The sequence below is a fragment of the Corvus kubaryi genome, unplaced genomic scaffold (assembly GCF_017639235.1).
Source record: "Corvus kubaryi isolate FWS band 111438036 unplaced genomic scaffold, C.kubaryi_AGA036_p1.0 136, whole genome shotgun sequence".
Classification (NCBI taxonomy): domain Eukaryota; kingdom Metazoa; phylum Chordata; class Aves; order Passeriformes; family Corvidae; genus Corvus; species Corvus kubaryi.
The window spans coordinates 2,764,806-2,995,729 of record NW_024580670.1 but is presented as its reverse complement, the minus strand read 5'-3'; the positions used below and the strand labels follow the sequence as shown (position 1 = coordinate 2,995,729).

The window sequence follows — 230,924 nt, the reverse complement described above, 5'->3', positions numbered from 1 at the left end:
CTTCCCTTCCCTTCCCTTCCCTTCCCTTCCCTTCCCTTCCCTTCCCTCCCCATCGTTGTGCAACACTTCATCCTTATTCCTGCAATTACAATCACTCCAGGTGCCACCCAGCTTCTTTTGGATATTTCCCACTCAAAGCCCTGGATAACCAGACCTTGCTTTGGCCTTTTACATTTTCCACTCCCTCAGTTATGACTGGGAGCTGCAATTTATCAAGCGCACGATGAGAGCTTATCAAAGTCTTGTTTCGGTAGAAGAAAGAGGAACATTACCCTCAAGAGATAAATCTTTCATTAAACTTTACAGAGACCTTAAGCAGTCTCTACCCTATTCATCTTCCCTGTCTTTCTTCTTCATGCTCCAGCTGCCAGTGTTTAGAAAGCAGCACAGGGCAGAGAGCCAAAATAGGAGCTGATTTCCCAGCCAAGTGGAGAAACTTCCCCTTCCATGCTAACATTGGACTTCATCTTACGAAAAAACTTTTCAAATTGCCTTAACTTTCAACTTTTTTTTTTTTTTTCATGTCATGAAATTGTCCTGTACAAGACCAATATTTTTAGGACTCAAAGAAGGTCAGAGAAAATATTCATAGAACACAAAAGATGAATGTGGTGAGGAGTAAACTCATCTGGTTTTGTTTTTTAATAATTTGTCTTGTTTAGGAACTTAATGTCATTTGCCATTTTGTCAGGTAGGTATTGGAATATTAAGGAATTGGACAAGGAATTTTCTCAGCTGGATCATGTTGGAGAGGAATTGCAGAGGCTAAGTAGGTATCAAAAATAAAAACCTTCTCACCCCCTCAGCTTCTGGGGAAAGACAGTGATTATTTTATTTTTTTTTTAAATTGCAATGCTCTTTTTTATCTTCCTCCCTTTTTAAAAGATGTTATTGAATAAGAAGGAAAAGTATAAATAAACTAGACAAGAGTAAGGATTGCAGGGGAAGCAAAATTGTAGAGATGTGACTTGTCAAAAACCATGGTTGTGATTAAATATGAATTTGATTCTTGGCAGGAAAAAAGAAAGACACAATATTTGTCCAGTCCTGACTTGGGCAATGCTAAAAAGCAAATTTTCTTTTAGGTCTATTAAGTTTCTTCTCCTCCCATGCATATTCTCAGCAGGGAAACAAGCACAGTATGAGCTCCCTTGAGGAGTGGTGGGATTGGGATGAGATTGGCTCTTTCCACTGGCCACAGCAACCACTCCTAATTTCCCAGCAGGAATCAGATTTCTGTGTGGTTCTCCTCATTCCCCTTTCCACTGAATCCAAGGGGATTGTGCCTGACAGGGGTCAGGGGGATTGCAGAGAGCTCCCTCTCCTCTGCCTCACTTCTGCCGGCTCTGATCAGACACCTGATGTAGACAATTCCCAAGCTAATGATCTTTCTTGCAGGAATTTATTTTCCATCCTCTCCTGAAATGATGGAATATTTCATGGACCTGTATCTTACCCCAATATGGGCTCTCTAACAAGTGTCTGAAATTATACTGAATTGATTAATTGATTCTGTCATGAAGTTGAATGAAATTACATTTCTTTTCAAAGTTTCCTCTTTTTCTCTGTTGAACAGTGATTTATTCAATGGCTGTAATGTGCTCGGGCCAAATCCATTTAATGTTGTTATATCTATATTGAAATACCCTAATTTATTCATAAAAAAAGAAGGTGCTCTCCCTTTTTTTCAAGGATTTCAGTCAGAAGACAAGTGAAGCTTGACCTCTGCTACTGCACTGAGCCTTTTCAAAATATCTAATAAATGTTAATATTTCAATTCAGAAACTTCTAGTTTTATTTAAAAAAAACCCAGCCCATAAGTAAGGGTTAGCAAAGAACAACTGATATTAAGTAATTTTCAGAACTGGTGTCCAAAATACCACATTTATTTCAGCAAGAGGAATTCCAAGGGTCATGAGCATCAGTTCCTGTGAAGTGAGGCTCAGGAACCTTTTAAAGTGAGGGTTGTTCCGTGGCATTTCTCTTGTGGTCTCTGTTTTCCCCAAATTCAGTCTGCTCAGGCCATGAACTTGCAGGAACTTGAGCAGCTCTGGCTCTGCTCAGGAGTTCAGGGAGTTGAGTCAGAGTTGGAAATTGGGTTGGGAGTGGCACAGATTCAGGGGGAGCAACGGGAGCTTTACCTTCAGGGTGCCCTTGGTGGTCCAGAGCCACAGGAGGCATAAAGTAATTCAGAGTTTTTTTACAAGCAGCAGCTGCAGAACAGTTGAGATGAAGCCTCTCACTTTTCTTTTTTTCCCTTTTCCTTTAAGTGGCTTTAATGCATTTTTAGAGTGTCCTGACATTAAAAGGCCTTCCAAAATAGCATTTCAACCCTGACTCCCTGCTCTCCCTGAACTTGTCAGGATATTTCTGAGCTGGTTTTTGGGCTATTTAGATAAAAATATGTCATTGTGGGTTGGTTTTTTTCATTTTCTTCTCTAGCTTGCCAGGCTTCCTGGCCAATGCTCATTTCCTGAATGGCACTGTAAAATCTTTCCTCTGTCAGTTTTTGTTGTGAGCATTCCAGGAAGCCTCTCGTCCCAAAGAGCAGGGAGGAATGGGGATATTTCTGGAGTTGCATCTGTTTGGGGGAGATCCCAGTGACAGATTTAGGATTTTGGAAATGGCAGCTGAGACAGCAGTGCTGAAATTTAAGATGCATTCATATGGTGTGGCTGTCCTGGCTCACTGGGTGGTATTTGAATAACAGTTACTTTACCTTTTTTTTGTCCCCAGGGAGTAAAAATCTGGAAAAAAAAATCATTTGAAGAGGATTCAGTATCGAGGAGTGATCCTTGCTGTGGTGGCAGAGGGATCCAGTGGCTACAGCATCCTGAGAAGCTGCTTTTGTCCAGGAGAGGACACCCTTGATGGCACTTTCAGCTGAGAGCGCTGAGATCTGGATTTTGGGGAAGGTAACTCCGCTCTTGACATCAGGGAATGGTGAATCTGGGATCTGGAGGGAGGCACAGAGTCCCACAGAGCCTGGCAGGGGAGCTGAGAATAAAGGGAAATTCTACAAATGGAAGGAAACCAAACATGAAAGATCCTGGGGAGATTTTTCTCCACATAGTGCCTTGTTCCCAAACTCTTACAACAGCTCTAAGGCGATGCAGGTGGGTTGTAGAAAACACTAAAAATTTATTTTTTAATACTTTTTCAGTCCTTTTTTCCTTTCCTTTTGGGAAATTAGTGGCAAAATAGCCCTGACTTCAGCAGAAGTCACAGAGCAGGGCTGTGGTTTTGAAGTTTTTCCCCTGAGAGCCCAAAGGAGGTGGAATTCATCAAAGGCAGCTTTGAGGCTGGGCTCTGTGAGTAGCTCCCATCTATATTCAAACATGAATTAGGTAACAAGGAGTGAAGCTTTGGCTGTCACTCATTTGTGCAGCCACAGTTCCTTCCCTTAATGACTCCCAGATAAACACAGGAGTTAATTCAAAATCTAAGGACGTTAAGGGAAGTATAATAAAAGTATAATAAGCCCTAGCATGCTCTGAACCTTGCTCAGTGATGCTTTGCTTCAAAGTTTGCAACTTGGAAATATTTTTACCGTGGAATTGAATGTGTAAAAGCTCAAATTGAAGGAGCAAGTCATCACTTCTCAAAGGAAGCCGACAAACTTCGTGTATATTTTCTTTTTTTTTAAGTGCAAAGTAGTTTTTTAACTTAAGTCCTTTTTGTCTTGCTGCTGCTTCTGTGTAGAGTTCCCAAATAAGCTGCCTTATTAATCTCTGATTAGACAGCCAGCTCTTTAGTTTTTACCAGAAAGACTTAACAAGGGCAGGAAGGCAGCAAAAACTTCAGCTGAGCTCAGAGAACAACTCGAAAACTTCACATAATGAGCTGCTTAAATAATGTCACACATTTTGCCATTGTCAAATTAGGCTTTTTTATTTTTTCCACCCCTTGTTTCAGTTGCAGGTACCTAAAATATTGAAGGCTTCACTTACTGAGTTCTTTTCATAATTATTTTTTTCTTACAAATGCAGAGGGGATCTACCTAAAATAAGGTGAAAGATCACAACAAGGTTGAAGGTCGGGGAGTTAAAGGTTACACGAGGGGTTGAAATTTCATTTATATCAACTCAACCCTCCTGACCTTTGAGATCAACACATTTATAGCTGGCTTATTCCAACTGATGTGTTTTATAAAATAATAATGGATGTTGGGATTCCAGACACCACAATTCCTTCTCCCTGTTTTAGTTGGCTGAGGTTTATGTGAGGGAAGGATAAGGATCAGTCCCTCTTATTTTCAGGATCACTGGGGAAGAAGAGGCAAAGAACTGAGGTCCCTCTGCTTGGCTCTGAGCATCTTTAACCATCTGAACCCTGTTCTTTATTTTGGGCTTCCTGGGTTACATCAACCTGCTACAGAGACGTGCTGCTGCAAATGTGGGGTTTGTTCTCCCTCTTGTGTTCATTCCCAACCCTTATTCCACTCCGAGCCAGGAAAGCTCATTTTTGAAGCTATTCCCACTCTAATTAGCTTCAAAATTCTTCTTGCCATGGGTGAGAAAAATCCAGTTGAATTCTTGGTGAGTTACTTAGTTTCCAAAACTGGATGGAGAAAACTTGCAGGAGATTTCAATTTCTCTGCTGAAGGAAAAGAATGGAGAGAAGAAAGGGGAAGTTTCTCTCATGTTAAGAATCTGTTCTCATAAAAACTTTCTGTCCATCCTTGTGTTTTTCACTTTGTTCCTGCACCACTAATGGTTTATGGAAGTGAGAATTTACACAGTAAATGGGTGCTCCACTGAACAATGTGTTGGATGTCCAGCACTAGGGATAAATGGAATTCTCCCATATAGAATTATCTGCATTATTCCAAGTTATTTCAAGTTTTCATGAAACATTTGGGACCTCTGAGAGTATCACTTTACCCTCATGATTTTTTCTTTTGCAAAATCTGGCACTGTCCTGAATAATTATGGAAACGCAGCCTAATCAAAACATGGAAAGGAAATGAAAGGAGGTATTTTTAATGTTTAGAATATTTTCTAAAGAGAATTTGTGTCCACCTAATTTATTTTATATTCCTAAGAGGAGAAGGTAAATTGGAAAATTTTAAAAAATATGAAAAATCCAATAGATGAAGTGAACAAAACAGAGTCAAATTCTTTTCTGCATTAATTGTGGTTGGATCCAGTGAAATTTTGAAGATAATACAGGCATGAGTAAGAAGCTTTCGAATGAGAATTTTACCATTATCCATAAGAGTGAGTAAATTCACTTTCCAGGTGAAAATCCTGGCAAATTTTGTTATTTGTTTAAATTAAAAAAAAAGGTGGTGGTGGCAGAGCTGTTAAACTGAAGTTAACAAACGACCAACGGGGATTTAGGACACATCATAAAATCCCATATCTGGGAGCCACGACAAGGCCAATAATGCCACTGAAATGAGAAGCAATAAAGCTGGGCCTTAATTTATGATTTACAAAACATCTGCTTGGATGAGAAGCATAAACCACAGGGCACGGCAAGGAGGAGTCTCTGTTGTGCTGAGGCATCACAAAAAAGCTACAGTTTGGTGCCTTGGATCAGGGCTATAAAACATTGAATAATTCCCAATAATTCTGGGGTGGGGCTGCTCATTCCAGACTGCTCAGTTTGTAACGATGAATTCTAACTGGGGTTTAATTTGCTTTATTTTTAAGTTTGCAATTCTTTGCTTCCAGTGTTTTCTCTGGCTGATAAACCTGGGTGTTTATTCTCATTATCCATGTTAATGGTGTCGCTCAGGCAAAGGACATTTTATGGGAAAAAGAGGTATGAAAAAGAGGTTTATAGGTTAACACATAAAGCCTCCCCCCAAAAAAACCAGATCAAACACAGGTTATAAATCTTTTTCATGATTTGTGCAACAAAACCGTGGCTTTCAGAGCTCTGGTGCTGCTCCCCAGCTGTCCTTTTATTGCCCACAGAAGGAACTGATAGGATGCATTCAGGTTCATATTTTATCACCAAAACATGAATTTGGGCAGGATTTCAGGAGAATTTCTCATCTGGAAACTGGTGTTAGCAGATAAGACTAAATCCTGGTTTCAGAAAAAAATACCTTTCAAAGTTTTCTGTGAAAAGAGGTTTCTAAAATCCCCAATTTTCATGTTCATCCTTGGGGGATCACATGTTGGGGTGTTTCTTCTTTCCTTTTTCCCCATCCTTTCACTCATTTCTGGTATATTTATTAGACTACAGTGCCATTAAGGGAGAGAGTCATCAGGAATTATGAAGGTCACCTTTGGAGAATAATTAATATGGCAGTAATTGCTCAATTTGTGTCTGGAATGAGAATGTTTGGAGATAAAGCAGGTTCATTTTAGCAATTTTTCCTCATTCTCTGCTTGCCAGAGCCTCAGAAGTTACAATTTTGAGGGATGTGCTGCAGGATCCATCCCCCAGCCTGAGGGGGAGTAGGAAAGGGATTGCAATAAAAGGTGGTTATTTTCCCACAGAACTTCAGGTAGAATCTGGGGATAAAAATGGAGTCATTTCTCAATTAGTATTCATCTCTTTACATGCGAGGATGGACCTGTGGTGGTTGTTGGGCTGTGGAGATGTCAATTTCTCCGGTCTGTCCAAGGTCGTGGAATATTTTGGACAGACAGAGTGTGGCAGGAACAGCTTCAGGAGATGGAGGAACTCCCAACTCCCCCAGTGGTTTGTTCCACACTTTTAAATTTGTTTCTCTAATTCCTGCCTTGTTTTTCTCTAACTTTTAACTTCCAGCCCTAATTTATGTTCTGGGGCAATCGAAGCCTCACAGCTCCTGCCTTTTCCACCTCACAGAGGAATTTGGGTGCTGTGGCCAAACCCCCGAGTTCCTTTTCTGATAAATGAATGAGACTGAACATCCTCAGCATTTCCCTGAGAGGTGTTTTTCCCACTGCTAAATGACACAGATATTAATGGTGGAGGTGGTGGTTGCTGAAGGGGTGAATGACAGTTTAAAATTCAGAAGAAGAAGGAAGGCACCCAAAAAGTTCCCAGGAAATTCCCCTTTGCCTTGGAGCAGTGGCGATGTGGGGAATGCCATTATTGGTGCTGCAGCTTCTCTTCACCCCAGCTGTGGTTTTGTTGCTGCACAGAACCAGCAAAAACCACCAAAAACCCCCAGATATTGAACATGCAGATCTCACGTGAGCCGACCCACTGAGCTGAACCCACTGATTTCCCATTTTTGGGGGAGTGCAGTGAGGTTCACCGTGTGTGCCTCAGGTACAGCACCTGTGCTCAGTCCTCAGGGACATTTGTGGTAGAAAAACCAGCATCACCTCCCCAAAATACCCCTGGTACCCATGGCACGAAATCTCCCTGCATTTTCCACCCATGTTCATGCAGTGCTGGTGGCTCCCAGTTTATTTCTCCTTCTTCTGGAGATCATCTGCCACTGTAAAAAAATACCAGCTCTACTTCTGAAATGGGGTTTAAAATTTTAAGGCTCCAGCCTGTGATCTTTAAATGCCTTTTGATAATTTTATGGCTTGTACTTTGGCTATAAACCCACGGGGAATCAGTAGGATTCTCTTTCAGGTACCATAGGAGGCAAATATAGAAGTAAATTGCAGATTTCAAGGGCTTACATTGCATTAGTTGCTAATATTTTTTCATACTTATTTCACTTTTTTTGGTTTAAAGTCCTAGCTATTGCAGATATATTAAATATTATGCTGAAGTTTGAGCTCCAGCTTATGGTTAAAATGTGACAATTCTTTTCAGAACTAATATTGGATGAATAGTCCCTGATGAATAGAGGTATTGCCATGTGCTCTTACAGCCCTTTCTCCAGCAAGTGGTGCTGAGATAACTGAAACTGGTACTAAAATGTCTCAAATAACATTAAACATCTCTGTTCCTGCTCCTGAATCCCTGATTCCTCAAGGCTTTGTACTGTAAAGATGATGTTGACTTTCATAAGCCACGAGGAAAATGTCTCTGACAGCAGAGAGGGATTACAGGATGCTGATGATGCTGCATCCTCATATAGCTATATTTTGTTTCTCCTGCCCAGAATAAATTTTGCCATCAAGATTCTGACTAGTTCACATTGAAAAAGCCTGAATTGCCCACATTTCTGTCCTCCCTTTGCCACTCTCACATATTCAGACTCCAAACTAAAATTATAAAAGGCATCCTTTCAAAAGCTTTTTAGCTGAGTGGTGTGAACACGTAAATTGTATGTAGCAAGAAGCTGGATTAAAAAGACCCCCTGTTCTGAGCAAGGACTCTTGAAGGAAGTGGGAGAACTTTAGGATCATCTTTTCCATGCAGCATTGTGGGTAGTATGGAATAGGGAAGGGGTGCAAAGAACTGGAGACAGAAACATTTCCAGTTTTCTTATAACAGGACAGGGAACACGGCAGCGACAATAATAAAAGAAAAAAGGTAAAACCAGAGGGAAAAACCAGATATGACCATAAAGATTTATCTGTAAATATTGAAAAGGGTGTAGTTCACTGTATTAAAATGAAGTTCAGCCCAAACCAGTGCCTTGTTCTACCAACAGTTCACCCACTCCACCCTGTGAAACGCTTTGGGGTCGTTCGGGATCTCAGCTGGTTGCCCTGTGCTCTTTCCTCGTGGTAGGACAGGATTTTCTGCAGATCCAGTCATGTGTGCATTGCTTTTACAGGCCTTGGAACACCATTTCTGTTTTTTCAGGTAGTGCTAACCCCACCAGGAGTGACAGCTGCTTTTACCCTGTGCCCCACACGTTGGATGGCTTTTCCTGCAGGGATGTTCTTGCTCTCACATCTGCAGCCTTGTAGCTCTCCGTGCTGTATTTGATGCTGCAGGTACCTAAGGCAGCTGTATTTTCACAAGATAATTGGGTGTTAAGATGCAGAGGTGAACTTGCAGGCAGCTGTGAGGAGTCCCAGCTGGTGCTTATCTGCATTCCTGCCCTCCTGAAACAGTTTGGAAACCTCGTCCGTAGTAAATTGTGCTGCAATGATGGGAGAACACAGCAGTGAAAGTCACAGAAGGGCAAAGAGGGCTAGTTAAAAACCAGCCAGTTCATCAAGTTTTTATTAATTATGTTTCTCAGGAAAGACTTGCCCTGCTGAAATAAAGAGAGATTTGATAAGCGTGGTGTAGTCAGCACGTGTGAGGTTATTCTTACTCTTGGACGTTGAGGGGTGGATAATTAATGACTCTCCACCATTCCTGGGCTCCATCAGGAATTCAGGGCTGAGCTTGCCTGGTTTGGCAGAGGACTGGAGGAGGAGGAGGAGCTTTTCCTGATCAATCACCACTGCAGCTTGAGGAGCTTGCGCTGCTTTGCAGGTGGAACACAAACGTGCATTTTCCCAGTCACCGATCTTCATAAAATCATGGAATGGTTTGGGTTGGAAGGAACCTTAAAGCCCACCCAGTGCCACCCCTGCCATGGCAGGGACACCTCCCACTGTCCCAGGCTGCTCCAAGCCCCAATGTCCAACCTGGCCTTGGGCACTGCCAGGGATCCAGGGGCAGCCCCAGCTGCTCTGGGCACCCTGTGCCAGGGCCTCCCCACCCTCACAGCCAGGAATTTCTTCCCAATTTCCCACTAACCCTGTCTTCTCTCAGTTTAAAAGCATTTTAAACTATCTCCTGGTTTTCTGTGTTTCCTTTCCCCCAAGGCTGTCACAAGCTGCTGGCAGAGGCTGGATCAGCAGCATCCTCGTGGCAAGGAAAGGCAGTTTCTCCATTTCTCTGGATTCCAGCTGCTGTGATCAAGGTTCTCCTCCTCCTCTTTGCTGCCAGTGATGCCAAAATGAATGTTGGAGTGTTGGAAAAGGAGCCACAGGAGGGAAATTTTAAAATCCATGATTCCTGAGAGTTGTGTTGGCTCATTCCATGCACTCTGAGGTGCAACTTAGAGCAGCCTTCAAGCAGCACTGCATCATCAAATTGTGCTAAACACATGCAAATTGTAAAATTATCTTTCTGATAATTCCCCCTAATTTAAAGCCCACACCAGAAAAAAGCCCATTATTATGTTTTTTTTTTCTTTTGCAACCTGATGAGATATTTTCTTGCTTTAATTGAAAAAAATAGGTTTGATAGTTTTGAAGCATTTAATTATTTTGCTGCTATCTTTGATCTGTCATTTGCTTGATTAGCTCAAATTTTGAAGGGAAAGGTTGTTTTGAAATGGGAAGTCTTGTTTTAATTTTGAAAATGCTACAAGAAGATATTCTGATGATTTTACCAACTTAGGAAAAATTCAGTTGTAGAACTTGCTGAAAATGTTTGGTTTTCTTTTTCTCTGCAGGAGCTTGCATTTTGAGGATTAATAATTTTTCATAAAAAAGGCATTTTTTTAAGCTGGTTTCCAGACTGATGACTTCTGTTCTCCTGCTGAAGTGACACACTGTGAAGTTTTAGAGAAAGACCTCAAAAACTGTCTTTAAGGCAAGTGGACTTCAGAGTTTTATCAGAGTCCAACTTCACAACAAACCTATTTACAATATTTCCCTACAATTTCCATGCAGTTATCTGGTTTGCTTTGTTCTCAAATATTCAATGTACTCTTCTCTTCAAACTCCCAGCGACTCTCATCAGATTGCTTTGCAGAAAGAACTGAGGAATGCACAGAATTATTTTTGGAAGAGAAACACTTTCTCTAATTGGTGCTGCACAAGGGCCCAGGTTTATTAGCATATGATTGCATTTGGGAAGTCTGAAGTGCTGCTTTAATTGGAAACAAATTTGACAAAGAGGAGGCCAGGCACATTATCTAAATTAAGAAACAGAGAAATGAATATGCCCAAAAGAAAGTCCTGGTGGTGTTTAAATTTAGCAGGAAATACCCAGATATCCATCTCAGAATATTTCAGACAGCAGGTATTGCTGTGAAGCCCCAGCTGCATGAAATAAAACACTTTGTCATAGCTGCACATCTGAACAAAGAGTGAGTTGCCCACAGTACAGAGGCTTCATAAATTTTATTTTTAGAAATAAAATGTACCATTGCTGTGGAATATCTGCTTCTCTGGCTGTTTACCAGGCACAGGCTGGACCTGTCCTCCTGCTGCTGAAATCACCAAAGCTGTTGCTGCTCTTGCAAGTGTCCCAGGACCTCTCCCTGGGGCCAGGAATGTGCTCCCACCACAGGGGTGCAGTGGGCAGGGGCTCCCCATGGAGTTTATCCAATGGAATGAGGCCCAGCTGGAGAAAAAAATGCCCCCAAGTCTCTTCTCTGCTGCCATAAATCAGCTGTGAACCTGCTGCAATCAATAGCGTAATACTGATGGGAAAAGGGTGAGACAAGCTTGGAAATTAAACCGTGGGGCCGAGATAAATGTGCCTCCAGACCCTGGCCCCGTGCCAGCTGCAGTCTGGAGGATGCTGTGGGGCTCATCCTGCCCATCCAGGAAGGTGGAATACCTGGATATTTTCCCTGTAGAACAGCACAGCCCGGAATGGCACCCTTAGCAATTCATCATCATCTTCAATCCGGGTAAACCATCTCCACCCCAGAGTTTTGTGGAAAGATCTCCTTAAGTTTCTGAGCTGTGGTGGATGAGGAGATTTATATAAGATACATCTTCCCGTAGATGCATTTACACATGTAGGGTGTGTGTTAAGGGAAACTTCTCAGAGAGGGATTGAACTCTCCTGGTTTTGTCATTCATCCTGCTGGGAACCAGAGCACACAAAAACTGAGGGTTTCCTGTAATATCCAAATTAACTGGGTTTGGATCACATTGATATTTTATATATTTGTTTTCCAGGCATCCCAGACATCAGACAAAAAGGGTGAGAAGCAAAATTCAGAGTAGTCCATAGGACTGTGGGTGAAATGCAGAGCAAGGTTCAGTGTCCTGCAGGCAGGCTCAGCCTGAGGCTGTGTTTGAATTCAGGAATTCAGTGGCTTGTGTCCCTCCTGGCTCTGGAGTGGACAACCATGCTCTTCCCTCTGGTTTTAAAACTCCCTGTATTTCTGAGACACACATTCACAAATCCTCACACAAATTTTCCTGAGCACTGATCTTCCCCCCATTTTCTCAGGAGGATGTTTTCTCCTTTTTCTAGCCCTGATCTGGGTCCTATAGGGAGAGTTTTTAATTTTGGTGTATTTAAGTGATTTAGTGTGAAAAGTTAACTTGAAAAACTGATGCTGATTCATCTCTTGTGTCCAAAAAAATTCTCTAAAATTATCTAAAAGTAAAAATAATTGCCTTCTGCCTTTCCAGGTCCTCATTCATTAAAGGAATTGATTGACTTTGAGTGGCTGTAGAGCTGACAGTGTAGTCTATTAATAGATGCACTCTGGAGAGGTCCTGCCCTCTGTTAAATAACTACTGCTGCCACTTGATGGGACCTGTGGCCTTGTCATGAGCAGCAAAAAGAGACCCTGGCAGAACAAATGTCAAGTCAGCTCAGCAGTGTGGGCGGCAGATTGAGTCATTCTTTATAAATGATGCAGGTTCCACCTGCCAAAATCGGCCTGTTACTGCTTTTGTGGGGCCACTGCTTTTCCTACAGGGACATGTGGGAATCATTCCAGATTCTTGTGCTCTTGGAGTTCTCGTGCAATGTCTTAATCCAGTAAGGAATGAGAAAATAACATGGAAATGATCTCCCAAGGCTGATTGGCAGAGGATAGGAAGGAAGAGCTTGGCCACCTTGGAAATGCTCATGCTGGCATGAGGTTGAGTTGACCCTCAAGCTGCCATGAAGGCTTTTTCCACCCTAAGATCTGCAAAAAGGACTAAAAAAGTTGCTGTCACACCTTTTTTTCCTCCAAAGCAAATGGTCGAGGTGGGGCTCAGTCTCTTCTGCCATGTCTCAAAGGAAAAGAGAAGAGGAAATGGCCTCAAGGTGTGCCAGGGGAGGTTCAGACTGAGTTTTAGAAAAAGATTTTTCACTGAAAGGTTGGTCAGATATTGGAATAAGTTGCCCAGGGACGTGGTGGAGCCACCATCTCTGGAAGTGTTCAAGAGGCTTCTGAATGTGGCACTTGGGGACAGGATTTAGGGGTGATTATGGTGGTGCTGGTTGGATTTGACGATCTTGAAGGTCTCTTCCAATCTCGATGATTCTGTGATTGCTGCTCATGGTTATTTTGGAAGTCATGGAACATACCCTTAAATAATGTTGCATCAGTGCCATGAATGCAGGGCATGACTGGGTAGAGCTGCAAGGAGCTGGCACAACAGCCAACAGCTTTGCCCATTTTGGTTACTTGCTTTCAAGAAAAGAAAGGTTTAAAATCTTCCAGATCTTGTGAACTTTAGGAAGAATGCAGACAGACACAGAATGCTTTGAACTCCCATAGAAGAAGGCTGTTAAAGTCAGTCTCTGTTATAAATTTGTTCTGCTGTGGTGGCTGTGAATGTCCAAAGCTAGACTTGGACTAGATTTATGTGGAGTCATACATTATGTATCAGCTATTAAAAAAAAAGAAAGAAAGAAAGAAAAGGCTTTATGATTTAGCACTAAATTTTTAGAAAATAAAAAATTCTGCTGAAAAAGGAGCTGTGCAACATTAAAAATGCCAGGCTTGTGATCAACACCTCCTCCTCCTCTCAGCTGTCTTTGATGCATTTCTATTTGGCCTCATGCCGGTAGGGGTTGTTAAATTTACATTTCATGAAGGAGTAAAAAGTCAACTCCAAAAGCTGTGGAATTAGCATTTAATTATGAAACAGTTAGAAAAACCAAGAGAAGTAGGATTTAGGTCTTAGTAAGATGAAAGACTAAAATCTCTTACTCGTGAAAGGTTGATTGCTTGGACTCTGTCAGAAAGGTGTTCAGCACTCGGAATTTTACACTCCATGAGCATCCACCAGGATGAGCAGAGGGATGGAGCAGCTCTGCTGGGAGGAAAGCCTGGGAGAGCTGGGATTGTTCAGCCTGGAGAGGAGAAGCTCTGGGGTGACCTCACTGTGGCCTTCCAGGGCCTGAAGGAGCTGCAGGAAAGATGGAGAGAGACTTGAGACAAGGGATGGAGTGACAGGACAAGGGAATGGCTTCAAACTGATAGGGACTAAGTTTAGATGGAATATTGGGAAGGAATTCTTCCCTGGGACGGTGGGCAGGCCCTGGCACAGGGTGCCCAGAGCAGCTGGGGCTGCCCCTGGATCCCTGGCAGTGCCCAAGGCCGGGCTGGACATTGGGGCTTGGAGCAGCCTGGGACAGTGGAAGGTGCCCTTGACCATGGCAGGGGTGGCACTGGGTGGGCTTTAAGGTCCCTCCAACCCAAACCTTTCTGGGATTCTGTGATCTTCGATACTTGTGTGTCTTTTCTGAAAAAAGATGTTTAATTTTAAATAAATGTTTGATAAGATCATTAAAATACTTTCCCAAACAGCAACAAGTGAAGATGCTCCATACTTGGATCAGGTAATTCTTTAAGTACAAATGAAACCAGGACTATTCAGTTTGAACTTTAGGGCAGAGCTGGAGGCTGCAATGAGGTTTTACAAGGAAACAGTTCTACTGCTGGAGGTTTGACTTGGGCTCAGAGTACTAGAAATAAATCAGTGCTGTAGGTAAGGTTTGACAGCACTGAAACTTAATTAAATTGTGTAATTTTCTTTTCAAATTACAAAAAGGCCCATAAACTGGGTAATTGTAAACCATTTCCACCATGCTGATTAGGAAACTGAATACACAAAGGGATGAATTTTAAGCTGAAGGCAGAAAAGTAGAGAAGCGTGAGAGGACAGCAAACATGAAATGTATAGAGTGAGGAGTGGGATGTGTGAGACTGAGGAGGTTGTGGTACCCCAGTGCTGTGTGGCTGTTGTGCTCTGTCAGCAGCACTTCCACAGGGCCTTGGACCTGCTTGGCAAAACTGGGTAAAAATGGTCCTACTGTAAATAGTGCAACTTGGTATGAAAGCATGAAAAAATTCAGCTTTATTCTGCAAACAGGCACCAAAACTCTGGGTTTTGCTTTGTGTCCACAAACACAGCAACTGTCTGGGCATTGTGGCACTGTCCTTAAGGGATCAGCCACAGTCCTGTGGGCTGTTGTTTCATGCTTATTTCTGGGTGGGTGCTCCTCTGCATGACCAAGAAATACGAGTTTGATGTGGGTCAGGCACCGAAGTGCAACTGTTCCCTGCAGGGTCAGAACTCAGCCTTACTCCTGTAGGATTACATAAAAACAAGCCTACCTTTAAAAAGTTAATTTTCTTTTTGAGCAGGACTGAACACAAAGATCAGCACTTTATATCATCTTGTTTGGATGATTTAGATTCACTACCAAAGCCTGAATCCAATTTTATAGAGTCATCAGCCTCAGCCTGAGTGCCTCAAACTGAGAGCTGCCACAGCTGTTTCAGCCTTGATTTTCAAGGAAGGATGACCTGGGCCCACAAAAAGAAAAATGGGTGAAAAGCTGCCTGGGAAAAAAAAAAAAATTGGTGCTGCTCATCTGTTCTGCATCTCATTTGCTTAAACTGTGCACAGGATGGGAACTTCAGGGGGCAGAAAACAGTTCAGAGGCTCTGATGAGCACCTGTACTTCAGGCAACCCCTGAAATCCAGCTTTCTCTCCAAGCACTGGGTTTTATCACTCTTACACTAAAAGAACATGAACTTGCTGTCTTTTTTTCTGGAATATTTAATATTTATGCTACTTTGGGGTCAATTACAATTAAATAAGTCGAGTTTATCCTTGCCTCATATGTGCACAATAGTGAGAAGGTCTAAAGATATTTGGGTTTATGTCCCACCAGTTTTGTATATGAGGAATATCTGCTAATAAGGTATGGAAATATTAAGGAGAGTTTAAGCAATTTACTGTGGAAATGCCATGAAAAAGGAAAGAAGAAAATAACCTAAGAGTGTTATACTTGGAAGCAGCTTTTCATTGGAAAGGTCTAGGAATTTTCTCTGCTCTTTGTTTTACATAAAGGAAAGTTACGTTGGATTTGTGGCTGTCTAGAAACTTTAATGAAAATAAAGCTGTAAAAAAATATGTTTCTCATATGTAGTTACTGGAAACCTTAATTAATTTCCAGTAGTTGTTGTAAAGTTATGCCACAGAGAAATTAATATAGAGTTTAATGCTTTTTTCTAATTAATTTGTACAAAATATTACTTTCTCAGCCTTTTTATTGGTGCGACAAATTTGCATTGCTTTTTTTTGGTACCCTGTATATTGCAGCTCATGTAATTACTGCTCCTCCTGCTGAGCAGTTAGTGGGAAGGAGTCCCAAAATTAAACTAAACAGAGCTCTAGAGGTGCCCATGAATTTCTGCCGTGGGTTTTGAGCAGTGCCATTCACAAAGACAGCAAATCCTTCCTACCAAAACTGTCGGTTTGAGTTTTTGAGTTGTTAATCAATTTAATTGATTTAATAGGCTGCTCAATTTGCTACTTATCAGCAATCCCTAAGCAAGACTGGAGAGTCAAATCACTGCATTTTCTTTTAGTGTCCAGAGCCTTTGAGCATCTTGGATGGTTTTTACATCTTGCTCTGTAGAAAAAATAAATCCACTTATTAGACAGATAAAAATAGAGAGAGAATTTCATTTTAATGTGTGTCTTTAAAAAGCTTGATTATTCTCCCCATGTTTACCTTTCAGCTTTATCATCCTGTTTTCCCCAGTTTACTGTCTGAGACTTCACTGAACATCTCGTGCAAGGAATTTTATGGATACATAAAATAAAGCTGAACTATTTCATTTGAACTGGTTATCTAAATAGGAGCTGGTATCTCCTGGAAAATTTAAAAAGCTTATGTTTAAAAACACACCTGTGAGAATCCTTGTAAAATTTATTCTCTTCCCTGTGTGCTCTGAGTTTTGTTATGTGTGGAGAAATGCAGTTTCCTTTTGTTCCATCACGTCATTCAGTTTTCCAGCTGAAAGCCCCATCTCCATTTGTGATCCTTGATGATATCCCAGCTGGGGAATCATTTTAAGGTGAGGACATTCTGAAGAAAGATGAACTCCACATTTCCAACTTGGTTCTTCAGACGTTTCAGCATAAAAAGAAATATTAAAGATCCAGAATATTTTAAGGCAGAGCTGCCAAACTTTTCCTGGCTTCCTATGAGGAATTCTGCATCCCTGTCTCATGAGTCAGCCCAGCCTGGGTATAAATTTAAAGTTCACTTTATATTTTGTTAAAACCAAGCTGTTATTTTAAAATGAAAGTTGTTGGTTGATCCTTAAATATGTATTAAAAATGCCACCTTTGTTTCAGATCAAAGACGTGTATGAAGGTAAATTTATAGGGTTTAGTTTTTCAGTGATAGTCACTGACTTTGGATTTTGGTTTTGCTGGGGGCTGAGATTCAGGAATATCAGGAATATCCATCCCCAGGGGGAAGTGGCTGTTACAGAAATCTGGGGTAAGGACCCTGGGGTTGTGTTGATCAAAATATGTTGTCTGTGTTTATTGTTTCCTGATTCAGCTCCAGTTTGGGAGTTTGCAGCCTCAGGGATGTGCTCAGAGCTATTCCCCTGCCTCAAAAGGGTTTTTATTTGTAGAGCTGGGTCTACCTGTAGATTAAAAGTTCATCATTCTGGCTCAGAGTGCTCATTAATGATCACTCAAAACCAGCCCAGAGTGTCTCAGTCGCTGATAAGAAGGAATGTGAATGTTTTCATTTAACCCCACTTTGATGCTGGGGAATTTTGGATTTATCCCTTTCCCAGTGAAATACTGGGGAATACAAAATACAGTAGTCAGTGATAGCGAAAAAAAAAAATATCCCAACCAAATATTCTTGTTGCTCTAGAAGAGGAGTGCAAAAGGACACAGAGACACTGGAGTGAGGTGACCCAAAACTTGGAGCCAGCTTTCCTGATCCCTGGAGCTGTGCAGGCTTGGGATCATCTGAGTAGTGGGTGCTGTTTGTCAAAGAGAACCCTGAATTCTCTGGAGTCAAATCCTTTGAAACTGCCCTATTAGAATAGGAAATTGGTTTGTTATTGCCCCAATTTTCTCTGACAAACTACTGTGTCTGATGAAAAGGATCTGCTTTCTCACTTAGGAGGGAAGTATTAATTGCCACTAATTGCCACTTATTAGCAATTTTACAAGATGCTGAGCACATAAGTACACTTTCTAACAGTCTATAAAAAAAGAACAGCATTAAAGATAATATGATCACTACTAATCTTTTCCTGGGTGGAAAACAAGCTTTTTACAGAAATATTTGAACATTTCACATATGGCTGTACTGGGGCGTGGAATGAGATCAGCAGCACTGGTATTTTCAGGACAGAAAGGGAGAGAAGTCATCTGGTACAACTAAAAATTCTCCCTTTAAGTTCTTTGCAGCCTCACACAATTCAATGTCAAGACTTGAGTGTTGCCAGGAGCTCTTCTTGGCAGACGTAGTTGTACAAAAATAAAATGCAGGTAGATGAGTTATAACCTTTGTAAAAGCAGATTGGCACAAGCATTTCTGCAGTGTAATCCCTGCAAGAGTGTTTGTTCTTATTTGGGGATGTTCTGGTTTTGTTTTGCACTGCCAGGTTCCAGTTTCTTCACGGCAATTCTGTAATGAGGCTTTGCATACAAAACTTGATTTAAAAAAAAAAAAATGTTCTGGATTGGAGAAGAATTGTCCTTTTAAAAGTTCAAATATCTAGTTTCTACTAAAACTGTCTGCTTTTGCATTGGAAAAAGGGGATATAATAATAGCTGTGTGTGTATGTACACAGGAACTCATGGAATCATTAAGGTTGGAAAAGGCCTGGTCCTGCTGCCACGCTATTCCTGATACTCCATATTTATTGATCTCATAACAGCAAGCTCCACAGAGCAATGTCCTCAGTGGATGAATAGATCTGATACAGACCTTTCCTAAATGGATTTGCCTTTGCAGGAACAGCAGGCATGGAAAATTCCTCTGGAAAGTTATGAGCGTGAAGAAGAAACGTTGTAATGAACACTAAACTTTTCCTCTCCCACCAGTGAAGGGTCTCTGTCTCCTGTTATGATCCAGGGTGCTTCAGACCCCTCCATTTATCCCCCATGGCCCATCAAACATTGCTGCACACCAAGTTTTGTGGGCCTTTCACACCGAGCCTTCCCTGGATCTGATAAAGCACTTTGCTCCCTCTCGGAGTCGTGTGGGGAAGAGTCGTTTCCTCGGAATAGAGCACATAAGCACCACCCTTTATGGGCTTTGAGCACTGATAATGGGGCAAAGGATGCTTCAGATCAAAACGTTATGGCTGTATTATCGTTAGAGGAAAATGTATTTTCCAACACTCAAGTCGAGGAACATTTCAGGAAATGCTCAATCAGATGAATAATTTATTTTGTACTGGCAGTGCTGCCTTAACATTGGGAATTTCAAAGGGGCATAAAGGAGGTGGGAAATCAGGCAGTGAGAGCTGAGTGCCTAATGAATTTATCCATTCACATGTCCACAAGTATCTAAATGGATTACTTAGGAAGATCAGCAGTGCTGCTTGTACAGATTGGTAATAAATTCTGTTTCATTACAGGGACTGGTATTTTAAGATTTCAAATGAAGACTGATTAAATCAAGTGAAATATGCACGTAAATTGTCATTATGTGGATGGATACACCTTACTCTGTTAAAATTGGATTTTAGATTTGCTCCACACTTTATTTTGCAGCTCATTTTTGATGACAGTTCATTCCTTCCCCGCCACATTATAAATTCAGCTGTATTTTAGCTTTGGACTTAACGGGGGGGGGCCCGCAACTTTGCTTTTCTTTTTCCCCCTATTTCCCTGTGCCAGTATTTTATACAAGGTCAATAACAAGCTCCAGTGTGCTTACAATTACCAAGAGGATGGGATTTGTTATTGTGCCCCGACAAATGTGCTGATGCTTCCATTATTTATGGAGAGGAGATAAAAACCATGCAATGTTCTGAGACAAAAGTAAGGTGTGTGTGGTTTATATCTGTATTTTTGATGAGTTCTCTTAATAGGCATTGGGCAATGCACAGACCTGTGACTGTGGGATGTAAATTTTTCTTTGCAGTAAATCTGTCGAAGGTTTGTGGGATTTTTTATGACTCACATTTATGCAACTTGGAAAAAAAAAAATCTGACTTCCTGTAGTATTTAGACCCAGAAGTGATTGGTTAGTACTGGCTGTGGTCTCAAGAGGTGTGAAAATAAGACAAACATATTCACTTAGTACTGATGGTACTTCTAGGAAAATTTTGTTGTGAGAATTGAATTTTTCTTTTTCAAAAAAGGGGCACAATTCAATTTTTAAAATCCTCATTAATATCTGCAGTCCTGTGCTCCTGGTTCAGCTGGAATTGCTGAATTACATCATGAGCCTTTGGGATGAGTGCCGTGGAGAGGAGCAGAATCCAGTGTTGGGCAAAGTCCTGGAGCAGCCACCCCAGCAAGGGCTGTGACTCAGCTGTGACTTGGGACTGGCACCTCCTTTCCCTGCTGGGACAAACTGGGATCGGTGTCTCCTCACCAGAACCCTGTTTGGGGTTTCAGAAGCCTAGCAATGAATGTGTGCCCAGTGAAAAAATGGGAAAAGCCTCATTTCTACTGTTTGGAAAGGGGTTCATTCCAACCCCTTTGGAGCTGGGGGTATCCATGCAAAGTCCCTTTTCCTTGCCTCGGTCTATCCCATGGGATGCCAACCCCTCACTCCCCACGGTTGTCAGCTGGCTGATACCCTGGTGTGACAGCTCTGACCCTGCTCATCTGCTCCACCTGGGAATGCCAAAGGAATGGGAATGGCAACGGGAGTTACCTCCTGCTCCAGCTGAAGCTCCCAAAGCCTCATGATAGCAAATAAACAAATAATCCTTTGTAAGAGTGGGATGGGAGGGATTTTGTTTCAGGAGAAACTCAGAGCACCTGTCTGAGATTTACATTTTAAATTGCCCTCGGAGGAGGACTCTCTCTTTTTTTTTTTCCATGAACTGAAGAGAATGCTTTGTCTCCTCAACACCCCTGGGGCTGGAATTTGGGAGCTATGGATCACTGCTCCTGTGTCTGTGTGAAGAATAGCTCCTGGTCCTTTGATCTGCAGCTTCTAAAGTAGGTAAGAGCAGATTTCTTCTTCTGTGATTGGCTGATGTTACCTGAAAATGGATTTTCCTCAGGACCAAGGATTTGCTCCTTTAATTCCTCCAGCTCTTGCCACAAGTTTGAGACTAGATCCAAGCAATGCAGCTCTTCTTGTCTTTACTGTGAGATGTAAAAGAATTCAATTCGTTTCAGTTTTTTTCTTGAGAGAATTGATTTAGAACTGTATTTTAACAGCTTAGTTTAGATGGAAAAATGTTTGAAAGTGAAATTTGATTGAGTTTTGCTTTATGCTCATTTCATAACCTCTTTATTCATTCTCTAGTTAAAACTAGGGGAAATTAAACTGGATTCCAGAATTGCACCGAGTCCTTATTGGGCTGTAAGACATTCCCTGGATGTTTTAGTCCCTGGTGGAAAGGGACACTGGCATCTTTGCTAAGGCAGGGAGAGAACATCTATAACTGAGCCTGGGTCTTTATTGGGATGTGAAGTCTTTTCTGTGGAGTTATTTTAAGGATTTTGAGAGCAGCAGCTTTTCCATAATTGGGTGCTAAGTGTGCGTTTTGTCTAGAACAAGGCTGTTTATGCACCTTTCTGTTTTCTCTACTGCCACTACTGGGCAGCTCAATAATTGTATTTGTTTCAGCACTGCCAAACTACTTAAATTTTAACTTTTTTCTCCATCACGTGCTTCAGATCTATCTCAGCTGCTGAATATGTTATGCAGGAGGGGTGAAAAGTTTCCTTCTCACACACACAGCATTGTACTGTGGATATAGAAATGGTTCCAGAAAGCATTTGTGATAATGTGCTGTACCTTTCCAGACCAGAAAACAATGAGCTTTTAAATACCTATTAATAATTTCTGTGTTGCTCTGGTACGTGTTTGGCTATAGTTGAGAGATGATGGGAATTCTTGAGCTAAGTTTCCCTCTAAACAACCTCACACTAAGTTCTTACTAAGGGATTGCAAATGTTTATTTCCAGTAAAATTTCTGTGGGGATCTTGGTGCATCCAGGCTAGAGATACAACTGGATAAGGGGGAAAAGCTGTGGCTCTTTAAGCTTTGGGTGAGAGGATTAAATTCTGCCTCGTGTGAGTATGAAGCATGGAGTCTTTGATTGTTTTTTTTGGATGGGTTTGGGGTTTGTTTGTTTTTTCTATTCCTGGTTTAGTAATTATAGAACCCCAGAATGGTTTGGATTGGAAGGGACTTTCCCATTCCACCCCTGCCATGGGCAGGGACACCTCCCACTGTCCCAGGCTGCTCCAAGCCCCAATGTCCAGCCTGGCCTTGGGCACTGCCAGGGATCCAGGGGCAGCCCCAGCTGCTCTGGGCACCCTGTGCCAGGGCCTCCCCTCCCTCACAGGGAACAATTTCCCTCAAATATCTCATCTAATTCTGCCCTCACCTCCTTCTCCATTACTTTATTCCTGATGGTGTAACACTTTATTGTGGTCAAAATTCTGTTGTTGGTATTTAGCAAAACTTTGGGCAGCACCAGAGATGGCGAAGCTGTCAGATAACCAGAAAATAGGTATTTTAGATCATTCTTGCTTTTCCTTTTGGTACAGTGAGTGTTTGGTTGAAGGGTGAAGGCCAAACTGAATTAAGCAGCAATTAATGGTAGCACAGACTGGGTATAATCAGTACCTAAATTAACCTAAACAGGTAGTCAGGGTAATAACCAAGACTCCTTTGACTTGTTAACAGCTCTTCCTAAAGTTTAAGGAAAACAAATAAATAAAAGTGAGAAGAAAATCTGTAAGTTACTCTTCACTGCACAATTTACTACCCAAATTCTACTTTTGCTAAGCAGGGATAGGAAGGGCTCTTCAAAGACTGACACAATTTCCATGCCTTTCACTCTAGGAAATGCTATTTATTATTAAAAGCCTTTTTTTTTGTTAGTGTAGCTGCAAAAAGGGAAAGTAAATATTCACTGTAATGAAGTTCATTACAACTCTTTCCTACATGGAAAAGTTAGTGACAAACTGCCAGAGGTTATAAATATCTGCTTATAAATATTTTTTTAAAAATTAGCCATTCAAGCATCTCCTTGTCATAAGCAAAGCAAACTCTTTAAATGTACAAAAGCAATTCCTCTAATAAAGTGGTGGTTCAGAGCTGCCATCAGTTCCTGCTGGTGATTTGTCACTTTATGCTGACTCAGGCAGTGCAGTGCTGCTACAGGCGTTTCTTGGGATGGAAATCTGCTCTCATTCTAGGGAGAGGGAATATTTGCAATGAATATTCCTCAGTCCTAGGCAAGCAGAGGCTGCCTGGGACTGGAAATGAAGAGTTTTATCCTGCTTTGCTTTGTGGTGAATCAGATACCAAGCAAGCCCTGCCAATCCCAGGGGTAGCAAATAGTTTGATACTTCAGTGAGTGAAGCGGAATCTCAATTTGAGAGAGAAAAATCCTTTTTTTCTTTCTCCCTGCACCTTTATTACAGTATTGAAGTTTATGTGGCTTCAGGAAAACAGGGAAATTACCATTGATCTAAAAAGTGGGTTGAAATAGAATCAAGAATTCCAGTACCTTTCTCTTTTTTCACCCCTGGGAACTCCCCTGGCAGCCTCTGGTGGTCCCTCAGATGAAGTTGAACCAATATTGCCATAAGAGCCATTTTAAAACCTGGGAGCTCAAGAAATAACTCAGGTATGTGGGTGTAGAACCAGAAAATATCTGTCCTCCAGGGCTGGATTTGCACATGTTGCAGCTTGGGGATCAACCAAATTAAATCATGTGGTCATCTGACTGACTCACCCCTAAAGAAACCTGGCAATTATAGTCCCAAAAATCAATGGTGCTGTGGTCAGTCACGTGTAGCTGCCATAATTAGAGAATCATGTGCTCACATGATGCTCCAGAATGTCCCCAGCATGGACCTGAACGTCCCATCCTTCTGGGAACACCTTTGTAACCAGAAATTTGCTCTAAAACTCCGGCTTCCAGCTCTTGTGGCTCTTCCCTAGAAAATCTCAAATGAGGACATTATTCTGTCTCTGCAGCCTCTGCATTTCAAACCCTCTAACAACCCCCAGCCTTGCCATGAAACCTGGGATGGCATAAAAACACAAAGTTGCTGAAATAGAATGAAGACTTAGGAATATTCCTCAGTGTTGGGGAAATTTTCTTAACAAAAACCCCACAGTGTTGGGAAGAGAGGATAACTCCAAATATATTGATTAATCTTTCCGTTTTAAATATGGGGGGGTTGGCACACCTGTGCAAACAACATCTGATGTGTTGTTCTTTCATGAAACATCCTCATATTTCACATCCTCGCCCTGTTTTTGGTGTTATTTTAATTTACCTGCTTCACTCCTGTTTTCAATTCACATACAGGTGTGTTGGGTTTGGGTTTTTTTATTGTTTAGTGCAAGGGGACCTCTGGATGCTGTATAAACAATGAGAGAGAGTAATAGGAAAAATCGAATATCTGTTTTCTGGGCTCGGGAAGGACAGGACTGGTAAAACAAGGGAGGATAAAAGTAAAATGTAGCATATTTGATTTCCCAAGCCCAATAAAACTAGATGGAAGCTGTGCCTTCCACTCAATTTGTGCTGCCCGAGCTGGCTCTAGTGAGCTTTCTCTAAATAATTCAGCTGGAAGTTCTTGGTAAATATAGGAATTAAGTGCACACACAGAAGAAAAGAGTTATGAAAAAATGGGGATTTTATAAAAAAACGTCTGTCAGTTCTTCAGTAACGCGGCAGGAAGGCAGCCGGAGCTGTTCCCTCCTGGCATCACGAGAGGGCACTCAGCAATTGCATTTCAGCGTTCTGCCATCCATGGCAGACACATTCCACCCTTCCCTCCTTCAAAATGAAAGCCAGCACGCGATTGAACACAAAGGCTTCTCCGGCGTCACGGCAGGATTTATTGCTGATTAATAATTCTCAGCAGAAATGTAAAATAAATGTTGTGTATAAACAGTGCTGTAATATGGCACTTTGGGGAGTGAAGGAAGTTTTAATTCCAAATAACAGGTATTTATTTACATCCGATCAGAGACTGGATGCTCTTGAGTCGTCCTCGCGTGGTGATGCCTTCCAAGCGCTGATCTGAGCAGGGCAGGGAGCAGCTCCGAGCAGGATGTTCTCTGAGAGAAAAAATTCTGGCAGAAAAGAGGATTTCCAGGGCTTGTAAATGGGGAATGTGTCGAGGAGAAGCAGCCTGGCTTTGGTGCTCCATGCTAGGGAGGGCTGATCCCAAACACCACTCAAGCTCCAGCCCTGCCCCTGCAAATACAAACAGTTATGTACAAACATTTAAGAATAAATACAAATACAAACAGTTACAGACAAACTACTCTGGATAATAAGTGGGAAAATCAGCAGCTATGTGCTGGTGATCTGTGTTTTCCCGTCTACCAAGAATCATGGAATCACAGAATCCTTAATATGGAAAATATGTCCAGGATTGCTGAGCCCAGCCAAGAGGAAAGAGAGATGGGAAGAAAGTTGTCAGGACAAAGGTTTGGTTTACGTCGTGTGGCTGGAGCTGTGTGTAGCTTGTAGCAGCATTTTGTGGTGAGTGTGGAGCTCTCCAGACACTTCCAGCTCTGGAAGCTTCTCAGGAAATCCAGGAGAGGTTTATAAAGGACAGGACAGAGGCACCTGTAGGACTCTGTAGCATCGCAGTGCTTAGGGAGCTGCCAGAAGTACTGTGGGCAGGATTGCCTGGACTGATCAATAACTGTTTGGATGAATCAATTAAATCTCATTCAGACTGCCTTTACAGGTCTTTTTTTGCCGGTAAATTATTTATTGGGAACACAGGCTGAGGTAGAGCCTTGTCCTGAGCCCTGCTGTGCTCTCAGCTCTGAGCAGGGCTCCAAGCAAGTCCACTTTGAGGTTTTTCATTAGTCCACATATTTTTCCAGCTAAGAAATTGATACTGAAGCATTTGGAGCTTCGCTTATCTCTGTTTCCATGTGCCATAAGCTTAGTGAGGAGCTCTGTTGTTTCGATTAAGCCCCTCTGTTTTCACCAGAGGCTTTCCCAGTGTGAGAGAACTGCCCTGGCATCCTCAGCCATCCTCCTTGGGAGGGGAGTCCTGAGCAGTTCTGTGTGATCCAAGAGGTTCTTCCCTCTGTGCTATCATCAGGAAACACAAGGTTCCTAGCAGATAAAAGGTTGTGAAAATCTTGGCTGTTCAAGCCTGTGCCAAAGACCAAAAGCCAGACACAGCAAATCTCTACACCTGCCTCTGAGCCTGGTTAGAATCCTTACGGTGGTGGCTTTGTTTTAAAGCAAAGTTGGAGTCACAAACCCAGTGCTTTCTTACAGGGACATTTTCTCCTTTTGTTAAAAGTCTGTCATTTGGCTGTCATCAAAATGGAATCTAAGCTTTTCCACAGAAAGCCTGTTTTAAAGAAATTACATCCTTCAGATGAGTGCATTCTAAAAGGACAGATCTTCTGTGCCATGTTCAGAAAGTAGTAAAAACCTGGGCCCTGACCCTAGAAATGAGCGTTACTCTTTTCCTTCCTATGCCGTTCCTTTTGCTTTCAAATCAACTGTAGCACAAAAAGGATGTGGTTTCTCTTTTTAGGAAAGAAAGGGTAGATGGAAGCTTGTTTATATTGAATCATGTTAATGACATAAAACATTTAATGTCCTTAAATGATCTAAAGTATTCTAGATGTTAGAGCTGCAGTGTTGTTTGAGGTCTCAAACTTCTGCAATCCTAAAACCCACGAAACTTGGATGTCCCGTACAGCTGCAGCATCATGGATGGATGAACATACAAAAGATGTTGGAACTGTAAGTTCATGACCCAGAAAACTTGCTCAACAAGAGTGCAGAGAACAGTGGGTCCTCTTCAGATCAGAAATCCTGTGGTTACAGTGTGGAAATTCCAGAGCTGTGATGGGTTCAGTCATGTGGGGTCACTTTATACTGATGGAGGATGTGTCATTTTCTTCAGGAAGAGAGCCAAAGGTCGGGCAAATGTTCAGGGAAAAGAACAATTCCGAGTGCTGAGTCATTTTGTGGCAGTTCTGAGAGCACAGGCTTTGTGTCCTGGGTTTGTAGCTTTTGTAGAGCAGAACATCAAACACAGGCACCAAAGGGCAGAACTGGTGAAACACAAAGGTAGAAATCAGCTGCGGAGCTGGCAGGGAAAGGCTCATCCTTTCGGACCACATTTCTGTGAGTGAGCTCTGCTGTGATTTTTAACTGACTATAAAGAGAAATAAAAGCCAGACATCTTAACTAGCCACAGGAATATTGCACAGCAGGGCCTGCTGTCGTTTGGATAGGAGACTTCTCTTTGTGACAGTGGAGAAACCTCAGTTGCTGTGGGGGGGAGACTGAGGCAGACAACTGTGATTTTCCTGGGGAAAAGTTCATTAAGAAGATGAAGGTGAGAATGTAAGGAGAAAGAAAAAAATTAATTTCATAGTTTGTTCCCCTTGGCATCTCTCCATATCCCAGAGATCCCATGTATTTGGCAGGGAAAGTCTTTAAAGTTTGGACTTTGTTTCACCCATGTTCTGTAACCCTCCAGAAAGAGGTTTCCCTTTTTCATGGCATGCAGCAACTCGTCAGGCCCTCAACTCTCTCCAGTTGCCCAAAGCTGGTTTTCCTGCCTGCTGTAGCTAATAAAATAAAGGAGGGCAAGAACACTGATTGGAGAAAATGCCTCATGGAAAATGCCTATTTAGGCACTTGTGCCTATTCCCTTCCATGTGGGCTGCAGCTGCTAAAAATATCAACATGGAAAACTAATGCCGTAATACACTGATGGAGTTTTCCTCAGCTTTCCTAGGGATCTTGCCCAGATTTGACTTCTATTGAGATAATTAGAGGTTGAGGTCTCCCAGCTTTGCTCACAGCCCTTGTTACACCAGGCATTGCAGGACGATGCAATTTGGCAACTTGGAGCTGTGGCAGGTGCTGGAGAAGGTCCCTGCCAGCCTGGACAAGCACACCCAAAAAGCAGATACCCAAAAGACCTTCCTATTCAAAATAACAGATAAACAGTGTGTTAGATTGATTTCATAATTACTGCTGTTAAATCCAGCCTGGGAGTGTTTAATACCTTCAATAGTCAGGTAGTTTTGGCTGTGGTACCTTCTGTAGGTTGCAGGAACCTGGCTTTAGGTATGCAGGCTCCAAGGCTTTGGAGCAGCTTCAGATGAGTAATGGTGGATAATTTAAAGCAATATTTGCAATTACTATAATCCTCTCGTTAGATTGTGTTTTACATTGCCCAGCAACAAATTCCAGTGTGGCTGCAGCGATAGCAGCAATGAACTAGCTCAGAGTAACATTTCCTAATAAAGATCAGGGAAATGAAGAGGACAATTGCTTCCCATTTTTCCTGCATCCTGGCATGATGTGAAAATTCATAGCAATTTCCCTGCATAGAAATCTAATTAATCAATACACTGGAATTGCAGTTGCAGCAGCTATTAAAGTAGGTCTCAGGATTAATTTTTTCAGCCCCGAGATTCAAACAGCCTTTCTCTCCGATTCTGTTATGTATTTCAGCACATAAAGCGCTGCATTTAAATAGGAACTGGATTATTTAATTATTCAAGTTGATTAAAGTGGGTAATTAAATGCTACTACTAATATACTATGTGTTTTACATTTTATTTCCATTAAAAGTGATTTTTAAGTACAAACTAAAAGGATTATTTGAGTTTCCAAATCCTACTGCTTTTTCTGAATTGCCTGATTGCTCATTCCCCAGTATTTCCAACCTTGAAACAAGAATCAGATCAAGCATTTATGGAAACCAACAGGAGTTCCCACATTTGTAGTTTCTTGTTTTAGTAACTGTTTTAATCTGGCATTTTAATTTCACCTTTTTCAGTTGCCTACAACACTGTGAGCAAATTATCCTCAGCAACTCTCCCAGATTTTCTAATTCTCATAACCCTCTTTTTTATGTGCTGCTGATTTCTCTTTGGGGTTTGTTTTGGTTTTGGTTTGGGATTTTTTTGGTTGTTGGTGTTTGGTTTGGCTTGTTTTACTTCAATTTCTGCTCTCAGAGTAGGACAATAGAAGTATCCATGGCCAGGTGGGACAGGGCTTGGAGCAACCTGGGATAGTGGAAGGTGTCCCTGCCCATGGCAGGGGTAGGACCAGGTGTATCTTTGGGTTTATTTGGCTTTTAATGTCTTTTCTCTTCCTCAGCTGTTTGAGCAAGGCACCAGGCCTGAGGGGTGAAGTTTCAGAGCGGTTTCTGTATCTGGCTTCCCTCTGGAACTTGGGAACAACCAGTTAAAGTTGAGCAACTTCCAGCCAGGCCCCGTGTCTCCATGGCTACCAGAGGCTCAGGCTGTTTTCTAGAGACAGTGCAGACCTGGGATGCGAAAACATCGCAAGGATTCCTTGTGTTTTGTACGTAGGGCAGTGAAATCCCTCCAGAAAGAAAGCAGCACTCATAAAAAAAACATTTGTAAAGCCACGGTTAGGCTGGGAGGGGGGAGTGTTACACGGAATGAGGAACACTCCCTGGATCTGGGCTGGCAACATCGCTACTTCCCGATGTTTTCTCCTGACATTTTCCTGCTCTGTCACACCGCTGTGTGGCTGCCATACAGGCCATTATAAAACTGCCAGGCAGCTGCTCTTTGGCGTTCAGGTCCTATTTTGGGAAGAGCATGGGAAGCTGGGGGCTTTAATAGGAGGATCTGCCGCAGGACAGGTTCCAGGGCCCTTCCCCACGCAGAGTATCCCGGCAAAGAGCTCTCCCTGCTGCCTCCAAGGGTGCTTGCTCTGCATTGTGCAGGGATCACCCCGTGGCTCACAGAAGCCCTGGTGACAGTATGGGCCCTATCCAAGTTTTAAGGCTGATCTCTTGTGCATGAATCAGGTTTCTGTTTGAATTTTGGCCCTCTGCAAAGCTGGCTGCTCATTTTGCTAAGGCAAACCCAGAATACTAAACAGGTAATTAATTTCTGGTCTTTGCCAGAAGTCAAAAGGCAGCGTTCCCCAGGCACTGAAGTCTGGTGAGGATTCTCATGAAACTGAGCGTTTAAAAAATATATAAGTACCACATTGCTAGAATTTGTATGCAAATAACATAACCAAGTATCCCTGATATTCACATTTTATTTTATTAGTGCCTGTGTCTTTTTATTGGCTTACTTAAAAATGTTCTTTGTGGTGCAGTTGTGTTTAAGGGGCTACAAAGCTCTCTAATGAGGTTGGGAAGTCTGGCTCACTTGTACCAGAGCTTCTTTCTACTTCTTGCAAGTAGAAAGGAGTGAGCCAAGCAGGATTAGGAGAAGGCACTGCCTCCAAGGATGCAACGAGACCTCTGTGTTTCCCTGTGAGCAATAACAGGAAGATAACCAAGTCATTCCAGACTGCCCCAAAAAACCCCTCATGATCTCAGTCTGGCTGTCTGGTCTTGGCTGTATTTTTGTGTTGAAGGAGGAGAGAGAGGGGAAGGGGCTGTGGCCAAGCAGCTCTTTGGAGAACAGCTCTGTTCTCTGCTCAGAAGGTCATGAAAGAAGAAGTGTTCCCAGTCAAAAAGAGTGATCTGAAGGAGCTCCAGGCAAGCCAGGCAGTAAAAGAAGCCCCTGGAAGCAAACAAGGAATGCTTGAGCTATGTGATGAGGGGAATCTCAGGCTGACTCAGGCCAAGGCTGTGAGCTGAGAAGTTCTTTGCTACTCCCAGCAAAAGAGTGAAGAAGTGCAAATAAAGATAAATCACCTTGTTCCATGGCCAGAGTGCGTAAATTAAGGACTCCAGTCCTCTGAAATGGGAAATCAAAGACCCCAGGCTGAGGGAGGACTTCTTGTTCAACACACACCATTGAAAAACTCATTAGGAGATGCCATGGAGAGGAGCTCAGCTGCTTGCTCTGATTCCTCCCTGAACTGGTTTTCCCAATAAAATTTCCCAAACATCTGCCTGATTCTCACCATCTGAGCTGTTACAGAGCCAGCAGGCATGTGGGATTTAAAAGGATAAGAGAGATTTGGAAGCCCTAGACCTGCAAATGCCTGACTTTCTGCAATATTTCTCTGAGCTGAGCAAGAGGAGCTGATGAGACAAAGCCTCTTGGAAGCTCAAGTCATCCCAGAGGGTCTGTAAAACAAGGAGTTTTTACAGGAAAATCATAACTAAGAGAATTCATGCTTATTTTGCTTCTCAATTTAGATTACAGGCTGCTGTTGCTGAGGATGTGTTTCCACGTGCTTAACATGCAGGATGGTTTCGACACCCTCCAAGTGTATGTGGGTATTTTTAGGACTGTATGTTTTTATCCAAGAAATGCTCCAGGAGACATTTGTAGCCACCCTGGCAAAAACTTCAGCCAAAAAAGAAGGCAGAGGCAGTGCTGCCTTCGATCCAAGCCCATGTGTGCAGGAAGCACAGCAGAATTTAAGCCAAACCCAGCTTATCTCTCACCATTTTAAAGCACTAAATCTCAAGAGAGCTTGGCAGCTGTCAATAGAAAGCATTTCCCCTTTCACACTGGTCGTTCTCTGAGCTATATGCACACTAAATTATTTATTAATTTGCCTTAATAAAAAGAAAATTGTCTTCTTAAACCCCTGCTAAATATCTGATGGAATATATAAACTGAGTTATGGCCAATATTGATCTCATCTTGTGTATATCTACTGACTTTCAGTCACTTAAAATTAATATAATTGACTCTAGAAGTGCCAGGCATGTTCCTGGAAGGCAGATTAATGATCTGGTGAAGTGATCAAGCACTTAGTGGCTTTTGGCTGATAAATCATTTCAGCTCCTTCATACCTAGGGCATTTAATTATGGTCATTTAACCACTGTTGACTGTTGTGCCATTGTAGAAACTAAAGCAATCAAAACATTAACTTGCATGTGTTGTAGAGAATTACTGTATCCACAGCCTTGCAGGTCCTGTGGGAGCAGTGTTGTCAGGTAAACTGGGACAAATTTGGGTTTTTGGAGAAGCTTCAAGTACTTCACAGAATTCACTGGGTTTTTTTAAATTTAGCTGTTAGTTTTAGGGGGTTAGTAAGCATTGCTCACAAGGCAATGATGCAGGGTTATGTAACAACACCCAGGCTGCCCAGGGAAGTTGTGGAATCGCAAACCACAGAAGGATTCAGAAAAGGCACGTGGGGATGTGGTTTGGTGGTGGATTTGGCAGTGCTGGGTTAATGGTTGAACTTGATGGTCTTGGAGGGCTTTCCCAGGATTCTCTGATTCTATGAAATGAGGAATGGAATAAATACATCCTGTCCCACTGGAGCAGCTGGGAGGAATGGCCTCCCTGGGGTTCCCACATCAGATCTCCTGCAAGTGCAACTAAACCAGTTGCTCTTTGTCTACTCAGGTATGAATTTGGGAGTGTTCTTCTAATACTTTTCTAATACCCTTCTTTGACAAGGTCTCTTGCTGTGAGAAACCTTGGACTAGAACCACAGGCTAATCAGTTTTAACCCAGAATACTAATTTATACCTGGAGCCCCAAACAAGATTCTTTTCTTCCTGCTGGAAATCACTTTTATCTTCTGAGCAGAGCTGGTTTGGCTCTTCCCCAGGGAGAACCTGCCTGTGCTGGAGATAGAAAATCCTTCTTCCTCCCTGATTTCTGCATTCATGCTTGGAAAAATTGCCTGCCTGCTTAATTTCACTATTTTCTTTCTGCTAATCTCCACCTTGGAAGGACTTTTAAGTGGGCTTAGAGGAATGACAGAGGTTTATACCAGCAGCCTGAACCAAACAGGCTCTGATGTTTTGGTGTTGTCTTAATAATGAATGAGATGAAATAGGGCTGGTGGCTGCAGTAGCAGCTTGGGGGTGAGGGGTCAAAGGAAGTTTGGGATGCTCCCACTGTTGCAGAACTCCACCTGATCACCCTTCCAAGGCTTTACGTGGCTCCAGCAACCTTCACCTGCTGCTCAGTGAATTGGGTATTCAATTATTGGGTGGGCTTGGAGCAACCTGGTCCAGTGGAAGGTGTCCCTGCCATGGCAGAGGGTTGGCTTTAAAATCTCTTCAGACCCAAATCATTCTGCAATTCCACCACTTTTGGTTTTCGGAAGGAAAATCAGAGGAATTGCTGAGGCTAAGGGAGACTTTTTGCCCCACAAACCGCCCGGGCGCTGCTGGAATTCCCTTTGAGATGAGACAACATGATGTAATTCTGCCGGGATTTTTGGGGGGAGCTGTTTGTTTTTATGGAGTGACCAAGGTGCCAGCACAGCCAGTGGGAGCCTTTTTCCACCGACTCAATTCCCTGTCGGAGCCAGGGCTGGGAGACTCTCGCTGCTCAGTCAAGGACTGCCTGATGGCCCCGGTGTCTCCGTGCAGCTGCTGCCAGGCTCCTCAGTGTCCCTTTGTGTCGGAGTGGTGGCCTCGGGTGACCCTCAGCGGTGGCACTGGGCTGTCCTTGGCTGTCACATCAGGGGGAAGAGGGGCTGCCCCTCACCACCCCTCTGGGGCTTGGCCCACTGGCAGGGAATGTGCTCATGGAGCTCCTCTCTGCAGGCAGCGAGGGAAAGCAAACGCTGAGCGGCTGCAGCGGGTTCTCAAAGCATCCACTAATTAAATTAGATTTAATTATTAATCTATGAGATCTAATTTCCTATTTTCATGTTCTTTTCTGAGTGGATAAATATAAATACAAATACAAATAAGCCAAAGAGGCAATATCCCCAAGAACTCTCTTGACTTTGTGAGTCCAAAGCTGCTGAGGGTGGGCAGGAGGTTTGGAGGGCACCAGGGAGGGAGGCTGGTGTTGAAGAGGGGTCTGGCAGTGACACCTCAAACTGGGTTTATTTGGTGATGTCTTACACATTAAATCAGGGATTTCTTTGCATAACCACTTGCTGAACAAGATTTTATACCATTTATGCCAGAAATGAGCACTTGGAACTTTGGTCCTGGTGATATCAAGGTTACCTCTGACCCCTCTGGGGTCCACACAGCTCTCTCCCTGTTGGCATTAATGAGCTGAACTAAAGATTACAACTAAACACTTGCTGAAGGGGAAAAACATCTCAGATATTGGGGTGGACTGAAATCAAGAAGGCCAGACAGGAACGAGGAGCTCTGCCTCCTTTTGTGCTGCTTCGGGTCAGTCTTTCATGGCTTCTCCTAAATGTACTGAGAATTCCTGCTGTAAGCAGGGGGAGGAGCTGTAAAAAGAGCGTGACTTTTGCTAAAATGTCATTGCAAGCTGTTACTGGAGCAGGAATGAAGGAAAACAATGCCGTGGTGTGCGAGGCACTGCGATGCCTTTGTTTCGTGCCAGAGCCCGAGCAGGATTTCAGCCCTGCTGCAGTGACATTTGTAAACGAGAACATGGCAAGGCCTGAGTTTGGCCAGGATAAAATGCTCTTTTTAAGGGTGGGGGGAAATAAAAAAAAAAAAAAAAGTCTGGCTTAATGGAAAAGGGGAATTGGTCTGGGGGGAAAATATAAAAAGGTTTAAGAAGCAAAACAGAATTTAGAAAGAGCAGAGCATGAATGCCAAATCACACAGGAGAAAGGGTCTTGCAGAGGTAGAATGAGAAGGGCTGGGAGGGAAGGGACAGGGAGAGGGGGGAAATGGCTTCTGGAATGACACAGAGGCTTAGAAAGCTAAAATGAAAACAAAAGGCCAAGGGGGAACATTCACATGGATATAAGGAAGAATGAATGGCTGTAAGGCATCTGAAGAATGCCTCTTACAGCCTCTGAACTGAGGATCCTTTTAAATTTGTTTGTTATGAATTTTACCCTATGTCCTGTTATGCTCCTTGGTATGAGACTGTTATGTGAAAAATACTCCCCCCGTTTCAGGGAGCTGCCATTATTCCCAGGGATTTCATGGATCTGTAGCACTGCTTAATGTCTCCTTTCATTTCGCTGAGGGAGTGACAGATTGACTGGGGGTGTCTTTGACCCCCTGTTTGTGCAGGAGCTCCCTCTGTGCTGTAACAGGGGCAAACTCTAAACCACAAAACTCTAAAAATGCAATCTGGAGCCCAAGAGCAGCAGCACAAACCCTCAGCAGCAGCTGGTCAGGACTGGGAGCAGAGATGGGCTATCACCTTTGTTTTTCCCTTTCCACGTCTTCCTGCCTAATGAGGTACCATCTATTTGTGAGCACAGAACCGCTCAGGCAGAGCTGGAAGTCTGCTGAGAGCTGCCTCCTGTGCAGAAGGATTGTCAGCAAGGCGTGGAAAAGGCTGGAGAGGAATGTCAGCACACCCATCCTGGAGGCCAGGGTAAAACTGACCTGTTTGAAACAGCCCCTGAGCTTCACCTTGAGGGGGGAAACACCTGAGGCTTTCTTTGTTTCTGCTATCAGAGGGGTTCCCAGCAGAGGAGAGGTGCCAGATGAGACTTTTGCCCCAAGGGCATGGAGAGAGGGACTGTCCAACAGCCCATGGAATGATAGAGGGATCTCCTGGAGGTTTGGCTGCTCCAGCTCTTCATGGGCAACCCTCCGTGCTGGAGGGCTGTGGGACACAGCTTCAGGGCACCCTGCACCACTTCTCCATCCTTCCAGGCAGGTTGTCCCACGGTGGAGACTGGAAATTTAGATAGAAATGGAGTTCTTGACATTGTTCTATCTTAATGGGGATGGGAAACTGTGTCTTCAAACACTCTACATTAAAAAAAAAAAAAGGCTTTGAGTGGCAATATAATTATAGCCTGGATTGATTACGAAGTTATTGCATTTTCTGTCATCATTTGACGTTTACTTACAAGAGCTGAGTGTGCCTGCACTGCCTGGGAGATTTTGTACCCAGTTCTTACAGTTTCGTTCCAGAGCTTTATGCATTCACCCAACAATACAGTGATTTCATTAAATAGGGGGTTTAAGTAAACCTCCAAACTGGAATTCATCTGCTCTGGCATTAGAAGCGTGCAAAAATGAGACACATGGAAAACAGCGGATGAGATTGGGCTATTAAGAATAATTAATACCAAATTTAATTGACAATTACTTAGCAAGAGTGGTATTTGGCTTTCAAAGGCCATCTACATTTATGGTGCTACACAGCACAATAAAAAGAAGCAATCTGTTTTAGGGAGATGAACATAAAGCAGGGGGAAATGCAAATGCTGGGCTCCTTTATCCTCAGGCAGTGCCTCCTGGAGCAGAGCAGGTACACGATGGATGGGTGCACACACGTTAATCCCAACTTCAGAAGGCATTTCCTGGTTGTTTCTGCGTTGGTACAGGCTGGGTTTTAATCCTTTTGGGGAAGGAGGCGAGAGCTTTTCGAGTTGGTGTTATTTACATATAAAAGATTCATCTGTTGTGTGAACTGGGCTGTGGAGTGTGAGCGTTTACCCACAGGCAGGTGACTCACAGCCCCTGGATAAATTCACTTGTATATTCAATCCCTGTTACTTTGTGATGCCTGGGAGTACTTTCCATGTTGTTTTTTTTTTCTGTTCATAGTTTGAACACTGAGCTCCTACACTCTCCTTTGTTCCCGTGCTTGTATTATTACTCCCTCCAGCACAGCACTTTCTCACCCTTTAGGCTTTTCCCCCCACATTGTGAAGCCTTTAGATGTGGGCAGAAAAGAAAGGGGACATAAATGAACAAATTAGCTGAAGAATCTGTAATGGAATGAATTGAAAAGCCCCAGCACCATAAGGAATCAGTAACTAATGAGTAGGAAGTACTGTACAGTATGTCATTCATTTAGCCCTCCCTGCTCAGGGTAGTACCAGATGGTGCCCTGAGGGACTTGGATGTTCCCATCCATGCTCCAACACTACTAAAGAGGTGAGATGAGAAAAGGAGATGAGACGGATCACACCAATCAGCCCAGCAGAAAAATGATTATGATTACATAACTAATGACCCAGGGAATTAGACAATATCAAAAATAGGAAGGATGCCAATTTGTGCTGTGACACATCTGAGCAGCCAAAGCAATATGGGGGCTGTGCAGTGAGAGTTGTGTGGTTAAGAAAAAAAGAGGGGTCCTCATCAAGCCTTCAAAAATATTCATTTTATTTGACAGCAATTTCTCTAGCTGCTGGGAAAACTCCACTATTGGGTATTCCTGCAATAATCCTGACTAGACTGTGCACTCACAAATTCTCCTTTTGCCATATTTAGCCCAGCTGGAAACTTGTTAGCATGTGATTTTTCTCCAGTTTTGTTAAACAGCTTTCCTGTGAGCGCAGTGGGAATGGGCCTGAGACCTCAGCACCGCAGCTGAGGAGCAGCAGCTGTACAGGGACTGTCCAAGTGATTCCTGCTCCTGGTGATGGCACAGGCAGTGTGGAGCTTCCCACTCCTCCATGTGTCATGCAGGTGTCCTCTGTGGGACCAGGCAGAGCTCTTGGTCATAGACCTTAAAAGGATGGGATCATGGCCCCACAGAAAACTGACGCATCCCACGCTGAAATATTCCAGGGGAAGGCATATTGGATGAAATTTGAATTTACTCAGGAAAAGCCTTTGTTTAGCTAATCTCTCTCCCCCAGTTCTGATCTATTTTTTTCTCCAATTTATTGATTTTTTTATTGGAATGCCTGGATTGAGATTGCAAGCTCTTCCTATCTGTGCTGTAATCCTGAATACAGGATCCTGTTGGTGGCTATATATGTGCCTACCAGCGAGTCTGATTTCAAAAGCTGACTTTGTTGTCCCACAGCTCAGAGGTCTGGCTACAAAGCGTGGAGCAGCCCAAAATGATATGAAATGCAGCTTTTTGCCATCTGCTGGAAAATGTTAATGAGCTGATGATCTCATCCTCTCTTTTAGACAGGTGCCCACATCCCCAAAAATGTGACGAGAAGTGACATCTTTGTTGACAGTCTCATCAGATTAATTGGACTTCAGGAGTGAGCTAATTCTCACATCAAGAGGCTTGAGAACATACTGTGGGAGCTGTGTGAAGAACCTTGAACTCCTGCTTCTTGTGCTGTCGCCAGATCATAACAGCTTTGATGGACTGGATTAGGAAATCGATATCCACGCATTGACATGCTAATCCCTCCAGGGACACTCATTAAATAATGTTTAGATAAAGGGCCATAACAGCATGTGTGCAATCAGGAGCTGCAGCAGGGTGGCACATTTCATCTGGGTGCTTTCAAACAATTCCATAGAAAAGGGTCTAAAGCATTAAAATATATATTAAGCTCCCCAAATGGTGGATTTGGGCATTAAATTGAACCCACCTAAGGCACCAAAAGCGTGAGGAAGGGTCTGGTTTTGGTGGTACATGCAAATTAATGGGAAGAATCTCCAAGGAGAGAATGGGATCTGCTGGGTCATGAGTTCAGGCCTCTGCTGTAGGAGATATCCACACCACGGAAAACCTTCCATGCAGTGCTCAAGTGCCATTTGAAGAATAATTAGAATTTTTCTCCTCTTGGGACTCTGTTCTGTAACCTTTCCCTGATAATGGGTAGAGGCTGTCACCTAATTTCAGACTAAGTGTATTCCTGGCTGATTTATATTAATTTTTTTCCTCTTTAAGTTACAAACCCTTTTCTCCTCACTGGGTGTATTTACAAACAGGAATATCTACTCTCTAAGTAGATGGAGACTTCTTGCTCTAAGGCTGGATTGCCAAACTTGGTGAATGTTCTCATGAAAGCATTCCTGGCCTTTGCTCATCTCTGTGTTCCTTTTTTGCACCAGTTCCTGCAGGATTTCAGTCTTTTGAGCATAAATGACACAGTGGCATTGCTTTTCCTATGCTCCACATCCCCATCATTCACCAGCTTCCATTCCTTGCCTGGCACAAACCTTCCAGTCCTGTTGCAGGACAGCAGATGTTTTTCCAAGGAGCCAGCTGGGGAGGTGGCTGAAATCCTGCCAGGACAAGCGTTCTGCTGGTGTTACATTTGCCTGAGGGAAGGTGGGGAAGAATAATAATTAAAAAAAAAATCCCTGAAATATCCTGAGTGAACTCATTTATATTTTACTTTTTTGGACTTGATTTTCTGTCTCTTAGAATTTGCTGGGCCTGTAATTAAATACATAGAACAACCTTATTTCGGTGCTATTCTGGAATTCACAGCAGAGATTCAAATTGCTGTTAATATTTAAATATTTTGTAAAGAAGAAATAAAGCAGCAGCAGCAGCATTTCAGATTGGATATTTTAAGCCCTCCAAGCATTTTTGTGGAAATAAGAGTGTGCATGATACTGAAGGTATGGGTTTTACTCCATAAATTCCTCACAAATCTTTCTTTTTTAAAATACCTCTGTGGATAAAGACAGCACTTTCACAGCTCACCTGAAGTACCTGAGGTCCCCAAATGTGGGAACTTGAAAGTTTTAAAGGTTATTGACTAAAAAGACCCAGCAGGGCTGCTCTTAGCTCTGTTTAATGCTTTGTCTGGTGAATTACTTCCTATGGGGTAATGACTATTGCAAGTCCCAGCTGAATGAAAAAACAGGATTTCAATGTTTTGGGAATGAAGCAGAAAAGGGAAGGACAACAAAAAGGTTTGGATGTCTTTATTTTAGTTCTTTATCAAATCTCATGCTTGTGATTATTACTTAAAAGACATGATCAGCCAACAGGGATGATGGCAGAGGTTTTAGATGTGGCAGGTGTTTCGGTTAGTTTTTTGGTTTGGGGGTTTCTTTTGGTTAGTTTTTTGGTTTTGGGTTTTTTTTGCGTATGTTGATTGGAATGTTTTAATGACTAATTATTCTAATTATTCTAAATACTAAAAAAATAAAAAATCTCATCTATTTAGATAATGTAGGTTACCCCAGCACACGAAATACCTAGATACAAAGTGAAATAGAAGAACATTTATTTCCAGATTTTATGTTCTTCATAGCTGGCTTCCATCAGATTTTCCTGAGTTTACAAGATGAAGTAAGACAAGGATACTTTAACTCATTCCCTCCTCAATTGCTTCCATAACCTCGTTTTTTTTACCCCATCATGATTTGCTGCAGTTTTCACAAGTCAAAGGGCCACTGTGTTCCTTTTTTCCCTGTAAAACCTCTTTTTTCAGTTTCCCAATCTGAAGCCAGACCCTGCTGTGCCTGAGGATCACACCCAGTCCTGCCCTGGAAATTTTTCTCCAGCAGGAAAGGCTCATTCTCATCCCTCCAGGATGCTCAATGCCCCCATTTCGTGGGATTATGTTATCAGTTTGGACTTCAAATAAACATCTTACAGAGCTTCCCTGACTGTAAATTATCATTTTTTCTTCATTTGATCTCTCTGCTCTTTCTTGATCCTCAAAGCAGGCCTCACATGACTCTGTTTAATTGATTATTTGGCTGTTATCTGTTTCATCTTGCATGATTATCAAACGCTTTCTGGGCTGGCTTTGGAAGGTTTGTTAGCAGAGGGATCAGCTGGATCAATAGCACAGAACAGAGATGTTAATTGCTTTGTCTACAGCTACGTTCACTTTTAGTCCCCCTTGTCAATCTTGCACGTCACGGTGGCGTGAACTCTTGTGAGACTCTCCAAACATGCTGCAAATTCAAATTCATTTTGTTGTTATGTGTTATATGTGTAAGATTTATCCTCAACTGACACAGTCTTGAGAGTTTGGGAGAAAATCTGAAGTTTCTGGGCTCTTTTCTGATCTAACAACAGATTTGATTAGTTGATGCTGTTGCATTCTGCGTTACTGAAGTGTTGGCAGAATGTTGTATAGAAAACAGGTGATCCTTGTTCCCTGTAATTCTGCCCACTCCATTTGTACAGGTTCCACAAAATTGCTTTTGTAGGGTCAGCATGGGTCAGTCAGTCTTGATGGCTGTGGAGCTCGTCTGGCTCTGGGTTTAAAATGACTTATTTTAATGAACAGGTAGAAATTTACACTTGCTCTCAACCTGATAGAAATGAAAACAACAGAACATTTAGAAAAGCTCTCTTGGTTTGCGGGCAAGTTAAAACTTGGAGGTTTAAATTAGATGTTAGGAAGAAATTCTTCCCTGTGAGGGTGGGAGGTAGCCCAGAGCAGCTGGGGCTGCCCCTGGATCCCTGGCAGTACCCAAGGCCAGGCTGGATGGGGCTTGGAGCACCCTGGGATACTGGAAGGATACTGGGATACTGCCCATGGCAGGGGGTGGAATGAGATAATCTTCAAGGTCCCTTCCAACTCAAACCATTCTTGGTGCTACAACTTTATAACCTGCCTGCATGGATTATGTTTGAGCCATTTTAAGTATTTCATATATATATTTCATGTAAGATGTGAGAGGCAAGTTGCACGTTAAATTTCTAGCAAGCTGCCATGTAAATCATAAAAGCTCATTGTTATCACTGGTGAGGAGCATTCATTTATGAAAGAGATTCTTTTATTTATTTCATATTTTATAAGGAGATATTTGTGGTGAGATAGCATAATTGGTAGTGAAAAACAGCAGATTATTTTAGGTGCAGGTGACAGGGGGACAGATGATACAGAGAAATTTGTATAAATATTAATGCAGAAGCAGGGAAAGGAAAGGGAAAAGTTGAAGGGAGAGTGTGGAGGCAGAAGAACAGACACGTGGGGCAGGTCAAGAGCGTGGCAGCTTTTAATGTAGTGACAGAAATGTTTTAATGCGTTGAATAGCAAGGCAGTGGTGGAATCAAAGAAGAGGTGATGGAGCCATAGGACAAGAATGTGACTGGTTTGTCAGCTCGGGGGTTGGAGTAATTCTCTTTCTGTCTAAATCTCTCCCCTTTCACTCCAGTTGCAAACTCAGCAGGAAGGAATTGAATTCTCAGGAGAAGCTTTGTTGTATTAAAAAGGATCAACTGATTATGCTACAAACCTTACAGAAAACAACTGTTTTAACTAGAAATAATTCAGCATGATCTGATATCCTTTGGGATGTTGGCTGGGATCGAGAAATGCCCATACTTTGATTTTGCCTTCTCCTCACAAAGCTGGGATCACTGAGGGAATATGAACACAGCACTCTTTGTATTTTTTAGTTTGTGTTGTTTAACCAACTTATCTTTGTCTTGATCCAGGACAAGAGGCAGCTTTTAAAGCCACATTATCTTCCCTCCCTTCCCCCCTTTTCTCAAGCCTTAGGTTTGAATGGAAATGTGTAAATACCTGTTCAATAACAGGAGGAGGCACTTAGGGACAAGCGTGTGAGGAGCCTTCAAGGTCAGAGCTGGAGAACAACCAGGGACATCTCCTGTGAGGTTTGGTTTGTTTTTTTCTCTATTTCAACATTTTTCTCCACTCATTTTTTAACTGCTGTAGGAAAATGGCAGATTTAATGGGTGTATATATATATATATATATGCATGTGTGTGTTTGTGCAGCACAGGTTGTGTATGTGCACGCTGGAGATGCTTCAAAGGCAATGATTGATTTGGTAGACAATGCCCAAACATGTTTAAAACACTCCTTGTCCTTGTAAATGATAATTGTTCCCGTTTTTTTAATCCATCCTGAATAAATTGCCCAGACACAAAGTGTCATTAAATGCTCCTCTTTTACAACTTCCCATTTCCCCACGTCCAAGTTTCAATATTAACACTGGATTCCTTTGTGAATTGAGCTTTTATTCATTATATTCCTTTTTGGACTAATAGTTATTATTATGCTGTTCATACTTTAGCTTCAGAGCTAATTATAGTCTTTGGCTTTCTCCTTCTGGAATATAGATACTGATATATATTAATGCCACGTACCTCACTCTCCAGCCAGCACTTATTTCACAAGGATGCTGTGATTTTGTCCTCTCACACTGACTAAAACCTCCCAATTTTTTTTTTTTTTTCCCTTGCATTATCATTTTGCCCTGCTAAAAAGCATTATCTGGGAGAAATCTCTGCAAAGAGAGATCACTCCCTTCCCTCCCATGGTTGGAAATCCCTTAATACAGCCATGTACTGTCAACTCACACATAATGAAAATGTCAATAGTGCTCAGATTGGAGCAGTTTAAGGCACTGAAACAGATGTAGCTGCACACAGCATAAATCTATTGAGCAGAGAAGGGGGAGGTGGCTTGGTCATGCAGCCATTAAAAAAAAATAATAATAACCCAGCCTCTAACTGAAATTAGCCCTGACAATCCTGCCAGCAGTCACACTGCAATAATGCAGAGTGATAAAGTCTGGCCCAGCAGAGTCATGGTTCGGGTGGTGCATCCAGGAGGATCAAAGGGAATGAGGTCCCAGTTCCTGCTCCCTGCTGATGGGATGGCCAACCCTGTAATCCCCACTTCAGTCCTCAGCTCTCCTGGCCATAACACAGCAAAAAGGTTATAATTTTGTTCAACCTTCACCTTTCTAAATCCTTTGCAGGCAGGGTAGAAGGCAGAGCGAGATGTTCTGGTACAACCACAGACACAATTCCAGCAGTGCAGCTACGAAACGCTCAGATAAAATTATGGAATCTATGGGATACACACTTTCCTTGGTGTCTATCCCAGAACCATGCAGGAAAACCTGAGCTCTTCCTTTCATTTGGCATTCCTGCTACTGGATTGGCTTCTTCAGATTTAGGTGGCTCTCAGTCTAGAGACAAGGGCAACATCTGAATCAGCTTGGGAAGTTTAATATCCTTTAAACAATGCTTTGGATTTTCATTTTTATTTCCTGTCAGGTGTTTGTAGATCAATGTGAGTAATACACAGTTGAAACCTGCAAAGTAGTCACAAAATTATGTGAAAAGTGCTGTTTAATAATAAGAGGAAAAATAGCTCCCATGAAAGTGAGTGACCAAAAGGTCACACACATCCCAGGATTTATGAGCAGGGTAGTATTCACACAATTCACGCAATTTAGAAATTTCAGGGAGTACAGAGAAGACTCAGAGAATGGTGAAGTGGTTGGAAAATTTGTGTGTCAGTAGGAGACTGCAGGTGCAAAGAGAATATTAACAATTCACCCAATGAGTCTCTGCTTTTCCCTGTGAGAACCCAAATGTGGATAATCAGCTCCTTCAAAAGTTACTGTGAGATGCTTGTCAGGGAAAAAAAGAGTCATAGTCTCAGCAGGCAATTAACCATTTCAACTGCTGAATGGTTTTGGTGGATTTTCTCTCCACAGCACTTTTCTTAGAGGAAATTATTCCACCTCCTGTAAGATCTGCTTTAGCTCCAGCAAGGATTTATTCAAAAGGCTTCCAGGACTAGTGTGAGCCTGTGAGGTAAAATTGATGACTGAGTGTAGATATCAGCAAGGTTTCTAAACTACTTGTGCTCCTGGAGAACTTAACAGTGCTCCCGAAAATAGTTCAGATCCCTCTGGAAAGACATCCTTTAAATTCAAGAGGATCTGAATAATGCTGTGGTGAGAGGCATTGCTTGTAGTTGTGCTTACAGGGTTTTCCTTGACAGGACAGAGCTGTGATCAGCAAAGATCTAAAACAAATGCCCCTCAGCCTCACATCTTGGCGTGTACTTAAAGGCAAAGGGAACACTAATCCTATTTTTCCATACGTTCATCGTTTCCTCGCTTGCCTGGCCTGCACACACGCACAGAGATCATCATTTTCCTCCACAATTCCTCCCTGAAATACCTGAAACCTCTACACTGTTTGTATTTACCTTCTCAATGACTTATTCCATATTGTTGATTGTATTTATTTACCTTTGAAACCCCTCTTAACTAAAAATCCCAGTAATCCCATTTAAGGGGTGACCACTTTGTGTGGCATCAATATCCTGCAAGGACATGGAGGAAGGACATGGGCAATATCTCTATTAATGGGAGATAATCTTATTAATGAGCGGAAAGAAATCAGCCTGTTGTTCAAAAGACAACAATTAAAAGGGAAATAATGCCACAAGGAAATGTAACAGCGCTGGGGAGGTTTCCTTGTCGTGTAGAAATTCTCTTCTTTTTGAAGAGTATTTACAGGGCTGGTGAATAGCAGGGAGATGAAATGCCTACAGCACCCAATATTTCAGTGTTGTGGATGGTATTTTTTAGTCTTAGAGCAACGTTGTTGTAAATTAGTCTTTTCCAGATGCTTTGTCTCGTGGCCTAATGCTGTAAAACCCATTAGGGTGTATTATGCACATGAAAGGGATAGAGGAGTCGCAGAATCACTGCGATAAGGGATTATGTGCTCCTTGATTGTTATCCATTAAACAAAAGGAATTTCATCATCCCACTTGAATCTTGCCTTAAATGCTTGTGTTTGAATCCTTAATGAAGATTAGAGGCTGGAGCTGCAATCTGCCAATGGAATTTCTCATCTCTTGCACTGTTGTTCATTAAATACCAGTTTTTCCTTTGTGCTTCTGCAGAGAGGTGCCATGGAAGCCCTGCAGAGGCTGCAGGGATGGTTGAAATCACAAATGTTGGGGAAAGGGGTCACGGGCAGGGACTGTCCTTGGCCCTGCCCTCACCCGTGGGGCTGTGCCATCGTCCCCCACTGCAGATGGAGAGGGACACAGCTTATTTATCAGCCCAGCAAAATGCTGCATTTACTCTGAGAGTCACGGCTCCAGCCTGGCATGCATGACGTGGCTGCTTCTGTATTGCAAACACTTCTCTGGAGGCTGGCATGGGCTGGAATTGTTGGGGAATTACTGGGATTTAGATATTCTCCCAAGGGCTGAGTCAGACCACACCACTGCTAACCCTGGGTGTGTGCACCATAAAAGTGTAACCAAGCAACAGACTGACTGTAGTATTTTATTTTCAGTGGGTTATTTTTATTATTTACTCTTTGTTTCTTTATCTATTTGCTGTGGATTGCAATAAGACAAAAGAAAATTTAAGAGTAACTTTCAAGGATACTTCCCAGTCTAATTTCTGTGGATATTACTATTCTGCCCTGAAAATCCATGTGAAATACCTCCTGTTATGAGTTTTGGTTCAGAGTTAAAAAGCTGAAAGGATTGAAGAAAAAAATAAGTGACCTGTGATCCGTTTGCCTCAGCTTTCCTTCCATCAGTTCACTCTCACTTGAAGATCTACAATTTCCTTCCCTACAATCTCGGCACTGAGGTTGTTTAGCTCTGAGGGATGTCTCAGGGAATTTTATTTCATGTCAGCAGCTGCTGAACATGTCACCAGCTGATTCTGAGCTGTCCCCATGTCAGCTGAGCTCCTGCAGATGGTGATGAAGAGGAGATGAAGGTCTGGCCCTTTCCAGGCTATTGTTGGTATAAGCCAGGTAATAAAAATTTGGTAAAAAAATTTGCTTCTGAAACTTGACAGCATTGGATTTAACTTGTTCTACAGACTCTGCTTCTCATCTGTTCTGGTGATGGTGGAGAGCTGCATTTCCTTGTCTGTGAAGGGTGAACCTCTCCTAAACTCAGCCTGGGGGTCGCTGGCTCCACCAGGATGGGAGGTCTTGGCTTCCTGGGTGATCCAAGAGAGAAGGATCCAGCTGGCCTACAGCCACGTGGACAGACTCCTGATCCTATCACCCTGGCACAAGTGGGTGTTTTTCTGTCCCTTTTTCCTCCTGAAAGTCCTGCTCTGGTTGGGCTGAAGTGCAGATACTGAGTTTAACACCCTGGCTGTGTGTGCCGAAGGAGGTGAAATCTGCCTTTGCCTTTCCCTGAGGTTCACTTTTCCATGACTACATTTTCCATCTCTCTCTATTTTTTATGAGACAAATTATAGCTGTGCCCTCCCTGGGGTACCTGTAGAGCCTGGTCTGGAGCTCCGACAGCGTCACCTGTGAGTCTTTGACGCTGCTGCCTGTGAGTCCTGTTGGGATGGTCTTGTGTCACTGCAAAAGGGAAGAAAACGTTGTGAGGAGAACACAGATTGAGCCACTTCCCTGCTCTTTCAGGTAGAAAGCAGATAATACCTCAGGGATTTGTTGTTATTCTGTTTTTTCTGAAGGTGATATTCGGGGGAACATCTGCATCTGCTGAACCCACCTCCTTCCCTTTCCCACCTCAGAACTCCAGGTCTTTGGGGAGACAACAAGATTGTGAGGGTTGGTTTTAATATTAATTTAGAATCCCGGTGTGGTTTCTTTTCAAACAGAAAATTGCTCCCTGTGCTGAATGATGCTGATGCATGCAGGGCTCAGAAAACAGGCTCGTGTCTTGTTTAGGCTTGGAAATTGGAAAAATTTCAAGATATGATGAGTGTGTCGATTTTCTGATTCTTTTTGTCATGTAAGACCCTTACAAGATGAGGTGTCGGAGTGATTTCATGCTGTGTAATGTCATGTCATTGGCAGGGTCTCTTTGGTAATGGAATTTGGGTTTTTCAAAGTACAGAGGCTGCTAAATCAGCCTGCATGAAAAGCCAGGGTTTGGGGCTTGTAATTGTGACACTCCAATGAGAAGCTCTGGTGTTAAACTGGTGTTAAAGGGAGTGCTGCTGCCTGAAGTGTCTCCTGGGGTACAAAGGTGTAGGACAGAATGGCCAACGGAGGAAAAATACCTTCGAAATAAAATTTGATTGCATAGCATTAAAACCAACTCCATCTCGAAGCAGCAGGATAAGATCTTTCACTCCACCTGAATAATCAGGAGGTAAAACTGGTGTCGACTCTTTGTTTCAGTTTTGGTGCTTATTAAAAATCCTCTTTTTAATACAAATGTAACCTTCCTCGATCAAACTTTTGTGGGCTTTTTACAAAAGGAAATTTTAAGTCAGAGTTTGGGTCCTTTACAATAAAGTTCCATTTTGGGGCAAAATAGACTCCACTTCAGTTTTCAAAAAGTTTGGGAAGTCTGCTGAACATGGAGCTAGATCACCTGTTTTCCTAAGATTTCTCTTCCCAGTGAGGCACATGGCACTTTTGTTGAAACAAAATGAATTAAATTGTTACAATCTTTCATTATTATTCTTGCTTCTGTGTTGATTAATCATAGAATCATTGATTGGCTTGGATTACAAAGGATCTTCTCATCCAACCCCCCTGCCATGGGCAGGGACACTGTCCACTACCCCAGGTTGCTCCAAGCTTTGTCCAACCTATCCTTGGATATTTCCAGGGATGGGGATTAAAAGCAAACAAGCTGTTGTTAAAACAACTGCCAAAAAAAATCACAATTCTTAGGGATTTTTCCTTTAAACAGTGTTTTGCTATGCTTGTGAACAAGGAGCCAAGGGTATTTGTGTGTGTGCTGACAATGGAGTGATGAGCCAGTGGCTCCAGTTAGAAAGAAAGACAATTCGACCAAGAAAATATTTATTTCTACCACTTTCAGGGTGAGGAAGTTGAGTCACCTTCTCTTAAAGAAAAAACCAAAAAACTACAGGCTGAATGGGACAGGGTTTCGAATGTTAAGAAGATGAAACAGATGTGACACCTCTGGACAGTTTTTGTGGTAGATCCACGGGGTTCTCGTGGCAGAAATGCCCCTTCCTGTCCTTGCTGTTTCTGTAGCTGAAGCTCCTAAACTCTGCACGTCCCGATTGTATAAATTTGGATTTAGGTTTGGGCGTTTGTTCTCAGGGTAAATATTTGTTATGGATCTCCAAGGCCTCAGCCTTCTGTTTCATGCATCCATAAACTCTCTGTGTCATTAGCTGACGGCGTGGGCTGCACTGGCGCTGTCCCCCTGCTGCTGCTCAGCCCCACATCACCTGAGCTCCTCCCATCGCTGCCTTGCTCAGCTCCGTGCTCCCCCTCCTGCTGCACATGTTTGCGCTCAGCATCGCTGCCCAAGCCAGGGCTCCACGGGGTGTTTGTGCTGCCTGTGGGGCCTGTTTTCACCCCCCTGCTCCGAACCCAAAGCAGGAATCCTCGCAGGCAAGCAGCGGAGGAAATTGCCCAGGGACACCAACACTTTTATTTTCATGGGGTTTATCCTGAAGCAGGTCTGGGGCTCTTCCTGGTGGTGCATGGCTTTTCCCTGAGGGTTGTTTCACTTTTTAATATTTTATCATGTCCTGCAGATGGTTGTGTGCGCTTCCTAGGGGATGAGCCAGGTGTTTTCCTACATTCATGCAGAGCATCCACTGAGAGAGTTATTGCCTCACACAACCAAAGGATGTGCCTGTTCTTATTTTTACATTCTGCAAATGAAGCCGTGGACTTTATTTGGACTGGTTGTTTAAGTTGAAATGCTTCATGAATCCTTGAATTGAGGTACTTAAATATTTCTGTAGAGGGCTGGAAGAGAGATTTTCTAGCAGATAAAATAACACTTTTGGAATGGTGGCACGCAGTATCTGCCTGTGTGTGAGAACAGACAAGAGGAAGGGGGAGGCAAAAAGTCGGAGATATGGAATATTTCTGTAAAATCCTGTAAAAATTATGTTGATCATAGGAATAAGCTACAGCTTCTCACACAGGACCCTTCTCCCCTGGCCTGGAAAGGGGACAGAGCCTGGGCAGTTTTCCCCTCAGGAGCTCTGAGAACAGGTAAGAGCAGAGCGATGGCAGCTCTGGGTGACACAGAAAGAAAACACTAAAATCCTTGAGTTTCCTCTTTCCTCCAACACTGCCTGTCCTTTCCCCTAATAATTTCTGAAGGACCCTGGCTTAGGAGAAGATCTTGGCAGATGAAATTCTTGTTCTCTCTTAGAGCCTGTGCTGGGAGGGGGGGATGAGAACGGAGGGAGACTGTGGTTCATTTGAGGTGCCCTCAATGGGCACTCACAATTAACAACTGAATGCATCAGTGGCTGTAAATAGCCTGACTGCCGTCATTCATGGCTCCGACAAAAGCGACGGCCTCATTAACATTTGGTGGAGTTTGAATGTTGAACTTTTTTTTCGGATCTCGGGGGCTGAGTCGGGAAGTCTTTCCCTCTCCCACACACACATCTGTTTGCGCGCTGGGGATGGATCTTTAGGAGGAGGGGCATGAGATTTGGCTGCTTTAACTGCTTTTATTTGTCCCTGAATTTCCAAAGTGAGCCGAGCAGAGCTGGTGTCCCTTCCTGGCGTTAACACCAGTTTGAGGGAGCTGGTCCCACATTCCAGCTGCTAAACTCTGGGGCACAGCACTGAACAAGGTACAGTGAAGAGGAATCTCAATTTTAAATGGCTTCACACGAGACAGGTTTAATTTAGTGCAAGAACGTGGATAACAGACTCACCCTATTCACTGGCGTTGCGATCCGTGGATTAGATGGATTTCACGTGTGACTAAATATTCATGTATGAATGGCAATGGTCTGAAATCAGAATCCTGCCCGACATGAAACTACATCTGAGCCCTCTCTGCAAATTTGAATTAAATAAGAAATGCAGCCGTGCACTTGGGGAAAGTGCTTGTTCACAAATCAAATTAAACATAAAAAGCTGAATAAATGCTAAAAATTAGGTTTTGATGAGAAAGTTCTTTTTAACAAGGTCCGTGAAGAATTTTGGGGATTGTGTTGCTACATTTCCTGCAATGAAAATGTTCACCAATGGAGGCAATTTTTTGAGCATGACCATTTATTTCAAATGAATGGATTAAAAAAGCTTTGGGAAAGCAGAAGCTGTGGGTTTAAATGCACAATGTCAGAATTGCTGCTGTGAAATCTATAATTCAATCTTGGTTTATCATCCTAAGCAAAAGATGGATTTCTAGTAATGGATTGTCAGTTTTAAACTGCACTGTAGCTTTTTGTAATAAGCACAAGTAGATTCTTGTCAACCAGACATGCAATATTTTCCCTTGTAACATTCTGTCCTGGTGCCCGAGTTTTTTAACAAGAGACCACTCTTTGTAAGGATATTTGCTCCCATCACCCAACGTGATAGGTGAAGGACTGAGAGTGAAATGCTTTTGCAATTAAAATTATCTACTTTCAGTTGAAATCGTCCTTATTTATGCAGGGCAGACGCTCATCATAATTTATTCAGTGATTTCTCTTTCTTTTGTACCTGAAGACAGGCCTTGCAAGTCAGAGGTTATAACCCTGCAAAAAAGAGCCAGTAATTACACCTGCCAGCATCTCCCTCTGGCCACGGGCACCATCGCCCATCAAGGATAATTGACAAGTAGCTAATAGGATAAGCTCTTGTTTCTTTGGGTTGTTTTCCTGTGTTTTCCCCCACCCCGCTTAGCAAAGGGAAATCCATTAACTGGTGAGGCTCCACCAGGAATGTACTGGTGGGCACGCAAGGACAGAGTCCTTGAAGCAACAAGGAAGGACAAACATCTTTAAGGGAGAATTAGATGTCTTTCATTTTCTCTTTGACATCTAAATTCCCAACTCGCTGGCTGCTGGAGCTCAGCACGTGCTGGAGCCGCCCCAAAGGAGCTGCAGCCATATGGGCTCCACCTGAGCTGGGGTGGGCAACAGGTTTTCTCTGGGGCCAGCTCAACAAGGCACAGTTCCTGGGTTTTCATTCGAGGAGCCAACAAAGCAGCTGTGTCTGGGCAATGGAGGGACAGGAGGAGACCCCTGAATCCTTGAGAAGCACAGAATCCATATCCTGACAGCTGAGGGATGAAGGGGAGCACCCAACATCCTTTTATTCCCATAGCAGCGTCTGTTCACAGCTTGGTCAGAGCAAACAGCGCTCGCTGCTCGAGATTGCCACAGTAAAGGTGTGAGTCCTGAGGCCAGGAAAAGGGTAAAAGTCGGGGGGAGAGGATAAATCACAGCTCAGGACACCCAGTGGGGTGTGGGGAATGAGGAGATGCAGCTCCAGCACCGCTCACTCCGTCTGTGGTTTCCACCCGAACCTGACCAGTGATGCTGCTCTGACGCGTGTCAGGTCCTCGTCAGGCAGAGGGGCAGAAGGAGTGTGGAACTTTCCTCTCTCCGTGCCAGATTCACAGCAACTTCTCTGCATTTCGGTCAACTTCTAAAGAGGAAATTGATCGCAAAATTGCACAGGAAAGGGAGGCCTTTGTAGGTCAGAGGGCAGCCTGAGTGTGGCTGGTGCTCAGTGCTTGCTGACAACTGGCTCTAAACCCACCCCTCCCTCAGCCTGTGGATGTTTTTAAGGTATTTTGCCAAATGCCTGATTATCTCTCTGCATTTCCCCTTCTAGAGCTACCTCTGGCAGCTGGCAGCGCAAGTGTGACATCCTTCATCTACCCCCAGCTGCATTTATTGGAGTGCAGCGATGCTCTTCGGATCTACTTCAGGGCTCTCCTAAGTGGCACATTCCTCCTGTGCCTGTTCCCTGAGGATTTCAGGTTGTTCCCTTGCAATCTTCCCCACACAGCTCGGTGTCTGTATATCGAGGTATGTTAAAATACCTGAAGGGATGTTATTAACTCATATTATTTGTGTTTAAAATATGCAAACCCATTAAGTCAAATTACCTGCTGGCTTCCTGCTGAATTTCGTTTCCAGACCAAATCCTGTTACCTTTGAAAGAGCACAAAAAATGGGTTCTAAATAGCTCTTGGTAGAAAAAACCAACATTCTAAATAAGGACGTTTCAAACTCTTTAAACCCATCTGTACGCTGCCAGCTTACCTATTGTGCCTTTAATTCAAAAGGAATGCTAAAATGAGTGCAAACACTGGAAATTATGGCTCTCTGTGGAATACTAATCCGTAATATTTGCATATTTCTGACATTTTAAAATTCCCCAGACTCTCATTCCTCCATGCTCCCATTAGGGCAGTTTTGAGGACGTTCTGTGGTTATGAGTCAGGAATGAGAGCTAAGAGGATCTCATCAGGGTGCTCTATATGACTTGGAGAGCCTCCTGTAATTTTGGGATTTGCCTGACTAAAATCAGTACTCCATCCCTTAAAATGAAGGGAGGCTGTAAGAACCATTATTCCACCAGGAACGCAACAGGATTTTCTTTAATCATTCTCTTTCTATGTCCTGACTCACACTGCCAGTGAGAAGGGCATTTATCCTACAGCCAATTCTTAAAACCACACATGGTCAGGATCAGGCTGCTGATGTGCTCAGCTCTTTATAAAACACCTGGACAGGATTGTCTGGATACCATAGGGTGAGAATTTTTGGGACAGCGTGGGACTTGTATTTGAGGCTGGATTTTCCACAGTTTCTTCTGCCTCAGTTGACTAAAATGCTCTTCTCTCTGTGGATCATAGAAAATATGGATTTTCTAAGAAGAATCCAGGTGTATCCTGGGAAGGATCATTCTGCTGCTCACCTGTGAATGTGTTTTGAGGTGTGCTGCTGTAATATGCAGCTAATTTTGGTCCTGGGAACTGTGTTTTGGGGAGAAACCAGAGATATCAGTCATGTTTGGTTCTTAGGTTGACCCTGCTTGGCTGCACTGAAGAATCTTGCCTAAAATCAGCTTCCAAGTGGGAACACAGATTCACACAGATGTAAAACTAAAAGCAAAATGTGCTATTTTGGAACTTGCTCCAACACTAATTCCACAGTGCTGCAAATATCCCTCATTTTACCCATTCATTTCCACTGCAGAATAACCAAGGCCCAGAACTTCTGCTGGGCTTTATCAGCCCTTATCTCCATCACCCTCTTCACTAGCTCAGAAGGATGTGACCGCAAGCAATTAACATTTTGATGCACTTCACCATGCAATTGCCAGCCTTTATTTTCTTCCCATTAAAATCACTGGCTCGGTTTACAGCTGGCTTGGTTTTTAATCTGGTTTTTGCTATTCCTATGGTAATGGAATCCATTCAATTAATGCTGTGTTGGCTGGAGGGGAATACCAATCATTAAGCAATGCCTATTTGCCCTGGCCAGACTTGGAGGGGGAGGTTGCTTTTTGCTCTGTCAGGTGTAAAAGATTTGAAATTTGATGCTGTCAGAACTTAATTTTGTGAGGAATCCAGGTAATTATTGGGTTTCACTTGGCTGTTGGTGTGGGGAACCTCTGTGTTAGGATGCTTGATTCCAAAAGAGACAGCTTGGCTTTGGGTTTGTATTTGGTTGTTTGGGTTTGGGGTTTTTTTTTTGAAGGGATGAGATGTAATATTTTGGAGGTTTGGGGTTGTTTTGTTTGGTGGTGGGGTTTTTTTTGTTTCTTTTGGATTTTTGGTGGGGGTTTAGTTCACTTTTGGGGATTTTTTTTTAATTGAATCAACTTTGTTTTGTGCAGCGAAAGAAGCCTGGAGAAAACGTGTTTGCAGCCCTGCATTGAGAGCAGATGAATAGCATGAAAGAATAGAGCAGGAACCAGTGAACCTGAGGTAGACTTGAACTTTCTGGATTTCTTTTGTTGTAGATTTCATTACCATGGGAGGCATCTCACTGTTAGCCAATGCTCCTGAACTCACAACAACCACCCTGAGTGGGCTCTGTCACAGCATATCCATAGAATTTGACCAGGATAAGGAATCTTCCTGCCCAGGAGGGGAGTGCCATCCCTGGGAGATGCCCGATGGTGGAGCACAATTATTTGGGAATCACTGAGCATCCTTCACTGACTGCCACCTGACAGATCTTCTCTGGCTGTCCCCACATCCTGTCCCTTTCTTCCCAATCATGTCAAAAAGGATGATGATCATAGCAAATGAATCCCTTTTATCTTTAATAGCTCTATTTTGCAGAGAAAGCAGATGTGGGGGCTCAAATATTGTGGTATTTATTCATTCAAAGGTTTTACTCGATGATCTTGGAGGTCTTTTCCAACCTTAATGATTCCATGATTCTATGAAAACAGTAATGGGATAGATAGGAATAAACATGCCTGCCTCTTATTTTAAATCATGGTATGATCCACTGTTTGAGTAACCACGTGGAAATAATGGTATTTTTTCCTGGGGAAGAAAAAAGCAACAGACAAACTTACGAAAATTGACAATGTCACATAAAATGCAAAATCAGTTTTGATTTCCAAAGTCTTATTGTAGCAAACCTCTACATGTAATTCACAGCAGTTTCACACTCCCATCACACAACTGGTGTGGGCTTCAGGAGGAAAACACACCAAATGTTTCCTGTTTGCAAATCTCACAAAAATCTGGGGTGATTTTCAGTTTCACCACAAAATAGGAGACCCACACTCCCATGGCCTTGAATTTTGTGGTTGGAATGGTTCATTGCCAGAGGGGGGGAGGGGGGAGAAATAAAAAAGCTGAACAGCCTGTTCAATTAAAATCAATGGAAATTTTCCCAGGGACTTCAATGAAACTGAACGTGGGCACCAGATCTGTGAGGATGGCTGGAAATGGTCCGTGGAGAATTCCAAGGCAGGCAGCTTTGAACTGGGAATGAAATAAATGGGAAACCAAGTGTAAGTGGCTGCCAGTGGAGCTGTGATAAGGCAATGTGCAAACACTTCCTCTGATAGCTCTGGAATTAGCTGCAATTAAGGGTGATTTTGATGAGGAACACATGGAATTTCCAGTTCATCACAGTGAGCAGTGCTTGTGCAAACTGTCTGCAGCACACTGAGTTTCTGCAGGCACTTCCTGAGGTTGGTGTTTGTGTAAAAGCCTGTGGAAATTCCAAATATCCAAAAACTGGAAGAAATTGGGACACATGGGAGTGAAATTTTTTCCAAATCTGAGTTTAATGACAAACTGGAAAGTGAGGAGGCATCAAAACCTCTGTGAGAAACAGAAGGAAGAAATGTGGAGGGCTGCAGGCTGAAATGTGGAGTGTCACAAGCCATCACCTCTCTCAGGCGGACGCTGTTTGCAGGGCAACCCCTGAGCTCACCAAGGTCTGTTTTGCTGTTATTTTCAGAATGATGCTCTGGTTCACTTAGTGCAAACATCAAGGATAACAATCAGGTAGATGCTGGAGCATTTACACACACCATAAAGCTGGTACACATTGTAAATATGGTACACACAGTAAATACGGTGCTAAATGAAAATGATTCTCATATTTCTTCTCATTGTCCCTTCACTTTTTCTCTTCCACCTCTGTTATTTTGGGGTAGGTGAGGTGGTGTTTTACCTCACTGCTTTAAAAACTGCTCTGTTTGCATGTTCCTCCTCAGGCAGTGCCTAACTTAGGGGTTAGTGTGGATCCCTTAAGGAATCCACTAAAAGGTAACCTTAATTACTGTTACAGCTGTATGGAAATGTGCCTGCCCCTGGCAATGTAGGGGATGATGCTGAATGGTGACATTGTCCTCCACCTCTGGAATGTAATAACTCTTGATCTTTCCTACTTCAGCACGTGGAGGTGCTGAGCCTGCCTTTGAATGTCCCTACATGTTCTTGCCCTCATAAATTATCCCTGTACAGAGCATCTTCTCAGTGATTTTGCTTTAGGAAAAGGCAAGAAGCACATGTGCTTAATAACAGCTCCAGCCCAGAACGGATCATCAGAGCTGTCCTGGTTTTTAGAAAGCCCTACAGAAAGTAACTGAGCCGTGGCATTTGCAAGTGGAATATGATCTAAATTAAAGCAGGTGAGATATGCAGTGTGAGTTAGTCCAGGACTGGCTGGACAGTGCTGCTGGCAGGGCAGGTGAGGGAGAGCAGGGGGAGCTCACCTAGCTGCTGCAACTGATTTCTGCCCTCGAGGTACTTGTCAGGAAATGCTGTCAGCTGGCTGCACTCTGCAACGACAGGATTTGTCTTCATTCTGCCAGATAATGTGCCTGCGTGTGGGCACCTGTGTGCGTTTCAAAATGGGATAGAGAGAACTGTATTTTCGCTCACAAGTGATAATTTTGTTCATTGTCAGGGGGTTTTGGATGAAGATTGCAACAAAAATGATGTTGCCTGAGCCCAGACTAAGCCTCTAGACATCAGGTAATTTGGAGCTGGGCTGTGACCACAAGCCAGCCAAGCCTGGGTTTAATGAACCCGCTGGCATCTCTGGATGTCCTGTGGGACCACCAGCTTTTCACTCTCTGCTGCTGAGACAAACTTCTTCAGTCTGGTGGTGTTTTTATTGTGTGTGGCTTTTTATTGAGAATATTTGCTGGTTTATAGGTGTGTTTCTTTTTCCTTTGCCTTTCCTACCAATAATAGCCCCTTTCCCTTGCTCCTGTTGTGATGGAGGTGAGCCCTGAATAAACAGGGATCAATGCAGAATTCCCTCACCTGTACACTTTACACTGTACACTGTACATTCCTTCCCTGTACACTTCTGCATGTGGAAAATTTGGATTTTGGTTTAGCATTAGCTGCTGCAGTTCAAACTGCTCCAAAGGTGGGAACACTTATTGCAGTCATGGTCTTGAAGGACTTCACATAACATTGAATTCTGCAAGTGGCTGAAGTGCTGAGGAATTTGGGGTTTGGGTGTGTCACACATGGAAATCTGCACATTTGTAGGGACAGAAGGCTTCATGTGAATGCAGTTATTCTTTAGTAGAACTTAATTTGTGCAGCTGAATCTACCTGGAGTTAGGATATATCTGAGAGCCGTATCCATGCTAGGCAGGTGTTTCAGCAAGGTTTTGTATTTCAGACAGCCCTTACATAAAAATGATGAGTTAATAGCATTACCAGAATTTCATGCCTTCATGCCCACGATTTTATCTACAATTTATGGTGTGATCCAAACCCTGCAGCTGCTATGGGGAGAAAACTTTTGTTCCTACCTTAGCAATTGCTCAGCACTTCCCTTTTGTAACTCAGCAGGGTGAAAATCCCTGGGGGAAGATTCCTTTATAAAGCACTGGAGAGCAGCGTGGTCCCTTTGGTTCCCCTCTGCAGGAAGGGAAGCAGGACCCCACATCTGCAGGGTTTTTTTGGTGTTTTTGTAAAGCCCTTCCAACAGGACAAGGTGGAGGGTCCTCAGTGAAGATATTCAGGAGCATTGCAACAAAATGCCTTTCAGGGATGTGTAACGAGGGGCTTGATCCCACTGCTTTGGCTCTGAGGTTACTCAAGTGAGTAAGAGCTTTGAGCTCTTGCTTTTCAGTGGCAATGTAATTGTACGTGAGTTTTGGCAGGAGATCAGTGGAGTGACAATCAAAACAGGAACAATATTCCTGCACTGGAAATACCTTGGTAATAATAATTAAAAAAATTTCTCAAAACAGAAAAGTAATAAATGGGTGACGCCCTGAAATTATAAAAACCAGACATTTTTTGGACAAATCTCTTCACCTAAGTCATGCAAGGTAGAGAGATATTCAGCAAGAGTGTTTGTCGAAAAACTGGTTTTTTAGGAAATGTGGGTTGTCTTTCGAAAACAATCTTTTCAAAGTGTCTGAGATGAGGTCACCCATTAAATTTGGCAAGCTGGCACCATAATTTCAACGCACTCCATGAACACCTTGCTCCTCAGAGATGCATCACTCACTCTTCTAGCCACAGCTTCTCTGGGCACCCTGTGCCAGGGCCTCCCCACCCTCACAGGGAACAATTCCTTCCCAATATCCCATCTAACCCTACTTCTAAAAACTTATGCCTTTCCTTTTCCACTGGGGACATTGTATAGGGTCCTGTTCAGAGCCAGAGTTCCCTGAAATGAATTTTACAGACAAAGAGCTGGGTCTCTCCTGAAGAAGAAGCTGAGCCTTCCTCGGAGAGGGAGCACATTGCAGGTGTTTCTTACACTTCCTTTGCTCCCTGTGAAAAGTCACCATTTTCTTCAAAGTTGCTGAGAAATTTATGGCCAAACCACCCAAATCCCAAACATCTGATGGTGTGGGGATGAGACCAGGCTGAGTGTGTGCAGTGGGAAATCCCAGCATTGCACTCAGTCACACTTCACCAGTGCAATACTTTGGGTTTCTTTAGCATGAGATTAATAAGAAATACTTCCAGAGAAGGAAAATCAGCTGGTTCACAAAGCCCCAGCGCTTGGCACCCCAACAATTTGTACTGATAGCTCCAGGCTAGCTACACTTTTTCTTGACAATTTCTGCTGCTCAGCCCAAACTAGGAGATATAATTTGTCTGTTGATTCATGGACAGAATGAAAAGTTGGTTTCCAACTGGCTCTCAGAATTCCACAGAAGGACTCTTGCTGTGGTCTGGTGCAATGTTGTTCTTTTATCATCAGATTTGAGCCCTAAAACTCGTCATTATAAGAGGCATTGCTTGAATTCCATTCTCAATGTTATTTATTGTTATTTCTAAAGCTATTATTTGGTGCATAACATTATTCTGTAGCCAGCGAGCGGGTCTGAACATGAAAATGTTAACATGCAAATTGCTGCTATCTGGCACTGAATATGTATGTTTGAAACCAAACTCTGCTACTTGTGAATAATCATTACTCTTAGCTCTAAAATCTCCAACAGTTTAAAAGACAAAGTTCATTAAGTTAATTACAATTTCTCGATGGCAAATCATCTTGTTGGCAGAGTCACTCTCTATGGGAAAGCAGAAAAGCTGCAATGTAATCAGATGCTGCTGCAGAAAGTGGTTTAAAAAGGCAAAATGATTGAAATTAGTGAATTTTTAAACTCAGGGCAAAGGCAGTGTGTGCCAATCCCAGGTTCTCGGTGTCTTTCCTTTTGTCAAACAATTGATTTTTGTGTATTGTTTTTAAGTTGGCTGCTACAATGGGTAATTCATCATCACTGGGAGATAGAAACTCAAGCAGTCTCCAAAAATAATTGAATTTTTCAGAAATTCTCTAAGGGGGTGAAAAATCCATAAGAGCCATTAAATTCTGCTCTTTGTAGAAGGAATATGAAATATTACAATTGTGTTCAAGAAGAAAAAAAAAAAACCTCTTTAATTCTAGTTGCTGAATCTAGCAGGAATAATTTGGTGTTTTGTTATGCTGCTCTACAGTTTCAATGGAATTTGAATGGAAAAATGTGATAACACATATCAAAAGATGTCATTTATAAGGGGAGAGAGAAAGCTGCTTAGGAATTCCAGACTGGCAAATGCAGGAGATTACAGCCTTGATCTGGAGCTCTGCTGGGATGTGCACATGAATTGGTGCTCCATAAACGAGGAAGCGTTTGGTGCCTGCCCTATTCTGGCATTTCTGTGGGATCTTCACTTTTAGAACATCTCCAGATCTCCTTTTAGCTCTACCTGCCCTGCTGTGCTTCCCAGGATTCACTGTGCAACTTCTGGCCATGGGAAGAAGAAATATCCACCTTGGAAAACCCGTCTGCTCTTGGCAACATCACAGTGCAGGAATGGCACCAGGAGCAAGAGTAGGATCCAGCTTTGAGCTCTTTATCAAGGAGATATCAAGAAGGTTTTCAAAGCATATGAGGGAATTAAGACAGCTTCTCCAAGGCACTTTGTTGCTTTTCTGGTAGCTGTAGGATTTGAGTTGCCCATCATCTTCAAAAATGGATCAACATTTTTTACAATTCTGGTGTTTATCAGTAAGACTTGAGGTCTAGAGGTCGTACACTGAATGTTTGCTATGCAGGAGACATATCACAAATATCTGTGCTTATAAAGGGCTCACAAAGATTAGGAAAAGGATCCATGTTTTTCAGAATGGACTCACACTGGCAGGGGTTAAATGGGAAAGGAAGCAGATATTGAGGAGTAAATAGAGCTGTGATAATTTATTGCAAGCTGTTTTTTCTATATACATAATAGCATGCTGCAAAGCAATAGATCATGGGAGATGAAGCCATAGCATGACAAGATGGATCACTTAAGATATTAAATGATGCTTTGCTGTGTACTGCTGTTATCCAAAGTCTATTAAAAAAGTATCGGACAGGGTATTTTTTCCCATCACTCTCGTGTGCTTGGACCTGGCTTAGTAAATCCACTGCATCATCAGCTCCTGCCTGAGTTCGGCCTTTAGAAGAGCTTGCAGTTCTGAAACTGCTTCATTGGAAATTGTCCTTTTAATGGTGCGTATTAGTGACAAAATCACTTGGGAACAAAGGGAAGAAGTGCCCATGCTCTGTTACAGGATCCATACCCGGATCCAGCGGGGAAAATGGTGTTGTTTGAGTTTAGGTACAAAGATATGATTTTGTCTTGGCTCTTGAGATGCTTCCTCTGGCTGCAGGGGAGGTTTGTTTTCTCTCAAAGGGGGTGGAAACCCCAAACTGTGTGTGGGGGATGGTGGGGACATGACGCAGGAGCCCTGCTGGGGGGTTTGCCCCAACTGAAGGACAAGCAGTTCCTTTTGAAGTCCTCTGACGAAGCTCCAGGCTTAGATCTCAGTGTGAACACATCTTTAAGGCAATCCAGAATCCCAGAATGGGTTGGGTGGAAGGGATGTTAAATCCCATCCCAATCCACCCCTGCCATGGGCAGGGACACCTTTCACTATCCCAGGCTGCTCCAAGCCCAATCCAACCTGGCCTTGGACATTTCCATGGATGCAGCCAGAATATGCCAGAATATTTATTTTAACTTAAACCCAGACTTACTTCTGTGGTAGCCAAGAAAATATTTACTGAGTCTGACGTTATCTGTCACATTTTATCTGAACCTGTCCCTAACACCGACTCCCAATTCTGCTTTGAGCGACTGTCACAAAGGAAGGGTCACTGAGTTGCCATCCTTGTTACCCCCCTTGGAGCAAGGGAAGAGTGACTGCTAGGAATACCCTTGGCTTTATGAAGTGGAAACATCTTTATTCACAAAGGGCAGCGGGATCATAAATTTGAGGCAGGGTTGATGGGGAGCTGGGTTATAACCCGAGGGGAGAAAGCACTGCTCACTTCCAGCCATCCAACACCCAGCTGAGCTTGGCTCTAAGACAGTGAAGCTTTGCTCTTAATTAAAGCTAGGAGCTCTTATTTTTTGGCTTTTCCCAATTTTTTTCAAGGACTCTCTTGCACTTTCTTCTCGTGCTTCTTGTGTCCTGTGGCATTTTGTGTTTCTGAGGCGCATTATGAGAGGTGGGATTGTCTTCCACTGAAGAATTAACTACTAGCCAGTGTTGAAAGAAGGATATAGGATTTCATGGACCAGCGGGCTAATACGATGTAAAATCCTATTTTCCTATCATCCAAGTGTCTACAGAATTCCAAGTTAATGTACTTTATATTACATGGCTGCCACCTGTTTATATTATCAGTAGTTTGAATATTTAAGCATGACACACTCCATTTCCTACCAATTTGTCTGTATTTCCAGAATGGATTCTCCCAGTGTTTCCACAGTTAATTTTTTCTCTCCTTTTTCTCCCCAGAATGAGTACTGTGGCCTAGCATGACTACATTTAAATTTTCATTAAAAAATTATATAGTTCACAGCACAGATTTAATTGATCACACCCTTACCTGGTGTAAATCAACCCAGCAGCATTAATTCTAACAAGACTTCTCACCAGCTGAGGATCTGCTCCTGTGGATTTTTGTGTTCTCAAAGCCGGGGAAGAGCAAATCTTCAAAAACCATCTTTGAAGATGGCTCCCTTTTAGTTGAAAATCGCATTTTGCCATCATATGCACATTTGGGGAACATCATAAATCTCACATAAACAGCCCCTGGTTCTGGTGCATACATTTAAATATCTGATGATCCCAGGGCCCGTGGAGCACAGCCGGGTGGGTGGGTGGGTGCGAACACCCCGACTCGCACGGGGTCGTTGGATCATTCCCGCATCTGGACTAATAAATGGCAACTGCAGTTAATGGAGAACAATGAATCTTGGAACAAAGGGGAAAAATAGCGCATCTGCTGAAGGAAAGATGTGCCGAATACTGATTAGGAAAGAGATCTGGGAGTTGTTGGGGAAAATCTCTAAAGCATTCAGCTTAATGTGCAACTGCAGAGAAAAGGGCAAGCAGAACGCTGCCTTGTAGTGCTGGGGGAAGGCAATATAAATCAAAGCAGCTGCCTTTGTTTCCATCAGGCATTGTTTTGACATCACCCAAAGAACTGAACTTTATTTGCTATTGGCCACTCTGGCTTCAGAAGAATGTATTTCTTACTGGAGGGGATTTGCTGTGCACTAAAGTAAATTACCATCTTCTGCATTTTAAGATAACACAGAGGAAGAAACAGAACAAAAATCAGCTCATTAAGAAGTAAAGCGACCACTCTGATTGGGGCAATTGTTGTCAGAGAAGAGCAGTCTACAACTTGACCTGAGGTTCAGTTTCAGGAAAAAGAGAGGATGTGGAAATATTACCTAAAACATGGTTAATTCAGATTGAGAAATAAGTGTTTTGTTGAAAATCTCATTTTGTGCAACTCTAAAATGATGTGAGTTATCGCTACAAGGACAGCAAATGATAGAGGAAAATGTAACTGCTGGGGAATGAAAAGCCCAGAATAATGAGCTCAGTGCTCTTATCTGCTTACCAGCATTTGGATTTTGTCGTGTTTTAATTTTACAAGATTCCTAGACCAAAGGAGGGACGATGCTTCACCCAAAACTTACAGCAGGACCTGCTGCAGCTTTTGGGGGCTGTTCTCTCAGCATCGCCATCGCAGTTCCTTGCATCGAGAAGTTGTTGATTCAGCCATAAATAATCCCTGCTGGTTGGAAACCTGGAGTGCAAAATTCCAGCTCAAATTCAGCCACAGGGGTTGTAAATGAGACATAAAGGTGGTGTTTTAAACAACAAGAATTTGCCCCTTCAGTTCAAGCATTCAGTGGGGATATGGGAACCTAACACATTTTGTTATGGCCTCGAGTTCCACCAGGGGAAATTTGGGTTGGATATTAGGAAAAAATTTCTTCACTTAAAGGGCGGCCAGGCATCAAAACAGGCTGCCAAGGAAGTGGTGGAATGACCATCCCTGGAGGAATTTAACAGATGTGTGGATGTGGCACTTGGGGACAGGGGTCAGTGGGGGTCTTGGCAGTGCTGGGGGAATGGTTGGACTCGATGATCTTAAAGGGCTTTTCCAGCTTTAATGATTCCTTGATTTTTACTGGATTGGAAAAAAGATCTAGAACATGTATCTTCTTTTCTTCTTTACACACTTTGAACTCCAAGTCCCTCCCATGGGCTTGTTAAAAATCACTCTGCTGTCTCCAAAACCTTCTCCATACAAAGAAAACTAAAGTCACAGCAGGAACAACAGCTCTGAGCACCCTGTGTGGTTGTGCTGTGTCTGCAGTGGAGCTGTGACAGCTGCCCTGACATGTGCTCCCTCATCCCTGGGCGACTTTTCACACAATCCCAGAATCACTGAGGTTGGAAAAGCCCTCCAGGACCATTGAGTCCACACTCTGCCTGATCCACACATTGAGGACTGAGAGTCACCTCCAGTCCTTCTTTGGACACCTCCAGGGATGGGCACTCCACACCTCCCTGGGCAGCCCCTGCCAAGGCCTGAGCTCCCTTTCCACGGAGAAATTCCTGCTGATGCCCACCCTGAGCCTCCCCTGGCCCAGCCTGAGGCCGTTCCCTCTCCTCCTGTCCCTGTTCCCTGGCAGCAGAGCCCGACCCCCCCGGCTGCCCCCTCCTGTCAGGGACTTGTGCAGAGCCACAAGGTCCCCCCTGAGCCTCCTTTTCCCATTTTCCATTTCTATCCAGCCCCAAAACCTCTCAGAACAGCTCAGTATCACCAACAGGGCACTTCTCACCTTCCTGTCCATCCATCCCCTGTCTCAATTTCTGACTCTGATGTATTATTTTTCAGAATTATTCCAACTGAAGTCAAACAACGAGAATAAATTAGAGGAGAGTGGTGAGCTGAACAGCTTTCACTTTAACAGTATTTTAATAATCAGCAAAGTCACCCATGTATAGTAATGATAAATTGCTTTGCTACAGGCAAATATAAACTTTACAAGTATAATAAATATTTCTGCTTGGCCAAGAAAACTGAAATACTGGAAACTGTTTAAATATGTGCATCAAAATGAATGAAGATGAAAAACTGGGGAATATTTTAAAAATAGCTTAAGTTTTTTTGTAAATTAAATCTCAACCTCTTTTTACAGAAACAGGGATTTGGGTCACTGTTGTGTTTATGGTTGAGATGAAATCAAGGAGATTTTGGTATCACATAGGTACACAACTTAGATTTATTTCTTTTCATGTTGCTGTTATTGAGGTGGGATTAAAAGATTCAGGGTTATTTAAAAGAAATATGTCCATTTCAGATTTTTCAGCTGGAGATTTGCTTGTGGCGCAATAGGTTGTTGAGTCAATAAAACCCACTTTTTTTATAGGAGAACTCTTTTTTTTTTTTTTTTTGAGAATTACAGATGTGATCCATATCAAATACAGTATTTATTAGAGACAGAATGAGATTTTCATAACAGCCCTGCAAAATTAGCTGTTAGAAGTTCCCCCTTCCCATCAGCAGCCAAGGGATGAGGGAACTTAATATTGAGGTACCAAGAATAGCCTGGTGTGAAAACACAGGTGACAAACCCAGAAAACGGTAATAATTAACGGTAATAATAAATGGTAAGGAATTAATGGTAACAACTTCATTAGGTTCTTTAGTCCCATTTAGAGTTGGCTGGAAGTTAACAGGGAGAAAAAGAAGAGCTTTGCCTCACTTGAAAATTGGGATTCCGAGCTGGCTTCCAGCTTTGTTGTCAGTGCTTGTGACAGCAGCCTCTCACTCATTCTGTAGAGGACATTTGCCAGCTTTATTCAATTTTCTTTCCAAAGTTATTACATTTCTCTCCTGCTAAGAAACATCTAACTTCAGTCAGAGCATCCAGCTGCAACAGCCTGGTTTTCATCTGTCTCTTTTCCCCCTGGATATTGTCAGTCACTTCCATCTCAGCAACCCTTTATATCAGGCACATTTCATCCAGGCTTTCCCAATATTTTAAAGAGAGGTGCAGTTTTTTGTATGACTTTAGAATAAATGCCAGGGCGTTCCTGCATCTCCCTGTGTACATTTCCAACATGTCTTTCTTTTCACTGACTTGTATTGATTTTTTTCCCGCGCATCTTTTGTTTTGCTTTGTTGGTAGAATGGTGGATGAGGAGAAAAGCTTTCCAGTTTCTGTTTCTGTTTTTATTTCTTCATCACCTTTTCCCTTCTTTCTCTTTGCTTCCCGGCTCTGTCTCCACAGGAGTGACAAGGCACCACTGAGGGTTGATGTCACCAGTATTTGCACTTCCTCTGCGAGGGACAAATGTCAGGGAAACAGGTGCAGAATAATCTTCTGCCAACACCATAATCCCCATTGTGAAAGATGTTTGCAAGGTCAAATTATAACAAAGGATTTGTGTATTTTCCAAATCTGGCCCTGGAGAAGAGTGGCATCTTTTAGCTTATCCTTAGGACAAGGAGAGCTGGAAATCTGAAGTCGACCTTTTGATCTCAACTGTAAGTTTGAAAAAAAGTCTTGCTGATTGTCTCCTCCAATTTTGTTTTTTTATTTCCTTCTGTATTCTTTGATGTATGACTCCTGGGAGTGCAATTCCTGTCAGGAACAAGCAGCATTCTGTCTTTGCATCAAATAAAGGGAGGATGCTGTGCTGCTGGAGGGTTTTGGGCACCATTCTGGTCCATTGCCCTCTTCTCCTGACTTTTCAACTCTGCTGAATAATTTCACTCAATTCTGATTTGTGTAATCGCTGAGGACAAAAATCATTCTCTGAGACACAGCAGCTCTCTAATTCCTGTGTGGCTGCTCTGTGGGTTTATAGCAGATAAGGCACTCAGAGCTGGGAGGATAAAAACGAGAGCAGGTTTGTGTGCTGGGGTCAGAGCTGGGAGCACGGGCTGACCCCTTTCCACGGCCCTTTTGGGGAGCCAGGGCTCAAATTGTAACTCAAATTGACTTCACGGCAAGAAGGACCACACTCAGGAGCCCAATATCCAAATAAAGATGATTAAAGGGAGCACTGCAAACCCTCCCTCATTTTGTAAGAGTGCACCCAGACTCGAAGCCTGATTGCCAGGGATGCTCAAGAGGTACTCAGAGCACTATAAACTTGTCTGTGCATGTCACTGATGCTCTTGGGATCAAACCAGCTCCTGGTTCCTCCCTGGAGGTGGCTGCAGAGTGAGCCAGGAGGTCCTGCCCAGTGTGGGGCAGTTTTGGTGACCTGCTCCTGCTCCTTCCACCCAGAGTGGTCACAGTTCCCTCCTGCTCACGCCTTTGAGAGGTGCAGGGAACCCCACTGCCCATCCTTAGGGGAATTTTGGTTTGGTACTGATTTGTGATGTGTGATTTACTAAGAACACAAAATTTCTGTCAGGAACAGGAAATGAGTTTATGAAGTTCTTACTTCATAAAACATAAGGATCTCTTTATTTTTTCTTAGACAAGAAGGAATCCATGGATCCACTGCTCAGGAGGGAGGTGGGTCATACTCTGCTCTCTCTAGAAAGACCTCTGATGAGTTTTCCAATCGTTTTTCTGCTTGAAACCCCCCTTTTTATTGCTCTTGCTGCCATAACTAGTGCTGGTATTCCTGCTGGGCACAGCACAAGCCTTTCCTGACAAGGCAGCAAGAGATTCCCAGCAGAAGGAATTCATGAGCACCACTCATGTTGGGAACACCTCGTGTCCCTTGTCTGTTTGCACAGGAGAATGGTGCAGGCAGTGGGGAGTAATTAGGATTGATTCCTGCTGTCTCGGTGGTACACATGGATTCTCCTATAATTGAGAGAGATTCCACTGATGGAATTGAGCTGATTAGGCTGAACAAAGTAATGTTGCATCCACATGCATCCTGCCTCCATGTAATTAGATTTGTTGGTCTTCCAAGAACAACCGGGAGCAGAACACTGGGAACTAAAGGATTCTGTTCATATTTAGGAGCACACAGGTCCTTCTCCAAGGTACTTCTGGTCTAAAAGGAAAATTAAAAGGTGAGAACAGCAAGAGAGAAAGAAGGAGGCAAAGTATTTTCCCGATATCACAGGAAACCATCCCAGGATGGTTGCTGTACTGGGTAGAATGGAAATGTCTCTGCTGCTGCATTTTTCTCACTGTGTTACATTCAAAGGCCTTAAGCCACTCTAGTACAGGCACCTTTTAATTTATTTTTTTTTAAGTCTCTCTGCCTTTAAAAGCAAAAATAAATCCACTGGCTTGTAAAGGGGGAATAAAAGGATGGCAAACACCCGAGCAGGTGCATCCATCCCTGCATGATGTCACCTTGCTTTGAAAATTGTCAGTGCATCCATAGAGGAAACACACAAAAGTTGATATTTATTTGCAATTTGCTGTCTAGGAAGATTCTAACAAATCTCTTTTTTTTTTTTTTTTACCCTGAACAGTGGTGTCCTCAGTCCTGGACAGGTGAAATCTGACAGCAAACCTCCTTAAAAAAAGGGATTTTTTTTTTTGTTCTTCATGATTTATTGAGGTATTGGAAAGGTTTATGGCAAAAAGGAGCTCTGCCATCCCACATTTACATAAGCTTCTTACGGCAGACAATACCTTTGTTTGTTCCTGAATATGCCATGTATTTTTCCTTCGTGCTTAAATGTGGATTCACATGAGGGGATGATAAAAGCATTTGAAATTAAACAGTTCCTGAGTTAACCACAGAACCTTCTTTCAATTAGGCCTTCCTACATTATAATAATCCCTATTTTGAGATTATTCCACTATGTAAATGGAAGATTATAAGCCAGAACGCTGAGAAAACCCCTCTCCCCCACCCAATTAACAATTTATCCTCTGAATCTTCTCGTGTAACACCTTTCAGCATACTTGGATCCAATTGTGCCTTTACCTCATTGAGTGTCGCTAATGTTGCGCACTGATGAAAGATTTCTGGGCACTGATTTTAAGATAGTTGGGTTTTGGCAAAATTTTTCAGTCCTCATCAACAGCTGGGATTCAAAATTCAGGAGGATGAACTGTTAGAGCAAGAGGAGCAGCTCTGAAGGAAGGGTATAGGGCTCCCTGAGGACACTTTCTTTTCACCAGTATTTTCTGGAAAATGCTCACAGCTGAATTTACCCTAAACAGAAAAAGGAGTTTACATGCCACAGCAGTCTGTGTGTCTGTTTTGGGTTAAGTCTGAGTGATAAAGGCAAAAATATTATTTGTTAGAGATACTACTTAGCAGTCATGGCCTTTCAGAGCCCTGTGGAGGGGAATAATGCTCTGCAGCATCTTGGGTTTCTGCTTTGCCAATTTATTTCTTTCCTGCATCCAAACAGCTTTTGTTGGAGCAGCTGTAGACTGGAGACTGCCTCTGCATCTCCTGAGTGGTGCACGTGAGGCTGGATGTGTTGGAGAGTGAGGTGCTGCCCTGCAGGAGAAAAAACCCAGTGGATCCACAAAACTTGTTCAAGGTGAAGGGAGTTCCTCGTGGAATTTGAGGGGGACTGGAGGAAGCAGCAAGAGCCACGGGATGAGACTTGGAGAGTGGTTTTTCACATGGGCAGGTAGTGATGGATGACAGGGAATGGTTTTAAACTAAAAGGGCAGGGATTTAGATTAGAAGTTAGGAGGAAATTCCTCCCTGTGAGGGTGGGCAGGCCCTGGCACAGGGTGCCCAGAGAAGCTGGGGCTGCCCCTGGATCCCTGGCAGTGCCCAAGGCCAGGCTGGAGCAGCCTGGGATAGTGGGAGGTGTCCCTGCCCAGGGCAGGGGGTGGAATGGGATGGGATTTAATGTCCCTTCCAACACAAACCATTCTGGTATTCTCTGACTCCGCTCTCTTCCAGGTGTCCTGCTGACCCAGGGACTGGCTGAGTGTCCCTGGCATCTGCTGCAGAGGGACAGCAGGACATTTATCCCACATCTCGCAGGCAGATTCTTGGAAAGTCTCAGGTCCCTTTGTGCTCTCAGGGACACGAACAGCGCTGAAATCACAAAACACTGCACATCCTAAAACACCTCCTTCATCTTGTGGACAGCTCTGCTTCTGCAGTCATTGGCACTTTCTCTAAATATCTGTTTAATGTCAGCTTCATTTGTTTTAATTCACTCCAATATTCCAAACCAGCAGCAGCTGAAACACCTATTTCTGTAATTAGTGCAGTCTTGCTCCTGCATGATAATCTTTTCTCCAGGCTGCTGCTGGCTCCGAGAAGTGCACTTAGAAGAGAACTGGCTCTCAGTCGAGTTCAGGGTAACTGGAAGCAATGTAACCTTCAGGAGCAAATACTGATGGAAAAATACCATGTAATTGAATTTTCAGGAGGAGGGACAGACAGTAGAATTCCAGATTTCTCCTTTTCTGTACTGAAATTGGAGGTCTGATGCACTAGTCAGTAATAAAAAGCTGTCTGTTCCCCACAGGGCTTTGTTCTGTCACTGTGCCATAGTGACCTAATGCTTTTCTGGTGAATTCAGGAGTTCTGGTCAAGTTCTTAGCTGATCACACCAAACCTTTGTATCTTCCCCAGACTGAGAGCACTGCTCGAGGAAAGAGCTGGCGTATCCTGCAGGGAAGGACAATCTTTGCAAAGAAAGGTCTTCTCTGTGTTTTGTTTTGTGTTCCCAGGACCACTCTGACACTGATATCTGTACTCAGGGTCTGATGAGCATGGATTTATTTATTTGGGAAGCTCCCACAGTGGCTTTGCCCATGGAGCCATATCTCCTGTTCATGAGACTCCTTCCACAACACCTAGGTATCAGAAAAGGGGTTTGGTTTTATCAACCTCAGGCAGTGCAGAGCAGCACAAAACCAGCCTTGAAGAATCCAGCTTCACATCAAAAGAATTTGCGTCAGCCAAAAACCCGGGATCGTTTCACGGACCTGAACCTGTGCTTGTGGTGCTTCCAAAAGAAATGACGTGCTTGCGTGTCACTGCAGCATCACTCAGTGCCTGGCCAGCCCTGGCCTGGTGACACAGCTCATGGACTGTTCACACCCTCTCTCCCAGCATGTGAGCTTTGCTGATTTGAATTTGGAGTTATCACAGACGCATGAATAAACATCAGTACCTCGTGTCAGTGGAACACCAGCAGCCAGACCACACTGGTGGTCACACTGCTCTGGAGGAGCTCTGGCACCAGGAGAGGGCACCAGAAGCTCTGACTCTCTCCCAGTGTGGCCCAGGGCTGGAATAAGGGTGGAATTTCCTACAATCCAACCATTTCTCTTCCTTCATTCCCGTGTCCAGCAATACCTCACACTCTGACTTGGTTTTACCTACGAGATCTTGCAGCATCCTGAGTGAGTTAAATTTTCCTACAGGCACTACTGAGTGGACAAGTATTCCTTTGGAGGCTGCCATTCCAGGCTGCCATTATCCAGTGCACTGATCAGCAGCTTTAGCAGGGAGCTGAAGATCTCCTCGGCAGGAGGAGTGAACTGCAGACAATCTCGCTCCTGCCCCAAAGGTGGGAGCTCCATCAGGGAAACAGCGTCGAGGAATTTGCCTTTCCTCCTTTTTCCTGTGGAGGCTGCATGAATTGGCTCGTGATAGTTTTGTTCTCTGCTTAAATCTTGCAATCTGACTTACAGCCTTTGAAGAGTCTGAGGCAAACTGTGCAGCTGAATAAAGAGGGAGGGAGCAGCGAGCGATCCAAGGGTGCTCAGGGGAGAAGCAGAGAGGAGCTGCTCCATGGATGCACTGCAGAGAAGGTGGGATAGAAAGCCCTTGGAGAGATTAATCATCTCTTTTGCCCTTTTTGCAATCAGACACATTTTCCTGGCCTGCTTACACGAGTATATGTGTCTGCCAGCTGCCTCTTGCAAGTTTGCTCTGAAAGAAGTCATTGAGTCTCTCTGAGAAAACTGCCTTGGCTCACGGGCTCAGAACATCAGACTGACTCCACACAGGGCTGGAGCTCCAAAAAACCCGGTCTGATCTGCCAAGCAAGGAACCGGAAGCAGAGGTTTGGAGGATGCATGTTATCCCAGATGAAATAACACACTTGGAATTATTATCTCCAGCCTTAGAGCACTCAGAGTTGCTGAATTTCCTCAGGTGTCCTTCTCCAAATCACCACTGTCATCCTGGCACGGGTTTATAGCTCCAAGTCTTTGATCCTGCCACTTCAGGAAATGAATGAAATGAAATATAAGAAAATGAAATGAATTGGAGAAACACAAGGAATGTCCTAATGAAATGTGCACCAGGTGAAATTGTCTCTGCGTGTAACGAGGCGTCTCCTCGGGCAAAACCTCTGGCATTCCGCAGGGTGATGCTGCAGATGCCTGCAGGAGGTGACAGAAATTCACACCAGCAGGCTTTCCTATGGATATGGCCATCCTAGGAATTCCTCTGTGATAGTGCTTTGGCTCTCTGTGCTTATTTAATGTATCTCCGAAATAACATCCTCATCTTTATTCGTCTTTGAAGCTGCACAGAGGGATTCCCTGTCTACCTGCCCTCCTTGCACATCCAGGATTCAGAAGCTCAGCAGCCCTTGGACAGCCTGTTTCCATAACAACAGAGGAGAAAAAACCTGAGAAGTACTTGGTAACTGCATGCAGGGCTGGTTGGTGTGGCCTCCAGAGGGGCATCAGGCCTCCTGAGCCCCCCCAGGCTGGGACGAGACCCCACAGAATTCCCTTCTCCTCCCACCAGCCCCTCCTCCCACCTCCCTTGAAGGAAACTTAAATTCTGTGGGAACTGGAATGAGCAGCTCAGCTCTAACCCTCACACAAGGGGCTGGTGGTTTACAGCTCCATCAGTTAATTTTTATCCATTATCCTTTTGCTGTGCATCCTCTTTCCCCCCTCTTCCCGAGGGCGTTAATAGACTCAGTCCCCCTGATTCTCCAGGCACCCCCTGCTCCCTGGGGACCCTGAGCTGTGCTTAAGGAGCACCCAGGAGGTGTCTGGGAGCCCTGAGGACAAGCCTCTCTGGCCAGTGAGCCCTTCACAGTGCCATGGGCATCATGGAATCGCAGAATGGAACCCCAGGATGGTGAAAAAAACCCCTTTAGTCTATAAAACACAAGTTGTATTGCCAGCATTCCCCATTCCACTGTCACTGCTTGTACCAGCCTCTGCCTGATTTCTGTATTTCTGGATCTTGTCTCAGGAGTGAGCACACAGCCCACAGAACACTGAACTCGTGGTCATTACTGCAACAGAAATAACAATAAATTATTCTGCAAGCAAAACAAATCCTGTGCAAATTGGATAGCAGAGACGCCTCTCTAGCAGCTTTAATGAAAGGCAGTTTGGTGTTCATCTCCTGGCTCAGAAGTGACTTGCTCACTTAATGAGCAGGGGTCTCGTTCTGATCAATTTGTCCCAGTTTCACAGGGGTATCACTCCCCTGCTCAGCAGCATCACTCCTGATTTATCCCAGCACTCAAAATGTGCTTGTCTCTTACTCAGCCATCCTTTTTTATTAATTCCAGCTTGTCTTTGCCCTTTCTGGCATCCATAACTCCAGAGGCACAAGTGAGAGCACTCACTCAGCACAGGTGAAAAGGCAGCTGCCAATTAAATCCCTGTAATTCATTGTCATTCCCAGCCCAGACAGAGACCCCGGTGTGGGATCAATCCATTTATCTTCTCCTTAGGTCACACTCCAAGCCAATAACCTCATCAGCGTAAACGCCCTTAAGCTCCCTTATCCTCTTCATCACAGTTTAAGCCATATTTTACTTTCTCTTGCCTTTTGCATGCTGAACTTGCAATTTCTGCATCGCCTTGCCCCACTTATCCCACTGATTTTGCAGTCACCCCCCAGAGTGAATGGAAATCTCTGGCTTCCCACTTTTCCACCCAATTACCTCATTTTCTTTGGTGGGCCAAAGCAGATTTTCTGGGAAACACATAAGCAAAGTTTCCATGGTCATGAGGGTAACTAATGCTTAGGACAAAGATTAATTATTCATCCTGAAGGATAAATATTTGCCATAAACCTGTAGGGAAAATGTTGTATTTCACCTGTTCTGTTGTCATGATCAGTTTCTAATGAGCTAATACACAACATATTTTAAAGAGACAACATAGTTCCTATCTATTCAATTTTGAGCTACATTGGTCAATTGATATGTTAGGAGCCGTAACAGGTGCCCCCAGGGGTTATCTTGGCTTTATTACAGCAGTATTTAAACCCAGCCTTGGCTGAGTGGTCTGTGACCACATCTAGGCCTGGCTTAAAAGAGGCTTTGTCAGCACAGGGCTTGTCACAGTCCTCAAAACCCTCTCTGGACATCCACAGCCATAAATCTGCTCCATCTTGCTCAGGGTTTTAAGCTCAAATACCATCTTTTAATGAGAAAACATGAGTCAAAACACTGAGGTGTAAGGATTTCTCACTGGTTTTTGGGGTTTTTTTTCCCCAGTGTATGAATCACTGGCAGCATTCACACCTCCAGCCATTGCTTTGAATATTTCAGGGACTTTCTGTGGTTTTAATTTGAAGACATGTTTGTTTGTTTTTTTTAAGTTTTATTCTCTCTCAGCTGCTCGTGACAAACACAACTCCCTGCCCCATTTCACATTTCAACGTGGAACTTTCAAAGTGCTCAAGTGTTTCAGGTAAGTCAACGCTCTCTTCTCCTTAAATACCTAGCACCTGGTTGGAAATTGGAGTATTATTTCTAACTGTTTAGAGCTTTTTAAGTAGCACAGCTAATATTTAATTAAAATTTAAATAAACCGCAAATCATTCTCTTGTGCATTTCTTGTGCCATCAACACGTCACCTTTGGACCCATGGCGACGCCTTTGCAGGCCGTGCTACAGTGTCACCTAAGGGTGGCCCAGTGACCCACCTGGGGTGCATTTACATCTCCAGTCTGGCACCAGAAGAAGCTGAAACAGCCCCCAAATTTTGCCGACTCATTGGTCTTTCAGTGCCTTGTTTTGAGAGCTCGGAGCTGTGCCAGAGAGCAGCGGTGACAGGAGAAATTAAATTCCAGTGTGTCCCTCTGCCCATCTGGAAGCAGCAATTCAGGCTGTTTCCTATTGACCTCACAAGATTAATTGGCAGTTGATAGGCTTTATATTCTAATTTTCCACCTAAGGGCCCTGCTGTGTTTCAACTGCCGGGCTTGCAGAAAGGCATCTTCGTGTGGAATGAAAACTTGTAGGAATGAAACAATTCTGATCTGCTTATTTTGAAGCCTTATTTTGTCCTTTCATTCCTCATTACTCCAGCTTTGGACAGACAGGTTAGCTTATGAGGATTTTCTTTTTCTGTGGTTTGTGTCAGGGGTTTTTTTGGCTTTAACTTTGCTGCAGCTGCATTATTTAACATCCTTCTCTTTATTTTTACTCAGTTCAATCTCTTGGCAATAAGGGTGGAGAACAAATTGATTTTCAAGACATATATAAGATTATACGATGGACTATTGCAAGAAGAAAAAATACAGTCCCTTAGTCAATTAGGAGATAATTAACAAGTGACTGCTGCAACTATTTCGATTGGGATGAGATGCAGTCAGGTAGAAAAGCCAGAAAAAAGTAAAACTTGGAGGAGTTTTTTGTTTTATTTAGAATTTGAGAGGAAATGGTAACTTCACCCTTCCTGCTCCCCCTACCAAGAAAATGTGTAAGGCTTTTAATGTGGATTGCACAGGGAAGGAAACTCATTCTAGCAAAGGTAAGAGAAATATAAACAGTTTGAGTGTTCAGAGCTTTACAGAGGATTGAATATCCCTGTCTGGAAACAACTCCTCTTAGAAAAGTTCCTTTGGTACAGTGGTGATTACTGTCATCCCGGGAAAATGATGCCTGGCTTGCATTCCTGCCCAGAGGCTGGATGTTGGCATGGGGATTTCTTTCTCTGCTGGTTCTCTAAGGGATGTGTGCGACTCCTCAAGTGTGGAATATCTGCAGGGCTGTGCCATGGACCTCGGAAGGGCTTGGTTCTGTCAGCAGGCAGTGAACACTCTGCAGAGAAATTTATAGCCAAATGGAGATGTATCAGATCTGCCATTTTTTAATCATTACCCATTTGTGTTACACGTACATTTAGCTCCCAAAGGAGGCAAAACACACTTAAAATGTCCTTTCTGTTGTGCATTTCACTGCTTTAGTGTGTTCTGCAGAGCCACTGCCTGAGAAACTCCTGTGAGCCCAGCACAAAAGGCAGGTGGCAGAAGGGCTGAGAAAGCAGTTTCACCAAAGCTGAAATGTGGGAGCTGTTAGATGATAGAGAGACACTTAGAAAAGGATCCAGGATGAACTTCCAGCTGATGGAGAGTGTCAGAGCCAGACTAACTTCAGGGAGCTGGAATTCAGCTCAGCTTGGACTCCATGGTAACCCTAAATCATTAAATCAGTGTGTACCTTAGCACACCTGCAGGAGTCTAAACACAGTGGATCTGACAGGGTTTTTTCCCTGCTTTTGCTTCCCCTCCCTGTTGGAATTACTCAGCCAAGGATGCATTTTTAGGATGACATCTATCTACTTCTGCTGTTGATTTCTGAGGGAGCAAATGACCTCCTTGAGGAACTTTTTGAAGCCCTCAAGCAGGATGTGGCTCCTGTAACAGGATTTTTCCTGCTCCATCCCAGAGCTGGACTATGCAGCAGGAATGAGTACAGATAGGGTAAGATGTGGAGTTTGCTACAGCTGCAGCCACTTCAGAGTTAGACAGATCTCAAAACCAGTTTCCTTTTGCTGACAGGACTTGGATTAATGGGCTTCTTTTGAGGTGACCTTTGTGTGCCCTTGGCTCATTCCAGGCCCCTCCTGGCCTGGATCTTGTGCTGAGTTGGGCTTTTGCCACTGCTGAGCATCAACCTTTGTGATCATCACGATGCCATGATAATTTTTTTGCCTTTTCTTTTATACCCCTGCTATACCTTTTTACAACTCCTGTATTCTTAGTGCTTTTTGCCTACATTCTTGGCCTTGTTTGTTCAGCCAGGAGACTCAACATCTCAGAAGCTTCGTAGCTGGGGATCAGTATGCCCCAGACCCCAAAGTCCTCTCCAGAACACATTCTGTAAACTAAGATAGAACCATCCAGGGGAAGGCTCCTTGGGGAGGGGGGGCTCACTTCAGCCTCTCATTGGGGAATCTTTGATAGATGTGCTAATTAGTAACACTTATAATGTTGTACCAGATCTTTTGGGGTGGGCATTGCTGTGTGCATTTCAGTACATTCAACCCGGGCATGGTGCACCTAAGGATCCTTAAAATAAATACCGAGGTAAAATCCATTTTTCCCTTCTAACCGTGTTTGACTCTTGATTTTAAGACCAGGAAAAGGCATCAATCAACTGACAGGAACTTCTTATATTCTACATCCCTGATTCAATCTTTTTTCTTGAGCTAAAATGTATTTTTAAGAAAAATATCTGCTTGTGGTTCATAATGGCCCACCATAAATGATTTACCACAACTAAGAAAATTTTGCTAAAGGGTTAATTCAACTCTCTGCTTAAAAAAAAAAAAAAAAAAAAAAAAAATCGCAAAATACAAAAGCAATAGAGATTTTCATACCTATTTCATATCCTCTGCTCATTCAGTTATGGATTTTGTAGTCCTCAAACAGATCAGGTTAAACCTGTGGCTCTTAAGTCCCTCTTGGACTTATGTCCCACTCAGAGTGTAGGATCTCTGTAGAGATCCTTGTCCTTGCTTCATCCCATTGCATTTTCTGCCCTGGAAAAATCTGCTTGCTCACAGCCAGCTGACCAAGGGGTGAAAGTCACCCTGCACCACCTCATTTACTCTTAGGTTTGACCTGAAAGTTTTGGAAGTATTCATCATTTTAATTCAGATACTGAAAAAAATTGCTAAATATTGCCTGCACAGTCTATTGAAACTATTGCTATGTATTATCATAATTTACAAATATAATTCTGAGTATCTGGGTAATCCCCAGCACTTTAAGTCCCTACTTTCATTCTTGCAAGAATGTAATTTTTTGACTCACACTCATCATCTTGCCTTAGCACCATTTCCAGTATTTACTGAGTGATTCTTATTTTTAATAAAATTTCTTGGGTTTCCATAACATGAATTTATATATATGCATAAAGGGTTGAAGGGTTTGCTTTTTTAACAGTGTTTTCCCAATTATTCTATTTGATATTCTCATTACTAGTTTGTTTTTCTCATTGAGTGTCCTGTCTGAAGGACACTGAAGAGGGATGAATCATTTATGTGCTCTGTTACGTGAGAATTGCCAATATTTTTAAAAGAAGCCTCATGTTGTTGGTCAAGCTATCACTTCCCTGCTTGCATAATAATTTTATATAACTGCTCATAGCCTGACTGTGCAAAAAAAAAAAAAAATTGCTTTAATATGGAGTTATTTGTATGCTGTTTTTCCCTAAGCCCTCTAGACTTCTATAACTTTGTCTGTCTGGTGGAATTTAAAAGCAGTCTGAGATGTAATTGGAAAATGTATATCATAGCTTGTAGTATTTAGAGGCAAATTGTCTGGACTGAAATTGCTGATGCAGGTGACCTATTGAACACCCTGCAAGCCACCAGCCACATTAAATTGGTGAAGGAACACAGGGAGCACCACCTGGTTCAGCAAAACCCCATCTATTGTTTGGGGGGGGGGGTTATGTGGATTTTAATGCAGGCTATTGTAATAAAATCAACTCCGTGGGCGCAAAAAATGGGAGAATACAAATGACAGCATTAGCCAAGACCACTGTTTGTCCCTGTCTGAGGAGATCTGGGCCATTTCTTCTTCCCTCATGAAAGCCAAATGAAGCCCAAGGCAATCATCCTGCTCAGGTGTCTGCACAGTTTGGGAGGGGGTCCCTGGTAATTCTGATGTAGCTGGTTATGTTCAGAACTGTGACTGCTCGGTTTCAAGGGTAGCTACAATAATTCTGTAAATGTTTGTTGTTATTACAATCCAAACGGGTTGGATTCTCAGCTAAAAACACACACAAACCATTTCTTTACAATCCTTGATTTTAACTTTTGTGTTCTATCAGCGTAGGGTTTTTGCAGTGGAAATTTTGTGGAATTTTTGTCAGTTGACCTTGACAGAAAGTAAAAAAAAAAATATCCACAAAGCATTTTATTCAGCAGTTGGTGAGCAATAGGTCTCATCTACATCACTGGAAAAACACAACTGTGCTCATGGATTGTCCAGGCAAAGGCTCCGTTCTCCACATCCCACCTCCACACTCTGGGCAGGGATCAGAACTGCGAGGACCTTGTTGCTGAGGTTTTGTCCAGTGAGTAGCAGCTTTTGTTCAGGAATAGGAAATCTTTATTCCTGGGCCCCTTTAATCTCTTCCACAAATGAATGAGAACGATGCCGTTGTCCTGACGTGAGTCACGATTCCATTTCTCTACATTTTGCAGCTTCCTCCTCCTGGGCTTTGTGCCAGTTCTGGCAGAGACCAAAGATGCATTTTCAGACAGCTGTTTTTGTGAGGTGCACTCACTTTTCCTCACAAACATTCATCTCCATGGCAGAGCACTGGACAGGGGCTGCTCCTCCAGCCTTCCCTGTGAGGGTGGGCAGGCCCTGGCACAGGGTGCCCAGAGCAGCTGCGGCTGCCCCTGGATCCCTGGCAGTGTCCAAGGCCAGGCTGGACATTGGGGCTTGGAGCAGCCTGGGACAGTGGGAGGTGTCCCTGCCCATGGCAGGGGTGGCACTGGATGGGCTTTAAGTCCCTTCCAACCCAAACCATTCTGGGATTCTACAGAAAATCAGGAATACTGTGTTGTGGCACCACTGGAGCTCAAACCACTCTGCCACAAATTCTGTAACAAAGGTGAGGCCCAGTTTTGCCCCAGCTTGGGTCAAAGGAATCTTCAATTATTTTCTGCTGGATGAAGTATTGTCCAGAGCTCAGTCAGTCTGTCCTGGAGCAGAGTACAAACTTGTGTGGAGCTTTCTGGTCCAGCTGGGAATTAAACTTAAATCCCCATCTCCAGGCTGAGCTCTCTCATCTCCTGCTGTGCCTGTTTTTCAGGGAAAAGAGACCACGACCTCCTTTTTTTGATGGAAACATATGGAAATATGTGGTCGGCCATAGGATACACGAACCAGCCTACTCTGTGAATCATTTTCCATCCTGATCTTTGGATCTGAACCTGTGGATGAACTCCCGTGCCTAACTAATCTTTCAGATGAACTGTGACATTCGTGCTCTTAAGTGTTGTGAGCTTGGTTGTCTTTTGGATTTGTTTTCAACCCTGACCTTGCCGCCTTCTCTCAAAAGGACTGTGGGAAACTAACTGGAAAATAAGAACCAAATATTTCCCTGAATTTGAGCCTAAATCTCTTCGTGTTTGCACAGCAGACAGGCAGCTCGCTGTATTTTGGTGTCAGATTTGTTATTACGGATTAGATCAATTGTCTGGCTGCAGTAGCAACCCCCTCCCCTTGTAATGCACTTAGTCAGTTGTGAAATCATGGACTCAGTGGTGGGAAAACCAGAAAATTCTCCATAACCCCCCCAAGCAATCAATTTATGCCCTGAAGCATGAGATTTGATTACCATTGTTATTATCTTAGCCTGCATAGTTACAAATGTTATTAGCAGTCATAAAATTATCCAGCCTTAAAAAAATCTGATTAAGTAAAAAAAAAAAAATCCTGACATTTCACTCCAGGTTCTTCAAAGCCTGAATTCCTGGGATTGCTTCGAACTGCGAAAAGTGCTAGTTCCTTTAATTCACTTTAAATTTGCTGTCCTTTGCTCATGTGGATTTCTCCTGGACTCTCATTAGGAAGTGATAGATGAGCATTTCCTGGCACGTCTGAAGTTTCTCTCTGGTGAAGACCCACCCAACTTTCAGCATTTCAAAGCTAAGCGTTGATGAGGTGTGCTCAGATCTGTGTTTAATAAACCATCAGCAGGATGTGCATCACCCTCTCTCTCCTCTGTGTTTTTCCCTTTATAATTCAAACCTTTTCCTATGGGCTCCAAGCTCCTAAGCAGCTCAGCACTTCTCAAGCTCTGCATCTCAGCTGGTATAACTTAAATACTCTCAAATTTCAAAAGTTAAGGAAAACTGCAAATTGTTGCAGCAGGGCATCATTTCAAAATTTAGGTGGCATCATGTCCATTATTTTAGCCACTTAATTTGTCCAGAACCAAAACAGATTCCCAGAAGCTTATCCTGTTCCTTAAAAAATCAATATCAAATTGTGGTTCTTGATATTCAAATACATTTCCATTCTTGCATATCTACCTATTCAGAAAATTACAGCATCTTTATTAACGAGCTCTGCTGATGGGATATGTGCTGGCAATTACAAGCAAATTAATTTTCTCCGCAGAAAATCTGGCCAACCTGTTCTTTTGTCCTGTGTATTTAATGTGTCTTAAATGGCATTTAGAGTAGGATTGGGAACCTTCTGAGCCTGCCACCAGACTCGAACTGGGTTTAAAATGGTGGGTGTGTCTTGAGGGAGAGCATTCAGGGAATCAGGTAACAAGTTACAGTCGGGATTGGCAAAACACACCCTCTGTTCCTTCCGTATCCTTCAGACAATGCTTGAGATAAATATTCTGAGGGGGCTTTCTGACACTTGATTTCAGACAAAATTATGCATTTAATGTGTATTTGAAATATGTGATCAGTATCAGCCTGGAGAGAATTAATTTTTTACTGTTTCCAGCAGTGTTGCTCTCTCATTCTCACATCAAGCGAGTGGGTCTGATGAAAAGGCTCCTTGATTTTCAGCAGGAAATCCCAAAATAAAGGGCAGTTTTGTGAGACACAGAGAAGACCACACTGAGCTTCTCTGTCTTTATTTTTGTTTGGTGCAGACTTAAGTGCGATGACATTTGCCCCATTTCATTGCCCAGCGAAATGTGAAGCACGATTGATTAGGTCTATTTACACTTTACTTAAGGCAAACCCAATTCTCAAACAGATTTAGTTAATGCCATGTTATTACTATTATTATTAATAGGAACACATTTTATTTTGCAAGCAGGGAGCAGCTCTGAGTAAGCTGCTGTATTTTGGCCTTTCCATCAGCTGGCTTCCTAGTGGAAGAAAGGCGTTGTGCATGGTTCTGTGTGAAAAATTAAAACCATTTCATGCTTTCCATGGCCTCAAACCTGAACATAGGAGAAGACCCTGGGAAAATCATATTGATAGAGAGGATCCAAAAGTTGGGGCAGCTAAGCAGGGAAATGAAGGTCTAAGGGGTGGGGGTGCATTCTGCAAGCCCAGCTTCCCTCTGTGGCACAGGGAGGTGGGGGTGTAGGGATGGGCAGCCTGGGAAGTTGACTTTGGCAGCAGCCCTGCCTCAAGCAGTGTCTGGAGGTAATTAAATTGGTGTCTCTCTTCTTCATGTCAGAGCCCTGCAAAAATCAACCCGGAAACTCCTGGAACTGCTGAGGCATCCTGGGAGGAACTCAGTATTGGCTGGGGAGAGTGGCAGTCGCTGTCCCTGTTTTTCATCCTCCTGGCAATGGCAGGAGGGGCAATGCCAGCTCTCCCTGGCTCTTATCTCTGCTCCCAGACAAGCAGCTTCCCACCCTCGGCATTTCCAGTTATTACCAAGGCTCCAGTGAATCTCCAGTCACCTCTGGATTGGAGTGGATCTCGTTGGTACTGCATCAAACGGCTTTTCAATCCATGGGCAGCCCTCAGACATTCCTCCAGAGCTGCCTCCTTGTCCATTTATTTCCCGAGTTTCCGCTCACAGGGCGCAGGCCTGTTGCTTAGCTGTTGGTTGCTTTGGGGAGCAATGTGCTGTAAATATAACATTTTACTGTCTTCAGATGGAACAGTGACTCAATTCAGGGTCTGGCGTGGAGGGCAGGATCCAAACGGAGGATTCCCAGTCCTCTGTGTGAGCTCTGGGCTGGGTGTTTGCCCCACAGAAATCTGCACAACTTCAGAGCTTCCTCAGCAGCTTCCTGTGCTTTGCTCCAGACGTTTCTGCTGGAGCAAGTTCACTTATGCATAGTTTAATATAAAAATTATATCACTATGGATTGCTTGACTTTGCATGACTGCAAACTTACCACTGTTTTAATGGTTTTGCATTTACTTAACAAGTATATTAAACTATTCTGCCCTTTTCCCTTCCAGTTTTCAGATCTTTTCTCTTTTACTGCCATCTTTATAATGACTTTCCTCAAATCTAATTATTTACTTCCCATCCAAAAGGCAAGCTCACCTACTTAAATCTGCAGGAGATAAACAACACCAATTGGCCAGCACATCCACAAATTCCAATTGCCACTGTCCCAAAAATCTTTAACCCAAATGCTAATAATCCCAGGAGTGCCACTGTGATTCGGTAGGGTGGGTTTATGGTTTAATGTCCGTGAATGCTACTTTATGATTATTGTTCATTGCATTAGGCAAGGCTCACAGAAAAGAAAAACACCCAAAGGTCAGCAGCGAGACAGAAACGTCTGAGGAGTCCGAGCCCTCATGAAAATTATTATGTCTGACCTTCCCCACCTCTCGGGATGGAGTGCTTAAGACAATGACTGGCAGATTTGTGATGAGTGTCTTCACCAATCACTTAAAAATTTAGCCCATTCCACGCAAGGCTCAGAGAATGAAGCACGCAGGCAGAGTCTGGGTGCTCGAGCGTACATGTGAACCTGAGCTGGGTTTGTGGTCATTTACAGCACACGCAGCAAAAATTACACAGGGGGGGCATTAGTAAAAAAAAAAAAAAAAACGAGGAAGAGAGGATTTTCCGAGGTTTGGTGTTGGGATGATTGGGTACATGGGGGTTTAGTGGGGGAGAGGGGTGAGGAGGGAAGGGCTAAACCCAGTTGGGGTTTTCTTAATCTTCATCCTTTCCTCTGAAAAGCAGTGACAATTCTACACCCGGGAGAGGGGTGAGACGAGGCGGGGACCGTCCCTTCCCCGGCAGCGCCTCCCTCCTCCTTGCCCGCATTTTGGCGGAGCCCCTCCACACCGGAGCGAGAGCATCCCGGGCTGCTGCCGGGGGCAGTGCCCTCCGTTCGGCCATTCCTTTATCCTCCTCCCGCCTCGCTTCTGGGCTGGCCGGCACTGGGGGCCGTTCTCCGGCACCTGCCCCGGCTGCGGGACGGTCCCCCCGGGCTGGGGGCGGGCAGGGGCTCCCTTCGCTCCCTCCTCTCCTCCCTCCCTCCCTCCCGCTGCCGGCGCCGTCCGCAGGTGCCGCCCGCAGCCGCGGGGACGGAGGCGCTGCTGGCAGCCGGCTCCGGCCAGGGGGATGCCGATCGGGCAGGTGGGACCCGGAGCGGGGCCGGGGCGGGGCGGGGGTGGCTGTGCCCCGGGGGAGGCTGTGGGGAGCGCGGGGGCTCGTTGCCATGGCTCCCTGCAAGCTCCGCCGGAGGAGATAGCGATGCCAGTCACGGAGGGACCCTCTCCCTCCTCGTGGGTGTGGAGCGGGGCTGGCTTTGGGGTGGTTGCACTGGGTTTTTTCTCTCCCCCTCCTTCCCTCCTCCCCCCAGTTTTTTTTTTTTTTTTTTTTTCGGGGTGGAGCGATTAATTCGGAGCGCCGGGACGGGGCTGCGGAGCTGCCTCCGCCACCGCGACCCCTCCGCCCGCCCGGGCTCAAGGTACGGCGGGGGCACCGGGGAGGGGCTGCGGGGGTGCCCGGCCGCGGGGCTGCCCCGCCGCCGCCCCGGCTCGCCCTGCCTGGCTCCCAAAGCTCGCTTTAATTATTATCGCTCTGATTTGAAAACTGGTTTTCCTGCTCCCGGCCCCTCACCCGGCAGCGGCGCCGCGCTGCGCCCCGCGGAGCGATGAGGAAGCGGAGCCCGGCCCAGGGCGAGCAGGTGCCGCGGGGGGGCCCGGGGTGCAGCTCGGGGGGCCCGGGGGTCCCGGGGAGCCGGTCCGGCCCCTTCTCCCTGCCCCGGTGCCAGGCGGGCTCCCCGCGCTCCGAGGAGCCGCTGCCCACGGAAAGTTTCGGGGGCGCGGAGCCCTGCGGGGCCAGGGGACAGCGCGGAGGGTCCGGGCGACAGAGCCACGGCCCAGGGGCTCGGCTGGGGGCGGCGGGTCAGCCCCATGTTGCTTTAGGTGGGCTCAACTTTGCGAGCCCGGATGTCCTGCCTCTGTGGCGAACGCTTGTTTCTGCTTTCCTGATGATTTTGGAGAAGGTTTCGGGCGGTTTTGCTGCAATACCTAAATAATTACCAAAGTCCCTATGGTTTTTTTTTCACTGGGGAAGCGACGCGCTCATGTTGCACGGCAGGAGAGCTATTGGAATCTCGGAAGCTCGGTGTCGGTGCTGGGTGGTATTGATTTGTGTTGCAGGATCAGATAGCATCGGTGAGCCTGGCAACGTAGTCCAAGGAGATTCTGTTTTCTGTAGTCAGCCACAGCAAATGTACGCAGGCTTTCCATCTGTCACTTCCAGCATTAGTGATACTTCGCTTCTTTTGGGGTAGAAAGGGACTAAGCTGTGTTGTGTTGGGTTATGTGCAGGTATTCAGCACTACCTGGGAATACTTTTGCTTGAAACATGGTTTTGGAGAATTTCACCGGAGAGGTGGCAGGTGGCATTTCTGGTTTGTTGCCAAGGGTTCGTTTAGTGTGACCGAAGTAATATGTGCTGTGTAGCTCCACCAAAACCCACTCCATAAGCAATAAATAATGAATATTATGATTTTAGATACAGGTGTGAGGAAAGGAAAGGGGTGAAAAAGCAGTACTTTACATAATTATTTATTTTTTGGCCATTTATGAACGTGAAATATTACCCTGTTGGAGCTGTGCTTGCCATCCTCTGACCATTGCTTCCCACGTGCCTCTGCTTATCTTCTGATATGAAGTATCAAGAGTGTACAACTTCTGCTGTGTTAACACTTCTCTCTTGCTTAAAAGTAAGAGATTTCCCTCATCTTTCAAAAATAAAAAAAAAAAAAAAACCAAAACCAAAACCCAACCAAACCAGATAAATCCCTCTCTCAATGGCTCGTTAAAAAATTGGGAAATTCTTGTTCACCAGTTTCTGGTCCTCAGTTAGGCTGAGCATCTGCTGTCAGTGGAGTCTGGCTTGCAGAGGAACTACAAGTCCAGATCATGTGACATTAAAGTAAGATGCACAAGATAGGACACCAAGATTTGCAGAAGGTAATTTCTTTAGAAATACTGCCCAGTGTATGTGAAATTATCATTAAATACCTTCAGTAAAAAAACACCTGCCAGCGATCAAGAAGTTGAAGTTTTGCCATATGCAGCACACAGCTTGGAAACCAATTTGTTTCGAAACTCTTCCTGTTTATTATTGATTTTTATCAAAATAGGGATGAAATGAATCTTGAATGTGAGGCTGAAATAAAGAGGCTGCATGCTACACCTGGATTGCATTTAACTCTGTAATTATTGTGGGCATTTAGTATGAGTAACTTCAGTAATTACACTTCATGAACGAAAATACAAGAGTCCACTTCTCTCCCCCAACAGATAAGCCTTCATTTAAATGAAAGATTGCATTATTCACAGCTTGGATGTGTACCTCGAGTGGCTTGGATTGGAGCCACCTTGTTTGCCAATAAAAATATGCTTTATCACTTCTGTTCGGGAGAAAAAAAATGGAACAAAAAGGTATCCATTCTTTACATGAAACAGTGTTGGGGACAGTTGCTTCTGTGATAAGAAAGGATCTGCTCCTTTCCCCAGTGGGAGAGGACAGGGACTACTTTAAACACTGCTAATTAGTTCAGTTTATCTTGCATGCATTACAATGCTGTAGTTAGTTAATTATAGCTTTTCCCATTAGCAGTATGTTAAGAATAATGAATTAACATATCACACAGATCAAAAGAACATCCACAGAGTTTATCTTAGAGGAAAGAAAGTGTTATTTTGTGTCAGGAAGTCCCCGTGGCTTTCCCAAGGCACAGATTTTGTTGGAATTCCTGGGCTGGTGCTTCAGAGCCCGATGAATGACTTGAATTGATCACAAACAAGTGACACTGGAGCTCTGGGTTGCTTAGCAACCCACCAAGATGCCACAATTTCTTTTGGTATATTTGTCCAGTAAAGTAGAAATTCAGTTTTGTTACAGATCATGGGTTCTTTGCTAGCACAAAGCCCACCCTATAATAACCCTAAATCACAGAGAATGAAAACTGATGTCCCAGCAGAGTGTGGGAGCAGCATGGGTATGAAAACAGAGCAGGAATCCTGTAACTGTATTCTGGTGGTGATGTGCTCAGTGTTTTATAACAAGTTTCAATCGTCCTTTCTTGGGTAGACGCCTAAAAACCCAAAATCATTAGTGGGACAAGTTCTAACGATGACGTTCATCTCCCAAGTGCTGTTGGAACAGTTCTCCTCATGCTGTTGTGAGCTGTGGGATCCTGTAAGGCCTGTGGGGTTCCCCTATGCTCCACTTTGGAATGGAAACTGGAATGTGCAGTTTGATTGGGGTCTGAGTTATCCCATGGCCCACAAGGGTGGAGAGCTCTGCTGGGTTGTCCTCAGAGCAGGCACTGGGTCCTTGACAGATCCCTTTTGTGTAAGGGAATAACAGGTTTAGTACTCGAAGAGCAGAAGGAAGATAAATGTTATCGTGATTAGGTATCATGATTAGGTACCTAAGTACCACCATGCAATGAATTATATTCTGCTCAGTGACCCTTTTTGTTACCCCTGGCTCCACATGTGCTGCACCTTAGTTCTGGAGGGCACCTTGGAAGGGAGCCCTGCATCGCCCCATCCCCACTCTGTGCACTTTTGTTGGGTGGAGTTACAGGGACAGGGCACCAGCAGGATGAGTTTGGGCTGGGCCTGAGCCAGGATATGTGTTCCAGGAGCTCGCTCTGTGCACTTCTGCTGCTAATGGGCTTTTCATCCTTGGCCTCCTGACTGGAGCTGGAGCAAAGCTTTGCAGTGTGTGTGGGTGGACCTGGGGTTCCCAGCACCGTTTTGCTCCACTCCTCTCCCCCCTTTTGAGCTCTGCTCACTGCTCATATAGACATGTCCTCTTCCTGCTAAAACTGTGCCTAGGAAAAGCCTGCTAGGGCTGGGAGAACTGCAGGATGTCATGGCATTCATTTTACTTAAATAGCAGTGGCGTTCTGGAAGATTTCTTCCCTGTGGATGAGGAAAAGGAATCCAGGTATTTCTCCTCATAGAGCTTGAGTTCTGCATGATTTACTGGGTATGGGACTAGAGGGGATGTTGTAGCAGTGCCCGCAGGAACTGCTAAGACCACACTGAAACAAATCCCAGCTCATTGTCGGTATTCCTAGGCTAAGATTATTGTCGTTCATAATCTGTGCACTTGTAATTAATTGTCTTTCTAGGCTCAGACAGACTTAGGTAAAGATTAAGTTACCTGTGATCTTGGTTGACTTTGTTGGGGGTTGGTTTTTTCCCCCCTGTTGTTTCTGTGCAACAAAGTCAGTGCTCAAAACTCAAGGTTGCTGTATTTAGCTTCTTTTTTTCCCTAGCTACTCTCTCCTGTCTGTTTTATTCATCGATTTCTGCGAGTGCATTTGCATTCCCAGATGCTGATTAGTGATTGCCTCTGCACAATAAACAGATGAAGGTACTTGGTAATATTTGGTGCCTCAGGTTTCTCCTGCCAGCATGTCCAGGCACCCTGCATGAAGCGCACAGTATGTGATGGCTGTGGTGATGTTATTTTCTGGGGTTTCAGCACTCCCTAGCAGATGTTTCCTTCTTCCTTCATTGCACCTGGCTGTATAAAAATCAAAAAAATGCTGATGGAGAACAGTTTATCATTAAAAGTAGTGTTTGTTGTTACAGCTTAACTAGTTTGTGGTTTTCAGTGTGATTTCCAAGAGCAGATCCTGTTCCATGAAAGAAGGACAAAAAATATGTCGCTTTCTTCATTAGGGCTTTTCAGTCTTCATGTTTTCCTTTGACCCTTGCTAGCCCTCTCTTTTCTTCATTTTTGAAGAAAATTACTAACTTCAGGTGGTTTTCTCCATTTGTTTGGGTTTTTTTCTCTTGCAACAGGATGGAGTTAAATCAGAGGTGTGGTGAGGATGTCTCAGGTTAAGGGAGGGTGAAGGGGAGGTTGGGGAGGACAGGGACGAGCCTGCTTGGATCCATCCCCATCTTTGCTCCTGTTCTCTGGCACAGCAGAATTGAGATGTCTGGATGCTGGCCTGAGCAGCTGGGGGAGGAGAGCCAGCAGTGGAGCCTGGGCAGGGCTGTTGGTGTGAGTGCAGCTTTTGAGGATATTTTTACCATCTGGTTCCTGGGCTGGCTGTGAGAGCTGGGCTGTCAGCCTGAGGACAGCCCCAGCCGAGCTCCAGACAGGTGACCTCAGACAGCCACTGTCCCTGTGCCAAAACCAGAGCTTCTGCAGTGTCCCTGCTGAATCCTCCCCGTGTTTGCAGTCAGGGAGGCATGGACAGGTGACAGCTGCCGTGGTATTTATCCTCAGGGCAGCACCAAGGGCCTTTGCATTGCTCTGGGAGTGCTCCTGGGCCCCAGCCTGGCCCTGTGTCACTGTCCCTGTGTCACTGTCCCTGTGTCACTGTCCCCTGCCCGCTGATGCTGCTCTCCCTTCTCCTCCTCCTCATGAGAGCGTCAAAGGCAGCACCTGGGCTGTGCATTTCTGGTTTTGAGAGGGCTGTAACTTCAGAGGTGGGAGGAACCCACGTGAAGGGGCTCTGATGGCTGGGGAGTCTCTGTGCCCTCCTGGAGAACAGGAGGTGTCACTACAAACAAGCCAAGCAGTGAAAGCACAAGGCTCCAGTCCCAAAGAGCTCTAAACATTCCACTGAGCCAAAGCCCTCTGACCTCTCAACAGAGCTTGGATGATTTTACTGATTTCAGAAATCTCATTTCAAGCTTCTCTGTTTTTTGGGAGACCCATGGGATGACTCTGCAAGGTTTAAGTCACTGTTCAGAACAGCATCGTGCCGGGAATGAATGGTAAAGGCAGAAATCTACTCAGAGGAGTAGGAAAAATAAAAAAAAAGCAGAATTGGGCCCATCCACCTTTCAGTGTGTGTCTGCTTTGGTGACTTTTGGAGTGTGACACAAGCAATTCCCTGTCAGCCTTCCCCGCTGGCTGACACAGAAGAGGTGGCTTTGAATGCTGCCTGCTGTGCTTGTATGGCACTTGAAAGGAGAAGGGGCTGCCTTTAAGGAGTGTATTCCCACAGCTTTAAAGGATATTTGAAAAATGCAGCGCTCTGTCCTGTCACGTGTTGTTCCAGTATTAAACCCGATGGAAAACTGGAACAATGTCTCAGTAAAAAAATGCCTGGTGCCAGTGTGCATCCCCAGTGCTTCAAATAAAATCAGTCCTGATGAAAGGTTGCTCTGCTTATAGGGCAAGTAAAATTATTACTGCAGGGCAGAGTTGTTTTTTGTGTTAGAAAACACCCCAACAATGCTTTCAGCTAGAGGAGTGATTAACCCAATGGGGGTTTTTAACACATGCTCACAGAATGCGCCATTATTTTTGCAGTTTACTGAAACTGGAGAATGGTTAATAAGAAGAGATTGCCTGTAGGTTTGGAAGCACCCACATGTTTTTCCCGAGGTTGATCCCATAGGTCTGTCTGTCCCATCACTAAAACCCTTCCCTCTGTGGCAGTTCGTGTTGGGTGATCCAGGTCTGTGTGTACACTTGCATCCATGGTTGGTTGGATAATTTTGCCGACTGTACTTCTTCGTGGGCAAACCACAATCTGTTTGTTGAGTTCAGTGAAGTTATTAACTAAAATTTGGGTTATTGCTTTTATATTAGGGCCCAGTACTTTATTTTTCACGAGTTATTCTTTCATATCACTCCACCAATGACTTTGTTCCAGTAAAATTCCATTGAGAGGATAGATTATAGAGGATTTCTGTTGTGGCCTGCTACAAGTCAGAGGAGGTCTTGTCTTATTTTTTTATTATTCACTTTTACGGGAGTAAACTGTATTCAGTGCTTGCTTTGAGTTCTGCTGAGGCATTGGTCAAAACTGCAGTAATTTTGGTCATTAACATCCACACTCCTTTGAGATAAATACTACTTTTGTTGCATCTGGGCAGAAGAAAATGACACAGAACTGAACTACTGGTATCTACCAGTACCAGTAGCAGATTTTATTTAACATATTTTTAGGAAAGCCTGATGAACCTTGGTGACTTCCAGGCTGAATATTGCACGGGCAAACCACTGGTGAAGTCATGGCGCCACTGAAATGGATGCTCAAACTCCCAGTGACCTCATCAGAGTCAGGTTTTTGTCCCAGGAGTGATGAAAATCTAATTTACAACCTAACCAGTTTGAGGAGGAGGCGTAATGGCTCAGGTCCTTGACTGATACAAATGAGTGTGGTTCAGCTGAGGGTGATTGAGTTACCCTGACTAGAGCCGTTTGGGCTTCTGGAGGATCCACGATCCACGTGGGCTCTGCAGGCAGGAGTGCTGGGAGCTCTGTGACTCTGCTCCTCTCAAGTGCCATATCCCTGTCTCGTGTTTTGACTGGGAACAAATAACTGGAAGCAGCAATGAATACTCTGTTTTCTGACTCACACCAGTGACAACTGTGGTGTGCAGGGTACGGAGGAGCAGTGATTAAAGGGCTGTCCCAGCTGTGCAAAGCTAAGCCTTACCTGCTCCATTAAACTGACACGGTTGGCACTGAAATCCACGGTGATTGCTCAGGGTTTACCACCTGCATGACAAATGCACCTTTCTGCTGTTGACTGCGTGAGGCTGGACTTAGGCTTTCACCTAAATCCGGGATTTTTAAGATCTCTGCTTAGCCTGTGGGGTTGCAGCCTCCCCGCTGTCTGTGTGTGTGCAGCACTCAGCCTGGGGTTCTGCCCACCCTGATTTTTGGCTAATTCCTGTCCAGACTGTGCCTACCTGCTGGGAAAGGCTTGGGCTTGCCTTTTCAGCTTCACATTATATCCCAGGGAATTGCTGAAAATTGAGCTGTTTGGGGAGTATTATGGAGCAAAGCTTTATTAAAGGTGAAGTGCAGTCAGTGTGGTGGCACCAGAAGGTAATCACAGAGTGACAGAATGGTTTGGGTGGGAAGGGACATTAAAGATCATCCCATTCCAACCCCCACCTCCCACTGTCCCAGGCTGCTCCAAGCCCCAATGTCCAGCCTGGCCTTGGGCACTGCCAGGGATCCAGGGGCAGCCCCAGCTGCTCTGGGCACCCTGTGCCAGGGCCTGCCCACCCTCACAGGGAACAATTCCTTCCCAATATCCCATCTAAACCTACTATTTCAGTTGGAATCCATTCCCCCTTGTTCTGTCACTACATGCCCTTGTAAATAGTCCCTCTCTGTCTTTTTTGTAATGCAGTTATTTGGTGATGCAGCCCCTGAAGAAAAGGAAATTTCTCCCATTTCCTTCCTGGTGTGCAGGATCCTGCCTTTGGAGCATTGTACCTCATTATCCTGCCAGAGCAGCACATTTTCCTTGTCAGCCATTCCCCCTGTCAGACATCCCTGTGCGGTGAAACCTCACAGAATTCCAGCTGCATAGCAAGAGGAAAATTTCATCTTTGGTGCATTAAAACATGCTCAGTGTTTATTGAAAAAAAAAAAACCAAAACCCAACCAGGAAAACCACAACAGGCAACAAACCTGGAGGGTTATTCACAATCTTATCACGTGTACACAAAAAATAAATTGGAATAATCTTTGTATTCAGCAGATAAGCAGTATTCTTCCTACAAACCTATTCCACTGTGATCCTCCAAAATGTATGCTGAGCTTGTCTGTGCACAAAGCTCCCTGAAATGGGTGGTTAGACCAAATTTTTTATCCCTGGATAGGATATAGTCAGGAATGTTGTGTATTTTCCGTGCTAATTACATAATGCACTCATTGAAGAGAATAATGTATGTAAAGTTTGGGCGCTCGGGCAGTGACAATCCACTTAACCATTTACAGCTTTATGTATTTTATAATCCCTGAACCCAAACGTCCCCGGAGAGACAACGTGCCCTTAAAAATTTTAGTCCTTTAAATGAAGTGAATTTAAATTTGCTCATTTGCGTATTTTCCCTCCTTTGTTCTGCCTGAATGAGATATTACTCCAGTAATTGAACTGTAATTTCAGCACAGGTAAATGATGTAGGACAGGCGAGATTCTGGGCGCTGCCTGAGCCGCGGCGTGCGCCGCTAATCCGGCAATTTGCAGCACACCTTGGAGAAGAGAGGCTGTCCAGTCCACTTAGGATCACCCAGTGTGGGGCTGGCACTTGAAAGTTCAATCAATCTCTGGTGCTAAATGTGCTCTTGGAGCAGGGCCTTGAAGGGATGTGGTGGGGGGAGGGAATTCCTGGGAAACAAACTTCTCACTGAGCTGATATCATACAGGATTCCAGAGGGGTTTGGGTTGGAAGGGACCTTAGAGATCATCTTGTTGCAACCAAACCCTGTCCAGCCTTGTCCTTGGACACTGCCAGGGATCCAGGGACAGCCACAGCTTCTCTGGGCACCCTGTGCCAGGGCCTCCCCACCCTAACTGGGAAGAGTCTCCTCCATATATCCAGCCCAAATTTCCCCTCTTTCAGTTTGAACACCTTACTTCTTGACCTATCACTCCAGTTCCTGATGAAATACATAGATGGGTCAAAGCTGAATTCTCCCAAAAATCAAATTTTACAGCTAAAACACAGCACTGAAGCTTCTGAAAGAGCTTTCATGAGCAGGCTCTGGTGATGGCTTGTTCTCAGCCCGTGGACTTGGCATCTCTGTACCTGTGTGACAGCTAAACTGGGATGGGTGGGCAGGAGTGGTGTGGGAGGGAGAGGCAGCACTGACAGAGGGATAAAATATCTGTTGGAAAAAGTCTTGGTCGTTTTCTTTGGAAGAGATGGGGGTAATGCATCATACAAGGATGGCCGAGTGTTTTTGGCTCTATTACCCTGCACATCTCGGTGTTTTGTGGGAATACGGGAGAAGCCCATGTGCAGAGGGGGAAAGCAGAAGAGGTAATAGATGGTTGTCTGGAGAGCTTGGCACCAATCCCAGAAAAATAATGGAAAAGTTGATAGAAGACCAAATTAAAATGGAGTTAAGGAATAGAGAGGTAATTTAGGCCTCTCTGGAAAGGGAGCCCGTTCCTCGTGGTGTTACAGGTGTGATAAAATGTGGATAGCTGAGCTTTGTGGCAGAGTCTTCTGCTGTTAGATGTGGTATCCCACGAAATCTCAGTTAAAACCAAACAAACCCAACAAAGCTGGTGTGTGGAATTAGCAGCAATCTTGTTTCATAGAATCATGGAATGGTTTAGGTTGGAAGGGACCTTAAATCCCATCCAGTTCCACCCCCTACCATGGACAGGGATATCTTCCACTATCCCAGGTTGTTCCAAGCCCCGTCCAAGCTGTCCTTGGACACTTCCAGGGATCCAGAGCCCAGCAGGCTGAAGAACAAGTAGGATCCTTTTACACAGGGGTTTTATCTGAGTCCATGAGAGTGCTGGAAAGCCAGGGTCAGTTTTGGTGTCAACAGCTGAAAGAAAGGGTTTACAAACCTGAAGAGTCAAGGAAATAACCACAATATTGATTTGAAGAGTGGAGGAAATTCCCCGCAGTGAGAGATTTAGAGCTCAATCTGCTTAGCTCATCAAAAAGAGGATTGAGAGGGGACTTGATTACAGGGACAAGTATTTTCATGGGGAAAGCATATCCAGCTTTTTAATCAAGAAGAGAAAAGAAAAATCAGATCCAATAGCTGGGAGCTGGAGCCAGACAATTTTAAATTAGACATTAAAGGCAATTTTTTTTATCTGTGATTAACCACTGTAATGAACTGTGGTGTGTTCAGATGGAGACTGGATTCCTCGTGTGACACAATCAAACACGAGTCGCTGGATATGATTTGCAGAGGATAGGAAAACACACAACAGAATGTGCTGTACAGAAAGGTCCAAAGGGCACGAAATCTGTGAGCATTGAAGGGGCAGTGGAAGGAAGAAGATAAGAAAAGGGGGGAACTTGCATGAAAAGCACAAAAAGGAGGAATAGGAGCACTGAAAGGAAAAAGAAAGGGGTTTCAGCTGGAGACAGAGCTTCTGTTTTGGAGTATTGGAGCATATGTGTGAGCAAAGTGAGTTTTGGCAGTGGGAGCACCTTGGGTGTTGGCAGAGCTGGAGTCATCTGTTTCCCAGTCAAAACAGCAATTTTGGATTCTGGGCTTCGTTAATGATGATAAAGAGACCTCCTATTTATGGGCCAGGCTTTTGGCACCATGGGCTGCCTGTTGTGGTGCTGGGGGAGAGGATGGTGCTGCCAAGAGCCGGGATGGAGCCGAGGGTGGGATCCCAGCAGGAGGGTTGTGCCACCTTCCCCTGGAGCGAAGGGCATGTCCTCTATCCCTGGGCACTGGTGTGCTGTGCCACTCCAGCACCGAGCTGCCACTGTGGTCTCTCATGTGCCCCCACTTTGTTGGTACCAGTTTTACACACACAAGTGTTAAAAGAAATTACAAAGTTCATATTTCTACCATTAAAGCAGATTTTCAGGGAATCTCACAGGGAAATCTCTGTGGTCTCGGCTGGTTTTGATGAGTTCTCTCTGTATGTTTGTCCCCTTGAAATAGTTTCACCAGATCAGTGATTGAGGCTTCTTTTTTTCCAAGAAGAAATACCCTCTTACAACTGCTTTCAGTGCCTAATAATGAGATAATCATTAATTTAAATGTAATATTGTGGTTTTTCTGTGGGGAAGTGCATTGGTTCAGTCATGACCATGCTCCAGGTGACTTTGTTGCTGATGTTTTTCCTGTGCATCTTCAGTTATAATGGAAGTGAAGCAGAAGCCTTAAAGACTGTTGGTAATTCTGCTGTCACTGGAGCTCTTTAGCCAGGACTGGAAATCACTTTTCCAGAAAAATTTCCAAAACTCCCTCTTGCCTCCAGAGCAGAGAATATTCTGTAATGTTATGTGGAGGGAAATCACTCACACACGCTCTTGTTTTACAATCCATCCCAAAGCTGGTACCTTTGTTGAGCAACATTTCCTGCATTGTTTTTGGATTGGAAGAGAGTTGTTATTTCAGGATCTTTTCAGTGGAAATGGGAACATGTTCTCCTTGGGCTGTTTAACAGAACCATAAACTCCTTTTGATCAATTAGAGCTCCAATTACCTGCAGCTCTGTTTCTGCCTCGGACAGCCATGGACGTTCTGCACTGCCAGCAAGCCGAGGACCAGAGTGTACAACTGGGCTGGTTATGGCCCTATTCTTCTTGGAACCAGGAAAACTGATAAATGGCAACAAACTGATTTATTGGGAAAAAAAAAAAATGAAGCAAGGATGTGTGTCCTACATGTAAGAGTTGACTGAGTGGGCAGTAATTGTTCCAAAATCCTGTTGGAATATATTGACCTTGATGATCATTTTCTATCTCCGTGGCCGTCCCAATAATTGTCTTTGCCTAAGGAGCTCCTGGAAGCTGCTCTCAAATCAGAGCAGCCCTTCAGTGTTTAACTCCTGACACTGTGACATCCATTAGGAATGCAGAGAGGTAGGAATTACCCTATTCAATCCGATTAAAGATCCAATTAAGTTGGAATCCTCTCTCCGTTAGTAACTAACACCACATGACTCCACACCCTGGGAAAAGCCCCAAACCTTCCTCCCTCCTCCCTTGAACTCTCATCACAATTAAGGAGCAAATTGTCCCTTAAAGATTTTTTTTTTTTTTGTTTTATTTTATTTTGTTTTATTTTATTTTGTTTTAATTTTTCCCTTCTTCCCAAGCACTCACAGCTTGGCTTCCATCGTGAAACATGAGATCAATAGCCCTTATAAATTCTTCTCCTGCCTTGGGAAAGTATTATTATTAGCACTTTAAACACCTCATCATTCTCCTAATCATCCTGCCCTTTGTATCAATAACGTTTTTGTGTCAGACAGGTCGCAAAGTTAATTATTATGATTTTTTTTCTTGTTCTAAATGTACTGTGTCTTAATTCCAGTGTGATCACTGGAGTGACTGTTTGACCTTGTTTCACCTGTTCTCATAAATGCTTGTGTCTGTCATGTCCGTTCCTTGAAACATTTCATCTGTACACGAAATCCTGAGGATTCTTCTCATTCCTTTCTTAAAGGGACTTTTAATATTTGCCTTGGGTTTCTTTTCTCTTTTAGTCCTTTTTACATCTCTGATTTTTGAATGCAGTTATGCTCGGTGTCAAAGGCGAAAATAAATCAGCAGCACATCTGAATTACTAAAAATTACTATTAATAATTATTTTAGTCCTTTCTAAGGCATTCTGTGCAGGATCCTCATCTCAGTTGCATCTTGAGCACCTTGGGCTGCTGAGCAGATGCTTCCTATTGACGTGATTTTTCTTCTTTTTTGTGGAAAGAAAACAATCCAATTGAAACCCTCTTCTCCTTCAGCCTCCTGAAGGCCAGGGGCTATTTGCTGAATTTAACTTCCCTTACATAAATGAAACAAATCTATTCTGACCCTTGAGGAAGTCTCATGTTTTAGATCATAGGTCGCTTCTAAATATAGGGATGGGAAATTAACGTCTCCCTGGATGGATGATCCTGTAGCTGTCTCCTGCAAGGCTTTTCAGAGTTTCCTTTTAACTGAGGGGCCTGGTCGTTTCTGAAGAGGCTGAAATTTGAGTGGATAAAGTGTTTATAAATATATATTTATATATATTTATGGTTTTTTATATATGTATGTGTGCACACAATTAGTTACAGTACTCTATACGTATGGTTTTGCACAGAATTGTTTAACCATCGTGGCAGTTCATGGGAAATAAAATCATTTGGGAGCTATATCTGTGTATCTATATCTTTATTTTTGTTTCACAGCACCAGTTTGTGCAACAGGCAGTAGCTGTAGCCATGGGCTTCTGAATCTGATACTACATTTATCTTCCCTGAAAATAATCAGAGTACAACATCTGATGTGCCTGAAACAAACACAAGTGAAGCAGCTCAATATGGAGCATATAAAATGTTTAGATTTATTCCTGAGCTATGAACTTCAAAATTTGATATTACACACCTATAATGTGTTTGCACGAGTGTGTGCACCCAAGTGCATTTATACCTTCTATTTATAAATAAATATGTATTTAAATTGGGGTTTTTTGCCTTGTGTGGGCACATCAGAAGTGTTGGAAAGTTCATATAATAAAGTTTATTTCTTCCTAATATTTAACGATTAGGTCTTACCTGAGAGGTGGTTCAGATTCCTTCTATTTTGGGATATTGTTTCATTTGGGTGCTCCTCTCTGAGGAACATCATCGTGTCTGTGGCACTGGCACTCTCTGTGGCAGATGTTATGACTCAGAGCAGACAAGAAGATTCAGATTCATATTTTCTTTTTCTTCTATTTTTTTTTTTCCCCATAAGTGACTTGCCCCCCAGGTATGTTTTGACAGGGAGGATATAACTTCAAATTAAATGTGAATGTGGAGGCTTTCCAAAGCTCCAGATTGCAGAGGTTTCTCAGCGTGGCTCAAGGAGAAATAAAACTCTCCATGCTGGAGGGCTGCTGTGATGGGAGGGGGCAGCTCTGGTACAAATTTGGACACAAGAGAGGCCCTGTCCATCTCTGAGCTGCTTTCACTTCAATCCCTTAACAACCCTGTCTCTTCTGGAAACCTCAGAAAGGCCAACAGGGCACAGCTGGATTTCTACCTCCAGATGGTGACTGGTGGTTTAACATCTTATTTATCAGGTGAATAGCATCAGTGAGCACAGGTGTTTTTAAGAGGAAGAATTTGGTGTCAAAGCAGGCATTCCAGAGGGCCAGGAAGGGCTTTTTGTCCATGCCAAGGTGTTTGCTGTCCTTTTGGATAGAGAGAGGTGCAATGAGGAGATGATGTCCTTCTTCATTGTGGTGGGGTTTTTTTTCATGTATTTCAGGAAATTGGTGTGATTGTCACAAATCTCTGATTTGTATGTCTTTTGAACTAAAAAACCACTCCAGATCTAAAACATGTGAAAGGATGTCTCAAGTTTAAGAGCAGAACTTTCTTCCTGATGAAACAAAGCACGGAGAAACCTCCAGATTTCTGTCCCAGCCCTAACAAGGTGGGGTTTGCATTGTCTGCTCCTCTTTGTGTGGGTTCTGCCTGACTGAGGACCTGACATCATCTCACAGTTTGCCTTTCCTTTTCCCACCTTTATTCTCTTTTTCACCTTTTGTTCCAGCATTTGACCTGTGTTTCATCTGCTTCTCTGCTCCTCCCTCTCCAGTGCTCCTGTCCCCACCACTGCTGGGTCTCAGGGCAGGTGTGCTCAGCACAGGGGGTGGTTCTGCAGCCCCTGGAACTTTCCCAACGGGGATGTTTTGGGGTTAGTAGGGTTTGATGCTGATCAAGGACTGTTTTCGTCAGGGATCTGTGAATTCATACATCTCTTGGAAACCGTGGAATTGCAGAAATATGTGTGCAGGAAGGATCTGTCCCTTTGCGCCAAGATCTGGGGCGCCTTTTGTGAGACGTGGCCATGAGTTTCCTTTGTGCCCCCAGGTTGCAGGAGGTGTTTCCTTCGGTGCTGGGGATCCAGCCTGGCAAAGGAGTGAGAGCCAACTCGGAGAGCTTTAACCCATAATAAGTGTGGTGTCCTCGGGGAGAAGGGAGATTAAAGAGCCCAAATTCTCCAGGAGATTGTCACTTGGCTAATGATGATCGTAGCCTATGGCAGTCGGGGATGATAGGGCTGATACTTAGCAGGGGTTGTGAACCAATTAGTCTGCTCAGCAAAATACTTGGTCCATTGGGTGCAAATGTTAGGAATATTTATAGGGCTGGCTCTGCAGTCAGCTAATCAAAACTGGGGAAAGCTACTTAAGAGGCTGTCCCAGGCTCTACAGAGGCCCTGAGATTACCCAGCTGACAGATAAACAAATGTTTGCCCATGTAAATATTAGGACTCAAAGACTGTATTTGAACTCTTTCTCAGTTTCTTGGTGTTGTAAAATCAATTAGGGGTGATTAAAACATGCTGGAGAGTGGTTCCCTGTGGAGAGCAGGCTCTGATGGAGGCTGTCCATGGGCAATCTCCTGTTGGCTTTTCCCAGCTTGGCTTTTGGGGTGTCCCATGGTCCAGGGGGGGTGGGGACAGAGGATGCCCCATCAGCTGGCCCAGGTAAAACCGCAGCAGCACAGTAAGAATTCAGCATTTACTGCCTAATGCTTAAGCTCTGGGTGTTCCTATTAGCTCCTTAACCCATTAACTCTTGAACCTGCTGATTTCCTCAAACACAGCACTGTTGGAAATAAACATTGGTCTCACAGTTAGTGCTGTCCAGCACCTGCTGCTACTGAAGCAGAGACTTAGTCCTTGCATGAAGTCTAATAGTAGAGCTGGAGAGGAAATGCACTAATTCACCTTAATTTAAGGCTGGCTTAAATGTTTCCAAGGGTTTCTCTGTTGGCTTGTTTATTTATTTGCACTTCATTTCAAATTTTCAGGGGTTTTCCTCTCTTGATCTCAGGCCTCACTTTCAGAAACGCTTCTGTATAGCAGACAAGAATAAGAAAAATCCACAGGCTTCCCTGGAAAAGCTTTTTGAAAGCTGAGAGTATTGATTGCTCAGGTTGAAGGCATAAATGTGGTTATACATGTTTTTACAGGGAATCTGCAAATAGAAGAACAGCTTCCAACCCTACTACTAAGCTCCTCATCAAAATATTCTGCCTTCCTGTTTTCCAGCTGTTACTTTACAGCAAGTGATCATTTTGAAATACAACCATTTTGGGTTTGGTTTTCTCCGGTTTATTTGAAAAATCACATGTTAAACTGGGGCATTTATTGCACTTGGCAAGCTCTATGCTAGGTCTTTAGGTAAAGAAAGATAAAATTTTAATAAAAGCCAGGTTGCAGATTGTTCTGGCGAGCACAATGTGATTTTATGTTTTTATTATTATTATGGTTTTTTCACATCCCCCTGTGTGTAAAAGCTTTCTTTATGCTGCTGCTATTCTGGCTGTAAGTGGCTTTAAGTGCAGTGGGGTTTAATATACAGATGTTCTTTCTGATGGGTCCTATATGTTCAAAATGACATAATGTCTTTTTTGAGCCTGAAGAGCTCCATTCTCCTTGGTCCTGGTAATTGTGTTAACAGTGCTCTTTATTTGGGGGTTTTCTTCTTTTGTGCTTTCTTTTTGTTCACGTGTGTATCAGAGATGCAACACACTGGCAGTTAAATGGGGTAAAAATGGTCTTTTGGAGAGGACGGTCCAAGTCCATGGAGACTCTCCAGGGATCTCATTAAAGCATTCTTCTCTAATCCAGTGTTCTGCAGTATCAGCTCTCAGAATCCCCACAGTGTGGATTCCTGATAGGTTGGTTTACACAGAATTAATTGTCTAATTTTGTGAACAACCAGTACAGTGCACATTGATTTTTATTTATTTATTTATTTAGCTGTCTGGTTTTAATCTGGGGTGTTGCTCTTGTGGATTCTGCTTTGTATTTTGAGGTAGCTTTTACAACCCATCTTTCTTTACACCAGTTTGTCATGATCACATAGGAATCATTATTTATTTTTATCATTCTTCTTTTTGTCCTTCCAATACATAGGAATTGCTGGTAATTTAAGCAATAATTTTCTGCATTAAAAAAAAAAAAACAAACAAAAAACACATATAAGGAGGTGTCAGAAAAGCAAATTCAGATTGTATAAGGCTTCAGTGGTTTAGATGCTCCAGAGACCAATCCTGAGTGAGGAGCATGGATTTCCCTTGTCCTCAGAGGTCACCTGGCTGCTTTGGTGGTACTGGAATAGCACAGGGAAAATGAGCCTTGCCCAGAACAAAGAACCAGCAAGTGGAAATCAGTTGGTACAGAAGCACAGAAAAATATGTTTGAATAAAATCTCGTGGGCTGGGCTGTGAATTTGGCTTGAACAGGTTTTTTAATAGATTTGGAGGATCTGGTTTAAGGCAAAGTTTTTGAAATGTAGCTTGCACACAGAGAATTTCTCCATTAGAACCAGAGAATTGTTTAGGTTGAAAAAGACCTTTAAGATCATTGAGTTCCAGGCTATTACCTGTGGGTTTTAGCCACATGAGGAAGATGGACTTACTCACAATATCCCTCAGCTTGCTTTGGGCAGGGTGGCTGCTAAAAACCTGCTGCTCCCAAGCACCTGCTGCAAACTGCTCGCAGCTTGGCTCCTCATTCTGCTGCCCTCGGGAGACAGATCCCTTCCCTTCTCTGCTCACGTGGGGAAAACTTGATGGACTTGTGCTGCTTCCTCAGCCCCAGCCCTGGCTGTGCTCCTGCAGCCTGCTGAGAGCTGTGCCCTGAGGAACAGCTTTGCTCTACAAAGCTCATCACCAAATACAAAAACCTCTGTGGGACTGGAGCTGTTTACTGGCATCAGTGTTGGCTGCAGGAATTGGTGGCTTCATCCTCAGGGCTGTAACCTGGAGAAGTTATAGCCTAAATCCCAGACAAGTTTTGGGAGGGACCTTAAAGCTCATCCAGTGCCACCCCTGCCATGCAGGGAACACCTTCCACTATCCCAGGTTGCTCCAAGCCCCGTCCAACCTGGCCTTAGACTTCCAGGAATGGGGCAGCCACAGCTTCTCTGGGCACCCTGTGCCAGGGCCTCAGCACCCTCTGAGTAAAGAATTTTTCCTAATATCCAATCTAAACCTGCCCTCCTTCAATCTGAGGCCATTCCCCCTTGTCCTGTCACTCCATGCTCTCACAAGTAGTCTCTCTCCAGCTTTCTTTCCAGTTGGGAGTTCAGGCAAAGGGAATGGGAGTGAGAAGATGCGAAAGTGAGGCACTTTGGTTTATGTAAGTGAGGGGGATTAAGGCAGTAGGAAGAGGTGAGGGAGAGGACAAGTCACGATAGCTTATTTGGAAGGGAAAAAAACCCAAACAAAGCTGCAAAATTATCCTCAAAGCCTGCTGTGACTCATAAAATGTGTTAATCAACGCTCGGATTTTATCTTCCGTTTCTCATTTACATCCACAAGACATTTTCCAGTGAAAACTACAACTTTTTGTGTAAGAAGTGAGCATTTTGGACAATGTTCATGTTCTTTATGGTCTCTCCTTTGCCAGCATGTCTAGGAGGGTGAATAAAAAAGAAGTCAGGGGAAGTTTGCTTTGCCATCTCGTTTATCGTCCTTTTAGCTCTTGCTTCTATTAAAGAAGTTCAGGAGCAGCGCACACTGGGAATTTATATCGCCACGGCTGTTCCAAACTCCTTTTGCAACAGGGATTGCATCTCCCTCTTAGACACTGGATCTGAAAAATCAAAAAGGCAAATGGGATTTCTCCATCACCCCCAAAGTTCCCAGGAACTGCACGCTGGGCTTGAGCAGACCTGAAGCTGTTCCCTGTTAGGAGGCAGCTTGAAATGGGAATGTGGCACAATCCTGTCTGGCCCTGTGACAGGGATGTGACAGCGAGCAGAGCCCCCGAGGGCTGTGTCCTGTCCTGGCCCCACTGGTGATGTGCACGTTCTCCTCCTGTCAGTTGCTATCTCGGGCTGTTGACATCATACACTAAATAACACTTAGGCAGGTCCCTTCCCATTTAAAGATGAATTCCCGACACAATTGAGATCACCGGGGCCTTTGTCACCGACTTCAATGGGCCTCAGCTCCCACCGCGTGGCTCCGAGGGAGGAAGGATGAATTGCTGCCGAGAGCGCGACTGTCTGTGCCATGCGGGGAAGGATAATTAGCAGGCGCTCACGGAGCTGCCGTCGTGGCTGTCTGATGAATAATAGAACTGACTACAAGTGAAACGCCGCCTTCCAAGTGGGTAAAGTGATTCTAGCAGATTAACATGAGTGTAGGCAGCCAAGAAATATGGCATGTAAACCAAATGTGAGAGGAGTTCTAGACAGAAGACATCGGCTTTTCCGTCTGTCTGGTGTCCAAAACATGCTGTGGATTTGTGTGTGAACACTGCACCAGGAAGTTGTTGGGGATCAAGAAGACAAAGTATCGTGTAACTAGGATATGTTTCTGTTTTGTTTTGTGGACTTGGGTTGATGTTCTTAAAGGAGCACAAGGGAGATTTCAATGAAAACTCTTCTCCTTTTTTGCTTCTTGTCAAAAATACCTTTGGAACTTGCTGGATGCTTGGAGCTCCTTTGTAAGGTGTTCAAGACCAGCTTGGATGGGGTTTAGAGCAACCTGGTCTAGTGGAAAGTATCCCTGCCCATGGCTGGGGCTTGGAATGAGATGAACTTTGAGGTCCCTTCATACCCAGACCATTCTGGGATGGCACAAGGATGATGGACCATGTTTTATTGGAAACCCTGGCTTGGGAACTCTGACTCCTGATAGAAAGATGGTGAGACCAGCTGGTGCAGTGAACTTGTGGGACAGAGATAGGTGCTTTGCAGATCTGTTGAGCAAAGCAAGCAACAATTAAAGCAGAAGAAAGGCAGCCCAGTGTGGTTTTAATCATTAGTCTCAGTTTGTCGTTGGTCTTAACGCTGCGTGAAGCTTTGTGAGAGCATAAAGGCAGCTCTGTAATGCCGGGCCTTTTAACCAGCCCTGTTTGTGTATTGTGATTGGCAAAGCCATTGACTTCATATTCTTTCATGTTCTTTCTGTTCCCTCCTGTTTTGATGTTATCCTGCAGTCATCTTAGCTGCGTATTAAACAAGAGACTACTTCAATATAAAATGATCAAAGGGCTGAGGGAATACAGGGCCATAAAGAATATATGGAGAGCTAGGGGAGAATGGTGAGTTGAATTTAAAGGCTTTTTCAAGCTGCTTAATTCCTGCTTGGATTTCTGGTGTCGCCAATCGGCAACAGTGCCTTTCTTTAAATCTTTTACTAAGGATTGACTGGCAGAATCGCTGTTTTACATGGGGCTTAAAGAGTAAAAGGCCACCCTGAAGGTCAAACCCTAGGAGATTTCCTCTAAGAGCTCATTGATTCTCCTAGATTTTTTACTTGGGGAGAGACCACTCCTTCCTAGATCTGCAGCTTGGATACAAGTGCCTCAGTATGTGCCAGCACAGAAGGCAGGAGCCAAAGTGTAAGGGCAGGAAAAAAAATAAGAGAGAAAGATGCTGTGGGGCAGACAGACAATGATCTCAGCCTTGTATCATTCAAACTGGTGACATTATTAGCTACTGGTCCATGAAAAAGAGGGAAGTATTATTTTATCTGTCTCAGAAATGGATTGTGTTAACAATGAAATTGGGCAGAATAAAGATTTATGGCCCCATCCTCAGCCTGAGTAAACAGGCAGAGGAGCTGAGTGTGTGGGGATGGAAAAGCTGGGATGTAAATGCTGGGGATCTGGTTTTCTTCACCTATAGACATGAATTCAAGGGTGCTGTGACTGCACAGGCAAGTAACTGTCTCTTTTTTGCACAAAAAAATTAAGATGAGCATGTTTTGCCTCTCTAACCTCATTAAAGTGCTGGCTTTGTGAGCTGCCCAGTGCTGTGGTAATGATTAACAAAAGCCTACCCCATAAGCAAACTCTGCATTTGTGCTATTACCTACTCCTGTGATATTTCAATCTGATTCATTAGAGAAATTAGCATTTTTATGGACTAATTAGGGGAAAATGTTGCTCATACTCTTCCTGATATACAGAGATTTTTCACTCAACAAAGCCACACAAAAGTGAAACATGATTCCCCCCTCCCCAAAAAAATGAAGAAAAGCAAAATGACTACTCAAATTAACAAAGAATAGTGGGGAGATTTGAACTTATAACCAGCAATTAAGAGAAGGTTAGATTGCTGCACTGCTGGCAGTTTGTCCAGTCTTTTTGAATTTGAAATTCCAGCTCTCTTTCAGCTATTTTGGTTCTTGAGGCATAAAAATATTTTAAAAGCTGTCAGTCAGTCACTGTATTTTTTGTGACAGTTGCAAAATGCACAGTAATGAGAATGAATAGTAATGAGTGCATTATTCAGCAGCTATAAATACCAATTGATTTCCACTGTAAGTTTATATATTTCAGTCAACATGCATTTTTAGCTTTATTTTTTTCTTCTCTTTAAAACCAGGCTCAGGTTTTATTAGACTGTAGCAAACAATCAGTCAAACACGTTGTGGTTTCCCTCGTGTTACGCTAATGAACCAGTTGCTTTTGAAGTTTAATTCTGAATCTGCCTGTGTGTCACTTGCTCCTGCTCACTTCTCCCTTTGCCAGAAGGGTAAAAATGGGTGTCTGGGACTAAACATCTGAGGTCAGCTCTTTGCAGGGGAAGTGGTTTTTTCTCTTTTCTGAGAGGGTGGAATAACATTATTTTAATCAATGCAGACATCTCCTGTTTTGATTGTTATGTTTTGATAATGATCCTGCTTTGCAGAGGCTCCGAGCAGTGAAGCCCTCATTTTGGGCTTCTGTGGAGAAGGCAAAAATCTCCATCTTGCACAGAGGGGAGAAGTTCAATTAGGCCTTCTGGTGCCAGGGGAGGTTGATCAGGCTTTAATTGGCTCCGGCTGACTGGCTTTTAGGCCGTGCTATTCCTCACCTGCAGTTGGATCCTTCTCAAATATGTATGGAATTTTGTATTGCGTTTGAGAGTGTTGCACAAAGTCAGAATCGTTATTTAAAATGCTACTTTACCGTGAATGCACTCTGAGAAGCACCAGTGAAGGAGAAACCATTAACATTGTGGAGGAATATAAGTTGGAAGGGACCTTTGGAGATCCTCCTGCTGAATGTAGGCTTGACTTGGAACTTAAATCAGGTTGCTCAGGGCTTTGTTGGGTTGAGAACAGGAATTAGGCTTCTCTCCTCATGCTGGACAAACAGACTTGTCCCAGCTCTTCTCCTGAGTTATGTGCTGTAACCCCCCCATCGTCCTGATCCGTTCTGCTGAATTTTTGCCTGTTTGTCAGTGTTTTGTAACAGGGAACCCAAAAGTGGACACTCTGTTCCAGATGCAGCCTCACAAGGGCTGAATAAGGAGTAAGAATTGCTTTCCCTGACCTGCTGGCTCTGCTCCTGCAGATGGAATCCGGCATGAGGGTGGCACTTGTCACCATTGCTGCCAGCTCCCGTTCAGCTCCCAGGTTGTGTTTCCTGGAGCTGCTTTCTGCACTGTGGGTTTCGATTTGCAGAGCTCCCTGTCTGCTTTGTTGGAATGCTGGAAGGTTTGTGTCAGCTGCCTTCTCCTGCCAGCTGAGCTGCCCCTGAACTGCAGCCTCACTCTCCATTTCTGGTATCATCTGGAAACTTGCTGCTCTCATTGTCCAAGTTGTTAATCACAATATTAAGTGGTTAAATGGATTGTTGCGAGGAAGATTTGCTCCATAACCTTTGGGATTGAGGTGAGAGTCAACAAGAATTTGGATGTGGGTGTGTGTTGTTCCTTCCTGCCTGTCTGGAGGATAGACATGGAAGTTGCCTTTTCCAGTCACCAGAAGGATCCATCAGTTGCCACAACAGTTGAAAGACACAAAAAGCAGCCTCAGGATGATGTCAGTGTTTCTCCTGCACACTCCCAGACCTCTCTTAGGGTGTTTGATTGAGTGATTCCTAACAAAGTCTTCCTCTACTGTAGTTCAGGCTTCCCTGCCCCACACAAAGACATCCAGGACTGTGGAGATGGGCAGCCTGAGAGGAGGCCTTGGCAGTGAAGACTGAGGCAAAACCTTCACTGAGTGCCTCATCCCTCCCTTGTACCCTCTGTCAGTGGTTTTTGGTGACATATTCAGGAGTGACCCACATTTTCCTGGTTGTTTCCTGCAGCTGTACCTGTGGGTGAACCTTTCTAACCATCCATAGCATCCCTTGCCGCCTTCAGCTCCACCTGGGATTTGATTTGCCTTCCCTAATTTTTTCCCTGCAGTTTAAACCAGGCTTCCATAGTTCTCCTGGACAGTCCCCGCTTCCACCTTCTGTTCACTTTCCTTCTGTGCTGGAATTCGGTCGGGGATTCCATGTCCAGCCAAGTCAGCCTTCTGCCACGTCTGCTCCACTTCCCACTCATCAGGGTGGGTTGTTCTTGTACTTGGAGGAAGTTTTCCATGAAGATCACAGAGTTTTCCTGTGCCCTTCTGCCCCCCAGGGCAGTCAGCCATGGCCTTACACCTCTCATCTCCCTGAGCAAGCCAAACCGCTCCTTGAATTTCACTATTGTCAGGAAATCTCAGTCGCTGGTGCACCACCAGTTGCAATATTTGCAGATACCAGGGTGCCTAAAGTCCCCCAGGATGCCCAGGGCCTTTGTGAAAGTTGAATCAAGCTTTATCCACTTCCAGTTCTTAACTGGGTGGTGGGCAGCAAACCTCCCCAGCAGCATCCTCCTTGCTGGCCTCTCTCATTCTCGCCCCCAAACATTAGCTCCCAACAAACCTATTTCACAGCATGAAATTCCTGAGAAATCATTCTGAAACTCATTAATCTCTTCAGAGGAAAATTCTGTTGTCTTGGCATTGTTTAAAACACCTTCTAATAGCATGGAATTCCTTTTCCAGCAGAAACATGTATTTTTTCTGATGGGAAAAAAAATGAAATCCTATTGGACTCCAAATACTTGGAATACCATAATAAATGAAGCATCTTCCTGATGACCTTTCTTGCTGAGGGACTGTTGGTGTGAAGTCTTTGTGCATGGGCAGAAGGAGTTAACAGCACAGTTCAGGTCTGGAGTGCCAGTGTAAAGCACTCATTGAATTGATGACTTCTTTCAGGTGCACTTTCCTCCTCGTGCTTCAGAAGTTGCCATGCTCAAATTGCCCATCTTGACCTCAGCTGTCTCCTGTGTTAATAAAATGCCCTGTGCTGCTACTCAGGCCATTAGTTGGGACTCGGAAGTTTTATTTCTGGCTCTGCAATTATCCCCCTGCTGTAATTTCCTTATCTGAATTGGGGATAAATAACAAAGCTCTCCTTCTTCGCAGAAGGCTCGGAGATTTGATGATGAAAAATGCTATATAAGGGTTCACCGTTGTTATGTGAACAAATATCACTTTGTTTGCATGGCTTGACCATCTTAACAAGCAAGTAGAGAGTTGATGACCGAATCAAGATAAGAATTGAACAAATGAGGCATAATGAGCAACTTCAGACGATTGACTTCATTTTTTCCTTCTGCTTGAAAGTCATTCACTTTTATAAGTCTGTCTGTAGAGGATTTTTTAGCCTGTAAATAATTTGCCAGCTGGGTGAAGAAATCTTTTAGTTTGCTTGTTTCGTGGTTTGCTTATCATTTCAGATGCCAAATAAGTTACTTATTGGTTTGTATGATCATTAGCAATCTCAGCATAGAATCACATATTATAAGGTTAAGCTTCCAATTTTAGTGTTGGACAATTTTCAAGTGCATTTAAAGGACATTTCCAGGAAGAAAAAAAAGTGAAAATTATAGTTTAAACGTGAACTATCTTTATAACAGGAAAAAAATTGTCCTTCATTAAAACTGTGCTCTAAATCTGTTATGAAAAGGGCAGCAGAAAACTGATCATTTAAAAAATATTTTCAAACCTCTTTGTCTGTTATGTGCACTCAGTGCCATGGGTTAGGTCCTTCTGATCTGCCAGAGTTCATGCTCATGACAGCTTGCATGGGATTGACTTCCGGATTTAGAGAGGAAAAAAACATCCTCAGTTCAATTTGCATACGATTTTTAACCAAGAAACATTAGGAAATAGTTTGTCAGGTGGGGTAAATAAATTTAACTTCAAAAACCTGCACTGGGTCATTTGAGTTGAAGACTATCTGCCTTCAAACCATGAGAAGGTTTAGATGGGATATTGGGAAGGAATTGTTCCCTGGGAGGGTGGGCAGGCCCTGGCACAGGGTGCCCAGAGCAGCTGGGGCTGCCCCTGGATCCCTGGCAGTGCCCAAGGCCAGGCTGGACACTGGGGCTTGGGGCAGCCTGGGACAGTGGGAGGTGTGAGGGGGTGTGATAGGGGGTGAGACTGGATGGGCTTTGAGGTCCCTTCCAATGCAAATCATTTGGGGATTCTGTTTCTTTATGATGAGAGTTGCTTCAGAGTGCCTGAGAGCAACCTTGTGAGTAGCTGAAAACTAGTTTATATCTTAAAAAACACAGAGCAAAGGTTTCTGGCTGTCTTCATCCCTGAAACCCCAATAGTGTGATGGGAACCCATGGACCTCTTGGAAAATGGTGAATATTTCTCAGCTGGTGTGCAAACACTCAGAAAGCTGCCTTGCCACTTGGAGAAATCGTTTTGGCAGCCCACGTGCCGTTCAGTTTGCACATCCTGCGTGGTGAGGAGCTCAGAGCGGGGCTGTAACGCAGCTCTGAGCATTAGGAGGTTGTTAAAAGCAGTGCAAGTGCTGCCTGTACCTCAGGGACATTAAATGCAGAATCATTTTAACTAATAGGCAGGTACTCAGTGCGCCGAATTTTACCCCAAGGTGCTCGCAGGCTCCTGCGTGGTGTCGGTTTTGCTCACTGACTTTTATGGACTATCAGGATTTATTGACCCAGCAGCGGAATATTGACAGAGGTGATTCTGCCCCAGTGCCAGGTTCCCTTAAGGGACAATAAGAACACCTGGTATGCGCTGTAAATTTAAACTCAACTCGTGTGTGTCGTGGCACGGGGTTTAACTGCTGAACACTCACTGATGGTGGGGCAGGGCTGAACATGAGACCTGGGTGATTCTGCACAGACCTTGACATTTTCTTTATGGAAAAAATGGCTCTGCTGTCCCTGGGTAATGACAAGGCTCAGAGAGAGAGCGTGTGCAGCAATGAGCCTTTGCATGGGTATTGGAGCCAAGGTGATTTTCTCCTGGTAACCATCCTAACAGCTTTTAATGCCCTACATCCATGTTATCAAGTTCACCACCTGAATTATGTACTGGCGAAGAGCTATGACATTTCTTATGCCTGAGTAACTGAGGACCTAAGTCTGGCCCAATGGACTTGATTTACAAAAACGTATTCACGGCTGCCTTCTTTCATTGGTGCAGTAAATCACAGGAATTGTCAGCCAACATCATGTGATGGGCCCAGACAGCTGGGATTAGTATTGCAAGGCTCTCTTCATATTCTGATAACACTTCCAGTAATAAACAAGCAGATATTGAGCAACTTGTAGCGCTGTGCTTGGAGTAATTATGAGCCACCTTATTCTATATGTGCCACTGAGTAGAAATGTATTTTTATCAATTTTTTTTTCCTGGTGGGAAAAGTTGAAATATAGGCAAAGCACATCTACTAAACTAGACTTCTTAATTTTATTCCTGTAAAATTAATACCTCCTACTGCTGCGAAGAAGAAAATCATCATATTATTTAAGAAACAGAAAAATGCTTGTGCTGACTCTTCTCAGTACCCTGCATCTCTGCTGGGTTGTATTCAAAATGCACGTGGGTAAAATTACATGGAAAGTGTTTGTTTCTTTATGAAAGAGTTTCCTTTCTCTCTTGCTGTTCTTTTTCTCAACCCATATTAATTTTATGTACTTGGTATTAGTCAGAAGACATCACTGTAAATACTCCCCTTAGCACATTTGCCCTTCTGTGGGATCCATAAGCTGTGAGGACCTTGACCTTTTGCTGGGAAAGTTTATCCACTTCATCCCGTGCTATTTTCCAAGCTGGTTAATGCATCTTTTTATTGCTTGACAAAAGCTCCTCCTTTAAAACCCTTTAGCTGTTAATATGCACAAGTGCAGCTCATGCCTCACTGGCGGTGCTGCTGAAGCCGATGGGGACAATGCCTGGCCCTGGGTGCCAGGATTTGGGTCCTTTCATCCCTTTGCCACCCACACATCCCTGAAATAGGATCAACGTTCATGGTCTGCACTGAGGGCAGGGTCAAGGCAGGTTTGATGTGCAGAGCACAGTGCTGTGGGAGCAGGTTGGCTTCAGGAGCAGCCAGAGCAGCTCCAGAGCTCCATTCTGGCCAGCATTCCCCTCCTTTGATACCATTCTTCTTTCTGAAGTCCTCCGGGACAAATCTGCGAATGATCTTCCTTCCTCTGCAGCAGCCGCAATTCAAACAACATTTAAACATTTGTTTGTCATTTCCAGAACATTATCTGAACCCGACTCGTAGGTTTTTACTTCATCCATTTGTGTGTCTGTGAGGGAGCAATGCATGGATGGAATGTGAAGGTCACATTGCAGCAGGCACCACTCATCCCTGCTTGTCTGTCCCTCCTCTGCCATCAGGACATGCAGGAGCTCGGGAAGCTGCTGGTGCCATCTGTGGCATGGCCAGAGGCAGTGGGTGATGCCAGCCCTGCTCCTGGTCCTGCTCAGACACCGAGCAGCCCCAGCTGGGCACAGGGATCAGGGATGTCTCAAAGCCATCTCTGTGCCCCGCTGCCTCTCCCCTGCCTGCGCCACACAGAGCTGGCTGCGAGGCAGGGTCAGAGGCAGGAGTGCCCAGCTGAGTGCATGGAAACGTGAACTGCATTCCCTCACCGAGAATCTGTCAGCTCCCTCTGACCTCTGGGGAAACTGAAAGACAGACTGACTGTACTTGTGGAGCCTCAGAACAATAAAATGCCTTTGCAGCTCAGGAAGCAGCACTGGGAACCCAGACATGCAGACCCACAGAGGAAAAATTAGATTTTAATTTCTCAGCTTTAAAAATCCCAACAGATTTACCACAGCAGCACGCCTAACTTTGGTTCAGACCACAGGGTTTCTAGGACAGTCACAAATTCCAGTTTGGAAGGGTGCAGGTTTTCCCCTTGTAGTACTCAAGGCATGGAAAACCAACAACAGGCTGAGTTTTTAGCATAGACTGGAGACAGGTTTTCTCATTAAGACAGACCTGGTTTCAGTTATTCCTTTGTGAAATAAGCCCCGTGGTTGATTTTTAAACTTAAGGAACTTGCTGCAGCCAGAGAGCCCTCAGCAAGAGAGGCCAGAGCTGGCTGGGCCTGGTTATTGCCCAGCAGGAATGATGGTGCTTTCCTTCCCTTCCAATAGCATCACCTCAGGTGGGAGCACCTGGAGCAGAGGCCTCTGAGTCACAATTTTTCCTTCGTGTTACAGAAGAGTCTTGGGCAAAATACTGGATAACCTTCCCTGGGGAGCTGCAATATCACTGCAGGGAGTGTTGGATTTGAGGTGGAGGAGGATTGTGGGGATTCATGGAGTTCTTTAAGGAAGACAGTGGAAGGTGTCCATGGAAGGAGGGTTGGAATGAGATGGTTTTAAGGTCCCTTGCCACCCAAAGCAGTCTGTGATTCCATGATTCTCTGACAGCCCCCAAAGCCTGGAGTGACCCCTGAGCAGGCTCTGAGCTGAGGCTGTAGTGGGTGCACTTGAGCACTGAAATCAGTTCTGCTCCTGCTCTGCCTCTGTCATGGGAAATATTTCCAGTGCTTTGGGCAGCAGTGAATTCATATTGTTTAAACTCAGCCTGAAGCCACAAGAACTGCTGTAAATTGGCTGGCTCTGATAAACCCAGTGCCACAAATCAGGTGATTAATACCTGTATAAATCTTGTCTTTTTTTCCCCAAGTTTTCCTACACTTTTCGCTGGAAATGTTTTTGATATAAACCCTTTCCTTCAATCTGACAGCTTTTTTTGCCCATCCTCTGTCCATACAGTCTGCTAATAACTTCAGCCCTACAGACCTTCTCTCCAGGAAATGCCATTAAGATTTTCTTTCAGCAAAAGCAAGCAGCCCTTCAGAAATCCTCTATCAGGTCTGGTTTTTCCTGTTGTGGTTTGCCTCCTTTGCCTCCTGCTCTTTTTTTTTTTCCAGGATAGCTGTAATTTAAAGCTTACAAGATCGATAAGTCCAAGATGCACAGCATAAATGGGAGAAGCAGACAAACAACTGGTAAAGATAGGAGACAGCTGTTGAAAATGAATTCAGCTATAAAGCATTTGAGTTACTGTTCTCTGCTGTGATTTCCAAGAGAGATTAAAATATAGGAGGAGGAGGAGGAGATACAAATCATCATTCCTTCCTCCTTCAGAATCTCGGATTGAAATAATGTTGAATTTCTTCTTTCTCTTCCCATGTCTCTATATAAACAGGAGATTTTTTATTTGTAGGAGAGCTTTTAATCAATTACAGGAGAATTTGCTTAATGTAACTGGGAGCAGTGTAATGGCAGGAAGTCTGGACCTGATGTAATAAGAGCATCTTGTCTTGAACTCCCTGAATCCAGCCCTGTGCTAAACCAAAATCCTGAAAATGGCCTCTGTTCTGCACTGGTTCATGGCAGAAGGATTTTTCCACTCTGCTTTGCAGCCCAGGCGATTCTTCATGGGGCTGGGTAGGGGTTCGCTCTGTTTTCCAGCCCAGGCATGTCTTGCAAACCTTGGACCAGGCTGGCACAGCTCAGCTGGGCTGTGCCCAGCTGGCACAGCCTGTGGCTCAGGCAGTTTGCATTTGGCATTACAAATTGCAGTCACATTGCTTCGGGGAGGTGCAGGCTCTCTGAAAGGCCCAGTGTAGTGCCAGCAGGAGAGCAAACATTGCTAGGCTAAAGCCTCAATAGAAGTCAAGGAGGATTAAGGTGCAGCTGAAAGTAGAATTGGGGTTCCTAAATCACTGCAGAGCTTTAGAAAATGTTTTCTGTTCACATCACAAACCATAATTTATTGGCAGAGGGGTCAAACTCTACAATATATGTGCTAGTGAATTGTGCTCCAGTAAAACTGCAAACTTCTGTTGATGGGGAGGTTCTTACAAATGTTCCCTGTGTGCCCATGGCCACAGGAACTCCCTGAAAGGCTAAAGATGTGTCTGGCAATAAACACTGACATTTCATATGTTTACACCCGTGTGTGCTGAAGGTGTCTCTATTTACCCCAAAAGATCAGGGGCACTTTGCAGTATGAATTTGAAACACTCTGGGAAAGGAGGTACAGGTGCACATGTGCACTTTGGAAGAAGGATTGGCTTTGTCCACGGGGAAATAAGGCTGTCTGCAACTGGTGAGATGAGAGCAGATAAAGAGATTATCAAGTAGTGACAAGAAAGAAAATAGGTTAGCTGAATTCCTCTTTATCACTTCTTCTCCCTCAAGACATCTCTCCGAGTATCTTGTCATTCATACCGAGAGGCTGGAAAGAAAATCGTTTTTAAAGGTGACCCACAGAGGTAAAACCAGACTAAAATGGTGCTTGTGTGCTTCTTTTGCTCCTGCAGGACAGAGGAATTGGTCTGGTGTTTACACTGTGTGTGTTCTGTCATTTGGGAGAGCAGGAAAAGTGGGATTAGAGCGCCAAAGTCTTTTCCTTGCTCCAGAACACAGTGGAGCATTCTGTGATCCAGCTGTGGGTGGGAATATCGAGGTCAACAGCAGAGGTGTGCCCTGCCCTTGCAGTAGAGAGGCCAATACAGAAATGCAGCTCTTGGTCAATGTGTTTAAAACTGGTGGAATGTATTGGAAAACAAACAAACATTTAAGGGATCTGTTCCCTCTTGGATGTGCTTTTCTTCCATGAGCCTTTTTTATTTCTTCTCCTTTAAAGGAAAGTAACTATTGAAAATCACTTTGAAACATGTTTCATGTTAGGAGAGCAGTAATGTAGGTGGTGATTGATAAGATTTATTGTTTCTGGGTTTGTGTTATCTTGTGATTCCGAGGAAAGCTGAATCTTATCTGTTTGGTGCTATATAAATACTTAACAGACTTCAGAGGGCTTGTAATGTAAGCAGACAGGAAAGGCAGAGAGGGGGAATGTGCAGAAAAGTGCCTCATTCCAAGGCCACAAACCTGATTTAGAATGAGAATCAGATCTTCTCACTTCAGCCCATTACTTTCTATTCCATGGGGTGTGTTGCTTCTGTTATTCAAATATGGAAAACCCTCTCCTTTTCCAGGTGAATGAAAGGCAAGGAGAATGAGATCAGACAGGAGCTCAGCGTACAGGGGAAAAAAAAATAAAGCAAAGGAATTGTACTGATAAAGGTGCTGGTTTTAGATAAATTCAACATATGACATGCCATTACTCAAATCACAATTCTGTCTTTATTTCTAGATGCAGTAAAGTGGGGAGAAGGATTCAGATGTAAGACTACAAACTGACCATGCATTGATGAGGAAACAGCTGCATGTCCTGGTTAGAAATGCATATTTTTCTTTTTAATTAAATATTCGTGTTTTGGATGTCGATTTTATTTGCCTCTATTTCTGAATCATTGCAGAAAAACTCACTGTAACCATTTTGGACCCATTTGATATAATTTCTGCCTGGAAAAAGCTCTCTATAAAAGCATAAACACGTGTGTGTGTATCTGTTTGTGCATGTAGGTATGTTCTGGAATGATTCCATGGGATTTTAATTCCCTGGAGGGTGTGGACATGCTTTCAGAGCCCGACAGCTCCGAGGTCAGATGGAGCTTGTTCATCTTCTCTTATTGCAACCCAAGCAAACATTCATTTGTTATTGTGTGTGGAGCTGAGCCCTAAACCAGGCTTTATCCTGTTGTAGCAACTAATTGGTGAGGAAATTGTGATTTTACATTTAAAATACCCCCTCAGTTCTGGAGAAAAAGGTGCTGTGACCATTCTGCCCTGATTATTTCAAGGTCAGTGTCCCATTCTGCTCCCCATCAGCTGCTGGTGGCCATCAGGGCAGGGAGGGGCTGGATGGATTTCCTTGGATTTCCTAAAAGTTGGGCACGATGAAGAGAAATAGCGGAAGAGCAGGGCCTGAGGGGTGGCACTGCCAACAACTGTTCATCAGGGAAAAAAGCCCTGCAGTTATTTATGGCCTGGACTTCTCCAGGACATTTTGTTTGCAGGGGATTTTAGTGCCCATGGACCCTTCCTGTAGTGAGATGTGCTTGGAGGAAATAATCACACTGGCAAAGGGTTTCTGTCTATTTATTTAATTATTTTTAAATCCTATTCAGAAAAAACAAACCCTCCTGTAATTCTGTTTTCTTTCTGTTGTGGCTGGTGAAAAGGGAGTCTGGGCTACCAATATATGCATTTCCCATGAACTTTTACTAACAGGAGCTCTAAGGTGAAAGCTTTGCCTATAATGGGAATTATTTACGCCATAACTTCCTTTCGAGCTGCCATTTATTAGGATTTTGTGTTCTGCTTACTGGCCTTGACTGCTGTAGAGAGCAAGTTTCTTACGTACCTGCTGCTGAATTTCGTTTTGTGAACCTCTGTGATCTGTAAAAATCAGAATGATAAAGTTATTGACAAAATGGGGTTTGTATGAAGAGTGTTTAAATTTTTTTAGGCTTTTTTTAAAAATTATTTTCTTATACCCAACTGATAAATGGATTTTTTTCCTTACAGTCAATGATTGTTCCAAGTAGAAAATAATTTACTAATTTCTGATTAACCCTAGCTAATCAGGCAGGCAGTGGCATCCAGCTGCTGTGTGAGTCCAGATCTCCATAAAATCTGGTTAATATTTTCATTTATCTCATTGAGGGGGCAGCTCTGACCTGAAAAGCTGACTCCCTTGTCTGTTTGTGACTTAGCTGATAAACTTTCCCTCTTTCAGGACCAGACAGCTGGAAAGGCCACCATGGGAGGCTGGCTGGTTTTTGGGAATGAATGAGAAAGAAGAAAGATTTACTCTGCTTTTTTGGGGAGGCAGTCTGTGTTGTTTGTTCTTGCACACATCCAAAACCACCTCCTACCTTTTAGCCCCCAAACCTTCTCCTGTGTTCTCTCGGAGGGTCTCCTGTGGGCTGAGCTGTTCTGTTCCCAGGGGGAAACACTGGAAATGCAGGTCCAACATTCCAAGTGCAGGCTTGAGCAGCTTCCTGTGTGGAATCACAGAATCACTTAGGTTGGAAAAGGACTTTAAGGCCATCAAATCCAACCATTCCTGCAGTGCTGCCAAGACCCGTGTCCCCAGGTGCCACATCCACACGGTTTTTAAACACCAAGAAAGTCCCAAAGTGCTGCAGCCTTTAGAGCTGGAGCTTGGCTGTGCCTGCAGTGTGGATGTTTGGAACTGGGCTATTTCATCCCTTTGGTTCTGACCTTAAAGCACCCACTTTTGTGTTTTTGTGCTGTTTCCTCTCTGACTGAAGCCGTTTCTCAGGGCAGGGATCAGCCTCGTGACCTCCTTGCCCTGCGTGACCAAAGAATGAACCCAGAGCCATTCAGATGGGGCTCCAGACTGGAGTTAATCTGTGCTGCCCCACAAATAACTGCATTTACTCACACAGGGTCTCTCTATGTAAATGCATTTCTCCTCTTTGTCAGGAATTGTAATTAAGATTTCATTGCGTGATGAACTCCCTATATTTAGAGCATTCTTCATGAATCTATTACCTTTTAAAAGATATTTGGTGGTGGGAAAGTTGGTAATCGTTCCTTTTCATTTAAAATTCAGGGCATGATATGTGGAGCTGTGTTTATGGGGAGGGTACAGGGTCCTGTCATTTTCTGCTTGCTTAAAAGCTCCATAAGTGGTTGAGGAAGCTCCCATCCTGAGGAGAAGAAAGGGCTCATTAAAAAGATTAGCTCATAGAGAACAAATTAAACTTCAGTGCCCTGCATAAAGATTGTAATAACTGTAATAATAAATGAATTAATAATGCATTAAAGGAGAATTCCTCTACTCAGCTTGTCACACACTTATCCTTGAAAATTGACTTCAGTGAGGTGTGTCACATGAGCTAATGACCTCAACTGATGGATTTGGGATTTTTCCATGCTCCAAAATCCACTCAAACCCAGATTTCTGTATTTTTGACAGTTTGCTGGATAGACATGAAGTAAGTTGGGCCATTTGGTGCTGCAAGCCAGGGGGGAAGCTCTTTGTTGAACCAAAGTAATCTCTAGTTTTAACCTCAAGTAATGGGAACTGGTAAATCCTGACCACTTGGAAGGGGAAAAATTGACAATCCAGTGTTGGAGGCTGCACAGCAGCACCAGAGGTGCACACTTTGGGCTGATGGGGGATGCACAGTTTATAAGGCCTCTAACATATATTTATATCTATATGGCCTCAGACTGACTGAGAGTAGGTTTAGATCCAATATGAAGAAGAAATTGTTCCCTGGGAGGGTGGGCAGGCCCTGGCACAGGGTGCCCAGAGCAGCTGGGGCTGCCCCTGGATCCCTGGCAGTGCCCAAGGCCAGGCTGGACATTGGGGCTTGGAGCAGCCTGGGACAGTGGGAGGTGTCCCTGCCCATGGCAGGGGTGGCACTGGATGGGCTTTGAGGTCCCTTCCAACCCAAACCAGTCCGGGATTCTATCTGGGGAGCTCCCATAAATTTGAGGGTTTTGTGCCCACTGTTGTAAATATGAGATTATCAGGATTTAGGAATAAGTTATCAAGTTCAGCCCTGAAATAAGAGGCATCCATAGGGGTTTAGTTGAGGAACTGTAGGTGCTGAGGCATCTCTAGACAGCAGAAAAGTGAGAGTTTGGGATTTCTGCTGTCCCCCCTGGGTAAGGGCTGTGTTTCTAATGGCTGTGACACTAGGGAAAAATTGAATTAAGGGAATTGATTACCCAGACATGGCAAGCTGGTTGCAAAATGGATCTTTAGGTACCTGGGTACCTTTAAAATTAGTCCATTATTCACTCTGAACCCAAACCTGCTCCTCTAAGCCCAGGCACTACTGAAGATGGCATTTACATGAGCCATGAGGTGGTTAATGTTTAGAATCTTGAAAGAATTGAGGCTGGAAGGGACCTGGGGAGGTTCAAAAAAGAATCTGTGGGTTCCAATTAAAGATTATGGGGAACACTCATCCGGTTCCTATAGAATCATGGAATGGTTTGGGTGGGAAGGGACCTCAAAGGTCATCTCAGTCCAACCTGTGCCATGGGCAGGGATGTTTTCCACCAGCCCAGGTTGCTCAGTTTATAGTGATTATGTCACTCTGATGCTTCTCTGTGTCCCCATCCACACCTGCAAACAGGTATTTGTAGGTGTTGATTTAACACTGAGCTTTGCCTATGAATGATATGAAAGCAAATTCCTTCTGGGATGCTTTTTTTTTCCTTTGGAAAATAATTGAAAATTCATCTCTAGTGTTTTGTTGCTTTTATTGGAAGGGTATTTTTAATAAAAATTTCGTTCAGCATGAAAAGGACAACATCAATGGGGTTCTTATCAGTGCTTTGCATCATGTTAATACCAGTGCCAACAGCGAGTTGTGCAGGTATTACACCAGAACAAAGGAAATTATTCCAGGGATTTTATCTGAGAATATTTTGAGTTTGCTTGTCAAGCCATGCAATATGTGCTCTGCTTTATTTGCTGGCTGCTGTGAGAGCAGCTGAACAGTTGCTGGGGTTTGCACAGGGATTCTTTTCTCTCCCTGCACCGGTTTACTTTGGCACATTATTTGATCCACGCCAGGAAAATAGTGAGATATCAAACAAAAGTGATGCATTAATACCTGGAATTGTTACAGCTCAGAGGAGCATTGCTTCTCCATCATTTGAAGTGGTCACTCGGGGTGCTGGAAGCACAATCCTCTTTTTCAGCCTTCCCAGCAATAAAAGGCTCAGCAGTGCTGCTGGATTGTGGAACAGAGCAGGTGCCTGCAGCAGGGATAGCCCGGGGCTGGCGCGGGATAACGAGGGAAGCACGGCTCTGCCTCCTGGGCTGGACCTGCTCCTCCAAACCTCCCGGCTTCGCTCTCAGGGCAGCAGAAAGAGCTAAATGCTGAGGTGTTCTTAAATTTCCAGTAACGAGGCCGAGCTCATTAGCACTCTCATCAAATGGCTTTCAGTTGCTATCAGTCTGACTTGGATTTGAATTGATGACCTTGAGATAAAAGGCTTTTTATTCTATTACCCATCTCCTGAGCCATCAAGTCTTTAATATGCCGTGTAAAATCAGTTTTCAGATGGTATTTCTTTTATATAATATCATCATTTGTTATTAATGATGTCTGATTTTGGGTGCTGCAAGCTCTAATTGTGCACTGTAGTACTTTTGTTATTCCTATTATTTCAGATTTATCTGCTATATTACCAGATACTTGTAGACAAAGAGAAAATAGATTGGTAATAGAGTGTAATCCAGTTTTATATAAACGAGTTAATAAAATCACATAAAAATACAACGTTAAATTCAGTATCAGCAAAGCTCATCTGTTACTTCAGTAAATTGATATATAAAATTCTGCTTCGATGCTGAAATAAACTTTCCTGCAAAATGCTGTATGGGACTACCAAACATATGGAAAATAAAGAAAAAATGAGTAAGAATATATAATACAAACTTAAAAATGAAGGAAGTTTTTATTACATGCCACCCTTGTCCTCCTGAAGGCTTTTCCCTGAGGATAATATGGAGAAGATGATGTGAAAAACCCAATGTACACAGGAGTGTTAGGAGTGTAACGAGGGAGCTTTTCCTGGTTTGGTTTTATGTGACTGTGTTTGTTCGGACAAGATAAAACTGGGAGCACTGGGATGAAGAGGTGCCTTTAGGGAGAGATGCTTTGGGAACTCTCAGGTATGGACACCTTACTGTCCATATTTGATCTGACTTGAAGGTATCCAATAGGAATTTGAAAAGGAAGATAGTACAAAGCTGGTGCTGCAGCAGTCACTTGTGCCTAATTAAATGGGTTTGTTCCAGAGGAGATAGCATTTCTGTAAGATGCAATTTATTGGGTCTTGACACTAAAAAGTAAGGGTTAGAATGCAAATCTGTACAGATTTTAGGGGGTCAGCCAGCTGAGCCCTCTGGAGCCCAGTGCATCCCCTGCCTCCAGCAGAGGTGGTCGTGTCAAGGTCATTTTAGAAGCTCCCAGCGATGGGTCAGAGCAGCTTTCTTGGAGATAATGTATTAAAATTATTAACTATATAGTTCATACAGCTTTTCATATTATCTGTCCTTAATTTCCCTCTCAGTGAATTAAGGCAGCCACTGGTGGTGTTCCCAAAGTACAACTGATTGGAGCTTTCTTAATTAAACCCTGTCATGTGTTGGAATATTGCTGCCATGTCCCTTTTCCAGCCCTCTCTCTTGATGGAGTGAGCAAATATCCTCCTTTCTAGGTCATGTTTTCTGAATCTCACATGGATAATTACCTCCTGTGTCCTGTGGTTAACATCTGCTAACACTTCCCCAAACACCACCTGTGTCTGGCAGCAGCCTCTCCTTGCTGACTCACGCTTGGGTTTTGTCTTTTCCAGCCTCTGTTCTCACTGCCTGTCTGAAAAAACCATATTTTAAAGCTTGCCCTTTGTTATTCCCAGAATAAGTAGGACTTTGAATACCTTTTTATTAAATTATCTTGGTGATTTCAGATTGGTTTTCGCCGTAAGTGTTGTTCTTTAGGGTCCTGGTGAATCCCTCACGCTGTGTACAACCTCAGTCACTCCTGAAAATGTGGGGCCAAGTCAAACATCTGTGAAGGAGTGCTGGTGTGGGCCCTCAATTTGGAAATAGACAGTCAAAATCTGTTCTTTGAGTGTGCTCATTGTCAAACTAAACTCACAAGTCAGTGAATGGACCTTGCTGCGACAAACATATTTTGTTTGTCTATTCAAAATGTAACACATCGAATTCCCTCCTGTGATAAGGTGATTATCCTGATTAAAAAAAAAGGAAGACTGGGTTGACATGATTAGAACTGCACATCTTGGCAGTTTCTTCTCACTTTCTATTCCTGGAGGTCCTTACAATTTAATTGTTTATTCATTTGTTCCTGGGTCTGAATTTAGATTTATGGAGACCTCCTTTTTCCCATTGTAAAAAAGGGCTGCTCTGTTTGAACATCTCTTGCCCCCAGTCATTCCCAGAGTGCTAAAAACTAATTACTGGTAGTTTAAAGAGAACTTCAGCAGATTCAGAAGTATTTCAAAAGGAATTTAATCCTTAATGACTTACCCATTTGCTTCTAACGCACACAGTCCTCAGCTCTCTGCTCAGATTGTGGTCCAAGCTCCAAGTTAAAATGAATTCTATTGAGGGTCTGGTCACTATAAAGCATCTTTTTGTGAAGAAAGAGGTTAAAAAAGGTGTAGAAAATGCCAACCTTTTGCAATTTGCAGTTCTTTCCCAGGTAGATAATGGACTAATGTTGCCCTTCACCTTTACAATCCCTTTGTGCAGGCAAGGTAGGAAGGGATCTTGACACAAGAGTAAAAGGTTCTTTTGGAAGTGACCTTTTTTTTTTTTTTTTTTTTTTTTTTTGATTAATCATGGTTAATTCAATTATTGAAGGGTTAGAAAAACTCATTAGGATTCATATGAATGACTTCTTACTGCTTAATTAGTTGGATTAGAAGACTTGAAGATCCACATTTCTGCATTACTCATCAAACCCATGATAACCAGGCAGCTTTATTATTGTTTTTGTAAGTGCACTGCAGGTGTGGTTGTGTTCTCCTATTGCATTTCCTGCCCTTTTTTGCTGTCCTGGTGTCTGATCCTCACTTAGGTCCACATCAGCCACTCTTGAGTGGAGCAAATCCAGTTTAACAGCAGCAGGAGGAGGAGGTGGAGTTGTCTCTTGGCAGCTTGACCATCCAACACAGGGGGCTTAGAGGGGTGGGAAGGGTTAAACTGGAAATCTCTCCCATCTTGGTGTGCACTGGGATTTTTAGAGCTTGATAACACTGCAGTGTTTCTCATGATGATGGCAAAAGGCAGATTGGAATAATAAATACATTGTAGATATGATAAATGTTTTTAAAAAGAGTGATAAACCATGTATTCTAAGATCCTCTCAAATATTGCAGCCTGTTTTTTTGTTATGCTTCGATAGTTTATTCCCAGTCCTGCCCCTGCAGACTTGAACATTAATGCATTTCATTCTGCTCTGAAGAATATTCCTCTTCTCTGCAATGCCACCTTCCACTTAGGGATTTCTGAGACAGATGTGATATTAAAGTACCTTCAGTTCTATGCTCTGGAATAAAGGAAACAATTTAGAGGCAAAAAACAACACAGTACCCTTCAGAAAATGGAAATATAAATTCATTTTCTGAAAGTGACTGAGATGCTATCGAATTATTTTCTATATTCATTATTTGACAGAATAGCATAGGTAAATGCCAGAGAATGGAAAGTGATTAAAAATGTAAGAATTAATAGCAAAAAGTAGATAAGCAAATGCTATGTATACAGACTTGCATCCTGTGCCATAAAGAGGATTACAGAATTAATTTACCAGTGGCGTTTATTTTGGAAGCCAGTTCAGATAAATAACAGTCCTCATGTGCAAGGATCCTAACGAAGTCAGTGGGGCAAACCCAGAAAAGTCAGTTGAGGAATAGAAGAAAAACCCAAAAAATTTATGTTAATGTTTTTTCCTTATCAGGTAGAATATCAAGTTAATAAAAACTAGGAAGATGATCAGTCTAGAAATCAGAATTGCAGTTTTCTCTGAAGTTGTGGTGACTTGGGAGGCCTCAAACAGCGACCGCGTGAAGATGGGATTTGTGAACCAAACTATTGGCACTGCCAATGTTTCATCTTGAGGCAGCAGTGACTGGGTGTTGATGTGATGTCGGGATCTCCTCCCCCCGCCATGGAGCCCTGGGAGCGGGGCCCTGAGGGGACAGAGATGGGGTTTCCCTGCCCCTGGGCAGCCTCGTTCCCCATTGTTGGCTTGTGTTTTCCTGCACGGGCAGGGACCCTCAGCCCGTGATTGCCTCAGTTCCTCAGCAGAGCTCCGGCCATGCGGCTGGGGAAATAAACATCTCTCAAACATCTATCAAGAATCTGTCTGTCCATATATATTTCTTTTCCACGGGACTCCTGGTTTGATATATGCGTGTTACAGTAATGCCTGATGTAACAAATAGTGGAGAATTGAGAGCAGAACGATCCCCGATCCCTAAGCGACTGATTTGTGTGAGTAAACCCTAGAAACTTTGGATTCCTCTTCTTGGTTTTGTTTTGCTATTCCATATCTAAACTATGGAGGAACCGTGGGAAGACTCTTGGCTTTCAGAGCCGCATAGGGACATTTATCTTAAACTTAAAATGATTCTTGAACAATGATTTGTAAATTTTAGCTTAATTCAAGCTCAAAAAGAACTGAAACACTTCCTGGCATGGTTGTTTAAGAACTTTTTCTATGTTTCTTGGGACTTAATTCTTACCAAAGACTTTTGGAACACCGTTTGGACACAGTTAATATTTGAGTCAAAATACATGCCGATGGAAGAATATTTTCATGAATATTATTTAGTTACCGAGACTGTTGAGCAATGTCAGCTGTGTCCTGGCGAAGGGAAGCCTGGCGCAGGGACCGTGCGGCCCAGGCCACGTGCACCGAGCGCTCTGCGAGCAGCAGCGAGGCAGTTCCCGCGTGCGGGCGGAGCCACGCGAGCCGCAGTGTCGGTGGCGGAGCGAGGCGCGGCGGGAGCGGCGGGACCCGGCGGTGCCCGCCCGGCCCCGCGCAGCGCGTGGTGGAGCAAGCCCCGGGAACGCCCGGCCGAGAGGGGTGGTGCGTGCGCGGCGGTGGAGCAGAGCCGCGCCCAGCCGAGATGCACTCTGGAGCAGGGCGCAGGGGGGTCGTCGCTCAGGGGCCCGGCCGAGATGCAGCGCCTGGCGGTGGCAGCGAAGCTGCGACCAGAGGAGGCGACGCACGGAGAACTGAGCGGCGCGGCCCGGCCCAGCCCGCGCAGCCCCGAACGCGACCCCGGGAAGAGCGCGCAGGCACGAGCAGCTCCGACAATTCCAACACGGGAGTGACCGAAAGAGAGAGCAAAGACGCAGCGAGACAGAAAACAGCAGCCACTCGGAAAAAGGAAAAGATCATAGTAACTAAGATCTTAGGGATAGTAAAATGGTATAATGTTGAACAAAATTATGTTAGGTTTTATAACGAGATGTGACAACCAGCAAGACATATTTGTGCATAGAACTGCTATTAAAAAGAATAACCCTGAAAAAAGCTTGGGAGATGGAGAGGTGGTAGAATTCAAAATTGGTCTAGGTAGAAAAGGGTTACAAGCATCGCAGGTCACTGGGCCTGATGGTGTTCCTGTAAAAGGCAGTATATATGCTAAAAATCGTAGTCATGTTAGACGATATCTCCATTGTAAGTCCCCCCTACAGTTTCCCTTTCCTAATCCCACCTTTCCCTTTTACCCTATGTCCTATAACCCCCAATGTATTCCCAATCTGTTTTTTCATCCATGCTTTCCCTCACAAAACCATACCTTTGCCAAGTGTTTCCCCAAAAATCCCTTTCCAATGCCGAGTGGGGGATGAAAAGGGGGAGGGAAGAAATTAAACCCTCTCCTGCCTCAGTTTCCCCACAAAGCATGCTCAGAGAGTTCTGTCCCCCTTCTGTCAGCCCTAAGATGTTCCACAGAATCTGTTTGGACATTCAAAGACTCAGGAGGGTGGCTTGTTTTGTTTTGAAACTGTCCTTGTTGTTTTCAATGTTAAGTTTTACATCTCTTTTGTTAAAAATAAACGGGTGAAATGTCGGGGTCTCCTCCCCCTGCCATGGAGCCCTGGGAGAGGGGCCCTGAGGGGAGGCACGGTGTTTCCCTGCCCCTGGGCAGCCTCGTTCCCCATTGCTGGTTTGTGTTCCCTGCACGGGCAGGGACCCTCGGCCCAGACTGTGAGGGTTCCTCGGCAGAGCCCGGCCATGGGCTGGGGAAATGAACATCTCTGAAACATCTACCAACAATCCGTCCATGTGTATTTCTTTTCCATGGGACTCCTGGTTTGATATAGGCATGTTACAGTAATCCCTGCTGTAACAATGTGATGAGGACTTGCCTTGTTTCCTGACAGTCTGAGTCCCAATTCTGATGCTCCAATCCCTCCTGGATGGGTTTCCTGATCTGGGTGGGATTCACTGGGCTGAGGTTTCTCCAGGAAAGAACAACCCAACCGCGCATCTCCAGCCGGTGCCGAGGCGGCAGAGGTGGCACTGGCCATTCCCTGCCTGCCCTGGGACGTCCCAGCTTTGGGCAGCACCGGCCCTGCCTTTCCATCCCCAGCCACGTGTTCAGTGCAGTGCTCACCTCTCCTGTCTGTGACAGTGCTCGGGTGGTGACAAGGAAATCGCACAAGTCACTGTGTGTCTGGGAGCTCCTCTCCCGCTCCGGCGTTCACTGCTCCATAGGGATGCCCAGGATGGATCCCTGCTTTCTGTGCCACAAGTGCAGGCTGAGAAGACTCCCAGAATTACACCCTGCCTTACCAAATCAACCACCTGGCAGCAACAGAAGGCTTGAAAGTCACTGCAGCTCCAGTTTCTAAAAGCTGCTGTGGTTACGGAGCACCTCACCCGAGCCGGGCCTGACAGAGATGTGACAAATAACTTGGGGATGTTCTTTAAATGCTGCTGAGCTATTGGCATGTTCCCTCCAAACCCTTCCTGTCAGGCACATCATAAATTGCTGCAGTAGAAGTTATTCCAGAGCAGCTCTAAGACGGATCATTGTTCAGTTGTACCGACAGCCCGTGGGCTTTAATCTGTTTATTTGGCTGTACCATCTTCTGTGGCTGCCTGGAAATAGGATTCCCAAGCAGGCAGATATCTCTTGGAGAATTCTCACTTTGCATATTTCCTCACTACTCCATTTGAAAAAAAAATCAGTTTCTTCTTAAATCTTCCCTGCCAAGCTTAGCATCTTTTGTCCTGCCAAAAACAAAATTGTTGCTCGTGTCTGAGTGTGGCAAACCAGGGCGCAGTGAGTTATTGCTCAGTGGCCTGATGCTCCTTTTCCCCTCAGTGTAGCTGTTCCTCTGTCCTTGTACAGGGCTAAGTACAGGACAGGGGCTGTTCAGTGCCTGGAATAATTTGGATGGAATTTATTATCATTAGCAGGAAGGGCAAAGGCAGTTGCCTCAGGAGTTCATTACAAGGGAATTATTTGCGTATATGCATTTAGGAAGAGTCAGCCCTAAGTGCTGTTGCCTCATTAAATTCAAGAACCTGGGTGCTGTTACGGCTCTTCAGATTTAACAGGCACAGCTTTTCCAAGGCTTGTTTCCCTGTAATCTGCTGCATGGCAGGCAGGCACCGACAGATGCTCAGTGGATTCCTGCATGAGCTGAGGGCTGGGGCTTTGCTGGCTGTGGGATTAGGGCTGCTGGAAGGTGTGAGGGCGCCGGGATGCGGCCCCAGCGGCGTTTCCCTGGGAAGAGGCTGCTGAGGAATCACCGTGATCCTTTTTCTCGGTCAGTTTGTGTTGGCTGGAGCTCCCCACGAGGTCTCTGTCGTCACACCACAAGTTGTGTCTCGGGGAGAGGGGTGAAGGGACACCCACTAACAAGGGACTCAGCCAGGAGACAAAGGGACACTGTCTGCGCTCGCCATTGCTCATTTTGGGAATTAATGAACGAGTGCAGGGTGCAGATGGGAGGGCTATGAAACCTCTTCCACTGGGCAAGGAGAGCTCTCCCCTGAGTTCTTGCCGCTTAATGATTTCATTTCGGATTTGAGGGACTCTTTGTTGCTGTGCAGTGGTTCTGGGCAAACTGGTTTTGGGGGAGGGATTGATATTTTCAAGGATGCTTCATGCCTGCGTTAGAGAAATGCTTATTTTTTCTTAATTCTTTCATGAAATCCTGCAGATTAATGATGCAAAAAAGGCTTTTTGATCATCTGTTGAGCTGCTGCGTCCCTACAGGGTGGTTGTTTTCATTAACCAACTCGGGTTTACGGTTCTACAATGCAGATTTATGTTAAAAAGTTAATAATAACCCTAGAGCACGAAATAACAGGGAAAGCAATTCTCTCTAGGTAATTAAAAATCGAGCCCTTCTGACAAAACAAGATATTCTGTAACCTGTGAACCTAAAAGGCTGTCTTGGTTTCCTACTGCCTGGCATTCCCACTCCCTGTACGGGGCAGAGCTCGTGCCTGTTGTGCCTTCCCCAGCAGGCAGGAGATAGTCCTGAGCTCCTCACAGGCCGTGTTCTGCACAGCCTGCCCGAGCTGCCAGCAAACACGCTGAGATTTGCCAGTCAGCTGCTCTCAAACAGAATTTGCCATGTCTTTTTACTCAGTGGAAGCACTGGTTGGAGTTTCTTTCTTTTGCAGCTCCCCTGCTTGCCAGTGATGGAGAGGTTTGGATGGATGGGACAGGTTGCATGAGTGGAAAGAGCCTCATTTCCTCAACAAGCTGTCCCAGAAAAGAGCATTTCTTTTTTCCCCTTTGCCAAGGGGAAAAAAAAAAAAGGCATTTCTCACGAATCCAGTCCATTTCAACATTATAACCTTTATTCCCCAAATCAAGATGCTCAGTTTTTGCCAAACCCCTGCTCATTATTCAGGATTTTCATCTTTCTCTGAAGGGTTTACATTTGAGATTTTATCTGCGAGAATGTTGGTGAATTCCTGGGCATGAGGTGTTTTTGGGGTCTCCCAACACCTCTGGGGTGCTGCTGTCCTGTCCCCAGGGCTGGTGGGTGAGGGTGGGTCAGTCCCCAGAGCTGGGGCTAATGGGGTGGAATTTGGATAGTTCAGAATTCTTCAGTAAAACTCTGAAAGCCCAGCCTGGCATAGAATAAACGAATATTTCACCATGAAGATGATAACAGAGGCATTTTTAATTTTAAAAGCAGCATTTTGGGAAGGAGTAGCTTTACCAAATCTTTCTGTGTTTTAGCCTTGCCAAGGCACTCGTGGGACACCAAAACAGCCACACTCAGAAAGCACTGGCAAAACCTTTTGCTTGTTACTTGCTTTGCAACGAAGAGCAGTTCTTGATGCAACTCATTAAAGGATTTCTTCAGCCAAGGGGCTGGAACCCAAACATTTGTCTCCCTCAGAACTCCTAATGCTTTTGTCAGATTTTTTTTGAAGTTGCCATCATGAGCTGTAGCCTTTGGGCTCCTGAGGATTGCTGGCAATGGCCAGCCCTGAAACTTTATTTTCCCTTCTTGCAGGATGTATTAAAGATCAGTGAGAAGAGGTTGCCTGGTATTAGGATTAACTTGAGCTTTGGTTTCTCATCACACTTTTTTCTGTTCAAAGTCATTCTCACACCTGCAGAACAAAGTGAGCTGGTATTCAGAGCTGTGCCTGCAGGAAAAGTGCCCCTCTGGATCCCACAGGAGGCAATATCCGAGGTCTGAGTGCTGGTGATGGGAGGATGATTGTGCCACAAGGCAGCAAAGGAATGTTGTACCAACATTTTGGGGAGAAACACATCAGGAAAAGGATCACTGTGTTAAAGGAATTGGATTTGTTCTGGGTGTGTGTGAAAGGATAAGGGAGCATTTTGCTGTAGAGAGGTAGAATTGCAAAGAACAGAGATTTTCAGTTATAAAGTATCTAATTAATATCATTAATTCTTCGTCTCGCTGCGAGTTAAGTGTCCATACAGATCATTGGTGTACATTTATATGTAGGAAGAATAAATATTGTATTCCATGAGCTCAGGTGGGAGCTCTGACATCAGAGCACAGGCTGGCACCCTGATCCTTAGGGACCAAGCTGGTGCTCATCCCTGCTCCGTTACTGGGTGTATATTTTGGAATATTGTTTTGGTATTAATCTCTCCAGACCTCCATCGTACCTCATTTTATTGAGAAGTGTAACATAAGAAATTAGCTTTCTTAGTGATTAGGGATTGTTAATTGTGACTGTTTCTGAGGAAGAGGTTCTCCAGTTCCCTGCTGAGTTGCCCAAATTAGTGACCTGGATGCACTGGGTATTATTTACTTGTTTTACAGAAAATATGAGACCATTTCCTTCCTCTTCCCTTGGGTTTGGATGAATCATCAGATTTCTCTGACTCACTTGGGTTGGGTTTTTTTGTCTCCAAGTCTGCCACTTTCACCCATCTGCAGCCCACTGGCTCTTTGGAAAGAGGGATAAAAACACTTCCAGGCTTTTATCTCACCAGGCATTGCAGAGAAGCAGCAGCTTGGTGACGTAGCAAAGGCAGGTGCACACTGGCTTCTAGAAAATTCAGAATAATCAAAAATAATTTACTGTTTAGAAATGTAATTGATAAAAAAGGTGTCACACATCATAAATTGGTACAGGGTCTTCTGGTGCATCCTGAGATCCTCCTGGGAAGAACCTGGTCCTCTGTGTAATTTGCAGATTCAGAGTGGAAAAATGAAGATGTAGCAATATTTCATAGTGATCTAAGAGAAATTGTGTGAGAGGCCATCATAGCCTAGGATGGACTCGTTGGAAGTGATCATACTTGAGTGTTAATTATTTACACACTAATTACACAGAGTTCCACGGTACTTTCAGTAATTTGGCTGTATAAAATTTATTGCTAGGCTGATCTTAACAGAAACCCCCCAGAAAGTGAAGGCAGGTGTAGGGGATAGGATGCTGCTAGTTACAAAAAAACCCCCAAAACAAACAAACAAAAAAAAAAAAGCTTTGGAAAAGTTTCCGACAGCTCTGGGAGTCAGAGACAGAAATGAGCAGAGTTTAGGAATTCAATTTAAAAATGTTTCAAATATCATTTGCTCAGCTGCAACAGGAGATAGAATTTAAGTCTTTCTTGGCCAGGCTGAACTGACTCCCTTTAGAGGAGGAGTTAATTGAAAATAGAGCACAAGGACAAACTCAGACATTTTAGGATCACCCTTTGCAAGTGCCACATACAGGAAAATCTGGTGCTAAATGCTCTTCCCCCGATAAATGTGGTCTGCTGCCATATGATCCATATTCCCAGCTCCAGGATGTATCACCCTGCAAACTGCAAAACTCGGGATTAAGAAATGCACCTTGAAAATGTGCCAGCCACGTTCCTTAAAAGGCTCCCAGAGAAGATGACTCACTGCTTAAATGGCCACTCAGTGCATCTGCAGAGCATTTCAGGTTCAATTCCCTGGAATAGTCCGGATTCCTTGGGGAAGCTGCTCCGAGGGGCAGAGACAGCACCGTGTCCTGGCGGGAAGGAGCAGCATCAACCCAGGAGGAGCATGAGGGGACAAGAGAGGTCCCAAAGCCATCCAGAGCAGTGAGGAGAAGGAGGAGAAGCCCACAGGCTACCCCAGGAAGGTCTGGAATTTCTGAGCTGGTGAAGGGCAGGTTTGGGGGTCTCATGGCTGGCTGATGCCCAGAAAGGGGCAGATGTGAGATATTGTCTGGCTCATGGAGTGCGAGGCAGGGTTTGGGAGTTGTGGTGGGTCAGAGCCCTTTGGGGAGATGTTTGTGCTGTGTCCCTGCACAGACTGAGTTGGTGTTTTGTGTTTTTGTCTGGCTCTCCACCTTCTCTCTGTCTCTTTGCAGTTTTGTAGCAGAGCCTTGGTTACTCCACGTCTCGGTGTAAGGTCAGGATTTTTTTCTATAAAGGAAGAGTTTCTGAATTGCAGTCTTAGCCCAGATGTTTTGTGGGTTTTGTTGTTTCTGTTAAAGGGTTTCCTTCTTTTTCTTTTCTTTTATCTCTCTCAACAAACCCTGCTTTGTCAATCTCCCAGCTGTGCCTGATGTCCCCTCAGAGCTCATGGGCAGAGCTGAGACATTTGAGTTTATTCTCAAGTGCCTGCTGCTTCCTGCTTCTTAAAACACATCTGAAATAACCTTTACTGGGACAATCCCTTTTACCTTTTCTGACAAGGTTCAGAGAGGAAGGAGATTTTTAGCCAGTTGTTTGCTGACCAAATGCACCAGATTTTCTTTGTTAAGCATGTTTCTGATACATTTGAGCTTTGAAGAACAGGTGCTCTGTGGGGACCTTTCAGAAAAATCTGACTTCCTCTGCTGAAAATCAGCTTCTCTTCAGCACTGCTTGGATTTTTAGAGTGTCCTACCACAACCCTTTGTGACTGTGAACATTCCCAGCTGGCACGAGGAGGTGCAGTCCCCAGGGCTGTGCAGGCGCTCCTGGTAATGAGCTCCAGATTTGGCTGCTCTGGGATGTGCCAGGTTTTGCCTGATGGTTTTTTTTTTCTTTTTGGCTCCTTCTGAGGGAAAGCAGCTTCTTTCTGTCTTTGTAATAAATGGGGGCAGCTGCACGTCGAGGCAGTGCCCTTCCAGCTTCTGAAGATTTATCCAAACTCTGCTGGAGTTTCTTGAAATTCCTTCTGGAGGTGGGAGCCAAACTCTGCTGAAGTCCACAGGAATCTCTTGCTAACTTTGATGTTACCTTAGTGGTTGTTCTACCTTTGGCTCTGTATGGACAGTAAGTAAATGTCAATTATCTTTTCAGACAGAAGTCCTTGCAGAGATAAAAGTTTCTGATTTTCATCAGGAAAAAGTAGTGATGGGACAAGGGGGAATGGCTTCAGACTGAAAGAGAGGAGGGTTAATGGGATAGTGGGAAGGAATTGTTCCCTGGGAGGGTGGGCAGAGCCTGAGGGTGCCCAGAGCAGCTGGGGCTGCCCCTGGATCCCTGGCAGTGCCCAAGGCCAGGCTGGACATTGGGGCTTGGAGCAGCCTGGGACAGTGGAAGGTGTCCCTGCCATGGCAGGGATGGGATGGGATGGGCTTTAAGGTCCCTTCCAGCCCAAATCATTCCAGGATTCTGTTCCATGCTTAACTGGACTCTGTCCTAGGTTTTTGTTATGAAAGCTCAGACTAAAAGAACATAAATAAAATATACCTTTTTATAATCTTTTCTACATACTTATTTATATCTTGTTTATTTTTTCTGTTTCTTCTTTAGTGTTATTTTTGTCTCTCTTTTACTTTTTTCTCTTTCTTTTTTTTTTCCATTTTGCTGCAAAGTCGCAGGTTTTCCTAATCTGTGACGTGCACACCAGAATTTTCAATTCATTTACTTTTCTCCTTTGACAATTGCATTGTTTTGCCACTCCATGTTATTAACAAGTTTTGTTCTTCCTCCTCCCTCCAAGCTTTGCTCCACCAGAACTTCCCAGCCCATCCAGAGCATCTCTGCTTTATAATTACTTTACATTTCTTTATGGCTTCTCTTTAGGCAGGGGAATTGCATAAGTTAATGTGGATAATACTAATTATTTTGGATCTGTCACTGCACGGCCGATGATGAATAATGCAGATACTGCTCTGCTGCTGGATGCAGTTGTTGGGGATTTTTGCCTTTTTCCCCTCATCATCAACCTTGAAGTATTGTGACATCGGATGACACAGATAAACATGGGCTCTGTAATTAAGGTTTATTTTAATGATCCTGGAAAATACTCAGTTTTGCATGTTCTCATGGTTTTAAACGTGGTTTAATCAGTCTTCCAGCTTTCCTGTCTGCTCAGTGCTCTGCTGACATTTCTCCAGAGGAATAGCAGGATCCAGTAGGATAAAACTTCAGAATGCCCCTCCCTGGCTTGTTTAGGTTTTCATATTAATGAAGATAATTTTGTGCATTAGATCAATGATTTTTTCCCATCTATCTGTGGAAGGCCTGGCAAATAACACCACTGAGGAGGGAATTTTAGTGCCTATGGATTTGACTTTTCTATAGAATTCACCTTATTTTCCATGAGCATTGGGGTGATTGGAATTTTTTCCACTCCTCCTTCCATAAAAGAAGCTTTAGTTCTCTTTGCACAGGCTTTTGCAGCTGCAAAGAAATGAAATTTGATGAAAGCAACGACTGAAACCACGGCTTCCTCACCCCCTCACTGCACACTCTGCCCAGAATCCATGGAATATGTACAGGAAAAGCTCTGCTTAGGTGGGACCTTATTTCCCCCCCCGGTTTGCCAGCTGCTGATTGCTGGGCTGAAGAAAAGTCATTTATGAGTGGTGGGTGAGGAATTTGTGAATATCCAGCTCATCTGTCTGAGCTGACACCGAGCCCTGAGAGCTCTGTCCATAACTGTCCAGACAGATCTTTTCAGACTGGATTTGATCCCCTTCAGGCACCAAAACTTAAGAATTTAACAGTCCTTTTTTTTTTCCTCCCATCCCTTCCCTCTTTTTTCCCCCCCGTGGCTGTTTAATATTAAAATGCTGCATGTTGTGGTAGGGAAGGCAGCAGGGATGCTCCAGCTCAGAGGGGATGTTAATTATCAGCAGTGCAGGTTCCCAAACCCCTCACAGGAGCAGCATTTGGATGGGCTGAGGCTGCCCAGATTTGCTCTGGCAGGATGGAAAGCTCAGCCTAATATTCAGAGCTGATTCCTGGAAAAGGAGGACGTGGGAATCCAGCTCTTTCCTAGAAGGGGAGGTCAGAAGGATGCTCCTGCACTCCAGAAAGGTGGTTTTATTCCGACTTAGACTTGGAAATAAATCTGAACATATTTTTGGTTTAGCCAGCTTTATCAGTGTTTAGGAGTAGGAATGGAGCATTTCCAACCATCATTTTCTTCCTCACTTGCAGGAAAAGGCTGTAGAAAAGGACTTGGAAAAAAAAATTGACTGTTTGTTGATTCTTCCTATAGGAGATTCCTTTGAAATTTAGCAACTCAACTTCCCAAAGTCACAATTCCCACTCAGGGGTGATGTCTGTTACAGTAAAAACCACCTTGGTGTGCCCAGAAAATAATGAACTCCAGACATATTTATTGGCTGGGTGGCTTGAATTCAAAGATCTTTAAATGAGAAAGAAAGAAAGTAGCCAATTTTCCCAGCAGAAACATTTATAGTGGGAAGAAATAGTTTGAAAAAATTAATTTTTTAGCCTGAGGCCAAACAGAGCAACCACATACAGGATGAATCAGATGGATTCCATGTACAGAATGCTGGAAAATCTGCTTTGAAGCATTAATCAACACTTTCGTGTTATGATTTTTGAGTTTGTAATTACAATCATGCCATATTTACCCAGTGTGAATAGTCACATTGCAGGGATTTGTTATCAAATTGGACATGGGGCTTAATTTAGATTAAATTCAGGAACTTTGTGTCTGGAAATCACTCAGTACTTTATGCCTTGTAGGCGAAAAGTGCAGAGGAGGAATGTGAGGAGGAGGAGACGAAATAAACACCCCAACTGCAGAGACAACAATACACTTATTTTTCTCTTCTAATTAGCAATAAGGGTTCAGGTATGAGAATAGAAACAAATCAGCTTGATGTAAATTCATTGAGGATCGGAGGTGCACTGAAGATTCCAAAAGATTAAATACTCCAAGCAGAGCCCTGGGTTTAGGAATCGATTATTGTGAGGCTGAGCCTAAGTAATAAGCATGAAATATTAATTAGGCTCCCCATATCTCGTGAAATAAAGGTGCTTTAGCATTAAGAAATGAAATTGAACCAGATTTAGAAGAAACATGTCAACATATTTTGTGCAATAGACTAATGCAAATATTGACTCCCTGGTCCATTAATGCAAATAAATTAAATTATTAGGGATTAGTGGCCAGTTTAAACTGGAGAGAACCCAAAGCAGGAAGGTTCAACCTTTTCTCTGCTCATCCCTGCCCCTTGGGCTGCAGCAGCAGTTGTGTCTTCTGCACGGGAGCACTGCTGCTCTCCAGGGAAGTCTTTGGTCAAATTAGTCCCTAATCTTTGATAATGTGCTCTCCAGAGGGTCCTGTGGCTAAATGCTCTGATAAGTAATAGGATATGCAAAGCAGATCTGCTCTGGCAGGGCCTGGCACGTAATAAATGATGGAGTTACAGCAGGGAAGCTGAAACCTGGACTGGCTGAACCCAGCTTGGGAAAAGTGTTCTCTGAAACTCAGATGTGTCCCCAGGCTTGGTTATCCACCCTGCTGCAGTTCTGCGTTCTCCAGGGATGGGTGAGCTTTGTTGCCTGGGTCCTGGTGGAATGAGAGAGGGAAGAGCACCAAAGGAGTAAGGAATAGGGGGGGCTTTGGCTCCCTGGCTGAGGAGTCAGAGAGGAGTGAGTGGTGCCAGGGTGGGAACGCTGTGCTGAGAGCAGGATCAGTGCTGCCAGTGTGACCTTATCCTGCCTGTTAGACCACAGGGGAAGCAGGAGGAAGGGATCACTGGGAGAGCTCTGTGTTGTGTCATTGTCACTGACTGCTCTGGGAAGGGAAATCCGGGATTTTATCTCCGCTGTTTTACTGCATGAGCCTTGTCGCTCCCGTCAGTCCCTCTGGACGGGAGCTGTGGCTGGAACTCCTCAGTGTGTCCTCCCCCCAGCTCCCTGGAAGCTGCAGAGTGTGAGGACCCAAGTGGCAGTGACTGTCACTGATGTCCTCCTGTCTCCTGGTGTCACTTCAGCTGCACTGGAAGCCCGTGGAGGGTGTGAGCTGAGTACCCACAGCGGAGCAGATGGTGTGCCCTGCTCAGAAGGTGTAGAATTCCACTCCTTTCACCTTGCTGAATACCCTGGGCACTTACTCACATTATTTAGGGCCTGCACACTTTAGTTCATCATTTTTACAGGATCATAGGTGATGTCAATCCTCCTGTGAAACCTCCGTGTCACAGTTGTGAGCTGGTACAAGGCTGATTCAAGCATCCTTTTGTTTGTAATTAACAGCCTGGATTTCCTGGCAAATTTGGAACAAATGCACCTTAAAATAAGGTTTAAATAGGTTAGGATTTAATGTACTGTTATTAGAATAGACCTGTGTATGCATGGGAATTTCAGGGATTACATTCATTGCACACAGGTCCCATCCTGAGATGGTATGAACGTGAGCAGGTATTCAGAAGATGGAAGAAGAAAGTGCATCACGACACAACAAAGTTCAGTAAGATCCTATGTAAAGTCTGTCAGAGCTGGGATTTGAATTTCTGCCTCCTGTCCAAGACCATCTCCCTAATTAAAGACACCACAGTGATTTGGGAAAGGGAAGGGCTGCAGTGACAGGGTCAGATTCGAGATTTGGAATCCACATCATCCTGTCCTGAGCTCATGTTCTGCCCTCACAAACTTTTCACAGAGTGCAGAGAAGTGCTGGTTTGTGGCTGAGGCTGCCAGAGTCCAAACCCAGGCTGCCAGGGCTGCCCACTCCTGCCTTGGTTTTGGCCCAGCAATTTTCCTCGTGCACCGTTGATATCATTAAGAACCACGGGCCCAATTCCTATTTTCATTATGGATGACAAAATAAAACATTAATAGGTTTTTTAATATGAACTGGGAGTTAAGTATTCATTATTTCTTATTACTTCAATGTCACTAAGCCTTTGATGTGCTGGAACTCAAAACCTCTTCTCCCTGCTCTCCACTTGTACCCTTTTAGTTCCTGGGTGTGAAGGGCGCCCGCGCTTTGCCTATGCTCATCCATTGCTCAGCAGCTCCTGGCCGTGGGGCTGTCACTGCCTGTGCTGATGGATGGAATCTGGGATGCATCATGAGCAGGGTCTGGCTCCTGCTGTGAGCTTTGGCTCTGGGCTGGCTTCTTCCCAAAGCTGGGCCACTTGTCCATCGCTGTTTGTTTCAGTGTCACAGAACCGTGCCATGGCTTGGGTTGGAAGGGACATTAAAGCCCATCCAGTGCCACCCCTGCCACGGGCAGGGACACCTCCCACTGTCCCAGGGTGCTCCAAGCCCCGTCCAACCTGGCCTGTGTTTTAAAAGTGTGCAATAGTGAGGAATGGCTGTGTTAGGAGGGAAAAGAGGGGCACTGGCCATCCCTGTGTTCAGACTGTGCTGGGGGGGGGGGGTTTGCTGTGGCGGGAGGGAGCAGGGAGGGGGATGTCATGTCCATGATAACACAGCAGCCAAGGTGAGAGGGATGGTTTGCATTTTCTTTCTTAGAGCTATTTCTATCCTCTCTTTCACCTTCAGAGCCCCTTTGTGTGTCTGGATTGTTGTCTTACTCCTTTATCCTTCCAAACCAGCTTTCATGCAACTTTCCATCCTGAATTTTCCCCTTCAGATTTAATATTTGTGCTGTGATGTGCTCATAGAATCACAGAATTATTTGGGTTGGGAGGGACCTAAAGATCATCTATTTCCACCCTGTGCCATGGGCAGGGACATCTTCCACTGTCCCAGGCTGCTCCAAGCCCCATCCAACCTGGCCTTGGGCACTGCCAGGGATCCAGGGGCAGCCACAGCTGCTCCGGGCACCCTGTGCCAGGGCCTCCCCACCCTCTGAGTAAAGAATTTATTCGTAATATCTAATCTAGCCCTGCTCTTTCTGAGTTTGAATCCATTCCCCCTTGTGCTGTCCCCACATGCTCTTGCAAATAATCCCATTTGTTTCTAAGCGTGTGTGCAAATGTTGACTGCCCGTTGTCCTTTAATGCCAAATGTTTTCCAGAACAACGGCACTTGAATGCCATATGCATTTCTGTGGCAGTTTTCCCAGAACAGGAGCAGAATCTCCATAAATGTGTGTGAAATCTTTGTGTCTTAGCCATACTTGGGGCTTAGTTCACACCAAGATACCACAATCAGTGCTTGTGTAACTCCCTCAGGATGTGGTCTTAGTTCTGCTGAGGGACATCAGCAGCAATTTGAAAATCAGTATTGAAAAGGGTTTTTTTAAGATGGATAAAAGGTGTAAAAGTTGATTTTATTTATTAACTATAACCATTAATTATGAGTATTGTGTAAGTTGCCCTGTTGTTATAGATTCTTGTCGTGGAAGTTGCGTCCTATGGGTCTGGCATTTTCAAGTCCAAAGCTCCTCACAGGCAGGTCAAAGAGAGTTCTTTATCAGGACATGATCTTCCCTGAAAGAAACCACACATTCTGCTTCCTGTGTGATTAAATATTTTGCAAAATGATGTAATTTAAAGTTTAATTTAAAAGCAAGCTCTTAGGTTTGTGCAAAGGCAGGCCTGCAGTGCAGCAGACACCTGGGCAGGTGATTGCTGTTCTCTGCTGGGCTGGAGTTTGGCTGGGAGTAGCAAAAAAAAAAAAAACAAAATAGAGGTTGAACAAGTGATAGAATGAAAGATATTTTCATTTCATACAAAAAAAAACGTCCTCAAAAGTCCAAATTTCTGCCACAAATGCTGATTTCTCACTCCTGGGTGCTGTGGTTACAACCAGGAGCCAGGGCATGGGGGAATTCAGGGTGAAGGAAGGAGATGGAAAAGCACCAGTCCTAGGGCCAAACTGCAGCACTTGATGAAAAAATAATACAATCAATTAATAGCTAATCAAGTGTTAATAATTGAAATGAACCTGGGCATGATTGTTGTTAATATTTAAACATTACTCTGATAGATTAAAATTAATCACAGTATTATCTGTCTGTCTGGAGGGATGCTGGGGAGGAATTCAAATCTGCTCTTTAACACAATGGATCTGAAACCCACTCGAACACCAGCCGATGTTTTGTGGTTCAGAAGATGTGCAAACACGTTTCCTATGTGCTATCTCTGTTTTTATAAGCATTCAGGGAAAAGAGCATCAATATCTGCAATGAAATACATTTGAAAGGAGTTGGGGCTGCTTTTGGTGTTTTTTTTTTAATTTGTTTTTTTGTGGAGTTGTTTTTATGGGTTGTTTTTTTGGTTGGTTTTGAGGTTTTTTTGTTGTTTTGCAGGGGGGTGTTTGGGGTTTTTTGTTTGTTTTGTTTTGGTTGTTGGTTGTTTGGGGTTTTCTTAGGGGAATTTTTTGAGTATTCAGAGGATGTTGCTTTCACATTGCTGCTTCAGGTGACAGGGCAGCAGCAGCCCCTGTCCTTGGCCGTGACCCCAGGAGATTTTGGGGCGCCTGGCCCATGCTGCAGCTGTGCTGGGATGGTGTCAGGTGCCTCTGGTGCTGATCCATGGCAGTGGGTGGAGTGTTTTTCCAGCTGTTTTTGTCAGGATGAGCCAGGCTGTGACACTTGAAATGTTAAAGGAAAGAAAAGCAAGCCTGCATGAAGTTGCTCCTTCAGGTGTAGGAACAGAACAGATGAAAGATGAATTTACAAAGTGATGGCTCTTGGTTATTCCAGCTATTTCTCCAAAGGTTCTTCAGCACATGTTCATGCTTCAACTAACACTGCAAAAAACCCTGGAGGACTGGAATATTTTTTTTGTATTTTAATCATAAAACCTGAATTCAGGTGTTAGAATTCCTCACTGGGCTATATTTCTTGCTAAGGGCAATGAAGCACTTTGGGAAATTTAATAAGCACCAGGTCACCAAAGAAAACAGGGCATAAACTACATGAGATTATCTTGGAATAAGGAATAAAGAAGGAAGCATCTTAATCTTAGGTTCTGGATTTATAGATGCATGACTTTTCCAGATAATTTTAGCCTCATAAGTTCATAGCAATTAATACATTTCAGTCTTGAAACTCAAAGGTTTTCCAAATCCTTAGGAAAACCTGTTTCTGTTGTACTCATCCCCTTTCCCAGTTCGCCTTTCAGCTCTGAATGCAATAATTTATTGGCAGCACTTCGGATTCCAATAGCTGGTGCTTTACTCAGTGGTTCTGGAAGAAGGGCTGGGATAAAAATTTGGACTCAGGAGAGAATCCAGAGGTTTTCACCCACCTCATGGGGAAGAGCACTGCACTCCTTCTTGGAGAGTTGCTCTTGAAGACACTTTCAGGAAAAGGTGGTTGAAATAGTTTGGAAATGAGGAGTGTGGCAAATGGGGAAGGGATCTGAGTTTCTGGGAAAAATTCTTTATGAAATGGTGCCCAGTTTTGTGTTCCCTGTTTTCTCTCCTGAGCTGCTTTAATTTTGTTTTAATTTGTTTTCTTGGTTGGGAGGATGTGCGGTAAGGGAGGTAAGTGTTTGACAGACAATAAACTGTAATGGCAGTGATTAACATTCACAAAAGGTAATTCAGGTGGGAAAAAGCTCAGCAAGTCTAATAAAGGCTTCCACAGGAGGATCTGCTTCTTAAGTTCTTGAGGGGGAATACACAAATCACGGAAAGAAAACCCAAAACTCACTCTGGGATTTTCAGATGCCCCCCAGAGCCTGGGCTCACAGATTGCTGGTGGCATTAATGTGAGCACACATCCAAATCCCTGGATTATTGGTCCCCATCATGTCAGATGCCTGCAAGGAGCAGTTTCTGCAGGGATTGGGGACTTTGTACCCCTGCTCTGGGCTTCAGCTGCTCAGAGCTTTCAGGCTGGTGAGTCCCAAGGTTTTAAATGAGCAGTGCTGAGAGAAAGCCCTGAAACTGTGAGTGAAATAGAAATTAGGGAACGTTTGCTGTGCTCTGCAGAAGGCAGAGCTGTGCTGGGGGGCTGGATGGGGTCTGATGTTCAGACAGCTTTTAGCAGGGCTGGTCCTCTGCTGGCTTGTACAAAGTCACCTCTGATTGTCTGTTCTGGGCATGTCATCTGTCACAGCTGCTCTGTCTGCTGGCCATCGATGTCCTTCTGGATAGATTTATGTCACATCCCATCCCTGCACCGTGACCAGTATCAGAGCAAACAATGAAGGAAGCAGATGCACGTTATTTCTTAATTATTGTTACTTTATTGCCATCTAGAAATAATTTCTTTTTCCCCCTCCAAAACCAGGTTCCTATTTGTTTTCCTTTTTTCGTTTTCTTGTTGTTACTGTAATGGGCTGTCTCAGCTCCACAGCCATCAGAAATCTTGGCTTGATGAGGCTGCTTTGAAACATTTAAAGATTTAAATTATAAACTCAGAGGGAGAAAACCAGTGATGCATGATTAGTTGAAAGTTTTAAACATAATAGTCGTATTTTTCATATGCATGTACAAAAATGGCTTATGTCAACTGTAATGTGATTTTTAATGCATATTAATAGAGTCTGTTGCAGTGTGGATGGTTTGAACACCTTTTGGCAGATGGCTGTGGTATTAGAGAATGCACAATATAAATTAGTCATTTAGGGAAAGAAAACAATGCTCGAGTGCTAGCGTCGACTCTGCTCGGAGATGCAGTTCCAGCACATCACTCCTGCAACCAGAAGGATTAGAAGCAGGATTAAATTTGCCAGGGAAATTAAATAAATGAACAGATAAATTCCTGTGTCAGAAAGGAGCTCGCTGTCGTTACAGCTTGTTCACATCCCCGGCTGCGTCTCCATCTTTTAGCTCCTGTCCCTGCAGAGGTCAGGTGGTGCAAAGGCAAGGCTGGGGCTCAGCTCATCCCTGGGAGGGCTGGAGTGGAGCAGCATCTCCCACATGGAGCCCCAAGGCTGTCAGCTTCAGGTGTGTTGGACGTGAGGGATGGAGCAGCTCTGCTGGGAGGAAAGGCTGAGAGAATTGGGATTGTTCAGCCTGGAGAGGAGAAGGCTCTGGGGTGACCTCATTGTGCCTTTCAGTGCCTAAATGGACTCCAAGAGGGCTGGAGAGGGACTTTTGCAGGGCCCGCAGGGACAGGACAGGGGGAATTATTACTGTGTCCCACAGCCATAGGGAGGAGGAGAAGAGAGAAGATCCAGCAGGCAAGAACGGTGCAGCAAGATTGATTCATTTTATTATTTTACGAACTCTTTTATGGACTTTTTTCTTCATAGTCTAATTGGACAAAGGATCAGCCACCCCTTGGGGTGATTGGCTAAAATCCTAAAACATCCATTGTCAAAATATTTTCCTACTGTACCATAAACAAAGCTCGGCAAAGTCGCAGGGGTTCATAGCTTATAGAACTCTGCAAATACCTTCATGAGAGAGAAAAGTATCTCACGGGCTTAGAAAGAAGTAAGAGAAATTCTTGCTAGCAGCAGTACTGTATCCACAGGGAATGACTTCAGGTGAAAGAGAGTAGGTTTAGATGGGATATTAGGAAAAATTCTTCCTGGGGAGACCCTGGAAGAGGTTGTCCAGAGAAGCTGTGGCTGCCCCTGGATCCCTGGAAGACCAGGTTGGACAGGGTTTGGAGCACCCTGGGAAGGTGGAAGGTGTCCCTGCCCATGGCAGGAGGTGGAACTGGATGATTTTTAAGGTCTCTACCAACCCAAACCCTTCTGTGATTCTCTGTGGAAGCAGTAACCCCTGTCTTCAAACTGATGTAAGATGTGAAAGAAGTTGATGGCTGAGCGTTGTCTCCTTTTTGTTTTTGCTGTTCAGAAAACAGAATTAGCCGGTGATGAATCTGCGAGTCCTGTAAGTGTATTCTACTTTCCAGGTAGTGGCCTGACAAATGACAGGGATTTTGTAGGAAATCACTTTAGCAAACGCTAAAGGGCACTCATCTCTGAGCCAGAGTGCAGCAGCTGCTTGGGCAATTCATTGCTGTGCTCCAATTCCTAATCGAGGCGCTTGTTTGTAATTGCTCTGCCTGGTAAACCCTGGCATGGCTGGGGTAGTCTGTGAAGAGATATTTAAAAGCAATCTGCGTTTTCTCCCTTGGAAATCTTCGCAGCCATTCTCATTGCTTGAGTTTCCAACAGGAGAGGCAGTAGCTTTTGGCTTCTGCACGATCAGGATGATTGTCAGGGCGCTTAATGAGCTTTGTGCAGAGCGAGTGCTTTCGGAGCATATGTGTGCAGCAAGAACCTCTCCTGCTGGCTGGGCACGCTGCTCCACAGGCAGCCTGCGTCTCCTGAGCCTGGGAGCATTGCAGTGTTTCCAGAAACCCATTTGGGATTAGGACTACATCGAGCTCATCCCTTTGAATGTAGCTCTATGGTGAAGCCAAAGTGGAAACGATTTCTAGCGCGAATCACAAGGTGTGAGCAGACTGCCTCTTTTTACTGGTTGGAAAGAGAACTGTGCTTCAAACCTTTGACAAGGAGCTTTGTGAGGCGAGGTGGTGGCTGATGTGAGTGCACAATAACAGCCTGACTGGTTTGCACCATGCGCTGACACGTCGTGTCAGGGTTGCTGGGGATGGAGCCGAGCTCTTGGCTGGAGCTGCAGCAATTGCAGATCGAGCGATGTGTAATTTACTGAGCTGCTTGTTAATTCTCTGAGGTGATGACATCTCCTGGGCATATAATTACTACAAATGTTTACTTGACTCTACCACATAGCTTGACATTATACTCCACAAGTTTGTACCTCACTGAAGTTGTGGCCTGGCTGTAAAATGCCACTGTTAGGCAGCAAAATATTAAAGAAGTATGGATGAGACTAAAGGCATTTTAAAAACGCTTTCTACACCTCAGAATTACAAACATTCATCCCATCTCCTGCTGATTACACACTTTGTAATAGCTATTGTTTCCACGGCTGGGGTTTAATTTTCCTCAGTATGCTGGCAGCGCTGGGGATCTCAATAACAATCCTCCCAGCAAGGCTGCGAGGGCTGCGGGGAGGCCAGCGGGGAGCAGCCTGACTGACAGGTATTTTAAGCCTTTTTGTGCTTCAGGATTAGTGAAACATTCCCAGGCAGACCTGTTGGAGTGGGGAATACGTGGGATCCTGGCTCTGTCACCTGTAGGGGAGCTGAGGTGTCTTTGGGGTCAGGGTGGTGTCGTTTCTCCCTGCAGGTTACGCCTCAGCCCGTGATCCCTGCGGAGCCTGGCGCAAAGGTAATGCCAGATTTCCAGTGAAATTAAAGCCACCCTCTCACTGTTTGTGGCTAAACTGCTGCTCAGGAGCTTTTCAGTGACACAGGTCGGCCCCATAGTGCAGGAATGTGTTTGAGCTGAATATTTTGGGGTGTAGGGGTCACCAGCAGGTGCTGGGTGAGGCTCTGGAACATGTTCTGCAACACCAGTCCCGTCTACACAGCAGTTACAGAACCACTTCCAGGATCACTGAGTCCAAGCTGTGCCCCATCCCCACCCTGTCCCCAGCCCAGAGCTCTGAGTGCCGCCTTCAGCCCTTCCTTGGACACCTGCAGGGATGGGGACTCCAAACCTCCCTGGGCATCTCCTGCCTATGCTTCTCCACCAGGTCTAAAAACAGATGAGCCACACTTTGCACCAGTCTGGGTATTTTCTGGAGTCCTGGATTGTCCCTTGGGAAGGGGAGAAGTGGTGCTGGAGACAACAACCAGCTCCTGGGATGGTTTGTCCTCACCTGCAGATTCCTTTCAGCAGCCCTGGAGCTGATTTTGCAGCGAGCGAGAGCCGCTCCCAGATGCTTGGGGTGCCCAAACTTGTCCTGGATTATAGAAGCTTAGAGTATTTGTTGAAAACACTGATTTCTTTGAGTGTGAAAGTGGAATCTCTTGTGCCCAGCAAGCTTTTGTGAGCCCATTTAAACCTTAGCTAAGCTGAGAATGAAAACAACTTTCACTCTAATAAAGCCAAAGTTGCAAAATTAGAAATGCTGTTATTACAAAAGAAAAGCAGGCAAAATTAGCAAACAGAAACTTCATGTGTACCTGGGTTAGGAGCTGCTGAAGGCATTACTCCAGAGGAGGAATCTTGTTTGTCTTTGCTTTGGTGAGTTCAGCCTGACAGTGCTCAGATTTTGGAGAGGTCTCTTGGGAGTGGAAGCCCACCTGGGGATTTCACTCTATATTTAATTTTCTGTCTGCTCCATAAGGTAAGAGGCATTTTAGAACAGCTCTCAGGCTTCCCTGATTCCTCCAGTGGTTTGAAGGATCTGTGTGTGCTGTCAGCTTGGATTTACCTGCCTGGTGCCCAGGAGAGTGCCACTGACCTTGGTTTCTGGTGAGTGGATCTGAGGGAAGCAGGGGGATTGGGATGCTGCAGTTTTCTGTTTCTCAGGAAGCTCACAGAACTGCAGTTCTTTGGTGATATTTATAAACGTGTAAATCACATTAATAAATCCCCCCAAGAAAGATTTTCCTGAGACAGGAAACAGAGAGTGGCCCCAGCCTTGTTTTACTTCACCAGTTGCTTCTGTTACTGGAAAGGCAGGGAGGTGTTGTGGTGCATGGGTGGAATTCAACAGGTTTCCCATGGAAACAGAAGATCAGATTTTTATTTTGTTTTTTATTCACCACTGAAGCTGATGTCAGTCAGGAGCATCTGTGCTGCCCTCAGAGGATACACCCTGGTGCAAGCTGAGTTCTCCTGTGCCCGTGTGCTGAACAGTTTGTACACCCTCGTCTGCCTTAATATACCTTATTTATATATATTTTTTAAAACTGCCTGGTGATATGATCCTAATATTTCTTTTTGAAATAAATTCCTCCTGTGGCTCCAGCCTGGGGAGTTCAGGCAGGTTTGAAATGCTCTCAAATGCAGATTTTGCTGCTTTGCTCTCTGATCCCCCCAGACTGGCATTGCCATCGCAGGGTCCCCAGTTCCCTGCTTGGGGCTTTGAGACCCGGGCTCTCTTTCATTTCTTCCCCAGTGAGTTGCTGTTCCAGCCTCACAAATTCTCCCAAGTCCCTGTGCTGCCTGTCTCTGCACAGCACTGATCCCTGCTCCGCTGCACTCCCAGATTTTGGCGGAACCATCCCTCTCCCAGGATCTGCTCCCTCGCTCATCTCCATGGAACAGCAGCTGCTGAGGCCCCATGTAGCTGCACCAGCTTCGTTTGGTGCCTGCTCTGATTTCCTTCTGTGCTCCTCTTGCTGCCTCCTTTTTCCTGAAACCTCCCTCTCTCCATCTCCATTTCACACTCCAAGTCTTGTGCTCTCTGTGCTGCTGCTTCACAGCAACTTTAACCCTTCAGTCTCATGGAATGGTTTGGGTTGGAAGGGACTTAAAGGCTCATCCACGCCCTGCCATGGGCAGGGACACCTTGTGCTATCCCAGGCTGCTCCAAGCCCCATCCAAGCTTCCCTTGGACACTTCCAGGGATCCAGGGGCATCCACAGCTTCTCTGGGCACCCTGTGCCAGGGCCTGCTCACCCTCACAGCATCCCTTGCTGCTTCCTAATTTCTGCGTGTAATTTCAGCTGTCTGTACCAGCTGTTGAAACAGCTTTGCTCAAAAAGCGTTAAATTCTTTGTTTCCCTTTCCCTTTTCTACCTCCAGTGTCAAACTGGCTCTGATTAAGAGTTGTGTTTGGGTTTTTTTCACACTAACTTGGCTCTGATGTTTCCAGTGTGGGAATAGGTGAGAATCTCAGTCATACCTGGACCAGGTAAAAATGAGTCAAGACACATCTGCTTTGTGAAACATCAGTTGGAGCTTTTCCCCGAGCAAGCCAAGCCTTTACTGGAATTGGGTAAACCCAGTTGCCTTTAATGCTGTTCCCAGGGTTACCTGCTGGGAGGAACAGAGGGAAAATTCTGTGCACACCAATGGCAGAGTAAATCCAGTGCCTCCCTGACCCTGGTTGAGAAATACCCTAAAGCATCCCAGAGGCATTGCTGTACGTGACTGCTGACTGGGAAGAAATTCTGAGAGCAACAAATGTGTGAGAAACCTTTTTGAAATCCATATTTCTCAAGAATTCTCTCATTCACGTCATGATACTCACCTCCATTTCCTGCCTCTGGGTAAACCTGCTTAGTATGGGTTGTGATATCATTTACCTGATCTACTCCTCTGTTATTGGTGGGAGAGGAGGGGAAAAAAAACCCAAAACCACTGTATGAAGTGCTCTGCCAATTTACCATGCCATAAAAGAGATATGCCATAGTTATTACTAAGGTCTAATTATGTAAATGACATAATTTAATAACCATTATTAAATCCCAGCAAGCTTTATTTCTTTTCCTTATTGTTGATAGCTGTCCTTGATAGGAAAAATGTCACGATGCCTATCATAAAAATTAATTCTTGTGGGGCTTTCACACCATTGCAGGGGCTGGGAGTGCAGGAGGCCTCACAGGCGAAGGCGGAGGCTGATTCCTGTTATCTTTGCAAGAACAAATGTTGTCCACAAGGAGAGCAGGGAGAGGAGAGGAAACTTTCACAACAGCAAATATTTAATTAAAAAAGCTGCTTGGGCCAACTAGTTGTGGCAGCAGCTGCTTAAACAGAGATCTGTCCTCTAAATAACTGCAGCTATATAAAGGGAGCGAAAGGAGAGTGGAGGGGAAAGCTCCAAGGGCTTGTGCTGTAATTGCACAAGTGGGTTTCATTTTTGTGTTTTGGTGTCTTCAGTAGCCATGAGCCCTTCTCTGCCTGTCTGGAAAACCAGGATGCCTCAAGCTCTGGGAGTTTGACAGAGAGAGGAGTGTCAAGAAAGCCAATACATCACAAGCTGCCTGTATTTGAGGTGTGCAAGGCCTCATAAGGAAGGCTTTTCTGCCACGTAGAATAAAACAGTTTGGTAGGCGCAGAATCAGCTCTTTTCTAGCGTTCCCTGACTAAGGGAGAGGTAGGTGTGTGTCTCTGCTGCAGCAGTGTTGGCGTTGTGCCCTCGTGCCAGGGAGCTGCCCCAGCTGGGAGCAGCTTTCTGCATTTAATGTCAGACTTCTGGTGAGTTCCCTTTGCACCTTCTGGATCTGCCATGTTGTGACCTGGACCTGCAGAGGTTCATGCCATTCATTCAACATGAAATGTTATTTTTCAGGGAGTACCTCAGAGCATCCATCAGGCTCCCAGCTGCAGTTCAGTTCCATAATAAATGTTGTTTGACCCCCCAGCTGGGCTGGGCAAGGAAAGGGAATGTGGGGTGTCCATGCGTGGTCTGTGTCAGGAGAGCTCTTTGAAAAGCTCAGATCCGTAAGGAGTAAATCCATGAGTCTTTTCCGTGCTCTGGGGACGTTCCAGGCTCAGGGCTGCAGGGAGGTGTGAAGGAGCAGAAATTCAGTCAGAGATTTTTGAGAGACAAGTGTATGGAAGGCACTGTGTGGTTTTTGTGTGTAACTGACTCCTCTCTGTGGTATTTTTAGGTGTTTTTAGCCATTTTCTGGTTAGTCTTTATAAGAAACAGAATTCATTCAGTGAGATAGTGATTAGAGGGCAATAAAGTTTATCCATGATGTGACACAAATGAGATAAAAACCATTTGACCAACAGTATTGACAATTTCTTCTTTAATTTTTTTTTTTTTAAGAGAAAGGCAGAGCAGTGTCTGTGATGCTGTAGAATGTAAATGGACAGGATGAAATCTGTAGTGCAGTTATCATGGAAAACGTGGCATGGAAAGCACTTCTGCCACTGTGCATATCATTGATTAGAGCAATGCTTCTGCAGGTGGGCTGGGCAGCAAAGCCCACTGTTGTTCTGCAGAACCTGGTGTTATGCGCAGAATGGGCAAGGAAATCCTGGTTCTGCCTGTTTGACGTTCAGCGTGAAGCTTCCCCTTGCAGTTTTACGTAACTTCAGCAGATTTTAATGGTTCATGCAGAACTTTCCACTCCTGCTATTTGCTTGCTGCACTTCTAATTTGATTTTATTTACTTTAATTTCCAGCAAAGTGGAGCTGATTTTTTTCCAAAACTGGGGGAAGATGATGCCGGGTTTGAGCTCGTTGTTCATAAAGTCACATCGTGGGGAACTAGGAGGAGTTTCAGCTTTTGAAACAGAGATTTCATATTTGCTGGTGGGGTTTGGGTGAGTGGATTTTGCTATTGCCATGGGAAAGCAAAAAGCAAAAGTAAAGGAAAAGAGGGACCTAAATTGCCGTGGTGTAGTTAGTGGGCACTTCCTCTGGGTTGTTTCTAAACCTTCTGGTCTGGCCTTGGGAGATACTTTATCAGCCCCTCACGAGCTGAGGGAATCAATTTAGTTTTGCCCAATTTCCTCCAAAACAATTTTCCCCAGGTACTGGGGAAACAGGTGAGCAATTATATTTTTCCGAGGCTTTTAGGCTGTTTGAACAGTGTGTTTTGCTGCCTGTGTTGCTTCCTCGATGTTCTCTGCTCAGCCACCTAGCTGGAGTCAAATTGTATCTCTAAAGATCAGCTGTTCCTTAAAATACACCCCGGGCTTGTGATCTGCCTGATGGAACATCTCCTGTGATCACCTGAAGATGCTGCAGTCACTGACAGCTGCTGCTCTGCATCCTGCCAGTGCTGAAAGGCATGATGAATGTGGATCCCGAGGAGAGAGAAACAGAATTACAGAGTCTCTTTTCCCTTTCCTTCACAGCTACAGTTGATATATTCAATATATTGTCAGCCAGCTGTCTTCAGTGTGGTTGACGGATGTTTTGATTTAGTGCCTCGGAAAAAAAAGGCATTAATGGAGAAAAGCAACTGTTGCAGCTAGAAAATCATTGGGGTTTGGAGTGTTTTGAGTGATGCTTTTCCCTTACAATGGTAAAACTACTGGAGCAAGTGCAGAAAATTGCTGCTGTGCTCAGAAATAATCCTCACCTTATCAACAACTTGATTTCCCTGAAAGCTTTGCCAAAAGATGCTTTCGTCAACAGAAGCTATAGGAACAAAATGATGACCAGATAAATTGCAGCATTATGCTGCTTAGAAGAATGTCTCAGGCACTCCTGGTATGATTCTGAGCTCTTTCCTTCCTGGAGATCGTGACAAAAACGTGTCCCATCTTCCTCGTGAGTCTCTGCTTGGGATTTGCAGCTCCTAAAAGATGCAGGTGAAACAAGAGTGTCTCCCCTGGGTGGGCTGGGCTGCTGAATGGGTGTTTTTATTTAGGCTTATTGGGGGTTTTATTGAGCTGTGAGGTTTTTAGTGGAAAAAGGAGATTGTTGTAGATGCCAGGTGAAAACAAGGAAAGTAGGAAATGCAGAGTCAGGATGAATTATCCATGCATCTCTAATGCCATGCCATTTGCTCAGGTACTCAGATTCCTAATGCACAAACTGGGCCACATCCTACAATTATTGCCCTAAATCGAGTCCTCTGGTGGTTCTTTCGTGGCAGACTGTAAGTCCTACTGGGAAGTGTGGATCCTCCTGTAGAATCAGACCAAGATTCCCTAAGTGAGAGTTGGTGCTCCCTGTCCAGACAGGCACATGAGGATTTCAGAGTGATGTGGATGGTGTTTAATGTGTACTCTTAAACACTTCCATGCAGTATCTGTGTGAAATCACCACATTTCACTTGATTTTTTTTTTTTTTCCCTAAGTAATCCCTTGTATCTCTGGCAATGTAGAAAATGGTGCAAGCTTAATGGCCTTGACTTTTAGGGAAAAGCAAGCATGGGGAGATCCTCCATGAAGCTGAAAGAGCTAATCTCTGTTATTACACAGAAGGAGGAGAATCAGAGGCAGGCAGGGAGTACAGAGCCTGCATGCTGTGAAACTCTCCGTGGTCACGAGTCACTGGCTGCAATTCATTTAAATTAGGAATACACAGTGTCCCAGTGACTTTCACTGAGGTACAGGGATAAAACTGAGAGAGGAGATTTGCTGCAGTTTTGGGGTTAAGTTTTTCTTGGGGTCTAAGGTTTTTTGTGTGAAGCACGCCAGGATTTTTTTGCTTGGGGTCTTGGGAATACACTGAGCATCTCCCAAGTCCCTGAGGCAGAGAAGCTCTGTGAGTGTGCATTTTGCATAGCACAGATGAAGCAGGGAGCTCAGATTTAGGGGTTTTGGTGTCTGACAGTATTGCCAGTGTTGTACACCGTGGGTGAGTTCACCTGCCTGTGATGCAGCAGGAAAAGATGATCCTTAATGGATCGAGTGGGAATAATAGCTGCTTTCTGCTGTTTATGGAGGTAATTCATTTGCAGTTAAATCCCTTTTTCCCCTCTGTTCATGTCGTCGCCTCGTTACCAGCACAGGGAGCTCTCCAGCAAACACAAACCCACGCTGTGAGAATCACCAGCACCGAGTGGAGCCCTCAGTGCCCTGCAGTGGTTTCTGCCATTGTCAGATGAATTTCCTGGCACTGGGATGGTTCCTGTGGCTGGAATAGAGCTCATCAAGGGCTGGGTGTGTAAATTTCCCCCCTGCTTTAGTAGCTGAGAGAGTGCAGGATTCCTCCTGTGGCAGAATCCCGGGGAGCCCATGGCTGTGCCTTTGGAGTGTGTTCTGTGCTGTTCTCCCTGAGCTTTCTGCTGACTGAACAATCTCATTAGCCCAAGGCCTGCCAGAGCTCTGCCCGGCACATCCCTGCCCACATTTCCCAGTCCACAGAGCTCTCCTGGCTTCGTGTGTGCCAAGGATGTGCTCCAAGCAGGAGCTGGAGTGGCTCAGACTGGCTGTGGCATGTGCTGGCTTCCAGGAGAGCCTTTCAAGGTGAGGCAGGGCTGCTTCAAGGAGGCATTGCTTTGCTGTAACTCACGTTTGTTTGTATTAACAGGAGAAAGCTCACGCTTTCCCCAGTGTTATGTGTTTTGAAAGAGGCAGAGTGAGTGTACAAAAGAAGCAGGCACCTTTGCAAATTCCTGTTGAAATTTCGGAGGGTTTGCATGGCCTCTGTTGGCAGAGGCTGTCACTGGCGGTCTCATCTGAACACAAACTGCAACCTGCTCCTTCCCTTTGTGCCTGGCTGCCACAGCCTCACCCCCACTCACCCACCCACCCCACCTGCTGCTGCCCTTCGCTTTCTGCTTCATGCTTGACCTATGGGCTGAAATCCTAATGGCTGTTGAAAATTTCAATTAATATAAAACTAGTTTCAGCCAGAAGTGTGCTAAGCTCGTTTAGGAGATTCAGTATCTCAAGGAAATGCAGAATGGCAAAAGCTTCAGACAACATTTGAATTTTAGCAGGCTGTGCTTTCAGGTGTGCCTGCAAAGCTCAGATCTGGGCTGGTTTGTGACCAGCAAGGAGGGTGACGGTCACTGGGTATTTGTAGGTCACGACATTCCTCTGCTAGAGCATTGTCTGCTCGTGCTGGAATAATTTGTGTTTTCCTTGGTTAACAAAAAATGAAAGATGTGTGGCCAAACCTTCAGGTGGAGGGGGTAAACCAGACACACGTGGGGGGATTAGGCTGCTCTTACATCTGTAAGTGTGCATATATAAAGAACTTTATTTTATGGTACCGTAATTATGCAAAATACACTTTACAGTGCAATGAAGGAATACAGTCTTAGAATTTCAGCGTGGTATTTTTAATTCCACTCTAAATACCTTAGAAACTTGCTAATTAAATACTTGTGGATTTCTCAGAAGCCTGCAGGACGTCTCCACAAGCATTCTGTGCTGCAGGATGTGGTACATACACCTCAAGTACACTACATTAAATCCAGATTTTCCCCTGGAAGAGAGGTTGGTGCCACAGTAGAACTGGGAGAAGGCCTAAAAAAGATGAGTGTAAATATATGGATTAGTTCCCACTCAAGAAAAGATTCAGTTTGTCTCTAGAGAGCTAAACTTGTCTGTCACAAGAGACAGCTGTAGTGGTGCTCCCCCAGTGCTCAGAGCTGCTGCCCAGTTAACCCAGTCCACAAATGAACTGGAGAAGGAGCAGTTTTATGTTCAGTGAGGATGGGTAGGGAAGCAATTAAGTAAAAAAAAAAAGGTACTTAAATTTATGGAGGAGAGGCTTGTTGGTATTGAAGAGCAGAGGTTTGATGAGATCTGGCTCAGAAAGTCCCCAGGCAGCTGCAGGAGGAGGGAGGATTTCTGTTCTCCCTCTGAGCCACTGTGGGGTCACCTGGCGTCCCATTTCACTGCTGTTCTCCAGATCAGTGCAGATGTTGGTATTTACTGACACATTTAAGAGCATCCACAAGGGGGGATTTGGCTGCAGGATGTTCAGGTTTGTGTGCTCCTGCTGGAAGGAGTGCCCAGCGGGATGGTTATCTCCATTTCCTGGGAAGTGCCCTGTCAATAATGTTACCACTGAAGTTTAGTGAAGTGTCCGTCAGCAATGGCCCACCCACAGTTCACACTTACTCCTTCGGTCATGAACAGGCTGAACCAGGTATTGATCTCCACCCTGGATTTTCTTGGGAGTCTTTGTTGCAAGTGCTGCTCACGGCATTTTGAGGTTCCAGCAGAGCAGGTCTGACTGGGCTGGCAAACCTGGGCTCCTGAGTGTCTTTGCAGGTTACAAGCCACGTTTCTTCAGCTTTCCATCCCTGTGTGTGTGTGACAGCCATGCACAGCTTTAAGGAATGTGCTCCTTGTGCTCAGTGCTTCAGCTGCCAGATGTACAAAACCGATTAAATCAGGTCTCCCAGGTGCTGTGCCATTATATGGGCAGAGAGATGACCAGGAGAAATTATTAACCATTTATTGCTGGCTTTTAAACCATTTCAGAGCATAGGGTGGGATCTGATGAGACTTGAGGGGATTGCACTTTAGGATTCTGTTGGGAACAGCTGGGAGCAGATAAGGGAATATTTGTGAAAATGGATCGCTGGTGCTGGCTGCCTTTTTCTGGGGTCACACACCTGGATTCCAAGATGCTCATGCACCTCCTGCTTCCCCTCAGCTCAGGGTAGGTGTCCAGCAGAAACACCAGAAACTGAGTTTTCACATTATCAGCACAGGCATCAAACTGAGCCATCGGTCACAGCCTGGGGACAGCACCATCTGTCACCCTGCCCAGCCCACGGCTGACCTGCTCTCCCAGAAAACCAGCACCTGGCAAGCTGGGCTCCCAAATTCCTTATTTATTCCTTAGTTCCTGGACACTTTGGCCCAGGGAAATTAATTCTATTGCACTCTTTATTGAGTTGAATGTTTTACTGCTGCATTGTGCTACAGCCTTGCGGGCATATTTCTTTTTAAATTATATTAATTCCAGTTTTAGAGTGGTTTTGTGGTTTGGAAACTGAAAGACTGATGCATTACAAAATTGGGAAGGTGCAATAGTTGCAATGATAGTTGAAACACGTAAATTTGGGGAAATAATGCTAAAGCTGTGTAACTACACTGAAAACTTTTCCTTTTGATGTGCTGTCCGATGTTTATGAAGTCCTTGGCAAGATAAATTGTACATGGGCCTTTCTCACTAAAGCTCCTGAGAGTGGAATTGCATCTGAAATAAAGTATCTCTGTTGTGTGCTGCAGTGTATTTGGAAATATTTTGCCATGGAAGGAAGAGCAGCTTTCTGATTTGGGTGATTATTTTAATCACCTCCAGCATATGCATCATGGGCTGCTTTTTTAAGAACTGACAACATCCCAAAATAGGTGATGGGGAAAGAGTCAAGTGAAGGTTATCCTCTCCCTGGTACTGATACTGGGTTGTGAGAAATCTTTTAGGGGAAAAACCATGGGTGACATTGACACCTGAACTAAAATGGGCTCCTTATGAATATTCCCTCTCTTTCCCAAACTCTGGAGTGACTCTGCACATGGGGGGTTTTCAGGGGAAAAAAAAAAACATCTATAGCTGCATAAAACCTGCTGCTGGAGCAGTACATTTATAGCAGAAATGCAGCAGAAATCCCCACCTTTCCCAGCTGATGAGTGAAGCAGGGAGCTCCCTGTGGTGTGGAAAAGCTCAGAGGTGATGGATTCCTTCTGGGAGCTCCCCGGGGCTCTGCCTGGATCCCAGGGCTCTCGTTCCTCTTCTGGGAGCTGCTCTGGGAGCACTTCAGAGCACATTTCCTTACCTGGTGAGTTTTCCATGCCCCACTCATTGGAAGGTTTTGCAGTGCTCTGTAGCACTGAACTCTTTTCCTACCTTAATGGTTCCATGTGGTATAACTAAATAACCAAACTTTTATTTTTGCTACCAGGCAGCAGTTTTTTTCCAGAGTTTCTTCCTGTTGTTCCAAAACTGGTGCCACACGGGAGGCTGTAATTTCTAATTACAAATATTTACCAGCGCTGTAACATCCGTGTCACTGAGAAATTAAACCCAGCTCTAGCTAGTGAAGAGTTTAGCCCAGGGATGTGCCAGTGTTAAGCTGTGGGGATCCATTACTTTGCTGAAGATTTGTGCTGTACAGGACTTAAACAAGGAACAAACCTTAGAGTATTTGAAGAGGGAACCAAAGAGCTGAGGTTGGTGCCATATTTAGTAGTGCATTATGATTTCTCTTGGAAGCAGTAGACCAGTAATCTGGGAATTTTGGCTTTCATCCTGCTGCTATTTATGAGCAATTTTAATGCAGTAATTACATGTAGGGAAAATTGTTCACTAGGTTGATGAGATAAATGGAAATTCAATCTTTTTTCTTGTTTGGTTGTCCAATATTTTTATTACATCCCTCTGGAAGCAAGGGGATATAATAAAAGAATCTGGAACTCCACTGCTCCTTGGAAATACTGATAGTTTGAAAGATTTGCTCAGTGTAAGTTAAAGGCAGCTCATTAAACAAACAAATGAGCTGTCCTCAGAGCAATCAGTATTTACTATTAACCGAACAGCACAGTAAATAATGAATTGCAGGTAAGGAGCTACAGATAAGTATTTGCAGTGAATTCAAATTACTTGACTTAAGCCTGAGGCAGAGAAAAGCAAATAGAAAGATAGAAATAGAGGGAGGAGGGGGATAGAAGAAGGGAGAGGAGGGGCTGCAGATGTAACATTTGTTGCAGTAATCCGTGTTCATTTGTTGTGCAGAAGAAAGGCTTTTTTGGGCAATCTGGTGCCCCCTCCCTGGTGCAAGTGGTGGTCCTTGTGAGAACAAAGGAGGATGAGGAATTCCTGGGGAAAAGGAGAAAAGAAGGCTTTGGGAAGACCCTATAACATCTTTCCAGTGTCTGAAGGGGGGTTACAGGAAGGCTGGAGAGGGACTTTGGACAAGAACATGGAATGGCTTCCTACTGCCAGAGGGCAGGGTTAGATGCAATATTGGGAAGGAATTGTTCCCTGGGAGGGTGGGCAGGCCCTGGCACAGGGTGCCCAGAGCAGCTGTGGCTGCCCCTGGATCCCTGGCAGTGCCCAAGGCCAGGCTGGACATTGGGGCTTGGAGCAGCCTGGGACAGTGGAAGGTGTCCCTGCCCATGGCAGGGGTGGGATGGAGTGGGCTTTAAGGCCCCTTCCAACCGAAACCATCCTGTAATTCTGTGAAAAGCAGGACTCTGGGCCTTACCCAGCTCAGAGAGCAGGGCTTATGTTTTTCCCAAGGTCAAGATTTTGCAAGTGGGTCCCTGGCACTCTCCTACCCCAAGGACAGAGCTGTGCTTTGGCACCAGTGAGACCGAAACCTGCCCACGGCTGCCAAGTGCCTGCACAGCTCCCTCAGTCATTTCTCCAAATTAGTTAGGCAGCGAAATTGTTCATTTGCTAGGAACTGGCACAGGTTGAGAAGTTTGGGTTTGGAGTTTAATCATCGCTGGAGTGAAAGATTGTGCTGCCTGAAGTTTGGGTGGGTGGCTGTGTGTGGAGCCAGGATGGATGGAGCTGTCTGGGGGATGGCTGATACTGCTCATTAAGGAAGGGGCTCGGCGTGTTTTGGGTGCTGGAGGTGAGGGGGAAGCTCGGGGATTTAATCAGGATCCCTGCAGTTTCACCTGAGGCCTGGTGGGACGGCCGAAGGTGTGACAGGCGTCCTAAACATCTGAAGCTTGGCAGCCCTGCCTAAATGTCACCTTGAAAAGGTGAAGAGCTTGGCCCAGGTCTCTGCAGGGAGGATGTGCCTCACCTGGCTGCCTGCTGAGCACCAGCTCTGCCCAGAACAGGGCACAGAGCAGAGACTGGTGAGTGGGGCACAGGGGGGAGATGTGTGTGAAGTGTTGGCATTCCAAAATCCCAGTCACAGCCAGGGTATTGTATTGCCTCTGCTGCTCCATCAGGGATAATACACAGACACAGCAACAGGGGGCTTGTCCTGCTGGGAGGTTGTCACAAGGTAAATGCTTCCACAGAGAGCCTTTTGCTTGATTCACATCACCCCAGGACTGCACCTCATGGAAACGCCTCAGAATAAGCCAGCCGAGGTCCCACGCAGCTGCAGGGAGGTTCCCGAGTGGAATTCTCTGCTGGATGTGCCCAAGTCCAGCACTGCTGGTCCCCCTGTGCTGGCTGCTTCCAAATGCTGGTGCTGTCAGCCCCCAGCATTAGTATTCAAGCCAGGGAACAGGAGTGAGGTGCTAGACAGGCCGACTAATTACAGCAGCCTGCAGAGGCAAGTCGGGCTGTACCACATGATAAAGGATATCCTGCTTGCTTGGAACGTTGCTGCTTTGCTCTGGCACTTCATTAAAAAAAAAAAAGAAAAAAAAATAAGGTGTGAACTAATTGGTTTGGTTAAGGGATCGAGCTGTGCTCTTGTTTTTTTTCTTGAATTTAATCTGAATTCATGCAATGCTTTGTAATACTCATCTAAAGGAAACTTCCCACGACCTTAGCAAGCTGCACACCTCCTGTAATCCCAGCTCCCATGCCTCTGGCTGGCATCCTGACCTGCCTGCTCCTGTCCCCAGAGCTGTCAGCAGATGGGGGAGAGGAGGCTCTCGCTGCCACCAGCATACCATCTGCAGGCAGCAAGGCTGGTCAGGTTTTATGAGCCTAAATTGCAATTGTGCATCCAGAGGGTTTTCTGTCAGAGCATCTGTTTTACTGGCGATGACACAGATCTGGAGCTGAGCGTGTGCCAGGGGCAGGTGAGGAGGGGGAGAGCCCCATCCTGCAGTGACAGCAGCCATCAGGTGGCTGCTGGCTGGGGCTGCTGCATGTCCTGTGTGTCCCCTGTGCTGTCACACAGCCCAGGTTTTGGCAGGCTGAGCTTTGGAAAGCTCCCCTGCTCACAAGTCAGAGCCAGGAGAACTCAAACTGGGGGAATATTGACTGCCACAAACAGAACTACTGGTGTTGCCTGATTCTGGCTGATTTACACCCAGCATAGCCTGGGGGTACCAGCTGAGCCTGTCCCCTGTCCCTGTCCCCTCCAGTGCCCTTCTGCAGAGCAAGGCACTAAGCAGATTAGTCAGCTTCTTCCATCAGCAAATACTCCGGGCCTAAGATACTTAAAAGACATCTGGTTTTTAGCCTCATTTCTAAACAAATGAGGCTTATGTGATTATAGGGTCTGTCGGTTGCCCCTCGTTGGCCAATTTCAATCTTCACCCGGGGATTTTGGTCTCACAGATGTGAACTTCCAGGAAGTTTTTGTGGACTGGTGGCCGTGTGAACAGGAATCATCCTGGAGGGAGGGCCACAGCACAAGCTGTGCTTATCTTGGGGTTGGTGTGAGAGGAAGTGTGCTGGGGGAAAGGGAAATCTCTACTTTCTGCCTGTGTTTTGTAGAGAAAAGCAACCATAAGGAGAAAACCCCCACGGACTGGAGGGTGTGGGCTGTGTGGCTGAGCTCTGCCTCTGCCCCAGCTGTGCTGAGCAGGGACAGCCATCCACAGTCCCACCTCCTGCTGCCCCACATGCCAACTGCTCCCTGTGATCCCGGGATTGCTTTTCTGATCCCTGGATTAACGAGGTGGGATGTGCAAAGATACAAGAGCTGTGTGTGAGCCAGGCTTAGCCTGGCAGTGGGTTGTTGCCCTGGTGCAGCTCTGCCTGTGGGACAGAGCTCGCTGGGCTGTGTGGGGCTGGGCTGCCTCATCGGTCCTCGGCTCCTGCAGAGTGGCCTTGTCTTCAAAATTGCTCTTTCAAAGTTATTTTGACAACTGAGGTGTAAATTCTCCTGAGCCTGATGTCCCTTAGCACTGTGGTAGAGGGTGCACAGGTAAACACAACTTGTGCTGGTTAATAATTGACTGAGGTACCGTGGATGAAGCTGGAGATTGGAATCTTCCGTGCACCCACTTTTTTAGAGTCACAGAATCCCAGAGTGGTTTGGGTTGGAAGGGGCCTTAAAAATCATCCCATCCCATCCCCTGCCATGGGCAGGGACACCTCCCACTGTCCCAGGCTGCTCCAAGCCCCAATGTCCAGCCTGGCCTTGGGCACTGCCAGGGATCCAGGGGCAGCCCCAGCTGCTCTGGGCACCCTGTGCCAGGGCCTGCCCACCCTCACAGGGAGGAATTTTTTCTTAATGTCGCATCTAAATCAGAATTCTCTCCTTTACTTCACTGTGAATTGCACTTAAATGCTCATTAGAGCTGGATCTGTCTCCTTTTTGCAGCTACACAACATTTTTGCCTCATAATTCAGAACCTAAGGATATCTAATAGAATGTGTAAAACCCACGTAGAGCAGTTCTGGGGCTGTGGGGGAAAGCAAAGGTTTCATGTTCTGGTTCTTAGTAATGAACTAAATGAGATTGTGTCCTTTGAGCATAAATGAAAGATAAAAGACAGATGAGATTTATGAACAAGGTCATTAGTGTACCAAATTTCTCTCATTAGATCTGTTACATTACTTTCCAACTTACACAACTCTCATTAGAAAAATTTATGAACTGGAATGATTACAAATACACCGTATTCTAAACCATCCCTACTTTTAATTGCCAAACAACAAAAAAAAAATTATACTTCTGCGCTATAATAGAGCTGTACTATTTTGTTAGAAATTTAGCAGGGGTTGTTCTTGAAGCCAGGGAATGGGGGGAGAGGAAATTGGACCATTTAGTGCAATTTAGCTGCAAATCTGAAGCATTGCTTTAATTTTATAACCTTGTCAGACCCAAGTTGGTATTGCAGGCTAATATTGCTGTTTGTTCTCCTCACTAGACTCCCACTTTCACATCTCTGCGCCTGATTTGAAGTGACAGTGAGCGGAAGCATAAGGTATCTCTCATTCTTTTTGGACTCCTTGTTTACAGAAGAGTGATGGAGATGCTATTAAGCACAAGAGGCATCACCATATGCCTGTTTTTCTTTGTATTGAGTTTGGCAGCAGCTATTGAAATACCATTATCAGGTGAGTTGTAGCTATTTGCTGTGCACTTTGCTGTTTTGTTTGGTATTCCTTTACAGCTCTCCCTGAAGGAAAAATATTAAATCCTCCTTTCCAGTTGTGTTCCATTTGGAATTTAATCTTGCCACAAATGTGGCCTTTGGGAAATTTGGGGCTGATAAAGAACTAAGCTGTCCTGTTTGGGCCTGCTTAAATGGAGCAGTAAAGTTGTCTAACAACATCTATCTGGTGTTTGCCATCCAACACAACGCTTAGCTCCGAGGGTTTGGGTTTGGCTTTCACTTAAATTCCTCATTTTGGCTCTGAATCCCCCTGAAGCTTGTTTGATGTGCATTTATCCCTCCTTACGTGTCGTGCAACCTGCCATTCCAGCCTGGGAAAGGAGCAGGTGGATGTCTCTGGGCAAATGTTGGTCCCCAGAGAAGGATTTCACACTCCGTGGGCTGCTCCGGGGAGCAGCTCCTCCTTCCCTCGCTGCCTGGGATGAATTCAAACTGCTTGTTTTACATGGATCATGAGCTTCCAGGACACGTGTAAAATACAGGATGAGGCTCACAGGGAACAATCCAAGGAAAGCCAGGGGACCCCTCTGCCTGGAGTACAGCCCAGACCTCCCGAGCTTTGCATTTTTCAGACATAAATGGACCAGGAGGGTTGACAATGACAGTTTGCTTTGTTGTTTTGGTGGCAAAAAAAGCCCCAGCAAAGCAAAACTCAACAATATTGGAGCTTACGAATTACTGTGAGGAAAAACAAAGAAGTAAACTTAAAGAATAAGAAATTTAGGCTCTTTTCAGGTCTCAGAGTAGGACACAGACCAGTTTCAGGGCATCCTGTGGGTCTGCCATGAGCTCTTAGCACTCTGGAGCCTGCCAATAGCCCTTAAAAGAGGAAGCCAACCAAGCCAGTTTATAGGATATTTTTGTAAAACTATCCAAATTTGCATTGGAAAGTAGAGGTTTTTTTGGTTTTTTTCAGGAAGGTGCTGCAGTGGCTCCTTGAGTTTCAATAAAGCCAAAGCGGGGCTGTGATGTAAAGTGCAGGACAAACTCTCTGGGCATACACTGCTTTTATGAACCTACCCCAGGGAACCACCTAAACCTTAATTAGCTCTAATGAAGCATTTTATATTTTAATAGAAAGAGTTGTTTCTGATCAGTGAAGCTGGTGGGCTTAGAAGTGTTCAGCTTTGAGACCACATGATATGACAAGGCACCACATTTCACTTCAGCTCTGAGCTCCCGGGACTTAAAGCAGCACCCAAAGAGCCTGTTAATTCTCCTCCTGGCTGTTGATAACAATGGGATGATCCTATTATCCCCAGCTCCACTGCAGGGAGCATTCTCCTTCCTGTTACACAGGCTTTTGCAACACTTTAATTCCGTCAGAAAGAAGGAAAAGTTAGTGCAGCCTCCTTGCGTGACTGTGCGGCTGCGCCCCGGGGTGGGTGTTAAACCAGCCTTGCAGTCCGTGCCTTTTCCTGGTGGTTTTATCCAGGATGGAGGCAGCAGTTTGCTAATCCATGTGTGTGCATCTGTGTCTGGCTTAAATCCAGGTACTGACTCCACCTAGGAATAAATTTGCCAGTCCACAGCGCCGGGCTTTGGCTTTAGCTCTGGCGTGGTCCCAGCTCCCCTCTGCCCTGGCTGGGTTGGGAGGGCAATGAGGGTGGGCACTGTCTCTCTGCCAGGCCTTTCTTTGGCTGCCGAGGCAGTGACAGTGATCATTTTGGGGAGCAGACAGTATTATCCATGCCAGGGGGGTGATGCTCATCTTTTTCCCAAGGCAAGCCTCACTTTGTGCGGGAACAAGGCAATCCTGCCATTGTCCTTCTCCACTCAAGGGGAGCTCAGTTTGGCTGGAATGGCCTTTTAACCTGATTCCTCCTTGTGTTCAGTTTCCCAGCTCCCAACAATCACGGAGCAATCCCACACCCAGGTTGCCTACCCCTTTGACGAGGACTTCACCATTAAATGTGAAGCCAGAGGAAACCCCCAGCCCACGTGAGTACTGCTTGGAGAAGCAAACAGAAGCCAAGCTTGCTTTTAACTTTGCCAAACATTGCTGTGGCTGTCAGGAGCTGCTGCACAATAAGCTGCTCATCATCCTCGGTGGGGTGAAGGTTTGGCTTTCCATTCAGGCCATTCAGCTTTTGTTGGTCCATCACTTCCACTTGCCCTGTGAATAGGTATCAACATGGTTTTCCTTGCTGGGGGATGTTTCATTTCTGTGGCACGTGCCAAATTCAGCTCGTGATTTAAAAAACAATCTTGTCGGGGTTGTGCTGCAAGAGATGGGCTGGGTCATGGTAACCTAAGGGGCCCAGCTGCTCCTCTGCCTCTTCCACAGCAACCCTAAAAATCCCAAACACATGGAACTGTGTATTCAAACCCCACATTTGCATTTTATCAGATGTCTTGTCTGTTCCTAACACCAGCAGGGCCGTGGCAGTGGTACAGAGAGACACATAAGGAGTTATTCAAATAAATAGCCAAAGACAAGCTCTGTGCAGTTTACACCAGTGTGGAAAAGAGGAAGATTTTTAATGAAAATGTGATTAACAAGAGTGTAATAATAACACAGTAAAAGCTCCTCCCGAGGCTTTCACAACTGAATGGTGTTTGGGCTAAATTAATAGCTGGTTTTTACATCATTTTTTCTCTTTAATCCTTCCCTTCTTTCTCTGCAACACAATTTAAACTTTAAAAGGGCATTCTTTTATTTATATCAAGATGATTTGGTAATTTTTAATTGAGCTCTGAACGGGGATTTGTAGCATGATAACAAATTCCCTTTGTTCCACTGTTGGTCAGTGCATCAATGAAAAGTTTCCTGGTGTATTTAAACGATGTGACAGTGCCTGTTAGGTGAAGGGATCCCACATTCCCTCCATCCTGGAGCAAGGATCCAATATTCCCTCCATCCTGGAGCAAGGCAGTTTTGCCAAGACTGGTGAAGTGCCAAAACAACGGTTTTGCTGACATTAATTTATTCTCTTAAAACAATGCTCTTAAAAAAAACCCAACCCAAACAAAAAGGGTACATATTCTACCAAATGGATGTGTAACTTCCACCTGTCTGATTTTAAATCAGTTCAGATTTAAATCAGTTTAAAATTTCAGTCCCTCTGAGAATTGCAGGTCCAGAAGATGTGACAAATGCTTCAGCATTCATCAAAATCACCCCCCAGCAGCATCAAAACAACAAATGGTTCTATGGCAAGGAGAAACTCCGTGGAATCATCTCCATTTCTTCTGGTTCAGCCATGGTGGAGGGTGGGAAAAGCTCTTGTGGATCTTTGCCATTCCAAAGCAGCAATTCCACCACAGCCACAGCCTTTGCAAGCCTCCAGGTCCTGTCAGCGTGTGGCCCTGGCATTCCCACATCTGTTCATCACTGTCCTTGCCCTGAGCTCTGTGCTCATGTCTCTTGTCACAGCCAGCTGTCCAAAAGCAAAGTGTGTGGAAGGAGAGATGTGCCCGAGAGCCAGCACGAGGCAGAGGAGCACGGTGCTCACTGTACCACTCAACTCTCTCCTCTTACGTGGACGTTTTTCTTTTCGTTTGATAAAACCCTCTTGGCCCCACGTTCACCCGTGGTTTAGTACCAAAATGCTGTTCTAGGGCCTGCCCATTATAACATCTCTATTATTTTTCAGCTTTAACTGGACTAAGGATGGAAAACCATTTGATTTATCATCTGATCCGAGGATAGTTACATCTAACAACTCTGGAACTTTTGTGATCCAAAACCGGGGAATCATCAACAATTTCCAAGGGAAATATCGCTGCTTTGCATCCAACATGCTGGGAACTGCCATGTCAGAAGAAATTGAGCTGATTGTTCCAAGTAAGGGCTTCTACTTTTGGTTTGAATTTATAATTATTACTTTTATTATTAAGATGAGAACTGTCTTTCCTCAAAATAAATGGGAAAGAACCAGTCCCTAAGGTGGTGTGTGGTAAGACATGAGTTGTTTGTTGTTCAGTGAATATTCAAAGAAAAAAGTTGTATTTTCTCCCTGGAATGATTTAATTTAGTTCCTGGTTTTGAGGAGAGAAACCAAATCTGGATGCAAGGTTTCAGACCACTGCACTATCAGCTCCCACAGGTTATTACTGTAAAATAGCAATGGATGCAAATGTTTGAAAGCTCCAGGGGAAGTGATTTGATCAGATGTGAGTTCATTAATCTGATGTCAGCAGCATTCAGGGTTTGGGATAAATACTGATGGGGAGAATAATAAAGCCCTGGAACTGAATGGAAAACAAGCTTTAAAATAAAGCAGGGAAAATTACTGATCCTAGAAATTTGTGCTTCCACCATTAGCACAGAGGAAGGGCAGAGGGGGAAATTAGGGATGAAGGACCAGGTTTGTAGAAGTGGGATGAAATTTTTGAATAGAGTCAAAGAATCATTAAGGTTGGCAAAGACTTCTTAAGATCGAGTCCAGCCCTTAACCCAGCCCTGCCAGGTCCAACACTAAACCATGTCCCAGAGCTGATACAGCTGGTCTGTACCAATCCATTAAATCCTTGTAGTTTGAGAGATGAACACTCATTTTGGTCCTAAATTCAGGATTGAAACATATGAAATTAGGAGAAGAAAATTTGAAGCAGAATCTTCCCAGTGGGAGGACAAGAAACTTGGGAGCAGCGTGAGAACCTGAAGCAGGTTTTATGATGCAGTTCAGTGGCAGAGATGGAGAGGAGAAGCAGCAGTGCAGTGGAATTTTTTCAGATTTCCAAGCCCCTACGGTATTTTGTTATCAAATATCTGACATCTCCATGCTCAGGTGGAATCCTTGTGGCAGGAGTTACATCCGCAGCCTTCTCACCCCCACAGTGCCAGGAGCTGGCTGCTTTGTACAAAACCCACTTGTGGCAGATCAGTGCAGATGAAATGGGCTGTGAGAAACCTGAATAAACATTTTTGTCCTGTCTTCAGTATAGGAAATAATCCTGAGAAGCATTCAAGGCATAGCCAGGGCTGGGAGAGTCATGGTGCTGTGGCCACAGTGAAAACAGGACATTGCAAGGGCTGGGAGAGTTGCTGGGAGGGAGCTGCTGAGGATGCCATGTAAATGTATTTTATGAGTGCTCCTCATGAAAGACATGCCTTCCTTCCCTTCCATCCAGTTTTATGGACTGTTTTTTTTTTTTTCCCTTGGGAAATCTATTTCATGTTGCAGTGTAGGGCACAGTAATCCCTGATGCCAGAACTTGGTGTTTGGTGAGGAATTAGCAGGATTCCAGGTGTTGCTCTGTGGTTTAGCCTCCACTACCATGCAGTTGTTTAAAGGGAAGAGCATTCCAGAGTGGAGGAGAACTGCACGAGATTTTAGGACAGCAAGTTGAGGTTTATTGAGCTGTTGGCTGCACAGGTAGGACAGGGCAGCTGGTGGCAGCTGGAGTTTCGGGCAGGGACAGGAGAGTCCTGCAGTTAAACTTTATGCAGGACATAGTTTTTAATTTTGAAGTCTCCCCAGGGCAGTGGGGTTAATACAACCTCTCTTAAGCAAAATGTCTCACACTCATTACATTTCAGAGGAGTTAAAGTGCTCAGTGTCATGTTTGTACCTCCAGCAGCATAATATTCTGATACTCCATTGCTACTGAACTAAAAAAGGTGCTTAAAACGGAAAACAAGGAGTTGATGTCTGTATTTGGGATTATTGAATCTGTATTCAGGAAGAGATTTTTTGCTTTTAATGAAAAACAGTCTAGAGTAGCTTAAGTAGGTATTAAATATTGCGGGAGTGGATGGCAACAAATTCATGGAGAGGTTGTGAACATGGTTATTCTCAAAAGCAAGAGGAATTTTAGTGCTAATATATGCAAAGTCCTAAACCCAGCAAATAAATACATGGTACAGATAATGCATTAGAGGGATTTACCCAACTCACACATCTTTTAAAGCGCAATTGCTGTTATTAGAACTCTTCTGCCATCAGTCCTTTCATTTACTGGTGCAGTGTAGATGCTGCAAATTAAATCAGGATTCAGAGAGGAGTAGAAGGCACCTTTGATTTTCTAAAGTGCTGGATGCTCCACAACCGTGCCCCAGTGAAAGAGCTGCTGGTGCACAGATCCGCTGTAAATCAGGCCCTGCCACAGAGGGGCTGGGGATAAATTACCTCTATTCACCCCCAGGTTTTGAAGCAGAGACTGGTACATGTGAGATCACTCCCTGCATTCATGATAATGATGCAGAGGTGGCAGAGCTGTGCCAGCTGTATTCAAGTCAGATGTAAAGCTCCTTGGCAAAGTCACCGTGCCAGGGAAGGGAAGAAAACCCCAGCAGAGCCGGGCAGTTTCTTTCATAAATTACATTTCCACTGCAGAAGCAGAATACTAGGTCTGTGAGGTTGCTGCTGAAAAGGAGAACAAAAGACTGTTTACTCACAGTAGTCATTCCAGGGAAGCAATAGAAATGTCAGCAGAAATGATCATTAAATCTCACCTACATAATGAAAATACCCCACCTCCCCTATGCAGGATGACATTAAGGAGAGGGGAAGAATGGGCTCTGAGGATCTCGATGTGTTTGCAGCTCTAACAAAGGCCAGATTGTTACAAGATACATTCAGCATGAAAATGAATTTAAATGGTGAGAACACAGACTTCAGCTCCCCTCCTCCAGCATTTCGGGAATCTGCTGCTTGAATTAGTGAGCAGGCCCAATGCCAGAGGAAGGAGAAGAAGTACAGTTTAAACTTCTTTAATTAACTCTGCTGTAAAAGACTCTTCATGACAGACTGAGTTAAGATTTATGCTCAGTTTTTCTATAGCTGCTGCTCCAGAGGACCAGAGACCTGAGGATGGAAATATTGGCTGAACGGAGAATTATCCCGTGGCAGGCTGTGCTCTGCCAGTGACGTTAGTGCAAGAATTCCTAAAGAAAGCAGGACCTAAGTTGATATTCGAACACTCAGGTGTGAATATCCTGAAATCAGTAAAAGATACTGAGCTGATGAAGTAGGCCATCCCAGTTTCAGGAAGGCTTTGGTGTAACCTTTATGGAAGAGAAAACAAAAGAGAGCAATTTACCGAGTCTTTGCAGGTGATGGGAATGAAATTTAACCCTCTTGCCTCCTAAGCCATCCTTTACCTGTGGCAGCTTTTCTGGCCTCCTAAATCCTTGGTTTCACTCTGATCCTTGCCTGTGGCCATCATTTTGAAAAGGTAACAGAGATTTATGCAGAAACAGCTGTCGCTGATTCCATTCCACACCTTTGGGAGCGAGTGGACTCCCAGCCACGCTCTTCCTGACAGGCAGGCTTTGCTAACTTTTTCAACTTAAGGCAGCAATTAAAAAATCCATAAACAAGCAGGATCATATCTCATAAAGAGTTCAAAGGATGTAATGGAAATCACAGATTTAACTACTGCTCCTGCTCCTGGATCAGAATATCAATTGAGGCACGGAGATGAGCCCTGGAAGCTTCCCAAGCTTCACTCAGTGCAGCTCAAGATCAGGGACGGAAAGTCGTGGTTAAGATTCCTTGATATTTTGGGCTGTTTGCTGTACAAGATACAGATCTGTATAAAAAATCATAATTAAATGCTAATTAAAGTGTCTAAGGAGCTGGAAATTTTGAGGTTATAGAAATTTCTTGACTATTTCTGCTTGGTCTCACTTTTACATCCTTTAAGGGTTTATTTGTAAGGAAAAATATGAGAATATCCATGATGGGTCAGGCTGAGCTCTCCTTTATGCCAGGACATCTCCAGCAGAAACAACAGCAAAGGCTATAAAGCCAGACCTGGGTTACAGTGATGTTTTTCTACAATAATTTCACAATATATTTGCTAAGTGCTGATTTACCATCCCGAATTCACTCCCATTTTACACCTGATATTGATAAAAACAAGACACAGGGATCTCAAGGACAAGTTGCCTGGAGAAATGGTTTTCCTTTGTTCGATTTCTCCACACTTGACCCCAAAACATGTAAAATACCAGCTGGAACGGGCTCCATTCTCACATAAACTGGAATAAATTGCCATAATTGATGCAATTTTAGTGTGAAGTCACTGTAATCAGCAGTAGGACAAAAACTGAGCTGTAGGACAAGGTGTCCTAAATGGATCCCTGAGTAAATCTGGAGCAATGCTGGGGACTGGGGTTCCCAGCTCTGCTTGCTGTATTTCTGAATCTCTAAATTCAAATTAAATTGAATTCTAAATTCAAATTAATCCTTTGTGTTGCACTGTATTGGTCTCCCTCCTGTTTGCTTTAGGTTGAGAAGCTGCATTTTCTGAAGAGATGAGGAAGAGAGACTCAGGCTCCTTTCTGGATTTTCTCCCAGCCCCCCTAATCTGCCAGTGGTGCTTCAGCCTGGTCTCAAGCACAGCTCAGTCATTAAACTCTGAGTCACCCCAGGGATTAAGCAGATCCTGGCTCCTTGCACAAATGACTCTGGCCACTGATAATCTTCCATCTCCATGGTTCACACACTGTCAGAGCACTTTAATTCTGGTTTTTGAGTGCAGCCTTGTCAGGAGAAAAACCTTGGTGACAAAGCCTTTCCCAGGAGTATTTTAAGAGGTGTCAGGGCGGTATTTTAGGAGATTCTCCATAGCAGGAGTTGGGAATGCAGGTTTCCATCTGCCCCATGGCTGTTCCACGTGCACACCAAGGGATTTTTGTGTGGTGAGAGCCCTCCTGGCCCCTCAGCCTTTCTCAGAGTCACTAAAGCCCACTGTTCTCCCCCAGAGCTGTGCTGGATTCTCTGTCCCCTCTGGTCACATCCCTGTGTGGGGAATTCATGGAAGATTGATGTGACCCTTTCAGTGCTGTCGCTACAGAGCCATCAGCTGGATTTTTCAGTGGCCATGTGCTGCACTGAGAGCTCTGTACAGTATTAAACACTTCCACAGCACAATTAATTTTGTGCAATGCTTCTGAGTTTAACTCAGCTGCGACAGCTTCTGTGATCAGCCACAAATCAGTGGTGATTGATTCTGGAATATCCACTAATTAGAACATAGGAGCACTGCAAAAAAATCCAAAATATTGCCTGCATAGATGTACTGAAGATTGATGTACAGAATCCAAAGTCTAATGTGACAGAAGTTTTTTATTTTTAGTAAATCGGAATTCAGAAGCAGGTATTTTTCTAGTCGTTGAGACCAGTGGGACCCCAGCAAAAAAAAATTGTGCTTGTCAGAAGGTTTGCCTCAGGAATTTATCAAGAGTTTTCATCTCCTGCAAAGCTTCAAGGATTAAGTCACTCAAATTTATCCATTACGAGGAGGAAAATCAAAGTTTTCCAACGCTTTCCATGGTGAACTAAGCAAAAAAAAAACAGCATGGAAGGAGCTAAAAGCCGTGATCACCTGTGGTGCAAATACTTGTTGGAGGTGGAGGACATTTGGGGTCAAATTGCTGCTTCCCCCAGTGAAGTCCAGCTGCCAACATCTGGGCTCCATGTTGGAGATGAACGTCTGTGCTGCCAGCTAATGCCACCAGCACCATGACTTGTCACTGTCTCCTGGTGGGACTCACTGTATTTCTGTATAATCCTGTTAATTACTGGCCACAGAAATGCACTGAGAAGCCCCGTGGTTACGGCACCCAGCTGGGATATCGGATACCCAGATCTGGTTGTGCTAAATGAGGCAAAAAATGGGTTTGAACAAGGGGTGCCAATGCCCTAGATAAGTGATCCCATATTAGTCCATTTGCTGGTCTCTTTGGTTTGGTCAGAAATCCCTTATCCTTCACCTGATCCAGCTTACTTAAAGTTTTGTTGTGAGTGACGTGCTTTGGGGAATAAACAAGCTTTAGATCAAGAAATTGGCTTTTTCCTACTGGAAAATATTTCACCTCTGCAGTCAGCAGATGTATTTTCCATGTACTGGATATGAATATGCAGCTCTTTTTTTCTAACCTGAAATTTCACCTACAGGGTGGGTGATGCTCATTAGCTGCATTTTGCCTCTCCTAAGAATTCCTAACTTATTAATAACCCTCCTGGAGATCCAATCTCTGCAGAGTCTGCATTCAGGCAATCAGCACTGGAGTGATTGCTTCTTTTAATGTTTACTAGTCCTGAGATGTGTAAAGTGTCCTCAGAGTCCTGTCCCTGCATTTCTCCCCCTCTCCTTTGCCTCCTGCACTGTGGTGCCCAGATTCCCTGCTGGACCACTGATGTCTCAGGTTGTGGAGCTGCTCCCCGAGCTCCCTGTCATGACTCGGGCACCAGGAAGGTGATGTTTGCTGTGCCAGTTTGACTCTGCACAGCCAGGACATTCTCCATCCTTTGCTGTTTAATTGCTGCTCATTTTGCTGGTTGATGCTGCTCTGAAGTGAAACTTTGGCCAGTTTGAACCTGCCTGAAATGAAAGCAGGAGGCGACGTCAGCCCTGAAACTGCCTTAGCTCAGTTCCTTCGAGGAGTGGTTGCGTTTTGCAGGCTGGGGTTTCTCTGTGATCACCTCTGAGCTGAGCCTCCCTTGGTCTGGGGTGGGCTCCAGCCCAGCTCTGCTCCCCATTTTCTCAGACGAGCTCCAGTGGCATTTTGGGCATCCAAGGTTGCCCAGGTTTGCCAAGCATGGACCAGGCTTTGAACAAAAAGCTGGCATCAGGTGCTGTGGGTGATTAAACATTGATCCATTAATGATTTAACCTATATTTAAGCCCAGCTAGAGCAGCCCTGGTGCAGCCCTGTGCGAGCTTTGTGGCAAGCCTTTCCCTGCACCCTGAGCCTGCAGGAATCCACGGCTGAGCTTCCACACCTGAGGGCATGAGGAGGGGACAGAGGCTTCACACCAGCCTTCCTCTGATCCTGGAGATGGAGAAGAGCTGGGACAGCTCCAGGCACGAGGTGGAGCAGCTGCCTGATGTCTGTCCTCACCTGCAGTGACTTGCAGTGGATCCTTGGGAACCATGTTTTATCCAAGGCTAACCAGAATATTCCACACTCCCAGGCTGGTTTCTGATCTCCTGGGAGCAGCTGGGGCCCCCTCAGTGCACAGCCCTCTGTGCCAGGCTTGTCCTTAGGGACTCTGTGGCCTTGAGTTGTCCCTTCCAGACAGCACAAAGGAGCTAAAGAAAGAGTTTGAAAAGAAACGCATTAAACTAAAGCCAAAGCAAAGCACAGGACATCACAAACAAGTGTTGAACATCGCCATTCGGTGCCTGGCTCTGCACAGGATGGTCCAAGAACTTTGTGAATGAAGGGATTCCAGCTCTGAGTGTCCCAGAATGCAGGGATTTCCTACTCTGAGTAAAACTCATCATTACTTTGTGCCTCTTTGTAAATTAAAATATGTATTAAAGGCAGAGAATGCAAAGGATGATGTAAAGGTAAATATTTCATTAAAACTCTTATCAAGGGGGAAGCAAAAGGCAAAATTTCAAAAAGTACCAATAAAAGAGGAATTTCTTTGCTTTTTTGTGCAGGTGTACCAAAATTCCCCAAAGAAAAAATCGAGCCTCTGGATGTGGAGCATGGAGATTCTGTGATCCTGCACTGCAACCCCCCAAAAGGCATCCCCCCTTTGCATATCTACTGGATGAATATTGGTGAGTAAATGTTTTTTACACAATTCAGACAAGGGGGCTCAAAGCATTTGTCTTCCCGAGCAGTTTCATTGCAGGTTCATCATGGATGGGATTGGTAATTGTGCAAGTCCTTGGGAGGAATATCTGGATATTGAAGAATAAAACTGAAAAGCAAAGGATGGAGATGTGACTTTGCACGACCCAAAGTTAAATTGTAGAGTGCATTGACACAACATCTCATTAAATACGAGATACCAAAAAATGTATATATTGGTAAGTGATGAGGAGTCCTGCAGTTACAGGAGAGAGGAGATCACCTGTCAATATGTTATTTCTATCATTATTGTTTTTCTCTTCCCATAAATTAATGATTGATTTGTGATAGTAAAGGAAAAATAATCCACCAGGTTTATATAATTAGTTCCTTGTTGTGGGTTTCTGTCCTGTTATTCTGCAGTGTTTGTGTTCTGCAGGAATTTCTGGCTTTTGGGAAGCAAAATAACTCAGGGGTTTTAATATCAATTTTTCCTTAGCAGTTATTATTATAAGGTATATATTATTATATAAAAAATATTTTTTATCACTTGTCCACTGAATATTGGTAAATAACGCATCGGTTCTGCTGGATTTTCTGCCTCTTTCCCTTTGGAGTTTCATTCTCTGGGTGTATCTGGAAGGAAGCACATGAGGGGAGCATTCAGAGCCACTTTGGTGAAGCAGCTCCGTGTCATTCCCACCTCACAATTATCTTTCCTTGCCAGATTTGCAGCACATCCCACAAGATGAAAGGGTCTCCATGAGCCTGAAGGGAGACCTCTACTTCGCCAACGTGGAAGAAAGCGACAGCAGGAGTGACTATTGCTGCTTTGCAGCCTTCCCGAGGCTCAGGACCATCGTGCAGAAAATGCCGATGACGCTGAGGGTTTCCCGGTGTAAGTGTGGGGCTGAGCTGTTTGTTGGCTCTTGTTTCCTGAGCTCCCCAGGCAGCAGTGTGTGCACATGGGTGCCCTGGCTCTCTGAGGAGAGCCTCTCTCCACAAAGGGCACGGTGCTGGGTTTATTTCCTGCGTTATTAACCTCGTTCTTCGGGCTACATTTCACTGAGAAAAGCTTCTTGCAGCTGTCAGAGCCCAAAAGCGCCCTGTCCTTCCTCCTGCTGTCCCCACAGCGAAAGCCAAGGTTGAATTAGGGAAATCTGCTGCTCTTGAGTGCAGCAGGTCCCCCAGGAATGGGACTTCACTGGCTTTTGAGGACTTGGTGGCTGCCTCCACCCAGGGCAAGGCCTGGTTTGGTGCAGCTGCAGCAGTGAGGTTGGAAGGACGATGCTTCCCGGGTTTTTCCAGGCAGCCTGGAGCATCAGTGGTGGCACAAGAGGTGTTTTCCAGTCCCTCGATGAAATGATGTGTAGGGAATTGAAGATTTCTGTTGTTCATTAAAAATTCTGATCTTTCGGGCCTACGCAGCCCAGAAAGCCAAGGAGAATTTTGTCTTCGTGAATGAAACCCTCATATTTAATATGTGAATTTTGAGAGTTTTCTTGTTGGGATAAGAAGATATAGGATTAAAAGTGGCTTTGTGTGTCTCAGCGCTTGCTTAGATCATATCTTGGGGTAATAATTGTGAGAAAAAAATCCAAATTAAAGCCATCTTCATGGCTTTTCAAATGGGTTCCCTCCCCCACGGATGCACACAGAGATTAGAGAAAAACGAGATGGGTTTTGGCTGCTGGTAGCCCTGGAAGTCGCCCAAAAAACTCACTTCAATGTGTCCACCTTGTCAGCAAAGCCACAGGACTTGGGCCAGGAAAAAATGAGAGGCATGAACTGAAAGGGTTCTGTAAATTCAGCTTGACATTGCCCACTCCAATCTGTGCCAATGGCATGGTGAGGGACCGCATTAAAAATAAATAGGTAGGGAAAAAAAAACAATAAGAAACAAGAGAACCGATAAATTTTATAACATTTCTCTTTAGTGGATACTTAGGAGTTAGTGATTTTTATTACTGTAGATAGCGAGGATGAAATGCTGATTATATCACCCATGGGGTATTTTGCAGAGTAACACAGAACTTTAAGGCATTCTCATTGTATTTTCAAAGCTCTGTTGCTCATCTGTTGCTTTCCTTTATATTTTTCATTCTTCTTTTCTTTTGGGGCAGAAATTGGGGGGTGGGGAGGGGCATGGTTTTGTTTTGGTTGATTTGTGGTTTCTTTTGATTCTGTCTCAACCCTGCATGTTTGTTTGGTTGTCATTTTTATTTATTTCAGTAAAGCATGCTAATGACTCAGGCTCACCTAACGCTGCTGTTACTAAGGGTGAGTTGAATGCATCTGTTTTTAGCCTTTGAACTGAGACTCCACCGGCTGAGGTGAAATGGGAGCTGCTAAAAAACACATCACAAAAGCCTCTTGATTGCGATGGGATGGATTTAAGTGGCCCAGGGAGGACAATTGGCTCATCTTTGTAGTTTTTGAGAGCAATCTGCAGGGTTTTTAATAAAAAAGGTTGTTTTTTCACTTGAGAAAGGAGCATTCATGCTTTGTAAGGAGGTGGGAGTAAGGAGGCTGATGTCCTGGGGTTTTGGTGTTATCAGTTCAGAGCAGGAGCCAGAGCTGGATGCTCCAAATCTTTTCCTGGCTGTTAAGAGGACTCTGGGATGAGTCAGCCAGGGTTTGACACCCCAAATTCATGTCACCCCAGGGCTGCATTGCTCCAGAATGAGCTCAGGGTGTGGATTTATGGAGCTTTGGGTGCCCTGTCTCGGCTGTCCCCATCACCACGGTGTAGATGGGAGGTGGTTCTCTCTGTGTGGTGCCCTGTCTGTGTCACCTGCACACCAAAGCACTTCTCATCCTGGGGATTCCCATCTCCTGTTGCTTTGTGAGCCCCTCTCTGTGGAGCAGATCCTGAAAATATCCTGCTCTCCATGCAGGCAGCATGGTGGCTGTTCCTGCAATTCTCCACCCAATTCTTCCTTTTGTTTCAAATATGTGAAATGTAGAGTCTTGTAGCTCTTGATTCTTCATTTCTTTGGTTAAATTGCTTTTGAGAGTTTCTCTTTTTTTTTTTAAATGCTCAATTTTAACTTCCTCAAGGAGCTTTTTTTGCCAGACAAGCATTGAGGTTTCTGAAAAAGGGGGTTATCCTGGAGTGTTTTGGGATGGATAACTAAGAGCACTCATCACTCCTTCAACTTTGCCCATGGAGCTGAGCCCTGGGAGCAGGACAAGCAGGGCTTGTGCACTGTGACTGCCACTCCAGAAGCAGTTTTTCCCTCAAAGGGATGTCTGAACTCCTGCTGGGAAGGGCGGCCTGGCTGCCTTTGGCAGCAGGAGGTGGAGGGCAGATGGGAAATGTTTGAGTGTGTCCAGAGGCACCAACGTGTTCTGCTGCAGCTCAGGGCACTTGTGACACAGATTTGTAGAGATGCAAAGCAAGGGGAAATTAAATTTAAAAATGAGAAAATGGTTCAGAGAGATCTATGTGGTCTTTTACCAACGCAACCATAATTGGCTATTTTTGAGGAACTAGCACCATTTGGGGACTGATTCATTAGTGTGCTAATTGTTACGATAGTGATAACTGGGCAGCCACTGAACCCTGCATTTTTCATCCTAAAGCCCTTGTTTGGCAGGCTGGAACAAATGGGCTGCTGGAATCAAATGCAGGTCAATCTTGTTTTATTATTTTTGCAGTCTTCCTTGCAAATTCTATCTCCATTACTGTAGATTTAATAATTGGAGCAAGAGGGATGATTCTGTGGGATGCTCAAGTCAGGAAAGGTGGGTTTCACCTCAGGTTTAAAAGATGATGGAGCTAATGCAGAAGAAAGGTAGTGTGGACGTAAAGATCAGGAGCTGAGAGATCAGACTGCCTGAGGGGTGATAGGAAGGGCCAGTCCTAGGCAAACAGGATATAAAACTATAGGAAAAGGGGTTTCATCAGCACTGCTGCCTGTTGGTATCACTGTACCTCCCTTCTGACTGTTATCAGGAGAAATAAAAGTTCCTGGATTAGTCTCAAAGTGTATAAATAAAAAACCTTCTGGCAGCAGTGATGCTTGTGGCATTATTGAAGGATAAGCAAAGGCTCTGAGCTTTCACACCTAACTTCTCTTTTATTTTATCTTTCAGCAAATTTTATCAAGGAGAGGAAACCCAAACTGCTGATCCCTCCTGAATCTGCTGGCAGTAGCTCATCAGTCACTGTCATCAAGGGAGGTGTCCTGCTCCTCGAGTGTATTGCTGAAGGGCTGTGAGTAATGAAAATGCTGCACAAACTTAATCACCTTTGGAGGGAGAAATGAGCAAAAAAAGAAAAAAAAGGGATGTTACAAATTATGCAACAGTTTTAAACTGAACTCCTGTGCAGAGCTTTTTGTACCTGTAAAACAGCACAGAGTACACGCAACAGTGGTGTATTGGTTATAGCTATAGCTTGTAAACAAGTAATTAAAACCATAGCATGGTAAGTATGGAATTCTTTGTACTGTCCTATTAAAAAAATTGAAATTTTTTCAGTAGTGCTACTTTTGAGATGTTGAGAAACTAAATAACGTCAGCATCAGCTTCTGTGCTTTGGTGCACAACCTGCGAAGTTTCTGTTCTAATTTTGCCAATTCAGTTTTGCTTCAGTGCTCAAAATTATTTAAAGTTTTCCAGGTGTGAGATGTCAGGTTTTTGGGAGCAAAGTTCTTGAGTGATGTAATAGAAGACATGCTTTAAGGAATGGTTGGGCCATTGAGGGAAGAACCGTCAATCTCGGTTACAGCAGGAGGTGCTGGCTCAGGTGTGAGTGGGAGCCTGGCTGTGTCCATTCCCCAGCATCCAGGATTTCCATAAAGGACGTTCAGTCCATGGTGTCCTCACAAAGGACAGGATATCGAGGTGTTGGGAAAAAAAAAAGGTCCGTGGACTCCGGTGGGGGGAGAAATTGCAGTCCAAACCAATATGGTTGATAAAAGCAAGCTCCCTTTATTAGCAATCCAGAGGCACTTATATAGTATACCAGCTTGTTAACTCTTAAGTGGCTTAAAACTTATCAAAGCGCATTTCTGCTTCTACATAATTGGACTACATTGGCAAGCTTCTACAGTCATGTTATGATTAAAAGAATTCAGAGTTCAGCCTCCCTTCTCTCCCGGTCAGCACATCTTATCAGCACAGCTGCATCGCTTCAAAACTCCCTTCTTGTTCCCAGGCCTGTTTCTCACACAGGGGTTTTTCTCATGCAGACAGTTTTTCTCAGGCCTTTTGCTTGCAGGCTCTTGCTTGTACAGTTCTTTTATTGATCCCATAATTCTATCAGTGATCCATGCCCCTGATCCTTTAATAATTTTGCAACATTGAGGAACAAACCCATGGCTCTGTAGGAGGACAGCGGACCAGAATCAGCTGTATTGGTTTGATCCTGCTAAATCCAACAGCAAAGGGCAAACCTCAAACTTTGGAAACTTCCAGGGATGGGGCAACTACAGCTGCTCTGGGCAACCCGTTCCAGGGCATCACCGCCCTCACAGGGAAGAGTTTTTTCCTAATATCCCATCCAAACCTTCTCTTAGTCTGAAGCCATTCCCCCTTGTCCTGTCACTCCAAGCTCTTTTAAATAATCACGCTCTACCTTGCTGACTCCCTTCAGGTAGTGAAAGATTTAATATAGGGAAGGGGTAAAATAGATGCTTTATGATGGGAAATCGGGACAATTCTGTCCTCGTTGTAAATAACACGGGGCAGACTAAGGGTAAGCAAGGAAAGGAATGGGAAATAACAAATGTTGAGTGCCACCCTCACAAGAAGCTGTGATTCCCTTCTCAGACCTTTTCCTGCTGCTCCAACTCACTCAGACACGAGCCCTGCTTTGCTCTTCCAATTTCCCAGTTTCTCCCATGTGCCTGTCAGTGCAATAGTGGAGCTGCCACCAGAGAAACAGAAAATCTGTGCATCCACTAAACCCCCAGTGAGAGCGGAGTCCTTCTGGTTTGGCTGTGACAGAGCTTTGTGTGGAGCAGAGCTTTAAATCACCGGCCCCTCGTGCTGGACGTGGAGCTGCAGACTCCGCTTCACACGGGGATAATTCCTATTAAAGGCTCTGCAATTATATTCCCTCCATAAAATTCCAAAGTCAGGATATTTATCTGCCTGAGCATGTTTAGGGTATTTTGTTTTTCCATATGGGCTTGAAGGGCATTGCTGGTGGAAGCTGGCAAGGAGCTGAGTTGGCACTCCCGAAAGGAGGTGCATTACTTGTCTCTGTTGGACTCACTCCAGGTATCTGCAGTGAGTTTTGCTTCCCTGTTGCAACACTTCCTCGTCTAATTCACTCCCCATCAGACAAATCTGCCAACCCACAAACCTCCCCATAGCCACAGCTCTGATTTTAGAGGGTGTTCATGGGGTTTAATAGGGAAATCACCTTGGAAATACTCAAATAGGAATTTTGATGTGCAAGCATGAATATCAGATACAAGAAGAGAAAGCCAGAAAAGTCTTCCTGTCCCTTTGGAAAAAGGTGAAAAGCAAGAAGTATTTTTGTTTCACTCAAAAATTTTGCAGAAAACGTTTAAAAATTCATTTTTTAACTGAAAGGGTTTTTTTTAAGTAGTCACTTTTGAAAGAACACAAAGTACTTCTTTGCCTTATCACCAAACACATCTTTTCATTGAAATCCTTCAAAAATGCAACTTCTAGAACCAAATGTTACTTTTATTTGCTAGAATTCCCATTTTCAGCAGAAAAATGATCAGCTTTGCCTACATCTCTGCCAACCCATGCTGCCAAATGCCCACAGACCATGGAAGCGGATTTCAAGGAACTCAGATCGGGGGCACCCGGCTGCAAAACAGGGAATTAAGGACATTTCCAATCTGTCATTTTTTGAAGATTTATACCCTGAGCAGTGGCAGTGGCAGGAGGGCACGGCCTCAGTGCAGCATGGAGCTGGCTTTGGGACAAGAGTGGGATGAGGGCTCTTGCAGGGAATAATGGGATGTTTGCAGGGCTGTGCTCAGAGCGGGTGGAACAGCAGAATTTCTGGGTACCTGGGGCTCTGTGCCTCCTGCCTGGGCACTGAGCCACAGGGACAGATGGGCACAGGAGGGAGCAGCTCTCGCACTGTGGCCGAGCGTCCTGTGCGGTGTCGGGGTCACCCAGCCCTGCTGGGGACGTGCAGACGACGTCTGTCCCCAGTTCTGTGTCACTGTCGGCGCTTTCTGAGGATGGGAAGAGCATTTTGGCCACCTCCAAGAGGCAGGCAGGGGGGAGGCCCTGCAAGGAAGTCTGGCCCTCCTTTGCTGTCCTTAGGTGCCCTTTTGGAGGAGGATGGAATGAGCTCCAGCCCCTTTCCTGCTGTCCATGCCAAGACACATCCAAGGAATGCAGCCTCGTGCTTTGGCCTGGTGAAAATCCCACTCGCAGGGGTTCTGCAGGTCAAGGAGCAGTAGGGCAGCTGTGTGGTATAACCCTTAGGTAGCCCCAGAGTTTTAAAAGGGCTCAAAATCTTCTAAAAAACACCTCCCAAACCCCAGGCGTGAACTCCAGCAGCTCTGCCACGTGAAGCATCACAGCAGCTTCTTGTACTCAACTCAAAATCTTGTTTTTTTCCTTTGTTCTCAGCCCAACTCCTCATCTCAGCTGGGTAAAGGTCACTGGGAACATGCCCAAGGACGAGCCAGAGACAGAGAATTTTGGGAAGATCCTGAAGATCGACCAAGTGACAGCGGCTGATGAGGGGACGTACCAGTGCACAGCCAGCAACCCCATGGGCAGGGCCTGGCACGAGTTCCACGTGCATGTGGAAGGTGCTCAGTTCTCTCTACTAAGATTATTGTTTTGGGACAAAAAGGTGGGAAAAGGGAAGTGAAAGAGGCTCTTTGTTAATATTGATGCCTTTTCCTGGTCTTAAAATCAAGAGCCAAACACGGTTAGAAGGGAAAAAGGGATTTTACCTTGGTATTTATTTTAAGGATCCTTAGGTGCACACATCTAGGTCAAGTGCACCTCCATGCACACAGCAATGCACACCCCAAAAGATCTGGTACAACATTATAGGTGTTACTAATTAGCACATCTATCAAAGATTCCCCAATGAGAGGCTCAAGTGAGCCCCCCTCCCCAAGGAGCCTTCCCCTGGATGGTTCTATCTCAGTTTACAGAATGTGTTCTGGAGAGGACTTTGGGGTCTGGGGCACACTGATCCCCAGCCACGAAGCTTCTGAGATGTTGAGTCTCCTGGCTGAACAAACAAGGCCAAGAATGTAGGCAAAAAGCACTAAGAATACAGGAATTGTAAAAAGGTATAGCAGGGGTTTGAAAGAAAAGGCAAAAAATCATCATGGCATCAATATGACTCAGGCAATTCCATCAATTTATGCCGGCCTCTTGAATTTGGGAAGGTTTGCACAAAGTAGCACCTCTAAACCAAACAAAAAATATGTAAATAATGCTGCTTTTTTTTCCCCTGAACCATGAAGGCCTTACAAAGCAGTGAGCAGTATAAATATGTGGGCAGCTTCAATATCTAAAAGATGGGAGGGAGTCAAGCAGAGATACTGATGAAATGTCTTGTACTAAGCTGAATGTCAGACAAAAAGATCTAATTATTCTTTTTGCTCTTAAACTCTGTGAAAATGGCCATACTGGGCTGGATCAGAGGGGCATTTAGCTCAAGTCCTTTGCTTTGTTTTCCACTAAAAGTGGGTTCTTAGGGAGGGCTGTGAAAATTCAGTGAGCAGACAAGGTACCACCCCTTGTCTCCTTCACCTGTCCCTTTGCTGGGATTTCTGTATAGGCACAACCTGAGCTGAGGGTGTTTTCTGTGTAATCCCTGAGAAGTATCATAAAGACTTGTGAAACAAAGTAAAAAAATACTTTCAACTATTTTTAGTGGTTTAAAAAATGGAAATATGACCCTTTTTGTCACCTCACTGAGTATCCAAGGCTCCTTTCTCCCTTCTGCCCAAACCCTAAGGTGTGCACCAGGTGGAGATGCCCTTTCTTAGGATCCAGGCGGAGCTCTGAGGAGTCTTTACAGAGCCAAGAACTCTCCCTGCCACTTTCTCTGCCCAAAATGTGAATCCTGAGGCTCAGCTGAAAAACTTGCTGAAAACATTTCCCTGATGAAAAATGCTCCAACCTCTGCTCTGCACTTAAAAAATAAAATAAATCCTGGGCAGTTTTACCCTGTTGGAATCTTCCAACTGCTTCATTTTCATCTGGGCTCTTCACCCCTCCATGCTCACCAGATTTTTGATGGGAGAAGAGCACTTTGAGCTCTCTGCTCTGTATTTGCTCATCACCTGAGGAAAAGATTTTTCTCCCAGTGGCTGATGAACTATCTCCATTCACTTGACCCAACCATGTCCCTTGCACTCCTCTTTCCTGTGCTGGGCGTGTGGCAGAGGAGGATCCCAGGGCATGGCAACTTCTCAGCTGCAATGGAGGGGAAGTGCTGACTCCTAGAAATCCTTCCAGATGGTGTGGAGCATCTCTGCTGTAGCAGAATATTTTAACAATCTGGCTATGATTTTCTCGGCTGCAAAAATCGATCCCTTCAAAGAAATTGCAGGAGCTGCAGAAACTAAAATACCAGAGAAATAACATTAATTTTGCAGTTTAGAATATTGACCTTCCTCTCCCACAGTCTCCAGAGAAAAGAAAACTTCCTGGCAAATTGTTATTCCTGCTTATTAACAAACAAGTGCTTAGAAAAAGAGAAAAGAAGGAAATAATCCCACTCCAGCAATTGCAATGTAAAAAATTGCTTTTGCAATTGCTATTAAATCCATTTTCCCTGTGTGTAACTAATGGTGGCTCCTGTCACCAGCAGGGATTCTTCCCATCAGGAGTCACCTCACATCCAAGGTATCAAGGTAAAACTGAGCCCAAACAGTTGTCTTCTACAATTTCTGAACAGCAAACGTCGCTGTCATTAATCACAGATGGACACGTTCATCATTCTTGCAGGAGCCCCTGTGAGCACACTCAAGGGCAGATCCTGAGCTCTGCCATGAGCATTAATTTCAGGAGGCTTCAGGGAGCTTGTGCTGACGTGGGGTTCCCTCACACCTGACAGGTTCCTCTCCCAGGATGCATGCAGGGAGAAGAAAATTAAAAATGGAAGAAAAATTATCTGTTATTAACCTCCAGCCATCCTCAGTGGAGTGCTGAGGTGTAAAGCAGGGCTTTTCTGTCACTATGCCACGTTTTCTGTTCTTCTTTGTGGTATTTGAGGATCTCAAACCAACACCCCACCCTTCTAAACACCAGTTTTAATGATATTTGCATGCAGCCCACTTGCTAATCCTACCGAGTCTGAGGGCAAAGATTCAGGCAGTCATTACCAAGCATATGAAAATATTCAGCAAGCAAATTGCTTGACTGTTTGAGCACTTTAATCTCTCTTTGCAAGGGGAGATGTAGCCTGGAATACCTGAGCAGACACGAAAACCCCACTGTTGTTTTTAAAATGAGAGAGGATTATTTTTTAAAAAAGTAGCAAAGCAAGCCCACAAATTGTTTTGGCTTCAAATGTTTATATGGTTATGGTTTGTAGTTCACCAAACCCAACAGAAAATGTACATGTAACCTCAAAACCTTGCAGGATCACAATGATCTACAGTTACTTTGATCTTGGTTGAGGCTCCTAGATGGGGTTTAATAGAAATAATTGTTACAATATAATGATTAATTATAGTAATGATGTAATAGCTAAGGGCCTTTGCAGTTCTGTCTCATAATACTTTTATTACGCAGCCAGAGAAAAAGAAAAGAGATTAAATTAATGGGAGGCAGAAGCAGAACCGGGTGTTTTAATCAGGCTCAAACTTTCTGTTTCACTGGAAAATTGCTCCAACAGGGATGCAGAGCCCAAGGTGGTAACAGCAGCAGCTGCTGCTGGCCCTGGAGTGGGATGGATCCCCAGCCCTTGGGAAGATGTGAGGAGAATTTGAAACGCACTTGACAAACTGGGGATGTGGTGTGGGATAAAAAGGATGGGCTTCAGTAAGCACAAGTGCAGAGCAATTCTCACCAGGCAGCACTAATTGGCTTCATCAGCACAGGCTGGGAAATGCCTGGTTGGGTTCATCCAGAGAATCCACTGCGTGGCACGGGGAGCATCGCTGGGAAGTGTTAGTCTGGCAGAAAAGGCAAAAATCAGCCTGGAAAGTATAAAAAAAGTGGTGGTGTAAGAGACTGCTGAGAACTGAGAAGGCCTCATCTAAAGTAATCAGGTTTACATCATGCACTTGTTCAGGATAGGTCAGGAGAAGGCCACAGGGATGGTCACAGAGCTCAGAATTGTGGTATCTGAGGGGAAAAAATACAGATATCTTTAATTTAGGAAAAATTACATCTGGGGAATGCACAACGGCCTGCAGAGGAATGGAAGTTTCTCCACAAAGTTCCCTGGGGGTGATAGAAGATGGGAGAGTTGAACTGCAGCAGGGCAGAAGCTGGTTAGATGTCCCAGATTTGTTCTACTCGTGGAAGAGGCTGAGGGGAACGTTTGGATCCTTAGTGGACGTTTTAGGTGGAGATTATCCTGCTCTGCTCCAGAAGGATGCAGGAGATGCCCATTTGAGATCACTTTCATTTCTGGATCTGTCAGTATTTCCCATAAAGACATAAATCAGTCAGAAGGAGCAAATTGATTACTCTTACCAGGAAGAATAAATGATGCAGGGAAATATTTGCCCTTCCAGATTAACTCTTTGATTATCCAACCCCTGGATTTTGGAGTCGCTAAAAAATACGTGTATATTTTGTTGTATTTTGTATACTTTAAGCAGTACAGCACCTCTGCCACGTGGAAAGAGGTTCCTCAGCCTTCCTGTGAAATTGCATTTCACACCTGGCAAAATCTCATTGCCTCTGACTTCACAGCCTCATCACTTCCTTGGAGCACCCACAGCAATTCCGTGCTGGGAAAGGAAAGCAGTGACACCAAATATCAGCTCACATTTCCAGAGTGTGGGCACAGGTGGAGATAGGAAGGGATATTCCAGGTGGTTTTTATTCAGCCTGTGCCTGGTGTCTCCAAAACAAGGAATATCCTGTCTCAGGTACTGAGTTTGTGGCAGATTTAGAGGAAAAATTCCGAATCAACCCTTTAATCAGGACTGCTAGAGACCTTTTCACCTCCATGCCTTTGACTCGTCTTTTTCTGATGAAACCATGATATATATGAGAGAGAAGGAAAAAGATCTGCATAACCAAAATGTTTGCAGAGTTTTTCCATGGAGCCAAATCCCAGGAAGCTGGACAGATGTGGTCATGTCACTGTGGGACGGGAGGTGGCACTGAGTGAGGATGGTGGTAGGAGAATCTCTGCTATGTGAAGGAAATGGGATGATCTTATCATTTTAAATAAGCTTTAGTGGCTGGAATTTGACTTCAGTCTTTCTATGTTGATTAAACCACTCCTGGGTTTTCTCCTGTGGGAATGCCGATCTGGGTGTGGCAGTACATCCCACTCTAGGGGTGTCACTTTTAAATGTCTGTGTGAGTGTGAGCACTGATGTTTTGGTTGAGCATATCTCACTGATAACATCTGTTGCTGTATTACCAGGCAACAGCTCTGTTAATCTTCAAAGCATTTTCTGAGCATTAACTAATGAATCCTCACGTTTTTCCCTACATTAGCTCACCTTTTCTAGTAAGGAAAGAGGCCCAGTGTGCTGTTCAGCACTTGCAGAAAAGGCAGTATCAGGTCTGGTGTTAAAATCTCTACGTTTGGTGCCTTTCAAGGGGAAATGATGAATTCAAGGCTGTGTTTCGGGTTGAGGCTGTCCACTGAAGGCTCAGGGACCTGCGTTCAGTCAGTAAATCAGGCATTTATGAGATAAATTCTCTTTTTCTCCCCTTCATCTCCCTTCCCTCATTATGGGTGTGTTTTCCCAACGAGGTTTGGGTACCTGATGCTCCTGGGCTGCTCTGCAGAGGAGGTTTCCCAGAGCTGGAAGAGCACGGGGAGCGCAGCCGCACATGGCTGCTCCTCTACCACCACCCTGTGGGCACCCAAACCTCTCATCCCCAGCCATGAGAGAATGTTCTACCATTCCTAAACGTGTTACGGATCAGCCTCTGGTCTGGATACACGATGGAAAAACAGGAAATCGGGGTGATGGTGCAGTTCCTAGCACAGGGAGAGGGGCAGGTGGATCAGCCCTGTCCTGGAGCTCTGTCAGCTCCCGGGAAAGGCGGTGGGAGCCTCTTGCTCGTGCTTAGGGAGGAAGATTTGAGCTGGATGGGTATTTACACCTTGTTTGCCTTGCTGTAATAGTCTCGCCTCATTTGATAAACGTCAGTCACCTCTGAGGGTCCTTGTGGAGACACTGATCCTTTCCCTCCTTCCCAGCCTCTCACCTCCCGCGTGCATTCCTTTTCCACTTGGATAAACACTGCCCGTTCCTCCGCCTGCCGGACACTCAGCAGGCCTGAAGGGGACAGGATTGGTGTGTGCCGATCCTGAGTTTACCTTTCCCGGCATCGGGAATAGAAGGAATGCAGCTCAGCCGCGGGCTGGGCTGCGAGGAGCGGCTGGGAAGTGTTGGCTTCGTTTGCCATCTCCTGGAGGATCCCGGCTACAGCAGAGGCACACGCTGGGCTGCGACTGATCCCTGCCCTGTCCCTTTTCCCAGAGCCTCCCCAGTGGCTGAAGAAGCCCGAAGGTGGGGTCTACAGCGTGGGGACCAACCTGGTGCTGCTGTGCGAGGCCATCGGGAACCCCGAGCCCAGCATCCAGTGGAAGCTCAACGGGATGCCCATCGATGGTACGTGCAGGGGCCGGTGTGCTGCTCCAGGCCGTGTCCAGTGGGATGTGCCTGTGTCGCACCCGGTGGGAGGGGGCCCACAAGTCCTAACGCACTGGGTGATGCCTGCTTTGGCACCTCTTTAGATACGATTAATGTTTATTTACTTAAATAAGGTAATATTTAAGTGGCATCTAGAAGAGGGTGGGGTGAACGCTGCACGTGTGGAGCATGGGTACCTTTGAGGTGCTGCCTCTGCCTCTCCTGTAACTCTCCCATCTTCTGGGGATCTGGGACAGCTAGAGGGCTCCTTTATGCTCCTGAGTAAGCCCAAGTGGCTGGAGAGCACTGGTGTAGCACTATTATTGTTATTATTATAATCTTAGAAAGTCTCTGTGGGGAATTTACTGGAATTTGGTGCTCTGGAGCACTTTCCTCAGGCCACGGGACTGCTGGCAAAGGCAGGGCCCTGGAACTCACCAGCTGTTGGGCAAGGTCTTGGTTTGATCCTCAAGATGTCCTTTCCTTTGGCTTCCAAGCAGTGAGGAGAGCCTGGGGACGCCCCAGTCACGGTGTTCCTCCAGCTCCTGACACAATCTGGTGTTTTCCAGGCAGGACTTTCCGAGGGAGAATCTCCACCAGGGAGATCAGCCTGACCAACCTGCAGCTGCAGGACAGCGCTGTGTTCCAGTGTGAGGCCTCCAACAAGCATGGCACCATCCTGGCCAGTGCCAACATCAACGTCCTCAGTGAGTCTCCCAGGCTGTCCCCTCCCAGAGATCACATCCAACACCCCCAGGCTGAATCCTCTGAGCAGCCTGGGGCTTGTCACCATCTCATGGTTCCTTTGGACTGGCCCCAGATTTTAAGAAATATTGTCCAAATTTATGCAACAAGTTTTACCATGGGCAGTGTTATGTGCTTAGCACAGGCACTCCTGAGCTTTGATATACTTTAAAAACATGGTTGTGGTTGGGCTCAAAAACCTGAATTCAAACATAGTGGAACCACTGGGGATTGTATTGTGACCACACCTCTGGTTTTGAATTATTAAGTGTAGTTTTAATCTTTGATTTCAGTTGTGATGCTCAGTCTGTTCTTTGAAGAAAGAGAGTGAGGGGAATTTATTTAATAAAAAAACATCTCCGGAGGCAGCGGAACTGAGTCTATTTTCTCTCCTGGATGTTTCGATTTCTGACATGTCCAGCAGTAAATCCCTCTTACCTCTGTCAGTGAAGCTTGCGAGAGCTCGGTTGCTCAGTGCAACTCTTCCAAACAGCTGTGAAATTCTCATTAAACCCCTCAGCCTTTCATCCTTGCTGGAAGAGGGGATGATGCAGGGCTGATATTTACATTCCCAGTTCTGAAATGCAGTGTGCTCACCTTGCATTCCCTCCTGCAGATATTGCCCCCCTGATACTGACCTCAGATGGGGAAAACTACGCCACAGTCGTGGGTTACAGCGCCTTCCTGCACTGTGACATCTTTGCTTCACCTGCAGCAGATATCAGATGGTGAGATACTGGGAACTGGGGTTCTTTCCATGTGAAACAAGTTCCTACAGGCTCACACAAGTTTGAAAAGTCTGCTGGTTATTATTTTGTGGAGTTAAGAATAGAAGTCTGTAACAGAACCGTATATAATGTAAGTTTTCTGTGTTTAAATGCACTTTTAAGAATTCTGAAGAACTGGTTTGTAAGAAAAGAGTTCCTGGAAGTCCCCAATACCTGCATGAGACAAGTGCCAGGCTATAAATTAAGCAAAGCCATGCCGTTTATAGCCAGATCCTGCTGCAGCTTCATCAGTTTAATGCTGGCAACTCTTCAAGTTTGGACCTATTATTGAGGTGGAAACACAGTGACTTACAGAACTCATTTACCTGGACATGCTTCCATAGGGTTGGAAATCACAGGGTTGTCATAGCAGGTGACAGGTGCAATAAAATTGCAGGTGGCAGCTGTAGATTAAAGAGTATTTTAGAGACCTTTTTAGACACTGTGGGTTTGGTGTGCAGGACTCTTAAGTCCCTTTATGATTTGCTGCACGTGGATAAAGTGTCTCACTAATCCTGACTTTAATTGCTCAGTGGCAAAGCCGTATCCCAAAATTCCCCTGCAATAACCCCTAGTCCTGAAACAACACTTCCTGCAGGAACCCAGACCTGTTTTTCTCATCTTTAGGACGAAGGATGACAGCATAGAGCCCCTTTCGGCATTCCGCTATGAGTTAAACAAGAACGGCACACTGGAGATCAGGGACACAAAGAAGGAGGATTCGGGATCCTACGCCTGCTGGGCTGCAAATTCTGTGGGGAAAAGAGCAATCACTGCTAATCTGGATATAAGAGGTGAGGTCTCGCTTGAGAACAGAAAAATAATTCACAACTGCTAAGGTTTGATGTCTGCAATTCTTCGGGAAATATGTAACGAATAAATATTCGGTCCAGGGTGCAGATTTATTCTGTAAATTTAGGAATTCTCTGGATATTGCAACCTGAAATTGTGACAGGTCACATATGTATGTAGCCTTTAAAACAGTCCCAAATTTACAGCTGGATTTCTCCATGCTTACACATGGTGCTCACTTTCTTCTGGATGCTTGCAGAAGCTGCACAAGCCACCAAAAATGTGCAATTTGCACATCCATCAATTCCATTAGCTTGAAAGGATTGTCCCTCCTTTTTGCCACTGGCCCTGTTACACTCAAGGCAGGTTCTTGGCTGACCCTTGGGAGCCCTCCCTGTGCTCCTGGGCTTGGTGAGGTCCTTGTTGATCCAGATGTGCTCCTGCTTCTCCCTCAGCTGTGAGATTCTCCCTTCCCTAAAACTCCTTCCCATCTGTTGATCAGAAGGCGCATCCCAGACTGGATTAACTCCCAGAGTGGATACCAAGCACGTTGAAGGATAAGTTGGGGGTGCTGCTGGTTTAAGGATTTTGCCCTGGGCTTTTTTGCCTGTTTGCTGATAAATATTTGTAAACAGAGCAAAAAAAAATTCCTCAGATGTGTTTACTTCTAAATTTTAGCTCCATCCCTTGTGCTGCAGCTCTGTTTGAAGGGATTTCTGTGCTTGGTTGGCAGGAGGGGTTTTCCCTGGAGGGTGTGATGGAAGTGGGCAGCTCCTGTTGAGCACGCAGGTGGCACTTAGTGGGTTTTCTACAAATTTACTTAGGATTTAGGGCTTGCCAATAAAACAGCCCCTTAAATACTCAATTAGCAAAGTCCTCTAAAGTGCTCTCTGATGTAGGTTTGCTGTGACAAACTTGAGGAAAAATCCCACTCTTTGTGTTCCATTTCCACCCACTCCCTTGGCTTTGTGAATTTTACAGTGATAATAAACATGAAAATGTACAATGAAATTCTCACAGAGCAACATTTCACTGCAGAAATAAATTTAGCTTAGTGCTTTCTTCTTACTTATTCATCTGTTTCTGCATTCACATTACAGTCAATTAAAAGAACAAACTTGATTGCAATAATTTTTTCTCATTTGACTTTAATAAGCTTGTAATTTTTCTTGGATCATTACCAAAGCTTATTTCAAATGGCAGTTAGACATAAAAATCATATTCAAGCCTTTTTTTTCTATCATCCATTTAATGACAGGCTGCTAACAAGGATTTTCACCTGTAACTTTTTTTTTGGTGGATTTTTTTGGTGGATTTTTTTTTTTCTGGAGCCCTTTGCTTTGGAGCGAACTGAAAAATGTTTCAAGATACAAAATATTTCAAGATCAAAAAATGTTTCAAGATAAAAAAATTAAATCCTGGCAAATATCTATTTCAAACCCCACCATCCTTCACTTCAAATGTTTGTATATATAACAAAAAGAAAAAAAAAAAAAGACATGATTGTTGCTCCTGAGGTTGATTTGAATAGATGAAGTGCTTGGTGAAAATTTGATGTAATAGTCCCTCTCTCTCCTAATCAAAGTGTTTTTCTGTGATCAATCAGACGCTACAAAACTTGTTGTTACTCCGAAGAACCCCCGAGTGCTGAAATCACATTCAATTCTATTGAAATGCCAGGCTGAGTACGATTCCCACTTGAAACACAGTTTTAAATTATCCTGGAGGAAGGATGGAGATGAGCTGCCAGTCAACAGCACGGAGGGTGGCAGGTGAGTGAGGAAGGAACAAGGCTGTTCTTGATCTCAGCTGAATAATCTGGTGTGGTGCTGGAGCAGGAGTTTCATTAAACATGAGCCTTAATAGCTTGAAATGCAAATTTATGTCTGCAAAGAATTCTTCATGCGATGTGCCAAGAGATCTGCATTTTATCCACCGCTAAATATAAATGCAGCGCTGTGAGATTTGAGCCAAATGGTTTTGGGGTTTATTAACTCTCTCACCATCACAGCAGCACATAAAGTTATATATTAATAAATATATATAATACATATATATATTTTATATATAGCGTAAATTTTGGCCCAGCCCAAAAACACAGCCCTCACCCCAGTGCAGGTTGTTTCTCCACTTCAGTGGAACCAGCATTTTCCTATAGTTTGCAGTTATTTGGTCGAAAAAAAAGTCTTTGCAATGTTGAAGTGATGAAAAACAGCTTTCAGGGATTCTGCAATGAATTTTTCCTACACGTGAGCTTAGGATTTGCCAGGTCCAGGCTGAATTTTGCCCTGTTTTTGGGTTTCCATTGACCTCCAGAGTTCCATTGGCCTCAAGGGGTTGGAGCTCAGCCTTTACTCCATAGGAGGGGTCCCACAGGGGGCAGTCAGATGTCTTTATTAATTACCACAGGAGAGAGATGGCTTCCTAAATACTGCAGTGCTGGAGAGGCTGAAAATCCCGCAGAGCCCTGGTAGAGAGGGCAGGCAGTGCCATGGAAATGCCGTGTCTGCCCCAGAGTCCATGTCCTTGGATTCATGGCAGCTTCCCTGGTGCTTTGTACATGACACAAATGCCTTGGGAATGCTCAGTTGCCCTCAACCTTTTAAAAAATTCCATCGTAAACCCCATATATTTATCTCATTAATGACGTGCCAATATCCTATGTCCCAGACGCTCATGCAGTGCATCTCCACGTGGTTCTTTTCAGAGCAGGATTGACAGGCCAGCCTCCAGCCACAGAGGCTAAATTGCCACAAAACACAAATAATAGTCCTCAGCACAGTGTAGAGCAGAGCCACAATTACATTTTAATGTAACAGGCCCAGTGTTATTTTATTTAATGAAAATGTCCTGTGCCAAGTTCTTTCACAAACGGTTTTTTTGGAGAACAACGTCTGTGTGCCATATTCATCTTAGAAATTCTTCTCATCCTTATTACCTTTTTTTTTTTGGCCCTGCAGGATAGTCCTGGACAAGGATACCCTGTTCATATCCAGCGTGCTCCTGGAGGATCAGGGAGTTTACATGTGTGTGGCCAGCACTGCCCTGGACACTGCCAAGGCCGAGGCGCAGCTCATCGTTCTGGGTAAGGTCGATTTTCCCACTGTGGAAACAGCTCCTTGCAGCAGGAATTGCCACTGCAGCACTTCTGCTTCTTTGCTTCTTTTCACAGAGCCTCAATAACCCAATTTCACAGAGCCTCTCACTCCTTAACCTCAGCTGTGCTGTCCCTTATCTCCAGGAATGGCGATGCTGACACAAACTCAATTTATTTTCATCTTTGTTGCAGTAAGATGAGGCAGTATTTTTGCCTCAGTTCAGTGGCTACAGGAGTTGCCCAGGCTGGAAGGTTTAAGAGCATATTAAGAATGGCTCTGCTGCTGCTTTGAAGTCTTTGGTCAATCCTTCACCCCACTTTGCTGGAGGTTTGCGCAAGAATTGGACAATTTTTTGAAGGCCATCAGGCCAATATTTGAATGTGCAGCTCCTCAGAAGATCAGTGAGAGTTAAGCACCTGAAAGGATTCATTATCTCTGTGAACCTGAGCATAAATGATTGTCCAGGGCCAAAGAGCAGAGAAGAACCTTGACCCGCCGTGGTCTGAAGCTTGGCCTTGCATGAGCATCCTCAACCTGCATCCCTCCCTGAAGGACCACTTGGAATTAAGAGGGTGAACTTGTGGAGTGCTGTGCACCCATGGCACCCAAGGGCAGCAGCCAACAGCCAAAATTTTGCTTTGTGGTCACAGTTTTGGCCAGCCTGGTCTGGTGGAAGGTGTCCCTGCCCATGTCAGGGGCCTGGAATTAGATAATCTTCAAGGTTCCTTCCATCCCAAACCATTCTGTGATTTTGTGATTCTCTGACAGCTTTGCGTCATTTTAATTACATTTAATTTTGCTTCATTTTACGTTTTTATTTATTGCTGGCAGTGACTGCAGCAAGGAGTAAGTCAATCTGCCCTTCAAGATATTTTTCCACTTTAAAGGAGTGATATTTTTCAGTAAATAGTAAATTAGGAAGATGCCGTGCGCATTATTTATGGTGCTGTGTCCTTCAGTGCTGTATAATTCAAAATGTTTGTAGACTCTTTGTTGCTTCACTTATGAAAATTTCATAAAGCACTTTATTCCTTTTAAAAAGGTGGTTTGCAGAAGAAGAAAAACAGTTTTGTGCTCTTTTCCCTTGTTTGTTGTATGTGAGAAAGGTCTGGGTGAATTAATAACATCTGTTATTTTCCAAGTGAAAAATTCAGGTTTTGGCAATCAAGGACTTGTGGGATGACTGAAGAACTAAATATGGTACAGATGGAGACATCAGAATAGGGGCAACTAAGAGTAAAATAAATATTCTGTTAGAATAATTCTAAGTATTTGTTGTGTGTTTAATGAACAGGTAGAGGGCTGAGTATCTGTAAGATGCACCATCACCATCTTTAAATTAATATCTTTAATGTTAACCAGCTATGCTCTGAGGATAGAACAGCAAAATGCCTGTAGATTAAACTGTGCTTTCCTGATTTTCCCCAGGTACCAGAGAAATTGGGAAAGAAATGCAAAGAAAAGGAAAAAAAAATTCCAAATATAAACTTTTTGACTTCTTGATGTACCCTGAGATGAAAACTCAGTATTGTAATTTAAAAAAACCAGTACAAACACAGTGAATTTGTTTCACAGTGACAAGGATGGTCTTGGTAGTGGAAGTCACTGGTTTTTCTGTAAGAAATGACATTGTCAGCCAAAAGTTTAGTTGGGGCAGCATTAGTTGAGCTGGCAGGGAGTGAATTTCCCAGTTTCCCATTAATGTAGATCCCCATGGCTGGGATAATGAAAGTTCTCCTTTCACTCACACCCTCAAAGGCCAAGCTCAATAACTTCCAGAGCTGAGTCACCTTCTCCCACTCTGGTTTGTCCCAGGGTAAATCCCAGTGATGCTGACACAACGTCCTGCTCAGAGCAGTGTCGATACCATTAATGATTAAATAGATCCTGGGGCTGATCTGGAAAGAAGAATCTCTTGCTGCAAGCACAGCAGTGAGGGTAGAGGGAGATAAATCAGAGAAGGATGCTGTGTTTACAAGGGAAAAATCAGCACCAGAAGATTCAGCCTGGCTTTCTGTAAGAAAATGGATCTTTCAAAGCAATTCCCACTTTCCTCAGTCTGTCCATTTTGAAATCAGCAGGTGTTTCACCACTGTCTTCACTGACTGTGCTCTTCTAACCCTCTGGAAAATTACAGGACAAACAGAAACACCTTGCTGTTCTCCTGACTCTTCTTTATTTCTCAGATGTTCCTGACCCACCAGAAGACCTCCAGCTCTCGGAAAACCAAAACCGGAGCGTTCGACTCTCCTGGAAAGCTGGGGCCAGCCACAACAGCCCTGTTAATGGTAGGAAGGGGTTTTCAGCATAATTTTTGGTGCTGTTCAGAACTGTGGCACATCCTGGTTGTCACAGGACACAAACCCTGCTGATGACTAGGTTTAATCACTTTATATGACAGTTCATTTGTTGTAAGTTCATTTCCACCCACGCTGTTCACACTAAGTTGGTTTTTTATCTTTTTTCCTTTGTTTTTTGTCTCTTTTCCTGCCCAGAATCAATTATAGAGTTTGAAGAGAACCACTGGGAGCCGGGGAGGTGGCAGGAGCTCAGCAGAGTGCCAGGGGATGACACCACGGCCCTGCTGTCCCTGGCCCCGTATGTGAATTACCAGTTCCGTGTGGTGTCTGTGAACGCCGTGGGCAGGAGCCAGCCCAGCAAACCATCCCTGCGTTATGCAACCCCTCCAGCTGGTAAACCTGGCTCTGGTTTCCCAAATATTAGTATTTTCAGTGTTTTTTGGGGAATATCTGTGCCCTCCCGTGCTCCAGAGGGCGTGAAGATATCAGGGTCGCTTGAACTGCTCAGTGGCAACCTCAGGGATTATTAAAAGTAGGAATTACCCCCAGCTGGTTCAGTGGACTGGAATAACCCTCAGCAATTCTGGTGAGGCAGGTGGCCATTTAAATTGACTGTATTGACTAAAGCAGTGCATTTTCAGAGAGATAATATCAGCTGGAGGATGTCTTGTGACAAGCCATGTTCTGATAATTATAGATATTAATGAGATGGGAACCCTGCTGGGATGAATTCTTCAGCGACTGGTAAAAAAGAGCAGTCCACAGTTGCACATCAAATGTCCAAGTGTTGTTTTGAGTATTTGATGTGCACTTAAAACAAATCTAAATTTTAATCACCGAACTTGGTGTGCTGCATAAAATTCCCGAGGATGCCAAAAGGAGGAGTCCACACTTCTGGGTTTTCCTACAGCTCCAGCACCCCACTCTGCTGATTTTCCACACTTTGCAGCCCTCCATGGACAAGCAGTCCCTGGAGAAGGGCTGGGTTTACAGGGAGCCTTTCAAGAGCCCTGAGCTTGTCAAAAATCTTCATTTACAGAGCATTCACTGGGGCAGAAAACGTCTCCCTGAAAGTCATTTTAGAGGCCAACTGTTCAGCACAGCATTTGCATTCCTTGGCATTTTTTCTCTTTTTTCCCCCATTTACTCCAATTCCGGGTCCTTCAGCTTTTCAGCTGTGTGTGTGTCCCTCTAATGATGCACCTTCTGTTTGCTACCCCCACAGGGAGAAAAATCTCTCCCTCCTAATCCCCCTACATCTGGTGCTCTCAAATCCAAAAGTCACAGTTCCATGTTAGCTGGTGGCTCCAACCAACAGGGGCAGTTAGGAATCCAAACTGCATAAACGCCGTGTTTGGGTCCCATCAGCTTTGCTGATCCCAGTAATTCATCTCATGAATGCTTTCTGTTTAAGTGCCTGTCACTAATAGGGGAATTTCACATCCTTTTTGGCACTTAAATGCTAAGTGCCAATAAATGGGATGTGCAAACTAACCCTGTCACCTGTGTGGTTTCAGCTCCAGATAAAAACCCAGAGAACATCCGAGTCGAAGCTTCCGAGCCCAATGAGATGGTGATGAAATGGGAGGTAAGGCACAATTAGCAAATCCTATAGGAACGATCCTTTACTCTTCTGAAAGGGGAATTTGACTTAAATGCATTCTGGATTTTCAGTATCATTTTCGGTTTCAGAAGACTGTTTCTTATGTCTGACATCACAGGTTATGTAAAAAAATATGGAAGTCCTGTAAAGCATAGTGAGAATATCCCAAAATTTGCTCTTCCCTGCTTCTTGTATGCAAGAAACTGCTTCAAGTAATTGTGGTCTTACCCTGCTCTGCAATTAAAATTACCAGCCAGGCCCAGGGAGGGGAGGGGTGGCTCATGGTTTCTGCCCTTCCAGCCTGGAAGTTTAAAAACACCACAGATCCCTTGTCCAAGAGAATGTGAGTTTGAATTTTTACACCAGGAACTAAAGGAATGTGGATAAACCTCCAAAGCCTGTGATGTGCATCAAAGGAATTATGTGGAAGTCTTGAGTATGGTTTCCAGACTTTGAATTTCCTGGGTTTTAAGCCTCGAGCTTCTGTGCCAGCAGTTGAATTATGTATTCCTTCATTTAGCACAAATATCCACAACTGTGGAAGGAAGCAGGTTTTTGTTGAGGCTGGAATTGCACACAATTTGCGTGAGATTTACTCCTCAATCTGCTGCTCCCAGCAAAGAACAACAAATGTTTCCTCAGTGTGGACTCATGGTTTGGGGTATAATTGCATCCAAAAGGAGATGGCCCTCAAGATCCATGGAGCTGGATTTGAGTGGGATTTCTAGCCCAAGGTCAGAGAAGACAGTCCTGCCTCTCAGAAAAGGTTGGACTCAATGACCTTGGGGGTCTTTTCCAAATTCAATGAATCAATGAAATGCAGAGTTTTAGTACCCAGTACAGTTACTGGGAAACACTGGGATGGCCAACACATCTTTGAGCACCAGGAAGTTCATAATCACGGCTTAGACAGGGCAAAAGTGGAAGTGAAAGCTGAGCCTGAAAGGAGAGAATGGGATGGGAAGGCTTTGTTGAATCTTGTTGTATCATTAAAATGTTGTTAAACAGGATATTCATTTATTTCTGGCATTTCCTGTGTGCTTTTCAGAGGAACTGCTGGGCACTGCACATGCTATTTCTGACAGACAAAGGCTGCAGAATGATGTTAATCTGCCTATTTTGGATTAAGAGACCAGCTGAGCTTTAGTGACTGGATTTCCAGCCAAGGATTTGCAGCATTAATGGAGATCAAAATAAGAGTCAAGCAGTTCTACAATTTAACTCTATATGAGAAATCATTTTTTAGGAGGAATTTTTTACTTCTCCAGCTTCTCTTGCAAATCCCATTCCCTGGGATCTGTGCCACGGAGGTGGTGCCCGTGAGAAAGCTGCCCAGTTCCAATTCCTTTGCCACAGACATCCCAAAGGTCCTCAGAGCAGAGCAGAGCAGATCAGGGGAATTTTTGCAGATCCCCCAAATTTAGGTTTTCCCATGCATGAGGAGCATCAATGGGGCATCACTTTCTGCTGGTGTTTGAAGCTGTTTCCTGTCAGACCTCTTGGATACAAACCAGCTATTATATATTTCATATTTACATATATTTAACCATTATTAAAAGCAGACTATATGATGGGGAAACACCCACAGCTGTTTCAGTGGACTGAAATAAACCCTCAGCTTTTTTGGTAGGGTAGGTGATTATTTAATTTTATTTATTAATGTAGCGCATTTTCAGAGAAATAAACTCAACTTGAGGATGTTTCATGAAAAGCTATTGCTATACATCTCCTAATATTTTATAAATTCATGTTAATTAGCTGGAAGCCCTGCTGGGATGAATTCTCCAGCTGATTGGTAAAAGCAGAGTGGTTTACCAGCAGTTGCATATTAAATGTCCAGGCATAATTTCAAGCATTTGGTGTGTAGTCAGAACAAACCTAAATTTTAATGACCCACCTTGCTGTGCTACATAAAATTCTAAGATAAAATGCAAATTTTATCTCTGCTAAAAGGCACACACATGGCCTTATGCCAAACCATGCAATTTAGTTGTGCTGAAGGCGTGTGGTTTTACATCACACAGGAAAACCTGTGGCAAAACAAAACCTGATGTGTGTAGGATGCAGAAATATGGCTCCTAGCAATTAACCTGGATTTTAATCCAAGCCTTTCACCCTCCTTTCTCTTGAAGTCATGATGTTGTTATTCCAGTCATGTTCAAATTAAAATGACAGCAAAAAGGCAAAGCTTGGGGTTTTTTGCCCCTTTTGCCTCTCAGTGTTCTAACACACATTCCAGAATTATCCCCCCCCCTTCAGCTGCTGTTCTGTGATTACAGCAAAGGCAGACAAGATCTTTTTTAACTTTTCCCAGCCGCTGAAGCCCATGGAGAGGAACGGGCCAGGGCTGGAGTACAAAGTCAGCTGGAGGCAGCGGGGCGTCGAGACCGACTGGAACGAGGAGCTGGTGAAGAAACACTCCCTGAGCGTGAGGAACGTCCCCACCTTCGTGCCCTACGAGATCAAAGTCCAGGCAGTGAATAATTTAGGATCTGGCCCAGAACCAAACATCACCATTGGATATTCAGGAGAGGATGGTGAGTGGCAGGAATTTTCCTGTAAAATGGGGGTTTCTTGTGCTGCAGAACTCTCAGGTGGGGAGTGATGGATTAGGCAGCCCAAAGCTGCTGGAATGCCAGTGCTCAGCTTGAGGGGCTCCATGAGGCATGGACATGACCCGTGCTGGGTGCCTGGATGCCAGCCTGCTGGAGCGTGAGGGGTTTTTTTGGAAAGGTCACTTGTGCTCTCATTAATCTCAGTTGTTGGCTTAGTCTGGGTACTTGTTTGAAGGCCACAGTCCATGAGAAGTCTCTGAAGTGTAGCAGTCGTGTCGTACTTGGTGGGAAAAAAAATCTATGTGTTCTCTGAGGCTTGACCCAACAGTTCAGCACTGTCAGAAGTTAAATATTCTGACAATTAGGGACAAACTCGCAGGCACTGGGTGTTTAAGTGAATTCACAGACAGTGCCACATTCCTGTGTGTGCTGGTGTTACCTTGTCCATGAGTCTTTGAAGAACGTGTTGTCTTCTCCAGCCTGGGTTTCTGTCCCATGGCTTTCCAGGGCTCCCAGCTGGAGTTTCAGTGCTGGAAATGGACTCAGTGGGTCAGACAGGAGAATGCCCACTGCCCACCCAGAGGTGGGAACAGGAAGGTTTGCTGGTGCAGAAGAGCTGGTGAATAGTGAGAACAAGAAGAAAGAAACTCCACAGCATGTTTATTTTCTTTGTCTGTATGTGATGAGTCTAATTTTGTATCTACCAGTGGAAAATCTTCCTTGCAATTCAGTTGTCAGTGGATCAAGGCCTCCTTTTTTTCAGGCACTGTAATAACTCTCTGTGTTATGCAGTGATTAAAATCCTACTGTTTAATGAGCTGAGTTGTAAAATGAAATTGATTATAAAGAAAACCTTTATGATTGCCTTCTTGAGTGCTGTGTTAATCATTTTTTTATTCTTCTCACTGCTGTAAGCATTGCTTGAAACAGGAAATCATAAATACTGTTAGAGAAATTCATGTGTCCCAGTGCACATGTATCCCAACCCTCCGCAGAAAACCCTGCAATGGAAAAATAATGTTTATTGGCCCATTCCACCCACTGGATGCAGGTGGAATGGCTTTTTGCTTGCCTGCAGTGAGACTGCGTGAAGTGGCACAGCTGGAGCTGGCAAGCCAAGCCCTGGAGCTGTGAACAGCGTGAATCTGGGCTCTTGGAAGAGTCTTTAACACCTGGGACTTTTGTTTTTACAGTTCCAGATGCTGCTCCTTCGGGCGTGTCGGTGGAGGTTGTGAACAGCACCCTGGTCAAAGTCTTCTGGTTTGGGATACCAAGGGACAGAGTTCGTGGGCACTTAAGAGGCTACAAGGTTACAAATTTCTCTATAAATATTTGTATATAGTTGAATAAAGTATTACATGAGTCCCAGATTGCAATCTCTCAATTTTGGGAAGGTGAGAGAGATCATGATCATGCTCAGCCCCATACAACATAATTTGTTACAGAAATCCCAATCTCCACGCAGGTCAGCTGGTGGAAAACAAAAAGCATGCTGGATGGGAAGAGGCATCACCCCGAGAAACACTTCCTAACGTTTGTAGGAGACAGGAACTATGGGATGATTCCTGGCCTGGAGCCCTTCAGTGAATTCCGCTTGACAGTTTTGGCTTTCAACTCCAGAGGAGATGGCCCCGAGAGCTCCCCCGTGGTGTTTGAAACTCCAGAAGGAGGTAAGACAAGAGGAAAATATGGGATGGAGGGACATAAATTGAAATTGATTGTCCTTGTGACAAGGTGAGTTGATTCCTTATTTAAGGTGATTGTAAAAACTCCGCTATTCACAGAACCCTTCACTTGAAAGGGAAGCTGTGGGTGTTGAGCTAAATTGTATCCTCATTTAACAAGAATTTGTAGGGACAGATCTGTTCACTCCTCTGAAAGCTCATCCCTGTGTCTTGCAGTCCCTGAACAACCACGTTTTCTCAGGATCCTGAACTTTGACCAGGACTCGGTCACTCTGTCCTGGGGACTTCCCAAGAAAGCCAATGGCCATCTCACTGGCTACATTCTGCAGTACCAGATAAGTATGTGCCTTGTTTGCTTTGAGTCTAGAACTGAGGCAGGAGCAGTTAAGGAAAACTCGCTGGTGTGATGTGCACAGAGGCTGCCAGAGGGCAGGCTGCTGCCAGCTCCCAGAGCTGAAAGTTTTCCATGCACTTCTCCCAGGGAAGCTCCCGTTGCTGCCATTCCCTGTCCCACATTTATGGGCTGATTCAATTATTTCATCTTGGCAAATTATACCTAATGCAGTGGTTAAAAAGACCCATAAATCGTAGGTGCATTTTACTGAGGTGAAACTCATTTAATACAAAGTGAATTGTGATGAGAGCACTCTGTGAAGCCACATTAATATAGATCTGCACATTATGTCAGGGAGCTTCTCTCCCCCTAAGGTGCCTCAGCAGAAACGCAAAGAACCACCTGAGTCATGGTGTTGAGTAATCCCACTGAAAACAAGCAAGTACCAGGGGATTTCTTTCTTTCTTGCCTAGGAAAGAAATGAGAAACAAAGACAATGTCAGGCAAGACCCAGGAGCTGGCCCAGACTGCCACACCAGTTGTGTGGTGTGGTGATAATTCAATGTATTTTTTATGTTCTTTGAGGGTGGAAAAGGATGAGTCAGTGCCCTTTTTATAAAAAAAACCCACCCATGTACTTTTCACTTCTCTCTGCTGATAGCAGAACTGCTCAGCTGCCTTTGCCAACAGGGGCTGGAGTCTGGGTCTTCCCTTTGGTTTTGCTGATTACAGGCAAATAGAGTGGATCTATTTACAGAATCACAGACTAGTTCTGGTTGGAAAGGGACCACCGAGGGTCATCTGGGTCATCCCACAGCACAGGAGTGTGTCCAGGTGGCTCTGGAATATCCCCGGTGAGGGAAAAAGTCCACAACCTCCCCGGGCAGCCTGTTCCAGTGCTCGGTCATTACACAGGGAAGCTCTCCCTGATGTCCAGGTGGAACTCCCTGGGCATCAGTTTCTGCCCTTTGCTGGGCACCACCAAGCAGAGCCTGGTCCATCTTCTGACCCCTCCCTTCAGATACTTCTGTATATTTATAAGATTCTCCCTCAATTTTTTCACAACCCCTCCTTCAGCTGCCAGCTCTGAGGAGCCAGAGCAGCTCACAGCACACCAACCACCCTCTAAGTTGCTGGTAAAAGTTTGCAGATGTTTGGAAGCGAAGCAAGGAGCAATTCATAGATATTTAATGATCTAGGAGACAGTCGTTGTTACCTCCCACTCAGGCTGTGCATACATGCAATCAGAGAGCTTTTCAAGAGCAGTAATAGCTCACCAGCCGCCGCGAGATGCACACGGAGGACGTAAATCCCGTTTTAACACCGGCAGGAAGGGCAGATACACTCATCCAGCCTCCCTCCTTCCCCCTCCCTGCGGAGTGCTCCCTCCTGGCGGTGCTCAGGACACGTTTCCTGGCTCTGACCGAGGTGCTCTTCCCTTGCAGTCAACGAGACGCACGAGGTGGGCCCCGTGAGCGACGTGAGCATCACCAACCGCTCGACGCTGAGCTGGCGGCTGGCGGGGCTCAGCCCCAGCACCAAGTACAAGTTCTACGCCAAGGCCTGCACGGCCAAGGGCTGCGGGAAGGCGGCCACTGAGGAGGGGCTGACGCTGGCCCAAGGCAGTAAGTTCACACAGTCTGCTTTGGTGTGGAGGAGCTCCACCCATTGTGGACAAACCTAGCGGGAATAATCCAGGCTTGGCGTTTCCTTTGTAGTTAGGGGGGATGGATTTGTTTTCCTTGCCTTGAGAGCAGTCAATGGGACTTTTTAATGTGGCCGTGGTGTTTTTCAGGAAGGCAGAGCTCGTCTGTTTCCTTTTGCTGTGCAATCCTATTTCTGTTCCCACCCACCAACTCCTTAAGCCATGCTGGAATAAGTGAGTTGCTTTCAGGCATGAACAGAAAATTGAAGATACAGCTAATCTGTTCTCAGTAATATTATAAAAACAAATTCTGCCCATGCATGAAGATGGGGGACTGCCAGCAGCATCAGGGGCAGCTGTTTGACATGGAAAATCCAGATAACCATAAAGTTGACTGAATTTGCTCCATTATTTATGATTATTTTATCAGAGACCAGGAGTGAACATTTGTGTGCCACTTACACCCTGTGCTGAAACACTGATGTTCAATGATTTAAAGGAAAATCCCAAGCACTCCATGATGGCTCATCTTTCAGCTGAAATGAAATAAAATGTACTGTGCTCAGCAAGTCTGAGAACTCCACAATACCGAGGAGCAGCTCCTTGGTATCAATCAGAAACCATTGCTGTGCACTTACCCCAGGGAAGGAGAAGAGAATGTGATAAGCAAAAGAGTCTTGGCCACATCATTTTTAGCAAAGATAACAGTCTGCAGCAATGTTGATGTAAAATAGAAAAATGGTCCATGCGCTGTTGGACTTCTAAGTTGCAGAATTCTTTTCAGTTACTGGTAAAACAGTTGAAAAGTGCTTAAAACCATTGTGTCCCAGTTCAAGATCCAGTCAGGAACTGCCATTTGTTCTCTCAAGCAGTAAAACTCCTCAACTCTCTTGTGGCCTCCAGTCTCACTGTAGGTTACAGGTACTCACCTGGCAGCAATTATTAATCACCATGATACAGAATTTATTCCTCATTAAGGAAAGAAGAAGGTCTTTTTTTTTCCAAGCTCAGAATTGACCATATTTCCCCTCATTAGTTGCCTTTTCTGGCCTTCATTGGGCGACCAGAATAATGTGTTTGACTCCTTGAAAGTGTGTAACTTCTTGGAATAACCTTGTCAGGGTTTATGAGATGTTGGCATTCATTTTGTTCTCATTCTTTACTTTCCTAAACTCTGTTTCAGCAGTGGCAACACCTGATTCTTGTGAAATATTCTTAGACTAGAGTAGTATAATTAATAAAAGCTGCAAGGGTTCGGTTCCATGATTTATGTGTGCTCCTTGGTGCTTCTCAAGCCACCCTAAATTAGGGCACTGCATCTGTCACTGAGGTGCCATTGGAGTTCTGTGTCATTATTTGCTGGCTAAATTGTTCAGATATTTTTCACCTAAACATGATAGGCTGAAAAAAAAATCATGCTTTTCACTGACCTTCTTGGGGTTTTAAGCTGTGGTTTGGGGACTGAGGCAATTGCTCAAAATTAAAACAATCTCTCTTTTTGAAGGAGGAGAGTGATTTCAGAAGTCAAAGTTGATAATTTCAAATGACCCACGTAAATGACAGATATAAAATGTGGTGCCCTCTGAAATGAAACTCCGTGATGGAGCACTCCACGTTTCTTTGGGGGTTGATTCAGTGATTCTATAACACTCTGTTCCAGTTTAATAATAAACCCATAAAGCTCCTGTTGTTCATTTTAAGGCTTTAGAAACTTCCACTGCTGCAATTCAGCCTTTGCTGTGGGTATTTCAGAATTTCACAATGCATTCTGCCAGGAAAGTGAAGATGTTGAGGTGGCAGCTCTGGATTCATTCACATTTTGGTTATTTTTACTTGATCTCCGTCACTGCTGTTGCTTTAATTTATTTGCAGTTATCCCTGCTACCACTGTCTGGAATTAGAAAGAAAAGGGAATATCTTTATTTAATATGTGAGGGGATTTGTGTAGCACCACTGAAAACAAATCTGTGCAGGGAAAATAACTCAGATATGAAACCCTGATAGGCAACCTAAGATGTTTATTATTTCATGATAAAATACTCTGGACAATCATGAAGAACCTGAGCAAAAGGGAATTTGGATTGTATTGAAAAATAAATAATAGTTTGATTTCTGTGGTTTCATCTTGGTTTCACTCCACAGAAGAAGGTATGTTGTTCTTAGAAAATGATTATAATCTCTGTCTTCATATTTTCAGGCACTATTTCTTAAATGACCTCCAAACTAATTAATTTTCCCCTTGAAAATGTCAACTTCCCCAAGATCATTAGCCCTCAGAAACATAACACAAAATAATGCTCTTACAGAAGTGAAAAGATTAATTTAATGTAGCAGCCCTTCTTTAACACAAAGTTCCTTTTCATCTTGTCACCAGCGTTGCTCAGGGATTGCCAAACACGTATTACATGTTGAGAATTATCATTGTGTGTTCAGAAATCCAAGCATTAATGAGAAATTCATCCACATGAAGCCACAGAGTTGTAGGTTTATTCTCCAGAGAAGCCAGGAAATAGAAGTTTACCAGTTTCATTATATTCCAGTGGCCGTTGACATGTAATTCCCAAAGGCTTTTGGAAAATCTTAGGGAGAGGCTCCTATCCTTCAGGACCATTTGGAACAAGACATGGGGGTTTAGCTCTCTTTTGCCATAGGCACAGTGGAAAAGGAATAATAAAATTCCTTTCCCATATGCAACCACTGGTGCTGTTGGCAGCAAACCCTATTTGCTCAGAATCAAGAAAATCTAATGAAATTGGTGAAAATTTCTTGATCACCGCCTCACCTATAAATTCTTCTCAACAAACTTTACAGGTTTGCTAATCTCTGTAGCCTAAAATAATCCAAATTTAACATGAAATACCTGCTGCACTAAAAAAGTCCTGAAAATGAAGGATACTTGTGATGCATATTTATACATTTTTAATAGCCAGGCAGCAGGGTAAAATTAATAAAAGTTCAACTTTGCATTTATTGCAGCAGATGTATTTAGACAGGTATGGTCATAAATTAAGATGCTGCCCACAATTAGTATTTAGCTCTTAGACTGCCAGGGGTTTTTTTTATAAGTATATTTTCTAACAGATGTGCTAACTTTTGGAGAACACTCTGGAAAGTCTTTGGGGGTGATTTCTATTGTTTTTCCCTATATACCATAAGCTCCTATAAAAAATGTGTGTTCCGTTCTCCTCATAAATCTTGGAGCCCAGTAGGAATATTGTGAAATTGCAGTTCAGTGTTTAATGTTCATGCAAGTCCCGTGGTGGGACTGATAAATAGTGGGGGAAGATGAAAAGTGCTGGTGATATGCCTTTATTACTAATGCTCCTTCTCCCTTATTGGAGATTAAAAACCTAACCCAACTGCTTTCAATTTTCTGCAGCTAATTCCTGCAGCTTTCAGTATGTTCCTGGCCTTCCAGAATGTGGAGCTTTTCCTTATCTGTGTGTCTTTGCTTTTATTTTTCAGGAGGCCACAGTGCTTTTTCTATTCCAGCCACCAAACTCACCCCCGTTAGCAAAGCTTTCTCCTCTGTAGGGCCCATGTCGAGTGTGTCACACAGACCAGGAAGAAATGGCATGGAAAGAAACCTCATAATCACCCAGCACTGGACACCTGTTCTGAGTTTTAAAGGAAAAAAGTGTTTTGGGCTAGGAGATGATAAATGGAGAGCTGTTGGTAAATCCCCAGTGCCAGGTCAGGCTGGGCTCATCCTCATCTCAGGATGTCCATCCCAGCCCTGAGCTGCTCCATGTGCCAGGGCAGTGGCAGCTGCAGCATCAGACAGAGCTGAGCAATAAGTGGACAGAAAAAGGGGTTTTTTGAGCCATCTCACTTCCCTCTTTCTGCTTCTCTAAAGAGCTGATGGTTCAGAAAGAAGAGGCTGCCACAAGCTGGGAATGAGTAGGAGGCAGAGTGGGACTGGTTAAGTTGGTTTAAGAATATGCACCACAAACCACCTACCGGGAGCTCAAGGTTTAGGATTTGCTTCCCAGGAATTCAGGAGAAATTCTTCCTGAGGAGGCTGGTGGTGTGAACACTTCGGATCATGTGGTTATCATGTCACACACGAGTGTTATATGATATTTAACAGACACTGGGTTGAAGGTTCATGTTCATTCCTGTTCCTTTATGGGTAATATTCCCATTTTTCTGATGCCTTGATTTTAGACCATGTAATTAAAACGTACCTGTGGTATCCTGTTGCTTAATTTGCAGTTTGATTAAAAACTATAGCTGGGTTTCACATACTTCATTTAGCAAAAATTACCGATGGATGGATTAATTTATGCTAATGAGCTGTGCTTCAGTATCAGCAGTGTTTCAGCTGGATGTGTTGTCTCTGGGTCCCAGTGGTCTGCTAATTTAACTGCTTATTGTAACACATGGAGAGTTGCCTTGAAAAACTTATCCTGAGCTGCTGCTTTTACTGTGCTTGGATTTATCTTAATCTGTTTTCTTGTTTTCCCTTCAGCTGTCAACTCAGCCTTAATCTCCAGCAGCTTCTTGCTTTGCTTATTTACTACTTGAAGTATTAATGATCATTGTTCTCCTGTCAGTGCTAATTGGCCAAGAGGTTTCCAGATTATTCTTTGTGCTCAAGATGTAGTTTGGATGGCTGTGGACAAAACAGGCAAATCAGGCAACTGACAACAATTCAAGAATTATTTTTATTAAGTGCAGCCCCCCCAAATTTCTCCTGCCATCGAGGACAGGGACACTCCCACGTTGTAAGAGATCCTTCCATGTCACACACAGTTCTGAATTTGCTGAGCAGGCTGTTCATGTCCAGGCAGTGATTGTCAACTGCTCTAATGTCGTTGTTCCTGATTTCCACAAGAGCTGTTGTGAAAAATCTTATTTAATGCCCCACAATCTGAATGCATTCAGGGGTTACAGGAGGTCTTTTGCAAGTAGCAAGGTTCCAAAACCAGAGCTTCTGGAATTCCCCTTCTCCTAATCAAATATTAAACTCATCAGCAACACTTAAACACCTAAATATCCATTGACAGGCAAATTGTTTAGTTGTTTCTAAACCAGTGCTTTGTGCAGGCACTGTGGAATTTGAAAGGACACAGAAAATCACTGTCAGGAGAGCAGCGAGTAGAAATCCCGCTGTTAGTTTTTTCTGGGAGACATATAAGATTCCATATCCAGCTAACAAGCTGTCTGTGCTTCCCTGCTGAGTTCAGTTCAATGGGAGCAGCATCAAACCCCAGATTATCCATACAAAGCAAGCCCGTTTGCAAGCTGGAATTTTTTAAGCACGCATTAGTTAGAGCAGATCCATAATCCCCCATCAATATTAGCTTCCATCCTGGGAGATGTACAAACCCCTTCCTAAACATCAGCATTACTCCAGTCTGCTGTTGATTTCATCTGATGGAACAACAAAAATCAAACAGGGGATGTTTCAGGGTTTTTGTTTTGCTTTGGAAAATCAGATTGCCTGATGCCAAATGTTTAAAATGATGTGTTGTATTTGTCTGTTATTTGTAGCTGTGCATTTCCTAGGCTTTTTTTTTTCCGTGAATGCCATTAATCCCTGTGCCTTGAATGTGTGCATTCCATAGGTAAAGGGAGCAGCAAGATTTCAGACGCACTAAAGCCCACCCCAAAGTTTCAGCCCAGCGAGGCCCTTGAGCCTGGCACTGAGTACACAATCCGCCTAGTGACTAAGAACTGGGTGGATAACAATAGCATTTTTGAAGATGTAATTGAGACCAGGGGGAGAGGTGAGACACAAAGCCCTTCGAGGTGCTGAACGTTTGTTGTGCCGTGTGATTCGATGTCGAGGTTCCATCTCGTGCAGTGTGAGTGTCCCAGACTCATCGTTCTGTGCTGTGGGGTTGAGGTTGGCCCTTGCAGTTGAATCCCGTGGGAGCACAAACACATCCCAGGTCCTTGGCTGAGCCTTGTGCGTTACACCAGCCTGGAACAATCCCAAACCTTTACAAACCTGAGAGGGGGCAGCTGTGAAAAAACCCATAAGTGGCCGGTTTGGTGATTTGCACGTATTGGGGGCACTTTTACCTCTCTCTCTTTCGCAAAACAGCTTTTGCATGAGAGGCTTAACAACTCTGTGCTCGGCTTTGCTGTGTGGTGCTAATCCTGTGAGTCAACTGCTCTCTCAGAGCCACCTTGCCAAGTGTCTGTGTCGTGCCTTGTCACCTGCACGCTCCCCTCCAGTCCCAAATGTCACACTCTGGACACATTCCTGCCTCTCATTGAAGTTAACACCATAAATAGCAATAGAGTGATTCCATTAAGATCCAGCGAAGAACGTGATGTGTTGGTGTTATCGTGAGGTGCTGCCCTTTCCCTCTGATTAATTTTCTCCCTTTTTCCTCCTCTCCCATCTCCCCAAGCCTACGCTGGCATTTACGATGGGATTTCCACCCAGGGCTGGTTCATTGGGCTGATGTGTGCCATCGCCCTGCTCACCCTGCTGCTGCTGACGATTTGCTTTGTCAGAAGAAATAAAGGAGGCAAATATTCAGGTAAATGGATTTATTGTCCTTTCCCTGTGTTCACATGTTAATGACCAACATCCTTCAGAGTTTGCTCTCTGGGGGCCGCAAGGCCGCAAGCACAAACATCCAATTAGGATTTGTAGCTTTTGATAAATATCCACGGAGGGGATTTTAATGAATGTAAGTGGAGCTGTGCTCTCTGGGTGAGGCAGTGCTGTGTGCTGCTCAGAGAGCCTGCAAAGGCCTTTCCCAGCACTCCTGGAATATTCCAGCATTTAATCCAGCTGTGGGGCCAAGATCCTTGCTGGCAGGGCTCTGCTTTCCACCTGGGAACTGCTGCTGGACACACAGACAGAACTTCCACAGGCAGCTTAATAATGGAATATTTTGCTAAAAATTAACTCTGTAATTTTCCAAGCAGTGAGTAAGGATTTAAGTGAATGTATTGATGTAGAAATCTGGTTGCCCAGAGAGGTGGTGGCTGCCTCATCCCCGGCAGTGTCCAAGGCCAGGTTGGACATTGGGGCTTGGAGCAGCCTGGGATAGTGGGAGGTGTCCCTGCCCATGGCAGGGGGTGGGATGGGATGGGCTTTAAGGTCCCTTCCAACCCAAACCATTCCATGATGCTATAAATACTTGCTTTTAATAAATTAGGGAATGGTCCCAAACTCTTGGAAGCTCACAGGTTGTGTCCAGCCAACTCCAGGCCAGGCTGGAGGTGATTGCAGATGGTTTTCTCATTACCCCTGGGAAAAGAAAAATCCATGGCAGAACACAACACAGAGATCTGTCCTTTATTTTATTTGCACAGTGAAAGAAAAAGAAGATTTGCATCCAGATCCCGAAGCTCAATCAATAAAAGATGAAATCTTTGGGGAATATAGGTAAATAGGACCTGCTTTCACAAGCCTTTGTGTTTCTTGGGGTTTTGTTTCTTTCCAAATGCCATCATTATTTGGGACATTTTATGGCATGCAATTAATGCTGTTTTTCATTTTCAAAGCAAACCTCATAGGAGTGGATAAGAGTAGGAATATCAAGGTATATCCAGTATCTTTCAATCCATCCAAGCTGGGATATAAGGAAATGTTGATGTATTGATGATTTTTTTCACTTTTTTTTTAATTAGCGTTGTATGAATAATGTAAATATATATGATAGTTTGGGGTCCTGCTGAAAAGCCCACTGAAGTCAACAGATATAATTCTATTCTTCAGTGGGTTTTTGAAACTTAGACCCAAATCATGTAATAATGGGGAATGGTCATTTTGGGGAAGAAAACAAAGAAAAGTTTGAAATATGGTAAAAAACACCAAAAACCCAAACAAACCTCACTACAGAAATCTCTGTAGGAGAATTGAAATAATCACTTTGGCTGCTTTAAAATAACTAAAACTTAAAGCAATATGTAATTGTGATATGAAGGAAAGGACATAATTACAAGAACCATGCTGGAGAACTGGTGATGCTGGCCTTAAGGGCACAAAATTGCTGTTGAAATCCCACTTATATATACTACATTATTTGTACTGGAGTAGGGCTTTTTTTTTCTGCATAATTTCATCTTTATTTAATTTTTAATGCTTTCTAATGGGACAAATATTTAGAAAGGTAAGAAAGCCCTGAGGTTAATAACTTTGACCCCCTCCTTTCCCCCTAAAATCCAAACTTGTCTTTTTTTTTCTGAGGACAAATGCCCTGTGCAGAAAAGTAGCAGTTTTTTTCTGTGTTGATTATGCACAAATTGAGTCCATCCTGAAGAAGTGAATTTCAGGTTCATTCCTCTGTCCTTCCTTAGATAACATTGCCAAAGATTTGACACTGAGTTGGCATCAGCAGCAAGGGCTGTAACTGAGTAATTATGTCCCTAATCCAGAGGCCTAATTTAGTTTTTTTGTGTAATCTTTTAATGTTTTCCCAGTTCCCCCCAATGTCCTGTTCAGGCTGTTCCTGTTGCTTGTCTGTGGTGCCATTAGGAGGAAAGGCGAGCAAAATTCCCCTTTTTTCCCTGAATTTTGGTGGTGGGGCTGTCCTTTCTCCTGGAATTTTCACTGAACAGAGACTGCAAATGCAGACATTCATTCTGCTTTGGTTTGGGTTCCTCCCCTTTAGCAGAGGCAAACTCCAGTGAGATAAACTGCAGTAAAATAAAACAACAGCAGAAAAAAGGGGGAAAGCACCTTTATTGGTCATTTGAACTCAAAGAGATGCTCCCAAAGCAGTGGCACGTGACCCACTGGTGTGATATCACTTCACCCGCCCAGCTCACAAGGAAAATTAAATAAACACTCCCTGAATGTTGTCCACTGTTCTGTAAAATGAAAAGTGTCTCTCTCTGTGAGGTGCTGAACACTTAACCTCAGCCCTGATGGCTGGAACAGACCCCTGAAATCCCTTCCAGCATTCCCTTTTCCTTCCCCTTTCCTTTCTGTCCGTCCTGTCTGCCCGAGGCAAAAAGGGAAAAAAACCCAAATAGATGGGTATTGATAATTGCCTGTTAACCAAAAAAATTGTTGGAATAATGACAAAATCCTGTGTGGGGAAGTCCAGGTGCACCAGGGCAGGACTCACAGGTCAGATCATCCTCACTGTTCCACCCACGTGTGTCCCTCACTCCTCCCTCCTGCTGCTTCCCTTCCCAACCCAAGGGCAGTTTCCCTCCTGGCAAGTGAAAGCCGGATTTTTGGAAAGGCCTTTCTTTATTTTGTAGTGACAGCGATGAAAAGCCGCTGAAAGGCAGCCTCCAGTCACTTAACGGGGACATTAAAGCCACTGGAAGTGCTGATAGTCTGGTAGATTATGGAGAAGGGGAGCATGGCATGTTCAATGAAGATGGTTCATTTATTGGAGCTTATTCTGGGTCTAAGGAAAAAGGATCAGTGGAAAGCACTGGGAGTTCTACGGCAACTTTTCCTCTCCACGCCTAAAATGATTGGTGTTTAATTGTGATATTTATCCTGGGTAGCTCTCCACAGTCACCACGTGTGCTCGGGAGCAGGTTGCCAATTGAGCCAGTCAGGAAAAATCCTGACATCCAGGTAATACAAAAACGAGTCACTGCCACTAAAAGATGATTTCTCCATGCTAATTTCTATGTGTTTCCTTCTCAATAAAACAAAAATCATTCTTTACACGATGTGTAAACCCTCTGAGCAACCCAGAGTTTCTCGATGGTGCATCTGTATCCTTACCTGCTGCTCCAGGTGTTCCTTAGGCTTGGAATATGTTTCTCTGTGTAGGATTTTTTCCCTGTATGGCTGTGTGTGGAATTCCCTCATGGCCTTGATTTTAACCTCGAGGTTGTGGCACAAACAAAACCAACAGGTTACTCTGCAAAGTGACACAATGAGGGAAGAGAGAATTGAAACGACCAGAGAAATATATTCTATATATTGTATAATTTTTCCTAAAGAATTAAACCCCTTTGTGTATGATACTCAAAAAACTGTTTTAGTGGTTACAGCTGGCTTAATTACCAATACTTAGAGATGCAGCTTCACCCACAGCAAAGTGTGGGTGAAGCTGCTGCCCAGTAGCTGGCACTATTTCCTTAAATAAGTTAAGCTGCAGCTCTTTCCTGTGGCAAGGTAAAACAGGGTTCCCATCCACCATCACTCGAAATATTTTCATTTTTCCCCAGCTGCAAGCTGCATTTCTGAGCAAACTCCTTGGTGTCTGTCTCATATCTGTATATTTGTGAGCTAGCAAACATCCCGTGGAGACGTTGTACATATGATATTAATATTGACACAAGTCCAGAGCAGCCTGGTTTTATTTTGAACTGAGACATGTTGCTAGCATGGGTCTGTATAGCTGTGTAGGAATGACTAGAATTGCTTCTCAGTATGGATTTGGACCAGCAGAATTAGTTTTCAGATGGAGTTGTATGTTTAGGAATCATCCAAACCTCACACCATTCAAGCATCACCTAAACTGGACCTACCTGACTTTCAAGAGTTCATTTATTTTCAGCCTATTCACTGTTAAATAAACAAAGGCAAATGCAAAGAGAAAATATTATGGTAGAGTTTCTTTTCTATTTTGTTGGCTGAATGCTGGTTTAAATCTGGTCCTTTGCCTCTCCAACACTAACTCAGCCGAGCTGTACAGCACATTTTTTTGGTCTTTTTGTATTGGAATCTCCTGAATCTCTTTTTAATAGCATTTTTTTTTCTGAATCTGCTTGAGTAGAGCATCAATGTGGCTTCGTTTCTTCTTGCACTTCCAAATGGCTGCCACTCCATTATAAAGGTTTTTAAGTAGTTCCTGCAGGAGGAATAGATCCTAAAAGCTGTTTGGCATCCTGATAGCAATTAGGCAAATATCCCCAATGGCTCCTTCACGGGCTCCATGATTTCAATGGAAGGAAGAGAGGAAGCAAGAATTACTCCCGTGGTTCTGAGTTCCCAGCAAGGGCTACAGTGAAGCCCAGGGAAATGCAGCTTTTTCCCAGTGGGAAGGCTGTGGATCACACACAGGGCTCCCCTCAGGCTGGGACTGCTCCTCAGAGCTTGGCAGTTTCTGGAAGCCTTTGCTGCTTGATGCTTCTGCTTATCTGTGCCTCTTCTGGGGTTTTTAACAGGAGCTTTCAGGGCTTTTCATGTAACCTCTTTTTGGGAAAAGCAAACCCCAAAGAGCCACCCCAAAAGCTCCATTCAGGCTGTGCCTGTGAGTATAAAATGAGTGGAAATCTGCCCTCAATCAAAAATCATTGCATGCCATGGCAATGACCCACATCATTCACTTTTTATAAAGTTATATTTTCTGTATTTTGTTCAATCCAAACACTGAAAAAGTCCAAAAGCCTTTTATTTAATTCTGGGGGGGAAGTAATTTTCCAAAGAAGGGAGTGCACAATTAGAGAAATGTGAAAATTGGCATCTCATGAACAGAGACATTTCCCAGCAGCATCTTTATCTGCTGACTCGTGTCTGCTGCAGCCCAAACCAGGTAAAATCTAAGAACTGATTAGCCTTGTGACAATCTGCTGCTTGCTTTGGGCTGGTTTTAGTGTGTTTCTTTTAGGAATCATCTGCAATGATCAAAGGTCTTTGAAAAGGGAACAAAATTAGGGAATAAAATTGGGGTGGGCTTGAAAAAGGAACAAAATTAGGGAATAAAATTGGGGTGGGCTCCCCCAAACCCTCACGCTGGGCTGGGGGGGCTGTGCCTGCACACACCCATCCTATCTTCCTGTGGGTCACTGCAGATAAAGCAGACCCGTCATCCCAGAAAATGCCTCTGTTGAACAGCCCCAAATTTCAGACCATATCAGTGAGTGTCAGATGATCCTGTGATGGATGTAAATCCCCTGTGCAGCTCTTGCTGCCGAGGTGTTTGTGCCATCCCTGTGCTGTGCTGCTCAGCCGTGCTGCTGGCGCCGCTTTTCCCACTCCAATTTTAATTCACAGCCCTAAATCTTAATGTTGGTGTTCCATGAGGCCTCAGGATCTAAAAATCAAACAGGGAGGAAAAGATGTGCGATGGAACCTGGATTTCTGAACATGGATTTTGAGGAATTTGCCCAATGAATATTAAACAAGTGGCTCAAACTCCCAGGAAATCTCACTCACCTGAGCTGTTTTCTCTTCCCCAGTCATTTATATTCCTTTTTCTCTTGCACTGGGATGTTTTCTGCTGTAAAGGCACCCTGGAAAGTGCAGGACATTGGTGGTTTTTTAGAGATTTTTTTTCAAAAGTAAATCAACAGAGCAAGCTGAGGTTTTCCTGAGGAGTTTTTTGTCATTGCAAGGAGCTGGGCTGGGGTTTTGTCTTGGTCTGTGACAGATGAGAGGAAGTGTGACCACGTAGCTCAATAAAAAGTGCCACCAATTGTCCCTGAGTTGGAAGGGACCCACAAGGTCATCAAAGTCCAGCTCGTGGCCCTGCACAGGACAGCCCCAAAAATCACACCCTGTTCTGAAATAGTGCACTGAGTATTAAATCCTTTGAGCTCCTTTGTTTGGGATTTTTTGGGGATTTTTTTTTTTTTTCCTCTGGCCAGGAGTGTTTATTAAAATCACCTGCTGGAAATCTGTGGTGAATTCATTAATTAATACCTAGCAGGGAATTCCAGGCTGCCTGCTGGGAGGAGGAGGTCCAGCCATGGGAGCAGAACAGGGAATTATCAATTACGAGTTATCCCAGGCCATGGCTGTGCTTGGGTTCCGTTTGGTTCTGACAGCTCAGGACATTTTGCCTCAGTCCAAGTGTGAGAGGGAAAATGACACTTTCAGATTTGAAATCCCAGTCGACCCAGGATGTAATTCCAACCAGCAGGGAGGAGGCATTTCCCTGGCCCCATGGATCCGGGTTTGGGGATCTAAGCAGTCTCTGGAAGAAGAGAGGGATGGGTCTTGCTGACAAAGTTGTGCAGTTTTGACTGTGCATGAGATTAAACAAATAAAATCAGCTCTTCCTAAATAATGGGAAAAAACCCCTCTGTCCTTTCTCCCAAGGGAACTGTTTGAATTCCCAGAGCAGCATAATATTGATTTGGTGTGGATTAATTTTTCTCTAATTTATATATATATATTTATATGTAAAAATGTAATTACACAATCAAGAACTTCCAGGAACAGCACCAGCTTCCTTCTTTGGCAAAATTAGGGGATCCAATCTCATGGCTCTGCATTCCAGCCAGTAAAAATACAGCACTGGGCATCCAAGCCCTGCTGGGGCTGGAATGTTAGGAAGAGCAGAATTAGGAATCAAATCAGAAAATGGCTTTCCCCCTCTGGATAAAATCGTGTGTTCATGTATAAAAAATTAAAAATTGTAACTCACATCTTAAATGGATCTAATTAGCAAATCATTTAATGACTGATATTTGTTCTGCTGTGTCCACATTACACCAATTCCAGTGAGTAGCTCTTTTCCTGGTAACTGCTTCCATTGACTGAATGGCTCCAATCCAGTGCATGAGAGGTTTTCATCAAAATTTTCAGGCCAATATTCTTTTTGAGATGAAAACAAATAGTAGCACAATCTTCCTATATTAAAAAAAAAAAAAAAAAAACAAGGTGGGGTTTTTAAACAGTAATTCCACATTTTGTAAAGAAAACTTACGAAAAATATTTACTGCTCCTTGAGCTTCCGAAATGAAACCTCAGCATCATTTTTCATAGCCATGATATTGCAGATGAGAGGTGTATTTAGGTTATTTTACTCACCTGTAAGAACAGATAGAAAGAAAGGAAATTCTTCCTGGAGAATTGCCTTTGTTTGCCAATGGATCACGCCCTCGGCTGCACCTCTGTCAATGTTGATGACAAAATAAAAAGGTACAAACCACGCTGGAGTAGCAGGACATGTTTACATTGCAGCTCTGGATCTCTCATGTAAAATCTCAAGTGATCTGCACTGATTTGTTCTGTTTTCAGGCAGGAGCCCCTCGGCGGGTTTGAGCCAAAGCATTCTGTCTGTTCATTTTTTATTGTTATGGTTCTGACTTTAAACAAGAGACTTTGTAATTTCATGAGAAAAAGATCGAAGCAAATGTGGTGTCACCATCACAATGTTACATTTTTGGGGAGCTAAATGTTAGTGTGCATTGATTAAAGTTTAGAGAAACGTGTTGTACCGTAGTTGCTGTTTGTACCACGCAGATGTGCACGTATGGTTTGAAAAGATATTTTCATTTTACATGAAATACAACTTTGCTAATAAAAGTTTGACTTGATGTAATCTTCAAAAGCCTTGGCTGTGATCTGCAAGTTTCTCTTTTGTTTGATTGGGGAGTTTTGTTTGATTTTTTTTCCACTTGACACTGTTTACTTGCTGGGAATCTGATTTAATTGTGACTCACAGACCTCTCTAGGCTGTGGTCTGTGGGGTTTTTTTGGTTTCACACCAAGGCTGAGCTGCCCTTGGCTTTCACTGGGAGTTTTGGACACCATGGACCATCAGCCCTCTAGATATGACACCAAAGCAGGGTGAAGCTGACCTGCAAACACCCTGAATTCAAACTCCTCATTGATTCCATGTGATCCTGTCCTGGACCAAACTGTCACCCTGTGTATTGTTAGCATCTCTCACATGCCTTTTTCACTCTATTAACAGCACAAAACCTCCCAGCACACAGAGTTCCTACTCCTCTTCATTAAAGGTCACCAGAATATTGGTAATTTTTATAAATATCCAGGCACACACAAACCCAATAAAACCTTCTGTTGTTGTTTTTTAGGGAAAACCACACTTATGCTTAAAGACTGAAATCTCTGTGTATCCATTTTATAGGAATTTAGCAAATGTGCTTTGTTTGCCAAGGAAAACACCTCAGTTCTTTTGTTATTCTCTCCCCATCCCCAATATTTGGTGTTCTGTGGTTAATTCTACTCTGTCCATGGGGAGGGTTCTGCAGGTGAACACAAATTCACCCTCCTGACACCTGGAAGAGCCAAACTGAGGACTCATTAAAAGCCAGCAGACAAATCCATGGCAGCTGATACTGCTGCAAAATCGGGGTTTTTTAATGTATTTAACAGGAATCTGAAAGATCTGGTTGACGCTCAAGTGTGTTGAGCATCACACTTGATGCTGGTGTGGCTTTTGTGCTGTTTTGAGTGTATTTCATTGAAACATTCTGTGCTATTCAGAGCGTATTTCACTGTACTTTAGTGAAAGAAAGTCTCCTTTTTGCCCCCTGTTTTTAGCTGCTTCACTTCAGCAGGAAGGTTTCAGGAGGTTTTTTTATGCATTCTTCACCTGCAGGAGCTCCTGAATACATTCAGTGGGAATGCAGGACTGTGCTAACAGGCATTCACCTTTCAGGAAGGCATCAAGGGCATCCCAAGAAGGTTTTATTACAATTCATATCCTGGAACAATGAGATTTACACTTTTCTCAAGAGCATAATGGGGAGGAGAAAGCCCTACAATCATGTGCTTCACTGGAGTGAGAATGAAGGTGCTGCTGCCACCGTCAGGTGCGTGGGAGCAGATCCCACAGAAGTTTAAGGATGAAATATGGGATGAATACACTCTTACTTGATATTTTGCTTTTGAGACAAGGTTAGCATTATCAGACCTGTTTTGGGGGCAGAGCATTCCTTCTAATGTTCAAACATTTCACTCCGTTCTTCGGTCTCACAAGGAGATGTCATTGCTTTTCCACTTTGGCATCTGTTAATCAGCTGGGAACGCAGAGGAGTCACTCAGCCCCAGGGAAACACCAGCAGCCTCACGCTGCTGAAATGTCTGAGCTCTGCACATTCCTAAGCCTCACTGAACAAGACTTGGGTTTTTTTTTACCATTCTTGAAGCCCTCATGATGTGGCTAAACCCACCCAGAAGAGCTGTCCCACCCCATGCCCTGGATGTAGAAATGGGCATTTCTGTAAAAAACACCACTCTGCATTTCAATTTTTTTTTTTTTTTTTCCTGTAGAGTCTGTGCTTTTGTGCTGCATCTCCATCGCAGCCTGGGGGTTGCAGCACGTTCTTCACCATTTGTTTGGAGCACTGGGGCAGGATTATCTCAAACCAGAAAATAGGCAGCAGTACCCTGAGTTTGGGGGTTTTTTTTGTTTTTACCACCTGGTTTTGTCTGGGAGTCCCAAAGCTTGTTGCAGTACTTTTATTGACTTAAAACTCTAAAAATGGATGGTTTTGGCAGTTCTGAGATGGAGGTGAGAAGCAGGGATGTGAGGAGGAGTGGGAGGGTGGGAAGCAAGGGCAGCTGTGGCTGGCACAGGACCAGAACTGGGTCATTCCCAATTGCTCCTCCTGAAGGAAATGAGGTACAGGAGGTACCTCTGTACTAATTATCCTGCTGCAAATCAGCTTTTCCCAATCTGGGATAGAATTACCTTCATGGCTGAGAAGTGTTTCCCCCAGCTCTGGAATGGGGAAGCTCTGCACTGGTGTCACAGCTCATCCTGGGGGAGCAGGAGGAGAGGCCTGGCTCCCACTTCTTGCTGGGCTGGGGATGGAGCTGGAGCTGCTGGAAGCTGCATGAAAAGCTGGACCAGGCACCCAGGTGAGAGTAACCAGCAATGGGAAAAGGGGTTTGGTGCTGCTTTACCTGGTAGAGAATGTTAAAAGAGGAGATCTGGGGGCTGTGGTCCCTCCTGAGGGCGTTTGCTGTTCCAGGGCTGGTTTGCAGCCTGTGCTGTGCGATTTTCCCATTTTTCCCTGGCTGAAAGATGTGGCTGCTCTGCTGTGTTTCCTCTGGAGCAGGTCTCTCATCCTTGCTGCCTCTCCTGCACAAGCTTTGTTGTTTTCTTCCCCCTCCTGACTCTATCAGGATTTATCTGTGCTGATCCCTCAAGTCTTCCTTCCTAGCTTGGAGAAGTTCCAGTCTGTTTTGTATCCGTGCTGTGTTGAGGCTTTCTCTTCTCCATGCATATTTCTCATCACCTGTAACCTCCTCATCTCTTTGGCATGGAAGCTGTGTTCCACTGACAGGTACACTTGGGATTTTGAAGTTAGCATGGATCGAGGTGTCGGAGCTGCCAGACTTTTTGGTACCTTTAAAAAAAAAAAAAAAAAAAAATCAGTTTGTTTTTTTTTTAAACCCAATTTGTCCAAAGCAGTTCCCATTTGCTCCTCTGGGTGATGTAGAGAAGATCTGGGCAGGAGTTCAGGAGCTCCCCAGTGTGTTACTGGTGGGGGGATGCTCCTGAGCCTTGTCCTGTGTGGGATTTAACCTGGGAATTGTTGGTGTTGTTCCCTCCTGTGCATGTCTGCAGGTGGCTAGACACATGGGGGCTGCTGGTATTTTGAAATTAGCCCTTTTTATGATTATTTATTAAATAATTAAAAGCATAAATGCCGTTTCTAATAAAAATCACCTCTCTATGTGTAAGCCTTTATGACTTCAGGCAGTCACTGTTCTGAGCATTTATTTCCCTCTAAGTGGCAATTTATATGAAACATGCATTAAAAAAATATTCCTGGACTATTTAAAATGAGAGTGGAGTAACAACTTCCAGTGGAGCAGGAGCTCTGGTTAATTATTTATAATTTTGAAAAGTACATTTTCCAAGCTCAGCATGGAGCCCAGAGGCCACTAAGTAAATAAATTTACATAAAGTGCAGCGAAATCAGATCGTTTGACACAGCAATTCACCTAATTTAAAAAAAAAAAAAAAAGAGTTCTTGAGGAAAAATAGTTGCTGCAAAGAGGAGTGTCAGCAGAGGGGTGTGGAAGTAAGTGGCAGTGACAAGTGGAGTGGGAATAGCTCTGGAGTATGGCACTGAGAGATGGAGGAACGTCATGGAAGCTGCTAAAGCCACTTGCTCTCATTGTTGCCTCATCAGGATGAGTTGAGGAGGCAATTGTCTCCTGGAAATACTTCCTTTGTTTCATTTCCCACAACCATCAGTTGTTGAGAACTTAAAACTTATTCATTTGCTTCTTGGAAAATATTTACTGAAAAACCAAAAGCTCTTCACTTTTTGTATTGCATTTTTTACGACTCCAAGGCTGCAGATTATTTCCTGTCCCAAGGCCTCTTAGCTGCCAGGTTTTATCCATTTTTTCTGAGGGTTTTTTCTGGTGGTGTTTTCCTCTGCTGGGCTCAGCTGCTCTCCTGCCCAGGTTTCCACTCTCCCAGGGCAGCAGCATCTCCCTGGCTTTACCTGAATCCAACTTTTCTGAACTCCCCAGCTCCTGGAGTCCCAGAATGAGGAAAAAGAAGAAGAATCCAACTGTTGTGCTTTCAGATTGTTTCAAAAAGGAAAATATATAAGTACAGTCTACCTCAAGGAATGCAGGTCATCAGGTTTAGTCTGATTTATTGAGAATTTTACATTGCAGATCACACTTTTTAAAAAGAAATAATTACAAAACCTCTTCCTTTTGACTACATAAAGCCATGGGGGAGTGGAAGAAGAATGTGCTGATTCTTTAAATATTCAGGATTGTGACTCTGTCATTGACCCTGCCTTTCAAAATTGAACATTAAGTATTTGAAAAGCCCACATTTGGACTAATTTTGGCAAACCTCATAGAAATACACATTTCTAGTTTGTTTAAATTTTGTCCAAATCTCTCCTTGCCAAACATTATTTTTTTCTCACATCTGCCATTGAAGTTTGCAGTTAAGGAAACTTCCAACTCCTTGTTTCATCAGCCACTTATCAGCTCCCATTGTACCTGAAGCTTTCTGTCAGCCTGACGAGACAGAGCTGAACCCATTTCTTCTTCTAATCAAGATAATAACTGCTAAGAATGGATGGATTTTGGTGCTGTTGAAAATGCAGACTAATTCTTGCCATAATTATCAAGTCTTTAACTGGTAATTGCACACTGTTCCCATCTATCTGCTGTCAGATTTATTTCTGTAATTGACCTCCTGGTCCAGGAATTAGAGACAGCCTTTGATTATTGGTTCAATTAGTCTTGAAGCATCATGGGTTTTTCTTTCTTCTTTTTTTTTTAAAGGTGTTTTAGCTCTCCAGCCAGTCAAATGAAGTATAAAAAAGATGTCACTAAATATTTCTTACCTGTATCACTGTTATTACCTGCTGAGACTCATTTTATTCAGTCTATGGATACATTGAGGAGGGTTTTGATGAGAAGTGATTGACTTTGTGCTTTTTCTTAGTTTTTACATTTTAGGGACACTGTTTGGGGGCCAAGGGAATGGCTTTTCAGTGGTGGTGGTGTTGAGCTTCTACATCACCAGTGCTCCCCACCTGAGCTGTTCCCTTTGGAGCTGGATCCTTCCAGGGGGAAAAAGAAAGTAGAGGATTTGGGTAGAGGTTCTAGAGGCTCTGTTGTGTCTGTATATTCAAATATGAGGAGCACAGAGAGAAGAACATACATCCTCTAGGATTGTTGTTTTAAGTTTTCCACACAAAATGACCAGGACTGGGTTTGGGAAAATGGAAAAACAGAAATATTGTTCTTGTCATCCACAGCCAGGACGTGGAGATGGAGATTGATTTGTTCCTCACTCTGTGTAAAACAAGAGCAGGGCCATGGATTTAGACAACAACTTCTGGCCTGATTTACTCATTAAGTGAAACAGAATGAATGTCAACAAGGGCCTAAATTAAGTGTGGGTTTTCTCTCTTATTATTTATTAACTCCCTGCCCAGGGAATTTGTTGGAGGTGGAATAACATCAGGGTGATCTTGTCATGGAGGGAGGGGAAATAATCCCAACTCCAGGGGTCTAAAGCCTGCCTTTCCCTCCTTTTCCCCCTGTTTGCACCGCAGAATTCCCTTGCACATTTTCCCTGTGGAAATTCATCCATCAGGGTTTTGGGGTAATATATTTTTGTGCTACTCTTGCACATACAAATGAATGTCTGTACAGGGATAGAAGAAAATGTATGAAATAAAACAAACCTCTTTTCTGGTTCCCACCCTAAGACGAGCAGCAAAATAGGATTAAACAGAAAAACCCCTTCCCCTGCATGAGACAGATGTGATCTGGAGTTTAATTCTTGCCTTGCAATGAGATTTTACTCAGTTCTACCTTAGTTTTAATCCTCAGTTAAGCTGTGCAATCCCATCCCTCCAGGCTATGGTGGGAGCAGTGCAGTTGGGGATGCCAAGGAGAGTCACACTTGGCTTTTTCATTCCTGATGGTCACCATCATAGGGATAACTCTTTCCATAAGAGCAAGCATAAACAAATGCAGTCTGGAATTTCCTATTTCAGCATTCACCTGGCATTCCAGCTTGCTGTTATTATCCCAAATCCTTTCTGTTCCTCTCCAGCTGGAGCAGAGGAGGGTTGCTGTGGTTCCACCAGGGGAAGGGGCAGATGCTGCCATGTGCAGAGTGGCTCTTCCAGGAAAAGTGTGGAGATAATTGCAAGGGATTTTGCTTGTTCCTGTATCTCTTCATGAAAATCACTTTGCTAACCCTGGCTGTGTCCTCTGGAAGGATCTGAGGCCATCCTGACTGTAAGAAATCACCCGTGAGGATTATTTCCCTGTGCCTGCTCCCTCCTGGACTCATGACAGCATCCCTGCACCTCAGTAACAGCTGCTCCAGTTCTCCTGCCTCCAGTTCTTGAGCTTTAACTGGATTTCAGCATCTATTGAGGTTTTTTTAATCTCAGAACTTCTGCTGCTTGAGGATTTAGGAAGTTCAGAGCAGCTAAAGCTCCTGAGTGCAGTGCTCAGCTGCAAGGGCTCGGCATCAGTTGGTTCATAAATAAGCTGTGTTTTAATGCTCAACTTCAGCACCTCCCTGTGCCTCCTCTCCTGGCCTTGTATCCCAAAGTCCTCTCTCCTAACAATGCCCAGCACCTCGTGCATGAGCTAAGGGAGGGATTTCACTGGAGTTTTTGTATCCTCATGGCTTCACTTCTGGATACTGAGGCAGGTGGATGTTGGTCTGTATTCTCCTCCTGCCTGTACTGGTGGGACTGGGCCTCCACCAAGGTAGCTTGGGAGTGAGGCCACTGTGACAGGAGGTCTGACATGGAAATTTCACCCACCTGAGGCTGGAGGATCCCTTTTCAAATGCAGGGTGAGCAGCAAGAGTAGGGGCTTTAAATAAATCCCTCAATCCCAGAGCAGAAAACATCCCAGTAAAATGCAAAAGCTCCTGAAAGGTATGAAATTTAAGACACTTGGAAGGTCCCAGTGTTCCCAGTTTGCTGGGACTTGATCCCTACTGAGGCTGTGAAGGGATGTGCCTGGACCTATCCTGAGTTTGTGTGGAGTGTAAGAATTGCACCTAAGCTTGAGAGAAGAGGTGGAAGCAGCCCAAGGCATCTCTGAGAGCTGGCCTTCAGTCAATCCATTCATCACATTATTAAAATATCATAGGGAGTCAGGGAATTGAGAATTCCCCCTCTCTGTAACTTTACCACTGCATCAGAGTTGCCAAATATATGGAATTTTTTTCTTTTCCTCTGTACAAAACAACAAGCTTAGCTGCTTCCCTGAGACTATTCATTTTCACCACATCAGGAACTTATTAATTCTTGATGAGAATTCAAGCATTAATCAATTCTTGATTGAATTCTCCCCAGAGGGAAAGAGGAGAAACTGGGCCAGATTTGCCTTTTGGCTGCTTTGAGTTCTGTCTCTGACTGAGCACACATGGAGCAGTGGGATAATCAGTCTGCTCCATATCAAACACATCTCCAGAGCTAATGGGGCACTCTGAAGGCAATCTCCCTGCACAGGTGAGGAAAAAGGGGCCAGAGACCCTTTCCTTTGCAAAATCACTTTAAAACCTTCAGATAAAGGTGATTTATGTGCTGCTGGTACTTTCTCCCTCATGCCAGGGGGAAAAAAATAAACAAACCCAACATATAATCTTATGAAAAATATGTCAAAACAACCCAAGAAAATGTTGTTCCTGTTAATTGCAAGAGAGAAGGAGATATTGAGGTCTCAGGTGGTGGCAGTGCAATCCCAGAATGGTTTAGGTTGGAAGGGACCTTAAAACTCATCTCATTCCCAGCCTGCCATGGGCAGGGACACCTCCCACTGTCCCAGGCTGCTCCAAGCCCCAATGTCCAGCCTGGCCTGGGACACTGCCAGGGATCCAGGGGCAGCCTCAACTGTGCAAGGAGCCTCCTCAGTGTGTGGAACCTTCAAGGCCACCCTCCACTTCCAGAGCAGCCCAGGCAATCCCTCACTGTCCAAGGCTGGAGCCTTTGGCAGCACAGCAACCACCAGCGGCTCCCTGAGCTCAGGCTTTGGGGATGGACTTGAGCCGCTCAGCTTCTTCCTTCCTCCCTCCTTCAGGCTGGTACAGTTGAAAATTGTTTCGTTTTTATTCCTTCCAGCCTTCAAAGCCAGCCTGCTCTGCTTTGAAGGGCTGGTGCTGGGAGCAGTGCAGATGGGAGGGCTGCAGGAACTCTGCTCCCAGAGGCAAAGAAAAGGCAGGTTCAGAAGGGATGGGAGCCTGGGATGAGGACTGAGCGTTTGGGCAGAGAGCTGAGCTAACACAGGGTACAGCTGCTGGGAAGGCACAGACCTGGAGCAGCTTTTAAGCTCCTTTACTCTGATTTTCAGGCTTCTGAATTGTAAAAGTGTGTGGTCCTGGCTGCCCTGGGAAAATCAGAGAGAACAGGATGAGCTTTAACGTTGGTGCTGGAGTGTGGGTGCCAGAGAGGCAGAGCTAGAGGCCTGGAACCAGAGGGCTCTTGGTGGCCCAGGAAGGCACAGCTGCCCATGGGTCCATCCTGTCTGCTTTGGGGCTCAAAGCAGCAGAATTCTCTGCTGTTATTTGAGTTTTTGCCATGCTGGGGCATCACCAGCAGTGCCAGGCTTTGGTTTTAGCTGTGAATGGCTCTAGTGGATTTAAATGGGTAAAAAAGGGGAAATATTCAAATTTTCTCTTCAAAGACACTTCATGCTCAAAGTGTTAAGGAAAATCCCCTGGCAGTGATGGCACACAGTGGGATTCGGGGTTTATGGATTGCTGTCCTGCCTCCTAGGGAAAGAGAGAACCTCTATTTCAACCACTCTCAGCTGGGCGGGAAGGGTAGAAAACAGCTTTAAAAGGTCAGGAGGGGAATAAGGGAGCACTTAAAAGAAGATGTCAGCAATGAAATGGAGATTCATCAATTCTAGTGACCTGTATAAACAGATGAGAGGAGTTGTAGCTGGTCACTTAAAACCATGTAAATTTAATTAAATTGGTATTGCTTGCAGGAAAGAGAGTGCTGAATATAACAATTAGTGGCTCTTTGTGCCCTTTTGGAAGCAGGAACAGGGAAATGGCACTGGGAGCAGCCTGCAGTGCCCTTGTCAGTCCCAGGCAATTAATACAAATGAGCCATCAGCATTCCAGGTCAGCTTCTAACAGCTGGAATACAGGATGGGGCCGTGGCTGCTGGGAAATAAACCCCACAGGATGTTCTTCACTCTGGTTTTGCAGGGTGGAAGGACCTGGGCTTAGGGAGGGACTGGGAGAGGAATTTCTGGGTCTTTTTCTCTGGGAAGCTAACACAGAAGGTCTGCAGCAGCTGATGGCAGATTCTGAGTGTTTCCTAAAAACTGTGGCTGACATTTTCCTGATTCAAGGTGCATCACATCCAGCAGGAAGGAGCTCTAGATTAGATCCCATCTCCACAGCAAGAGAGTCATTGATCAATGCACAGACAATTAGTGGCTGCTCGGTTTGATTGTGCCTGGTTTATGCTAATGAAAAAAAAAAAAAATCACAATTTATTTGCTGTTCTCCAAAAGATCCAGTTCCCCAATGAGGAAAACTATCCAGCTCCCCTAGTCCTCCACCCCTCTCCTGTCCCTGGCAAAATACTCTGTAAATGGCAAGTGGGGTGATCAGGAGCACATGGCAGGGAATGGAAGTGAGGAGTTGGGTAAGACTGAGAACAAAGAGCATGAAAAAAAGAGCATGACTAGCGAGTTTAAACCTAGTTCTTAATGTCTTTTAAAAGTGATAGGAGTGAGCAGAAGCTGGACAGTTGCACCAGACCATTTTCAGGTGGATCCAGGGCTGCTGCTGCCTCTGTCCTCTCCCTTGGAGGGAGGAGGGTGATGCTGCTGCCTCCTCACAGGAGGGAATAATTTATCTCCCAGCAGTGATTAAGAGGCAGTTAAACAGCAGCTCCTCTCATCAGACTCCCTTAAATCAGCGAGTCTGGCTAACTGGCACCTAAAATTTTTAAGAGCTACTCTTCGGGTCGTTAATGTTTATTTTTAATAAGTCCTGGCTTGCAGGGGAAGTTTCAATAGGCTGAAAGAAAGCTCGTGCGCTGCCATTATTTAAAGAGGGTAAATGGGCTGCCCTGAGTAATTACGAGGCTGTCAGATGAGCGTTCAATCAATAAGTGTTTGATAGCACCAAATGTAAGGTCATCTATCCAGGAATAATGAACGGAGCTGGTACAGGCAGCAGAGGAGATCTTATCCTGAGCAGCAGCTGGAGAATACTGAGCAGGGCTGGGGAGAATCTCTCACTGCCACGGAGGTCTCCACGTGGGGATGCTGCTGGCCTGGTTTCGTGTCTGCAGTTCAGGAGGACACTTGGAAATTGAGGGAATTCAGGGAAAATTCACCAGAACGATGGAAGACTTTGCAATCCACCATATAAAAGTGGAGTCTGCTCAAGCCACAGAGGAAAGGTTTTATTTAACTCTCTTCAAAATCGCAGAAGCTTCATGATTTTAAACAGCCATCAAAATCTCGTATTGTCTCTATATTTTTCCAGATTCATTTCTTATTTAATTGACAAAACTAGCAACAACAACATCTCCCTGCTTTTCCCCTTTAATTGGTTGTTGGATCTTCTGAATGAAAATGCTGTTGGACTTTGGGGACTTGGGTTGTGCATTACCAATGCAATTTGCACATTAATGTTGGATTTGTAAATTATTTGTGTTTCAAAAGAAACTGCCAATGCCTGTATGAAAAAGGGAGCATTAAAATCCGAGAGTTCTGTAGGAGCTGAGTATGGAAGGGCTTCTGGAGACTGCAGAGCACTTAGGTCCTGGGTACTCCCACCCTGATTTCTCACCAGGAAAGTGGGAAACATCAGGAGTTAAGGAGATGTGGAAATAAAATGGCAGTGTGGGAATAAAGATGCTTTTGACAAATTTCCCTGATAAAACCCTATCATTTTGAAGTGTAATTTGACTTTGTACTTAAGTGAAGAGCTGCTTTTCAGGGTTTTAATGACAACTTCTGTTTGGAATTTAAATCCATCTTTTGGCAGATGAAATCTAAATGAAGTCCATCAAATCATTCACTAGGGGAAAATTCCAGGTTACAATGTTTGCAGTACAACTTTCCCACTCCATTTTCCCGTTCTCCCCCAGGTTAAGTTTTTAGCCTTTCATTTCATTCCTCGGCAGGTGAAATTTGATATTGATATTTCCCACAAACTAGGCCAATATTTATTTCCTAGACCTAGCTAGGAGGAAAAACCACTTTGTGAGGTGGAAGTCCCTGGGAGCAGCAGACAATCAGGTTGGAATGTGGATGTCTGAAAGTGGGAGTGGCTCCTGAAGGCTTTGCCAAACGCTTTCCTCTCTCCCCTGCTGTGCTGGGCTTGCATTTGCTGCAGCTTCTACAATATATTTGTTTCCAAAAATTCACTTTGTCAGACTCGCCTCTGACTCTTTCTTTCCCTCCCTTCGAAATTCCAGTTTTCCCCCTCTCCAGGGAAATAGTCCTTTGAAGCTTCCTTTATACATAGTAGGATTATTATAAGATTTGTTGGGTTCTTTCACATATAAAATTTCTCTGAGGAGGATTCCAAGGATTAGTACCTATTTGGGAGTCTGGTTTGGCTCCTCCTCCTTCCTGGTAAACCAATTTCTGCTCATTTCAAGTTGATGAGCCTGATTATCAATATTCCACCAGTGAGTAAATGGAATTCTATTGATTTGGGTGGAGCTGAGTATGATTTCTAAGTTAACTTTTAATCCACAGGATCCAACTCAGTGGGATACAACTGGCAGGATAACATCACTTTTTAATCCAAATCCATTAACAAACACCTTTTTTCTTTTTCTGAGTACTCACCACCCTACAAATCTTATTTTAATGTTTTTCTTAGTGTGCTCTGTAGCTCTTTAGTGTTAAAATTAAGAAAACAAGCATTCTTTTAATTATCTAACAGTGGTTGGTTTGTTGGCTTGGATTTTTAATGAGTGTTTCTGTGCTCTTATCACTAGAGAAACCACTGCCAAAAGTCAGTGCCTTTGCAAATGCAGCATTTCCCAACGAGACCAGCAACATTCAGGCTTATTTTTGGGAGAGTGCTTTGTCAAATAATGGTCACTTTAGGTTACTGTGGACAAAAGAATTATTCACTGCTCAGCTGACAGATTTTCCTCAGTTTCCAAGTCCTAAAAAAGATAAAATATACCTTTAACTCTTTTAATATTTGCAAATGTGATTTCCACAACTGAGCAAACCCAGGATCAGTGAGGACACACCCACTTTTTGTGAAACATATGGAAAGCACTTTGTATAGGGTTTCTGGTGAAGTCTCCATTATTGTAATATGTCTGTATTTTGAGTGTTGTCAGGTTGGCTTTCAATGGTGTTTGTGCTAAAATACCTTGGTAGGCAAATGGTTGTGAATTCCACGGAGCTGTAATTTTATTTAGGAGCTCTGGTTTTCACTTGAGTGACTTGGGAGGAAATTATCAGGAACTTTACATGGAACTTTGATCATGCAACCCATTTTTGTTAGTTTTGTTTGTCTGGGGTTCTATTTATCCTTATGGAGAATTACAACCCAGAAAAACGAATAAAATATAATTATTTCACAGGGTGTATTGATCCTCAGGAAGTGATTTCTAAGGAATGTCAATCCTGCAGCATCTCTGTGTCATTGCCTGTGGAACTGGTACATTTTGGAGCAATAAACTGGAGAACAGGAGTGGAGGATTGTCCGTGTCCTGGCCACCACCAGCATGTCCTACCATGGGTCCTCTGCTGCTTGCTGGGATGAGCTGGGGCTCTCTGCTGTGCTCAAATGATCATTGACCAAAAACTCATGATCTCCCTCAGCGAGGAAAAAGCTGAGAAAGAAACGTGGCATTAAAAAGAGACAGAGCAAAGACTCCCAGGGCTGGGATGCTGGTGATCAAAGCACACCCAGGGACGTGAGCTCAGCTCAAAGGCTCCAGCCGCAGCTCTCGTTTATCCATGAATATATTCCTTCTATTTCATTCTCTACTAGTTGTTACTTCTGTCATCTCTATTTTCCCTAGGAGGTGGTCATTATTTCATGGTCGTGCTCCAGTCATTATCAATTGATGGGATTGTTTCATGTCCTTCACAGAAGAATTTCAGTTGAAATCCTGAATTCCTGTTTGTGGCCTCACATCAGCAGTGAGGGGGAAAGTGTGAAGGCAGCTTTCATTTGCTGGGTTTCAGTCCAGCCACTTCCCCAGGTTGTGTTCTCCAGCATCCCACGGGTGCTGTGGCACAGAGAAAACAATGACACCACCTCATTTTTGGGGGTGCTTCATCTCTATGTTCAGAGAGGCTTTGCAGCCCAGGACACAGATTCCCAATCCTCTCTCCCATGAAAATTTGGGGTGTTTTTGGACAGTCTCTTCCTGCCTGCCCTGGAGGCTGAACATTTTGGGCGTTTTCTTTGCTGCCTGTGTGTGGCTGGACTGATCCTGCTGCCTCCTGGGTCTTGAGATGCTGGAGGCTGATCAAAAACCATTTCGGGTCATCCCAATCTTCTAAAATGCCTCATGCAGAGAAAATATCTTTCCAATAATATCTTCAGAATCACTCTTGAGTTTTTGCATGATACAGAGGTGTCACCACAAGGCTCAGCAACAATTTTAAAATGGATTTAGAACCCCCAGATGTCGGACATGGAGGAAGCACCAGTTAGGTGTTGCCAACCCCTTGTTTCCAAGAGTTAACTGAGACCTGCTAAAGGAAATATTATTGATTAGCTTTCAGGGTAAAGAATTAGCTATGTTTGCCCAGATATGTTCAGCATCATTGTATATTGACTAAATGTATGGAAGATAGATAAGATACAACTGTGATAGGCACTCCTTGTCTGGAGCAATGGTCTTCATTAACTTGATTATTAAAGAGAACATATTAATACTGAGTCCTACAGCCCCTCTGCCTCCCTGTGCGAGCAGCAGCATTTCAATCTTGTATTCACTGAGCTCCAATTCAAGTTTTCCAATGTTCTAACCTTCGGGATAACATGTTCTGTGCTCTTCTGAGAGACAGGGAATCAGAGAAGGAATGAAAACACCACCCTGAGCAATTTGGACTAAGAGTGAGGAAAACTTGTTTCCTTCACATTAATGATTAAGTTTATTTTCACAATTGGTTTGAAAAATGGGAAAATCACTTCATTTTCCAGATTATCTTGCAAATAGCAGATGAATCAGGTTTTGCTTGAGATCCAAGAATGAATATTTAAGCAGCCGGGATGTTGTCACTGGAAGGAAAACAAGGATGTGCTCACCCTGTGGTTGGATTTGCTGTGCTGCACTGAGCTTGCCTGGGCCAGCTCTGTTTATTCCAGACTTTGTGTGGAATTTGGCTAGTTGCTGTGATGAATTAAGGGGCCAAGAAGATGAAGTGCTTTAATCATAATTGCCTGTTCAAGAGCCAAACTTCAAGGCAAGGATTTAATATCTTTAAGTGCAAGAGATAATAATAATAGTGGCAAAAGTTCCATTGTAAGGAGTAATTTCAGTCTCTAAAATAAGTCTCTAGAATAATACTCAACCAAGTAATTTGTGTAGCTACATAAATATTCCCTGTGTTCCTTAAAGCAGCTCCTTTTTTTCCTTCAAGTCTGCAAATTACCCTTTTATGAGATGCTGTACAAACTAACTACTATATCTATTCAGAGTATGATAATATCTCCTTGCCTTTGAATGAAATATTTGGCCCTTGAGAATATGCCATAGCTCTCCTCGCAAAATACGTGGAAACTGAATAAGATCTGCAGCTTTATTATGTACATATAATGCTGGAACCTGTGGGATTATGTGTAGTAACCTTATTTACAGAACCAGGAGATGTATTTGCAGAATATATTTTAGGCTGGAACAGCTCAGTAACACATTTATAACGTCTTCTGCTTGTGTGGCTTGATCTCAGAGAAATGCCAAAGGTCTTATCTCAGAAAAAGGACAAGGGTCCCTAGTACAATCTGAGTATTTAAAGTGTAATGTTTCAGAGTGGCAGGAATAAGATCTGTACCTGACACAATAATAATAAATCAGTTTCTAAATCCTTTTGGCTCAAAATGCAAAGATATTGTAAAGAAATGCAGCTTTTCTCTCATAAGAAAAGCTCATGGGTGGCATGTCCACAGAGATTCTTCTTTTGCAACTGGAATAGGGCCATGAATTCTCAGGTACCAGAAAAATAACATTTTGGTCATACTGGTGAAAATGCTTTAATTTCTTCCAAAAGTGGATTCCCTCCCCTCCGGAAGTAGGACTTGCCCTGGTGAAGAAGCTTCTCCCCCAGATATGTGCAATTCCCAACATGAAATCCACTTGCTTTGGAAGAAAGGAGGTAAAAAAAAAATCATACCCCTCCAAATGAGAAAACAGCCTATGTCTGGAAATTATGAGTTTCAAACTCGTATTTTTTAGGAAGAAGCTGGGAAAATGTAGAAACATTCACTTGTCCCCCTCAGCTGCCCTGTGGGCATGAAATTCTTCTTGACCAAAATGTGGACACGTGTTAGGGCTTTGCAAAGCAGTGTTGTGGTTTTAGCCATGATGCCAAAGGCCTTTATAGAACTTCTGAGAAGTCAAAATACAGGACAAAACAGCTTTATCTGAGCAGAAGGAAAACAGAGGTTTCCAAACTCTTTTTTTCCCCCGATCCTCTTGGCAGTTCCTTCACAGATAAATAATTCCATTACATTGCTGCTTGAAACATGCAAGTGTGATCACTTTGCTGGCTTTAGTCATTCTATTTTTCTTTACTAAGCTGTTCTTTACAGGCCTTTCAAGGCACTGGAACCAAATCTGTGTCCAATCAAACTGATCAGCATTTTTGGGCATGACTTTTCAATCACAGCATGATGTTCAGTCATTTAATGTAACTTTATACAACAGAGCTGTTTGGATTATTCCCTAAAGATTATCTGCAGGATCTTGAGGAGCACTTTGGGTAGCTCAGAAGTTTCAGCACTGTATATATTTTTCATTACATTCCTGCTGTTTCTGTAATGTTTCCAAAGTGTCGGTGTTGGGTACAGTAACAGAAGAGTTGGCAGTTTCCTTCACTGAGACAGCAATGCTGTCTAAGGTGAAATTAAAATAGACGTCACTTATTTGTGGAATTAATTATTAAAATGTGCTCAGCAATCACTCACATCAACTCTCTGTGCTTACAGGGCTTTTTTTTCCCCTCGTGCAAATACCACCAAAACAATGAGAGGTGGTGCTGGGTTGCTTTGCATTAGTGATGGCCAAACCTCCTCCTGCCTCTTGTATTATTTAAAATGTGCCTTTCATTAGGTATTCAGTGCAGTGCATTCGG

At 44.3% G+C, this 230,924-nt stretch overlaps 1 protein-coding gene across 13 annotated transcripts; it reads left to right on the top strand.

Moving 5' to 3' along the window:
• The first annotated feature begins 83,005 nt into the window (after nt 1-83,005).
• On the top strand, nt 83,006-214,725 carry CHL1 (cell adhesion molecule L1 like). Of its 13 annotated transcripts, XM_042013782.1 has the most exons (29): nt 83,538-83,637; nt 114,848-114,928; nt 159,553-159,742; nt 161,637-161,742; nt 163,398-163,588; nt 171,148-171,270; nt 172,011-172,181; nt 173,516-173,563; nt 175,382-175,502; nt 178,859-179,043; nt 184,885-185,016; nt 185,607-185,744; nt 186,398-186,509; nt 187,176-187,342; nt 188,947-189,112; nt 190,301-190,425; nt 192,625-192,726; nt 192,934-193,131; nt 194,256-194,326; nt 196,656-196,878; nt 198,090-198,205; nt 198,362-198,566; nt 198,798-198,920; nt 200,361-200,540; nt 206,131-206,292; nt 206,926-207,057; nt 207,842-207,914; nt 208,638-208,641; nt 209,741-210,161. In XM_042013782.1, exons 3-29 carry the CDS (start codon nt 159,652-159,654, stop codon nt 209,741-209,743), a joined length of 3,468 nt encoding a protein of 1,155 aa, XP_041869716.1. In that variant the 5' UTR covers nt 83,538-83,637; nt 114,848-114,928; nt 159,553-159,651; the 3' UTR covers nt 209,744-210,161. The 13 variants fall into 13 exon arrangements, 12 of the variants coding, with proteins under 12 accessions (XP_041869635.1, XP_041869682.1, XP_041869716.1 ...); XM_042013701.1 differs by lacking the exons at nt 83,538-83,637; nt 208,638-208,641 and adding an exon at nt 83,006-83,303 and having other exon boundaries at nt 209,741-214,725; XR_006013705.1 differs by having other exon boundaries at nt 207,842-208,641; nt 209,741-209,955.
• The last annotated feature ends 16,199 nt before the right edge of the window (nt 214,726-230,924 follow it).

Coding starts and splice junctions, on each gene's coding strand:
- CHL1 (XM_042013748.1), top strand. CDS start 159,652: ATGGAGATGCTATTAAGCACAAGAGGCATCACCATATGCCTGTTTTTC. Junction 179,044..184,884: donor GTTCCACGTGCATGTGGAAG/GTGCTCAGTTCT, acceptor CCCTTTTCCCAG/AGCCTCCCCAGTGGCTGAAG. Junction 194,327..196,655: donor AGATGGTGATGAAATGGGAG/GTAAGGCACAAT, acceptor AACTTTTCCCAG/CCGCTGAAGCCCATGGAGAG.